Source organism: Lepidochelys olivacea (genome assembly GCF_965140295.1).
Source record: "Lepidochelys olivacea isolate rLepOli2 genome assembly, chromosome: 3".
Classification (NCBI taxonomy): domain Eukaryota; kingdom Metazoa; phylum Chordata; order Testudines; family Cheloniidae; genus Lepidochelys; species Lepidochelys olivacea.
The window spans coordinates 168,069,142-168,357,499 of NC_140413.1; the positions used below are offsets into that span (position 1 = coordinate 168,069,142).

Below are 288,358 nucleotides of genomic sequence, written 5' to 3' on the forward strand. Positions count from 1 at the left end.
GCAGTGCCATCAGTACATGGATAATATGTACCTTTGTGTCTCATTTTCATCAGGCCCAGTATTTGTGCTTTCTTTGTGTCTAACTGAAATGGAATTGGAAGAGTTGACTGAAGCTCAGTCTCGACAAGATGACATCATTAGTACAGGTGGATAATCTTTAAGGTATTGTGTAGTTTCTGTAGCCCTTTGTGAGAGGGTTTTGTCCAGCCTTTGCCCTAGACAGACACAATTTGGGAGTGCTTTTAAACCTCCTAACCACTTCTGGAATTCCAAAAACACCCCTCCTCCTCTTTATATCTGGGTAGGCATTTGTAGCCTTTACTCTTGCAGCAGGACTCCACCATAGCAATTTACACCTTTGTGATTTGTAGATTACTTGCATGTTTGGAATCCCCTCTACTTCGGTCTATGCTTGCAAGCTACTCAGAAGCTACTCCGAGTACATAACGCAGCGATCTACTGTTGGATGGTAATTTATGGGGTTATCAGTTCTTCAATGGCTATACTAGCTGCCTATGTGCTTCTGGGTACAATTCAAGGAATTTTGTGTTCTATAAAATCCTTTACAGTTTTGTTGATAACTGAGAGACCAACTGTCATCCTGTGGTCAGCTGGAGTAATCAGATCCAGCCTCTGGTGAAGTATTTGGAATCTGTCATAGTTACTGCCTGGGGATTTTACAAGTGCACTAAAAGAACAGAAGTACTTGTGGCACCTTAGAGACTAACAAATTTATTTGAGCATAAGCATCCGATGAAGTGAGCTGTAGCCCATGAAAGCTTATGCTCAAATAAATTTGTTAGACTCTAAGGTGCCATGAATACTCCTTTTCTTTTTGGGAATACAGACTAACACGGCTGCTACAAGTGCACTGTGGCTCAGGACCGAATTTGATAAATTGTTTACTGCTTACCTCTGCAATAGATTGGTAGATTGAATAATATCCAAGAGTAACCACATAAGTCCAGGATGTGGCTCCCATTGAAGTCTTTCCCTTTTCTTTCAGTGGGTGAAGGAATGGGCTTATATGGTTTACTTCTTAGTGTCAATTATTTTAAATAGTCAAGGTCTTTTGTACTCTGCAGCAAGATGGACATAAATTCTGTATGTTCTTCTTCTACACTTTTGGACAGCAGCTTCAAGTAAATTCAAACATGTAAGTTTTTAATGAGTTAAATATGAACACGACAATCCTTGTATTCCCTATTTTTATATTAAATTTATACTTTCTCCATATTTTCTACATGCTATATTTTTGTTGTGAGAATATCATACTTTTATGTAGAAGATGTCACAGAAGTTTTTGACACCTGATACCCCCAAAGCCATTGGAGATTGGGAAGGAGATGTCTTTTCCCCTCTCTTTGTAAGCAGGAGTAGGGGTGACTTAATTTTTTTTCTTTGGGAAGAAGGGTGGGAGAGCTGTGAATTCCAACATATAATTCTCCACCCCAGCAATCTTTTACACCAACCAACTACCCTAGAACTCCTTGACCAATAGTGCCTGCATCTAATAATGGATAAGGACAGTAGCAGATGATTTTTGGTAAAATAGTAGTGACGGTCTCCTCATCAGTATAGCTAGCCCCAAACATTAACAAATCATGAGATTAAGAAAAACAAAACAAAATGTGGAAGTTCTTTTTTGCCATCTAGTTTCTGAGCCTTCAGGGAGTACTCTGCTCATGTTCTCAGGCTTTTCACCTTAACCATGAGAGCTAGAAACTTTTTAAAAAAAGAAAGCAGAGATTATTTTGTGATCACTTGCCTCCAGGAGCTGGAGTTTAAGAAAAACATCTAATATTGCAAGTCTCAATACAATCATGAGGATTGCCAACATGCTCCATGAATGTTTATTGATATGAATGGGAGAGGTTTAATATTTTTATTTTAGGCTCTTTGTTTATTGTCACAGAAAGACAACTGTGTATGAGTTTACATTTGGTTCACATTTGGAACATTTCCTTTACAATTTTAAGGGCTCTGTCTAGGCACACTATTTTTAAATAAAAGTTTCAGGCCAAATTATACACTCAGATCCATGTAGTTCACTCTGAAGTATACAGAAGTTACAGACACATTTCATTTATGTGCCGGATTTAACCCTTTGTTCTGGAGTAAAATTATGTGGATATGCGTGGATTCTGGAGGTGCTGATTGGTCTCAGAGCTACAGGAAGTCTAGGAAATGAGCAATAAGAGTGGGTCCTTGAGATTAGCTCATTCAGTAAAATGCTCAACCACATCACTTCCTAAAGTGTAGGACAATCAGTCTGATAAAGAACCCAGAAACTTTTCTAGCAAAACATCACAACCATTCTTCTGGACAGTCCTCGCAGGTGCCTTATCTGTACAAATACTGTCTAATTTGGACCAATCAAGCTTAATATTTTCACTAACTCTTATTATGAAGAAGAGCCCTGTGTAAGATCAAAAGCTTGTCTCCCTCTCCAACAGAAGTTGGTCCTGTAAGAGAGATGACTTCACTTACCTTGTCTCTCTAATATACTGGAACCAGCACTGCTACGACAACACTGCATGCTCTTGTAATACATGTTCTTGGTTCTTCAAACAAGTCTGAGATGCTGGTTGTAGAGCAAAGTGGGCAGAGACCAACAGTTCCTCAATTATATCAAAATTTTCATTCACACACAACAAAAACACTTAACTATGCAGTATTAGTAGCATTACCACTGTCATAAGCTGCAAGTGAAAAAAATTTCTGTGCAACCGTTAAAAAGTTTAATCTGTGCTAACATGTCATAGGATGTCTTCTCATTACTGTGTTATGTGAAAGTGCAATCCCATCAACTACTTTCTGGGTTTTTAGGTCACCACAATGCGCAGCAGAAATTTACACTCTCCTTCACTAATTTCTTGCCCTCTGAAAAACACTTTTTCTGACGAACTAGAAGTATTTCTTATGACACCATCACCACTGATTTCAATTCCTGTTTATTTTTTACAAAAAAAAAAGGCTGCTGGGCCAAGAGGGCATTCTTTCTTTTTGATATAAATCAGATTGCGAAGCTGATCTGTTGGGATATAGTGTTTTAATTTCGGCATTGATTTGTGTAAAATGTTGCTCTACATTGAAGTTTTTCCATACAATAGGGATTTTTACTTTAGAAAGGAGATGAATAAGAGGGGACATAAAAGTACACAAAATTATGAATGGTAGAGAGAAGATAGATTAGGAATTACTATTCTCCCTTTGTTACTTAAACAAAGAGCTATTTACTAAAAGATAGGAAATTAAAAACTGATAAAAAGAACATGGAATTTGAACTGTGACACTAATGGTGCCTAAGAGTCACTGATGCCAAGAACTTAGCATGATTATAAAAAAAAAAAAATCAAAAATCAGACATTTACATGGATCTCAAGATTATCCAAAATTATTATTGATAATTCTTGTAAGGGATAGTAAACCTAATGCCTCTGACTTTAAGCCAATCTCTAACAATTAAAGTTCAGGATGAAGCCTATCATGGGTGGCAGTTTATCCCACATCTGCCTATGACAAGCTTCTTACACCTTCTACTGAAGCATCTAGTATGGGCCGCTCTGAGACAAGATACTGGATTAGATTAGATGGATTTTCCCCCTTCTGACCCAGATAACAGTTCCTGTGTTTGCAAAGCAGAGGCCTGAGACTGTGGAATGTCTACTTGAATACATATTTCTAAAATAATAATTGTCAATTAAAATACTCCTATCACTGCACCACAGATAGATATGGTCATGATTTATTAATAAAACCTAACCCTAAACTTTAAAGGAATGTACAGCTTTGATTTTGTTACATTCTAGAAGTGAATCAACATTTATTTCTTAAACCTGCCATTTCTTTGGTAGTGAGATCTGGGGCAAAAAAGAATATGCTCCAACCAAACACAAAAGTCTCAGAATGGGGCCATTTAAAAATGTTTATAATGTGAACTACTTAAAGATCTGTAGTTTTTCAGATCATTCCTATGTCCTCAGAGCAAGTGCTGGATGGAAGTGGAGATGTTTGTTATGTACAGTTTCAGAGTAGCAGCCGTGTTAGTCTGTATCCGCAAAAAGAAAAGGACTTGTGGCACCTTAGAGACTAACAAATTTATTTGAGCATAAGCTTTCCTGAGCTACAGCTCACTCCATCGAGTGAGCTATAGCTCACAAAAGCTGATGCTCAAATAAATTGTTAATTTCTTATGTAAACAGCGTGTAATGCCATTGTCATATGCAAATCTCCACTCGACCTGAGCTCTGCCTCCGGTTGCTCTACGGCATAGCCTGGGGCTGGCTCTCCTGGGCCAAAGGGAAAGTATTTGGGGAAACTGGAGCGCCTCCTGCTGGGTGCTGCGCCAGGGCTGCTCTTGCCCTTAGCAATGGGCGTGCGAGCGCCAGGTGACCCGAGCGCCGGTGGCAATGGGGAAAAGGATGCCAAAGGGCTGGGCGTGGGGAAGGGGAGGAGCCGCCTGGTGCTGGCCTGCCCGCCGGGGGCACAACCAGCCTGTGCTCATTAGAGGGAGCTGTCGGCCGGAGGGAGCCGCGCTTGGTGCAGTGTGAGCCCCGCTCCTGCCTCTTGCAGCCGCCGCTTCCTCGGGAGCGAGCGCGAGGGGCGAGCCGTCACGGCGGAGACCCAGCCCGGCTGCGGGGGTGGTTAGGCAGCGCGAGCCGCCGGCGGCATGAATCCCTCGGGCCCCCGAGCGCCTACCCCGGGGACAGAGCCAGCGAGGCGGAGGTAGGGAGCCCCGGCACGGCCTCTGCCTGGGAAGGGAGACCCAGCCCGATGGGTGTGCGGGAAGGGGCCCGGACCCCTGCTGCTCCCCGAGAGAAGCACCTAGAGCTTGGGGGGGGGCACGGTCCCCCCCCGTCGCTCCTCCCCCGGGATCCCCTTCTCGGGGATAGGGGGCACGGTCCTCCTCCTTGGTCCCCCGGGATCCCCTTCTCGGGGATGGGGCCGGGGGCAGGGATACCTCCAGGGACCCCCCATCGCTCCCCCAAAATCTCCTTCTCGGGAATGGGGGGCAGGGTCCCCCCAGCCTCCCCCATCGCTCCCCGGAGCTCCCCTTCTCGGGGGATGGGGATGCGGTGGGGGGGGGCCGAGCAAGGACACCCGCTTGCTGCTCTTAAGAGAGCCCCCTGCATGGGGGGGGCGGGGGGTGCCCGGCTGACCCTGGGGACGGTGCAGGATGCCGCCCCGGCCAGACGCGCTCCGCCGCCCGCGGCTGTCAGGCCGGCTCTCCCGGGCACGGAGGGCTGCTGCCGGGCGCGGGGAGGAGGGGCGCCGGGCGGGGGCGGCGCCGGGAGGGCGCGATAGGCCCGAGCCCCGCGGCAGCTGTAGCCGAAAAGCGGGACGGGGCCCGGCTGGTCCCTGCTGCCTGCAGGCGCGGACCGTGACCCCGCCCCTCTCTCCATAGGCCGCTGCAAGGGGAGTAGAGCGGCGGGAGCGAAGCGCTCCCGGCCCGTTACTCAGGGCCCGGCCAGCCACCTCCGGGTCCCTGAGCCCGCCGAGTCGCCTCCCGCCGCCGCCAACCGCGACACGCGCCGCCGCCGCCTCCCGCCGCGGCCTCCTCAGTTCCCCTGCGCCGCAGGAGGTGAGTCCCGCCGGCCGGGGTCAGTCACCCGGCGAACGGCCCTAGCCCCCGCTTCCCCCTCCTCACGTCCCCCCTTGGCTGCCCTGTTGTCCTCCCCTACTCCTCGCTCGCCGCCTGGCTCCCCCTCGGCGGGTCTAGCTGCGGGAGCTCGCCCCGCTCCTCCTCAGCCAGGCTTCGCCGCGTGAAGGGTGAGGGAGACCTTGCCTCCTCGGTGCTAGCTCTTGACTTTGGAGAGACCGATGAAGTGAGCTGTAGCTCACGAAAGCTCATGCTCTAATAAATTGGTTAGTCTCTAAGGTGCCACAAGTACTCCCTTTCTTTTTGCGAATACAGACTAACACGGCTGCTCTTCTGAAACGAGGAGTGTGTGTCATTATTTCCCCTTCCCGTTGTCCCGGTAAAACCCTGTTGCAAACAATGTATTTTCTCCCCCTTTTTCCGAGCGGGAGGAGGAAAATTTCTGAGCGTTCCTACCCCTTTTGGTGTGAGCCATGGCAAGTCACTGAGTTTGAAAGGGAAGGGACTACTACCCCATCCCTCCCTAGTTCTGTTGTTTGGTTTTCAGTGATCACTTGCTGCCCAGGGAATGTGTTCTCCAGGGTATGCTTATGTAATTTATATGATGACTTGCCTAATGTCCAGTTTGATATGTAGGCTTGGCAGAATTATTATTTTTATATATATATTTTTGTCATATAGCTGTTTGTTTTTAAGTATCTTTTCTATTTTTTATCCATTTAAATTTTTACAGGTGTGGAAAATTTATGGTAACTGTGGTCAGACAGTAATTATTTACTGATGATAGATATTGAGATTCAGAAAGTTAAAGCTTTATAACCATTAAAATACAAATTACCGACATAACATATTAAAGCAGAAAGTAAATATGCTTAAATCAATCTCTAATAAAAGTTCTTGCAGCATTTTTCTTACTTTGCCTATCTGTAAACTTCAGTTATCAATGGAAATATTTGTTCCTTGGTTTGTGTGTGTACAGTGAAACCAATGTCTACTGATAAAACGTAATCCTTCCAAGTCTATTGATATGCCACTTACCTTAGTTCATAGCTGCAGATTTTTTGTGTGACTCCCAGAAACTTCTCAAATCACAGCTTTTTAGTGCAGGCGAGTATCACCTTGATGGTGTATGGTATTTTTGACTTCTTTCTTTGTTTCTGTGGGACGTGGAAATGTTCAGTGTACTTTATTTTCATCCTCCAGTCTGACTAATTTTGAGGTATCGTAGAGGTAAATAAGGGCTGCAGATGCTTATGAAAATGGATTGGGGCTGAAGTAGGCAGCTTTGTTAAGGGGACAATATCTATCTCACTAGCATTTTGGCTCTGTAGAGAGGTGTTTTTGTTTTTTTCTTTTCTTTTTTATTCTGTAAGTAATGGCTGTATCTTGTTCTCCTTTTACTGTAGGAAGAGCCCACATACTCTGGTGTGAAGAGAATGGCTGTGACTTTAGAACAGGCCCAGAGGGTGGGCTATACACTTCTGAAAGGACTCCTGAGGTTCAGCTTCATGGTTGCCAATAACCTGGTTGCTATTCCATCCTACATCTTGTATTTAATTATACTGCAGCCTCTTCGACTGTTGGATAGTAAGCGGTTTTGGTATATCGAAGGAGTGTTATTTAAATGGCTTTTAGCTATGGTGGCTTCCTGGGGCTGGTGGGCAGGATATACAGGTAAGACTGTTTTAATACTTAAAAAAAAAAAAAAGTATAAGTATAATAATTAAAATAAACTTTGAAACACAGGCATTAATAGTGATGTATATTAATACAGTGGGATGATTTTTATACAAACCTGCACTATATTTCTGGATGGTAACATAATTGAATCTAATATTTATTATATGAAAACTGATCTTTCAAAAATATCTTAACATAATGCATAACATGTTTGGATTCAAAAGAACATATTAAGCAATAGAGGTTCTTAGCTCTCAATCAGTATTCTACTTTGTTAGTAAGATCCATGGCTTTAGGAGTGCTATTTTTTCAAGGCCCTAGATTATCTTGTTCTGATGTTCTGTGGAGTAGTAGCACCTCTGAAAAGAGTTATTTCTGTTGTGTATGAGGGTGAAATACACACACTTTGTATAAACCTCCTTTAAATATGCATGCAGTACATATCTCCAGATCATTTCTACTTAGAGCGATCAACTCACAAGAGTAAGCGGTTTGAATCAAGTTCATCTCTGAAGAATAGCTCTTATAATCCATATGAGTTGCAACTGGAATTTTCTTTTTTGCTGCTTCGGTCATGGATGTAGATGAAAAATAGAGACAACACTCTAGAGCGTGTAGGTCTTCGTTTACTTTTAGTAGAGCTAAAGTTTTGACTATATGGTTTTATATCTTGCGTGCATTACTTTGTAATCATTATTGAACTTCTTTTTGCCTCTTAGACTTTGTAGGGTCATCAGGGTAGTAGACTGAGCAGAAATATTAAGGAAGGTTCTAGACTTGTCCTTGGAGACACTGACTTTCATCTTGCCAGCTGCACGCTGTGCAAGGAAACAACCATCAACACTTTGGAAAGGGGGAGGTGGGTACAGTAAACGTTTCTAGAGAGAGCAGTATGTGAACACCTCTCCTAAAATTGTCTATCTCCCTCTTTCCTGCCCAGGATGCATCTACAGGCCTTTTCCATGCATTAAAGGAATGACAGCCTACAGCTCTGATGGAGTCTGGTCAGACTCCTAATTAGTCAGGATTCTAAGTGTTGACCCAGATGGATCTTTCTCACTTCCCAGAAAAAGCATTGATTAGGCTACAAGAGCTGAAGTCCCTGTGCTAATGGGCCTTTTGGTACCTTGTCATGCGTCTTTTCAAGATGCACATGTTCTGTGGATATTCTAGGTGAGCTTCTGGTTCTTCTTGAGCAGGTGGTGGCGGCAACAAAATTAGTTTCCAGGCTGTGGAGCTGGAACTGTCACAAACATTGCACTGCTTCAGAATTGTCTTGCCTGGTACAGCCTGAGCTTTTCCAGATGTGCTAGTCTTTTAATCTTTTATGTTTACATTTGCTCATTAAAAGAAGTCCACATGGTATTTGCAGTGGCAGGTGCTTTTTAGATGTCCACTTCAGTCTCTAACCACAATAAAGGAAAGCTCTTCCAACATGAAAAGAGGGACCTTTATGCTGTTGAGTGTGTGTGTGTGTGAATTGGATATGTGAAAGTTATCAGCATAATGGTAAGGTAAAATTAATTCAGCATATGACTCTGGTATGTGCAGATTGAAAATGCTAGTTAAAATTCAAGCCATTGTCCCATGAATATATGACATTCAGTGAATGCTGAAGTTAATTTCTTTGGGATCTATTCCCTGCTGACTGCAGAACTGTGTGGTTTCTTTTGCCTCTTGCATGGAAAGTGGTTTCGACATGATCTGCATACATCTGCTAATTGGCGTGCTGTTGCATTTTGACAATTTGAACAGCTTTGTTTTATTATTGAAGAACTCCTTAGTATATTTGTTTGTTTTAAAGTTAATTTGAATAGGAGAATTGACACCAGGGTGGAAGTATTCTCTTGGATGATTTTAGGGCAAGGGAACCCTATTCCTTGCTTTCTACTATGAATTAAGGCATTTGTCACTTGTGGAAGGAAGTCTTAAATCTGATACTGAGCCCTCCTTATCAAATAAGAGAATACACTTAAGTAGGTGCTGATAGAACAATAATATTCTGTAGGCTCACCTACAAAAGAGACAAAGGGTGCATTTCCTCTCTTTTTTTAGCTCTTCTTTCCTTCTCTCTAGTGAGGGTGCAGCATATTGTATATGTAACACCGACAGACTCTGGTTGTCAGAGAGCGGGATCAAACCTGGGATTTCTGGAGCTTAGTGTCGGAGCCTCTACTGCATGAGCTAAAAACTAACTGGCTGTTGGCTAAGGCTGTAGAGCAGACTCATTAATCTCTCTTTCTGCCTCTCTCTATGCCACTAGATGGGACAGAACACCACATCCAGGAGGTGTGTGGGTTACATATAGTTTTGGAAAATGTGTATAAAATGATTTAATTGTATGTATAAAATCTCCTCATCTGGAGTACATGTAATGTAGTTATATGGGGTCCGTCTGTTTTTTAAGATAGAGAGATGTACCACTTTCATTCAGAATTCAAGTGCTACTCTTACTGTTGCACATGTGAAGCGATTGACATTGGGTATTAGCTGATAATGTGGAAGGATAGAATGTGGTATAGAATACATCTATTTTTTTGAGTGTCCAAAACTAGGACTAAGGTTAGTTACTCAGTGCATACTAGTTCCAATATATCTTTTGTTCGCATGCATTAAAATTAGAGATAAGTAGTGATGGTAGCTGAATGTACACCTGTAAATTAAGTTGCATGTACTGACTATATGAAGGATTTTTCACTTTTCTGACCAGGAGAAAAGCTAGCTATTGGATATCTTTGAGTAATACTTTTCTTCTGAACTAAAGGGTATGCAAGATGCCACCTATATTTGATGTGGAGGATAACACTAATATGCCCTCTTTTGGCTAATTTTATGTAAACTAGATTAATTAAGAATGATGGCAGTGGGGTAGAAAGAAATAAGGTGGGTGGTTTTTTGACCTGAGAATGTTCTGCTTCAGGTGAAAGGTGATTTCTTTCTGCCCGCCGTGGCAACCACAACTTGGATATTGGTTTCATAGTCATAAAGATAACTAAATTTGGTTTTAAGAGCTGAGTTTGAAGATCAAACAAATTATATATATTTAAAATATACTAATATACCTAGTAGTTAGAACAAGGAACTGGAAGTCAGGATTAATAGGTTCTGGCTTTCAGCTCTGCCACTTAATTGCTATGTAACTATGGGTAAAAGCATTTACCCTTTGTCCATCAGTTACCCTATCTGTAACATGAGTAGTACTCTACTTCTCTAGTGTTTGAAGCTTTGCTAATGTTTGTAAACTCAGGCTATCAGATAGCCAGTGACACACATGCAAATAAGTATATATTAATAATTAATGGCCTAGAGTCTGGCTGCTTTTTTATTTTAGGGAAATGAGTATAATAGGGTCCAGGAACAAATGAGGGAAAGACCTCAAGTGTCTCTCTTTGCCTCCTTCCTTTGGCTTCTGTATTTTCTAGTCCCCCCATTTGCCCCATTCCTGATATTGTTTGGATATGGGTTATGTAAAGTGGAAGAGTATAACTGGGCAAGCTGAAAAGGGGAAGGAGGTTTAAAGAAGAATTAAAAAAAAAAAGGATTAAGTAATAGTTCTTGGTCATAACCACTTGCTCTTACTTGGTATTACAAAGGTTTCTTTATGCTCTGCTTTTTAACACTATTCATAAAAACAGAAAATGGAATAATCCATTTTTCATGCAGTATGTCCTGTGCTTTATTAAAGCAGTACTGATCTAGTACTGTCAAAGGAGTTTAGTGTAGCTTTGTAGATCCCATTTTCAAGTTTTCATAAACTAGCTTTAAGCCATTTTATTGTTCTCAGTCTAGGCACCTTTCTCTAAAGATACTTACAGTTGAAAGTGGGGGCTTTCAAAAGTAACACTTCTAACCGTTCTACTGTACTAGTTGTAAGCTGACCAGAGGGGTAATATTGATTTTGTTACTCCAAAAAAACCCCAAATAAATCTGAGATTCTGAGCTAGTCCAGGGGCCAAAGTTTCTTTACCTTACTATGCCTGTGATGGGGTTCTGAATCTGTTGTTCACTTTGTATATTGGTCATTATAACATTCTGGAGCGCAGTCCAGACCAGTGAGGGGTTGTCACTGCCTGCTCTGTATCCATGAGTGCCTCAAAATGCTCTGCTGCTGTAGCTCCCTAGTCTGGATGCTTACAGCCAGCGTACATGGAGTGTCTTGTGTATTAAGCAATTGACTCGGCAACTCTGATTCCAGTAGCCTGCTTGTTATACCACTGTCATGCTCTCTCCTCCACCGGCCTTACTTACATTTGTCAAGATGACCCCAACATCCTCCAGTCCCGAATTTTCCCCAAACCATGTGCTCTGCAACATCCAGCCTTCTCCTGGGCCATTCAGAGAGAGATTAAGGTTTGTTTGTTCTTTAAATACCCAGTAGCTTGCCACATTAACTGGAGTTAACCTTCACTTTAAATCAAACACAGCACTGGGTTGGTTTAGATTAAAAGTAGAACTGCACAGGGAGGAGTTTCTGAGCCCAGGGGCTCCCCCTGACCATATGCTCCCTGACCACCAGGCCCGTGGGCCTGGTGTGCTGGCTCCACAGGGATGAGTCCTGCTTTCTGTGTGTCCCCGCCAGGCTGGCAGCTCTGGGCGGCATTGCTTGCCCCCCCTGCCCAGCGGCTTCAGCCCTGGGCTTGTCTGCACTCACTTCGTTCTGGCAGCCCAGGCCTGTCAGCTTGCTGCACTTGGGCGGCGCCCCTCTCGACCACGGCTCCCTGGCCATGATTGTGGATCAGACTAGGAGCCCAAGTACATACCCAGGTGGTTGAGTGAGTTTGTACTTGGTCAGCTAGCCTGAGCCGCCACCATGACCACAGCTATTTTTAGTGTGATGGCTTGAGCAGAGCTAGCATGTATCTGTCTATCCGTGATGGGAGGCACACTCCTAGCTACAGGTAGACATGTCTTGAGTGACTGCAGGCTGCAACTGCATCTAGGAGTTATTTAAGGCAATAGAGGGGAAAAAGCCTTCTGGATAGGTGAAAGTGAATGAATGCTTCCACTGTAGGGGCAAAAGTGAAAGAACCGTATTTAGATTTTTAAGCTCTGTGAGGCTGGGATTGTCTTGTTTGAACAGCACCCAGAACAGTGGGACCTGGATTCTTATTTGGGGACTCTTGGAACTACTATAATTAAGTTTAGCCAGTAAAGGTATGATGATGTTCACCTTGGTAGAAAGGAGCTAGCTTCTGGTAGCAGTGTCAGTCTGTGTCTGGCCATCTGCATGGTCTCAGTGGCCACCCTAGTTCCTCCAAATCACCCATGTACTCAGCCAGCAGACTTTGTTGACTTTTTTCTCCACCAACACTAAAATCAGTTGTTGCAAGTTTTCTTTTAGATGCATAGGACTGGAGAAGCAGGTGGAATCTTTCTCTTATGGTGTTACATGACTGTCAGCCAGGAAGTAGAACAGGGGTTGGAAAATAGCTGATAAGATCTAAAAGTAAATGTTTTGCTGACCAATTTACATGACCTAACCTCTTCCCTCCTTGCCACCATTTCCTGTTCCCCTACTTCTCCCTGACCATTTATTTTTAATTAGGAATATTTCACGGTGTCTTAAGCAACAGTCACTGCCATAAACTAAAAAGAAATTGTCAGACATCCGATTTTTGCCACACAATATTAGTTTGATATTTTCTTTTAAAAACAAATCTTTGAGGATTAGCATTCATTTTGTATTTAGTGTTCATAAATGGACAAGCACTTTGTCAGTTTTCTAGTAAAAACACTTAATATTTTAAATAGCATGAAATACTGAATTTTGAAAAATACATATGCCTTCCTCTTTCCAAATAAAACAGTGAGGAATGTATTTGGTCTGTGGTCAGTTGCTTGGACATGTGAAAAGAGGTCTTATGTCACTTGAATGCATGAGAATTTGAAACAAGAATGACTTTATTGCCTCTGCAAGTGGTCATTGAAGGGCGGGAGGGGAAGGTGGTTCGCTTACAGGGAAGTAGAGTGAACCAGGGGGTGGGGGTTTTCATCAAGGAGAAACAAACAACTTTCATACCATAGCCTGGCCAGTCATGAAACTGGTTTTCAAAGCTTCTCTGATGCGCACCGCGCCCTTCTGTACTCCTTCTAACTGCCCTGGTGTCGCTGCGCATAATCAGTGGCCAGGCGGTTTGCCTCAACCTCTCACCCTGCCATAAATGTCTCCCCTTTACTCTCTCACAGTTATTGTAGAGCGCACAGCAAGCAGTAATAACAGTGGGGATATTGGTTTTGCTGAGGTGTAACAGTGTCAGTAAACTGCGCCAGCGCGCTTTTAAACATCCAAATGCACATTCTACCACCGTTCTGCACTTGCTCAGCCTATAGTTGAACAGCAGCTGACTACTGTCCAGGCTGCCTGTGTATGGCTTCATGAGCCATGGCATTAAGCGGTAGGCTGTGTCCCCAAGGATAACTATAGGCTTTTCAACATCCCCAACAGTTATTTTCTGGTCTGGGAATAAAGTCCCTTCCTGCAGCTTTTGAAACAGACCAGAGTTCCTGAAGATGCGAGTGTCATGTACCTTTCCTGGCCATCCCACGTTGATATTGGTGAAAAGTCCCTTGTAATCCACCAGTGCTTGCAGCACCATTGAAAAGTACCCCTTTTGGTTTATGTACTGGCTGCCAAGGTGGTCCGGTCCCAAGATAGGGATATGCATTCTGTCTATCGCCCCACCACAGTTAGGGAATCCCATTGCAAAGCCATCCACTATGACCTGCACGTTTCCCAGAGTCACTACCCTTGATAGCAGCAGCTCAGTGATTGCGTTGGCTGCTGTGATGCAAGGAGCCCCCACAATAGATTTGCTCACTCCAAATTGATTCCCAACTGACCGGTAGCTGTCTGACATTGCAAGCTTCCAGAGGGCTATCGCCACTCGCTTGTGGCGAGTGAACTGTGAGGGCTGTTCTCATCTTGGTATTCCTGCGCTTCAGGGCAGGGGAAAGCAAGTCACAAAGTTCCATGAAAGTGCCCTTATGCATGTGAAAGTTTCGCAGCCACTGGGAATCATCCCAGACCCGCAACGCTATGTGGTCCCACCAGTCTGTGCTTGTTTCCTGGGCCCAGAATTGGCATTCAACAGCATGAGCCTGTCCCATTGCCACCAGGATGTCCAAATTGCCGGGGCCCATACTTTGAGAGAAGTTTGTGTCCATGTCCTCATCACTCTTGTCACCACGCTGCTGTCACCTCACTACCTGCTTTTGCAGGTTCTGGTTCTGAACATACTGCAGGATAATGGGTGAGGTGTTTACAATGCACATAGCTGCCGCGCTGATCTGAGCGGGCTCCATGCTTACCATGGTATGGCGTCTGCAGGAGAGCAGAGTTGCAGCAGTGGCTGACAATGAATGCCACGAGAATAGATATTTTTAGAGAATGACTAGAGGACCTGCAAGGTGGATTCTTGAGAGCAGAGTTGAAGCGGGAGCCCATGACAGCCAACATGGAGAAATTTGTTATCAAGACAAAAGCAGGAGAGCAGAGTTGCAGCGGAAGCGGTGGTTTGATGATGACAGTTAGCAGTCCTACTGCACTGTCTGCTGAAAGCAGTATGGCGTCTGCATGGAAAAAAGGCACAAAATGATTGTCTGCCGTTGCTTTCACGGAGGAAGGGGCAACTGACAGCATGCACCCAAAACCACCTGCGACAATGTTTTTACCCCATCAGGCATTGGGAGTTTAATTCAGAATTCCAATGGGTGGCGGAGACTGCGGGAACTGTGGGATAGCTACCCACAGTGCAACGCTCCAAAAGTTGACGCTAGCCACGGTACTGTGGACGCACTCGGCCGATTTAATGCGCTTAGTGGTGGGACATAATCGACTGTATAAAATCGCTTCCTAAAAAATCGACTTCTATAAATTCGACCTAATTTCGTAGTGTAGGCATACCCTTAGACCAACTACAGACCTGTGTCATTTGAGGTAACAGCAGCTGATAGCAGTAATAGGTTGTCATCTTCTGTGGATCAGTCACTAAATGGAGATGATACATTTTGCCAGTGGGTTTTGCTGGCTGCAGAGGAATATTGAGATTTGTGAGATTCTAGGTTCTATTCCAGATTCTGAGAGGAGTATACTCAAGTGGTTACAGACCCTTATTCCCCTGTCCCTTTCAGCCTGGTCCGTTATTAGTCTTTTCTTCTCAACCTTCACTACCACACCCAGGCCTGGTTCATCACCTCTCTTCATTGTTGCTTCTTTGTTGTTGCTTTGGTGCATGAGCGGGAGGAAGCATTGGGAGCATAGGAGGGAAGTCTCTCAACAAGAACTCTCTCTGCTTTCAGACAGAACTTCAGAGAATTTAGTTGCTGAACTCTAACAACTCTCTACTCAGCATGTATAAAGGAAGATTTTCAGAGACATAACTTGATCAAGACAACTTTAAGTCTCTGCTCCAAAGCATTTAGGAGATAGGGGTTCTCAAGAAGACAATTATAAGAATTTTTAACATGGGCAAGAATCAGTGTTTCCCTATGCTCATTTTGAGAAACATCTGAACAACTTTTGCTGAAATTTGCCAAAAAACGTTAAGCCTGAGGCAAAACACCAGGCATGAAAAAATTTGTGAAATGTTAGTGTGGCAGAATTATAAACAACTGAAAACAGAGTCTTATAATGGAAAGTGTGGGACAACCTTAACCAAATATGCTTCGCTAGCTGTGATACCTATAATATAAACCTTGTGTAACCTTCCAAATGTGAAGTGTAGCACGGCTTTCATAGCCTAAAACAGTTCAAAGATGTGTGGATTGTTCCTGTTTGTCACAATGGAGTGAAAGTTCTGAGTCTAATGTGGACCTTTCAAGTTTCAGGTAACTTAAGGCTTGTTTCTGCTACAGAGCCTTACTGGGATAGCTATGCTGGCAGAGCCTCGTAGGGTAAGGTGCAGCCTGCATAAGGAGTTCTTCGGTCAGCACAGCTACACCACCTCCCTGAACCGTACTAGCTATCCTGACAGAAGCACTCTTCTGTTGGCATAGTTGCGTCTACACCTAGGTTTGACAGCAGAGCTGTGTCAGCTAGGAGATGGGTTTTTTAATCTTATTTTTATACCCCTAGCTGCCAAAGCTATGCCTACAATCTTTGTACTCTAGACCAGGCCTTAGGCATGTAATTGTGTCTCTAACCTGTAATTGCAGTTACCATACTGTGATTGCAAATTGGGTAATTTGCCTGAATTTAGAGTGCTAATTAATCTTCACTGGGACGCTGCTAACATTTCAAGCCTCCAGTCCCTTTCCTAAAGCTCCCATGTCTCATTCCTGTATGTATGAGTCATGGTTACAGGACCAACTGAGCCTTGTTCCTCTTTCTGGTCTCTGTTAGGGTACGTCCATACATACAGAGCTACAGCGGCACAGCTGCACTGATACAAGCGGTACTGCTGCAGTGCATCTGGTGCAGATGTTCTTTGTTGGTAGGAGAGAGCTCTCCCATTGGCATAAACCCCACCCCTCCCACCTCTGCGAGCGGCATAAGCTATGTCAGTGAGAGAAGCTCTTCCACCAACATAGCGCTGTGCACACAACTGCTTATGTTGGTGTAACTAATGTCGCTCCAGGGTGGAATATTTACACCCCTGAGCAACGTAAGTTTTGCCGACATAGGCTGCAGTGTAGTGCACCCACCCCAGAAGTTTGACCTCTTTCCCTTATCTGTCTTGGGGTGGAATCTGATTTTTCTTCCACTCTTAGAGCTTGTCTACAGAGGGACACTCAGGAAATCAACCAAAGATGTGAAGTTAAAGTTAATTAAATTCTTGTGTAGATTCTGTCTTTTAGGAGTTGTGGCCTTCGTTTGCTGTAACTTCCTCTTTCAGGGAGCAGGATTAAAGGTTCATAAAAACCTCCAATGAAGGAGATTCCACAACCTCTCTTGGAAGCCTATTACTCCAGAATGTAACTTTCTAACTAGGAGGGCTGTCTTTACTATTATCTAACCTAAGGCTATGTCTACACTAGCACTTTTGTCAGTACAAATTATGTCGCTCAGGTGTGAAAAAACACAACTCTGAGTGACGTAAGTTACACTTACAGAAACACCAATGTGGACATGCTATGTTGCTGACATAGCTACTGCCACTTATTGGAGGTGGTTTAATTATGTGGACGGGAGAGTTCTCCCCCATTGGCATAGAGTGGCTACACGAGCAGTCTTAGTGGTGCAGCTGCATCGGTACAGTTGTGCCGCTCTGTGCTCACTAGTGTAGACATGGCGTAAATTTCCCTTGCTACAGATTAAGCCCATTACTTGTTGTCATACCTTCAGTGGACAAAGGAGAACAATTGACCACTGTCCTATGTATAACTGTCCTTAACACATTTTCAGACCTATCAGATCTGCCCTCAGTCTTCTCTTCTCAAGACCCACTTTCTCAAGTTTTCTTTACCCTTTCTGGATAGGTCAGGTTTTCTAAACGTTTAACCATTTTTGTTGCTCTTCTTTGGACTCTCTCCAATTTATCCACATCTTTCCTTAACTGTGGCACCCAGAATTGAACACAGTACTCCAGCTGAAGCCTCATCTGTAGCTGCTTAGCATGGAACAATTATCTCCCATGTCTTACGGGTGACACTTCTATTAATGTACCCCAGAATTATGTTAGCCTTTTTTGCAACTGCATCACATTGTTGATTCATTTAATTTGTGACCCACTATAAGCCCCCCAGATCCTTCTCAGCAGCACTGCCATTTAGTCAGTTATTCCCATTTTTTGTAGTTGCATTTGATTTTTTTCCCCCTTCCTAAGTGTAGAACTTTGCACTTGTCTCTATTGAATTTCAGACCAATTCTCTAAATTGTTAAGGTTGTTTAGAATTCTAGACCCATCTATATATAGTAGTGAAAATATTCTGTAGATTTAACCACTGCTAGGAGTTCTTTTGGGGAATGACTTTTTTCTGAATTTTTTTCTGCGAAGAACTTAGAGTTTTGCTGTGATAAGCAATGACCCTCTCAAGTCCTTTGTGTTCTTGTGTCAATACTGCTTCCAAACTGTAAGTGCTAGCATGTGTACCCAATATGAATGTTTTTTTGAAAATCAGGTAGGCTAAGGCAGGTGCAGTCCTTTATTGGGTGTGTAAGGAAGGCCTTTTTCAACTTAAAAAATGCTAAATCACACTCTGCTGACCACTGAAATAGCTTCCCTTTTTGAACCAACCTGTGCAGTGGTTTTGCAATATTGGCAAACCCACAAATACACCTTCTGTAATAGGATCAGAGTCCTACAAAACTCTGTATCTGTGTCTGGCGAGTTGGCCAGTTCCATACAGCGTCTATTTTGTTTTTTTGAGTGGAAATGTCCCCGTCACTTGTACCCAAAACAAATTTACCGTTTTTATTTTAATAATGCCTCATGTTTCTTTGGGTTCAGTTTCCAGTTGACAGACTTCTGCTTATCACATCTAAATGTAACATTTCCTGGTCAAAGGTTTTTAGCATACACCAAGACATCATAATAGGCAGGCTGAGTGTGCATGGAGTAAGTACCCTCTCCAACATGGCAGGTGCATTGCACAAGCCAAAAGTCGTCATTCTAAATTGCCACATGCCTTGTTTTGCTGTGCAAGCAATCTTTTTACTGTCCTTTGGATCTGCTTCTACTTGCCAGTACCCACTTCTAACATCCAGTGGGGAAAATCACATTGAACTTGCATTTAGGATATCGTCCATTTGTGGTAACGGATAGGATCCTTTAAAGGGACGAAATTTAGTTTTCTATAGTTCACACAATCTGGTATTGCCACCTTTTTATCTTAACCGGAACTATGGATAAGGTTCAAGGACTGTTGTCAGGAGGGTAAAATTGAGCTTTCAACATTTCCTCAATGGCCTATAATGCCCCTTCCCTCTTTGCTACTAGTAAACAGTGACAGGGCTGTTTAATTGGCAGTTTCCTCCCCATCTCCAGATCAGTCTTGTGCTGGACCACTGCAGCATGATGTATTTCTTGGTTGGATCAGAAGAACATTCCCAGATTTCTAACCAGAAAGTCTCTTAGACTGTTCTGCTGTACCTCATTTAAGGGTACAACACAGTGCTGGAATAAGTCCAATACAAACTCTGGCCGGTCACCTTTAACTTCTTTTCCCCTATAGTTTTCTTTTATACGAGCATCTTCTAGATCCTCTGGTTCACGTTTTGTACACCATTTGCTGTTTTGTGACAGATGTGAGGCAAGCAAACAGGAATCCATTTCTGCTTCAAATCCACAAGAACTTTAAACAGCCAAGATTCCCTCTGGGACTCCAGGTCTTGGAGCAAGTTTTAACTACTCCCCTTCTTTCCTTTTGCTGGAAAATTACTACAGCATACAGCTGTTATGGGGTCTGCCCCTGGTGTCAGGACAGTTTGTTTGCAGCAAACCAGTTGCTTACCAAATCATTTGTCTCACCTGCGGATCATCTTTAAAGGGAATTTCCACAGACTGAATTTATAAGACAGCTTTCCTGGCATTTATTACAGTTATGAGCCATCATGAAATCAACTCTGATGATTACCTCATTCACTATCTTGGTATCCAGATTTTTTGCTTGTATTCCAGAGGTCCAATTTTTGAAACCCAATTTTCCACATTTTTGGACAGGCACATGTTCTCCAGTCACTATCTTAATTTGAGACTAATCAGGTGGTTCAGTTTTGGATACCCTATTTCTTACCTTATTAGTGTATTGGGTCTAATAACTTATGCTTGAGCCGTTGGCCGTTCTGTGGCATTGCTTCAAAGGGAAGAGGGTCGCATCCTCTAGGAATCACTAACACTGCTTTTTGCAGCAGTTGGCGTTCTTTGAAGGTGTCCCATTTATATTTATATACTGATCAGGTGCAACCCTATTACAGTATGAAGGTGGTGTGGCTGCAGAGAAAACACTTGCAGATCACCTTTCATTTTAATGTATTTAAAAAAAACACAACCTTTTTGTCTCATTGGGTTGTGGTACTGGATATTTGAATCTTTGAGTCCAGAAAAGTACAGATTAGATTTGATATAAAGTTACTAGTTTAGTAGGTTACGTTTTTAATGGAGCTAGTGATGACATGAATTAAATACTTGGGGAGGGATATAGTCCCCTTCTCTGTATCACTCCCATTAACTTCAGTGGAAATTACACGTTTAGAAAGACTGCAGAATCAGTCATGAGACTGGTGACTCAAATGGAAACTGCAGTAAGCATATGGTAATTCCTGTAACTGCCCCACCTGTGTTCTGCTAATTGAATAATTGACTCTACAAAGACAGTGCTGGTTCTTGCTGATTCTGGATCCTGTAGGCATGACAGAAGGTGCTCCGTTAGAGTGCTCTATTGTAGTAGGAGAGAAGCTTGCTCTTTCTTATTTAAAAATACCCAAACAATTCCGACCCCACCAAAAAAAGGGAAAAGAAGAAAAAGCTGTTGCTTACAGGTCATACACTGCTTCGTGGACTTATGTTTAAGGAGGTTGTCATAATTTTTTTACAATATTTTTGAATAGCCTTCCTTCCCCCAAGGAAACTGCAAGAAATTGAAAAGCTATGGAAAACCATATCTCAAAAGTTGACTTGCTGTTATAAACTTGTGCCCCACAGTCTGCCTGTCCACCCAGTTTCTCTGCCAGAACCCCCCCCCCCGATGATCCTTACATTTCAGATGGCACCTTAGAGACTAACCAATTTATTTGAGCATAAGCTTTTGTGAGCTACAGCTCACTTCATCGGATGCATTCCGATGAAGTGAGCTGTAGCTCACGAAAGCTTATGCTCAAATAAATTGGTTAGTCTCTAAGGTGCCACAAGCGGTCCTTTTCTTTTTGCGAATACAGACTAATACGGCTGTTACTTTGAAACCTGACATTTCAGATGGTGTGTGTGGCCAGATAATGCATCTTTGTTGTAGTTTGGTGCTCTGTTTTATCTCAGAAAGGGCATGTCCTAGAAACTTCAAATGAGGCTTTCTTCAGAAGAGAGCTAGGGGAGGTCTTGTGCATAGGACCACTTTTGAGATGGGGAAAGGCATATTTATGAAACAATCTGTGGCAAACGAGTGTTGGTGGTCTATTGTGCTTTGGTGCACTTTTAAAAGAACAACTAAACTGTTTGAGGACCTAAGCTTTCATTTAAAAAATGCAAAAAGAAAAGGAGTACTTGTGGCACCTTAGAGACTAACCAATTTATCTGAGCATTTTATTTGAGCATAAGCTTATGCTCAAATAAATTGGTTAGTCTCTAAGGTGCCACAAGTACTCCTTTTCTTTTTGCGAATACAGACTAACACGGCTGTTACTCTGAAACCATTTAAAAAATTGTAAACTGACTATTGGTGTTGAAATTACTAGTGTAGAAATGCAGTCAAGCAACTTCCTTTTCAGATGACGCACCTAAAGATACATCTACACTGCACACTAAGTCTAGGCTCTGACTTAGGTTTGAGTCCATGTCCCCCTTCTGTCCACACACACGTCAGTTTGACTTGGGTCCTAGGATTCTGCTGGAATGGAGGGTCAGAGCCTGAGTCCTACTGTGACTTGAGTCCAAGCAGTGTAGTTTCGGACATAGTTCAAGCTTCAGACCCGAGTTAGAAGGTTTGTACAGTGCAGTGTGGACACGTTAGCACGTGAGACCCAGGTCCAGCAATTTTAAACCTTGGTTTACAGTGCTGTGTGGACACTCAAATGTGGGCTTGGAAACTCTGGGTCCACAAGCCCGACTGGAAATTTGTCAACTGCATGAAAAAACTTGTACAGATGCTGACAGACATCATCTTCCTTTCCAAATGAAACAGATGGACATCGTACCAAAAGGTCTGAAGGTAAAAAATCCATTACAATCTACATACCACACAGACTATGCTGACAGCTTGTGCCACACGCTCTCAAAGAAACTGCGGAACCACCTGATCAGCATCCTCTACAGCAAACAGGGAAAGATTAAGAATGAGCTCTCAAAAATGGATACTCTCATAAAAAACCAACCTTCCACACAAACTTCCTCGTGGCTGGACTTTACTAAAACTAGACAAGCCATTTACAACACACACTTGCTTCTCTACAAAAGAAAAAGGACACTAAACTTTCTAAACTACTACATGCCACAAGGGGCCACAGCAATGGTTCCCTCAACCCACCCAGCAATATTGTTAACCTATCCAACTATACTTTCAGCCCAGCAGAAGCAGCTGTCCTATCTCGGGGCCTCTCCTTCTGCCCCTCCACCCCCACGAACATGATACAGTTCTGTGGTGACCTAGAATCCTATTTTCGACGTCTCCGACTCAAGGAATATTTCCAACATACCTCTGAACAACATACTAATCCACAGAGACCTCCCTACCAACACTACAAAAAGAAGGATTCTAGGTGGACTCCTCCTGAAGGTCAAAACAGCAGACTGGACTTCTACATGGAGTGCTTCCGCCGACGTACATGAGCTGAAATTATGGAAAGGCAGCATCACTTGCCCCATAACCTCAGCCGTGCGGAACACAATGTCATCCACAGCCTCAGAAACAACTCTGACATCATAATCAAAAAGGCTGACAAAGGAGGTGCTGTTGTCATCATGAATAGGTCGGAATATGAACAAGAGGCTGCTCGGCAATTACCCTTTGATCCCACTGAGAATTACCAAAAGAAACTACAGCATTTGCTCAAGAAACTCCCTGAAAAAGCCCAAGATCAAATACGCACAGACACACCCCTGGAACCCCGACCTGGGATATTCTATCTACTACCCAAGATCCATAAACCTGGAAATTCTGGGCGCCCCATCATCTCGGGCATTGGCACCCTGACAGCAGGATTGTCTGGGTATGTAGACTCCCTCCTCAGGCCCTACGCTACCAGCACTCCCAGCTACCTTCGAGACACCACTGACTTCCTGAGGAAACTACAATCCATCGGTGATCTTCCTGATAACACCATCCTGGCCACTATGGATGTAGAAGCCCTCTATACCAACATTCCACCACAAAGATGGACTACAAGCCGTCAAGAACACGATCCCCGATAATGTCACGGCTAACCTGGTGGCTGAACTTTGTGACTTTGTCCTTACCCATAACTATTTTACATTTGGGGACAATGTATACCTTCAGATCAGCGGCACTGCTATGGGTACCCGCATGGCCCCACAGTATGCCAACATTTTTATGGCTGACTTAGAACAACGCTTCCTCAGCTCTCGTCCCCTAACGCCCCCACTCTACTTGCGCTATATTGATGACGTCTTCATCTGGACCCATGGAAAAGAAGCCCTGGAGGAATTCCACCATGATTTCAACAATTTCCATCCCACCATCAACCTCAGCCTGGACCAGTCCACACAAGAGATCCACTTCCTGGACACTACAGTGCTAATAAACAATGGTCACATATACACCACCCTATACCGGAAACCTACTGACCGCTATTCCTACCTACATGCCTCCAGCTTTCACCCTGACCACACCACACGATCCATCGTCTACAGCCAAGCTCTGAGATACAACTGCATTTGCTCCAACCCCTCAGACAGAGACAAACACCTACAAGATCTCTCTCAAGCATTCTTACAACTACAATACCCACCTGCGGAAGTGAAGAAACAGATTGATAGAGCCAGAAGAGTTCCCAGAAGTCACCTACTACAGGACAGGCCTAACAAAGAAAATAACAGAACGCCACTAGCCATCACCTTCAGCCTCCAACGCATTATTAAGGATCTACAACCTATCCTGAAGGATGACCCAACACTCTCACAAATCTTGGGAGACAGGCCAGTCCTCGCTTACAGACAGCCCCCCAACCTGAAGCAAATACTCACTCACCAGCAACCACATACCACACAACAGAACCACTAACCCAGGAACCTATCCTTGCAACAAAGCCCGTTGCCAACTGTGCCCACATATCTATTCAGGGGACACCATCACAGGGCCTAATAACATCAGCCACACCATCAGAGGCTCATTCACCTGCACATCCACCAATGTGATATATGCCATCATGTGCCAGCAATGCCCCTCTGCCATGTACATTGGTCAAACTGGACAGTCTCTACGTAAAAGAATAAATGGACACATCAGATGTCAAGAATTATAACTGTAAGCGGTGTCAGGATGAGCTCCACCCTGACATCTGGTGGTGAGGTGTGGCAAGTTGCGGAAAAGAACTTTAGGGGCCGATCTCATTTGCATAGGCACACCCACCCTGCCTAGAATGAGGCCATAGCTGCCCAAACGGTCACTTTGGCTGCTGTGGGATCCCCAGTGTCTCTGTTATTGGGGCAGGAAGAATAAATTATTACCCTGATTATGGGAACTGTGCTTGGAACTGTACTTGGCCTTTGTTATGATGGAGGGACTCACCATCAACTAAGTAGCAGTCGCTAGGCAAGGGTCATGGGTTCCAAAACTCTGTGAACTGAGAGAGGCTGGGGACAAGTATTAATACTTGGTGGCATGGGCCCCTAGGTGATGGCCTTACATGCTAATTGCACTTCCTCCTCTTTCCACTGTGGCATATCAGAGCTAATTTTGATTCCATTAGGAGTCTAGTTACATGCTGCTGAGCTCACTTTGGGCTAATGGTGCACCAGCATTGAGGCTACCCTACTACAAGCTGAATTCACCGAAGAGCTGAACTGACTAAGAGCTGAAATCACTGAGCATTGTGTTAAGTAGTGGGGGAGCCTGAAGATATATTGTGGAGCAATTCGTGGGACAGCTGGAGTGCCTTGTGGACAGGCTGGTGGAGCAGTTCATTGAATGGCGGGGTCTGCTTGTGGGACGTGGAGTGAAGCAGTTCGTGGGGCGGCTGGCAGAGTGAAGGCCTATGGAGCTGTGGGGCGGTCAGCTTCAGATCATGTAAGGTGCCCCTTACCCCTCCCCGCCCCCATCTCTACCCAGGTTGGGAGGTAAAGCTCTGCAGATAAACTTTTGAACTCTGGGGCTGCCCTGACCAGGGACAGAGACTTTTGGGACTTTGGGTGATTTGGGGTTGCTGGACTCAAGAACCAAAGGGAAAGGACACGCCCCAGTTTGCTTGGGGTGGTTTTTTTTTTTTTTTTTGCTCATGGGTTGTGCTACGAATCCTGTTGGTGGTATTTCTCCAACATAATGCCACATTGTTTCTCTCTGTTACTAAAAGGCTTTTTTGCTACACTCAGACTATGTGCTTGCGAGAGGGGAAGTATTGCCTCTTGGAGGCACCCAGCGAGGGTGGTGATATATTTGTCCCAGGTCACTGGGTGGGGGCTCGAGCCGGTTTGCATTGTGGTGTTGGAATGAATCCCCTAGATATTGAACCCGGCCCTTGTTGCCGCCAACTCTGACGGGCAGAAGGGTTACATAACATTCATAAAGCAGTCGGAGAACACTTCAATCTCTCTGGTCACGCGATTACAGACATGAAAGTTGCGATATTACAACAAAAAAACTTCAAATCCAGACTCCAGCGAGAAACTGTTGAATTGGAATTCATTTGCAAATTGGATGCAATTAACTTAAGCTTGAATAGAGACTGGGAGTGGCTAAGTCATTATGCAAGGTAACCTATTTCCCCTTGTTTTTTCCTATCTCCCCCCCCCCCCCACGTTCTTGTTAAACCCTGGATTTGTACTGGAAATGGCCCACCTTGATTATCATACGCAGTGTAAGGAGAGTGATCACTTTAGATAAGCTATTATCAGCAGGAGAGTGGGGTGGGGGGAGGTATTTTTCATGCTTTGTGTGTATAAAAAGATCTTCTACACTTTCCACAGTATGCATCCGATGAAGTGAGCTGTAGCTCACGAAGGCTTATGCTCAAATAAATTGGTTAGTCTTTAAGGTGCCACAAATACTCCTTTTCTTTTTGTGAATACAGACTAACACGGCTGTTACTCTGAAACCTCCCACAGAGCTGTGCTTAGTGTGCAGTGTAGACCTACTCTGCGGGTCCACAGATAAGCATCTTTGTTATGCTTATAAAAACCACATGGGATCTTTTCCCCTGAAAAAGATAACACTCAGTGTTTATTGAAAACACGAGAGTAAGCATATGCATTCAGTCACACACACACACACACACACACACAGGTCATGCAGATGGTCTTATAGTTATCAGTCTGTTGTAGCTTGAGTCAATCTAATGGCCAGTTAGTCTGAGCAGGAGTGAGAAGCTGGGCTCTGTTGGTCGCGATCTGATGCTCCGAGGCTTTGCAGGACTGAACCCAGAGTCTTATGGCAAAAGACCCCAGCTTTATACTTGTAAATTCCCACTTTAGTCTATGGATTTTGCAATGTCATTTTGTCCTTAAGTGGTGTTAATCTTGGGGTTTTTCACTGTTCTCTCTTATTTGTTGTCTCACCTTCGGGGGTGTTTGCCTCACCTCTGAGGTTGTCAATGCTGTTAACTCATTTAGCATCCGATACAATGGATGTTTTCTGATTTTCCTGCTGTCTCTCACTTTTTCTTGACCATCTGGACATTTGTGGTGGCTTTCACACTCATCCTTAATCATGCACACATCCTTTACTCACACCAAACATTTTTACAGTGAATCTTAGACAGGATTACATTTTAGAAAGGGTTGTATGGTGACTAAAGGGGTTACAAAAGAATCTTACACAACTTGGTTTGCAATGTAGATTAAACATGACCTTATAGCAAATACTGTAATGAAAACTTATCCTAAAACAAAGGACTGTTCCTGCCTTAATATCAGTTCAGACACAGGCAGCCTGCCTGATGCGTTTCTACCAATGGCCCCTTAGGCCATTCCTTTCTGCTTTTCAAAAAGGGTGGGTGGCAGGATATGGTTAAATCATTCATCAGTACATTTAATACATGCTAATTATTATATCCTTCATTCTAAATTATCCAAAATACAAACATAAAATCCAACTACTAAATCTTTGATGTATAATCTTCATTCAGTGTTAAGACATAGTCCTGAATACGTCCCGTGAGACTATGGGTAAATCTACACTGCAGTTAAAAACCCATGGTAAGATCGTGGGGGCTCTGGCTAAGGGTCTGTTTTAATTGTGCTTTAGATTTTCAGGTTCAGGCTGCGGCCCGAGCATGGGGAACCTCCTGCCTCGCAGGTCCTAGAGCCCTGGCTCTAGCCTCACCCAAAGTCTACATGGCAATTAAACTGCCCCGTAGCCCAGGCCCAAGCCAGCTGGCTTTGGCCAGTGTTGGGTTTTTAATTGCAATGTAGACATTATACCCTATGTGTCAAGTCACTTTCCAATCAGACAAGTAAGTCTAATTTAAAAAGAAAAATCTGCCTTAGGTTTTGACATAAATTATCTTAGTATTGTGGAGGCCCATAGGAGCCCCAGTCATGAGCAATGAGGAGTCTGGTGGCACTTTAAAGACTAACAGATTTATTTGGTCATGGGCTTTTGTGGGTAAAAAACCCACTTCTTCAGATGCAAACTTCCTGACTGAATTGGCCTTCAACATTGATTCTCCACTTGTAAGGTAACTCCCTTCTCTTCGTGTGCCAATATATATATTTATGCCTGTATCTGTAATTTTCACTCCATGCATCTGAAGAAGTGGGTTTTTTACCCACGAAAGCTTATGCCCAAATAAATCTGTTAGTCTTTAAGGTGCCACTGGACTCCTTGTTGTTTTTAAAAAACATAGTTCTTGTCTGCTCTCTGTATATAGTAAGGATCCAGTGGCAGTTTTTTGTAAGATTGAGTGTGCTTTTTAAAAAGTCCTATCTGCCTCTCCTATGAAATATGGTGGGCACGGATCATTGGCTGCTTTTCATCCCTGATGTGACTGCATATCCGTGATGCTGTATAGTTTTGTAAAGTATGTTAGGAATCTTAAGGATGAAAGTTGCTGTGAATTCAAGGTGCTATCTATTTATTTTTCACTTAAAACCACCTGTACTTGTAACCAATCCTTGCATTCATGACATTCTGAATTTTCTAGCAGCCATTGGTATGCTTTTATAGACTGAGAAGGAAACTATTTCCCTCTCCTCCCCATAGATTCGTTCTGCCTTATTGAATGAGAGATTCTTATTTAACTGTTTTTAGGTCAGAAAGATGTTCCAGAATTGTTGCAATTTAATTATATTTTTGACTCCTAAGTGTCCAAGTCTTCAGGATGAGTTATTTCATATTTACTGTAAGACAACCTTCAGGCAATTCTTGGTAAAATGGTAATACAGACTTTTAAATGTGCTCAGTGTATAGTCTTACTGTATTGTATACTGTATTAAACTGTTATTTTTATATAATCTCTCAAAACTGTACATGTGACTGGAGCTTATAATATCAACATATGCAAATTGTGGGCTGTAGGGGTTTTTTTTGCTAGAAGCTAACTAGCCAGTGTCAACCGTGAATGATTGAACACTTACCCACTGCATCAAAAAAACCCATCAGAAATACCAGCCCCCCAAATTTTATCTGAGATCCTCTGTCTGAGGGTCAAGAAGGCATCTTTCCTACTCAGAAGGGCTTTTCATCGCAGCCACTGGCCTTCTAGCCAAAGGACAAGATGGGACTCTTTTTGTGCAAATAAGGATTAGCTATAAGGTTGATGTTGAATGGGAGATGGCCTGTTCATACCTAAGTGCCAGTTCATATGATAAGGGTTGATTATGTTGCCTCTTCATCATTCTAGCCCATAGCAGCCCAGGTAGCAACAACAGGATTTGAACCAGAATTCCTCATGTGGCACTGCAGAGAACTGTCATTGGGCCAGTGGACTGATTCTTCTGGATATTTCTACACTGGAAAAACAAATTACAACCTCCCCACAGCAGTGAGTCTCAGAGCCTGGGTCAATTGACTTGGGCTTGAGCTACAGCACTAAAAATAGCAGCGTAGATGTTCCCATTCAGGCTGGAGCCTGGGGTCTGAGACCCACCCTGCTCACTAGGTCTCAGTGCCTGGGCTCCAGCCTGAATGGGAATGTCTACACTGCTATTTTTAGTGCTGTAACTCAAGCCTGAGTCAGTCAAGTGTGATCCAGGCTCTGAGGCTTGCTGCTGTGGGTTTAGGTTTTTTGCAGTGTAGAACAGGGGTGGGCAAACTACGGCCCGTGGGCCAGAACTGGCCTGCAGGCCATTTTAATCTGGCCCTTGAGCTTCCACTGGGGAGTGGGGTGTGGGGCTTGCCCTACTCCAGCTCTCCAGGGTCGGGGGCCGCTCTACGTGACTCCCAGAAACAGCGGCCTGGTTCCTACGTATAGGGGCAGCCAGGGGGCTCCACTCTGCATCCTGCCCCAAGTGTCTCCCCCGCAGCTTCCATAGGCTGGGAACCATGGCCAATGGGAGCTGCAGGGGTGGTGTCTGTGGATGGGGCAGTGTGCAGAGCTGCCCGGCCACGCCTCCACATAGGAACTGGAGAAGGAACATGCCTCTGCTTCTGGGAGCCGCTTGAGGTAAGCACTGCGCAGAGCTGCACCCCTGAGCCTTTTCCCACGCCCCAACCTCCTGCCCCAGCCCTGATCTCCCCTCCCATCCTCCGAACCCCTTGATCCCAGCCCGGAGCACCTTCCTGCACTCCAGAGCCCGCAGCCCCAGACCCACCCCAGAGTCTGCACTCCCAGCCAGAACCTGTTACCCCCTCCCTCACCCCAACACCAATTTTGTGAGCATTCATGGCCTGCCATACAATTTCTATTCCCAGATGTGGCCCTCAGGCCAAGAAGTTTGCCCACCCCTGATGTAGAAAGACATACCTTTTGGGATTTTTGTTTTGATATCTGTCACTTCCACATTGTGGAATACAACCATTAGCAAGCTAGTAATCTTGTCATCACTCCATTTAAAGAACTTGGCTGCCATCCTCCTCTGTGGAAACTCTATATGCTTGTATTACATGACAGCACCCGGAAGGGCAGTATAAAAAAAAGCAGTGTTCTTTTGGGCATGTCTAATAAGGATTAACAACTTGCAACATCAACCAGCAAAAGGCACTGTTCTAGCCTTGCACATCTGCCTCCTTTGGCGTGCAGGAATCAAAGGCAAGCCCTTGTACTGTATATCTCCATTCAACGATGCTGGAAATTGTCTTGCTTCTCTCTGACATTTTTGTTTGTGGATTGACACTGTTCTGTTCTTTTGAGTTCACTAGGGGTGACCCAGCAGCAGTTGTCAGTTATCTGCCTTTTTAAATATGAACTGACCTGATCACAGTGACTCTTATGTTTCTCTAATCGCTTCCCAACCCCTTCTCTTTCAGGCATCTGAGTGATGCACTTCCTTTTTTACTAAACCAGCTATCTTATTTTTGCAGATACTGAAAAACTGCTCCTGGACTTTTTCTCCTAAATTTAGCCTTTATTTTGCTTAGTCTAGTTAATTTCACTTAATTAAACTGACCCTTTTGTTCTGATATTTCATTTCACAAAAAAAGCTGCAGATTTAAAATTGGACTCTACTGTAGTTTCTTTTAATCTCTTTTTCAGTGGAAGAAGTTTGGTAGACCGTTCCATCAATGCTTTTGTACTAGTAACATGATTATTCTCTCCTCGCCCATTTAAGTCATAAATAAACTATAGTATTCTGACTATTAGAACATCTATTGGCATTTTAGGGCACTAGGAATGTTATCATGTTACTTGATGGCTGTGGTAATGCTTCTCTGGGTAGTTTTTGCATCTTGCAGACTTGTTAATGGGGAGAACAGTGTGTGCTCTGGCAAGCTTGCTGCTTCACTGAGCAAATATTATAATTTTGATGTCTGTGTAAGTCAAGAATGCTTTGAGAGCTGCTCTTGGCATCTATTGTAGGCCTTTAACTGGATCTTTCGCATTACTGAAATGCGTGACCTGATACTGGATTCTGGTAGGACTTAATCGGAGCAGTGTGTGTGTCCATCTGTCTACCTATAATGAGTACTAAACTGTGTTCAGATTATTGTTTAAGTGGTTTGGGCTGGGATGGCTTGCCTCATCAGTGGTTTTGGTTTTATGCAGTGTTCAAGTTTAAATACAAACTGCCCACGCAAAACATGTTAGCCTGAACAGTTTTCGGACAGTATATGCTGGTTGTGTACCATATGTTGGAAAGGGGGAATACTTCATCCTTGGTGTTTTGCGGTCATGTGTGGACACATGGATGCACTTGCAGACTTAGAAAGAGAGAGAAATTGATTGTGATTGCTCATGTACTGCCCTTTACAGCTGACTAAATTCTACCTCTCCACCACGTAGAGCAATTTTTCAGGAATTTCTGTTGCCCTTGTGCGTCTTTTGGCTAGAAATTGAGCTAAGACTATTTTGTCTACTCTGACATTCAGGCTATTTTACTCTGGCATTCAGGCTACTGAAAAATACCCCAGCTGATTAAAAAGTTGATTTTTATCTTGCTATTTGATATTTTCCAAAAGTCACTTTCATACTTTTTGTGGCCAAGACTACTAGCATCTAAAGTGAAATGTCTAGTATAGTTTAAACTATATCTCCAGGATACAGAAAAAATGAGGGCCTAAGTCTCTCAAAATGTATTGGATCATTTTCAAATGACCCAGTGGGTAACAAGTACGTTCATAATATTTGAAAAAACTTTCTAAACTCTTGTGGTTGTAATATTAGTTAACTTTAGCCAGTTCAACTGTTTTTAGGCTAAATAACTGCCAAAATCAACATGAAATAGCACAGAAAATACTGTAGTTATATGTTCTGCACGCTTTTTGTTTTAATCACTTAATATATTATTTTTTGTTGTTTTGTTCGTGAAGTAACCTTTCTGTTCTGGATTTCTCGTTCAGTTTCTGCCAGTATCAATCTTCACTTACCCAGACAAAAGGACATAATCTATTCTCAGGGATGCTGATGGCTAAAATGAGGTTTGGAACAGGGCTGCCAATGATGAAATTCTCTGAAATAAATTGATGGGTGTAACCAAAGCTGGACATATGTTAATTTGACCTGATTTTGGTAATGCTAGCTGTTAAAAAGCTGAACCTCGAGGATTAAGATATTCTATCTTTCTCGGACTGATGCTTTCCGTAATGTCTACGAGTACAGCAAAGAAAGCTTTCAGAGCAGAAATGATAGGGTTTTGACTTAACGGTAGTAGATGCCTAAATTTTATATCTAGTTTAGTTAATTCCAAACTAGTCATAAAAGTAGGTTTGTAATAAAGTTAAGTGCATAAGAGTAGAAACTTTATATACTCTGTGTATTCCAAAAATAAACTTCACTTCAAACCCCATCTAAGGTTGCTAAGGGTATGTCTACACTACGAAATTAGGTCGAATTTATAGAAGTTGTTTTTTAGAAATCGTTTTTATATATTCGAGTGTGTGTCCCCACAGAAAATGCTTTAAGTGCATTAACTCGGTGGAGTGCTTCCACAGTACTGAGGCAAGCGTCGACTTCCGGAGTGTTGCACTGTTGGTAGCTATCCCACAGTTCCCGCAGTCTCTGCTGCCCATTGGAATTCTGGGTTGAGATCCCAATGCCTGATGGGGCTGACACATTGTTGTGGGTGGTTCTGGGTACATATCATCAGGCCCCCGTTCCCTCCCTCCGTGAAAGCAGCAGCAGACAATCATTTTGCGCCTTTTTTCTTGAGTTACCTGTGCAGACGCCGTACCCTGGCAAGCATGGAGCCCACTCAGGTAACCATCACTGTATGTCTTCTGAGTGCTGGCAGACGTGGTACTGCATTGCTACACAGCAGCATCAACCCATTGCCTTGTGGCAGCAGAAGGTACAGTAGGACTGGTAGCCATCATAGTCATGTCCGAGGTGCTCCTGGTCGCCTCTGTGAGGTCGATCAGGAGTGCCTGGGCAGACATGGGCGCAGGGACTAAATTTGGAGTGACTTGACCAGATCATTCTCTTTAGTCCTGCAGTCAGTCCTATTGAACCATCTTATGGTGAGCAGGCAGGTGACACGGATTGCTAGCAGTCCTACTGCACCATCTTCTGCTGAGCAGCCATGAGATGTGGATGGCTTGCAGTCCTTCTGCACTGTCTGCTGCCAGCCAAAGATGTAAAAGACAGATGGAGTGTATCAAAACAAGAAATAGACCAGATTTGTTTTGTACTCATTTGCTTCCCCCCCCCCCCCAGTCTAGGGGACTCATTCCTCTAGGTCACACTGCAGTCACTCACAGAGAAGGTGCAGCGAGGTAAATCTAGCCACGTATCAATCGGAGGCCAGACCAACCTGCTTGTTTCAATAAGAACAATAACTTAGGTGCACCATTTCTTATTGAAACCCTCCATGAAGTCCTGCCTGAAATACTCATTGATGTGAAGCCACCCCCTTTGTTGATTTTAATTCCCTGTAAGCCATGTCGTCAGTCACCCCTCCCTCTGTCAGAGCAACGGCAGACAATCGTTCCGCGCCTTTTTTCTGTGCGGACACCATACCAAGGCAAGCATGGAGGCCGCTCAGCTCACTTTGGCAATTAAGAGCACATTAAACACCACATGCATTATCCAGCAGTATATGCAGCACCAGAACCTGGCAGAGCGATACCGGGCGAGGAGGCAACGTCAGCACGGTCATGTGAGTGATCAGGACATGGACACAGATTTCTCTGAAAGCATGGGCCCTGCCAATGCATGCATCATGGTGCTAATGGGGCAGGTTCGTGCTGTGGAACGCCGATTCTGGGCTCGGGAAACAAGCACAGACTGGTGGGACCGCATAGTGTTGCAGGTCTGGGACGATTCCCAGTGGCTGCGAAACTTTCGCATGCGTAAGGGCACTTTCATGGAACTTTGTGACTTGCTTTCCCCTGCCCTGAAGAGCATGAATACCAAGATGAGAGCAGCCCTCACTGTTGAGAAGCGAGTGGCGATAGCCTTGTGGAAGCTTGCAACGCCAGACAGCTACCGGTCAGTCGGGAATCAATTTGGAGTGGGCAAATCTACTGTGGGGGCTGCTGTGATGCAAGTAGCCCACGCAATCAAAGATCTGCTGATATCAAGGGTAGTGACCCTGGGAAATGTGCAGGTCATAGTGGATGGCTTTGCTGCAATGGGATTCCCTAACTGTGGTGGGGCCATAGACGGAACCCATATCCCTATCTTGGCACCGGAGCACCAAGCCCGCGAGTACAGAAACCGCAAGGGGTACTTTTCAGTAGTGCTGCAAGCTCTGGTGGATCACAAGGGACGTTTCACCAACATCAACATGGGATGGCCGGGAAAGGTACATGACTCTCGCATCTTCAGGAACTCTGGTCTGTTTCAAAAGCTGCAGGAAGGGACTTTATTCCCAGACCAGAAAATAACTGTTGGGGATGTTGAAAAGCCTATAGTTATCCTTGGGGACCCAGCCTACCGCTTAATGCCATGGCTCATGAAGCCGTACACAGGCAGCCTGGACAGTAGTCAGGAGCTGTTCAACTACAGGCTGAGCAAGTGCAGAATGGTGGTAGAATGTGCATTTGGACGTTTAAAGGCGCGCTGGCGCACTTTACTGACTTGCTTAGACCTCAGCAAAACCAATATTCCCACTGTTATCACTGCTTGCTGTGCGCTCCACAATATCTGTGAGAGTAAGGGGGAAGATATTTTTGGCGGGGTGGGAGGTTGAGGCAAATAGCCTGGCTGCTGGTTATGCGCAGCCAGACACCAGGGTGGTTAGAGCACAGGAGGGCACGGTACACATCAGAGAAGCTTTGAAAACCAGTTTCATGACTGGCCAGGCTACGGTGTGAAAGTTCTGTTTGTTTCTCTTTGATGAAACCCCCGCCCCTTGGTTCACTCTACTTCCCTGAAAGCTAACCACCCTCCCCTCCTCCCTTCGATCATTGCTTGCAGAGGCAATAAAGTCATTGTTGCTTCACATTCATGCATTCTTTATTCATTCATCACACAAATAGGGGGATGACTACCAAGGTAGCCCAGGAGGGGTGGTGGAGGAGGGAAGGAAATTGCCACACAGCACTTTAAAAGTTTACAACTTTAAAATTTATTGAATGCCAGCCTTCTGTTTTTTGGGCAATCCTCTGTGGCGGAGTGGCTGGTTGGCCACTGGCCCCCCCACCGCGTTCTTGGGCGTCTGGGTGTGGAGGCTATGGAACTTGGGGAGGAGGGCGGTTGGTTACACAGGGGCTGTAGTGGCAGTCTGTGCTCCAGCTGCCTTTGCTGCAGCTCAACCATACACTGGAGCATACTGGTTTGGTCCTCCAGCAGCCTCAGCATTGAATCCTGCCTCCTCTCATCATGCTGCCGCCACATTTGAGCTTCAGCCCTGTCTTCAGCCTGCCACTTACTCTCTTCAGCCCGCCACCTCTCCTCCTGGTCATTTTGTGCTTTCCTGCACTCTTACATTATTTGCCTCCACGCGTTCGTCTGTGCTCTGTCAGTGTGGGAGGACAGCATGAGCTCAGAGAACATTTCATCACGAGTGTGTTTGTTTTTTTTTTTCTTTCTAGTTTTCACTAGCCTCTGGGAAGGAGAAGATCCTGTGATCATTGAAACACATACAGCTGGTGGAGGAAAAAAAAGGGACAGTGGTATTTAAAAAGACACATTTTATAAAACAGTGGCTACACTCTTTCAGGGTAAACCTTGCTGTTAACATTACATACATAGCACATGTGCTTTCGTTACACGGTCACATTTTGCCTCCCCGCACCGCGTGGCTACCCCCTCATCTCTCCCCCCTCCCCGTGGCTAACAGCGGGGAACATTTCTGTTCAGCCGCAGGCAATCAGCTCAGCAGGAATGGGCACCTCTGAGTGTCCCCTGAAGAAAAGCACCCTATTTCAACCAGGTGACCATGAATGATATCTCACTCTCCTGAGGATAACACAGAGCGATAAAGAACGGATGTTGTTTGAATGCCAGCAAACATACACTGCAATGCTTTGTTGTACAATGATTCCCGAGTACGTGTTACTGGCCTGGAGTGGTAAAGTGTCCTACCATGGAGGACGCAATAAGGCTGCCCTCCCCAGAAACCTTTTGCAAAGGCTTTGGGAGTACATCCAGGAGAGCCGCAAATGCCAGGGCAAATTAATCCTTTCACATGCTTGCTTTTTAAACCATGTATAGTATTTTAAAAGGTACACTCACCGGAGGTCTCTCCTCTGCCTGCCGGGTCCAGGAGGCAGCCTTGGGTGGGTTCGGGGGGTACTGGCTCCAGGTCCAGGGTGAGAAACAGTTCCTGGCTGTCGGGAAAACCGGTTTCTCCGCTTGCTTGCTGTGAGCTATCTACAACCTCATCATCTTCATCTTCTTCATCCCCAAAACCTGCTTCCCTGTTGCCTTCATCTCCATTGAAGGAGTCAAACAACACGGCTGGGGTAGTGGTGGCTGAACCCCCTAAAATGGCATGCAGCTCATCATAGAAGCGGCATGTTTGGGGCTCTGACCCGGAGCGGCTGTTCGCCTCTCTGGTTTTCTGGTAGGCTTGCCTCAGCTCCTTCAGTTTCACGCGGCACTGCTTCGGGTCCCTGTTATGGCCTCCGTCCTTCATGCCCTGGGAGATTTTGACAAAGGTTTTGGCATTTCGAAAACTGGAACGGAGTTCTGATAGCACGGATTCCTCTCCCCATACAGTGATCAGATCCCGTACCTCCCGTTCAGTCCATGCTGGAGCTCTTTTGCGATTCTGGAACTCCATCATGGTCACCTGTGCTGATGAGCTCTGCATGGTCACCTGCAGCTTGCCACGCTGGCCAAACAGGAAATGATTCAAAAGTTCACGGTTCTTTTCCTGTCTATCTGGCCAGTGCATCTGAGTTGAAAGCGCTATCCAGAGAGGTCACAATGGAGCACTCTGGGATAGCTCCTGGAGGCCAATACCTTCAAATTGTGTCCATAGTACCCCAAATTCGACCCGGCAAGGCCGATTTTAAGCGCTAATCCACTTGTCAACGGTGGAGTAAGGAAATCGATTTTAAGAGCCCTTTAAGTCGAAAAAAAGGGCTTCATCGTGTGGATGGGTGCAGGTTTACATCGATTTAACGCTGCTAAATTCGACCTAAAATCCTAGTGTAGACCAGGGCTAAGTGAGAAAGTGTAGCTGCCTATCACATCATTTTATAAAACTTAAGGCTTGTCTACACTGGCACTTTACAGCGCTGCAACTTTCTCGCTCAGGGGTGTGAAAAAACACCCCCCCCTGAGCGCAGCAAGTTTCAGCACTGTAAAGCGCCAGTGTAAACCGTGCACCAGTGCTGGGAGCTGCGCCTCTTGTGGAGAGTTTTTTTGTTTTGTTTTTGTTTTTTTAGAGCGCTGGGAGCCAGCACTAAGAAGCCACGTTAAAGTGCTGCCGTGCCAGCACTTTAGCATTGCCAGTGTAGAGTAGCCCTCAAACACTTTTTAAAAAGGAGATGACTGGTGAAGGATAACACAAATCTCTCATTGTCTACATAAGTGCTGTATTCTTTTCGAGTTTAAAGAAATACATATTTTTTCACAAAGCAACCTTAGTTCTGACCTATTGATCGTCATGTGGCTTTTTAATGCATTGTTTTCCTTAAGGGATAATATTTAGTGGGAAATAATCAGTTACTTTATTTATCAATTGAAAATAAGAATTTTGAAGTCAAGTATTCCATTACTACTGTTTCTTGAAAGTAATGCTATACACTTTTTCCTATTAAAATACTTATAATATTAGGGTTACTAATTTATATTGCTCTAGTCGGGTACAGGGTGCCATTTTGATAGCTGTACAAATATATAGGAAGATAAGGTCTTGACCCTCAGAGTTTACTAATCTCCACATACAGCACACAATGCTTCTGAAAAGGACATTTTTATTTTTACAATAATATTTATGTAGAGTCAGATTCAAGGCATTTGTTGTAAACATGCATTTCTTTATAGTTGGTGACAGTGTATGTTATGTGGGTAGTGCTTGCTTATATGCTTAGCTCTGGTAAGTGATGTGTTAAGTACCTTTTTGTCACTTAGTAATTTTAATTGATATTTAAAGCAAAGTTTTTGTTTCTTGAATTTCCCAGTATTTTTTTCTGTACATCTTTTGCTATATCTTTTTAAGTAGGTAAGTGACAACAGTTTTAAAAATATGAAATGCTATACAGTGGTTATCAGTTACATTTTAGGCATGAATGTAGGTTAAAAATGGCTTCTGCAGAGTCCTGTTTCATGCGAGATGCACCTGACGTTTAGAGGCACGTTCCCTGTCTACCTGCATTGTCATGCATGTGTGCTCAGTGAGCTCACTGTAACTAAATATTGGTAAAAAGTGTAAAGAATATTTGGCAAAGTAGCAGAATCAAGACTAGACCTCCAACTTCTGTGTTTATCAATTAATGCCCAGTTCTCTAGGCCACAGGTCAAGTCACTGAACCTCTGTGCCATATTTGTCACACATGAAAGGTGTGGTTAAAAATACTTACTACTTTTTCATCTGTAGATTTCAAAGATTTTTTTTCCAGAGGTGTCCTCAACATTATTAACCAAATTTGACAGTTGGCCTATTGAAGTAGAGGGTTCGAAGCATTTTGTATAAGAATTGCCTTACTGGGCTGGACCACTGGTCCATCTAGCCCAGTATCTTGTCTTCTCTCAGTGGCCAGTGCCAGATACTTCAGAGGCAGTGAACAGAACAGGGCAAGTTGAATGATTCATCCCTGTCATCCAGTCCTAGATTCTGGCAATCAGAGGCTTAGGAACACCCAGAGTGTGGGGGTTGCATCCCTGATCATCTTGGCTAATAACCATTGATGGACCTATCCTCTGGTAACTTATTTAACTCTTTGTTTTTTTTTTGTTTGAACCCTGTTACACTTTTTTGGCCTTCACAACATCCCCTGGCAATGAGTTCCACAGGTTGACTGTGCATTGTGTGAAAAAGTACTTCCTTATGTTTGTTTTAAACCTGCTGCCTATTAATTTCATTGGGTGATACTTAATTCTTGTGTTTATGTAAAGGGGTAAATAACACTTCTGTTCGCTTATTCCACATCATTTGTGATTTGTATATCGCCACTCTTCCCCCCCGTCATGTCTTTTTCTAAGATGAACAATCCCAATCCTTTTAATCTCTCCTCCTATGGAAGCTGTTCCATACCCAGCTATTCCATAGTCATTTTTATTGCCCTTCTCTGCACCTTTTCCAAGTCTAATATATCTTTTTTTAGATGAATGCAGTATTCCAGGTGTGGGTGTACTATGGATTTGTGTAGTGTCATTATATTTTCTATCTTATTGTCTGTTTCCTAATGCTTTCCAACATTTTGTTAGCTTTTTTGACTGCTGCTGCACACTGAGTGGATATTTTCAGAGAACTGTCCATGTTGGCTCCAAGATCTCTTTTGAGTGGAACAGTTAATTTAGACCCCATCATTTTGTATGTATAGTGATTACGTTTTCTAATGCATTGAATTTCACCTGCTGTTTTGCTGTTCATTCCCCTGTTTGGTGGAATCTTTTTGTAACTCTTTGCAGTCAGCTTTGAACTTATGTATCTTGAGTAATTTAGTATTGTCTGCCAATTTTGCCATTTCACTCTTCACTTCCTCTCTCAAATAACTTATGAATATGTTGAACAGCACTAGTCTTAATATAGATCCTTGGGGGACATCACTATTTACCACTCTCCACTGTGAAAATTGACCATTTTTTCCTGTCCTTTGCTTCTTCTTTTAACCAGTTACTGATCCATGAGAGCACCTTCCCGCTTATCCCATGGCTACATACTTTGCTTAAGAGCCTTTGGTGAGGGACCTTGTCAAAGGCTTTCTGAAACTCTTAGTACACTATTGTGACGGGATTCCCCCGGGGTGCAGCTTGGGACCGTGGGACCACTGTGCCCCCTGAACTCTCTCCAGCCTGGGCTCTCTCTCAAAATGCCTTAATTGTGACCAGCAATAAACCCCTCCGGGCGCTGTGATCACTCAGCACAACCACATGTGGAGCCCCACACCCAGCTATATTGCATGAATGCTCCCAGAGCCACTCATGAATCACACAGCAAAATGCACCAGAGCTAAAGCCTCCTAGCACTCAGGAATATACCACCTAGCACTGCTCAAGACGAGCAATGCAGATTTATTAATTCAGCAATGAAAAGTGGACATACACCCATAGGCGCTGATTTCTGCTCCTGCTGCTGGGTGCTCGACCCTTCTCTGTCCCCGGCCCCACCCTGACTCGACTCCACCCCTTCCCTGCTCCCTCCCATGTTCCGCCCCTATTCCAACCTCTTCCCCAAAGTTTCCGCCGCTCCCTGCCCCATTCCAACTCCTTCCCCATCTCCTCCCCTAAGCGTGCTGGATTCCCCCTCCCTCCCAGCATGTCGCCAAACAGCAGCGCGGGAAGTGCTGGGAGGTAGGCAGAGGAGCGGGGATGCACACACTCAGAGGAGGAGGTGGGGCGCAGGGGGAGCGGGGGAGCTGGCTGCTGTTGCGTGAAGAGCACACACTTTTTCCCTGTGGGTGCTCCAGCTCTGGAGCACCCATGGAGTTGGCGCCTACACAAGTCCAGACATGTCTGAGGGGGCATTGCTGAGTCTCCAGGCAAGGTTGAGCAATTCCCCTGGTGTAGCCTCATGGAAGTGAGTCATTGCATTGCAGCTCCCTTGCTGGACAATGGTCATTGATGGGTTCATTGATACCCCGCCTGGGTGTTGGTTACTTTCCTGGCTGTTGCCTCTGGGGAGCTAATATCTGGCTGAGTCCCCAACTTAACAGCAGGTTTTAGTGACAACCATACAGCACAATTCTCATAACTTCATATGCATTGATGATATACATATATGGATAGAGAAATTACCTTCAGCAGATCATAGCCTTTCCCCCGATACCTTACATAGCATGCTTTATATGTAAGGTCACGATTATATAAAAATGAAGAATTTTGGGATACCAGGACACTCCTCCAGGGTATACAATGTCACAACCATATTCACTGCATCCCCCTTGTCCACATGCTTGTTGATCCCCTCAAAGAATTCTAGTAGATTGGTGAGGTATGATTTCACTTTACAAAAACCATGTTGTTCTTTACTATAGTTTCAACCAGTTTGCCCAGTACTGAAGTCAGTTGCCAGGATCACCTCTAGAGCCCTTTTTAAAATTGATGCAATGTAATCAAAGTAATGTAAAGCTAACTTTTTAAAAAGGCTCCAGAGACAATCCTGGCAATTGGAGGCCAGAAAGCCTAACTTCAGTACCAGGCATATTGGATGAAACTATGGTAAAGAACAGAATTATCAGACACAGATGAACATGATATGTTGGGGAAGAATCAACAAGGCTTTTGTGAAGAGAAATCATGCCTCACCAATTTATTAGAATTCTTTGAGAGAGTCGTCAAGATTTGAACAAGGGTGAGTCATTTGGCATAATTTACTTGGACTTTTCTGAAAGCCTTTCACAAGGTCCCTCATCAAAGACTCTTAAAGCAAAGTAAGCTGTTCTGGGATAAGAGGGAAGGTCCTCTCATGGATTAGTAACTGGTTAAAAGATAGGAAACAAAGGGTAGGAATAAATGGTCAGTACTCAGAATGGGGAGAGGTAATTAGTGGTGTCTCCCAGGCGTCTGTACTGGGACCAGTCCTATTCAACATATTCATAAATGATCTGGAAAAAGTGGCAAATGGTGAGGAGGCAAAATTTGCAGATGATATAAAACTACTCAAGATAGTTAAGTCCCAGGCAGACTGCAAAGAGCTACAACGGGATCTCTCAAAACTGGATGACTGGGCAACAAAATGGCAGATGAAATTCAGTATTGATGAATGCAAAGTAATGCACGCTGGAAAACATAATCCCAACTCTACATCTAAAATGATAGTCTAAATTAGCTGTTACCACTCAAGAAAGAGGTCTTGGAGTCATTGTGGATAGTTACTTCCCCCCTCCCAAACTGGTCTTCAAATTCTTTTTTAGCCTGCCTAATTATACTTGACTTGCTGGGGTTTATACTCCTTTCTATTTTCCTCAGTAGGATTTGACCTTCAGTTTTCAAAGGATGCCTTTTTCCCTGTAACCTCCTCTCTTACTTTGCTGTTTAGCTGTGGTGGCATTTTGTTGGTCCTCTTACTTTTATTTGGGGTATATATTTAGTTTGAGCCTCTATTTATGATGATTTTAAATAGTTTTCATGCAGCGTGCAATCATTTCATCCTTTTGACTGTTCCTTTTAATTTCTGTTTAACTAGCTTCCTCGTTTGTGTAGTTTCCTTTTTCTGAAGTTAAATGCTACTGTAGTGGGCTTCTTTTGGCATTTTTCCCCCTACATGGAGGTTACATTTAATTACATTATGGTCACTATTTCCAAGCGGTTCAGCTATTTTCACCTATTGGACCAAATCCTGTGCTTTGCTTAGGACTAAATCAAGAATTGCATCTCCCCTTGTGGATTCCTGGACTGGCTGCTCCAAGAAGCAATCATAAGTGGTGTCTAGAAATTTTATCTCTGCATCCCATCCTGAGGTGACAGGTACCCAGTCAGAATGGGGATAGTTTAAATCCCCCATTATTATTGGGTTTTCTGGTTTTGTAGCTTCTTTAATCTCCCAGGGCATTTCAGTTACCGATGCCATCCTGGTCAGATGGTTGGTAGTATATTCCAACCGCTATGCTGATAATTTTCGAGCATAGAATCCCTGTCCATAGAGGTTCTGTGTACAGTTCGATTCATTTAAGATTTTTACTTTATTTGACTGTATGGTTTCTTTCACATATAGTGCCAATCGCCAACCAGGGCAACCTATACTGTCATTCGTATATATTTGGCATCTTGGTAATACCGTGTCACATTGATAGTTTATCATCGTTCCACCAAGTTTCTGTGATGCCTGTTTTATCAATATCCTCTTTAATACCAGGAACTGGAGTTTGCTCATTTTAATACGTAAACTTCCAGCATTTGTATACAAGCACTTCTAAAATGTCACTATTTAGTTGTCTGCCTTCATGTGATGTAATTGAATGGGAATTTTTTGTTTGTTTTTGTTTGACTATTTTTCTTTATTTCCTACTTGTACTTTATCAACTTCTATCCTGTCTTCCTTACTAGGATATAGAGTATCCCCTTTAAGGTACAGAGGAGCACATGGTTTGGACAGAGACCTGTCGGCTTTCCCCCAGCCCTTAGTTTAAAAACTCTGCTATGACCTTTTTAATTGTACATGCCAGCAGTCTAGTTCTGTTTTGGTTTAGATGGAGCCTATCCATTGTATCTAGACTCCTCCTTTCCCAAAAGGTTTCCCGGTTCCTGATAAATCTAAATCCCTTCTCCGAACACCATTGTCTCATCCGCACATTGCAGTTCTGCCTGTCTAACTGACCCTGTGTGTGGAACTGGAATCATTTCAGAGAATGCTAGTATGGAGGTCTTGGACTTCAATTTCTTGCAGCATAAATTTGGCTGTTATGTATTATGATGGTGTAGAGATGAAGGCATGGATCTGCCACATCTGAGATCAGGATTCCTTTGCTAGCTTTGTCACAGACAGTGGCAAGTCATTTAACCTCTGTTTCTCCATTTGGAAAATGAGCCTGTGCGCACTTTTATACCCAAGGACCAATTTTTATGGGGAATGGAGGAGGAGTTTTCCCAGATTCTTTTTTGTTTTGTTTCTGTTCTCCTATTTTGGATAATTTTCTTCAAACATCATATTATTCCTGCCTTCAGCCCATGCAGATGCAGGTCTCAGTGTCAAAATCTGCCAGTACTTAGATTTTGTGATGTAATATGATTACATTGAGCAGAAAGAAGGGCCCAAAAATACATTGCACATTTTTGTTTAAAGTAGTAGTTATCCATTTATGTAAAGACTTTTAACTCAAATGCTCAATCAAATTTTAAGTTACAAAATGGACTGGGGCAAAATCAGTCTTGTGATGAGATCCTGATTGGCATCTTAGCTATGGAGAGGCTTCTACCTTTCTAATTCCGAGACAAAAAACTACTATAAGGTAGATTTACAGTTGAGATTTACTTTATTATTTTCTCTGGAGTTTGGACCTTGACTATAATACATTGACCAAGAAATCTGGACTTTGACAAAAAATAATTGACTACACCTGACCTATTGTATATGAACAAGCAAGATAGTGCTGGAAGCAGCTTTTGGCAGACCAGTTTTCTGCTGTTCCGCTGGCTTGGGCAGAGTAGCATTTACTGGCCATCAGGATGGTAAATCTTGTAAAATCTTGCCACATTTAGTTGGTTTGGCTGAGCCGCTAGAAACTTCACCTGGGAAATGGTCTTTTAAACTTGGAACTATCTCAGTAAGTTTGCACTCACTGGAGTACCTCATTAATGGATCTGTTCACGATGGTAAACAGTAGCAAGCTTCCATGATTCTGCACTTCATAGAGACCTTCTCTGCTATATGCTTTTTCCCTCCTCCATTCATTGGTCACATTCTCTGAAAAATCAGACTGACAAAGCACATCGTCAGCTGCATTGCTTTAATCTATCCTAGGCCTGCCCTTACTAGTCATGGTATTTGGAGCTGTTAAGGCTAGTGTCAAAAGAACGTCTAGCCCGCTGTTAGGTCACATTCTGTTATTTTGGGGAACTAGTGGGCACAGTACACAAGAAAAGCTGCACATATAGATCCTTGGGTGCATCCACATATGAAGGAGTCTGTGTTCAGAAGTAATCAGCACTCTTAATGTTTGAAATAGTGTCTTTCCAAAATAAACTACTATACTTAGTTTCATCATTGGCTTGATGAGAGAGGTGGGAGAGTCAAATACAGATCTAATTTAATTGCCATCTATTTTAATTCTCTTATAAGAAGAGACTTAAAAAAAAATCTAAAGAGGAAGTTTGAGTGATTAAGGGGCTGAGTATTGTGATAGTTTGCAAGTGACCACTGTGACACACCGTACCTCCAAGTAGCACCCTATAATCCCCATATTCATTGTTCAGATTTGGCTGTGATATTTCATACAAAGCATGCCACGTAAGATATCATATGAAAGACCACGATCTGCTGAAACCCATTGTTCTGTCAAAATATGTATGGTTGTTATTGAAATATGTTGTCAATTTTCGAGTTGTTCTCTGCTAGTTCTCAGTGACAACAAAGGAGGTAATCCACCCCCAGGTGGATGTTAGATGACCATTAATCAGCAGGGGAGCTGTAAACAAGGGATGTACAATTTTGTAAGAGAAGCACCACACAATAGGGATTGCTCAACCCTGTGACTCAGCAAGGCCCATCAGGCATGGCAAGACTAGTTTTTGTCCAGGGACATGGACTAAGAGTATAAAGTAAGGGACAGTGGCATCGTACCTTTACCTTTCTCCTCCCCCTCCTATGCTGGAAGCAATAAGAATGCTGGGAAGAAAAAGACTTGAACTGAGGAGACTGGTCCCAGGCTTGAAGGGAAAGCCCATGTATTAAGGATAGTAACCTACCTGCAACTTCCCATGGGGTGAGAGAAACTGCTTCATCCAAATACTGATTAATCTAATAAGGTTCAGGATTTACACTGCATACTTACCTTTTATTTTCTTCGGGAACTATCTCTGACCTTTTGTGCCTACCACTACAATCACTTAAAATCTATCTTTCTGTAATCAGTAAACTTATTTTAATGTTTTATTGTTACTGGTGAGATTGTCTGAAGTGTTTGGGAAATCTGCTCAAGTTACAAAGGCTGGTGCATGTCCACTTTCCTTTGACAAAGTGGTGAACCAATTAATAAACTTGCATTGCTGAAGAAAGGGTCTGGAGCAGTGCAAGATGGCATATTCCAGGGTCTGAGGCTGGGGACATGGGAGATTTGCTGGTGCCTTTCTCTGTGAGATTCGTGAGTGGCTCATGCAATTTAGCTTGGTGTGGGGCTCCATTTGCTGTTGTACTAAGTGATAACAGTGCCCAGAGAGGTTTGCTACTTGTCCCTAGCAAAGCATTGTGAGAGACAGCCCAAGCTGGAGAGTTAAGGGGACACAGCGGTACCCCAGTTCCAGATTGTACCCTGGGGATCCCATCACAACCACCGAAGGCAGTGGCGGAGTAATTTTAAGACTGACTTTATAACTCCAACAATGGAGGTGAAGGGAAGCTATAACTAGGAGTAATGGGATGAAAATAGAAAGAAAATGTAAGTTGAATATCAGGAAAATTAGATGTTTAATCGTATGGAGTAGTCTTCCTGGGGAAGTGATGGAAGTTCAGTGGGACATCTGAAAACCAAACTTGATTTAAGTCGCTAAGAAAATGTATAGTGGTAAACAGGCCTTCATTGCTGAGGAGACCGTCTCTCTCTTCTGTGATTCTATGAAGACAGAGACTTAATAGGGTATTGAGGGAGGGAAAATTAACCACTAGTGTAATTTAGAGTTGTTGCAATAATACTGAATTGAGTTAGTTATAAACATGTTCTTTAGTAGTTGAAATCTTTGCTTTGTATGTCATGTCCTTAGAATTTTATGCAGTGTTTGTAGTCGTGTTGATCCCAGGATATTAGAGAGGCAAGGTTGGTGAGGCAATATTTTTTTATTGGACCAACTTCTGGTGGCGAGAGAGACAAGCTTTTGAGCTTACACAGAGTTCTTCTTCAGGTCTGTGTAAGCTCAAAAGCTTGTCTCTCTTGCCACCAGAAGTTGGTCCAATAAAGATATTTTGTCATCCACCTTGTCTCTCCAATGTCTCCAGAATGATCTTTAGGTTGCAGATGCTGGAATGAATGGCAGAGGTACTCAGTGTCTTAAGTTCTTATTAAAAATTTATATTTAGGGCCCTACCAAATTCACAGTCCATTATGGTCAATTTCACAGCCATAGGATTTGAAATTTGATATATTTCACATTTTCAGATATTTTAAATGTGAAATTTCGGTGATGTAACCATGGGGGTCCTGACTCAAAAGGGGTTTGTGGGAGAGTGTGTCGCAAACCTGTTGTAGGGGGTCGTGGAATTGCCACCCTCATGTCTATGCTGCCTTCAGAACTGAACAGAGTGAGAAGGAGGGTGTTGCAGAGCTATCTGAGGCCAGGAGAGATACCCAAGAGCAGCGTTTCAGGGAAAGAGCAAGTCCTGTCCCTCCCCAGCACAGCCAGAGCTAGGAGCCCCCTTTGCTGGAGTGCTCCTAGGATCACGGGGACATTGGATTTCACAGGGAAGGGCTTATTTCACATTCTGTGACACATTTTTCATGCCTGGGAAATTTTGGTGGGGCCCGAGGTATGTTCTTAGAAGCATAAGTAAAATAGTAAACTTTATTTAAATAAATAAAATGTGAAGCTACATTTTATAAACCTCACTTCTTGCTCCTCTCTTTTCTCTCAGGATTATGTTCATTTTCCTTTCAGTCAATGTATGTATGTATGTATGACTCTGTGATGCTTTCTGTGCTATTAGCTAGGAATTCCTGTAACCTCAAAGACAACTGGAGGGTAGGGGTGTGACAGAAAAGGCTATTGCTTTTCTTTCAGTTAGTATTTTTAATGCTTTTAATGTGGAAATGTTTTCTTAATTACTGTGAAACACTGTTATCTAAAACAGGATATAATCAGTTTTTTTCTGTTTTCACAACACCGAACTAGTCTATTAATTTGCACAAACAAATGTATTTTTTAAAATTAACAACTCTCTCTCATACGTTTACACATGTTTTTACAAGGTCTAGGCATATTGTGTAGCCCAGACTACAGCCAATTGCCTTTCAGAGTTCCTGAAAATATAGATATGTATGTAGAGGTGAGGATGGGGGAGGATTAGTGAGGGTCCAAACTGACCAGGTCTTACACAGTGATTATGGAAACCTTGAAATCAATGAGCTGCTGTGACCCCTGTATTCACAGTCTACACACTGTTGTAATAATCTTTGTACAAGGCATGCCTTGTAGGATATCATTCGAAAACTCATAATTTGCTGGTCAGTATTGTCCTGATTAAAACTGTGTGGCAATGTACAAGATTTGCCTGAATGAGAATGATAATACATCTTCCAAACACCACGGCCTTGCTCAAACTGAGGTTAGCAAACAGATCTGTCCTAAACAAAGGAATGTGGGCTTGCCTTAATTTGCATTTAAGCAGTGAACAGAGTAATCAAGCAGTGAACAGAGTAATCAAGCAGGAAGGAAAACAAAGGAAGCTCAAACAGTTGAGAAAAAAGCAGCTGGGAACATCTTTCCACATAGACTTTTTGTCTACTGGTGCCCAGCTAGAAATGTTTTTCAAGAAGCGGACTGAAACTGTAATAAGGGAATGACAAATACCCTAAGGGACATCCCACCTCCCCAGCCAATTGCTTTCGCTGCACCTGTAGTGGTAAGGAAGCATTTGTTTGACTCTGGGAGAAGAGTTCCTGACCCACAGGATTTGGTTAGTAAGACTGCTCAAAGCATGTAGTGAGAAATTTTGCTTGAATTCTGATACAGTTTAAGTCAGGTTTTCGGAAAGTTGTCTTTATTTTTCTTGTAACCATTTCTGACTTTTATGCCTCTTAGATTGTAAACGAGTACAAGTAATCTCTTTGTAGTTTATCAACTTGTTTTATTGTTTTATCTAATCCAGTGTGTTAAAATTGAAGTGTCTGGGGAACTCCATTTAGTGTGACAAGTTCTGTGCATGTTAATCTTTTAAAGAAATAAAGGATATAATAAAAATGTATTGTCCAGGAAAGGGCTGGGCAGTACAAGACATACATTTCTAGGGGAAAATCTAAGACTGGGGGTCACTCTACAGTATACCCAAGGCAGGTGAGAGCCAGAGTGTAACCTGTGTGTGGCTGGCAGGTTGCAGTTACACAGACGCTCAGGCTGTGGCTTGCAGGCTGGAAGGCAGTTTGTGAGCATCCCAGGTGGGAGCTACTACAGCAAGTCATTGTAAGACACCTAAGGTTGCGGGGCAGGGATGACGCAGCTGCTCAACAGGCTGGATTGTACCCTGGCATGTCACAGTTGCTTATCGAGCGTCTCATTAGTTTTATTTCTAACTAATCTCTGCCACCATTCCCAGAATTTCCTAATGCTGTCTCTCAGAGGCCTCAACAACAAAGGGTAAATAACTTTTTAACATCTGTATCTCGCTGGCATAGCTGAAACAAGGTTTGATCAGCCACTCTGAACATCACTAGACTGTATGTAATACTTCATTATAAGAAAACATATTGTTAGAATTCAGAGAAGAATGTATTAAATTTAGTAATTCACTTCAACTTTGGTGTTTTGAGGCTTAGAACAATTTGCTGAGGTCAGAAGGGAAGCAGAGTATACTTTGTGTTTTATGCTGTTGATTTTTATGGCTGAAAATTTGCATAGGTTATTGAGTGTATTTACAGGACCTTGATCATAAAAAATGCACAATATTGCTTTGTTTTCAGTGTTGCCAACTCACAACTTTTTGTTGTTACAAGTCTTGAAATACTTTTTTTTTGTCTTAAAGCACCAACTACTGGATTTGTGACTACATGAGATATTCACTTAAAGCGAAGTGTCTTAGCCCTCATGTTTGCGAGCTTGACAGCATGACCTGAATGTGCCCTAGAGGTTCAAAATCCAGGAGGCAGATAAACTGAACCCCAAATTTATTATTTAAGTATCTCATAACTCAAGCCAATCACATGATTTTGTGGCCTAATTCATGCTTTTTGAATTCTTGGGGGTGGCAACATGTCGCCCTTCCAAAACAGAGAGCCCTCCTCTGAAGGAAGCAGGAGCTTCGAAGGTCCTTCTACCCTAGAACTATTTATGTTGGGCTCTGTAACTTTGTTTGTGGACTGAGTAAGGCAATGTTTGTGATCTGAGTGCAGCTGCAGTCAAGAGGGAGAAATGCACTGTATCTGGGTTCCTCTCTGTGTGTGTCGTAGTGGCTTCTGGTTAGGAGACTTCCCTCATCTGCAAATCTGTGTGTGTCGGTTTAAAAATAATAATCTTAGATGTTTCCTCAGGGCTGAAATTTTACCAATGAAAAGTGCTGGTGTGGACAGTGCTTTATCGGTGGCAGGCATGCTCCTGCTGACAAAGCTACTGCCCCTCATCGAGGGTGGTTTTATTTTTGTCTGCAGGAGAGCTCCCTCCTGCTGACAAAGAGCGGCTACGTTGTGTGCCTTACAGCTGTACCACTAAAGCCTTGCCACTGCTGCTGTAAGCTGTGCAGTGTAGACATAGCCTAATACTGTAGTGAGAAAGCAGGTGTAGAAAATTAAACAAATGTTCAGTTACAAATAAAAGCCAATATGTAAATGAGTTCATACATATTGGTTAATGGTGCAGTGTCTTAATTCGCATAGTTGATCCCTTGCAAACAATCTCTAGATTTCTGAATCTCCTGTCTGAAGAGGTATGCCAGAGTGTATAAAATAAATAAACCATCTTTATGTTGATATGAAATTCACTACATGTGAATATATTGGGTACTTCTCAAAGCTTTTTAATTCTCTCTCTCCCCCTGCCGCCCCCCAAATGTGTTTAATCATGATTTATAAAATTGCAAAGTGTTCTCAGAAATGTCAGCTGCTACTCTGGTCGCAGAAATGGAGAGCAAAGCACAATATTTCAGCCACAAATTTGGAAAAAAAGTATTTATTTTTATTGCCCTCATGCTAGTGGCTCTAAACAGAGTTGTTCATAGAAAGCTCAGTAATCTGCAGGATTTTGAGAAAATGTGGTCTAATTTTGGACTGTGATTATGAAAGTGCTATTACTGATGCTAAGGATATGGATGAATATTGACCCTTTTTGCCTTATGAATCTTAGATAGATTTGCTTCTTCCTTTCTTATACTTAATTCTTTTCTTACTGGCATGCTGTCTCTGAGGCTTCATTCTTTCTCTTGAGGATCACTTCCCTACAGTTGTACCTACTAGTTGTTCTTGCAAACTCTGGTCCAAAACTGAGATATCCAAAATCTGAATTTGGAGCTCTGGGTCCTGTTCATGGAGGCTCAACAACCCTTCCGTTCCCTGATGTGGCCCTTCCAGGTCAGAATTGAGGTAGCTGTAGGTAAAGCTTTTTCTGCTTGTAAGCATGTTGCTTGTGTGTATTTTTTGTGTGTAGAAGATTTCAGTATCCAAAAGTCTTAATCTGGCAAGTTTCATCAGCACTAAATTCACCATGAGTTTAGAATTGCTATCTGTAAATTAGTATAATGAAATCTCATTTAACTGAAACAGGGCCAGGTCCCCACTTACTGCTGACATAATTCGGTTTCAGATAATAAAGACATAATGCTTGGGAGAAGGAGCAGCAGAGAGGCTTCAAAAGCTGCCTGAAGCTGTGCTTGTGAGTAAGGCTAGAATTTTGTCACAAAGGTTTTGGAAATCATGGAATTCATGACTTCCAAAGATCTCTGGAGCTCCCAGCCAGGCCCCTGCAACTGCTAGTGGCTCCCATTTTTTGATGGGTATTTTTAGTAAAAGTCAGGGACCGGTCACTAGCTTCCAGGAATTTTTCTTTATTGCCCTTCACCTGTCAGTGACTTTTACTAAAAAAAATATCAGTGAAAAAAATCTTAGCCTTACTTATGGATTACGGGGCTTGATCCGGTTCCATTCAAATAAGTAGGAAAATTTCCCATAGACTTGAATGGTGCAGGATTAAGCCCCGGGACACCTCCCATCTCCTTTGTCCCAGGTATGTACGCTTTCAGGAATCTCTGTCCTGAGCTGGCTGTTCATAAGCAGGGGAGCCAGCCAGATGGCTTTGGAGTCCTATGCTCGTGGCTGGTGAAACCCTATGCACAGATTTCAAAACCTGTTAAAACTTTACCCAAGTTTATTCCCTCTTGTGTGCTGAACTGGTATTTGCAGAAACATGATTTATTTTGGAGCTGCTAAATTCAGAATCACTGTGACATGCAATGTGTCTTGGCAATGGGAGGAAATTAGGAGAGGAGCATTTGCTGTTGTTCAAGAGCCCCAAGTGACAAATGTTTGTCACTGAACTGTTGCCTTTCCATAGTGAAGAACAGCAGTGTCCCCTTGTTTTGCTGCCACGCACCTGATGTTTGAGCTGTGTTTTTCCACTTGCAGAAGTGAATGCAATACCACAAATATCCCTTAAAGAAAAAATGCACTCATTTTCCTTGTTCTAACAGTCTGAAAGTTTACAAGGGCGGGAGTGCCTGCCATGATAGAACTATGTATGTATTACACTGAAGTTTAAAGGGACACCACAAACTTGAAATTAAAATTTTAAAAAAAAGTTATAAGTATTGTCTGTACCACACCTCCATCATTGATTGGTGTCCCTACCAATTTTGGGAGGGTTTACCATTATATTTTCCTTTTTAAAAAAAAATTGCAAAAACAAACTCACCTGATGCTGCATGCAAGACCCATGTGAACAACTCTGGAATCTGTCTAAAGTGTAGCCAATTGGTTGACTGTCCTTGTAATTCAATAATGAAAATGTTTTTGAGACCAGGTTACCAAGCTTAGGCAATTTACTGTGTAAAGATCAAGTAGTACAGTATGAAAAGGAGGCATACATACCACTCCTCCCAGGAAGTACTTCTCATGTAGTGTGTAGTTCAGCTTGCGCAGAAGGAGTGTTCCCCTATAGGCATTCAGAACCAGTCATATTTATACATTTCCTGAAAATAAATAAATTAAATAAATCTTGCAACTTTTTGGACAGTGGAAATGACATTTGGCAAGGAAAAGGCCCTCTTTGAGCAGTCCCCTTTTTGAGCAATCTGGTGAAAAAGTGGTTTGACACAGTAAGAGTTAGGTGCTGTGAAATTGCACTTTATATATGCATAATGTATTTTTTCGGGGAGGGAGAGAGGCCAGGCTTCAGAAGCACAGCATTGAGGCAGTGTTATGCATTGGTGAGTTGTCAATTTAGCTGCATAGTGAAAGCATACTGAAATTATGCTTTCATAAAGGATCATATACTATGGTATTTCTCATGTGAAACTTAAAACCATAATATTTTCCCTATAACCTCAGATATATGGATAGTATCTCTCAGTACTGTGTGTTAGTTTGTCTATATAGGTACATGACAGATGCTCTGTAAACTGATTCTGTGTTCAGGTAATCTGCTCCAAGTAGGATTCAGTTTATAATTTAAACGATTAATTCAGGGAGGGACCAAACTTTCTTGAGAAAGAGGATTTGCAAATGGTCAAGGAGCCGGTTAGGGACAGAGAGAATCTTCCAGGTGTGTGTTAAGCAAATTGAGGAGGGTCTGTTGCTTCTCTCACTGTGGAGAGAGAGGGCAGGTTGTATGGTACCAGAAATATATCTCCCAATATCAGTCATCTGATTTGTTGAGTTGCGGTCCAGATGTAGAATTTAACTTTTTGTATTAAGGCTCAATTCACACTATATTGTAGCTGTCAGATATGGCCAAAAGCTCTGCATGTCTTCTGAAATCTGAGTGTGCAGTGCTGTCTGGATTTCTGAGGATTCATAGATTCCAAGACCAGAAGGGACCATTGTGGTGGTTTTATTCTGACCTCCTGAATAACATAGGCCATAGAACTTCCCCAAAAAAATTCCTAGAGGGTATCTTTTAGAAAAACATCTTATCTTGATTTAAAAATTGCCAGTGATGGAGAGTCCACCATGACCCCCCCCCCCCCCGGTAAATTGTTCCAATAGTTAATATCCCTCACTGTTACACACACACACACACACACACACACCTTATTGCCACTCTGAATTTGTCTAGCTTTGACTTACAGCCACTGAAGAGCCCATTAAAATATTTGTTCCCCATATAGGTTTTTGACTGTGATCAATTAAGATTGAGCTCCTTGAGTCTATCCCTGTAAGACATGTTTTCTAATCCTTTTAATCATTTTCAGGACTGTTCTCTGAACCCTCTCCAATTTATAAACATCATTCTTGAATTGTTGGCACCAGAACTAGATACAGTATTCCAGCAGCAGTCACACCAGTGCCCAATACAGCGGTAATATAACCTCTCTACTCCGGCTGTACATTCCCCTGTTTGTACATCCAAGGATCCCGTTAGCCCTTTTGGTGACAGCATTGCACTCGAAAGCTCATGTCCAGCTGATTCTCCACCACGACTCCCAAATCTTTTTCAGGGTCACTGCTTCCCGGGATTGAGTTCCCCATTCCATAAATATGGCCTGCATTCTTTGTTCCTAGATGTGTATGTTTACATTTAACCGTATTAAAATGCATATTGTTTGCATATTAACTGCTTATCAAGCAGTCCAGATGACTCTATATTAGTGACCTTTCCTCTTAATTATTTACCACTCCCCCAATTTGTGTCCTCTGCAAACTATCAGTGATTTTTGCTTTCTTCTAAGTCATTGATAAAGTGTTAAATAGCATAGGGCCAAGAGCCAATCTCTGCTGACCCCCACTAGAATCACACCTGTTTGATTCTTTATTTAAAATTACTTTTTGAGATCTGTCACTTAGCCAGCTTTTTATCTATTTCATGTGAGCCATGTTAATTTTACACCTGTTCCAGTTTTATAGAAGTCAAGTATATTGCATCAACGTTATGATCTTTACCAACCAAAGGAGGAGAAAATAAACGTCAAAAGGTGTCCTTTTGGTAGGGCTTGGAAATCCATGTTATGCACTGAGTACTGCTTCCTGTCTTCTGCGGGTATCCTGTTGCTGTGCTTAGTTCAGTTACTGTACAGATGATGGATGGGGGAGAGTAATTAAGAGTGCAATTTACTGAGACTCCTGTGTGGTGAGCCCTTCTCTGGCTGGCTGAGAGAGCTGTTGCTGATGGCAGTCAAGGATTACTGTATTAAAGATATGGTGTTAACTTCTGTAGGACAGAGTGATAGAATATGTCTCTCTCTCTTGTGATGTAAAAAACTGGTATGTTGGTCAGCCAAGTAAGAACTTCATGAGGTAGTGGATAAAAGTGCAGGAAAAAAACCCCCAAACAAACCAAAAAAAACCCCAAACAAACACGTTATCCAGTATTTTCCTTCTGAATATAATAGAACTACTTTACTGCCTTTCCTCTCCTTGTAGTCCTTGCATCTAAGTGACCATCCGTTCAGCTGAGGAGGGATTCTCTTCACTCGAGTCTTTCATTGCTCAGGCAACAGGCTTGTGTGTGTTTGTGTTTAAAGGTCTCTCATTTGAACTAAGTTTTTACCAAAATTTCATAGTCTGTTCTCCTGTAGGAGGTTGTCTCTTTTTCATTTCTGAGTTTAGTCACATTGTGACCATCAAGTCAAGAATGTTAATGTCTGCCTTCTGACCTCTTCTGGTAGTTTTGCTTGTTTTTGTAAAGTTTGGATACCACAGCTGCTGACTAACATCCTCTCACCACTCTTGCCACGCACATTTTTGGTCTCAGCTATACTAAATAATGACTAATTGTTCCTGTTCTTTGAGCAAGTCATTCTCTGAACCAACACTTTTTCTCCTACAAATAATTTTCTTAAGTTTGGAGAAATTGTAGGTAAGCTTATGTATCTTAGGATATTAAGCATATTAAATTTACAGGGCTTATTTTGTTTAACCAGAACAGTTTCTTACGAATAAACATGGAGGTGAAACAAATGTGGAGACTAAAATTTGACGTTTTGGGCCACTTCTGCATCTAATGAGGGGAGACGGCTCAACTTGAAAGATGGGTCAAAAGTTTTATAGTGGGTTTTGAAGGCCCAAATATAGTGTGGTGACTGATATAAGAAAAGAGATTTATTTTGTGTGTATATATGTTCCGGTAGATTATTTCAGTTGTTTTTACAGTGCTTGCTGATTAAAAGTTACAAACTGGGTTCCTGTTTTGCTCGGGGAAATGGCATTGCTAATCTAATGATTGTCCAGTGTTATGTGCTAGTTTAAATTGGCCTGCAGCTTGTAGGTTTCTATTTGTAAGACTTCTCGTAGCTTTAAAAATTTGATCAGATTTAAAGCTTTACTCTTTCCTTTTTTTTCTTTTAACAGTAGTCGAATGGGGAGATGATGTTAAAGTGGTTTCAGAAGATGAAGCCATGATGTTGGTGAACCATCAAGCAACAGGAGATGTCTGCACGCTAATGATGTGCCTTCAGGATAAAGGCACGGTAGGCTATCATCAGGGAAATGGGCTATTCTTTGTGTATGCAGTTGTTGGTGAGGTGTATGTAACAATGAAACTGATAGGCAGCAGGTTTAAAACAAAAGGAAGTACTTCACACAATGCATAGTCAACCTGTGGAACTCCATGTCAGGAGAAGTTATAAAGGCCAAAAATATAACGGGGTTCAAAAAATAATTAGATAAGTTCATGGAGGACAGGTCCATCATTTGCTGTTAGCCAAGATGGTCAGGGATGCAACACCATGCTCAGGGTGTCCCCTAAGCCTCTGATTGCTAGTTTCTGAGACTGGACAGCAAGGGGATGGATCACTTGATAATTGCCTATTCTGTTAATTCACCTGAAGCATCTACTGTTGGCCACTGTTGGAAGACAGGATACTGGGCCATATGGACCACTGGTCTGACCCAATATGGGCATTCTTATGTTTTATGTATAAATCTGCCATTAATAACTTTTTCCTTTAGTATGTTACTCTCCTTTCCCCAGATGATTTTCCCCTCTCCTCTTCCCCGTGCCCCCCTCAAAAAAACACCCCAACAACCCCACAACAAAACCCCACCCAACCCTGTATTAGGTTTTGGTTTTTTATGTGACAGCCAGTAGTTTAGAGCAAATTTCTGAGATTTTAAATATGGACTTCTTTAGAAGTGAGTTACAAGACAAAGGTATGAGGCCTAATGTATATGAATTGTGAAGAGGCAAGTCTTCATATAGTTAATATTGAAGCAAACAGTCAGTCATAAATGACTTTTTTTTTTCTTTTTCTCTTTCATGCCACCACACTAAACTCATTCCAACTTTTCCCAAAATAAACCAATACATGTGAAATTTCACAGATATGTTTTTATGCCAGGAGAGAATTTTTTCCCAAAAAAGTGAGAAATAAATTGGATGAGGCATTTCGGAGAGATGAGAGTTCAGAAATTGCAAGTGATCTCTTGTGACCACTTTATTGATCCTGTTTAAGTTGTCAAAATTACTTGGCCTCATTCTAAATTAGGCTTAATATGTTGGACTTGGCAAGGGCTGGTACCTTTTTGGCAGTTTTGTTAGTAATAGTTGTCATTGCAAAGTTTTCACGTGCATTATGGGTAAGGCTACGTTTTAGCCACTGGTATTTTTAGTAAAAGTCACGCAGGAAATATAAATTCACAGCCCATGGCCTGTCCATGATTTGTACTATTTACCCATAACTAAAACTTGGGTCAGGGCCCCTGGGTGCTCGGGGGTGGTGGTGGTGGTGGTGGTCTGGGGGGTGCCGTGGGTGCTGGGGAGGGTGGCCTGGGACCCCTGCTGATGCTGGGGAGGAGGTGGGGGACGGCGGTGTGAGACCATGGCTGGCTCTTGGGGGTGGAGGGGGTGCCCACCAGTGACACACAGATAGGGACCCCAGCTGGTGCTGGGGGGCACGGTTGGTGGGGCTGGTAGGCTCACTACCCAGCTCTGCGTGTCCCTGCAACTCCTAGGGGGAAGGAAGGCCAGGTGGGCTCCGCACACTGCCCCTGCCAAGCTCTGGTTCTGCAGCTCCCATTGGCCAGGAACCGCAGACTATGGGAGCTGCGGGGGCGGTGCCTGCAAGCAGGGACAGCGTGCAAAGCCCCCTGGCTGCTCTGCGTATGTCAGGAGTTGCTGGGTCATGCCGGCTGCTTCCAGGGAGCCTTCCCCTGCCTGCCCAGGTAAGTGCTGCCCTGCACCCCAACCCCCTGCCCTGAGCCCCCTCCCACACCCAAACTGCTGCTGGCCCAGGAGCTGCCAGAGTGTTCGGGTAGCCCCTCAGCCAGACACACCAGCTGCTGCAAAGGTCACGGAAAGTCACGGAATCCGTGACTTCCATGACAGACATGCAGCCTTAATTATGGGCTATGTAGAGTTCATAGAAGTCTACATGGCTCAGATGTTGGAGATCACAATGTGGGGAGTCCTATGAGGAAGGAGTATTCTGAGGGGTAAGCAGGAGAGAGTGCCATACATGGGTAGGCTAGGAAGAAAACGAGATGTACATAGCAGTTTAAGAGACGAGTAGTGCAAATATATTGAATCCACTCTACATTCTCTTCTGTCCCCGCCATCCTAATGAAGCTTTCACAATGGAGGGAAGGAGGAGGCATGAGAAACACCTTGCAGTCTTTCCCCAAAGTCTCTGCACACCTTGTACCTTCACAGGAAACCCTGACACTGAGCCATTCTTATATAATTTTTTTTCCCCCAAATAATGTAGGGAAATTCACAAGCATTTAAATTTGATTAAGATGGAGTTAAGATGTTACGTATACACACACACACGTATCTATAAAAATAGGGGTGTCAAGCAATTAAAAAAATTAATTGTGCTCATAAACAATAATAGAATACCATTTATTTAAATATTTTTGGATGTTTTCTACATTTTCAAATATATTGATTTCAATTACAACACAGAATACAAAGTGTATAGTGCTCACTTTATATTTTTGATTACAAATATTTGCACTGTAAAAACAAAAGAAATAGTATTTTTCAATTCTCATATTACAAGTACATTAGTGCAATCTCTTTATCATGAAAGGTGAACTTACAAATGTAGAATTATGTACAAAAATAACTGCATTAAAAAAATTGTAAAACTATAGAGCCTTCAAGTCCATTCAGTCCTACTACTTGTTCAGTCAATCACTCAGACAAACAAGCGTGTTCACATTTGCGGGAGATAATGCTGCCTGCCTCTAATTTACGTCACCTGAAAGTGAGAACAGGCCTTTGCATGGCACTGTTGTAGCTGACGTAGCAAGATATTTATGTGCCAGATTCATATGTCCCTTCATGCTTCAACCACCATTCCAGAGGACATGTGTCCATGCTGATGACAGGTTCTGTTCAATAATGATCCAAAGCAGTACGGACTGATGCATGTTCGTTTTCATCATTTGAGTCACATGCCACCAGGATACGATTGATGTTCTTTTTTGGTGGTTCAGATTCTGTAGCTTCCCCGTCAGAGTGTTACTCTTTTAATACTTCTGAAAGCATGCTCCACACCTTGTCCCTCTCAGATTTTGGAAGGCACTTCAGATTCTTAAACCTTCAGTTGAGTGATGTCTCTATCTTTAAAAATTTCACATTAGTACCTTCTTTGCGTTTTGTCAAATCTGCTGTGAAAGTGTTCTGAAAATGAACATGTGCTGGGTCGTCATCACAGACTGCTATAACATGAAATATATGGCAGAATGCTGGTAAAACAGAGCAGGGGTTGTACAATTCTCCCCCAAGGAGTTTGTCACAAATTTAATTAACACATTTTTTAACGAGTGTCATCAGCACGGAAGCATGTCCTCTGGAGTAGTGGCCGAAGCATACAAATGCTTAGCATATCTGGCTCATAAATACCTTGCAATGTCTGCTACAAAAGTACCCTGTGGACCCCTATTCTCACTTTCAGGTGACATTGTAAATAACAAGCGGGCAGCATTATCTCCTGCAAATGTGAACACACTTGTTTGTGTTAGCGATTAGCTGAACAAGAAGTAGGACTGAGTGGACTTGTAGACTCTAAAGTTTTATTTTGTTTTTGGGTGCAGTTATGTAACACACAAAAATCTGCATTTGTAAGTTGCAATTTCACAATAAAAAGAATGCACTACAGTACTTATATGAGGTGAATTGAAAAATACTATTTTTTAACATTTTTAGTGTGCAAACATTTGTAATAAAAATTAATATTAAGTGAGCACTGTACACTTTGTATTCTATGTTGTAACTGAAATCCATATATTTGAAAATGTAGAAAAATATCCAAAAATATTTAATAAATTTCAATTGGTATTCTATTGTTTAACAAGGCTATTAAAGCCACGATTAATTGCAGTTAATCGCGTGAGTTAACTGTGATTAATCGACAGCCCTAATCTATAACCAGAGAGAGAAAGAGAAAATAAAAAAATCAGTGACTTAATGGGAAAAGCTTTTCAGAGACTTTCGTCATCCTCTGACGACAACAACATTGCCCTGGATATTCAAAGTTACGATTACATGGTATGCCTTCCCTCTCTCCCACAGCATTATAAAATATGGAAATGACCAATCAAGATTTACAGAATAACTTTAACCCCACCTCTGTGTCACAGGCCAGAAAACAAGTGAAAAACCATAGACTACATCATTCACAAACAAAGCACATTTAATGCACCAATTACTCTGAAAATTGAGGAAGTGATATATTTGGATTATTTTAATTTTGTTTGTACTCTGCTGTAACATTTAAACTGCATTGTACCTGTCTTTACAATGATAGAGTGAACGCTTCCTGCTTTCTTTAAGACCTTTGGGAATTTTCTAGAAATTTTACATTGCTTCACCAACTGTGACCACATTTAGGGCTGTTCATTTGGGACAGTTCCCCAGAGGCACTCTGTAAAAGTGTAAATGTTGTGTCAATATGAGACTAAGTGTAGACATGTAACTACAGTGTCTTGTTTCAAACCTCTTAAAGATCAGACCAAGACTTAGATAGTTTACATTTTTGAGAAATCTCTTTAGTATCCTTGATAACATATAAAGAAAACCAAAGTTTCATTCGTCCACGTTCTTTGACTCCATAGACATCCTTTATAAATAAAGTAGATTTAATGTATTAAAGATATCCACAGGCTTCAAACTTCTTTAGGTTCCTATAAAATCTTCCATCAGAATATCTCCATCTTACCCACAAGGTGTGATGAGTGCACAGAATGCTACAGAACAGAGGCAGAATTAAAGATTTTTTAGAAGTCCTTCAGTATTTGTTTCCATTCTTTCTGATATTGGTTATTGTTTTCTTTTTAACCTTAAGTCTGAATTTCTAAGCTTTCTCAAGTCTGTGGGTTTTGAGAAAACTACAGCAAGCTACAATCCTTCACTCTTAGATATGCATAGGTCCAGAGCTTAAGTATTGAATTGCCTTTTTTAGTTTGCATTTTTTAAAAATGTAAAATCTTAGTATGTGTTGAAATATTGCATGATTCATATAAGTAATTATAATAATTATTTGGAAAATCAGTCTAGCTTATTCATAATAGAGTTGCTAAATCAAATGCTTTGAATTGCTTAAATCAGATCTCTAATCACTGTGAGAGTACAGTGTGACATTGGTCATTTCTTTTGAGCAGAAATCTGGAACACTGGAAAGGTAAAACAAATTGATATGGCCAAAAGAAATCATTGCATAACTACTACTGTTAAAGTGAGCTTAGGTTTTAAATATACCATTGAAATAGTCTTTTTTTTTTTTTTTTTTTCCCCCTCTTTCTCTGGGCTTTGAGAACTTTCATACCATTGGTATTTGTCTGTTCTTAACAAATTGGTGGTGTCCCAGAAAGGTTTTTAGGTATTATTGTTTGTTGTTGTTGTTATTTATTATTAATCTAACTCTTATAGTGCTTTTCATCAGTAGATCTCAAAGCACTTCTCAAAGGAGGTAAATATCAGTATCCACATTTCACAGATGAGGAAACTGAGGCACAAAGGTGAAGTGACTTTTCCAAGGTCACCCAGCAGGCTAGTGGCTGAGCTAGGAATAGAACCCAGGTCTTCCGAGTCCCAATCATTTTTTAAATCAAATAGATTTGGTGGTCACTATCCATTCACAACACTTTTTAAAAAAGAGGAGGTAAATTCAGAATTCTGAACTGTCTGACTTACTGCTGAAGGTCAGGTTCTGCACATAGCAAGGGAGTGTGCTGCAGTGCTCTGAAAATTCACCAGCAGATTCTTGAGGGGCACATATTAGCAAAATGACAGTGTTTTAGAATCTATGACATACTGGAATGTTTGTTTATAAACAAAATATTCAAAAAACCCCCATCGATGTTAGCCTTCTCAAATTTAAATAGAAATGCTAATTAACTATAACACTTTGTGAAAACATTGTTCCAGATTTGCTTGCTTGAATTGGGGAAACATGGGTCTCCTGTGAAGGAAATATTCCTGTCAGTTGAAATTAAACTTTTATTCCATATAATATAAGGTCTGCAAGTTTTTCTCTTTAAAGACAAGTTTTACAGAGCAGGGTTTCTGCTTGTTGGAAATTGGATCTGAGGTGATCTGTTCAAGTTCACTGTCCTTTTTATATAGTTTTGAGAAGTTGAATTGGTGTCAACTATGAAGTATATTATCTCTTCAGCCAAGAAGGATAAGTTAAAATGCCTCAGTGGTAGTGTTGCCAGAGTAGTATCCATATGTTTGGTTATACTTCCTTGTGTAAAACAAGGATTCCAAAGAGCACTGTTTGAGAGAATGCAGTTGGGAAGAGAGACTGCTTTTTATCTTGCACCAGTGGTGGATTAATGATTTCGCTGCCCCTAGGCTCAGAAATAATTGCCCTCTCCCCCCCCCCCCCAGCTCACCTCCACTCCCCCTCCGCCTCCTCCCTTGAGTGCGCTGCCGGGTCCTGCTTCTCCCTGCCAGTGCTTGTGCGCGAAACAGCTTTGCAAAGGAGGGGGGGAAAGGAGGGGAATGTGGCTTGCTCAGGAGAGGAGGAGGGGCTGGGGCAGGGATTTGGGGAAGGGGACCAATAGAGGTAGGGAGGAGGGGTGGAGAAGGGGTGGAGTTGGGGCGGGGCCAGGGGGGAGGGCATGAACCAGCACCGGGGGGAAGCAGCCTCTGGCTGCTATTATAAATTTGCTGCCCCTGCAAATTTTCTGCCCTCGGCCTAGGTGTTAATACGCCGCTGCCTTGCACTGCAAGTTTCAAGACTTGCTTTTCCCAGTTTCACTGTGCAATTACAGCAGCTGCTACAAGATCAAAGTCCATCTAACCAGATTGCACGATTCAAGAGCTGCTCAGAGTGAGATGAAGTCAGCACTGTGGAATAGGAAGCATCTGGGCTTGTAGTTTATCCTGGGAAATACTTTTCTTCACACTTCATCCTCATTCACTTTTAAAAAGAAAAGGAGTACTTGTGGCACCTCAGAGACTAACAAATTTATTTGAGCATAAGCTTTCGTGAGCTACAGCTCACTTCATCGGATGCATTTAGCGGAAAATCCACTGAATGCATCCGATGAAGTGAGCTGTAGCTCACGAAAGCTTATGTTCAAATAAATTTGTTAGTCTCTAAGGTACCACAAGTACTCCTTTTCTTTTTGTGGATACAGACTAACACGGCTGCTACTCTGAAACCCTTCACTTTTAAGTGGGTAGGATAGAAAGCAAAAAGCAGTGCACCTCCTGAAACTGAATCAGAAAAAATAAATTCCTTGTGTATGTGTCAGTGTGGATCCCCGAGTGTGCATGTGTCTTATGCATGAGATATTGCAGGGGTGGCCAACCTGTGGCTCCAGAGCCGCATGTGGCTCTTCAGAGGTTAATATGCGGCTCCTTGCATAGGCGCTGACTCCACGGCTGGAGCTACAGATGTTAACTTTCCAGTGTGCCGTGGGGGTGCTCACTGCTCAACCCCCTGCTCTGCCCCACGCCCTGCCCCCCCTCCATCCCTTCCCCTGAGCCTGCCATGCCCTCACTCCTCCTCCCTTCCCCCCCAGAGCCTCCCGCACATGCGAAACAGCTGATTGTGGCAGGTGGGAGGTGCTGACTGGTGGGGCTGCTGGAGGGCGGGAGCTGATGGGGGGGGGGGGGCTGCTGATGTATTACTGTGGCTCTTTAGCAATGTACATTGGTAAATTCTGGCTCCTTCTCAGGCTCAGGTTGGCCACCCCTGTGATATTGGAATCTTTTGAATATTAGTATCTGCTGTACCATGAGTACTCATGTGTGTTCCCACCAAAGGGCATAAAGCCCAGAGCAGCCGTAGCTGTCCCTTGGTTCCTTCTTACAGCCTGTGATCATGAGACACAATGAGCGATGTCTACCACAGTCACAATGCACAGAGCTTCGTGGCTGCAGGCCTCTGGCATTCTGGGAGAAGTGCAGTGTCGAAATGATGATTTGCCCTTCTAGGGCAGACTGACTTAGTGCACACACGGTTGACCCACCATACTCTGTGAAGAACTCCCGGTCCACATTCTATTCATTTGGCATCCAAGCCACAGCCCCAAATGGGTGAACCCTCTAAATATCAGAGGTACTCCAGACAAAAGATACCTACTTTCAACCATGGTCTTCTAAGTACCCAAGAAAAAGACACGGTTCTCTTGGAGGTGGCCATCGTCTGCCTCAGTTGCTCATCACCCGTCATCTGCTTCCAGACAACAGGCTTGATGGATGGGTCAAGATCCATGTTTAACCACTCAAGTGCCAGCCCATACCCTCCCTTTGGAGACCAGCTTGAATCCCACCCTCCACCCCCAATTAGGCTTGGACTTCTATAACTGACAGATGAGTGCTGGACATTGTCTGCCATGGCTAGGTCTTGCAATTTCAGTTCTTTTCCCCACTCCCATTCCCTGTCCCTCTTCAGGGTCCCTTCAGCTAAGGAAGAAGTAGCTTCTGTGCTTTGCCTAGGAGCTATAGAGTGGATACCTCTTGGAGTAACAGGGAAGATGCTTCTACTGATAGTTCCTAGATCTGAGATAGGATGAAGATCCCCTTTTTCTCCAGGATAAGGAAGACTTAACAAATGTATATGCCGTCTCCCATTCAGGATGGTAATACTTGCTTCCATCATCTCTTTTTTTCAAGCTCAAGACAAGTTTCTTGTGTATGCATTTCTACCAATTCCTTTTTTTCTCAGATCAATTTGCAAAAATTGGACAGGATGCAGCCATTACTCATTCTGACAACTCCATATTAGCAGACACAATTCTGGCTAACACATCTCCTCAAGATGTCTATTGATCCTTCCATACCACTTCCAGATTTTACAGGGATACTATCACAGAATGAGGGTCAGATGTTTCATCCAGACCCAAGGTCATGTTGGCTGATTGAGCGTTACTGATGGACTGCTGCTTAAAAATACAAGAGAACTTCCTGCAAAGGCAAAAACTCTCCATTGTACCTCTAAATAGAAATGATTTTCAACTTGGTCAGCCTAACACAACCATGACACACTGAAGGCCCATTATACCAAAAGATCCCCTACCACATTCTAGATTTAAAACACTCTGGACTTCTTAGTTCTGCCTAAGTCCACCTTGCAGCAATCTCAGCAATAATAAATGCTCACCGATCAGAGAAGCCCTTCTTATGTGCAATCTTAATATTGCCCTTACAAGCCACCTGGAACCCCCTTTGGACCTCTCTGAATGCTCTCTATACCACTTTATTCTCAAAGTGGCTGCCTTAGTTGCCATTACATCATCCAGAAGGGTCAGTGAACTCCAACCTCTTTACCATAACATTCCATAGAGATAAGGGGGTGTTAAAACTTTACCCAAGTTTATTCCCTATATTGATTCAAACGAAAATCTGGCACAGTCTATTAGTTTATCCCCTTCCACCCTCCCCAACCCCAGTTCTCTTTGGGAGCGAAGAAATTCCCCACCGTGGACCCTTGCTTCAAGGGTCTTGGTATGTTATCTCAATAGGACATAGGTAAGGTTGCGAGTCTGTCACAGAAGTCATGGATTCTGTGACTTTCCAGGACCTCCGTGCCAGACTTGCAACCAGCAGGTGCGACTGACCCCAGGGCCACCCGAGCAGTTTGCGGGGGACTGCACCGGCCCCTCCCTGTAGCAGCAGTGGCCGCGGTTGGGGCCATCCCCTGCCAGCAGCGTCGGTAGCGGTCCCATGCCGCCCCTCCAGCATCAGCAGGCACCCCAGAGGGCCTGCCCCCTGGAGGCCCCTCTTCAGAGCAGCATCTGTGGCCCTGGGGGCTCCTCTCGAGAGCAGCAGCTGTGCACCTGGAGCCCCCTAGAACACCAGAAATTTAGTTGGGTATATAGTACAAGTCATGGACAGGTCATGGGGCCGTGAATTTTTGTTTATTGTCCAGGACTTTTACTAAAAATGCCCATGACTAAATCTTAGCCTTAGACATAGCCTATGTCTATGCAGCAAAAGCTGTGCGTTGGCTAGCCTATCCAAAGTAGCTTGACTCAAGCTAGCACAAGTAATGCTAGCAGTGAAGACAGCGCAGGCTTCAGCATGGATAGTATAAGTCTAGCATGAACCTTGAGTACATTCTCGGCTCACTAGTCTGTACTGTGCTGACTTTGCTGCTGCTGTTACCCATGTTAGCTGGATTCACGCTAGCTCAGGTTGGCTAGCCTGTGCACAGTTTTTGCTGTATAGATATAACTAAAGCCTTTCAGACACACTCCATCTTTTGGTTGCCACCTCTGGTGCTTCAAAGGGTCAAGCCGTTTCCTCCCACAGAAGAGTAAAATTGATTTCATAGTGTATTTCAATCTGCTGTCATCTGTCAGCTACATCTTTTCCTCCAAATATTAAAGCTCACTCCACTAGAGCACAGGCTGCCCTTTCTGTATACTTCAGGAACATCGCTCTGTCTGAAATTTGCAAGGCAGCTCTGTGAAGTTAATTCCCTTACTTTGTCAAACACTATGCTCTTGGCATGGCTGCAAGATCAGATGTCAGATTTCATCAAGCAGTGTTTACAGTCGCTATCCAGTCAATGTCAATCAGGTCTTCTCAGTCTGACTTTCCAGACTGGACACTGCTTGTTAGTTACCTAGAGTGGGATCCACATGTGCACGTACTTGAAGAAAGAACAGTTATTTAATCTTTATAGTAAGTGTGATTGATTTTTTTTTTGGGATGTTGTCATCCATATGGATCCCATGACCTTCCCTTTACCCTGCTTTTTCAGAGTCCTCTGGGATTCTGAATTAGTCAGGGAACGAAGGTATGGTTATGCCTGCTCTGCCTGTTATGTCCTCGGCGGGAGGGCACAGGGCATATGTGGCACAGGTATGGCTCAACTGACACTGTTGTTCAAAAGCTTTGATCTCATGGACATGGATGTATCCACATCTAAAGTGGGATCCGCATGGATTACAACGTCTCGAAGAACCATATTTACAGGTAGGTAATTGTTCTTCACCTGGAGATACACTATTTTATGTCAAATAACTTTTAAAGTCTGTTAACATCAAAAATAAAATGCAAGTGGTGGGTATTTTTTTATGGGAGACACAAAGTTGCTGAAGATTTAAAATCAAATAGATAGTTTCTCTAAAATTTAAACTGAGTACAGTTTGTGGATGAAGCTGTCTGATTTAAAATGGGGGTGGCATGTCAGAAGGGGGCTCTGATGGGATCCTTGGGGTGCAACCTTGGACTGTGGGACTACTGTGTCCCCTTAACTCACTATTCTGGGTTGTCTCTCACAATGCTTTGCTAGTGACAAGCAGCAAACTCCTCCAGGCTCTATCACGCAGCACACCTGCATGTGGAGCCCCACACCCAGCTAGATTGCATTAATGCTCCCAGAGCCACTCATGAATCACGCAGAGTAAGGCAAATTCTCTTCCTCCCTTCCCCCCCCACCCCCGGGCTGCCGCTCCCAGCCTTGTACTTCAGGAATATACCCGTCTTGCACTGCTCAAGACCCTTTCTTGAGCAAAGCAAGTTTATTAATTGGTTCACCACTTCATCAATGGAAAGTGGATATACACCAGCCTTTGCAAACTTGAGCAGATTTACCAAGCTCTTCAGGCAAACTCACTGGTGAAGAAAAACAGTAAAACAAATTTATTGATTACAAAATATGTATTTTTAAGTGATTATAAGTGATAGGCAAAAAATAAAATAAAATATATGCATGCAGGCTAGACTCTCAACCCTATTAGACTGGGCAACATCTAGGTTAAGCAGTTTTTCTCACCCTACTGGATATTGCAGTTTCACCCTTGAAACCTGGGCCAGACTCCTCTGTTAGTCTTCAGTCTTCTCAGTGCCTTTGTTGCTTGCAGCATAAGTGGGGGAAGGAGAAAGGCCAAACATGTGGCCACCCTGTTCTGTTTTATACCCTTAGTCCATGTGCTTGGAGAATACAAGTCCAGGCATGTCTGGTGGGCATTGCTGAGTCACAAGGTGAAGCAGTACCCCCTGTGTGTCTCCTGTGAGGGAGTCATTGTATTGTAAGGTTTCAGAGGAGCAGCCGTGTTAGTCTGTATTTGCAAAAAGAAAAGGAGTACTTGTGGCACTTTAGAGATTAACCAATGTATTTGAGCATCAGCTTTCGTGAGCTACAGCTCACTTCATCGGATGCATTCAGTGGAAAATACAGTGAGGAGATTTATATACACACCGAACATGAAAAAATGGGTGTTTATCATGCACACTGTAAGGAAAGTGATCACTTAAGTGATTTTTTTTCATGTTCTGTGTGTATATAAATCTCCTCACTGTATTTTCCACTGAATGCATCCGATGAAGTGAGCTGTAGCTCACGAAAGCTTATGCTCAAATAAATTGGTTCGTCTCTAAGGTGCCACAAGTCCTCCTTTTCTTTTTATTGTATTGTAACTCCTCTGCTGGACAACGACTGGTGATATATGTTCAACACCCACCTGGGCATTGGTTACCTCCCTTGTCGTTGTCTCTGGAGAGCTAGTATCTGTGCACTTCCCAAAACCACAGCATATTTTAGTGAAAACCATACAAGACCATTCTTATAATTTTATATGCATTAATGATGCACATATTTAGATAGAACAATGGCTTTCAGCAGATCATAACGTTTGCAAGGGTTGATACCTGACATGGCATGCTTCATATGAAATATCACAATTATATATGTGGTGAATATGGGGGTTACAGGGCGCTTCCCCAACGTATAGAGTGTCACAGGGGCATACAGTGTGCCTGTGTAAAGTTACACCATTTGAGTAGCAAGGTAAAATTGTTCGCTGACTTTAACGAGAGGGGTCATATTTGTTCCTAGAAAACAAAATGGCACCTGATCCACTTTTCACTTTTGAAGAGCTAATACTGTTTATGCGTTAGCTTGTGGGTTTGTTGTTGGTTTTTGAAAAGATGATCTCTCTGTCTGATTCTTTGCATACAGTATATACTTACAAGTCCTTTCCTAAACTTTCAGGTTGTCCGTCAGATGATGTGGCTGATGGATCATATTTTTAAGTATACAAACTTTGGGATTGTATCGCTGATCCACGGAGACTTCTTTATAAAACAGGTAAACAATAGACGTATGGTAGTGCCTTGATTTATCCTTGTAGTCAGTGCTCTGTTTTCTGTTAAGTTTTCTAGATCCAGAATTTCAGTGTGACCTTCTAGGGTTTATTTGTGTAATTTCTGTAGTGGGGATTACAAGGTGAAATCCTTGTGCTGAAATGTACTTGCTAGAGATAGATTTAATATAAAATAAATTAAAATATTTTAATTCGTTTTTAGTAATTGTATTACTTAACATTTATATGATGATAGAGGCCTCAACCAGGAGGAGTCCCATTGTGCTAGGCCACGGTACAATTAGACAGTCAATTACAGTCTTTGCTTCAGAGTTTACAATCTAACAGAGGTACATTGCCATAAATGTAGAATAATATAGTGCTGAATCAGGCCTGGAATACTGATAATGTGTAAACATCAGTGACTCTTGTTTGTTGGCTATATTATCCTAAAAGTTGACAGATAAATGCTTACTGAGATTTTCTGTATTACTTTTTTGTTTGTTACATGCAGAGCAAACCATCCTCCAAGAATAAGAAAATGTAAAAAAGGTTTGGTAGCTAACATTGATCTGATTCCAGTTATGCAAAGTATGACATTCAATATACACACTTCTTCCCCTCCACCTGCCTTATTTATTTGTCTGGGTTAGGAAGGGGGCAGGCAGGTGTAGGGTAACTGGGATATTGTAACTTTGAGGAAAGAGGCTAATCTGTATTTAAAATGGAGTGACTGAGGATCTGTTTGAAAAAATATAAATTTCAGATCAGATTTTCAGTTAGGAGATTACAGGGGTGCCTATCAAATTACAGGCACGATTACATAATAAAATAACCTCCAGTGGTGGGCCTACAGTGCTTTGTGGATGACCTTTGGTTACATGATAGTACTCTTTGTGCATCTGAGAGAAGAACTGAACCTGACACGTTTTAAAATATCGATCTTTCTATCGTATTTACTTACATTTAGCGCACATACAAGACAAATACTGAGTTATGTATGCTAGAGGGCAGAGGCAGATTTGCTAATAGGTTATACATTTTAGGATATTTTTGGATGTTTTTGTTGCTCTTCCATCTACCTAATGTAACCAATGTATATCTGAAAGTAAATTGAAAAATTATTAAGCTGCAAAAACAATGTTTACCCTTGTAAAAGGGTATGGTACTGCAGACCTCAAATTTTCATTAATCAGAGAAGTATGCTATCTGGAATCTGAGTACAAACAGTGAAAGAGAAATGTATCTTTTTCTTCTGTAATTGTTTTTCTGATGGGCATATACATCACTGGCATACAATATTTTTCATTGCAAAAGTAGCTTCAAAAACCCCCTATAATCTTCTTTGAGCATTGATCATGGTATCATAATAAAAATGAACTCCCCTCCCTCCCTCTCATGAACAGGTTTACTTGCAGTAACTAGAGTATTTGTTTTTTTCAAAGGGGGTGACTAGTGCTCTTTTTTCACCTAATAACTGGCCTGCTATTAGTGTAAATTTCATTTTCTAACTTGTCTGCTCCTGGGATAGGAAGATGCATGGTGCCCTCAAGGAACTGTGACCCAATGGGTTTCTGTTACTCCCATGCTCTCCCTCCACAAAAGATCAAGACTATTGCTTGTGCTACAGAACTACTAGTCACCAGCTAGAAGAATGCAGATTCTAAAGCAACTGTCTAATCTTCGGTTTCAGAGTGGTAGCTGTGTTAGAATGAGGAATACTTGTGGCACCTTAGAGACTAACAAATTTATTTGAGCATAAGCTTTCGTGGGCTAAAACCCACTTTATGGGATGCATGCAGTGGAAAATACAGTAGGAAGATATATATACACACACAGAGAACATGAAAAAATGAGTGTTGCCATACACTAATGAGAGTGATCAATTAAGGTGAGCTATTATCAGCAGGAGAAAAAAACCTTTTGTAGTGATGATCAGGATGGCCAATTTCCAACAGTAGACAAGAAGGTGAGAGTTACGGGGCGGGAGGGAGAAATAAGCAAGGGGAAGTAGTTTTACTTTGTGTAATGAGACATCCACTCCTAGTCTTTATTGAAGCCTAATTTAATGGTGTCCAGTTTGCAAATTAATTCCAATTCAGCAGTCTCTCGTTGGAGTCTGTTTTTTGACTTTTTTGTTGTAGTATTGTGACTTTTAGGTCTGTAATTGAGCAACCAGGGAGATTGAAGTGTTCTCAGACTGGTTTTTGAATGTTCTAATTCTTGACATCTGATTTGTGTCCATTTATTCTTTTACGTAGAGACTGTCCGGTTTGGCCAGTGTACATGGCAGAGGGGCATTGCTGGCACATGATGGCATATATCACATTGGTAGATGTGCAGGTGAACGAGCCTCTGATAGTGTGGGTGATGTTATTAGGCCCTGTGATGTTGTCCCCTGAATAGATATGTGGACAGAGTTGGCAATGGGCTTTGTTGCACGGATAGTTTCCTGGGTTAGTGTTTTTGTTGTGTATTGTGTGGTTGCTGGAGAGTATTTGCTTCAGGTTGGGGGCTGTCTGTAAGCAAGGAGTGGCCTGTCTCCCAAGGTCTGTGAGAGTGAGGGATCGTCCTTCAGAATAAGTTGTAGATCCTTGATGATGCGCTGGAGAGGTTTTAGTTGGGGGCTGAAGGTGACGGCTAGTAGCGTTCTGTTATTTTCTTTGTTGGGCCTGTCCTGTAGTAGGTGACTTCTGGGTACTCCTCTGCTCTGTCAATCTGTTTCTTCGCTTCAGCAGGTGGGTATTGTAGTTGTAAGAATGCTTGATAGAGATTTTATAGGTGTTTGTCTGAGGGGTTGGAGCAAATGCGGTTGTGTCATAGAACTTGGCTGTAGACAATGGATCGTGTGGTGTGGTCTGGATGAAAGCTGGAGGCATGTAGGTAAGCATAGTGGTCAGTAGGTTTCCGGTATAGGGTGGTGTATATGTGACCATCGCTTATTAGTACTGTAGTGTCCAGGAAGTGGATCTCTTGTGTGGACTGCTCCAGGCTGAGGTTGATGGTGGGATGGAAATTGTTGAAATCATGGTGGAATTCCTCCAGGGCTTCTTTTCCATGGGTCCAGATGATGAAGATGTCATCAATATAGAGCAAGTAGAGTAGGGCGTTAAGGGACGAGAGCTAAGGAAGCGTTGTTCTAAGTCAGCCATAAAAATGTTGGCATACTGTGGGGCCATGCAGGTACCCATAGCAATGCTGCTGACTTGAAGGTATACATTGTCCCCAAATGTGAAATACATGTGGGTGAGGACAAAGTCACAAAGTTCAGCCACCAGGTTTGCCGTGACATTATTGGGGATACTGTTCCTGATGGCTTGTAGTCCATCTTTGTGTGGAATGTTGGTATAGAGGGCTTCTACATCCATTGTGGCCAGGATGGTGTTTTCTGGGAGATCACCAATGGATTGTAGTAACTGTAATCAAGCATCAAGAATTATAACATTCAAAAACCAGTCGGAGAACACTTCAGTCTTCCTGGTCACTGAATTATAGACCTAAAAGTCGCAATATTACAACAAAAAAAGTCAAACAGACTCCAACGAGAGACTGCTGAATTGGAATTAATTTGCAAACTGGACACCTTTAAATTAGGCTTCAGTGAAGAGTGGAAGTGGATGGGTCATTACACAAAGTAAAACTATTTCCTCATGCTTATTCCCTCCCTTACTGTTACTTTCACCTTCTTGTCAACTGTTGGAAATGGGCCATCTTGATTATCACTACAAAAAGTTTTTTTTCTCCTGCTGATAATAGCTCACCTTAAAGGATCACTCTCTTTATAGTGTGTATGGCAACACCCATTTTTTTCATGGGGTGTGTGTGTGTGTATGTGTATCTTCCTACTGTATTTTCCACTGCATGCATCCCATGAAGTGGGTTTTAGCCCACAAAAGCTTATGCTCAAATAAATTTGTTAGTCTCTAAGGTGCCACAAGTACTCCTTTTCTTTTTGTCTAATCATGGTTCAGCTGTCATTTTAATGGCCTATCGGAAAAAGAAGGGTGTGTTTCAAGGTCTTTTGCTGCTTTGGTGGCCCTACCATCTGTTTACCTTCCTCTTCTTCTTATCCACTCCTTAACTCTTTCAAATGGTCCTCCCCAAATCACAACTTTTTCAGGCTGTCTAGTATGATGGTATCTGAGAGCATCCAGTGCTTGCTGGGTGTTGTTTCATCCATATCCTTGAGGGGTTGGAAAGATCTGACCTCTAAAATATGAAGTTCCTTGAATGCAATTCACTTTTGTTACCAGACTCATATGGGCCCATGTAAACTTTATGGAGTGTGTGTAGGGGCTTGGCAAATTAGGAGATAATCAACTGCTGCATACTTCCTGACCAATGCAGTATTTAAGAAGCAATCTGGTGAGTGTATCTTTAAAGTACAGACAAGTTTGGAAGCTTGTGATTTCAAAATCTGTGCAGAAATGTCTTTATAATAAGTCACCTTTCTCCATCCCGCCCCGTCACCATGCCTCAGTGGGTCACAGCTGAGGACATCAGATTCAAGACAAACTGCTGAGAAATAGGGCAGATTCACCCCAAAACTGGTGGTTATTCTATCATACGATGTACTAAGACAGTAACAAAAGTAAATTTCTGTCTTACCACACTGGTTAACAACAAGTTAAAAATGCTGTCGCCTAAGGCATTCCAGCCCTTATTTCATAGGTGCCGACTCCGTGGGTGCTCCGGGGCTGGAGCACCCCTGGGGAAAAATTAGCAGGTGCTCTGCACCCACCGGCAGCCAAGCTCCCCCCTCCTTTCCTCCCCCCCCCCCATAGCACCGAGTCCCCTCTCCTCCCCCTCCCTCCCAGCGCTTCCCGCCCCCCCCCCCCCCGCATGCCTCACAGCTGTTTGGCAGCACTTAGGACTTTCCCGGAGGGAAGGGGAGGAGTGGGGACGTGGCACGCTTAGGGGAAGAGGTGGGGCAGGGGTTGGGACTTGGAGGTAGATGGTGGAATAGGGGTGGGGACTTTTGGGGAACAAGTGGAATGGGGGTGGGGTGAGGGCGGTGTAGGGGCGGGAAGAGGCGTAGCTGGGGGGGGGGGGAGTTGAGCACCCACTGGGCAGAGGGGAAGTCTGCGCCTATGCCTTATTTCATCACCCAAACACTAGACTTTGTTATTGAAAACCAATGTTATCAAACAAAGGATTCTTCTGATCTCAAGAGGACAGTCACATAGCCAGGTCAATATATAACTCGGCTCTTACCCAATAAATACGCAGTTGCCAGTCCTTTAGTAACTAAAACATAAAGGTTTATTTATAAGGGAAAAGAGGAAGAGAATTAAAATGGTTAATAGATCATGAACATACAATCATTGCAAATTTCTTATCTTAGGTTTGTAGCAGTGATGGAACAAACTGCTGGCTTGTAAAGTCTCAGGTAACTTCCAAAAGATTGGAAGGTCCTCAGTCCATAGTCAATATGTTCCTTTCAGTTGTAAATCCACAGTCCAGAGAATCAAAGCAGGAAAGAGGCAGCATGGAGATGATTCAAGGTTTTTTTTTTTATACCCTCTGCCATTTGGATGGAATTTTACTGTCCCAAACAAAATACACAGCACAGGAAAAGTACAGGCAACAAGATGAAGTCCAGGGTCACATGAGCACATCACATGCCCTTCCGTGGCTTGCTGACTCACAGGGACCAGCCATTGGCCACTTGGAGGCTAAGATGTCTGCAGGAAGAGCCGTCTGGATGGAATGAGTTTCTTTTATGGCCTCATTGTGAGAGTTAATTGCCTTTAATGGGCCACGAACACACAGCTGTCTGGCTTGAGTGTACCTGGTGGGTGTTACCCCAGGAACAAACATATTTGGGGTGTGTGTGGGTGTGTGTGTGTGTGTGTGTGGGTGTGTATAGTATTGAGACTGTATTAATATATCAAAAAGTAGTAGTAAAGGGAAGAAGCACAGTCATTTTTTATTTACCACTTAAGGTTTAATAACTACCAGAGTCCCCAGACTAGCTACCTTAGTGCCAACTTTTTACCCTTCTAATATCTTGTTGTCCTGAGTAATGCTTTGTGTTAATGGTGTAGTCTTTTTTTGGCACAAAAGGAATGACTCTTCTTAGATAGCTGCAAAGGTTAGCAAGGAATTTATTTAGAGCTGTTTACAAATCAGACTCTTGTCCTCTAAATAGAAGAGATAACAAAACATAATTTCAGAATCACACACCAAAAAATTAATCTGTGCCAGTAGCTGCCTACCTCTATAGAATGCCAGAATGTAGCCTGTGGTGCTTCTCTCTCATCTAACAGCAGTTTTGTTTAGAAACAATAATATGAATGTTTATGCTTGCTGGCCTGAATGTTTTTAGGGAATTCCTCCTAATTGAAATTTCTCATATAATCGCCATATTTTATATTATATAAATTAATTTCAGATTACTTATGATGATTCTTTTTAAGAAACGAACTCTTTTTTTCTTGGCAAACTTTTACTTTACTTAAGACAAAAACTAGAGGTATTCATTTTATTTCTTCTTTCAGTTATCAAAAACCTACTTTATAAATGCTGAATGCTGGTACATATTGCAAACCTACTCTTTAAAACCATGACCAAGGGGGAAATGCCCTCATTTCTAACCCTATTTAAAAATAGTGTCGTCTTACAGAGAAGATCTTTCCCTGGTGTATTCATTGTCATAACTGCTAGCTTTGGCAAACAAATAAGTAATACATTCAGGTAGCCCAACTATGGGAGAATGGGAAGAGTTCTGTGTTTGGCTTGTATGCTATCAACAGAATTAAATTCTAGTCTCAGTTAAACCTTTGCAACCCCTACTGAAGGAAAGAGACCAGTACTGAAGAACTTGTCCCATTCCTTTGTATTGAAGATAATGGGATTGCACAAGGGTGAATGCAGTGAGAGCAGAGTTTTGTCTTGCAACCACTTTATTATGAGTGGTGTTGTGTAAACCATCTTGACTTTGGATTCTCGTTGGGTTTGCAGTTGCAATAAAAACTTTTTTTTTTAACATGTAAACTTGGGCAAATTTGATCAGAGGACCGTTAACAGATAGTGGTCTGGGGTTCCATATTTATTATGTCATACGGAATCCTTTTTAACGGTATAACTGCACTTTAAAGATTACACTTAAAAAAGAGAACTGGTCAGAATGGCAGTTTTACTCTCACTTTTGAAAACCTCTCTTCGTCCATTATGAGGGTGGCATTGAGTTGACCATCCGTGGTTGCTTTTGGGAAAACAGTATTTATGTTGGCATTGAAGGTTTATTATGTAGCATTCTGAGAAAAAACAGAGTTTAAACATTATTTTAATTGATCAGTTTTTAGGATTTTTAAAAATCTGCTTAGATTTTAAGACTACTTAAAATATCGCTAACCTTTCTCTCCTCCCCCTCCCAGGGAAAAGCTCACCGTGACCAGCAGCTTGTGCTCCTAAAGGAGCATCTAGACAAACATTACAGGAGCCGTGACCGGAAGTGGATTGTACTGTTTCCAGAGGGCGGCTTTCTTAGGAAAAGGAGGGAAACAAGCCAGGCATTTGCCAAGAAAAACAATTTGCCATTTCTTACACATGTCACCCTGCCAAGACTGGGAGCAACACAAGTTATTCTGAAATCACTTGTAGCTCAGCAAGAAAATGGAACCCCAGCAGGTGGAGATGCGATGGTAGCAGGTAGGAATTGTTGTTATGAAATTTCAAAATAGCTATTGTTCAACGTGAATACATAGTTACTAAATAAAACTTCATGATGCTTTGAGTTAGAGGTCTTTTTCCAGCCAGATCACTACCTGAATGTGTGAAATCTTGTTCAAAATATGCTGAAAATTCTAATTATCGTAAGTATTGGTTGACTATAATATTTTTCAAAATTTCTTAGCATTTGCACTTTGGTTTCAGTCCTTTATTTTTGGAACTTGAAAGATATTTTTGGTTGTATTCTCTGACTTTCTGTTCTATTTAGATTTTTATACTCTGCACCCATCATAGTGGTATTGAATGACCAACCGGATGTATGGAGATTCACTTCACTAATTCCTTACTCAGAGATGAAACTATAGAGTCTGGTTTGAAATACGCAGACTAGTGGGTTCATGTGTGTCATAGATAATAGTACATACCATCCTTGGTATGTTGTATGCAAGTGGCTAATTTAAAATATTGTTAAGTAGGGAGTTTACAAGGGGCTTTAACAGATTGAAGAACCAAGATGCAGCAGCTCTGACACTTAGTATTCATGATGGAAGCCCGCTCAATATAGCGATCAGGAGGTGACTGGGAATCAGGACTTCTCTGTATAGTCATGGTTCTCTCTTCATATATAACTTTAAGTAGGATAATAGTAGCACTTCTGCAGCAAAATTGCTTCAAATCCTTCCATAGTGAATCATGCATGTTTAACTCTCATACCAAGTATCACACGATTCTAGAATCACCTAGCGGTTTTTAATTTTCATAGCGAACATCATGCATACCTAGAGGTGATTATAGAGGAAGCCTATACTCTGCAAACACTGAGATATAGGATCCATAAACATCACACTTTTACTGTTTACATTTATCAAAAACATGGCATCTTCCTTATCCCTAGAAAAAGAAAACTAGATAAGAGAGACAGGCCTGTAAATGGCTATGTTTTGAATAGCCATTAACAACCATCTTCTAATAAAAGAGACTTTCTAGGTTGAAATAATCTTTCTGCCTTAAGATTCCTCTTCTGATACCATCTGTCTATTTCCTCTCTGTGCTGTATTCAGAAACTTGAATGCAGAGCTTTTGTTCCAGAATACATGGATCTGACCCTTATAAATGAGACTGCTTCATTGGTTCCCTCCGTTAATAACTGATTTATTGGAGTAGTTTCCTTCCTTCGACTTTGTGTCGGGGAACTGAGTAATAGAAAAAATAATCTCTCTTCTCTCCACCCCTCTTATATAAAAGATCTCAAACACCTCTCCCCCAATCCCTTTCTCCTTCCCTCCACTGGCTGCCTTTTAAGAGTCTGGCTTTTTTTCCTCCTATTTCTGATAATACCACAGATGTCATACTTGCAATTTCCCCCATTCCGATAGGGAGATGCATTATGGGAATTTTATTGCAACATGCAATGTAGGCAGTCTATTTTTCCTTCGTCAGTGTGTGTTCATGAGTTAAGAATTTTCCTTTTCCCACTGAAACTGTGCTTTCTCCTCCTCCAAGTATTCCCAGGAAATTTATATTATTGTACTTTCCAATTTTCTCTCCTGGCTTTTATAACTTTTTATTGCAAAATTTATTATCTTATCATGTCATGTTTGTTTCATTTTGATCTTTGTCCAATGTTTTCTGCTTTAGCTCTACAGCTTTTACTGTATCCCGTACACTTTTGTGATTAAACTTTTCATTTTGAGTCTTGAGATGTGAAGGGTTGTTTCATATCTCTTTTATGATGGAGCAGTTCTAAGAAATCAATAATACTACTTTTTGTCCTGAAGTGTTTGCGTTGGAGAGGGAATAATGTGACCGTGTAACCCAGGGCCCTAGTGGTGGGGGTTGATAGTTGTGGCTTTAAATCTGTCTAGTCACTTAAGTTTTTTTTGCTTTTTGGCATTTTCAAACAGTCAGTGGGTTTAGATCTATCTTGACTATAATTATGGGATTTCCATCACTCATAGTAGAGGCAGTGGTTTTTTCCATATTGAAACTAGTGTTATGTGTAACTGTACCTAAAGAATTATACATCATAACTAAATTTGAGAGTAGGGATTCATCCTTTGCTTTATGAAAACCCGGCACATCAGTTATTGTTTTTTGTTCGTTTGTTTTTGTTTTGTTTTGTTTTCAAAACAGTGTGGGGATTGGTCTTCAAGTATATATGCAAAAGGATATATTGAAATAGATAGAGAAGACTGGGAGCAAACCCTATTGATGAAAGTAACCTTGCCTACCTAGGAAATGGGAAGAGATGGCCTACTGATAGGGGTTGATTTTTATTTTGGAGATAGTAGAAGTGTTCTGATTAAAATGAATTGCAAGTTGAGCTGTGTGAATTGCATCCCTTAATACTTGGCGTTCTTCTCTCCAACTACGTACAGAATGGAGACAGAATCAATTCTCTGAGATGATCTAAAGGAAAACCAATTTTTATTTAACAAACAATGTTATGGGGGGAAAGAGCATTCGCCTATGCTAAACTTTCCTAAAAGAAATTACAAACTCTCTTCTTTGGAAAGTGTAAAACTACAACTGACCAAATGCTAATAAATAAGCAACAGAGAATAATCCACCAGTGGCAGGAGCGTGGACTAAATGACCTGTTAGGTGCACTCTCTTTCTAGATTCTGTGAATAAAAGCTAGTAAGTGCTGCTTTATAACTTTGCTTACCAATGAGATATGCTTTTTTAGAACCGTGTTTTGTGGTATATGTAATTAGTATGATTTCCCCCCCCACCCCCCCACCCCCCCCCGGTGGTGGCTGATTTCACCCTCACTCCTTGGCCACAGACACAGTTATGAAAAGCAAAAATCCTTGTATTGGTACATTTCCCCACCTGCTGCTATGCATCAAAATAAACAAGAAGATAAGATACCTTCAAGGCTCCCTTGTGTGATGCTTAAAAATAATCATGAATGCAGAAAAACATTCTAATGTCTTTAGAATGTAAGCTTTCTTTTAAGAAAAATGAGTTTATATCCATTTCCTTTGTTGAGAGCCATTTGAGAAGGACAATGTGCTGTTGTCCTTTCTACCCAGCTTTTTAGAAAAGACTTCATAGTTTTGCTTCTGCTGTTATACATTTGAACTCACTTGTCTCCCTAGAGACTTGGCAGATAATTCACTGCTCATTCTGGCCTCTTATAAGTTGTGATACAAGGTTAAAGATCTTACTAGGATTTTTTAATACGTTCATGTTTCTTACAGCTTTACAATCACATACATTACAACTAAAATAATGTATAACAGTGGACCGGAAAATCACTTGTGCAGTAAGGGCAATACCACAAAAATGGATAAACTTTCAGTCACCATCTTACTAACATATAAGGGCTAAGATCCCTAAAATTGAGACTAAACAAAATAGTAGAGGAATTTATCAGAAGGCTGTTTCACTACATTGAAACAGTCTTTTCACTCATGCTCTTTAAATTAAAAGTTTTGACTTTAAGTAAACATATCTATTTTATTACAGCTAGCTAAACCAAAAAAGACCACACATAACTCATCATCCCATGGCTAAAAAACAGCTCAGTACTTGCTTTCTAAAATAACCATCCACATCACTTTTGATTGTTTCTACTGCTTCTTATGAAATCTTTCAGACAACTCTGAGCATAACAAAAATGATCAGCTGTTAATTTTGAATACGGTTATTAAAGGAAACAATTATATATCAGCAAATGTTTGCCTTAATTTAAGTTCATCACTTGCAATTTCTATGAAGTGCTTTTAATACACACTTCGATTTGCAGGCAAGTTACTCTTAACAGTAGAATCACATAACTGGAGCTTCAATGCTAATATCATGGGTCTCAGCTGAATTAAACGTCAGCAAGGCATGCATCTAGCGTTTTGGGGGGTTTTTTGTTTTTTTTTTAAGACATTTATAGATAAGTATTTGTGTGTGTGTGTCAGGTGAGAGCCTATTTCTAGTCTGATTTTGCAGCTCTTTGTTACTAAATGGGATTCGTTGGGGATAGTGACAGGTACTCCAGCTGAACTGTGAGGGTCGTCTTCTACCTCTGTTCTTGGTGATGATGGTTAGTCTTTCTGTTCCACCAGGCATGATGTCTTTGCTTGCTTCCTTCTTGGATCTGGTCAGGGGTTTTGTCTCGGGAAGCTTCACTGTTGGGAATGTCTTTATTTTATGACCTTTCAGACTTGGAGATGGCTCGCTGATGCTGTAAATCTATTCATTAGCTTACTCCCTAAATAGTGAGTTCTTGGATTAAATTGCCAGTTGTTAGGGGAAGCTTTGCAGATTCTCACTTCATGAGTTACCTGGTACTCTTTCCTCTGTTACTATAAGGTGGGTGCACAACTAGTTGGAAAACTACTCAGAGAGTAGTTATTAATGGTTGAGTCCAGCTGGAAAGGCATATTGAATGGGGTCCCAGAGGAATCTGTACTGGGTCCTGTTCTATTTGATACCTTAATAAACGATTAAGAAAATGGCATAGAGTGTACAAGTATAAAGTTTGTGGATGTTATCAAGCTGGTGTGGGGTGGAGGGCAGGATTAGAATTAAAAGGGATCTTGATAAATTGGAGAAATGGTCTGAAATAACTAGCTGAAGTTCAATAAGGACAAATGTAAAATGCTGTATTTAGGAAGGGCAAATCCATTTCACAAATACAAAATTGGAAATTACTTTCTAGGAAGGAGTACTGCATAAAAAGGATCTGGGGATTATAGTGGATCACAAACTAAATTAGTCAACTATGTAATACTGTTTCAAAAAAAAAAAAGGTGTGTGTGGGCGGGGGGGGCGGAAACATCATTCTGGGATGTATTAGCAGGAGTGTTTTAAGCAAGATGTGAGAAGTAATTCTTCCGCTCTACTCCACAGTCATGAGGCATCAGCTAGAGTATTGTGTCCAGTTCTGGGCACAACAGTTTGGCAAAAATGTGGACAAATTGGGGAAAGTTCAGTGGAGAGCAGTAAAAATGATTAAAGGTCTAGAAATCATGACCTACAAGAAAAGACTGAAAAAATTCTGTTTGTTTAGTCTAGAGAAGACTGAGGCGGGGGTATAACTGTTGTCAAGTATATAAATGGTTGTAAAAAAAAGGAGGGTGATAAATTGTTCTCTTTATCCATTGAGGACAGGACAAGAAGTAATGGGCTTAAAGTGCAGCCAGGGAGATTTTAGGTCAGACCTTAGGGAAAACTTCCTAATTGTAAGGGTAGCTAAGCACTGGAACAAATTACGTAGGGAGGGTTTGACCATTGGAAGTTATTAAGAACAGGTTAGACAAACAACTGTCAGGGATGGTCTAGATTAGCGGTTCTCAAACTGTGGGTTGGGACCCCAAAGTGGGTCACAACCCCGTTTTTGTGGGGTTGCCGGGGCTGGCCTAGACTTGCTGGGGCCCTGGGCCAAAGTCAGAACCCCACCACCCGGGACTGATGCCCAAGGACTTGAGCCCTGGGCGGCAGGGCTCAGGTTACAGGCCCTCTGCCTGGGGCTGAAGCCCTTGAGCTTTGGCTTTGCCTCCCCTCCGCCCAGGGTGGTGGGGCTTTGGCTTTGGCCCCGTCTCGCGGGGCTTGGGCAGGCTCAGGCTTCGGTCCCTGCTCCTGGGGTCATGTAGTAATTTTTGTTGTCAGAAAGGGGTTGTGGTGCAATGAAGTTTGAGAACCCCATGTCTAGATAATACTTAGTCCTGCCTCAGTGCGGAGGACTGGACAAAATGAGGTATTGCGTCCGGTCCAGTCCCACATTGCTATGATTCTGTAGATTACTTTATTGAATGTAACATTGCCAGCTAACTTATTTCAGTCTTTACTTTTCTGACTTTATATTTGAAGAGTGCTATTATCCATTGCTTACTCTGTTCTTAGGTTATTTTCGTAGACTGCTTAGTGCTAGTAGTTGTTAAGCAGATAAGTTATTAATAAGGAGGAGGAAGACTTTTGTTCTCAAACTTCTTTTCTAGTTCTGCAGCAGCGTACTTATGTTTGTATTATACTTTTAATTAACATAAAACAATATAGAAAACCCTGTAAACAGGAACACTGATTTACTTCTCACTCTGAAGTATGATTGCTAATATTTAGGTCTGTTATCTGTCTCTGAGAGGAGGTCTCTGAAAACGTTAAATGAACAGTTTTGTATTTGTAAATTTAACCCTTTCTGTTATTCCTACAAACATTCTTAATAGTTCAGCTAAACTGTACTTTACTTTTTATTTGGAACACTGTAGGATTTGATATAACTACTCAAACTGCTGATCTGTCAAGTAAACATCTTACCACTAGCCAGTACTAGATGTTTAGGGGAACATGGATTGAAATATAATGTATATAGGGTCTGACATTCAGAGTGGTTGAGCACCTGCAGCTCCCATTGACTAGTGGTTACTCCTCACACGTCTGAGAATAAGGCCGCTTGCCAATTATGTAATGTTCTGTTTATAGAGTAGGATGGTTGGGGGCGGGGAGGGTGTTAATCAGCCATCCAGGTATTCCCAGATTCCCTTCTGCTGACCTGAGTTACTGGTGAAATGACATGTGCAGTGAATCACAGCCATAATTTCCCACTGCTGGGGAACTGGGTGGAGGTTAGGATGTGAAGTGGAGATTAAGATTTTCCTTCATCCTTCCCACTTTGCATCCCCATCCAAGTGTGGTAGCCACAGTGTGCTATGTCTCTGTTATTCCTGCATGTGAACTGGAGAGATGTATGAGATGAAACTTGAACAAACGGGCTGGTCTGGTCCAGTGGCAACATACCTCAGTTCAGAACCAGACTTCTCGCTCATGCCTGCAGGGGCTTCTTGTATGACATAGTTAGTGTTCTCCCTTTTTCTGGGGGAAGATGTACATAGAGTAGCCAACTCAGGACACTTGAGGGCTTAAATTTTCTCCTCTTGATGTTAATAAAAGTTTTGCAATTAACTTAATTGGAAAACTAAATCTGTCCCTTTAAGAAAAAAGAAAAGGAGTACTAGTGGCACCCTTGAGACTAACCCATTTAATCTCACTGTATTTTCCACTGAATGCATCCGATGAAGTGAGCTGTAGCTTACAAAAGCTTATGCTCAAATAAATTGGTTAGTCTCTAAGGTGCCACAAGTACTCCTGTTCTTTTTGCGAATACAGACTAACACGGCTGCTACTCTGAAACCTGTCCCTTTAAGAGCAGCATCAATAGAGCTCCAGAGAGATGAATGTCAGAGGAAGGGGTGTGTGTGTGTCCTTTTTGGGGAGAAGAGCAGAGTAATAGGGACAAACTAGTTGGAGGAATCCTTGAACAACATCCCTGTACCCCCCTCAACTGCCTCTGGAAACTTTTTAAGTGAAGGACAGTGGGAGGTGAAGAATATTTTTTACATTGATTTCCCTATTTGTTTCAGAGTGAAGGAGAATGAGTGGCAGAGGAAAAAGATATGTGGAGAGAGGAAAAGACAGAAATAAAGGAGGGGAGAACAGAAGCAATATCTGAATTTCATATTTTAGAAGATTATACATTAGGTATTTGTTTAAAAATAAAAAAAAAAGAGAAAAGGGCTCATTTTATCTTTATGAAAGAAGTATGTGGGTTGGGGTGAAATTTCCCCTAAACTATATCCAGTATGAGAGGCTATTGTCTGGTTCACATTATTGTCGTCTAAATATCTGCCCATTTGAGTTATCCTATTAACTGGCAGGAGCTATCCTTCTGAAGAATGGAGAATATTTAGTTAAAAAGTGAACATTTAACATTACATTCTTAATGTGTTCTTGTAAATAAATATTACTCTTACAAGTAAACAAAAATCTTCTTTGCTTTCTTGCCTAGAGATCAATGGTCTTGTGTAATATTGAGGTTGCAGATCAAATCTAGAGGGAAAACTGACTTTCCAGTGACCCTAATGGAATTTCACCCATGTTAGGCTAGCTATTCATGCAGGGTCATCTGGTAATGTGACAACGTAATAATGGCATAACTCAAAATTAGATAAAATATAAATAATTTACAATCCAGTTGTTTAATAAGGAATTAGTCTAAACACTGTCTAGATTTTTTTTGGTAGATTTTAGAGGAAATATAAAAAAATAGATATATTAAGTGGTGGTATAATCTGCTTGTGTGTACAGAGTAAATGTTCTCAGAAATTTTAATATGAGTGGAGCACCAAGGAAGCTATCCAGTCCTTAATGTATGTTGTACACAGCTTACAAGAAATTGATTAATTGTGGAATTATTGAGCAGCTGCCCCTGTATGCCTGGCCAATAACTATCATGCAATTAGTCATGTGTTAGTGTACAGGAATATAGTGTAAACCTAATATATGTTAAATTATAAACAGTGCATGAGGTACGCAGTGAGCCTTACCAGTTGTCTGGTGATAAAACAAATAGGATTTTTGTGACACTTCGGGACAGGCAGACTGGCTACAGGAACACTAGGTTGAAAGAAAGATGGACAAACAGCACCAGCTGGTGCATTATAGGATGATTTTAGTTCAGGTACGGCCACAGGGTTGGGCAGTTGAACCTGGCCCTGGTCCATCGAAAAGGGGGGTTGTTTCCACTCAGAAAATGCAACCTCTCTCTTCTTTTTTTTTTTTTTTTTTTATGGTGCAAATTCAGATTGAAGACAATGGATCCTATGGGACAATCTAAACATGTTTCTAACATTAGAGAACCAGACCTGCCACAGGCATATGGTGGACCTTGTGTCAAATTCAGCACAGGCATATATTTGTAGGCGATAGTCCAGCATATCTTCAGGTATTGTGGACACCTATCATCTTTTGGAATTTGAGGGAGTGAATGTGGAAGCTACTAAGGGCTTGTCTACACTGGCAGCGCTTTACACCCTCCTGAGCGCAGCAAACTTTCAGCACTGTAAAGCGCCAGTGGTGCTGGGAGCTACGCCCCTCATGGAGGTGGGTTTTTTAGAGCGCTGGGAGAGCTCTCTCCCAGTGCTGCGCTGTGACCACACAAGTCACGTGGCACCACTTTAACATTGCCAGTGTAGACTAGCCCTAAAATATACACATTACTTACAATGAAAGTAGTTACTTCTTGCAGTGTTTTCTTCCTACTATATCTTTATTCCTTTCTTTCTATGAAGATTCTGGACTTTGTAGTCACATTAATATTATAGACACTTGTTAAGAAATATTATGCACTGTCTAATAAGTCTGTATGTTGAGTTCCTTTTTATACAGTTAATCAGGTAAGAAACCAAATACTTTTTAAGGAAGTCTTTTGTACTGGCATACTTATATTTAAAGAACACAGCTGTTCGTTCTTTCTGGAAATATTTCTTTGGGATGAAATGTGACCTGATAAGTTTTAGGTTCAAGATCAGAACACTCCTAAGCTTTCTCTAGTGAATGTATTTTTTTATAAACTAACAAGGATGGGGGAGACTAGTACACCCAAATATGTTAAAATGCTATTAAGAGATGAATTTTAAATGGGAAGAAGCCAGAAACTTCAAAACTGCATCAGTATCCTGGTTTCTACTGGGACAACAAGTGTTCCCTGTGCCTCTCGCATTGTCTGATCATGTGCAGGCAACAAGTTGCTACTAACAGGCCACAGTTACCTAGTTTTTAAACTTTTTCCTTTGCAATTAAGATTTGGTAGCTCAGACAAGCTGGCCTTGGTTAACAAAGAAAATATGCACAACTTTCAGTATAATACTTTAACAACCAACACTGAAGTAACACTTCGTTTTTAATTAAAATTAAAGCTTGACATGGCTTTGCCAAATCCAAAGGGCTGCCTTAGGGCAGCATACTTTCTCTGTTTTTAAGGAAGACATGCTTAATTACCTGGGCAGTAATCCAAGTGTCAGATTTGTTGTTTTAAACTGCATGTGACTTTTCAAATGTTGCTATGTCATCATGTACAGGTATCAGCCTAAAGTAAAGGGAAGTAGGTGTTCTTTCCATTGTTACAGTATGAAATGAAGTTAGAGAGGTTACTGATTTGGCAAAGATCGTGTAAAAGGAAGAGTCCAGGGAATTCTGTTCTAATTAGTATCTACATGCTGTCTCCTGAATTTGTCACAGCTTGTCATATTTTGTAATTAACAGTCTCTCTAATAGATGTGGCCTAGTAAATGTAGTCCAGATCTGGAATAAAGGCAGCTAGCTCTACCCAAGTTTTTGCAGTAAAATTTCACAGACTGCTAAGCCTGGACATTAATTGGATAAATGTACCTACCTACATCGAAGAAAACATTACCTACTGCTGCGTAGGCATTTGACAGTCACAGCTAGACTTGGAAGGACCCCATTAAGAGGAATAAAGGAATCTTACCCACCTGACAGTAATATTGCTCAGGTTTGTCTGACTCAAGATTCACTGAGGGTCTGATCGTAAACCCACTGAAGTCCATAGGAGCCATTACACTGATTGACTGCAATTAATTTTGGATGAGGCTCTAAGACAGAAGTGGCTTTGTTAACATAGGAGAGACTACCTCATTAACAAGTACAGTTTCCCTCTTTCTTGAATGTCTTCATTCCATTTCAGACTCAATATGGCTAAAACAGAGTTGATCTTTCCTCAGTCCCCTGCTCTGTCACTGTCTTTCCCATCATTCAAGGTCACAATTATAGTTTCATCTTGCACTTTAATGATGGGCACTGTAGAAATACTTAGATTACGTAAATAGACCTGACTCCTTTTTGCCCCCACCCCCTTTTTTATCCTTACACCCAAGCAGTTACCGAAGCCTTCACTGCTTTCTCTACAGCATCTCTAAAATCTGTCCCTTCCTTTCAATCCTTATTGCTCATACTCTAGTCCACACCTGATAATTTCCTGTCTTGCAACCTGCCCCTTTGTTGGCCTTCCCATGTTAAGGGATAAAGGTCACCTAAATTAAACAAAAGCTTACAGGAATTTTTAATGTAGTACGGCAGCCTTTTGAAAAGTGTTTTTTTTTTTTTATTCACATTGCTTTAATATAAAAGACTTGACCCTGTCAGTAAGAGGAAGCTCCCATATGCCTTCCCACCAGTATCTCTGGTAGAAAGCTTTCTGACCAGTCTTGGACAGGCAAATCTCTGGACAGGCAAATGTCAGTGATACTAAAAGCCCTATATTGGCTGAGACAGGTATGTTTGGCTTTTTTTTGACCATGAAATGATCATTCCAAACCAGGTACCGCTCTACATCTGGAATCCTTCCTGACTCCAGGGTGGGTAGAGATTGAGACATGGATTTCCACTCTTGAGAACATCATGGGAGCCCTAGCAGGATTTGTATCTTTGAGAAAAGAAAATATCTTGTGCATCTTACCAGAAAACAAACCAAGATTACCACTCACTCACTGACCTCTCAGATTTTGGGAGGATTTTTCTTGATTTTTATAGTTCAAGTGGTTGTCATTGGGAGTTTGCCTCCCATTTGAAAAATAGCCCCTGTGGAGCCTGAGGACAGTATAGGTACTGGTATCTGGTGAGGTACACCCCAATTACTTGACATGCTCAAAAACCTTAGAGCTATTGAAGTCCCTGGCTAGTCTTGGTCTAGCAGCATGGATCCAAGAGTGTTAATCTGATGAAATATATATCAGGGAAAAAGAACTACAGGAAAGCAATTTTCATAATGGAAAAAACAGTGGCAAACACTGAGTATGTTCACATTCAGTAAAATTATATCTCAATTCACATTAAATAGACTAATGATAGATGTAAATAATTGTGTGAATTATACATTGAATCAGATATGCTTGCTAGAAATCTCTAGATTTATTATAATTTTGTGTTCTGAGATTTTTTTTTTTTTGTGATGGAATAGGGTACAATGTTATAGTAATTCAGATACTGAATCCATAGGATAGTCTCAATTTGTTAAGGAATTAATGGATTTATTAGGGGAAATGAAGCATTAATTACCCTGAAAACTTTGGATGTTTATGTAGTGTGTCAAAATTTTGATAAGTTAGTTATCTCTCTTCAATAAGTTTAGGTCACCTGCTTATTTACGAGTATAGGAATTGCTATACAGGATCAGACCAGCAGTCTGTCTAGTCATAGATTATACATTCAGAAGGAATGATTGTGATCAAGTCTGATCGCCTCAAGTCTGCTAGATGGAAAGCCCTTATGAAATTTTTCTTCTCCTTATAGACTGTGATCAGGACAACCCTTAGGGATTGTGTACACTGGCACTTACAGCGCTGCAGCTTTCTCGCTCAGGGGTATGAAAAAGCACACCCCTGAATGCTACAAGTTTCAGCGCTGTAAAGTGCCAGTGTAGCACGCTGATAGCTATTCCCCTTGTGGAGGTGCGTGGGTTTTTTTGTTTTTATAGTGCTGGGAGAGAGCTCTCCCAGCACTATGCCGCGACTACACAACCATGTTAAAGCACTGCCGAGGCCAGCTCTTTAACGGTGCTAGTGAGGACATGCCTTTAGCTTTCTCTTTGTTAAGATGAGTAGATTGAACTCCTTGTGCCTTTCAATATAAGGCATGTCTTTTCTAATCCTTTAATTATCCTCAAGGCTCTCCTTTGAACTCTCTCCAATTAATCAACATCCTTCTTGAATTGTGGACACCAGAACTGGACATGATATTTCAGTAGTGGTCACACCAGTCCCAAATGCAGAGGTAATATAACCTCTCTACTCTTATTTGATATTCCCCCGTTTATTCATCCAAGGGGATCACGTTAACCCTTCTGGCCACACTAGAAGTAGCACTGGGAACACGTTTGGCTGATTATCCACTATGACCTTCCAAGTCCTTGTCAGAGACTCTGCTTCCCAGGATAGACTCCCTCCCATTCTGTAAGTATGGGCTACATTCTTTGTTCCTAGATGTATGACTTTATATTTCGGCATATTAAAATGCATGTTGTTTGCTTGTGCTCAGTTTACTAAGCAATCCATATTGCTCTTTATCAGTATCATTTACCACACCCTCAATGTTTGTCATCTGCAAACTTGATTACTAATGATTTTGTTTTTCTTTCAGGTCACTTATAAAAATGATAAATAGTGTAGGGTTAAGAACCTATCCCTGCAGGACCCCAGTAGAGAAACATCCTGTCTGATGATGATTCCCTGTTCACAATTACATTTTAAGACCTAATAATCAGCCAGTTTTAATCAATTCATTGTGGGCAGTGTTGATTGCATCATTCTAATTTTTCAATTCAAATGTTTTATGGTACTAAGTCAGATGTGTCTCAGACATCTATTTACATCAACACTATTATCTTTATCAACCAAACTTGTAATACCATAAAGTTATCAAGTTAGTTTGCCATCTATTTTTCCATAAGCCCATGTTGATTGGCATTAATTTTGCTCTTCTTTAAAACTCCATTATTTTGCCTGTAGTCAAGTATCCTGTCTATGACAGCAGTTGGAACCAGATGCTTCAGAGAAAGGTGTAAGAACCCACAGTGGGCAGATGTGGCATAATCTGCCCCACATGTAGGTCTCATCTGGTCTCTAATAGTTCGAGATTGGCTTAAACCCTGAAACTCAAGGTTTCAATACTTCTTCCAAAATGTTTATTGTCGTTAATTATAACAATTCTGGATATTCTTAGTATCTATGTAAATATCCAATCCCTTTTTTTGAGCCTTGTTAAGTTCTTGGCTTCAATGACATCCTATGGCAATGAGTTCCACAGTGTTGTTATACTTTATATTTCCTTTTTGTAAGGTTTGAATTTCCTACTTTTTAATTTGAGTGCCCTCGTTTTGTTGTGTTATGAGACAGGGAGAATAGAAGTTCCTGATCTATCCTCTCTCTACCATTCATTGTTTTATATACTTTTATCATATCCCCTTTTATTTATTTATCTTGCCAAGGTAAGGAATTTCACTTTTTTTATTTTCAATTTCTCTTCACGTGAACAGAATTTTTCTAGGTCTCTGATCATACTTCTTCTTCAGCCTGATCCAAGAACCTTAATCCTATAGCTGACATCTATGTAGAAATGTATCTTAGTTTCTTTAAGTACTAAATTATGTAAGTACAAGTGAGTTGTTCCTCTTGTACCTGTACTGCACTCTTTGGAGAAACTTTTTTTTTTTTTTTTTTTTAAATGAACCACATTGAAAGTACAGGACTTCTCTCCCAGGAGTGAAAAGGAAAAATGTTCAGTGAAATTGCTGCCAAGGCTTGATGGCTTGTTGTCCTTAAGAGTGAGAGCCCTTGATGCCAGAAAGGAAGTGCCATCTATCTGTCTGCATACAGAAAGATTTAAATGTTCATTTTGGCACCTGATAAAAGTAACCCTGCTGAGGAATCCAGAGTGTCCCACATCAGGATGCTGTACTTGGAGCTCTCTGCCCAGAGAGAGGAATCTATAGAGAATAATAGGTAAAATACATGCTGCACATACACCAGTAATCTAATGCTCCATGGACTGATTTTCTTTCAGAGGAAACAAGTGCTTAAATGTATGCTCAAAGGGCCTATAAAAGTCCCTTTCAGATTGTGTCTCTGAACTGTTTGCAAAGCTATATTTCTCCAAGTAACTGGACTTGATTCTCTGACGGGTTTTAAAAACAGAAAAATGTTCTGGTAGAATTCAGGTTTGTTACTTTGTTTGGTTTAGAAGTCTCTGCATTTGAATATTACTAAGCAAAAGCTAGCAAGTCATGGTGACTTGGATCCCATTGGTCACTGAAGATATACATTCCAGAGTTTAATTCAGCCAACTTTACTTTGGTAAAATAAGACTGTGTTAGAATCCACTGTATAGCAGACTCTGATAACAGGCTTTTTTTATGCATTTGATTCTATCTTTGTTGAAGTCAGATCTTAGGGCCTTCAAATGTAGTCCAGTTCATCTTTATTACTTAACTTTCAGAAATGGCTTTATTAGAGAACTGCATGAATTCACTTTTCTCTTTTGAGGAGATAGACACTGTTCTTTAATTCACTAATTTTTTAAAATATAATTTTCTGATACATATCTTTTAAATCTATTTTTTTTAAAAATCATTGGAAAGAAAAGCATTTTTATGGGCTTTTCTCTTCCTTGATGATTAAAAGGGGGTCTTTTCAGCAAGCCAGAGAGCAAAAACACCAAACCTTGGGCCCATCCCTCCATCCCCCTATCTTCCTCTATGTTCACACATCTGTTTTTCATTTGTGCTGCTGTCACAACCACAATTGCTGGTAAACAACCTCTTATCAGGCCTGGGGATGAGTGTGCACATTAGCTTCCTCAGAACTGGACATGTTGTCGACATACTAGTGCATAAGACGGGAAGTACAATTAACCATCAACAACACACTGAAACTTGTCTCTGTACATGGATGGTGGACTCTTTGCTTTTCAGATCAGAGCCCAGTGGTAGCATGTCACCGAACTCTGTCAGAGGCAGTCCCTCCCCTTCACATTCTGCTTTGTTGCTTTACCCTGTTCCCATGGCTGATGCTGATCATCTACTGGTGCACACGCATTCCAAGGGGTTCAAAATTCCCACTCCTGGTTAAGGCCAAATGACTCAAAGGAAAAAGGAGGGCCCAAAATTTGGTGGATCCAGATGGTCAGCCTGAGTCTAATAAGCTTTAAAACTCAACTAATAAGCATTTGGACTTGGCCAGCAGGGAGAATTTTGAACCCCACTGAATCTGTCTCATAGTAGCCAGTCAGTGTCCTCTATGGGAGGAAGATAGAGCAATAAAGGAGGGTCTTAAGGGGAGCCACTGTCGCAGGCCAAGTTTTGGGTACTACTCAGCACTGATATGAAGATCAAAGGACCCGCCCACCCTGATAGAATGAGAACAGGGAAGAAATAATTATGAAAATTCACCACTACCATTATTTCAGAAGAAAAAGTACACTAAGAGACTACTTAGTTTCTCCTTTGATTTGCTTTCCTGGCCAAACAAATATTCCCTTGATAGTTGATTATTCTTATTTTTGTGTGTGTGTCCAAGTACTCTGAAGAAACAATAGTGCATGGTATGTACCTCTCACAAGGTAGCCTACTTCTACATGGTTTGTGTAGAACTGTATGTGAATGGGATCCCTGCAGGCTATTTTGAACATTCATCCTCTATTAAAAGAGAAGGATCAGGGGGTGAATGTTTCTGAATTATTCAAAGAGAAACTAAAAGATTAAAATAATATGGCTTACAGTAAAGTGTTTGGAAAGTAGCAGCCCAGGTGAAATCTCATAAGGAGAAAACACAAGACCCCAGTGAAGTCAGTTTCAAAGTTGTTGTAGCTAGCTGCTGCTTCAGAGAGCTCTCTGGTAGTCAGGCTGTTTGATATTTCCGCTTCTACCAAAAAGGCAGATTGAGAGAGTCTTTTAATAGAAATTGAAAGTTCAAACTAGCTTGGCTGCCAGGGATGGTTGTGGTTGCCCTGGTCACACCAGAGCTGGAGGGAGGGCTTCTTGAACAGACGCATGTAAAGCATGTTTACACTACAAATTGTCAGGACTCCAATTACAACAGTGCCCCATGTTTTTTACGTCCAAATGGGTGTGTAACTTTGAACTAGGTTAAAACGGAATTAAAATTATAGCCTGGTTATGCCCATCATAAAAGTGGGGCTGCATTTATTGTGTAGATATGCCTTATCTATGTGTTAGGAAGTCCAATTGTCCTTCAATGATCAGGATTTTAAATTGTAGTGAAAATTGCCAAGACCTTTTTAAGCAAAACAGAACCATACTCTCCCTTATGTATGATGAACATTCAGTGCTATCTAAGAATGATTTTTCAATTCAAATTCATAACAAAACCAAGAGGGGCATGGTAAGCTTGAATTTTTATTTTTATTTTTTTATTTCAAAAAGATCAGTTTGCTGCTGTAGCAAATAGCATGCCCTGATTTTTTTTTTTTTTTTTTTTTTTAAAATCATTTCTTGGGTTCAGAAGTCTTTTTGGATGGACCTGAGAGCAGCGCCATCAAACATGCTCAGGTGGGCACAGCCTGCTCTGTCTTCGTGCAACAGCCTGCTTCCTCTTGAGTTTCAGTATTAGCCCTAGCTTTCCTGTTATTGGAAACACTTTCTCAGGGAGAACATAAATAATGCAATTCAACAAAACCAGTGAAACTGACTATACATCCAGAAATGTACCAAAAGATAAATCTTTTTTCCATTCTAGCAATTGTAGGGGTTAATTGTAACATTGTAAACATTAGTAGGAATAAAATGTTGAGACAAAAATATGATTACTTGGTGAAAATGCTGACCTTTGTGTTGGTTTACATTTGTTGTGAACTCCTGTCTTATGCGACAATAAATTTTAATGACCAGAATATTGCGTCAAGTATTTGACTTTGCCAGCAACCGTACAAAGTGTCTACTGCCCTTGCTATTCTCCTTAAATTTCTGGCTTTTTTGATAGTAGATAGTTTTAGTTAATCACATTTATTAACATCGTACTTGTGGTTTTTTTTGTTTACTAAGGCATTTAAAAATTTTTTTTCTTATATAATTTTAGATATGCCAGTAAATAACATTTCATCAAGAAGCAATGTTTAACTCCTCTTTAACTAATAAATTAATGCTTTATTAGAAAACTGTTTGTTAGAAAACTATTAGAAAATTCAAGTTGACAGCGTCTGTAAGTTTTCAAATGAAAGAACAAGGTTGAAGTCATGGATTCCTTCACATTCCTGATTTAAAGTGTATCTATGACTTTGACAAGTTGGTATCTTTGTGGTAGGATGCGATAGTAACTAATTTAGTTAAGAGCTGCCATGTTAAAAGCTGAGGTCTGTGAAAGGCTGAAAGAGTGCAAGACCTTTTATAGTTAGGGCTAGTGGTTTGTCGCAGGACTCAGATCTGTGGTTTCTCTTTGTGTTGAGGTGGAGCTGATTGGAGGCATCCACACAGCACTGCACTGCAATTGCTACTAAGTTAGGGCAAGCAAGTAGGAAAGCAACACATAAGAGGGAGGGAGGCAGCAGTGGCCTTCCTGCAGTGATGGAGTCCGAACCATCAGGTGTTGAGACAGCAGTTTTAAACCACTACTCTTTTTTTTTAAGTAACTTAGAACAATTTTTATTGTAAAATACAAAGATTTTGGTTAAAATATTATTTTGTATTCTTCTGGCACATCTTACTAGTGATTTGTGCTTCCCACCCCATAATAAGACTAATGTTAATAGTTCATTTTTATTTCACACTATGGAAAATAAAAAATTAATTATCTTTGTGTATTTCAGGTAAATGTGTGTATATATATGTAAAAAGAGAGAGAACTGCTTTGTCTTTGCTATGAATTACTTTAGCATTAGATTGAATTTAACACTGCTAACATTAAAAATATGACTTGAGTCATTCTTCTCATCTTTCTAAATTATGTCTTCATGTTATTCAGCTAATTATAGTGGCCACTGATATTTTGGTCAGAATTAAAATCAATATTTACTGATGCTGGTTGAAACTCTGAAATTCCTTTTTAAAAAACTGAATTGTTTTGCAGTAGATGTTTGCTGGGCTTTTTTACTAGTTTTATAGTGTGGATGAAATGTTTTGAAAATTCAAAAATATAAAAATTGTTTCATGAAAATGTTTTTAGGTTTTGAACCAAGTTTCCTATTATCTCATTAGTATGATAACACCTGCTTTTTTATTGTGTTTTTGAGTTTTAATTTAAAAATTTTGTTCACTCCAAGACACTTGGAGAAGGGAATGATCTTTCTCTTGGTCTCTTTTGCTTAAAATGCTGGATTGGGAATGTGCTATTCTGAGGCCTGCCACAAATTTCCATGTGATTTTAGGCAGGTCTCTTAATCTCTGTTGTTCCGTTTCTCTCTCTGTACAAAGAGGACAGTAATACTTCCCTACCTAAAAAGGGTGTCTTGAGGGTAAATTATTTATTTATGTATGTTCAGATAATACAGTGGTGAATGCGGTAGGAAAGCCAATAAATATATTAATCTAAAAAATAATTTAGGTTTTGGTGTTTTTTCCCCATCTTTTGGAGTAGTGTAGGGGAAGGAGCGCTTTTACAAAACCCTAATGCTAACAGAAATATTTCCCCTGACATGTTTTAAAAGAGATTAATTTTTAAAAACTTTTTGTATGTTTTTGTCTGCATTGTTTACAAACCAAATGTTGCAACTTTGTGCTCATGCATGAGAGAGCAGCAAATTAAACTGCCCAAACTGAATGAAATACAGAATGAACTGAAGGAAAAAGTAAACTGCAGAAATGGTTAAATGTGACTTGAGGTTTCTAAAAATCTATCAGTTTTTATAATCTATGGTGGCGTTCTTTAATGATGTAGGAAAGGGGACTTTTAACATTTTTTTAAAAATATTGTGGCTTTCTGTATAAATACATATAAAAAGCAGTGTATCAAAACAAAGAGAAACAGTGAGCATGCTGGGACACAAGTCATAGATCAGGGGTTGGCAACCTATGGCATGCATGCCAAACACGGCAAGCGAGCCGATTTTTAATGGCATGCTGCTGCCTGCCGGGTCCCAGCCGCCGGCCCCACTCAGCCCTCTGCCAAACCCAGGCCAGGACCCCGGCAGGCAGCAGCATGCCATTAAAAATCCTGCCCACCCTGGCCTGCTCTTTGCCGCCGCCCCCACCGCGGGGGCAGGGTGAAGAAACTTGGTCCTGCTGGCTGCTGCTGCAGGGCAGACAAGGTTCCCCCCCCCACCTCTTCCCCCAGCGTGCTGGGTTCCTGCGTCGCCTCTCCTCCTCTCCCTCACTGCCACCAATCAGCTGATGGCCCTTGAGTGGGAGGGGGAGAAGCCGAGCAGCTCACTGCTCCGGGGAGGAGGCGGAGAAGAGGTGGGGACGGGGCCTTAGGGAAGGGGGGTGGAATCAGGGCATATCCCCTCCAGCCCCCTGCCGTGAGCGGCTCTGGGCAGGGGGCTGGGAGCACCCCCATGACCCTAGCCCACACCCCCAGCCCCCCTGCCCTGACCCCTGCACCCCCTCACACACACCCAGTCCTCTGCCATGACTCCAGCCCCCCCATGTCCTGACTCCTGCACCCCCTTCACATGCCCCCAGCCCTCTGCCCTAACTCCTGCACCCCCCACACCCTATGCCCGGACTCTTGCACCCCCCACATTCCCACCCCCACCCTGAGCACCAAACGGGAGCTCCTGCACACACACACCCACCTTCCCCCTTGCACCAAATGGGAGCTGCTCAGGTAAGCACTCCACACCCAAACCTCCTGCCCCAACCCTGAGTCCCCTCCCTCATTCTAGCTCTTGGCCAGGCCCTACACCCCAACCCCCAGCCTACTCCTTCACCCCCAGCCCTGTGCTCAGTGCACTCCCACCTTCAGCTCAGTGCAGAGAGAGAGAGAGAGGAAGAGAACGGGCTAGAACCAGGGAGAAGGTAGGTACCCACTCTATGTGGGCAGGGCCGAGATCCCAGACTGGCAGTGGGCTGAGCCACTCGGCCCACTGCCGGTCTGGGGTCCCGGCCGCTGGCCCTGCTCAGCCTGCTTCCGGTCTAGGGTTCTGGCTGCCAACCCCTTGCCAGCTGGGGTTCCAGCCGCAGGCCCCGCTCAGCCTGCTGCCGGCCTAGGTGAACAGAACCCCAGGCTGGCAGCGTGCTGAGCGGGCCGGCGGTGTAAGATCAGCATTTTAATTTAATTTTAAATGAAGCTTCTTAAACATTTTGAAAACCTTGTTTACTTTACATATGACAATAGTTTAGTTATATAATATATAGACTTATAGAGAGAGACCTTCTAAAAAATGTTAAAATGCATTACTGGCATGCGAAACCTTAAATTAAAGAGAATAAATGAAGACTCGGCACATCACTTCTGAAAAGTTGCTGACCCCTGCCATAGATCATGTCAATAAAAATTACACTAATTGTTAGACAGTTTAGTTATTACATTGAGATTTTGACCATATTTCTGAGGTTTTACGTAGAATGATATTCACCATGTCCTTAGTCTTTCTCTTGATCTACCTGATTTTTTTGGGGATTTAAGTAATGTTTGTACAAATTAAGTGATATAATATTAAGGAAATGTAACACTAGAATGGATGTCAAGCCAATGGAATATAATTTGATCTAATTTTTAACACCCCATCTTCTTTCTTCCACTTTATTCGTAGAGAGCAAATCAAAAGGTCTTCAGTGGGTGATAGATACAACCATTGCTTACCCTAATGAAGAACCTATAGACATCCAGACCTGGATTCTTGGCTACAGACGACCGACTGTCACACATGTACATTACAGGTAGGAAATAAAGTTTTAGTACACAGCTGAAGTAAGGCCTAAAAATCAGTTTGAGTTCTGCACAGCACATTTCAGAATATTGGAGAGATGTAGTAAAATCTTTACTTTCTGTATTTAGAAGTGGTTTGTCTAGTTGGTTAGACACAGGACTTGGGAAGCTGTTATAGGTTTCCTAATAGTGTGATGTATTGTGCTCATTGACTGATTACACTCAACAACTATTAAAACAGTGTTCTACAGGATATGGGTTTTACCTCACTGTGTAGGTTTGTTTGCAGTTGCATTATAACTGGCTTCCCTTCTATGTTGCTCATTAAGTGTCACCTAAACTGAATTGTCGTCTTAAAGGAGGTTATAACCAGTCAATTTGTTTTTTAAGTATACGATTCTTCCATTAAGTAAACTTGAATCTGGGTTTATTTTGCTTGAAAATTAATAGTTTATGGTCATACTCTGAATTTTTCCGCCCCCCTCTTCCACACTGTGAAACCCACGATGCTACTCAATGCTCACAGCAGGTGCTTTCGGCCAGGGAGCATTTGTCTTTGTTAGAAAAGTATGTAGTTGAAACAGTCTTGAGGAGTAGTGTTAACTAACTAGATGTGGACCATGACCTTGCAGTGAGGGTAGACAGGGAAAAATCACATTCAATATTCTGCTAGCTGGACCATCGATAAATCTCAGGGTTTACCCAGAACCAGCTGACATGGTGTTGAACACAGCTTGTGTCTGTGTATGCGAACTGCTCACACAGTCAACATTGTGATTGTTAACCTCGCTGCTGAAAGCTGAGTTCAGTTTCCATTTAATCTTTTAACCAAGACAACCCTTTTTTGGATAAAAAAGTGCTAAGGGAGCTAGCAGAGTAGCATTAGGGAAATGACAGCATCCCAGACGAACCTAGGTAGGGACATTGGTAAAAGAGAATTCCTCCTATGCTAGCCCCTTCTTGAAGGGACCAGCTCAGTGAATGAGGGAGGAAGTCTATCTGCTGGTGACTTGTCTGGATTTTTTTTTTCCCCAAGAGAGAGAAGTGATATATTTCAATTTTAAGGGGTTGCACATGAAAGAGGAAAATTGAATAGTTTTATTTTAAGGTTGTTCACTTGGTCTGTTTGTCATGTGAGGCTCTTGGTTGGATAGCTCAGAAAAGAAACCTTCCCCCTAAAAGTTTTGCAGTGCACTTCCATCCCCTGATCGGGCGCATGCATGTACACTCACGCACAAAATGAAACCATTGACTTTGGAAGCACATAATGATAATGATTCTCCGACTTCTAAATCAATGAAGCAAAGCAGGGAATTTCACTAATGCTTGGTGTGGGGGAAAGAGGGGGCACAATTTTTCTGTGAATGGGTTCATTGGAAGGAAACTGTCAATAGTGTTGTGACTTAATGTTGGCTGTGAAAAAGCTATTAATCCCTGTTTCCCAGAAAACAGGTTGCATACGTATCATTGGGTAAACAGTTGACTACAGACCAGGTTGGCACCAGCCTTGAAATGATCCTTCAAATTAAAAAGCGGAAAGGGGATGCCTTTTGTTTACTGTTTGTTCTAATCAGTGGAATAGGTTTCCTGAAAAATTAAATTGGCATTTATTAACTGTGTTATGTATTCAGTTAAATGCTGTCACTGGGCATGCCCTCTGTACTGAAAATACACATGTAGCTATTGTGGCAGTGTGGAGCAACTCACAGGCCCAAGGAAAGGAGAGGTGGGGCAGATATTTTTATAACAAGAAAAGTATCATTGTTGCTTGTGGTGGTCTTTCATGCACTATTCTAACAATATGTTCAATGTTAATGCATATTCAGGACATTTTAAATAAATATAGACTTGAAAAACAAAGCACTTAATATAAACTGTTAAATAAAAGCTACATTAGCAGAATGAGGCAAACTAGTTGCTTTTGAAGACCCCATAAGCAATAGAATTGAAATTTAGAAATGAGCTACATTAGTCTCATTGTAGTTAAATTTAGTTAATCTTGAACATTCATTTTATGTTCTTAATTTTCATACCATGAAACTAGATTGTAAGGAGACATAAAATTATGGTTGGCACGAACACTGATTGCACTATAATAATAATTTCTCTGTGCTCTATATTTTGGGTTGAAAAACAGTCAAGCAGTTATTCTTCTGATCTTGACTGTATTCCTTTGGTCTCATTATACTCTGAGGTTATGAAGTTTATTACCGGGAGGTGCTCAAAGGTTATGAGGAAGGGTCCATACAAAGTACCTACAGAGAGAGAGAGAGTGAGTTTAAATATCAACATTGTTGATTATTTTGCTTGTAATTATATCGTCAGAAACGTTCAATTTAACCATCTTACTTGGATGCGGTTGCAGAGGGAAATCAGTTAATTAAGTGTTGCTGGGGCAGGAAACCATTGTTTCCAGTTCCTGGGTTCTGGACATTTGCATAACTCTGAGCTATATTTGGCACAAAAAGTGGCGTGTTATCACCTTTGCTCTCCCTTGTTCTTGGGAATGTCAGGCCTGACTCTGCCTCTCACCCCCCCCCCCCCCGGCCGCAGATAATGTACAGTCATGTTAGGCTATTGTTAGCAGCTAGTAATTGGCCAGGGTTTGGGGGTGCCCTAACTAGGTCCCATTTTCTCGTGGCTCATTCCTCCTATACCAGGGCCCAGGAGATATTGGCATAGGAACTTTACAGCTGCACTATGCAACCAGAGGATTTCTCTACCTCGGGGAACTCCTCTCATGCTTTTGTTTTGTTAAAAGATGGGTTTAAGCCTGCTTTGAGCAGCAAACATGAAGCTGCTATAGCAGGGCAGAGGATCTGGCCGTAGGAATACAGGTCCCTTCTCCCAAAAATATCTAGTCACCTGTGTCCCTGTCCACAACAGGAGAGAGAGGGAATGAATCCCATCCTCGGTGCCAAAAGCCTCTACATCCCACTCCTCCACAAATGCCAAAGGCTCCAGGTGTCTCCTATCCAGCTATCTAACCCTCTTTATTCCCACTTGATAACTTCCATAATGTACTTGCATGTTTAAATATAAAATTCCACAGCATACTGAAAATTTGGGGATGTGTAGAATTGTATTTAACATCAAAATAATAATCCAAAGTCTCCTATATAGATTATATTTATCAGTAAAAACTTCCATTTCCTAGTTAACCTGAAGTTGCTTGAGATTTTCCAGTTTGCCATACTGGAAAGAGAAAGTGTTATTTACTCCTTCATATAGCACAAGAACTAGGGGTCACCCAATGAAATTAATAGGCAGCAGGCTTAAAACAAACAAAAGGAAGTACTTCTTCACACAGCTCAGTCAGCCTGTGGAACTCGTTGCCAGGAGATGTTTCGAAGACCAAAACTATAACAAGGTTCCAAAAAGAATTAGCCATTTATGGACCTATCCTCCATAAACTTATTAGCCAAGATGGTCAGGGATGCAGCCCCATGCTCTGGTTGTGCCTACCCTCTGACTGCCAGAAGCTAGGAAGAGAACAGGGATTACTTGATGAGTGCCTGTTCTGTTCATTCCCTCTGAAGCACGTAACATACTTGGAAGACAGGGTAATGGGCTAGATGGACTGTTGATCTGATCCAGTAGGGTCGTTCTTAACTAGGGGGCCTTGCCACAGAATTTAGATCCAGCCTGCCACACAATACACAAGGCCTTGACTATGTTTATGCTGTCAGCATCTCACTTTCAAGAACACAATATTTAAAGTAACATTTGATTTTGAAAGATACCTCATACAATTTCATGCAGTAGTTAGTTATCTAACCTGGAACACTGGTTAACTAACCCACTAGAAATACCAATAATACTATAGTTAAGGCTACAGTTTAGTCATGGGTATTTTTAGTAAAAGTCATATATAGGTCACGGGCAATAAAGAAAAATTCATGGCCTGTGATCTGTCCATGACTTACACCATAAATACCCCCTGACTAAATCTTGGGGGGGGGGAGCCCCCTGCTGGAGGGGAGCGGAGCCTGGGGTGAGGGAGCTGCCAGCGGCTGCTCCGGCCACCCCAGGACCACTACTTAAGCGGTCCCCAGGGCCTGCCGCATCGGCTGCTGCTTGGGTGGGCCCTGGGGCCAGCTACCTAGGGCCGCCTAAGCAGCAGCCTGTGTGGCTGGCCCAGGAGCCACTGTCCCATATATCTTCTTGTAATGTGTGTAATTGCATTATAGGGAGCTGTAGCACTTCAGAAATGCCCCCAACTTTCCTTCTCACTTTCAGCACTGATTTAAAATGCATTTGTTCTGCACAATGATATCAGGTTAATAATATTAACTATTAACTTTTCTGAATCATAAATACACACATAAGAACAAATTAGTTATAGATTCAGAGATTCCAGGGCCAGAAGGACAACTGTGATCATCTAGTTTGATCTCCTTTATCACACAGCCCATAGGACTCTCTCTGCCCTCATAGATCTTAAAGCAGGTCTTTTAAAAAAACATCCCATCTTGATTTAAAAATTGCCAGTGATGGAGAACCCACCATGACCCCTAGTAAATTGTTCCAGTGGTTAATTACCCTCACTGTCAAAAATGTACACCTTATTTCCAGTCTGAGGGAACACCAATTTCATCCATTTTAGTCCGTGTCTTTTTCCCCTGGGGCATCCTCTGATCAGAGAACTGTCTCTCCACTTCTTATTTACCTCACTCTACCATAGTGGTTCCATGGAGTCAGACAATGTTGTTACATAATTGACTGCATGGTCAAAATGAGGGACTGGTACCTGCTTCTTTCTCCTCAGAATTAGAGTATGCAACCTCTCAGCCCCTATCAGCCTAGCATGGTTTTTGGCTGGATGTTGCACAGCTGCATTTCAATGACAACTCTTTTTTTTTTTTTTGACCGCTTGAAATCTTTTCTGGAACTGCAATTGTCAGAATTGTTGAGAACCTGTGGAGACAGAGAGAGAGAGAGGTGTGTGTAATAGAACAATAGATCACAGTTTAGAAAAACGGTTGTCATTGAGGCAGTTTGCAGTGTTAATGAAAATCTTAGTTCTACTGTCACAATGTTGGAACTGTTCCAGAAATGAGAATTCAGGTTAATTGAAGCCCAGTGAATTTGCATCGGTTTCTTTTGATTTTGTGTACTTGTTTTGAGATAGGCAGCTGGACCATTTAGACTGTTGCCAGATTGTATGCCTGTGGAGTGTTTCATACATATATTCTTCTAGCAGCCTTACTTGTCCAAAAATACAAAGGTTACAGCTGTCTTGTGTTCACTGTGTCAGTTCTTAACCAGAAACTGTTCTGAAACAGATTTAGACCCACTCACACTACTTTATTTTGCCCATTTCTGCCCACCCTTTAACAGCCAGCCTGAACGCTGTCACATTATTCCATCCCTGGTTGGAAAGGGGAAATATTACTTTCTATTGTACTAGATGAATCTCCCCACTGTATTTTCCACTGAATGCATCCGATGAAGTGAGCTGTAGCTCACGAAAGCTTATGCTCAAATAAATTGGTTAGTCTCTAAGGTGCCACAAGTACTCCTTTTCTTTTTGCGAATACAGACTAGCACAGCTACTCTGAAACAACCACCATGGTGGATAAAGAGAAGCAGTGGATAGAATTTGCTTAATCTTCAATAGAGCTGGTAAAAAAAAAAAAAAGTTTCAATAAAAGTTACCATTTTGAAGGGTTGGAAATGGAACAACTTACCTACGTTTTTCACAAATTTTTTTTTAATTTGAATTTTCCTGCCCTTTTTCCTTTATGCCACAAGGTGCAATAAAATATGAAGTCCAGCATTATTTATTTTCTTTTTTCCAATTTGTAAGATTTAAAAAATATCTCCATTTTATGAAAACTTAGAGTAGTGTGGTAAGTATTTTAATGCTGTAGAAGAGGGGGTGAATAGTGAGATGTAAAAAAGTTAATTTTCATATTTTCTTGGGTGGTAGGAGGAAAAGTGTGGTGGTGGTGCAGTTTGTTTCAGATGCATCTATTTCACAACTGTTCCCTCCATTTCCTTCCACTTCTCTCCCAAACAATCTTTATGGGCTTCATTATTCAAGAGACCATGATAAGAGCCTTTTTGCCAGTCCTGCTAGCTAGGAATGGGATCATTATTAAAGGCCAGCTGCTACATAGTTTGGTGTGATGGAGTTGCCTTTGCAGATTATTTGTATTGCTCAAAACTAAGGACAGTTCTAATCAGATTTTAATTCACTGTGCATCCAACAGGAATTTAACTAGTAACATAGTAAGGATTAATCTAGGAATCCTAATTAAGATAGCAAAAAGACTCCCAGTTTTGTTAAGGTATCTAGTCTTCATTATGGCATTCGTTCCTTAAGCTTTATATTACTAACAAGGTCTGCTATGCAAAACTCAGAATCAGCTTTATAAATTCTGCTCTTCTGATGCTGTTTGCAGAATGAATGTTTGTTTTTTAATTATTTTGAGAGGTTATTTGTTTGTGTAAATGAATGTAAACTAAGGCCTTATCTAAACTTACAGGGGGTTTGATGTCCGGCGATCGATGAGTCAGCAGGTGATTTAGTGGGTCTAGTGAAGACCCGCTAAATCAACCGCAGATCGCTCTCCCGTCGACTCCTGTACTCCACCTGAACAAGAAATGCAAGGGGAGTCGATGGGAGAGAGTCTCCAGTTGACGTCGCATAGTGTGGACCCCGTGGTAAGTAGATCTAAGTACGTCGACTTCAGCTACATTATTCACATAGCTGAAGTTGCGTAACTTAAATCGATCTCCCCCTGTAGTATGTAAAGAACCCAAGAGAGCCATTGTTAGCAAAGGAATATGATGTCACAAATTATAGTAAGCTGAAAACAGGTTGAAGTGTGGGGAGGGAGGGCAGTGAAATAAAAATGTGTAGTTCAATACATTTGTGTAATTGTATTCTTATAGCATAGTTTTAGGTGGTTTGTATTCCTTTTTTTGGGGTAATACTTTTGTATTACCATAGTATTGTGGACTATGACCCCACTGTAGTAGGAGCTGTACAAACACAGAACAAAAAGATAGTCCTTGCCCCAAAGAGCTTATAGTCAATTATTTTATTATTTATTGGGATGCTTTTTAGACTTTGTGGTTTCAACTACCAGGAATATGGCAGAGAAGGAAAATGTCCCAGAATAACTCAAATCCCCCAGCCAGCAAGGATTTGCCTATCTCTTCACGGAGGACACTATGAGACAGAAAACATAGGTTGTGTTGAATCCACTACCATGTCAGGCCTTGTCTGACATCTTCACTGCCAACTGTATGTTCCACTCCATGCATCTGATGAAGTGGGTTTTAGCCCACGAAAGCTTATGCCCAAATAAATTCGTTAGTCTCTAAATTGCCACAAGGACTCCTCGTTGTTTTTACTGCCAACAATGAAGCTATCAACAAAAGGTTAGGTAACAGTATACAATAATCTCACGCATTGGCTCCGGCAACAACAGGGTGAAGGTTCAGTGCCTTAAGTGTTATCTTAAGGATTGTATTTATTGTTCAGAGTTCCCCGGGCAAATTAATCCTTTAAAAACAGGACACAGTTAATACATCAGAAATGTTGTGTTGATTTAATGACCTTAGTTTGTATTTGGGCAAAAATCCTGAACTACACTTTTTTTAAATGGGTACCTGAAGTATTAGGATTATTGAATTTCCCTAAACTTTTGCACTTGCAATGGGTGACACTTTACCATTTATCCCAGTATAAGGACAAAAATGCATCAAAACCATTCTTATTTCCCGGCAACCCTTAATCTGAGAAATAATTCCAAGAGCATCAAACTCTAGAAGAAATTTTATACCAAAAATTAGTGAAGGTCTATCCAGATTAAGAACTGGTTAAAAAGAGAAACTGTTCTGGAAGTGAAAAAGACAAGACTGAGATGGAACTAAAAGCTGCTGTTTCCAGTTAAACTTAGTATATCATGGCAGGGTTCTATCACAGTCCCAAGTGTATACATATCCTTTGAATCAATATATAGTAGAATCAGTGAGCAGATCAAGGAAGCCAGTTCTCCCTAAGAATTTCTCATGCTTCCATTACTGTAGTATGTATTTGTCGTGTTCATTTATTAAAGATGTCAGGTACTCTCTATATCTAGGTTCAGTGGGTCATCTTGGAGGAAGAAAAACTTGTTACTGACACTTCTCAGAATTAAAACTTTGTTTAGAAACTTGAGGTTGTTCAAATCCAAGCTTTACAGAACATACTTGTAGGGATGGCATAGCCTCTCTACATCAAAAGCAGAAGTACTTTGGTGAGTAAGGATTCTATGTCATGGGCGGAATGTCTACTTACCATTTCTTATGGGATGTGACTAGATAACCTGTTCCGCCCCAGCTTTCATGTATCCAAGGAAATTATATGTTGATAAGAAGTAAATCTTCAGCAACATAAAATATCCTCAAATTATGTATCTTGGTTTGATTACTGAGCTTGAATTATTAGAATCCTGCTTAATTCTGGTCATCTCTCATATTGTTCCTAGTGTCAAAGTCAGATTCAAAAGCTCAAGCTAACTTATTTATACTGATAAGCCAAAGCCAATTTAACATAAGAGACAAAAGGAAGCAGAAACTGACAAATATACATACATATCTTATTTGCATACTAACATTTACCAATCTCCTAGCTCAGTAGAAGCTCTAAGTTAATTAGTTTGAGAACCCATTGTCCTGAATGTTTCTCTTCCTGACAACTATATTTCAACAAACCCACCAGATGCATTTCTTTAATGAATTATACTTTCAGTATAATTCCTTCTACTTTAACATTAGGAAAGCTTATTTCATGTGAATATACAATTGCATATTCTTCAATAATATGAACAATTGTTTAGGCCCAGGGAGAGTGTATCATTAGTTTAGGCAACTATGTGGAGAAGGGGGATGTCAAAATTTGGTGAAAGCCTATAAAGATTTTCATATGCAATTTTTTTTACTATGCTTGTGAAAGTGATTGTTTTCATGGTTTGACAACTTCAAACTTTTATAAAAACTACTTTGAAACCAAGTTTTTCATTTATCCTTTCCATGCTTCTTTTGTAACAGATGATAGTTTTAAATGTTATTACTACTACTAATGCATAGCTCTTATATAGTGCTTTTCATCAGTAGATCTCAAAGTGCTTTACAAAGAGAATTTTGATTATCATTTTACTTGCAACCCATTTAATACATTTGGCCTATTCTTGCCATCTTAAAACTTGAATCAATGACCACTAAACTTAATGGAAGTGACTTCACTGTTAATGCAGACAAAACTCTCACTGAGTAACACAGAAGAGGCCTTCACTGGGAACATAGCCTGCATAAGGACTAAACCCACTGATGGCCAATAAATCTGTGACAATAAGAGAATTGGTATGTTTCCACTTAATGATTTTGACTTGAGAAAGAGGAACCCCTGGGAGGTTTTTGGGTAAAGCCACAAATTCTGACACTGATGTGATTCTGGATAGTTTTAATTCCTGTTACCATGGTTGTCTTCCGCTTCCCACTTGCCCCCCCACCCTCCCGCAATCCTAATCTTTAGACTAAAAATGACCAATTCTTTCAATCTTTCTTCATAGGTCATATCTTCTAACCCTCTTATTTTTGTTGCTCTCCTCTGAACTGCCTCCAGTTTGTCCACAACTTTTAGTGTGGTGCCAAAATCTGGACTCAGTATTCCAGCGGAGGCCTCACCAGTGCTCAGTAGAGCGGAACTATCTCCCATGTCTTACATAAGATATTCGTGCTAATACATCCCAGAATATTTCCCTTTTTTGGAACAGCATCACGCTGAGTCATAATCAGTTTGTGAACCACTATAACCCCCAGATCCTTGTCTGCAGTACTTCTGCCTTGCTGTCCCCCATTTTGTATTTGTATTTAATTTTTCCTTCCTAAGTGTAGTACCTTGCACTTGACTTTATTGAATTTATATTGATTTATCATTTTACATCTTCTCACATCCTCCTATTGATTACTTTTCCCTGTTAAAATGTTTTGCTTCCTTCCCCTTAGCATGTAACTTATATCAATTTATGCTAATTTGCATGCATGTAACTTACACATGTAACCTTTGTGAATTTGGCCCACTATCTCCTGGTCTTACCATTTTTGTTGTTTTCCCCTGAACTTCCTTACGTGCAATACATCACCATCCTGTGGATAAAGTGCTGTCTAGAAATTACTGCTGTATTCCAGGTGCAGTCACACCAGAGCCATTTAACCAACTATGAGTTCCCTGCTACACAGCAAATGTTCTAAGTGTTGGAGGCCTGGCCAGTAGGTTCTCTGAACTGTGTAGATACACAGGCCAAAACTTGTGTAGGGAGTGGGTAGCAAGATGCATCCACTGTTTCAGCCTCCACAGAATGGCTGAGCATTGGCGTTTGCTGTACATCTTGTCTGAAATGGAGGTTGTGGGGAGGAGAGGAAGAAAACTTTACTTATGGGTGTGGAAGAGCATTTGGCACTTAATATGTGCATGTGCATGCTTAAACTGTGGTTTTTGGGGGTGGGGGAAGTCTATCCAAATCTGTGAAAAGTATAAGTGCTTTCCACTTGACATAGCTGACTTTCTTGAATCCACAGTTGTTGACAGAGCATGCTGCCATTAAGACTATAACATTCTAAAATAGGACTGTTCATAAGAATCTCTAGCTTTCTCCCTCTTCCCCCAGCTTTTCCTATTTGGGCGTAAGAACACTATTCGGCATTGGGCAATTAGCTGCATTTCATTCATGTTCTGTATGTGTAATGGATAAGTGTGTGTTTAACGTTTTATTCTTCTGGCAGCCAAAGTGAAAATAATTATTTGATCTGGCATAAGTGACCATCTGTGTGATAAAATGAGATTGATTATATAATTACATAAAGACAACTTCACTGGACTCTTATTTCATGATTGCAGCCAAACTCCCAGGAAGGCAAAATTGTGTGACAAGGTTCTTGCTGCAATTAGTGAGATGGACTTCGATATTTCTTTACGAAAATGAAGGAAGTTGAACCTTAGTTAATTGTAAAAAGAAGAGGAGTACTTGTGGCACCTTGGAGACTAACCAATTTATGTGAGCATAAGCTTTCGTGAGCTACAGCTCACTTCATCAGAGTGAAGTTCAAGTGAGCTGTAGCTCACGAAAGCTTATGCTCACATAAATTGGTTAGTCTCTAAGGTGCCACAAGTACTCCTTTTCTTTTTGTGAATACAGACTAACACGGCTGTTACTCTGAAACCTTTAGTTAATTGTGAGTCTCTAGTTTCTCTCAGCTGATTACTGATAAATAATGATGTAAAAAGAGGGGTAGGGTTTTATAGCAGAGCAGTTTTTCCCCCTGATAAAAAAGAAATCAAGAAAGAATTAAATTCCATTCTGCTTGAGCTTTTTAGTCTTGTTTGTTTCCTTCTATCGAAACCTATTAATCAGGAAATTGCAGTCCTGGGAAGAGAGATGCCAATCAGGTAAAACAAGATAAGGACAGTTTAAAAACAAAACAAAACTAGAAGGATGCCATTGCTAGGTAAGACTCAAAAAATGTGAGATGTTAAATCTCCCTTTGTTTCCAGTCATGACAGCTCACTACATTTGACTTCATGAGGAATTCAACAGAAGTTCAATTTTAGTTCGCAGTCTCAATGCTGGTTATAGAAATATGAGTAAGAGCCAACCTGATTAATGGGGATAACGGCAGGTTTTGCAAATAGACAGGAGAGTAGCACAAGAAAGTAAATCCAGTTTAACATCAGTGCTGCACTAACTAGAGATGCCACAAAAAATGAGCAGTGTTCAGATAAGATCTACTGGAGTGCAGGGAAAAGACCATCTTTGGGTTCCTGTAACAATAGATTCTGAAGACTTTTACAGTTGAAGGACCACCCTACTGAAACAGAATGAGCCCATAGAATCCAAAAAAGGTAACAGTTTTAGAAGTATAAATTCTAGGGGAGCCACCTTGTGGACAAAAAAGATATTTGTGGCAGCATGTGATTTTTTAAAAATAAATAAATAAATAAATAACCAATTTGAGCTGCAGCTCACAAGACACATTGCGGAGTTTGTTCCAGCTTTAAAAAAAAAAAAACTTAATAACTAATATTGTGTCTGTTAGATCACACCCATTAATCTGAAATAGTAAGAATAACTTTTATCTAGAAGATATTTGAAAATGTCAAAATATACTAGAATGGATGGTTGCTACGATACCAAACAATGACATCCTATGTTGTTGGAGCCTGTGACGTTTCCCGGGGATGTGAGGCACGTTGCTAACCCCGAGGAAGCCTTGTCTGTGCCTGCTGAGGATCAGCTCTCCAACTTCACTGGCCAGGGGCATAAAGTTGCCGGGTGCCCGGTTTTCGACCAGCAAGTCCGATCAAAAAGGGTACCAGGCAGTATCTGGTCAGATTCACTCACCAGACACCAAAAGTCCGGTTACCATGGGTGGGGAGCTGTGGGAGGCGCTGGGTAATCAACGTTCAGCAGCCCCTGCTCAGCCAGAGCTGCCTCCTACCCGCATCTCCTGGGCGGGCAGGCTTTGCATCAGGCTGCAGCTCCGGAGCAGAGAGAGCTCAGTGAGGAGGGAGGTGGAGAGGATCCAGCTGTGAGGAAGGGGGACAGGAGCGAGTCGGGGATGGGGCCTTTGGGGAAGAGGTGGAGTGTGGGGCAGGAGCATCTGATTGTCAGCAGTTAAGAAGTTGGTAAATCTACATGGGCACCACAAGCACCGCACCCCCACCCTTAGAGGCCTACGCTGGTCCCACTGTCTTTACAGTTTAGCAATAGGCATGGTCCAACCCCTGTGTCCTCTGAGCATCTCCCTGGAGTATAAACGGAACACCCAGCTTACCAGTTCCTCCTCAGAATTCTGCTCTGTTTCACATACAGCACTTAGATGTGTTTTAGAGTGAAATCAAGAATAGGTTTATTTTAACAAAGAATAGAGATTCAAGTAATAGCAAGTAGAAGTATGGAAACAATTGTTACAAATAAAAATCATAACATGCATTCTAGAGCCTAGACTTAATTAACAAGGTACTATCCTATCTAATAAAGTATTGCTCACCAGTGCTTTACAGCTAGTTTGGCTGTGACCCCTCTTCCATGACACACAACATGCTGTCAGTTTGTGTCCCTCATGAAGGATCCAGTGTGTTTCCTTGCATTTGATCTTAGTTGTAAACAGGACATCCTGATGCTGATTGTTCGGGTTTTTTCTCTGTAGATTTTTTCTCTTGTAGATTTCACAAATCTTTCAACTGGTATCTGGCCCAGTATGCAAATAGGCATCCACTGTGAGGCATACAATACTCTCATGGCCAGAGATAAGCATCTTGTTACCGCCTGACTGAAAGGAACACATCTGAGATATGTTACCTCCTGGTGACCTGCCTTAACTCCCAGAATTTAAGTATATAATTTTTATTATAGCAATTAACTCAGAACAAATTAACTCAATTAAAAAAATTATTTGCAATTACTTGCAGTTTTAATCGCACTGTTAAACAATACTAGAATACCAATTTAAATTTATTATAAATATTTTGGATTTTTTCTTCATTTTCAAATATATTTATTTCAATTACAACACAGAATACAAAGTATACAGGGCTCACTTTATAGTTTTGGTTACAAATATTTGCCCTGTAAAAAAGATAAACAAAAGAAATAGTATTTTTTCAGGTTTCAGAGTCGCAGCCGTGTTAGTGTGTATCCGCAAAAAGAAAAGGAGGACTTGTGGCACCTGAGAGACTAACAAATTTATTTGAGCATAAGCTTTCGTGAGCTACAGCTCACTTCAGTTCACCTCATACAAGTATTGTAGTGCAATCTCTATCACATAAGTGCAGTTTACAAATGACTTGTAGTCTCTAAAATTTTACGTTTTTATTTTTCAGTCCAGTTATGTAAAACAAATAATTCTACATTTGTAAATTGCACTTTCATGATTCAGAGATTACACTACAATACTTGTATGAGGTGAACTGAAAAATACTATTTTTTTGTTTCTTTTTTACAGTGCAAATATTTGTAATCAAAACTATAAAGTAAGCACTGTACACTTTGTATTCTGTGTTGTAATTGAAATCAATATATTTGAAAACGTCCAAATATATTTAAATAAATGGTATTCTATTGTTTAACAGTGCGATTAAAACGATAATTAATCGTGATTATTTTTAATCTCTCAGGATTAATTTTTTTAATCGTTTGACAGCCCTAATAGTTATATTACTCATTAAATATTATATGTATACACATTTCATGAAGATTATGACAACCTTGGTAGAAACCGCACGTCACTCTTTGGTGAACTATATGCATATATCAGACCCAGGCGGCCCCTGTAAATCGCTGTGCACCCCTGTGCCATTTTTCAGTTGGCACCGAGTCCCTGGTTTACAGAGCCTTAGTTCTTCTCTTGCCTGATTTAATATTGATTCAAAATTACTTTGATTGTTTAACTGATAAATTATTAAACTGTAACATTTATTGGATTGTGTCCAGTGATTAAGAAAGTCGGATACTGTGGTGATAGGGTCCACATAATCTAGATAGATTAAAGCAGGAAATTGATAATACAGCCTTCCTTAGGCCTCCCATAATACTAGTGTGATAGATGATACATTCTTTGGACATCACCAACAAAATGTAGGCTCAAAAACACTGTGATCTGTATGTCGGGGGAACACCCTACTCCCCCATGTTCATCTTTATAAAATTATTGTGTGGTATCCAATGCAAAGTTTGTCATATTGGGTGTCTTCAGAAAGCTCATGATGCACTGAGCATGGTTGTTATAGTAATGTTTTAGTAATTGTTACAGTAATGTTACAGGTTATAACTGAAAGTGTTAAAATCGGCTTAGAATGCATTTTGCTTTTATTTCATTTGACTATATCTGGCTTGTTATGCTTAGATTTTAAGTGATTTTAAATCCATCTTTATCATTAATAAATCTGTTTTGTTTATTCTACCTGAAGCAGTGTATTTGGTTTGAAGTGTGTCAGAGGCTCCCCTTGGGATAACAAGCCTGGTACATATCAATTTCTTGGTTAAATTGACAATCTCATATAAGTTTGCAGCATCCAGTAACTGGATACTGCAAGACGGAGGTTCCTAGGGTTGTGTCTGGGACCGGAGATACTGGCTAGTGTAATTCGGTTGCAAGTAGCTGGGAGCAGCTTACATGCCAGAGGCTGTGTGTGAACAGCCCAGGAGTGGGGGTTCTCACAGCAGAGCAGGGTAAGGCTGGCTCCCAGAGTCAAGGATTGGTGTGACCTAGCTGATCACCAGTCCAGATAACACCAGAGGGGAACACGAGATAAAACGCCCACTCTATTCACAAGCTATTTTCTTGTTGTTCTGAAAACCTTTTAACAAGAGGAACTAGGTACATGCTCTGAATATACCATGCTTAGCTGGGTTATTGAGCTAGAACCCTCAGGTAACCATGAGGAGTGAGGGTGGTGATAAAGAATGTCTTGAAGTAGAAATTAATAGTGAGGTATGCCTGGGTCTCTGTAGTTGATCCCCTCAATAACCAGGCTGTGCAGGACATTCAGCAAAGGAATGTGTTATCGAACACATGAAAGTTGATTTTTCTCTTTGAAAACTGAGCCCCTTTCAAATTTGAGCCAGCAAAGCATGTTGTCTTTTAAAAAATGTATTGCTCAAGAAACATAAGAATCATCACTCTCTTTGTTCGTGGCTTAAGTGTTGAGTGCTCATATCCTGAGACCAACTTAAAAAAAGAGAATGAAAATAGGGTCTTAGAGCCCCAATCATGGTTGGGGCCCTATTGTGCTAGACATCTCACACAAGACAATCACTGCCCCCATACAGCTTATACCTAGAGCTGATTTCTTTCTATACAGTTCTACTTTGATCTGTGTACTACATCTGAATTTAACTGAAGTCTGACCTAACCCCCTGCCATGCTGCCTACAGTTCTGTTTTGCTTTGTTTTTTATGGCTTGATCGGACAATCACTGCCTAGTGTACACATTTTATTTGACTAACAAATAATCTATAATCATTGCTTCGGGCCAAAGATCCTTTTTCTTCAGAAATGGCAGCTATAAGAAAATCATAGCTTAAATAAAGTGAGGGACATTAGTTACCTTTTTATTGTGACTGGCACTGATACAATGCAGATAAATGTACACTCGGCATTGTGGATGCAGGAAGATTATAGCAAAGGCTCCTGAAAAGTGCTGAGTGGAATAAATAGAATTGTAAATCCTATGTAGGTAGGAGGGGTAGGTCTAGTAATTCGTGTGTAGAGAGAACTAATATTAACCATCACGCAAGGTTGGGTATGTGTGGAATGATTATTAACTATATCAATATAATGTGATGGTGCTCAACATGCAATAAATTTTGCATCCTTGTGATAAATGCATCATAGGTTTTGCAAATTATCAAGCATCTTTGACCACTTCACCTTACCCTTGCTCACTAATTCATTTTACCCATCCTAGATTACAAATCTCAAAACAGCTTCATAAAGTTGCCATTATTTTTAAGTCAGCCTGTAACAGAGATGGTTTTTCCTTCTTTTCTTCCCCTTCAAGTATAGAATTGTCCCGCTCTGCTCCCCAAACTACGTTCACTCCAAGCCAAGAATTGGCAGTATTTAGTTCTGTGCCAGTGATAGGTTTGAGATCTGGTGTCTCTCAACCCTGCATAGGTAGAAATGGAACGTTTTATACCATTGGAAAAGGGAGATTTAAAGTTTTGACCTTTTAGTATAGAAAAATTGGTTTAATGTTATTTTAGAGATGTTTATGGCTCCTTCTGAGTCCTCTACAATTGGACTCATGGTAATAAGTAGAGCCCCATGTTTTTCATAAGTATGAAACACAAAATAAAGCTAAAAACAATAAAATTCACCCTGCAGCAGTGGCTCCTGTCCTGCCGGCCTGGGCCTGACTCCCTGCTCTGGGTGTTGCATCCTAGCATATGTGGTCGCAGAACTGCTCAGGTTTGGGCTAGCCACTTCGCTGTCATGGTGATGGGATGAGTGGGGAAATTTAAGTGAATGGCATTGCAACCTAGCACATGGCCCCTCACTCAAATTTGGCTCAGCCACCTCTGCATCATCACGGTGGAGGGGTGGCCAAGCCAAACCTAGTGGTGCTGCCACCCTGTGCACCAGATTGTAATGCCCAGAGCAGGGAGCCAGACCCATCCTGCAGGACAGGATCTGCCACTGCGGGGTGGGCTTGCTCTGCAACCCCCCACACCCTCTGAGGGATAAAATAGTTATTCCGTGTGGATAAAACTGGAAAACAAAACAATTCAAAATTCCCCAAAAATAGCACATGAAAATTATTTAAAAAATTTTCACAGGGTTCTAGTAATAAAGCAGAGGTTTTATAGGCAGAGGCATAAAAAAACCTCAAATGTTTTTAAAACGGACTAAAACACATTGACAGTATGTGGCATATACAGAATATGTGGTTCTGTGGTGTAAATTTTTTTTATCAGCATTCATTGGAATGACCTGCATAATTTACGAATGGTGCGGCCACAACCCCAAACTCATGCTGATAAAACTTTCATTACACACCTTGCAGGCATTCATGTATATCATATCGGTACTGATTCCTATCACTCTTACAGCTGTTTTTCTTGAGCTGGGAGTGTATTACTTTGAAACTTTCCTGGAGGTATGGTTTAGAAAGTTTTCTCTGAAGAAAAAGGTGCCCTGTCTGCTATTGTCCTGAAAGTTTGTTAGCCAGAATCATAGTTAAAGCTAGACTGCTTTATAGAACAGTGCTAATGGACTAGGAAGGTACCTACATTTGAGAAATAGCTGAATTTGGTATTGGGTTAGACACGAGCTGCCACAACCCTTCTCGTCCCTAAGATGGTATTAAATAGTCCTGTTAGTGTGGATGTGGTGAACAGATTTCAAAATTCATTGTGGCAAAGTGTGCCAATCAACTAATTTTGCCATGTCTGTTGTACTTTGCTATGATGAGTATTGAACTCTGACTCCCCTACACCCTAATGGAACAATCATTTAATATTCACTTTGGGGGAGAGCCAGGTGATGCTGTCATATTTGTCATTAGGTGTCAAATAGAGCAGGTTAATAGGGCCATAGCCAAGAAAGGGGCATGTAAAATTGTTTAAGATAGAGGGGAAACCATGCCAGTGAGAACAATACTTAAACATAAGGCTTCTTACTAATGGCCTTCTCTTTTTAATGTAGGTTAGACCTGCAGTCTGTATTCAGACTTTTCAGCTAGGCTCATTAACAATACCTTAAGTAACTTCTTTTCCATAAAATGCTCTTGTAAGCCTAGGTTATTAGTGCCTACATATTTTCCAGATCTCTGTTTTATCTGCAAAATATAGTCTTATGCAAATATAGCAGAGAACCTACCAGCTTGAAGAGAGCTCTGTGTAAGCTTGAAAGCTTGTCTCTTTCACCAACAGAAGTTGGTCTAATAAAAATATTACCTCACTCACCTTGTCCCGCCAGCTTTACTGGAAACTGTTTGAATAACTAATTTCATGCTTATTGATCCATTTTAGCTTTCTTAATATTTCTGCAAATACGGGGGTCAGTTGTATTTTCTTTTTCCGGGTAGCTTTTATTATACTTTTAATAGTGATACCATGTTTTTTCAAAGAGAAAACACTTTCCTTAGAAATATTGTCTGGAGTGAGTGGTCTTAAAATGTAGAGGCACAGGTAGAGCACAGCAGACAGACAAACTCCAAATAAATTTAACCATGTTGTAAGCAGGGGTAAAATTCTGGCCCTACTGAAGTCAATGGGTATTTTGGTGTTGACTTCAGTAGGACAAGGATTTCATCCCAGGTCTCTCTAAAGGACTTCCCTACACTAAAAGTAGAATTATGTAATGGGATGTAGTTACACCGGGGCTGCATTTGCATTGTCCAAGTCCTTAACATTATTCAAGGACCCAGATAATGTTCCATTTAACTGTAAAATGGAACTGTTGTAATCAGAACAGCAGACAACCATACTGCAACTTACTTTCTTATATTTTTATTTGTTCTGTAGACTGGATTAAATTACTCTCCCCTGTACAGAAGGATAATCTAGTAAGAGAGTTAGGTCTAGTCTACGTGGACAAGTTACATGGCTGTGAAAAAAAACACCCGCACAATCAACGTAGCTATGCTGACAAAACTCCCAGTGTAGATGCAGCTGTGTGAACAGAAAAGAGCTTCCATCAACACACGTAATTTAGTTCAGGGAGATGGCATTCTGACACAGACAGAAACATTCATTCTATCAGTGTAAGTTGCATCTATGCTAAGGAGCTGTCCCAGTATAGTCTCTGTAGTGTAGGCATAACCTTAATAATGCTTCCTGTTGCTCCCTCACAGAAAAGCTTTATTACACCCAAAATCTAGGACTTTAGCACTTGAAGCTAAAGGGAGTCTTCTCATACTGTTCTTCTACCTTGGTGATTTTGTTATATTACAGCAGAATTGCTCACACCTGCTGCTGACTGACAATGGAAGCCATGTCAGGTTAAAAATCCTATTTTAAAAACTCCTGTGTTACAAAAAACATTCTTTTATTATCATGGGAACAATTTAATATATAACTTCCACTGTTAATGCTTTTTACTTTTTCTGTCTGTGATCTTAATGATTAGTTTCATGTCTCACTTTTTGATTCTCATATAATATCATAATACCATTTTAAATCATCTAAGAGCAGTCTTTAATATTACAGTTGTATAGCATAGTTCATCTGAGGATCTCTGGGTACATTGCAAACATTAATCCTGCAATTACCTGTTAGCCAGGGTAAATATTATCCCAGTTTTACAGGATGAGAAACAGATACACAGAGAGGTTAAAGACCTTATTTTCAGAAGTACTGAACACCGACTCCTCTGGTTGAAGTAGAGAAATAGCAGGCCCTAAGGTGACTTGCCCAAGGTCAAATATAGTCTGTGGAAGAACTGAGACTAGAACTTAGATCTCCTGACTCCCAGCCCTGTGCTTTAATTAGAAGACTGTGCTGCTGTACTGTGTAAGCATAAGGTACTACTGAAATGTAGCCACCTCTGGGTGTTTCTGATTATTTTTTTAACACTTTATCTGAGTCTGCTCTCAATAGAACAGCATCAATAGTTTTATCAGAGCAAACTATTTCTTTTGAGCCTTCTATACCTGATGGTTAACAAACTAGATGATTTTTGCATTAATAGCAGTTGTGAAGAGAAAACCCATGAAGAATTATGAAGCAATTTAAATATATGCTGGCTGATTGACATGCAGTGCTTTTTCTAAATATATTGACTTTTGTTTGTGCTATAATTACTTGGTAAAATTCATTTAACTAAGTACTAAAGAGAATTAAATGTTGCAGCTAGTAGATTCTAAAACAAGTTGCTGAGAATGTACTATACTTCATTTCCTATCAGGTTGGATAGTGTAGATTTCAGTTCACTGGAGTTCTGGCACTGTGGGAAAGAGGGAAACCAAAGAAAGCCTTATCAACCTGATACCACTGAGACAGCAGAGAGGAGTGTCTGTTTGGCAGTGTTTTGTTAAAGATACTCACTAGTGTTTTGATATTATGAGGAGAGGTTGCAAGAGAGACTGTTATGGCTATTAGGAAAGAGGACAGGAGGGATACACTGCTACTAATAGCTTCAGTTTAGAATGTCTCAGATATGGAAATGTAGCATCCAAAAAAAGTGGTGTTTGGAATAATGAGAGGAACAAAATGCAGCAGCAGTGCATTCAGGGTCTGGGAAACTTCATGTTGGTTTTGTGACAATGAGGAGCTATTAAGCAGGGAGAATTGAGGAGGGAGAGAGGCATGAGTGACATAGCAAAGGAACAAGAGAAAATACAAGAATGAAAAAAGATCATTTTTAAAGAGTCGTTGCCTACCATTTCATAATGCTATTAGGACACCTTCCAACCTTCCCCAGAGGGCTATGTTGTTTAAAACATTACACAATTAGCCTTAGGTTGTTCTGTTACCTCAAATCCTTTTCAGCCTAATGAATTCCATGTTTAAATAGCAGTGAAAAGTCCACTGAAGAAAATAAATGCATAGCAAAGCGTGAGAACGACAAATGGAAGGTGCAGCAGAAAACACAATCTATTATAAAAATAATTTCACTTCAGACTGCCTTTTTCAGGCCACATAGATTCAGTTGTCTCTTGCATTTATTTGGGAGACCAAGGCACACGAAGCAGTCTTATATAAGAGAAGCCGAAAGGCACTTATATTAGAGAGTCCAGTAATGAGAGTGGAGAGCATTTGTTCCCTGACCTTTCTTTTCTTTTTTTCCCCAGGCTTGCTGAGGCTAAAACATGCTCTCTGAGAAAAGGAAAGTGATATAATGGGGATCGTAATTGGTATAGTGAAAAGGGTGGCTTTTTTTTATTCGCAAGATGTTTAATGAGCAAATTAGTTAGATAAGAGGCCAGATTTATGGGGAAATATGCATTCACTATGGAGCTTCACTGCCCTTTAGGCCATAGTTTAAAAGTTAGTGATCCTCTTCATACATTGGGGGAAATCTTTCTAAGAAGCGCTTCATAATAAGCCACCTCATTTTGACACTTTGACATGAGATTGGTTCTGTGGACCCACTTCTGTAGTTAAATGTTAAAAAATTACTGGAACATCTAGAATCCAACCTCGATATTCTGACAAAAGTACCAAAATCGGGAGGCCAAGCTTGAAACCCTGTAACAAGGTTACAAAGACATTGTAATTGTCACTCCCTTAGAAAATATAAAGAAAACTACCAATCCACTTACCTTGGCATCCTGAAAGTTCAGAAGGCAAGAAGTGTGCCTCCCCAGGAGTAAACAATGTAGGCTATATGGAAATAGTTTTAAATTTTAATTGATGTTTCTGAATATACTGCCGGCATTCTGGCTTAAAATAGTTAGATCGTTTGTGGCAGTTTGGGAAATCAGATTATATTGCTTTCAATACTGGTATAACAGTCTGGTAAAAAATCCAACTTTATTGCTTTATGTAGAATTGTTGTATGTGGTGTCCCATAATTATCATAAGAATCACTGGTTAACTTTCGCAAAAAGAAAAGGAGTACTTGTGGCACCTTAGAGACTAACCAATTTATTTGAGCATAAGCTTTCGTGAGCTACAGCTCACTTCATCGGATGCATACCGTGGAAACTGCAGAAGACATTATATACACAGAGACCATGAAACAATACCTCCTCCCACCCCACTCTCCTGCTGGTAATAGCTTATCTAAAGTGATCACTCTCCTTACAATGTGTATGATAATCAAGTTGGGCCATTTCCAGCACAACTTTAACTTTGTAAACAGTTGTGCCATAAAGTTCTCTGATTTTGCCCCTCTCCCCCACAAAAAAAAAATTGTAAAAAGCAGTGCTTTTTAAATGGCTAGCCTACTATAATCTTAAAATTGTCCTTCATTTCTGGGTGCAGGTATGGATATTCTAAAGCACACCCACATATGCAACTATCTAACCCTGCTCAGGTGGGCAGGATTTGGCTTATATCATAAAACAAAATAAATGGTTTTAATGGTATCACTGGGTAATATCTTCTTGCCCTCCCCTCTATCCCTGTTGTCATGTGATAGGCTCATCTTTAGATCTCTTTATACAGTGAGCTATTTTGTTTATATATAAATATTAATCAGATTTAGCTTATATTGTTGCTTGTTAAAATCTTGTAGCAATATTTCAGTATGCTTATACACTGAAGATAAAGCATTTGTGTAACCTGCTTTATAAATTCCAGACAGATAGAGCAGCTTCATTGTTGGGCATAAAGGGTGATTTGTTCTGAGACACAGAAGAGCTATTAATGCTAACTACATCCTTCACAAATCCTAAAATACCAAAGAATTTCCTTCCCAAAGAGGGTAGAAGAATCTTCTCAGAGTGTATGGTGTTGGGGTGGGTGAGTTTGTTTGTTTTTTTTATCCACCAATTCTATTGTCCATGGATCATTTTTATAGGAAAAATAGGCATGCATATCACATTACACTTTTTTTTTTATTTAAGCCTTTGTACACTGCAGAGGTGTGTGGGCTCTGTGCAGCCTTGATGATGATCTGCAGTTGCTAGGTACTGATGATTCCTATGTCCTTAGCATTCATTTGACTGGTGATCTGAAATATTCCACTGTTTTGAAGGTTAAGTATTATTTGAGCTGTAAATGAGAGGGAACACAGACCAATTTAATAGTTTTATTCTGTTCTCGTGTATTTTTGAGGGAAAAGTGGGGGGCTTTCTTACATGTAGAATGACTTTAATAGATCCAGTCACATTGTTCTGTTCTTTCTTTTGGTAGGATTTTTCCAATTAAAGATGTACCTGCACAACCTGACGCCCTCACTGATTGGCTATATCAACGATTCATTGAAAAAGAGGATCTCTTGTCACATTTTTACAAAACAGGTAGCATGTTGTCTCCCCTAAGAGAACACTTAATAATGGTTTGCATTTCCATACTGGCTTTCATGCAAGGATCTCAGAATAATTTTAAGAACATTTAATTACTAGTCATAACACCATCATGAAATAGACATTTGTTATCCATGTTTTGTGTCTGGGGAAAGTATATAAAATAATGAATCATATACAGAGGAGAGATCAGGAGCTTCTGTTCTTCCTGCCTCAGAGCAGAGGTGAAATCAAAAGGTGACAAATGCAAAGCTGTTAAAAGAAAATCCCATTTTCACTCACCATATACTTAGACTGTGGAACTCATTGCCATAAGATGTCACTAAGAGCAAGAATTTAGCTCAAGATTCAAAGAGCGACTGGATCTTTATATGTATACCAAAAATACTAAGAGTTAATGCTTACAAGTTTTGGAAGTGATATAAAACTTCATGCTTCAGAGCTTAAAATTTTTAATGAATAGGGGTTAAGATGAGGCTTCTCTGGGGGACAAATTAAACCACATCTGTCCACTGTTCGTTCGTACACCTTCCTCTGATGTATCCGGTAACTGTCTACTGTTCGGGACAGGATAATGAACTAGATGGACAGTGAGTCAGAAAATGCCATATTGGATCACTGTGCCCATTAAACTGAAGCACAAAGAGGTTGTGACTTTCCCAAGGATTCACAGCAAATCAGTGTCATAGAACTCAGGAGTCCTAGTCCAAGCACCAGACCCCACACACTCCCTCAAAACGTGAAGGAATATTGTAAATACAACACAGCATACAATAAAGTATCCTAAACGAAGACAGATCACAGAGTTCTAAACAAATTATGGGACGCTGGTATATTGCTGAAGGGACACTGGCAAGTATCACACATTTTGTAACTTCATTTTTATATGCACTCTTCTTTGAAAATAAAGCTGGGGATACATTTTCTCAAGGTTTTTATCCTTTTCCATTTGACCAACATTGAAGTTTACCAGCTGTCCTCTAATAGCCCTGTGTTTTTGTACCATATAGAGAAAAGATAAATTAACCATGATAAGAAAAAAACAACAGTTTTGTTAGTTTTTATTTTGGGGGGCTTTTTGGTTTTTCCTTTACAAAACTGGATGAGTGAAAAACATTGAGTTTTTCATTTAGACGTTTATATGTAGGAAAGGAAATTTATTAGACGGTGATGTTACCTGATTAGAGTGACTGGGTTTGAAATACCGCAAATTATTTGCCTTTTTATAGGAAAACAAAGCTTCTTTGTTAAATTTCTTATGCTGTTGCCTAAAACAGTCATCCAGTCAGCCCACTCGGTTAAGTTCAACATTCCAAAGTGTGTCTATGTAAAAAGAGATTGGATTATTCATTGTTAATACTAATGGTTGATCATTTCATAAAACTTTAGAGATATTATAATTTGTAAATATGGTGGGTGCTTGAAATATTAATAAAATCTCAACATCCAACTACAATACGTCATGTGCACCTCACTTTGAGAAGAATAACTAGCCTTTTGCCATATCAGACTCATCTCACTCATCAAAATACTCAAATACAATGGGTCTTTATATCCAAAAACATCTTTATTGGGTCAGATCCTGTAATGTGTTGCATGTGGGCAGACCTTGCACAATTACAAAGTCTCTGACTTCATTGGAGCCCCATGTGGGTGAAGTACATTGCAAGATTGGGGCCTTAGGGATGTCTGCACAGCATTTTGTAGTGAAGGGGAGCGAGTCTCCCAGCCCAGGTTAACAGACTCAGGGTAGCAGGGCTCATGCTGGTGTTCTAAAACCAGCTGTATAGACAGTGCTTTAAAATTGTGGCAGTGAAAAACCTAAATGATTTGATTAGCTAAGAATTCCAAGCAGCAAAATGAAAACCTCCTAATTCCTTGCTCAAAAACTACTAGTTCTAGGTACATTCATGTATGTAAACATCTGTTTTTCTAAGAGCTAGATTATAGTTTAATTGATGCTTAGTATATTGTCAATGGAAGTAGTCATAAATTAATACACCCTGGAGCAGACCCTTAGCTCGTCTAAATTAGCTTAGTTTAGTTATGACAGTTAACACAAGTGGAGGATTTGCTCCTATAATTTTACCCTGTGATATCTTATTGCAGAAGAGCTGCTCTCAATTCAGTGACAATACTGCCAGTAGGTCCTCAGGCTAAATGTGAAGGGAATGTCAGCGCTTTGGTGAAGCACTTGCTTTTTTTTTTTGCTTTGCTGCCACATTATATATCACTGTGCCTGCTGCAACCACTACAGTTGTTTCATCACTTTCACTTACTTCATAAATACTATTTTAGTGATTCATGTCTCAGCTTGTAAAGCTTTCCCCAGACTGAATTGTGGCATGCAGTAACTTTACTCAGAAGCAAGTTACTGTGCAGTATTAAAAACATAGTAGCACAGTGAATGATCAGTGTTTGTTTAAAAAAAAAAAACTTAGTTTGGGGTTTGTATGTAGTTTTGTTTTTAACTGCAGTAATATAATTCAAAAAGTTTAAAAATAAAGAGACAAACAATCTACAATATCTGCTCTCTGTTAGAATGTTTTTATTTGGAGAGAGCAGGTGAAATTAATCTTAAAAATAATTGAAAGCGCACACTTTTTTGCAAAACTTTCCTTTTTGCTGACTAGATATCAAGAACTCCCAAATTAGACTGGAGAAACTCTCTATCATATAACCCTGGAGCACTTTTAAAGAGACTTTGCTGAGAACTGGGGCAGGAGAGAGAATTGATTATTTGGGTGGGGATGAATAAGAATGAGCGAATGCAGTAGTGACGGGATAGATAGATGTGCAAAGGGTGAATTGTGTGTGCGTAACCAAGTCTGAGTTGTTGGTGAATAAATGGGGTGGAGAGGCTGTCTTCTGAGAGAGAGAGAGAGAGATTCTCTCCTGGCTGGTGGGAGGTAATTTGTCAAAGTTTATATATGACGTAGTGTGTTCGTAGGGAGAGAGAGAAAAGCCTTGTCTACACTAAGTTTTTTTTCTTAAACATTTCTATGGGTGCAGTTCACCAGAGATAACAAATGTGGAAGCAATAATACGTATGTATAAACTCACTGCTATGTCTAAATCTATGCTGTTTGTAAATTCTAACGTGCAAAGGTAAAGTTGTACTGGTATGACTTTCGTCTAAAAGAAGTGGATGGATGGTAGAGGAAACTTAGTGGTGCTCCCATAATGCCCCTGCAAGCACTTCTAATTTGTTGTATCATGAGGAGGGTTTTTAATACCAGCTTTGCACATGAAAAATGGAAAAAACTGCTTCACAACTGCCAAGTTTTGTGCAGCTTTGACATTTTATGCAAATTTTTTAATGTAGTAAGTTGCATATTTGCAAATACTTTGCATATGACCATAAAGTTCAGTTTATGGTCAACTTTATCCTGCCCCAAGTTGTGGAAGGGGTAGGACACACAGCTGTGCAAAACTTGGCAGTTATAAGGCTTTAGGCATGCATAGGGTGGGCAAGTGGGACTGGAGTCTAGGGGTTCTGGGATAGGCTGCAGTCTGGAGTCTAGGATTGCTGAGTTATAGTTTGGTGTGGCGGTATCTGGGGTAGGTGGACAGATGCTGTCTGGGAGAGCAAGAGATCTGGCTAGGGTCTCACTGGGAGGCCCGGGGTCTGAGGTGTCTCTGAGTGTCTGGCTGGAAGAACCTGAGGGTAGTACTGAGTCCTCTCATCTTCTGTCCCTACTGGTCAGCCAACACCTGCTGATGTTCTGTCCCTACTCAGATCCAGCACTGGGAGTAGCCAGAGGAAAGACCAGCAGACCACTTGCTGGCCTGAATTCAGGCTCCATAGCAGCCTCTAGTAGGGTGATCAGATAGAAAGTGTGAAATATCAGGAGTAATAGGTGCCTATATAAGAAAAATTCCCAAATATCGGGACTGTCCCTAAAATCAGGACATCTGGTCATCGTAGCCTCTAGTGGCCATAGGCATATTTGCAACTCTTGTTTGCAGCACAAGCCCAACTCAGTGAGTGAGATTCTGGCTGAGATGTGGGCAGACACAGGATGCCAAATGCATGATTGTCACGTGAGATGACACTTTGCAGCCACTCTGGCTGGAGAACGTTCACACCGAGTGAAACTAAAGCAAAGTCTTAAATTCAAAGACTTAAAGAGATGTGTTTGAGATAATGATCAGGTTGGGGGAAAGCATTTTGACAAATAACAGCTAGGAAAATCCATGTTGGGCCCACCTAATTGTATTTGTTTTTACCACTATGGAAGGAACACTAATTTAACATTTTTTCCCACTTTGTAAAGACAGAAATTGTACTGTAGGAAATTATATTCTGAAAAATTACCACCCTAAGGCAGACAACCAACGGATTCCTTGTAACCACCGTCACTGTCAGCACAGGCAATGCTGCTAAAGAATAGTGCACTCGTAAACTATAGCTCCTATTGCAGAAGGATTAACAATGCTATTTCTTGTCTTCTAGGAGCTTTTCCTCCTCTTCAGGGTCAAGCAAAGGCTATTTCCCGAGAGATGACCCTCAACAACTTGTGGCTAATTGTCATACAGTCCCTTGCATTTTTGTCGGGCGTTATGTGGTACTGCATCCTTCAGTATTTTTATCATTGCCTATTTTAGAAGTTGAAAGGGACCTGAGGACACTTTGAGAAGCCAGGCTCTTGCAAATCTGCATCATGTTTGTGTGCAAATGTGAATATACAAGAATAAAGGAAAATGCTGGATGGATTTTAACCCCTCTTAGGGGAGATTTTAAACTCCACTAAAAGTGAGGATCAGTAATATCGTGACCTGATGTATTTTAAGAACTGTCCATATTTTTAAAAGGTGGATACCCCCCACACTCTTAAGCAAATTCAGCATTTGGACAAGAGGTGCAATTGTACAACCACTGTAGAAGAAAGGCTGCAACAAAAAAGTTCTAACACCGCAGGTATTTCTCGGCATTGTAGTTAAAGCTCAGAAAATTCATCAATTTTGTTTCTCCAGTAGTCTGCACTACAAGTTGTGTGGTTAGAGATCCTTCATTTGCAAAAACTCAAGTTTTACTGCTGGGATCAGTTAAACATTCTGCAGAGCTGGTTACTGTATCTTAACTGCTCCTTGATCAGCCATTGTTGTATTAGACACACCATTCCTAAGGACAACACCCAAGTGACAGCCAGTGTCGGCAATGTTTTTTGGGAGAAAACAGTGCTCAGAAAGGTGTTTCAGTATCATAATGTGTTTAAAAATGATGTGCACCTGATAAATCAGCCCATTACTATTGAGTTCCATGTTCCAGTGTATTCCTTCTTGTGAGGGAACTTTAAAAAGTCACATCACTTGATTAGTTCCCTTTTGTGTTTAAAATGTGTTCCATAAATTGATTGTCTTTTTGCAAAATGCACTTTTAAAGATGAAAATACAGTGAAGGAAAGGTATATAGCTTACAGGAAAAAGCAAGCTTTATCTATAGCAACTTGGAATTTTAAGAGGCATTAACTCTTCCTGCTGCCCTTCTGTGTTGGATACCAAACTTTAGCCAATATGACGGTGTTATAGCTTAGAGACCTTTTTTCCATTTGTTGCAACAGCACTAAATACATTTGTGGCAGGGTTTAAGCAAATCAATGCCAAATCATCAATATTTTGCTTAGGAAGAATATTAGGAAGCTGGTGTCTTTTAAAAAAAAAGTGGGTATAAGTGCTGGCCTAAAGCTATAGGAAAATGTTCAACCTATTTGTTGGGGGGGTGGGGGGGAAGGAATAACTATACAGAGAGCAGTATTAACCTGCCACCATGCTGAAAGTGTCAGTCTGACTAAAAGAAGAATTAAAAGGCAGCCTGGCACAAAACAGATTTTCCTATGTCTGGCTTACAAATCTTTTGATGGGAAGTCAGCGCTGTGGGTTCTCACTTCTGACAGGTTTAGTTGGCATCATGTTCATGTGATTACAGAGATAAAAAAGAACTATTCCTAGAATACCATTACTCTTTATAAGTACAGAACATGTAGTCAGAAGTTAGAGTTACTATGGTGTATTATCTTTCATGGATTGTAACTTTACTGAGAGCAAAGTAAGCCAACAGTAGTTGTATATGTTGAGTTTGTGGTATAGATTCCCTGTTTTTCCTTAAGCTCATGAGAACCAGTTTTGATAAGTAATGTACAGAATAAAAATACAAAACATAGCTTCATATTTTTCCTTTTGCTTTTTGGGGGAAAACCAAAAAAAGGGAAAGATGTGAATTTTCGTGGCTGATAACAAAATGATGCATTATAGAAGATCAACTGAAATACCTCATGGACTATTACGATACCACTACAGGTGAAATGCAGAAGACAGTGTTAACGTTTAGCTTAGTGTTCAGTATAAGCTGCAGTTTTCAAACTCAAACTTCCTGATAACTAACACCCACACACCCCCTACACACTGAGCTGAATTGTAGTGTAAGAACAAAATCAAACAAAATACTGCACAGGGAGGCCAGTTTGGAACATGAGAATTTTCCTTTACGCTTCAATCCATTCTTGTTAAACTATAACTGAAGTAAGCAATGCATTTCATCTGCCATATTTCAGGAGGGAAGTTCAATACCAACCATCATAAATGTGGCCGTAAATAGCAGGCCAGGTCTGAACAAGAGTGTACTGGAAATGATCTGCAGAGTGCAAGTGGCAGACTGTTTTTATTTGTCTTACTAACATATGATTTGGTTGGAACTATGTGGTTGTTACCCACATTCCAACGTTCCCAATTCAAAACAAAATAAGTTGAAGGGGTTGATATAGAAAGGGAAGATTGTGACTAAGCAAGTTGCACAACAGTAGCATGCATCAAACTACTGTTCATTATGAACCTGATACTGCATGCAAAGAGTATATTGCTTTTCTAATGCAGTATGTTGTTTCCAGTGACCTAGCGTGACACACTAAGTACTCACATGCTGCCGAATGAAATAGTAGGAGTGAGCAGTAGTGTGCTGAGATGGGCATATGATTTACCCAGTTCGTTTGTTTGTTATTCAACCTGTTCCCTTTTTTTTAATATTGCAAAATATTTTTGTTTTAAGGCACTGATTGTAGTTTCAATGGGGAGATTAAGTCACATTAGATTGGTTCTCTCCTATCTGCACTGGAAGATGTGAAGAGAGTGTGTCGTGCATGGTTGAATTAGGTGACATTGGAAAGACACTGCTGTTAGGAATTCTGAGTAGAAGTACCATCCCATCGTGGACTTAGATGCTAGTTTATGAAGGAGAATAAAACAGGAGTGTTAAAAGGATTTTTTTTATTAAGGGAAAAAAACATATAAAATATAGGTAATATATAGGAAATATGGTAATTAAATACCCTGCTGGTCTAGACTGTTTGGAGATTAGCAGGCTATCTTGTAAAATATGCAACTCCTTTGAGTGATAGTTCAGTTACCTGCACCTGGTTCGTGATCATAGCAGTAGCGGACACTTTGCTGCAAGCTACCCAGGGGGTTTCTGTTTAGAACAGTTTTCTCTGGAGAGAAAAATGCATCTAGTAGAAAATTTAATTTAATGGTAAAAGTACCTGCCAAGTTGCAGTATAATTAATACAACTTTGAATTGATGGTGTAAGGAGCAGTATTGTGGGGGAATATCTAAAACAATGCAGGGTGAAAATATCTGCAGGACATTTAATTATACAGATTGTGGAACTGTTAATTTCTCTACTACTTTAGAACATGAGGAAGAACTAAAGAGAATTTTTTAAAAATTGCAAATGTTGGTTCCATGTTTTAGATCGTACATCTTTTTAAATTGGTTAATAACCACTTTGTGAACAAACAATATAGCTTAGTAGTTCAGAGTTGCTGCTTTTTGGATCCCATAAAAGATTAACATTGTACCATTCACAAATTATGGAACCGCTGTTTTTTTTCCCTTTTGTGACTATCCTTTCCGTATAGGTCCTCTTGTAACTTACAAACCGTTCGACCAACTCTTTCAGTCATGATTTGTCTTGAAAGAGGGTTTTTTTAAGCTGCTTTAGTCATATTTAAAAAGCCAGGCTTTTATTTGTGTTTCTCAGTTAAAATAAATAAATAAATCTTTCTCTTCTAGAAGTCATCAGAAATAAGGTGCAACTTACTGCATCTAAAATATAACTACTGTTGGGGTGGTATTCATTATTCACAAAAAGATGGAGCGAACTGTCTTTTTTTGGTTTTTTCCCTCCCCTCATTGCCACAAGTGCTGTGAACCTTTACATCTGTTTGTAGAAAACAATAAAAATACCGAATACTGTGTGTGGCAGGTATTAGACTGGTCCACTTTACCTTGGCATAAAATTTACCTTGGGACCAAAGCTACTTAAATCTGGGATTTCCAAATTGCAAAACTGTTTGGGGGTTAAGGTTTGGGGTTTGGTTTTTTGGTAGTTGGCCTGAACTATTTTGTGCTGATATAACAAAATCAGATGGAATAAAGTAACTGTACGAATGAAGGTACTGTACTGTTTGGAAATAATGCAGCCATATGAAAGAAAATGTGGTATTTTGCAAAATTGCATGTGTGTTAATTTTTACATTTAATTGTTTTTAAAACAGTTGGAAAAGCAAAATTAAAAAAGAAAAACCACCTGTACTTGAGTTGCAAGGTCTGCACACATTATTAACATTTCTGAATTGTCTTATTTTTATTGTGTACAACTGTAGGCTACATGGCTGTGATACAGAGAAAAATCTTTAAAAGTAAGGAGTCTATGCATTTTACAGTTAAACTTTTTATTTTACCATTGGGTAATAAAACAATTATACATTGAACATCTGTTGTGTTAAAGTGAGTTGATTTCCTTTAAACTTATAACAAAAAGGTGTTTATTTTGTACAACGAAATTTAGTTTTCTTGATGCCATATTGTTAACGTTAGTCTCTCTGAATTTTCCCTCTCCCTGATGTGTATCTGCGTTTTGTTGTGTATGGTCAGAGTGAATGGAAACACTTGTAGTTAGTTACTAAAAGTGATTTTGCAAAGGGCTGGTCACACTTGGATTTATTTTACTTATTTCTTCCTTGGATATTTTTATCAAATCTTTGCAACAACCAAGACATTTTTCAGTAATTTAGATACAGATACCAAAAGAGATGTTTCTTTACAGAGACTAACAGGTGACTCTTTTTGTTTAAGTGTGACAAAATAAAGTTGATTTTTCACGATTCCATGGTTTTAACCCTTCATCGTTGATATTTTTGTTTGATGTGGAAGGGTAAGGTAGTACTAAATGTCCACTGTGGTTACCATGGAAACATCAAGTAGCAAAATTGTGTTTCTGCTCCCAGTGCAGTTTGGGTTTTAGTTAGTGCATATATGTTATTACTGTATTTCAGTATTTATTTAAAATTATAGATCGTTGCTGTTTCTGGAGACTTGTCTTTCTGGGTCAGAACTGATTTTTGAACTAACAAAATAAAAAGGTGGGAAGAGGAAGAGCAACTTCTGCAACTCCTTTCTCCAGCAGAACTTTCTTTACATTCATTGGAAGCTTTGCTGGACTAAGGACTGCAGAATTTGGCCCAAAGATTGTAGAGCCAAGCCATGCATTCTTTCTACATCTAAAATCCTCCTTGAAGGTGATGGAAGTTCAGAGCATGTAAAGAATACAGAATCTGGGCCCTAAGTAAGCCATGGACTGCCTTCAAGCTAGAAAGATGGGAATTCAGTTTTTTCCTAGAAAGTGTTGCCATTTTGTATGTTTCTGATGTGTGAAGCGCTCTAATTTTAAACAACTTCAGCTAGGCAAAGCAGTATAAGCTGCACCATACATTCCGTGGCCCTGGACTATATCTCTTAACAGTAGCACTTACCAAGTGTCATTTTTAGTGCTGTTAACGTTTTAACAAATAATATTGTACACAGTAATAGGTAACAGAAAAATGGAACTCTTTGGAGTACACTGAGGCATCTTGCATAATCGGTAGAACAGTGCAATGGTTGTAGTTATGGCTACCTCTTCATTTCCCTTCTGGGTTTTGTTTGTGTTTTTCTGTGAAAAAAGTGTATAGAAAAAAGGGGGTGAGCGGAAACGTGAAAGCTGAATTTAAAGCACTATGAGATCCAGTGCTGACCAGCCCTGTTCTAATGTGTTGAAAAAAGCCATTGTTTTTAATTCCTGCTTAATATGAAAATGTTTGGGGTTTAAAACAAAAAAACAAAGTTCCTTCCTGCTGGAAAAAAATGTATTTTAAAAAGGACAAAAAAAATCCCTCTTTGGCTATGAGAACGTCAGCTGTATGAGCAGGTGTGACCATATCATAACATGCTGATCAGATATAAATAAATTTTTACCTCTCAGGACTCTGATAATCTTGTACTTCGCTTTTCTGGTGATCTATTAATTTGTCTGGTGGATTCCTGGCTTAGCAAACACCAAGAATTTCAGCTGAGGCAGAAAACAACAAAGGTGACTTGAGTGACACGTGTGCACACACACACACGTTAAGCTTATAAAGGAATATGGCAACAAATCATGTACAGTGTGAAACTGACTCAAAAACATAGTCCTTTCTGTGGCTGGTTCAGTGGTGATACTGGGATGCAAGAGACACGGGATTCAATTTCCAGTCCCAAGTTTGTTTCTCTCTCACTCCCTGGTTCTTTTCATCTGCCACCCCAAGCTGATGAGGGCTCAGAATGCTGTAAATATAGTGCATTTAACCCATTTATAGGAGAGACAAAGTCAGTGCCCAGCAATGCATTTCTCAACTGCTACCTCTCCATCTCATTGAGTGTAGGCTTCTTTTAAAGGGAGCCATGGCTTCATGTCCATCTTAAGCCTGGTGGCCACAATGCTGGGACCATGAGTTGGAGGTAAAAACGAATACCTGTAAGAGCCTGACAAACACTGAGAGCTTGTAACGGGATCCACTCACCACTCCAGCGCCTCCTCACGGCCAATATGGGAATAAGCTCTGGTAACCAGTGTGCCTTGCCCTGGTGGTGCTCTGCCCGTCACCTCCTCCATTCCTGGAACCACATCCCTCCAAGGACCGTGACATACTCTTCATGACACAGCCCTCCAGCTTTGTCGCACTCTGTGCTCCCCCCGTTCTGGAGGAATGTACTGCAGTCCAACGGTCCAGCCACTGCCCTCAGTGGCAACTGCAACCCAATGTCTGGCCACTTCCTCAGTGGTGAGGGAGGAGAGAGATCCAGGCCTGCCCAGGGACCCTGTGCGTGGCCACCACTTGCTGCTTCCCCTCCGACTCCTCAGTATATCTCCCTGGGCCACTTCCCTGAGGCCCCAGCACCCTCTTTGCCCTTGCCTCAGGGCCTCAGCCTGCAGCCCTCCAGGAGCTGTCTTTAGCCCTCTGGGTCTCTGCCTGCAGCACTGCTCTGTCCATGGTGTTTGCTGCCTTCAGCCTGCAAGGCAGCTGGTCTTCCCTCCTCAAGCTCCAGGGAGTGACTGAAGCTGCTCTGCTCTGCAGCCCTTTTTTATATGGGCCGGGCCAGCCCAGCCCTGATTGGCTGCTCCTTGCAGCCCCTCTCGGGAGAAGCCACCCAAGGGCTCTCTTAACCCCTTTGAGTCCAGTGTGGGGCAGGTGCTCCTTCACAGAGCCCAATTGTAGGGAAAATGTGTGACCCTGAAAAGGTCAGCATGGCTTCAACCATTGCAGGTTCAAAGGAGAGAACACGCTACTCGCTGTTCCTGGGAAGGGGCCCTGTAACTAATATCCCTGTGTAGATGCACCCCTTTAGGGGTCTTCAGCCCCAACCCTGCATAAATTGACAACTGAATCCATTCTGGTTCTTCATGCATTTCTGTTTCATCTCTATTTTCATACCTAGCTAGCTGGCTGATGTGATTAAGACCTGCTCATGAGAGTGGGGCTGTGATGTTCCATGGAACCTCAAAGATAACTGGCTCTAATATCTTAAGAGATCACTAGAAAATGCTTATTTAATAACATTCTTAAACATTATTAACTGAATTTTTGAAACACTCCTTGGAAATACCTGTCAGTTTGAATATTAGACAGACAAGGTGGATGAGGTAATATCTTTAGTGGACCAATTTTTGTTAGTGAGAGAGACAAGCTTTTGAGCTTACACAGAGCTCTTCTTTAGGACCGGGATGGGAAATGTACTCGGAATGTCACGTCTAAATACAAGTGGAACAGATTGTTTCACGTAAGTAAACAACATATTTCAAGGGACCATTCAAGTTGAAGTGCCTTGTTAACACCTTCTGGGGGGGAAAAAGGGGAGAAGGCAGCTGTTGGGGGGTTGTTAGTGGGTTATAGATTGTTGTAATAAGCCATAAATCCAGTCCATGATTTTTAGTGTCTAGCAAAATTATGAATTTCAGCTCCCAGGCTCATCTTTTGAAGGTGTTTTGCTGTTTTCCTTTTAGGATGAGGACCGAGAGGTCGGAAATGGAGAGATCACTTTGTGAAAAATGTTCACCCACAGGTGATGTGGTGTTTTTGTCTTTTATCATTTTCCTGTGTGAATTAATTCAATAATATAGTGATTGTCTCATTTCACCCACATAGTTATTGGGGCATTTAGTGCACTGGATGAAGTACACCACATGTTGTGATAGGCATTTGTAGGACCCGTGGATATTATTTGAATATTAAACATTTTTAAATTGGCAGGAACAGCCAACTTGCACCCAAGAGTATTGAAAGAATTGGCAGAGGTGCTCACTGAACCATTAATATTGATTTTTGATAAATTTTGGAATACTAGGGAAATTTGAAAGGACTGGAAAAAAGTTAATATTGTGCCAATATTTAAAAAGAGTAAATGGGACAACTCAGATAATTATACACCAGTTAGTCTAAGCCATCACTAAATAATTAGAAGATGGTAGCATAATTAAGGCCAACCAACATAGTGCTATGTGGGGGAGGAAAAAAGTCTTGTCAAACCACCTTGATACTGTGTTTTGATGGGATTACAAGTTTGGCTGACAAAGGTAACTATGTTGATGATGATATACCTAGGCTTCTGTACGTATTTGCCTTATTTCTGTATGGTCTGGTTTTTTTAAAAAAAAAGCACTATACAAAAATCGATGTAGCACATATGAAATGGATTAAAAACTGGTTAACTGATAAATCTCAAAAACTAATTTTAAATAAAGAATCATCATCTTGTGAGGTACCTCCATGGATCTCTTCTAAGCCCAATGCTATTCCAGATAATTATCAATTATCTGGAAGAAAATATGAAATCCCTGCTGGTAAAATTTGCAGATGACACACACAACTGGTACAGGGTAAATGACGGGGACAGGTCAGTTATGTAGACCAACCTGGATCACTTGTTAAGATAGGCTCATTTGAACAACATAATTCAGCCAAATGCAAGGTCCTCCATCTAGGAACACAGAATTGAGGTCACAATTAAAAAATGAGGGACTACATTTACAAGCAGTTACTCTGAAAAGGATTTAGGGGTCATGGTAGGTAATCTGTTGAACAGGAGCTCCCAGGGCCGTACTGTGGCTAAGAGTGAGAACATGATCCTTGAATGCATACAAGGGTATATAACAAGTTGGGGTAGGGTGGTGGTATTAGAGAAACTTTTACTGCACTACTGTCTCCAGTTCTGTGGTCCTTGCTTCAAAAAGGATGTTGACAAATTGGAAAGGGATCAGTAAAAATACCCACAAGAATAATTCCAGATCTCCAAAACCTGCCTTACAGTGAGACTAAAATCTCAATCTAGTTTCTCCAAGAGAAGGTTAAGAGGTGACATGACCACAGGCTACAGGGAGAAGAGATTGCTGATACTAGACAGCTCTGTAATCTAGCAGGAAATGGCATAACTAGATTCAATGGTTGGAAGCTGACCCTAAACAAATTGAATAGAAATAAGGCACACTTTTAACAGTGAGGGCAATTAACCCTTGGGCTCCCATTTCATTGTTACATCCCAGCAGCAAGTTCAGTCAATAGACATGTTATTGTCCGTTCCATGCACATGTGCTCCTTTGTATTGAGGGGGTGACAGATACACAAAGGAGGAGCCCAAATGGCATCATCCTTCCCCAGATTCTGCAAATGCTGCTTTTTGAGGATACGGGCTGTAGTGTGACTGCTCTACATACCACCATCTCCTCCAAATTTGCTGACACAGGTGTGGCTAGTCAACAAGCACTCAGTGGTAAGAGCCCAAATTATAGCAAAGCTGCCCTGCTGCACAGACTTCCTGAGATGCATGCGATCTTGGGGCTGTGCCCCTGGCTTTTGCATGAGACAGAGAACCCTTCCCCCTGGATGGGGTGATGGCTCACATGCAGCCACCCTGGCCAGTTTAGAACCTCTCTTTCACCACTGATGCACCTTCACTGGGGGTAGCAGGGCTTGGATATTCAGACCACCTCATAACTCTACTCGGAGGCTGGTTAAAGCACTTGAGCCTTGAATATGCTGAGTCTGCACTGCTGCCACCACTGGTGAAGCTGCAGTGATCGTAAATCACGGATCTTAAATTTTGCCAGGGTAGGCCCGACCCTCCAGAGCTCAGAGCTGAACCTCATGGAACTTCCTAAGGGAATGTTTACAATGCAGTCCAAGGCATGATTGCAGCAAGGATAGCCCTAGCATGGCTAAAATAGCAGTGTAGACATGGCAGCACAAACTTCAATGTGGACTAGACAGTCAGTCTGGGGACCCTGGGTACACATGTGCATTGATAGCCCACCCTGAATCCCATAGCCCTGCAGCTACACTGCTCTTTTTAGCTGTTAGTGCAGATAAAGGTAGCTTGGGTCTCATACCGCGGCCACACCTCAGACTGTAGTGCAGACATACCCTTAGGGCTAAGTCTACACTGCAGCTGGGAGTGAGCTTCCCAGCCCTGGTAGACACACTTGTTGCATTAGCATGCTAAAAACAGCAGTGTGGACATTGTGTCTTGGGTGGCAGTTTAGACCTGGGGGTGGGGTGGGCTTGACAGCCTGAAGTGGGATGGCTAGCCCAAGTCCCCACTCGACCTCCAACGTCCACCCTGCTATTTTTATCACACTCGCTCAAGCTCTGCTAGCACCATTCTGTCTACCCAGGCGATGACCTTTGTTTTTGCTGGTGAGTGCTCCTTTGTTGGATCATATGAAAGAAGTTCTGTATTAAAATCACAAATGAGTTTGATTCCCCATAGTTTAAATTCCAGGGTATTACTAATTAAGAGGTCTCTTGGTTTTTGGTACTGTTTCTCTCCCTCTGTGTGTGAAACTTGCAAGCTGCTAATTGTGTTAGTACATTCTAAGACAGAGTCTGTTCTCAAAGCAATTCACAGAGAGAGAGACTCAAAGCAATACTCTGTAACAACAGAAACAGCACCCAGAGACTCCCCGCCCTTTTGTTGTATTAACAATTGTGATTAAAATAGAGAGAGAGGATGGATGTGGATGGATGCTTGGTGTGGATAATAACTGAATGATCAGGGAGGTGCCAGCCTAAGAACCCAGTGTCCATCGGCTGAAGGACGTCAAGAAGGCGTCAAGTGGAAATAACCAGAGGAGCCCCCCACCCCACCCCCCGGAGGGCAGACTGGAATCCACCCAACAGCCTCAAGAATGGGAGAACCAAAGAACAAGATAACATCTAGCAGCATGGAGCCGTCAGGAATGTGCTATCTGCTGATTGATTCAGCAACAGCATGATGAAGCAATTCCCATAGACTAGCATAGGAAGAAATTCCTATAAAAATAGACTCTAAAAAGTGAGAACTTCAAGGTCTGATTCTGCAAACCAACTTCCAGGAGCATCAGATGAGCATCTGACAAGGCCCTGCTCCCTCCTCATGTCCAGGCCACCTGGCCAGTGGCTTGGCATGAACAACTCTAAGGCTGGTAACTATGATGACAACCTTGCAGAACCTGTGTGTGTGTGTATGAATGAATGTGTGAATAAATAAGAGATTGAATGGAATGTTACAGCTGTAACTAACTGCTTACTATGATTCTTTCTGTATTCACAATAAACGTGGTATTTTGCCTTTTTCCCTTTAAGATCCTGCTGGTTTTTATTTTATTGGTACAACACTCTCCACCCCCTGACCCCAATGCAAGCGGCAGGCGGAGCCTCCAGGGGAAGAGCTTGAGTGGGGGCAGGTCCTCGGGGCAGAGCAGGGGGCGGGGCCATGGTCTGGGCACCCAGGACCCACAAAAGATTAATCCAGCCCTGTGGGCGTGGAGCACTTCCTTTTTTTTTTTTTTTTTTCCAGTGGGTGCTTGAGCCCCAGAGGATCCGTGGAATCGGCACCTATGCTCCCAGCTGCAGTGTAGACGTACCATAATTGGCACATCCCCTCCCATGAGGAAGCAGACAGTCTGGGCCACCACTGGTGATAAAGAAAAAACTAATTAGCAACTGAGTGGGAGAGCAAATGGGGCACAGCTGGAGGCTGTCACAACTGTTTAAAGGAAAGTTCTAATAGTACTTGACAAAACATGCAGTAAATGATCTACCATATTCATAGCTAAACCAATGTTGGATTAAGAAGCAGCATTTTCCAATAGAACTTGACCCAGCTTCTCTCACTGATTCAAATGTGGAGCACTGCTTCCTTGTACAGACTCCTGGGTTTCCTGTCTCTAGCCATTCTTGTTATATTAATTTAAAAGGCATTGGTATGTTCTCGCCATTATTGTAAAGGAAGAGATCGTAAAAATATAAGTTGCAGTTTTCATTTTTCACTCACCTTTTTTTCAGACTGCCAGCCAAAACAATGCTTAGGAAGGGGTGTCCCTAGGCTACAAATGGTTGTTATGGTATCTGGAGCCAAGACAGGAAAGCCCTCCAGTAAGTGTGATCATGGTGAAAAAGGGAGCTACCTAAAATGCAATTTAACACCGAGTCCCTATATCTTTGAGTCAAATCTGCATGCTTCAGTGAATAAAACAAGTTATTTAATTTTGTTAGCACTGCCAATTCAATATAACTGTGGGATTGTGACCACAATTCTATTTTGCCTTGTGCATTGCAGACAGCAGTCAGCTAGGTCCTGATGGCAGAATCAGCTTCGGATGCAGACAGAGCTCACCTTGGTTTTCTAACACCAGCTGCAGTTGGAAGAATCTCTTTGACTTGTACACTGAGAATAGTTAATATGAAAGTCTTCAACAGGATGTACTGGCCCTGTAAGCGTAGAGGGGCCAGAAGACACTGTTCCAGGGAGTTGGACAGAACAAAGGCCAAGGAAATGGCTTGGTAGCAGAAGAGAGGAAGCCACCCTATAGAATTAGGAGCTGGATGGGGGGGGGGGGGAAACGTCAGGACTGTTCTTTTAAGGGCCCAGGATTAGGAATGCTGTGGTGGATCAGGGCTCCCCTCTCTTCCAGCCAATTGGCAGGAGCTCTCTGGAGGAGAGCAGCGGATAGACTGCCTTCTCCCTCAGCACAAGAGAGACCCTGAAAGTGAAGGAAGCCAGGGCTAGAGGGCTGAGCTCCTGTCAGAAAGGTCTGGGACTGGAGGCTTCGGGTGGAGCACACTGACAGAGAAGGAGCTCTGGGTGTGGCAGAAGAACTGGAGTAAAGTATGAGCTGTTGGAGTAGAATTATGGACTTTGTCACCTGAGGATTTTTTGGATTGTTTAGTGATTAAGGCCTCTGAGGGTTGTATGAACTTATTTGATATTAAACCAGCCATAGGTAGTGGTGCTGTGATCTACAACAGAGACTGTGGAGTGCTAAGGAGCCCACACAAGGAGGCTAATGGCCAGGGTGCCTGCAAAGCAAGCCATGGCCACAAGGGGGACTTGGATAGCGACCACCCTATTACAAAACCATCTGGGGAGAATGAGGGGCCTGCTCAATAAGAGGCTAGGTTAGAGGTCCCCAAACAGTGGGGTGCGCTCCCCTAGGGGAATGCAGAGGACCATTCGGGGGGAGCCTGGGCTTGCCCCCACGGGGGTTGGGGAGAGATTGTCACCCAGCTCCCCTCCTGGTCCCAGCTACAGGGCCCTGGGCCCCGGCTGCTGGCCTCGGCCCCCAGCTTCTGGTCCGCTCCTAGTTCTTCCCCTGCCCCTTACCCCAGCCTTGGCCCCTTTAGCCCGTCCGCATCCCCCGGAACTAGAGGCCCAGTCCCAGCTCGGGGCCCGAGGGGGGGTGGCACGAGATAAAAAGTTGGGGACCCCTGGGCTAGGGTGTGTATCCTGTGGCAGAATAAGGCCCAAATTATGGAATTCATAGAGCCCCTTTCTTGTTTACAGCCATACTCTGATTCTTTGGTTTTCTGGAGGTGCTTATGGTAATGAATTTTTTTAATAAACACACATATAACATAAATGATACATTACGTTATTTTTATCTGTTACTCGTCCAACTTCAAAATCAGCCTTTTCTTTTGAAGGTTGAATGTATCATACTCTTGATATAAGTGACCTTCAAAATATTTCCCCTTTTGTTTTGAATCTCAATACCTTCCAAACAGCAGCTTAGAAACACATTAGAAATCTGAGAGCAGATCAGAAAGGGCAGGACAGCTCAGACGGCTGGGAGAAGCCAGGACATGTAAATTGTATAAATGGGACAGTGCTTGGCATTACAGAGAGCTATTTTAAACTCCTTAGTCATGGCCATGATGTCATGGGGCAAGAAGGGCTGTGGAGAACTTACACAAAAATAAACCTGGTATTTTGGAGCTGTTACTAGCCACTATACTGCGTAAATCATTTGGATGTTCTGAGCAGATGAATGGTCGGATGCATACTCCTGCAGCAGGAGGAGTTGAGAGGTTGCCCCTTCTGTCATTGGCAAGGTGACTTAGCTACATTTCCAACAAGGTTTTAAATTTGACCTAGGCCCCACTCCATTCTGCAAGGCAGGTATTAGTGAACACCTTAAAGGTAAAATATGGGCAAACTGAACTCTGCTTTGTTAAGGTTGCTAGCTATTCTTTTTTTAGTTTTGTATTAATTTAAAGGGATAAATTCCATTAGCAGAACTCTAATTTCTAGGATTTAATTTATACTCTAATTCTCACAAGAGGAAGAATGTTGACCAAACTGGAAAGAGCACAGAAAAGAGTTACAAGAATAACAGGGGTCTGGAAAACATCCCTTCCAGTTAGACTAAAGAAGCTCAATCTGTTTAATCAAAGAGCAAGTTAAGAGGTAACTTGATCATGGTCTACAAGTTCCTGCTTGGGGACGAGAGTTCCTGGAGTAGACAGCTCTTGAACCTATTAGAAAAAGACCTAACGAGATCCAATGGTTGGAAGTTGAAGCTAGACACGTTCAGACTAGAAATAAGGGCACAGCTTATCTAGGGATGTGACGGTTTCTCCCTGGTTAGGGGAGGATTTTTAGGAGCTGTACAATCCAGTCACGGCAAGCTGCTGCAGCAGTACTTGAACACTCCTGAGCAGACTGGATGGAGAAACGAGATGCAAAGTGGGGGTGGGGGCAGAAGGATTTGAAGGAGAGTAAGGTTCTTATGTGCACTGGAACAGGCAGCAGCAGATAAAATATTAAATAGTTATAAAAATTATTCATTTGATATTGGATGCATTAGACTTTGGGAATAACTCTTAACAATAGATCGGCTCCATTATGTAGACATAGGAACTGCCAGACTGAATCACACCTGTTTGGTTCTTGTTGTCAGGCATCCTGTCACTAACAATGGCCTGAACCAGATGCTTCAGAGAAAAGTGCAAGGAGTCCTGAAGTGAGAAACTACACAATAACATGCTTACAGAGGAAGTTCCTAATCCCTTCTATTAGAGGTTGGCCTATGTCCTGACGTCTGAGGGTTTATAGTCCTTGTGTTTTTTATTCTATTTGATGTAACTAGGAATATTCTCATTATCAATATAAATTTACAGTCTTTTTATGAATCCTACCAAGCTTTTGGCCTCAAGGATACTTTGTGAGTTCATGTGCTAGTCATGCCCTATGTTTTTTTTTTTTTTTTTTTTTTAAATTTGCTCAGTTTTAAATGCACTGCCTTTCAGTTTCATTGGCTGTTTCTTTGTTCTTGTATTATGAGACTGGCACAGAGAAGGAGCTCCTGTTTAACCTTTCATTGCTTTACATACCTCTATCGTTTCCAGCCTTTCTAGGCTTCCCCTGAATTCACCAATCCTAATTGTTTCACTCTCTCTTCATGCCTCTAATCACTTTCATCACCCATAGCTTAACCCCTCTACTTCTGCTGTATCGGCATTACATTCAAATCCCAAAGAAAATGAGTAACTTGCTAAGGAAATAAACTGTACAGCTAGAATACAGCCTGTGGCAAGCCTCCAATTTAATGTTAAAGGTTATCCTTGGCCTCCGTCATGAGTGATGTCTTGGCTCTGACTAAACAGGTATGAATAAAATGGTAAATATATATTTAATGGATAAAGCAAAAATCCCATTGACAGTTAAAAAACAGAAAAGCACATCTCTTGAGTCCTGCTGAAACAACATAAATGTCAAGTGTGAGAGTAACACTAGACAACTTTTACAGCACTTTAAGCAAATGCCTGATGGTGTAGAAATAGATTAACAACTATTAACCATCATTATTTAATCACGTATAGTGCTTCCCAGTATCTGACAATGAGTGACAGGTTTCAGAGTAGCAGCCGTGTTAGTCTGTATTTGCAAAAAGAAAAGGAGGACTTGTGGCACCTTAGAGACTAACCAATTTATTAGAGCATAAGCTTTCGTGAGCTTTCGTAGCTCACGAAAGCTTATGCTCTAATAAATTGGTTAGTCTCTAAGGTGCCACAAGTCCTCCTTTTCTTTTTGACAATGAGTGGTGTATACTGTGGGAGGGACAGGAGAACTCCTGTAATGCACTTTGTTCAAAAGCATTTTTCTTCTGCCAAATCTTTAATAAATCAAATTATAAAAATAACCCTACAGAAGGGCAGAGGGTTTTCCGTGATCTGAGATCTCATTTAAGCACTAATCCATTTGTCTTTCATGCATCATTCATACAGTTTCTTTCCATTATTGCCAGCTATCAAAAATATTTTACTTCATTAGTGGTTTCCTTCTGCAATATGCAATAACTATGTTCTTCTCTTTCTTCCCTCCCTCCCCCACTCCTCTATGCATCTCCCCCCACAAGTGAAGTCCTATTACTGAGTTATTGATATCATAGTCTTCTTTATGGCAGTAGTTCAATAATGCTCTCACACACACACGGTTATGACTTCACTGCATGATCAAAGAAAAGGAGAAGATAGTCAAAGGGAGAAATGTCTGAGTAAGCAGAAAATTGCTTCCTTTCTCCTTACCCTTTCTTATCTATTGAGGAGCTGATATAGCAGAGCACTTAAATACGTTTAACTTTAAGCTTGTGCTTGTAGCCCATTGAAGTCAATGGGCCATAACCACATGTTTAGAATTAAATACATGTTTGAGTGCTAACAGTGAAGCAAGGCCATTGACTGAAAGCTCTTTGGGGCAGGCTCTGTTTCTTACTGTGTTTGTACAACAACCAGCACAGTGAGGCGCCTCTGGGCATTGCTGTAATTCAAACAACATGTCTGAAATCTTTATCTGTTAAGCAACAGTAGAAGAATGCGGAAAATTGCAGGTAAGTATTGCAAAAGGCTACTGCCCTATTTTCCAGCCCACATGCCACTCTCTCAAGGACACTTTGCTGTGTAAGAAGATACTGTACACACTTCATCAGGCAATGCAGGGAAACCCAAACGTAGCAAGGTAGATGTCAGAGGGGCCAATCACACTAATTAGTGCAATCCTAGCTAAGACTACAGTTCTACCTCTTTACCTTTAATGAGCACAAGGCTTACAGGGATTTAAATAGAACAATTGTCCATTTTTCTCTTCTGTGTTTTGTCAGCTCAGAAGAGGAGCAAATAGGAAGCTGTGAAGTTAGCACGGCAAAAGTCCTAGTTAGATGGACAACAAAACTACTGGCACAAAACAACTGCTCATTTGTCTTCCGCTGTCACCAGCAGCATGTGCTAAACTGGTTTGAATGAGATGGGCTGAGGGGAAGACTTTGTTATCATGAGGACTGAGCTTTTACCCACCAGTTTTAAAAGTGATCTGCCAGGGAAAGAAAACAGGGTTTGTGCCTTGTTTGGTCCATTGGGGTGCAGGAGGTAGGCCTTGAAAGATGAGCTTTTTCTCTTTTAAAAAGTAAGCAGATTCTTTTAAAGAAAACTAGATCTTGTCTGCATTCGTTTTTTTCTCTAGTGGACTCTGTGGGTCCCTGGAGAACCCCAAGTTATGACAGTGGTTCTCACATCCTTTTCTATACCAGAAACTCCCTCCCATTTAGTAATGTTGGAAGGGCAATGCAGTCACAATCCCCTGGCGTCTTTTGGGATGCAACCCCCAGATTGAAATGCCTTGGTTTATGGGGGAGTGAAGTTTAAGAGAGAGGGAGGGGATTTTTAATCTGGGTACTGGCAATCAGTGGGAGAAAGAAGAACTCTTGCTAAATCTTTAAACAGTCCTGTCCCTTCAATTAAGGGCCGAGAGTGCTCCCAGTTCTCAGTGCTGCATTCTCAGTAAAAAATGCTCTGGCAAAACAGGAAAGACCAGACTTGATATTTCTAAGGTTAATGGGGAGGGAGCGTGGAATCTGCCTGTTTTTTAACCAACCCGGCCTTCGCTGTATACTGTAAAGCAGCAAAAATAGCAGAAACCCATTGTTTTCACCTCTTCAGGGCAGGCCTTCTTTAAAGGTGGTTCACTGTAGTTCTACCAGTTATTGCCTAGTGCACATCAGATTGGAGGGTTTTCTAAAGCATTGGTTAATATGTGTCTAGATCATGCATATAGTGAAATCCTGCTCAATTACTTCATTGACCTCTTTTATATAGATGAGGCCCAAACAAAAATTGCAACCCCTTCCATCTGAACTCTGGCATTGGTGGCATGAGGATCTAAGATGGATCTGGATCTGAGCTGAATTGTGCTGCTCACCCCTATCCATATAGTGGTTTGAACTAAAACCCCAAATCCAAACACTGTCGGATTTAATATCCGGATCCCAGCTTCATAGCTCAGGCTCATCTGTACCCTTTGATGTAAGCAGCCCGGTAGCTTAGTCAGAAACTGAATGTTAAAGAAAAACCTGCTTTGTTTTGGCTGCACTTGAGATTCTGGCGCACCCACTGCCTCTTGTTTGTTCTTCATATTCCAAACACAGTTGACAGAAACATAATTGTACAGGCCAGACCGTGGGAGGGCCTCTGACTTCTGGCAAACTCTTTTTAGAATTCCTTTAAGATGCTAATGGTCTCAGCTAAGCACTTTCCAAAGGTCAAGTCCTTCTGAAAATCACCTGCCATATCTCCCCATTCTTCACTAAGGGTCAGGGACTGGCTCGGAAATGAAAACTCTGTTGCCGTGTGTCTAGATCACTTAACACCTTGTCCTTCAGCTACTGCAGAATCATGTAGTGCTGTGCATAAAACCAGCGTTTGGGCTGCTCTAATGCGACTGGGCATCTATTGCCTCAGCCCTGCAAGGGGCTGAGCACCTTTCACTTCCATTGAAGTTGAGAATGTTTAGGAGCTTGCAGCAGTGGGCCACGCTGTGTGGCGGGGATAGGAGGGGGGTTATAATACCCATGCTGGGATTTCAGATGGACTAGTTTTGATGTTTGAAAATCTGGAGGGTTTTAGAGTTATACCAAATTGCTTCCATTGATTTTCCTCTGGTAATCAGTGGACTCTGCATCACAGCTAATTTACCTACTCCTAAGCTATCAACTGGATGTGATATAAGAAAAGGAGGACTTGTGGCACCTTAGAGACTAACCAATTTATTTGAGCATAAGCTTTCGTGAGCTACAGCTCACTTCATCGGATGCATACTGTGGAAAGTAAAAGGGGAGAAAACCTGGATTTGTGCTGGAAATGGCCCAACTTGATTATCATACACATTGTAAGGAGAGTGATCACTTTAGATAAGCTATTACCAGCAGGAGAGTGGGGTGGGGGGAGAGAAAACCTTTTGTAGTGGTAAACACCCATTTTTTCATGCTTTGTGTGTATAAAAAGATCTTCTATACTTTCCACAGTATGCATCCGATGAAGTGAGCTGTAGCTCACGAAAGCTCATGCTCAGATAAATTGGTTAGTCTCTAAGGTGCCACAAGTACTCCTTTTCTTTTTGCGAATACAGACTAACACGGCTGCTCCTCTGAAAGCTGGCTGTGATATGGAGTCCTTATCTTCTGTATTATTGTCTTAGCACCACTAGTGCTTGCTGTCATCTGTGTTTCTAACAGCCCAGATGGAAACCTCTAAGACAAGGGTTGGTACAAGTGTATGGGATATAGACAAGGCCTTTGTATTTGCTGATGATGACTGAATAAACAGCTAACCTTTCCTGCTAAGTGGCCAAGGGAAAACTGCTTTTTCACTGTCCCAGCTCCCCACCTGTGTCTGTACTTTCCCAGTGCTGTGGGAGGACGCTGTTTCTAAAATCTTATTCACCAGGATTTTAGTCAGTAGTGGCTGTAACAGGACAGTTGCCCCTTAAATGAAATTGGACCCAAGGTGCCTGTTCCAGACCAGGTGTGCCCTAGTTTGGTGCAATGAGAAGAGTAGGGTGGCCCCAGGAGCTATAAATGAGAGAGAGCCCAAAGGTGTGCAGATGTCCAGGGCAACAGAGAAGGGGAAGAGCTGGTGGTTTCTAGGGAAGTAAAGAGGAAGAGGAGAGCTGGGCTGAGAGCTTCAGGGAGGAGATGTCCCAGAGGAAGAGCAGTGAGAGTTCCCTAATGAGCCATGGAGCGAGACCAGGCTGCTGAAAGCAGAAGGTATTTGGGGGTCACATGCAAACTTCTCCAGGCCAGAGAGGGCTGAAGGCTGAGAACAGCAGGGAGACACCGGCTGGCTCTCTGAGCCAGAGAGCTGAAGCTGGGAAGTGATGAAGGGGTGAGCTCACTAATGTCTCTGGGCAAGAGCGAGAACCATACCTGAGAATGAAACAGGGCAGAGAAGCCCTCCAGCTAGAGGGGAGGTGTGAATGAGAGATGCTGGAGCCCTTCCTGAGCATCTAAAGAGAGACCCTGGAGTTGGACTTGGTGTGTTGACAGAATATTGGGACTGGAAAGGTAGTGAATGTACTGTTTGGAAATTGAAGCAGGGGACACTTGCAGGAACACCCTGAGGCCATGTGGGAGTTCGGGAGTGTAGTTGTCCTAGACCAGCAGTCATTGGCTACAGCTAGTTTTTATCATTGGTTGTTGCCCAGATCACAGGGGAACCATACAGTGAAGAGGGAGGGTGAGAGGGGAAGATTTTCCTCACCAGCGATGTGCGGCGTGGCTAGAAACACAACAAAAACACCTGAGGTTATAAAATATTAAAACAAATGTAAGGGGTTAGCGACAATAAAAGAGAGCAAGAAAAAAAGAGGAGGGGGACTATCATCAGTGCAGGGGTGGCCATACTTAAAACCAAACGCTCTCTGAAAATAGAAGTTGTAACATGATGGTTAAAAGTGGGGTAGGAGTGACTGAGAAGGGTGGCCAGGGAATGAATTGCAGAGTACAAGCTGGTGGGATAACTGGCTGCCTCCCTCCGGTGGAACCCCTCATGGAGAGATGCTGCATGAACTCAGCTGGCCTTCGAGCAGCATATCTACGGGCAGCCAGGGTTTCTACAACTAAGGCATTAAAAACCAGCTTGAAATCAGCACGTGCACACACACCCCTTCCCAATTGGGCACAGCTGATGTAAAGAACAGTCCCTGAAGTGACAATGCTCCTTTAGACTGTATTGTGCTAGCTTTCCCCACCCAAGTTACCCACTAGTGGGCACATTGTACATCTGTGTTTCTGACACCTTGCCATCCAACCCAGCTCAGAGCAGATCTAGACAAATAGGTGAGTAAAGCGCCCACTGCCTTGTCTGCACCCGTGCTCTTCTCATTGCTACCACAAATGGAGTTGCGGCAGCATTAGCATCAGTGGGAAATGTTAGGGATGCAAGGCCATGATAAGCTCTCTAATGGCTTCTCTTCACTAGTAAATTCACCTGCGTTATGGCACAAGAGTTCTCATTGAACGGTGCATTTGGACTCTGATTTGGCTGGAGGGCCAAACTGGATGTGATACGGAGTCCTTATCTTCTGTGTTATTGGTGTAACTGCTAGCGCTTGCTGTAATCTGCGTTTCCAACAGCCCAGATGGAAACCTATAAGACAAGAGTTTGTACAAGTGTGTGGGATGCAGACAAGGCCTTTGTATTTGCTGCTGATGATTGAAAGCTCTTACAATAAACATCTAACTGGAGAAGATCCACCAAGGTCAGTTGGCAGCTTGCAGGGGGCACCAGAGGTGAGAAAAGAACTGTGATCTCATACCCTATTATACCTTCCCACAATCCTCTAGCACCCCACCCCATTGTGTGTCACATGACTGAGCATGTTACAGCAACCGCCATGCAACTCAAGTGTTTTCGTGCAGCACGGGTGCATTCTCTCGTGCGAGGAAGTGACTGAAGGTTGATGTGCTTGAGCGAATGCTATAGTGTGGACACACCATGTATCTTTGAGGAGGACCTAGAATTCCAGGCATAGGCAAGTGCCCATGGATAACTGAGGTGAATGATTTAAACAGCGATCCAAACTTGGCGGTGCTGGTATCAAGCATTCAGCCAATTCCTCTGCCCTACCCTCTTGCATGCTCTTCTTTATCATGGGACATGCAGTACTGGTAGCGAGTGTTACCTCAGCATTATTATTGTTGTTGCGTTCAATGCTCACTCTTCACTTCTGGGTTCTCTTTGCCAGGGATTCCAAGAAAACCCGTCTGTCTTCACTGGTGTAATTTACTCAGGCTTAGTTTAGGCAAAAAAGTTAGGTCAACTCAGCTATGTTGCTCAAGGGTGTGAAAAATTCATACCCATGAGCAATGTAGTTAAGCCAACCTAACCCCCTCTGTAAACAGCGTTAGCTACCAACTCTCAGGAAGGTGGGTTACCTGCCCCGATGGGAGAACCCCCTCCTGTCAGCACAGGTAGTGTCTACATTGAATCACTATAGCCCCGCACAGCAGTGCTGCTGTAGCATTTCAAAGGTTGACAAGCCTGTAGATGTTAGAGTTTGGGAAGCTGCTGCTTAGGGGTTGTCTACACACAAGTTGAACTAAACTGCTGCAAAGCCCTGGTGTAGACACTGGGAATTTGCTTTAAGAGGCCCATTTGAGTTTAACAAACTGTTTCTTACTGACTGAAGCAAAACTGAAATAAGTCTGGTTTAAAATGTAGCCCTTTGCACCAGTTTAACTACAGTGGTTTAAAATCACACCTTTCAGTTCAACTGGTGCAACTCTGCATGTAGACCAGCATCCACTTCCCCTCCCCGGCCCTCCTTAGTAGTGCAGCAGCAACACAAAGAGGAATGCTTCCTCTGACAAGTTGTATTGTGCTTTGAAATTTGCTTAGCACAAGGAGATAGGGAGGATCCCTTTTTACCTGAAGTCAATCTGAATTGTTTCTCAAGAAAGGGAGGTCAGCTGATTCTAAATAAAACCAGCCACCTTGCACCCATTGTCTCAGAGAGACCTTTTTCACGCCATCAGCATATTGCATTTTTCTGTGTATAAATAGGAACGCCCATCCCTGAAATGTCTCTTGCTCCTTCCCTGACCACTGCACACTAATGGTTATTGTTGATGAAGCATTGTAATTTAATTGTGCTTATGTTACAGCCAGTGAAACCTTAGACCCTCATGATATAACATCCTGTATTAAAGAAGGAAGCAGCTTTGTCCTAAGTATCATAGTCAATGTGAGCACAGCTGAGGCATTGTTGCTCCAGGAAATTTTATGCCACAGCGGGTTATTTTTTATTATTTTAAGTCCTGTAACTTGTGTGTGTGTGGTTTTTTTTTTTTAAAAAAAGGACATCTGAAACTACCAAAGCTTCAAGCCCAATGATCTGTAACTTAAGGTCAGTATTGGACAGCTACAGCCATATTTATATAATATACTGCAACTTTGAATATTCAGACCTCAATTACCCAAACCTCCCTGTTGTGTTTTTTAAAAGGGTCATGTCCCCTGATGTCTACTAATTAAAAATTAAAGTGCTTTCATTTTTCTGAAGCCTCAAACTTATTAAATATCCCTGCTGAGAGAGACTGAAAATGTGACACATAATGAGAATTCATCCGGGTCATCAGGCTACTATTGATCTTGACTTTGAAATCACAGAGACTACTCACATGCTTACAGTTACATGTGAGGCCTAGTGGATAGAGCACTACACTGGGACTCAGGAGATGTGGGTTCTGTTGCTGCTTCTAGGTGACGGGGCAAGTCATTTTGCTGTTCTGTGCCGGTTTCCCTTTCCTATAAAAATGATACTGAGCTCCCTTGTAAAGTGCTTTGAGATCTATGGATGAAAAACCGCCACGAAAGCTTATACTCAAATAAATTTGTTAGTCTCTAAGGTGCCACAAGTCCTCCTGTTCTTTTTGCTGATACAGACTAACACGGCTGCTACTCTGAAACATGCAAGAACTAGGTATTAATTAATGTGCTTAAATACCTTGCTGAATCTGGGACTTAGGTTTAAACTCTCAGGAGAAGCAAAGAACTTTCTCTTCTCCCCATAGATAAACCTCTGTTTCCTTTTGTTCTCTCCGCCCTACACTGTGGTCTTATACCCTCCTGCTGCCTTACTCCTTTTTGAAATTAGGGTCCCGAGCTTTAAAAAAAAAAATTTAATGATTGTCCCTGTGCCACACCCATCTCACCTAAATCACGAGCTGTTTCCTTCCAACACACACTCTCCCTTTGCTGCAAATTCACCTCTCGCTTGTCAAACACAGATGAACTGTCCTTCCTTTTAAACCCACCTTTAAACACCTTTACTTACATCCAAAATGTCACCGCATCACCTGAAGTTGTTCACTAGGAAATGTTAGTTATATTTCAGGCCTTGTCTACGCACACCAGCTTCATGGGTTTAAGTTAACTGGGATTTAATGAGACTGGTGTGTGTGTCTGCATGGACCCTCCTAGTTCAGTTTGAGTGGTTTATTTTAGGTTAGTTTAAACCAATTCCTAATCAATTTAAAATTAACTGAAATAAACTCAGTTTAAAATGATTTTAAATTCATGCAACTTTCAAGCACAGACAAGCCCTCAGACACTGTCTGATTGCTGCACTATTTCTCCCGTGTCCTTCATTTAGGGTTTGTCCCATCACATATCATCTGTTTGGAGATCTGTTTCTATCTCCTTGGTATTGACCTAATCCTGCCAGATGCTGAGGAGCCCTTGACTCCCTCTGACTTTAGTGGGAGTTGCGGGTGCTAAAGGAGTGGGGTCAGGGCCTTGTGCTCACTTTCCACAGAGCTGCCATGCTTTGATTAGCACTGGGTCATCATGGGGTGATGCTGTTGCAATGCAGAGCTGTGTTCTGTGGATCTCCACGAAGGGACCTCCATCACTAAGAGTGAGGGGGTTTTAATATTTTCAATGTGAGATTTTTTACTTGGGTAAGGTTTTTTGTTGGTTTTTCCCATCCTTCTCAGGTTCCATAGAACATTCCCTAAGCAGAGTGGATTTCTCCCACGGGGTAAGCAGAAATTTTACAATGCACTTTCATTTGGTTTGTTTCTTTTAAAAAAAGTCTCCTCAAGTAGCTTGGCAAGTACGTGAGGACAAAGGGCTCTCTGCCACTGGTGGTTTCATCAGACAGCTGACACAGAAACTGCTTCAGCTAAGTTTGTTTTTACTTAAGGGATCAAAGCCTTTAGGGAGCTGTTCCATATGCAAACACTGAGCTGGCAATGTGAGTCCTAGATGTCAGGTTTGTTTGCCAGGAGCCCTGTGGTATTGAGTTATCCAGAACACTGAGTGGCACATCGGCAGATGTAAATAGTGCCTGTAGATTAAAGAGGGCTACTCTTCTTAGTGCAGTGTTTTGCATGCAAAGCACTTCATTCACGGTAACTTGTTATCTCTATAGAAGGCTAAAGCAGAACCAAATTGTATTGCTTTAATATGTGAGGGGATTTCTAAATCATAGATGCACATAGCTCTTTGCTGATCAGCTGGAACATACAAGTAGTATAAAACTTATGACCAGAAACATGAACACTGCTTCTTTCATAGTGTAAAGACACAACTTTGGCAGATTTAACAATATTCTAAAGATTAATATTGTTTCGTATTAATAATTACCTTCATATAATGTTGAGAATCTGTTTTTTGTTTTGTCCCAACCTTTCCCACTCTGTCTCTAGGTTCTCACACTTTAAAGTCCATCAGAAACACTGGTAAAAGCAGCAGATCCTGCTGGGTAAGCAGGGCAGCTAGAGCTGGCCTGCTCTCGAAGGTGAATGAACCCTGCAGAAGTCGGGGAGGGCAAGATTGTCAAGTATGTTGGAGAATGGTGGTCCCGCACCAAATCCCTGAGAAAGCACTTTGACTTGCTAATGGGCATGTTTGCTCTGGGGACTGAGATGAAGTTTTATGACATCTTACTGCTTAAATTCTTAATTAAAAAAAACTCTTCCCTACTTCTGAATGGTTCCATCCTCTCTACCCAACTTGGGCAGCTGAAACAGCAGACTGAAGTAGAGAGCAGCCCCAGGAGAAGGAGAAGAAAGCAAAGAGCTTGTGCTGATCTAGGGCTCCCCTTCCCTTGAGAAAACAGTCCTATTTCTTTAGCAGCATCTGTCCTGTTTTCTCCTAAGCTCCTCTGTTTTCTCCCTGTTTCTGTGCCTGGGTCTGCAGATTTAGTGTGGGAGCCCCAGAACAGGCCATCTGGCTCCAGGGAACTCCCTACTCACACCTGTTCTTTTACTCTCACCCACCCTTCTGGCAGCAAGAGAGAGCATTCCAGCATGCATTTCCATTCCATTCCATTGGCAGTGCTCTGCACAGGCAACGCAACCCTGCTCAAAAGTTTTGAATTCATATATTTTCTGTGGGAAAGGATCAATTCCGTATTTTCTGCAAAAGCCCCAAAATGGCCCAGCTTAGATTAGCGCTTGTAGCCTCAACATGTGGGAGAGGGGTAGGATAAGTAGATGGCCTAGGGCTAGGCTTCAAGATACCAGAGGCCAAGAAGGCTCTGCAAAGAAAGTGAAGTGAGAAGAGGCTTTGAGAGATTGGGGAAGGCTTGGTGGGCAGTTGGAGGGAGAAGAGATGAAGACCTCAGAGGTAGCAAGAAGAGGGAAGAAAGAAAAGGTATGGAGATCAGAAAGAGAACAGACCTGAAGTCAATGAGACTATTCCTGTGCTTAAAGATATGCATGTGCTTAAGTGCCTTGCTAAATTGGGGCCTAAAATAGATATAAAAGCAATGCCCCATGAGGAAGGGGAAGAATGGGATAGTCAATAAAAACTGCTAGTCTCCTGCTTGTGCTGCCCTGGTGGCACACAATGCGGGGGTGTCTGTGTACACCTCCGCTGGCAAGATGTAGTTTTTGAAGAACTATTTATTCATTGAATTCTCACCTTTCTTGGGACCTTCCTGGGACACTCTGTATCTCAGGGGAACTCCCTGCACCCCCATGTTCATCCTTACAATATGATTGTGTGATATCCAATGCAAAGTTTGTCATGTTGGGTGTCTTCAGAAGGCTCATGATGCACTGAGCATGGTTGTTGTTAGTAATGTTATAAGTTGTAATTTCATGTATATAGTTATGAGGCTGAAAATGTGTCCTTGTCACTTAGAACAAGTCCAGGCAAAACTCTGGGAACAAAGGGGCAGTTCACACCTCATCAGGGCATGTATGGGACAATCCCAGCCCAGCCTCACAGGAATAAAGGATACTGGCCTAGGCAACAAAAAAGGATCTGTTGGACTCTCGAGTGAGTCACCCCCCTTCCCTGGGTCAGTCAGGGACTATGATGAGGTAATGTTCACCAGACCCTGAAAGAGGAGGGCAAAGCTAAGAGGAAAGAAAGAACATGATAAACGGGAAAGACGTTTGCCATGATTTCTCTCTTCCACCTCCATCTACAGACATCACCACCAAGTGACTGAAGCACTGGTCAAAGGGAGAGCCTGGCTGAAGGGCAGCCAGCCAGCCTGTGGTGAGAAGCATCTAAGTTTGTAAGGGCATGGAAAGTGTTAAGAGCAGCTTAGAATGTTTCAGTTTTATTTCATTTGACCAAATCTGTCTTATCACTTAAAATCTATCTTTTGTAGCTAATAAATGTGTGTGTTTATTTTACTTAAGTAGTGCATTTTGTTTGAAGCATGTCAGATAACAGGGCTTGGAATAACAAGCTTGGTACATATCAATTTCTTTGTTAAATTGACAAACTCATATAAGTTTGCAGTGTCCAGTGGGTATAAGTAGACACTGAAAGACAGAGGTTCCTAGGGTTGTGTCTGGGACTGGAGATATCAGCTAGTGTCATTCAGTTGCACAATCCAAGCAGCAGCTGGCCAAGAGCAGTTTACATACTAGAGGCTGTGTGTGAACAGCTCAGGAATGGGGGTTCTCACAGCAGAGCAGGGTAAGGCTGGCTCCCAGAGTCAAGGATTGGAGTGACCTAGCAACTCACCACTCCAGATAACACCAGGGGAATGTCACACTTCCTGCAGGGAGAGTCCTCCCCAGCACCCACGTGTACACTGTGGCCTCCTCACATAGCAGCTCATAGGCCCCTGGAAGGGCTGTGTTTTCAAAGAACAACTCCCATTTTCAGAGATTTCCAGGCCAGAAAGGACCATTGTGGTCATCTAATCCTGTTTAGCACAGGCCCTAGCTCTTCCCCCCCCCCTCCCACCACAACCAAACAATTCCAAGAATGGAGCTTTCAGAACAGCCATTCTCTCCTTACATGATATGTATAGCTAATAAGTTACTAATTAAATCCATTTCCAAAAACTCCATGCCTAACATGTTAGGGCAGAGCTGCTGGGGTGTATGAAATCATCTTGCTCTTGACTGGCTGCAATCTGGATTTGTATAAACCCCACTAATGCACTGAAAGCGCAAACGTTTCATGGATTATTACTACTAGTTTACAATGAACGATCTCCCAGAACTTGCTGTGAGTAATCGCCCCAGAAAGCAGAGATACCAGCTCAATAAAGAAGATAGTTTCTTCACTGGAAAGAAGCAATTTGATGCACTTCACGTTTCTATTAGCCTTGAAAATGGAGAATGTGCAGCACACACAGTAAGTGCAGGTATTTTTAAAGTTGAGAGGAGAATTCAGTGTACCAACCTAGAATCATAGGACTGGAAGGGACCTTGAGAGGTCATCTAGTCCAGTCCCCTGCACTCATGGCAGGACTAGGTATTATCTTGACCATTCCTGAGAGTCTGAGAATATGCCAAGTAATATGGTAGTGTCAAAGTTTGAGTCAGACTCACAATTTATCAGACCACTCTGTTTTATTAGCAAAGCTGCTCTGCTAATACATTTAGAAGTGAGCCCCCCTGAGTGGGGCTTGTGTCTTTTAATTTATACAGTTTTTTGGAGAACAAGTTACAGACAAAAGAAGAAAAAGATTTTAGTCACCACCCTTCGAGATCCCTGAGACCAGTCACGTATCAATTACCTGTCACCCTTAACAATCTCCTTTAACAGCTTCCAGTTAACTTAACTAATTGCCCTTCACACCTTCCATTCTGATGCCTGCTTCTTAGACGTGCTGGCTCTATCTTAATTGCTTCTCCGTTCAAAAGTTAACTGTCCCTATGTGTGCTCCCTCAGATACTCTGTAACATGTTTTGGCATGCCCTCTCATATATAATGTATCCAGCATGTCCCCTTATACAATGTTATACTTCCACAGTAGCTTAATGCTTTGAACCTGAAGTTACCAAGTATTTGCTCACATTTTAACAGAGAGCATTTCTTATGAACCACCATCTGTTAGGGTGACCAAGTGTGTGGTTTTCAACTGGAACACCTGGTTGAAAAGGGACCCTAGTGGCTCCAGTCAGCACTGCTGACTAGGCCATTAAAAGTCTGGTTGGTTTAGTACTGTGGGGCTAAGTCAGGCTAGTCCCTACCTATCCTGGCACTGTGCTGCACCCTGGAAGCAGGTCTGGCTCCTAGGTGGGGGGCCACAGGGCTCTGTGCACTGCCCCTGCCCTCAGCACTAGCTCTGCACTCCCATTGGCTGAGAACCACTGGTGGGGGGCGGTGCCTGCTGGTGAGAGCAGCATGCAGAGCCTCATCCTGTCCCACCTAGGGCCCAGATCTGCTGACTGCTTCTGGAGCACACCATGATGCTAGGACAGGCAGGAAGCCTGCCTTATCCCCACTGGACTGCTGACTGGGAGCCACCTGAGGTAAGCCTGTGCCCCAACCCTGATCTCCAAACCTGGAGCTCCCTCCTGTACCCCAAACCCTCATCCCTGGCCCCACCCTAGAGCCCACACCCCCAGCCCAGAGCACTCACCCCACTGCAGCCCAGCCTAGAGGGCCCTCCCACACCCTGAACCCCTCATCCCTGGCCCCACCCCAGAGCTCACCCCCTCCTGCACCCCAGTCCCCTGCCTCAACCCAGTCCTCACCTGCACTCTGAATCCCTTGGTCCAGCTCCCCAGACTGGAGCCCCATCCTGTACCCCAAATCCCTCATCCCTGGCCCCAGCCCAGAGCCTCCTCCCATGCCCTGAACTCCTTTCTGGCCCCACCCCACAGCCCTCACACCCTCTCACACCACAACCGTCTGCCCCAGCCCAGTGAAAGTGACCGAAGGTAGGGGTGAGCGAGCCACTAAGGCAGTGGGAATGTAGTGAGCAGGAGAGGGGCTTTAGGGAAGGGGCGGGGCTAGGGTGTTCAGGTTTGTGCGATTAGAAAGTTGGCAACCCTAATCTCAGTAGAGTGAATAATAGTCCAATGACAACTTCAGCATCTGTTTACTTGGAAAAGAAAATTAATGCATTTGTAGGTTCCTTTCATACAGTTTGGGAAGGGGGGAAATCCACCATCATCAGACCACCTGGCAGTACTCTCAGGAGCCCAGGTTAGGCCTCAACGTAAAGAAATTTGACTCTTAGCAGAGATTCTAGAGAATGATATGAATGCAGAAAAGATACAAGGGTGACCTGTATCCACAAAGGCCTGGAGAGAGACCTCTAAACCCATTTTCACTTGTGCCCTCAGACTTGTTTTCCTGAGGTGAAAGTCTGGTGAATTAAACTCTCTCCATGCTTTCACTCTTATCTAGACGATTAAATGCTGACACTGAGTGGCAGCCAAGAGAGGATAACCTTTATAATTATTACCCTTTCACAGTGCCATTGCTTTCTGATACCACCTGTAGCTTTAGGTGCTGCTTGTTCTCTTCACTATCTTCGGCAGGAAAATATCTTTGCTATTAAACTTGTTTGAATGGAGCTAGGAACTGGTGATGGATAGTTCAGACCCTTAGAGAGACCTATGCTCACCTCCCAACCCAGCACCAATGCTAGCATGCTCCATATAAATGCACTGTAGCACCATAATCATAAAATGCTAAGGTTATATATTTAATGAGGTACCTGTAGGAATGTGGCCACAACTGCCATGCACTTGGTAAACACACGAGGCACTGCTGACAAGCTGAACGGGAGGACTGAACTGGTAGTGTTTGTTGCTCACCACAAACCTGAGGTACCTTCTGTGGGACGGTGTAATTGCTATATGAAAGTATGCGTCCTTCAAGTCGAGGGCGACATACCAGTCCTCTGGATCCAAGGAAGGGATGATGGAGACCATGCGAAACTTCAGTTTCTTCATGAATCTGTTGAGCTCTTGCAGGTCTAGGATGGGTCAGAGGCCACCTTTGGCTTTCGGTATTAGGAAATACTGGGAATAGAAGTCCTTGCCCTTCAGCTCCTGAGGAACCTTTTCCACTGCTCCCAGCGAGAGGCGTGATTGCACCTCATATATGAGGAGTTGTTCATGAGAAGGGTCCCTGAAGAGGGATGGGGAAGGGGGGTGGAAGGAGTATCCCCTTTCAACGGTGCAGATCATGCAGAGGTCTGATGTGATATGGGTCCATGCAGGGTAGAAAGGGAATATTTGGGATGAGAAGGTAAGGTGGGTTGGATTCAGTCCAAGTGCTGGTGCACTGTCCTTGTTCACACCTTTAGAATGCCTGCTTCTGGCCGTATGAAGGTTTGGATGGGCCAGAGCCCTGGCTTGAGGACAGATGCAGCCTCTTCCTGCCACTCCTCTTTTTCCTCCGTGAGCTGTCCTGTGGTTGGTAGAACCATGGAGGAGGTTGTGGCCTAAAATGCCTCTGCTGTGTGGTGGGGGTGTGGAGGCCCAGTGATTTGAGGGTGGCTTGAGTCTTTTAGACTATGTAGTCTTATCAGTCTTTTTGGAAAATGTAGGGGGTGACTAAGGGGAGATCCTGAATGGTCTGCCGGACCTTGTATGGCAGACCTGATACCTGGAGTCCCTTTTCATGGCAATCCCAGTAGACATCACCCGAGTGGCCGTAACAGCCCCATCCAGAGTGGCCTGTAGTGAAGCTCAGGAAATGAGCTTGCTCTCTTCCACCAGGGCCAAGAATTCAGCACAGAAGTCCTGCGGCAGCAGCTCTGCAAACTTTGCCATTGTCCCGCATGTATTGTAGCGGTATCTGCTGACAATGGCCTGCTGATGAGAAATGTGGTGCTGCAAGCAGCCAGTGGAGTAAACCTTTCTCCCAAAAAAGGTTGAGTTGTTTCGCCTCCCAATTCTTTGGGAAAGGGCCTTGGTAGCTCTGGCACTCACTTTGGTTCGCAGCATCCACAACCAAGGAATCTGGTGGAAGATGGGTATACAAGTGCTCTTAGCCCTGGGACTGCACAAAATAGAGTCTTTCATTGCACTTAGCTGTAGGGGGCAACAAAGCTGGGTCTGCCACAAGATTTCTGTGGTGTCGGCAATGGCCTGTATGAGAGGCAGAGTGATGTGTAGGTCAAGAGGGGGTGAGGATATCCACCATTGGATCTGTGTCCTCCACTACTTCCTCCACCTGAATGCCCTGGGCAACCCTCTTCAGCAATTGCTGTAGGACCCTGTTGTCCTCCAGGGCCGGGGCTACCGTAGTGCTTCATCTGGAGGAGAAGGAGGAAGAGAGCCTCGCAAAGAGTGGCTGCTCTCTTCCCTCCACGCCCAAGGGGTTCCGCAGCGCTTGGGGATCCTGGGCTGGAGCTGATGTGAACGGTGCCGTGGCCCTCGGTGCCAGAGCTGTATATGTTGATGCCGAGGCCGCTGGTGCTGAAGTCGTTGAAGCTGGAACGGATGGTGTTGGGGCTGTCGGTACCAAGGACATTGGCGCTGATCCGCTGGGGCTGGCATAGATGGTGCCAGTACCACAGGGGTTGGGATGGTGGTGTCAGGGAGTAAGTGGAGGGTGCAGGTACCGAGGGCAGAGAGGACTAATTTACCATGGTTCAAGGGCATCTTGTGGGGTGGAATGGAATAATATTGGGAAAGGAAAAAATCTTTGGCTGAATATCTGAAACTATTTCTAAACACTGAGCTCTATTAAACTGGGATGATCTCCCACAGGAAGCAATGGATACTGCATTGTTTGGGCAATTTCAAACTAGAGTGCATAGTGCATTTAAGAAAATATAACCATAAGCTCTTCAGACAGGAAATGTTAACATTCCTGCACAGGTTGCCTGCTGTAAATTGTTGTGTACACTTAGAGTTACCTAGATCATAATGCGTTAGTGTGTAGTGTCTTGCAGCAGAGAGACTGGACTTAATAATGAATAAAAGGGGAGTTGTTACTGAGGCTGCTGGAAACAGACAGACCCTACTGTATATTTCTTCCTGGCTACCCAGCTGTCACAGTCTCCTTAAGCCTGGGTCTGCAATAGGAAGTCACTGAATAAACTACTCACTATACTACACTTGGATGATATTTGGAAAATGTCTTAAAATAGAGGGCTCTGGAAGTTTTAATTATGGTTATAATTATTGGAATGATTCTGCATCAGCAGGGTACAGACAAGATTACCTAATGGGGCTTTCCCCATCTCTAGGTTGTGTTAATACCTCAGGAACAGAAGATACACACAAGCTGAATTTAAGAGCTAGGGAACAGACCTACCTCTCACCCTCCCATTGACTGTGCAGTCCATGTTCTAGTTGTACAAGGAATGCAGGATCAGGCTCAAAAGTTATGCCCCCAAAATGTTCATGTTTTGAACAAAATCTGAAGGCCGAGGCGGAACTCCACACCTGTAATGGCTGTTTCAATCTTGCAATGGCTGCCACCAACAGTCATTGGCATATTCTACTAATTAACCTGACTGCATTGTGCCCAACATTTCCCTTAATGATTTCTGCTGAAATGTTATGATTAAACTCCATGCTCCTTAGACTGGAGGTCATGTTAATCTAATTATGTCTCTTCCTGGAAGCCTCCTACATTAATGAGACTTAAGGAGAGAGAGAGGAAAGTAGGGTGGCCAGCTGGCACTTTTGGGGTTTGTGTCTATGTACTAACTCCGCTGGTGATTTCGAAGTGAAAAGTCAATTGTAAAAAATTATATTAGGAGGAGTTTGATTCTTTCTATGATGCCTGTGCTAGCTACCTGTAAAGCAGCATGCATAACAAGGACAAGTTCCTGCCCCAAGAATGGGGCAAGCTAAGGCCTTGATTCTGCAAAAAGAGGACATCTGAGCACTCACTCTGCACAGGGGGTCTACATTCTTTCAGGCCAGATCCTGTAAAGGGTTAACTACCATTCACCTCAATGGGAGCTGAGGGTACTACGCATCTTACAGATAAGACACCCCCCTTGCCCCCGAGAGATTGTAATTGTTTTGTGAGCACAACAATAATGCCTTCCTCACAGGTATCAATGGATTTAGCCTTCCAACATACCTGTGAGGCAGGGAAGTAGAATGATCCTCATTTACAGATGGTGAAACTGAGCCACAGAGTGGCTTTGCATTTGGGGGAGTGTGCGGGGGGGTGCTTAGCTTTTGGGTGCCACACTTGAAACACCTGACGTATGATGTGGTAATCGGCATGTGCAACTCCAGCTGAATCAGTGGGAGCTGCAGATGCTCAGAACTTCTGAAATTAAGGCCCTGTTTTTGGGCATCCACTGTCAGGGATCACTGTTCTATTTCAGCCTAAGACACAGGAATTCTGGTCAAGATCACACAGGAAGTGTGGGGCAGAATCTGGTCTAGATGCCGGGTGTTCTGAGCCTGTGCCTTATCCATATGACCATCCTTCCTTCCTGATCAGCTACATCAGACAACTATTATTCTCAGCCTCTTTACTCATTTCAAGTTTCTGGAAGTGGCCATGGTTTTCCCCTCTTAATTCAAAGAGAGGGGAAAGGACTCAGTTATTGCAAATGTACCATATATGCAAAAATGTAATTAGTGGCATGGTTCATTTGCAACTGACACCACCATCTGCTCTGCATCAGTGATGAATGTGAAGTGCAGGCCAAATCCTGGCACCCTTTAGATTTAAAGGCTGCTTTACCTGTATATTCTGCCCAGTCCAGAAGGGATCACAAATCACATGTGTGCAGATTACCGCAGCTCCTGTCAGGAGTAATACGTGTCAGGGGGAGTGATGACTATAGGGACTACAAGCACAGTGGGGATGTGTTAAAATGCACAAATCACATACTGTTGCCTGTGCCAGGAATGCCACAGATGCTCTTAAACAGCTCAACCCACAGAGTGCCCACCCTGAACTTTGACCAGCCCTTTCCAGTTTTGCCTTCCAATTTCACTCAGTAATGGCTTTTTGGATGTACATATACAAGAGAGATTTGGGCCAAAGAACTTATTCCACCATTACTGCAATAATTTGCCCTCGGGGCTGAACTCCTTCAAAAAAGGGCAACAAATAAGATTTCTATTTTGATCACATTTCAGATGCAAGAAACTTCACTCTAGAGAGTAGGCCCCATGCTGCTCCAATTGGGTGTTTTGCTATGAATGTCAGTGCAAGCCAACAATAATGCTCCCAACAGCAGTCTTCACTCTAAAGGTGTCATGTCAATATGTGGGGACAGTCCTTGGATTTGCTGATAGGCTTAGTGTTTTGGTGAGGAAAGGCACATTTGAAAACAGCCCTGGCCTGGGAAGCTGGAGCTTAAAAACAAAACCAAACCGCACACCCAGGGGAAAAATGCAAGCAGCTGAAAGTGAATACACATAGTACAAAATGTCAGTATTTGGAGTCCTAGACTCTATTGCAAAAGGATTTAAGATCTAAATGCAACTATGTTTGCTCAAATGAGTTCAATGACTGAATCTGTGGATGTTCAAAGTAAACTGCAAAGTTTTAATTTTAAATCCCCCAGGAACTCTTGTAATAAGAATTTTGCACTTGTTGTGCATTCATAGACCTCAAAGCACTTTCCAAAGCTAGATACTGGTATGTGACATTAGCCTCATTATACAGGTAGGTAACTGATGCACAGAAGGAAGTGGCTTTTTCTTCGCTATACAGCCAATGAGTTGTAGAGTCAAGACTAGAACCCAAAATGTCTCACCCCCCACGCTCTTCCAGAAGTCATTAATCTACCTTTGGACTTTGTGCACACTAGCAGCTTTTATCTAAGGAGCTCGTGAGTGTTTTCCAGATGTCCATTGATCACACATCCTTGTGAGGAGCTATTTTTGCAATTTTCAGGTGTGTAAAATGAGATCTGGAAAGGTAAGTGACTTGACCAATGTCACCCAGCAAGTCTGGTAGAGCTGAGAACAAAACCTGGATCCCATTCATGTGCTCTAACCACTAGTCCTCATCTATGGGATCCCAAAACAAGAAAATGGTTGATTATGGTTTAAAAAGGGATTAGTGTTGTGTGTTGAGACAATCTCCATCTCCAAGATCATGGGTCACTTGAGCTACAGCCTCCCTTGTTTCTCTGCCAGCATGAGTGAAACCCCAACTGCCATAAATAAATGAAAAAACCTGCCCATTCCCTGCTCAACCCATGTTTTCATTCCCTCTGCTTATGGTATTGTAGCTGTGATGTCACTTGTTATGGTAGGAAAAAAAGGCAGGAAATAGTTAGCTAAGATTTCTCAGGATCATACTTTTGTTATGAAAACATCAGCTATAGACTATGATATCCCAGAATAATGCATTCTGAGGCAGTTTAGCATATACAGCAGAGCAGGGGAATTTCAGAGGGGAAAGCAAATGCCAGAAAGGGTTAGCTAGATTTTTGTTGTAAAGGCTCCTCACAGCCTGACCATGGGAATGTGAAGCACAGAAACCAATCGAAACTGAGTGAAGCCTAAGGCAAAACAAAGCCTAGATTCTCCCCAGATGGTGTTTCTCCCAGGACTAACTCTTGTTTTCCTCCTAACCACCCCACTCATGCAAAGACAACCCCTCACACCTGTCCAGCCCCCAGGACTGTTTTCGTCCTCTCACTCCTAAATTCTTGATCTTCCTGATGAGCGAGGATGACCACTCCAGCAGCTAGTCTGCATCTTTCCTCTCCAGGCTGTACTGCTCTCCGCAGGTTGGCCTGTTGGTCCCTGCTCGGACCAGGCCTCCTCAGATTGTAAGGCTTGGAGCCCAACAACCCTGTCTTAATCTGCTCTTGAATTCACCTTTAAGACTCCAAGGGCATGTAAGGCCTCTGCTGGAAAATAGGATGTACTGCTATAAGAGCTGATTGGAGACTGAGGGTTTGTCTACATGGTACAGCAATATGCACTAGACACAGGATTTCTCAAGCACACCAATGTGCTGTGCACTAACTGGTCTGTGTAGACCCTCCCGGCATACACTAAAAGTTCAGTGGGTGTTAACATAGTGCCATTGAAATAGCTCTATGTTGATGCACAGTATGGAACTTTAGTGTGTGCCAGAAGGGTATACTTGGGCCAATTAATGTGAAACATATTGATGCACTTTAGAAATCACACCCCTCTAGTATGCATTGCTGTGCTATGTAGACAAGCCCTGAGATTCAGAGCAGTGCCTGGTGCAGTAATTGTCTTTCCAACTGGTGGTGACTATCCATAGAGGACCCAGTTTATCAGGAAATCCTCTAATTTAAAGGGAATCAATAGATTTCCTAAATTAGGGTTATCATAGTATCTGAGGGCCTATCAGGGCATTGCCCTGGGGCCTCTGGAACTTAGTACGTGAGCCAGAAGCCAACTGTCTCTTAAATGAGTCTGCTTTACAGCCTTAGTAACTCTCTAAGTGGTCTTTAGAGTAGCAGCAGTGTTAGTCTGTATTCGCAAAAAGAAAAGGAGGACTTGTGGCACCTTAGACTAACCAAGTCTCTAAGGTGCCACAAGTACTCCTTTTCTTTTTAAGTGGTCTTTGTGTCACTAGTGGGACTGAACACTGCACCCAGAAGGTGTGGGGGTTACACAAACTAACATTCCATGCAAAAGTCTTGGGAATAGGTACTCTACGTATAGGGAAATAGTTAAATGCAGGAAAACTTATCAAAACAGACTGGACTTCTACATAGATTGGTTCTGTTGACATGCATGGGCTGAAATTGTGGAAAAGCAGCATCACTTGCCCCATAACCTCAGCTGTGTTGAGCACAATGCCATCAACAGCCTCAGGAACAACTTTGACATTATAATCAAAAAGGCTGACAAAGGAGGTGCTGTTGTCATCATGAATAAGTTAGAATATGAACAAGAGGCTGCTAGGCAGGTCTCTAACTCCACATTCTACAGACCATTATCCTCTGATCCCATTAAGGATTACCAAAAGAAACTACACCATCCGCTCAAAAAAACTCCCTGAAAAAGCACAGGAACAGATCTGTGCAGATACATGCCTAGAACCCTGTCCAGGGGTATTCTATTTGCTACCCAAGACCCATAAACCTGGAAATCCTGGATGACCCATCATCTCACACATTGGCACCCTAACAGCAGGATTGTCTGGCTATGTAGACTCTCTCCTCAGGCCCTATGCTACCAGCACTCTCAGCTATCTTTGAGACACCACTGACTTCCTGAGGAAGCTGCAATCCATTGCTCATTTTCCAGAAAACACCATCCTGGCCACTATGAATGTAGAAGCCCTCTACACCAACATTCCACACAAAGATGGACTACAAGCCGTCAGGAACAGTATCCCCAATAATGTCATGGCAAACCTGATGGCTGACCCTTGTGACTGTCCTCACCCACAACTATTTCACATTTGGGGACAATATATACACCTTCAAGTCAGTGGCACTGCTATGGGTACCCACATGGCCCCACAGTATGCAAACATTTTTATGGCTGACTTAGAATGCTTCCTTTGCTCTTGTCCCCTAATGCCCCTACTCTACTTGCGCTATATTGACATCATCATCATCTGGACCCATGGAAAAGAAGCCCTTGAGGAATTCCACCATGATTGCAACAATTTCCATCCCACCAACCTCAGCCTAGACCAATACACACAAGTGGTCCATTTCCTGGACACTACTGTGCTAATAAGCAATGATCACAAACACCATCCTATACTGGAAACCTACTGACCACTATACTTACCTACATGCCTCCAGCTTCCATCCAGGACACCACACGATCCATTGTCTACAGCCAAGCTTTAAGATACAACTGCATTTGCTCCAACCCCTGAGACAGAGACAAACACCTACAAGATCTCTATCAAGCATTCTTAAAACTACAATACCCACCTGCTGAAGTGAAAAAAAAAAAAAAAAAAAAAAGACTGACAGAGCCAGAAGAATACGCAGAAGTCACCTACTACAGAACAGGCCCAACAAAGAAAATAACAGAATGCCACTAGCCGTCACCTTCAGCCCCCCAACTAAAACCTCTCCAGCGCATCAAAGATTTACAACCTATCCTGAAAATGACAGGTTTCAGAGTAACAGCCATGTTAGTCTGTATTTGCAAAACGAAAAGGAGTACTTGTGGCACCTTAGAGACTAACCAATTTATTTGCGCATAAGCTTTTGTGAGCTACAGCTCACTTCATCAGATGATAAATTGGTTAGTTTCTAAGGTGCCACAAGTACTCCTTTTCTTTATCCTGAAAAAGAATCTCACTCACAGATCTTGGGAGACAGACAGCCCCCCAACCTGAAGTAAGTACTCTCCAGCAACCACACAACAAAAACCATTAACCCAGGAACCTATCCTTGCAACAAAGCCTGATGCAAACTCTGTCCACATATTTATTCAAGTGACACCATCATAGGACCTAATCACATTAGCCACACCATCAGGGGCTCATTCACCTGCACATCTACCAATGTGATATATGCCATCATGTGCCAGCAATGCCCCTCTGCCATGTTCATTGGCCAAACCAGACAGTCTCTACGCAAAAGAGTAAATGGACACAAATCTGACATCAGGAATCAATACATTCAAAAACTGGTAGGAGAACACTTCAACCTCTCTGGCCACTCGGTAAAAGATTTAAAGGTGGCAATTTTGCAACAGAAAAGCTTCAAAAACAGACTCCAGTGAGAAACTGCTGAGCTTGGATTAATATGCAAGTTAGATACCATTAACTTGGGTTTGAATAGAGACTGGGAGAGGCTGGGTCATTACACATGTTGAATCTATTTCCCTATGTTAAGTATCCTCACACCTTCTTGTGAACTGTCTAAATGGGCCATCTTGATTATCACTACTAAAGTTTTTCTTCTGCTGATAATAGCTCATCTTTATTAGCCTCTTCCAGTTTGTATGGCAACTCCCACCTTCTCTCGATATATCTTCTTACTATATGTTCCATTCTATGCATCCAATGAAGTGAGCTTATGCGCCAATAAATTTATTAGTTTAAGGTGCCACAAGTACTCCTGTTCTTTTTATCCTTCTCTGTTTGTCACTGAAGAAGCAAAGCACAGGGAGCTAAATCTTGCCTCTACATTTGTAGAGCCAGAAGGGTGTTGGCAGGCTCAAAATCCTGCACAAGCAGCACTGCATGCAATTTCCAAAGAGTGCCAGGATTTGAATATGGTCAGCCACCTAAGGTATGGCCTGTGGGGAGGGTAGAGGGCATGGCTGTCCTCCAGACCTATGAATGCTCATGTAGCTATCAGAGGCACATGAGGCTGGCATGTTATTGCTGATCTGCAAGCAGCAGAGACTACCCCAAAATGTATAAAACAGGCCTGCCATTTGAAATCCTGTTCTGCCTTTTCAGACGGGATTGCTTGTAAACCAGGAGACATTTGGCAGATTTCGGCTTCCTCCCTTTGTACACAGATACGAACGGACTCATTGTAAGACTGAGCTGCCAGACAGTTCTTAGGTGCATAGATCGTGGAGTGATTGGGAAAAGACTTTGTATAAATATTATAGATATTATTTGTGATTACTACATTAATCATTTTCCAATATGGTTTTCTTGCATTCAGAAAGCAAGAGAGGGAAACTCTCCACTGGTTTTCAGGAAGTGAGTGAATGAGCATCCACATGTTAGCAAATGAATGAATGGCCTGATGAAGAAAGTGTCTGCAACAGCAGTGCATTTTGATCCTGTGACATTGTCCTTTGGTAACATTTCTATTAACTTGTTTGAAGTGACTGCAAGTACAGATTAATGAATGAAAAATAAAATTAAACTTTCACATTATGAAAAAGAATTTTTGTTAAAGAAGTGGCACATATAGGTCAGTCATATAAACAATAAGATGTACTGAATTAAAGCACCTTTCTGCCAAGGATCTTGAGATGCTTTCAGACAAGTTAATTGCGTCTCATGACACCCCTGATGCAAGTTCATTATTATGCCCATCTTACCAGTGGTGAAACTGAGGCAAAGAGTGACTTGCCTACTGGAGTGAGTCAGAGGCAGAGCCAAGAAAGAACCCATGAGTTCTTATGTAGTGTCTCTTGTTTAAAGCCCTGATCCTACAAGGTGTTAATTCCCTCAGCTCCTATTGACTTTGGGAGTTGAGGGTATCTGGCATCTGAGCTCTCAGCAATTCAGGCTCTCCGCCACTACAGTTGGGACCAAAACCCCACATTTTAAAGAGTACCCTCAATGGTTAATTCAAGGTGCCCTCAGTCTGTATGGTAAATATTCATTTTCAGAATTAGCATGTGTACCATGGACATGTAGAGACAGGGTCACTGGGATTCACTGGGTAAATAATCATGCACACTCCAGAGTGGATAGCTGGACATTTAAAACACTTTATATTATATTTAGCTAGCTAAATATAATATAAAGTATAGAAAGATCAAATTTGGCTTCAGAGTTGCATGCTGCCATACCTGTAGAGAGAAATTGGTCTTGTATTTTTTACATCTTTCTCAGTAGTTCCTGTATTCTTAGTTGTGTTTCCTTCTTCCAGAATCTCATATGGAAACTTAGCCTGCCACTAGCTTTGCTTTCATACATGTGATCCTGTATTTCCTCACTCCTAATGGTTGGTATTTTGAAGCTAAAGGTGTGGCTGCCACAACTAGTTCCCCTTTCAAGGCTCATGTTTGCTGCACATGTTTGTCGGTTTCCAAATTGGCTTGGCATATTACAGTTAAAAACTGTGTTGAAGAAAATGAAATGTAGGTGTTTTAATCCCCATAATTAATACTTCTAAATTTAGTTCTTCTCTGTCCTGCCTTATGCAAAAATCCCTTCAATGAAACTGATCTTGATTTTTTTCAATAAAGCGTTTCAGAAAACTAGGAAGTTTGAATCTCTGGTACTTGAGCATTCAGTCGTATTTAACAGCATGTCAGTGTATCCTGCATGCCAAATGTGGCCCACAGAATTCTAAACTGCTGTCCACATCTTTAAAATGAATGTGCAGCCCATGTAGACGGTAGATTTTCTAAAGCAACTAATGATTGATTATCTTGATTTTTGTGGGCCCAAATTGAAATACCTTCAAGTGTCTGATTTTTGGAGAGCCAATAGTCAGCACTTCCTGAAAATCACAGCCCATTAAAGTATCTCAAGTTGGGCACCAAAAAAACATAGGCACTCCAAATCAAATCATTTTAGAAATCCTTGGCCTACAAGAGTCCCAGCATGCAATGCTCCATCTGGAGTTAAACTGGGAGATTTACACATAAAGGTGGAACCGCAGCCCAACACGGTAGCATTTAATTTCAGAAAGGGGGACTACAGAAAAAAATGAGGAAGTTAAACAGTTATTAAAAGGTACACTGCCAAAAGTGAAATCCCTGAAAGCTGCATGGAAATTTTTTAAAGACACTACAATAGACTCAACTTAAATGTACACCCCAAATTAAAAAAATATAGTAAGAGAACCAAAAAGGTGCCACTGTGGTGAAACAAAGAAAAGCAGCAGTAAGGCAAAAAGGCATCCTTTAAAAACAGTTTACCATGCTAGTGGGTAGTATGGGGTAATGTGAGCCCTGAAACAGAATGTAATAAAATCTTTAGATGTGGATTTTGAATGAGAGAGCCAGCCACCAGAAAATTAGGTACAGAAATCATGACATCTGTTTATGGTACTTTTAGGGAAACGTGAGATACTGTACACAAACAATACAGAGGAAAAACAGTGAGGACCTAAATACACAGCATAAAATCTATATACACCTTAGTACAGACACAAGTCATTTATCTGTTGAAATGGAAGCAAAATAAAATGCCTGGGCCCTTTACCAATCCTTCTGGACATAGAAAGATTACTTTAAATGTGCTTTTAAAAGAAGTCTGCTTCACTTCTTTTACCTTATAAATACAAGGTCCTGAATGCCTCCTTCTGACCCAGACTCTCCACACCATTCTCTCTGAATTGCTGGCAAACACTGAACCTTCAGAGGGCACACTGCTCATCTGGGGACTCCACCTGGTCACTGTGGGGATTAGCTCTTGAGGGCAACACCCACTTCCACAGCTGTGGCCAGCTGTCTCACAAACAGGTCTACAGCCCCTCACTGGTCCCAGGAACTGCAGCTTCCTCTTCATGGCTCAGCCCCCTGGCTAGATCACTCAGTGTTCCCCCCTTCTGGGATAGCAAAGTCCCTTCTCCCTAACAGTTCTAGGCAGTCTTCCCTCTGGCTGCCCTATGGTGCTACTCTCTGTGGCTTGTATGGGAACCCAGACCCACCCTCTGCTCCAGGTTCTAGTCCAAGGACCTTCAGCCCAGCAGTTCTGGGCCTTCCTCTCTCAGCCCTTACTGCTCTTTCCCTGGCCTGCTTCCTACCACACCTTGTTCCCCTTCTCTCAGGGTGTACCAGCTCCAAAGCCCTCTTCCCAGGGAGTGACTACTTCCTACAGCCTTTTCCAGTAGCCCTGCTTGTTACTGCACAGCTGAACCTGCTTCTAATTAGTCCCCTGATCACTTGCTCTTCCTCTAGGTGCAGCATGTGAAGTGAATTGGCCTGCCCAGCCACTTTTACCTCTTTCAGTTCTGTATTGGGTGGTCACCCCACAACACATTAATTTCTTAAATAGTATTTTTAAACTATATATTAACTAAGTAAGTGTGCTGGGCTGGACTCTCTCAGCAAAGTCTAATCCAATTGGTTGTTTGAGCTGTATGTTATTGGGTCTGTCATGTTATCTGTTTCCAGGTTCAAAAGAACCTGATTAACTGGTGAATATAGTGGACTCCTCTTTATTTTTTTTTCCCCCTGAGTCTGAAATTTTGTCACTAGGCCCTTGACTATAGAAACAGGAATACCTTAGGACATCAGTGGCACGTGAGAGTCAAATCACCTTACAGATTTGGTGGGCGAGAAATGCACAGAGCAGGGGAAGTGCAAATATTAACTTCTCTTTAAATTTTGCAAAACTATTGGGAAATGTGACGAACACTGACGCACAATAATATCAGAAAACTGTTAATAAAACAGGCTCTTAATACTGCTTAGCAGTTTTCCAGGACTTGAAACACTAAGGCAGGTCAGTACAAGTCTTCTCACAACTAGGAAACTTTTTCTAAGGATTGGCTGTGGATTAGTGATCAGAAAGGAAAAAACCTATACCTAGAGTGAGCCATTTCAAACTTCTGATCAGTGGAAGATTTGGGTGCTCAGACACTATATTGATAAGGGTCAGATAGAGAAAAATGGAGTAGATATTCAATTCTTTAATGATCATTGTTAGAATTTTTCCCCTCAAATTGCAGAGCTACTAAAAATCTCTGCATGTTATCAGAGCTAAAGCTAGCTTTTGGAGGATGACATTTTATATGTACTTTGGCTCAACCTGCACCACTTAAGAAAGCTGCAAAAATCAGTCCCCAGATCCTACACGATACTAAAAGGCTGATCTAATTGCTATTGAATTATAAATAGAAAGGATTGTGACCTACTGCTAGTTTGAGATGAGAAGTGTGGAACAGATATTTTTGAACCTAAAAGTTAAGTTTAGAGCCCTCCTAGTTCATATTGTAGCTTTGGTATTTTTATTGCCTCATGACATTACCTATTTATGATGCTAATTTACTGTACAGCAAGAGGATCTTAATTGTATTAAAGTCATTAAAATCAGAATCACCAATGATTCATCTTGGTTATTCAGTAACAGCAAAACCACAATGTTTTTACATGGTATTAGTGGTGTTGTAGCCAGGTTTGTCTTGTGATATTAGGACCTGAAGAGCTCTGTGTAAGCTTGTCTCCCTCACCAACAGAAGTTGGTCCAATAAAAGATTACCTCATGCAGCTTGCCTCTTTACATGGTATTATTCATTTGCTCATTTTTTTCTTATGGGTGCAGAGATAAGTGGTTTGTGCCTTGCTTTCTCCTCACTGTGAAAATGAAGTTAAAGGCTGAGCTTTTCAAAGGAGAGTAAGGGTGTTAAGCACCCAACTGCTGTTGAAAGTCAGTAACATTTGGGCACCCAAGCCTGTTTGAAGATCCCTGACAAAATGATTAATGGGACAATGCTGAGTGGAGAAATTATAATGACATTTGAGAAACTACTCTTGTCTCTAGAGACAATCTCTAGGCCAGAATAGGTGGCTATATCTACACTGCAATCACATGTGTGACTGCGACACAGGTAGCTATAACCTGACATAGCCACAGCTTCACTGCTATCATTTGATCTAGCAAGCTCCAATAAGCTAGCTCTGGTATGTCTACATGTGCTGCAGTCACATCTCTGATTGCAGCATAAAAATCCCCATAGTGCTGATGCAATCCAGTCAGTCTGAGATACGTGTCGCCTTTTGTGTCCAATCCACAGAGGATATGGGTCTGTTATAGCTCTCATCTAAATATTAAAATTATTTCTGCCTTACATCAATTCTAACATGTACATGATTTAATTTTAATCTGAAACTCACAGGTATCGCATGTCTTAAAAACCCACTATTAGGCTTATGCAGATAGACAGTGTTGGTAGCACTGGAGAAAGACACTAATGTGATATCTAAGATGAGCATCTAGACTTTCTGCTTGACAACACCCAGAGTAGAACTACGGTTGATGTCCTGCTATTTGACTACTATGGTATATCGCAGTGTTTGTCAACATTTTGACTGAAAGAAGGTGAATACTTTCTATCTGACTCACCTTGAGGAGTGATAGTCAAGTGCCATCCAGTGGAAATTTGGTATAGCTGCAACACAACGTCGTACTGCCTGGGTAAGCTTTGAGAATCTGCTTCAAGCCATTGTGTTTAGCACCTGTGGCTAAGATGTTCTGAAATAAATGTCTTAAGTTAGGCTCTTAAATGGTCTGATTTTCAAAAGAATGGAGCACCCTTGAAGTCATGGCAACTGCTGGGTGCTCAATGCTTTTAAAAGCATGGCCACTTAAGGTGACTAAACATGGTTTAGGCACCTGATTTTAGGCACTCATTTTTTAAAATCTTGGTATTTAACTTTAATGACCAATGGCCTAGTATAATACCAACCGAAGTTAATTGGAGTCATTCCATTGCCTTCAGCTGACATTGGATAAGTCTCCAAATTCTGCCCCCAGTTGCATTTGTACAATTTAAAGAGACACTGTCAGGCCAAATTTGTCCTCCTATTTATGAAGCCTAAGATCAATATGAATGTTTCCATTAATTTTTAAAAAATACAATGAAGCCAGTTTTTAACAATTATAATACCTGGCTCTCATAGTCTTTTCATCAATAGATCTCAGAGAGCTTTACAAAGGAGGTCAATATCATTATCCCCATGTTAAACAAATCAGACTGAAAGAAATCTTTCACTTTTAATAATCAAAGGCATTATTTTTAACATACATATACTTCTATGAAAAATATTTGGCCAAGTTCTGCTCTCAGTAATAGTTGATCTAGCAGTGTCCCTTTAAAGCCACTTGCAATCGCCTATAACTTTGGGCATTCTTTATTTTTGGTGCCCAATGTAGAAAAGAGGAAGGTGGAACTGCAATGATGGGGCAGTGCAGAGCGCATTAGGAGATGATCAACCGGAGCAGAACAGATCCACTGAAGCCATCAAATAATTGTTCTATTTGTCCTCCTTTCTTTCAAATGTGGTTTTGCTTTTTCCTTTGTTTAATTTCTGCTTCAAGTGAAAAAGGAACTTTTCTTCCTGAATATAAATTCAGAAGATCTGAGACAGCTCCTGTGGAGGCAAAGTATGGGAGTTCTGCTCCATGGAGCATTTTGAGCACTGAGCAGTGCTTTGTCATGTGCTATACATCTATATGGTAGATATAGATGTATATATGGGATCTATGTTATAGATATTGTTTCAGTAATTAGATTTTATGAAACTTTATATTCTAAATTTAAATAATATTTATAGTGGGGACTAAAGTAAGATAGAAGCTTAGATACTAAGCAGCTGACAACTTAGAAATATTTAAAGAATATTCTGACTTTTAAAGACCTATCTGGGTATAAAATAAAAGTGCTTGTTGTGGCTTATCATTCTGCACTAAGTCTAGGTATTTTGTTACAGCTTAAGGCCTAATTGTTGGCTATACTGAGTACCTGAAATTCCTCTTTGAGTCTGTAGGAGTTGCAGGTGGTCAGAAGTTTGCAGTATCAGACCCTTTGTGTAATAGGCTTGCAGGGCTGAATGACTTTTGTGACAAAGCTCTAACCTTGTCTCAGTAGGTCCCACACTTCCAGGCAAATTACCCTAGCCTCAGAGGCTCACTAGGACCATCCACATAGCCCTTCTCTCTAGAGAGAAGGGCCACAGCCGACATAGCCATTTTCATCATAAACCAGCAAGGGAGGTAGGAAGAAGCAACCCTCTCTCACACAGTCTCTGTTGTCTCACAGTCTGATTAATCATGGAGAGTGGAGGAACCCAAGCCCACCCTCTACTCCAGGCTCCAGCCCAGAGACCCTTAACAGCTATTGGTAGCTGACCTTTTGAAACAGGACAAGTACAATTCCCTGGGCCACTTCTCCCCAGTAGCCCCCACTTACTTAATTACTTCACCCTTACCTCAAGGCCTCCTTCCTTGTGCCTAATAGGGTTGGTACTGTCCAGTTTCTCCAGCAACAGAGCTTCCTTCTACATGTATCTCACTGACTACCTGGGAGGCTTTTAACCAGTTCCAGCCAGCCCTTGATTGGCTTCAGTTGTCCCAATCAACCTAGCTATCTCCACTGCTTTCTGTTTCAAAAAAAAAAAAAAAAAAAAAAAAAAGGATCTTAATTGGCCCCAGGTGACTTGATTAACCTGGAGCAAATGCCATTTGGTTACCAGGGTAACAGGGATTTGTTTAGTCTGTTCCTTACTACCTTCCTATAGCCATCTGGCCTTGTAATGAAAATAGCACATACATATTAACATGTATCACCTAACTGCTCCAAACTCATCAAGAATAAGGTAAACAAATTGTAATTAGCCAACAACTGAACTTTCTGTTGTTATTTCTATAGTGCCATAGGTGTGCATGAGAGTGCCATCAATTCCTGGAGACAGTGTGACAGCAGAGTTGGCAGAATAAGGGGGCAAGAGGTGATTGGTCAAGCTCTTGGGTTGTTCTGTTTACTGTATATTGGATCTGAATCTCCTCTCATTGACATGGGTGTAAGTCAGGAAGTACTCCACTGCAATCACTGGAGTTATACTGGTGTAAGAAAGGTGGTAGGGGGGAAAGGTCAGTGGTGGGCTGTGACCATTGGGACAGAGATGGGTGTGACCCTGGGGACAAAGCTGTGTGTGTATGTACGTGTGTGTGTGGGTGTTAGTGGTTGGTCTGGTCCTGGGGCAGCTTTAGCATGGATGCCTGGGTTCATCTGCACCCACAAAAATCATAAAACCAAGGGTGCACAAACAAGTAAACATACACCTCATTCAGCCTACATGGGAGACCCTGAGGTGGGGGTCAATGTTCCCTCTAATTTTTAACAGTCCGTGTGTGCAAAAAATTTCTTCTGTGCCACCATCGAAGCAAACAAACAAACAAAAAAGCCAGAGTGCCGCTGCCGACGCGGAAAAAAAAGCCATTGCCGAAGCCGGAGTGCTCGCGGGGTTTCGCCGTGTGTGTGGGGTTTAAGATCTGTGTGCACACGCACAGCTTAGAGGGAACAGTGGTAGGGGTCATGGTGTGTTGGAGAGCTAGGCCTGCCCCACAGTCACCCGGCTGTAGTGGTTCCTATCCTGTGCAGCTGGGCCCAACTCCCAGCTCCAGGTGTTGCACCAGGTTGCAACACCACTCAGTCAAATTTGGCCTGACCAGGCCAAACCTGAGCAGTGTTTTCACCCCGTGTGACAGGTCGCAATGCTTGGAGCAGGGAGTTGGGCCCTGCCCCTGTGGAGAGCCACTGCTGCCATGGGCTATCAGAAGACCTGCTGTTTTCTATTCCTGGCTTTGGGACCATGAGCAAGTCTCTTCACTTCTGCGTGCCTCAGTTTCCCCAACTATCAAATAGAGCTAATCAAGGGTTTGTTTGTTCTCCCCATTTAACAGGGTGGGAAACTGAGACACAGTTGGGACTTGTCTACACTACAGGTCTGTAGTGCATTTGTAAGCTTCTGACCCCCACATGTTGTTCAGAGCCTATGGACAACACAGCTCCTCAAGGTGTGTTTGTTCTGTGCTTACCCCTATGTACCAGCAGAGCTGGATGGCCTTTTCTCACTGTTCTGTGGGGGGCAGATCCTGGGTACTAAAGGTCTGAAGAAGCTCTCAAGGACTAATTTTTTTAAATAATTTTTTATCAATGAATTGGGAGCAAACATACAATCACTGCTGATAAGATTGGTGAGTGACAAAATAGTGGCAGCGTGGTAATTACTGATGAGGAGAGGGCAGTGATACAGAGTGAGCTGGCTTATTCGGCAAGCTGGACCCATTCAAAGAAAACAAGTTTGACCAGAGCCAAATGCAAGGTCCTATACCTAGCAACAAGCATGCCATCTACACCTCAGATTGGGGAAGTGTATCCAGGAAAATGTTATACCAATAAAATAAAAACCAGCAGGATCTTATTAAAGGGGAAAAGGCAAAATGCCACATTTATTGTGAATACAGAAAGAATCATAGTAAGCAGTTAGTTATAGCTATAACATTCCATTCAATTTCATATTTATTCACACATTCATTCATACACACACACACACAGGTTCTGCAAGGTTGTTATCATAGTTACCAGCCTTAGAGTTGCTCATACCAAGCCACTGGCCAGGTGGCCTGGACATGAGGAGGGAGCAGGGCCTTGTCAGATGCTCATCTGATGCTCCTGGAAGTTGGTTTGCAGAATCAGACCCCAAAGTTCTCACTTTCTAAACTCCATTTTTATAGGAATTTCTTCCTATGCCAGTCTATGGGAATTGCTTCATCATGCTGCTGCCGAATCAGTCAGCAAATAGCACATTCCTGATGGCTCCATGCTGCCAGATGTTATCTTGTTCTTTGGTTCTCCCATCCTTGAGGCTGTTGGGTGAATTCCAGTCCGCCCTCTGGGGGTCCTCTGGTTATTTCCACTTGATGCCTTCTTCAGCCGATGGACACGGGATTCTTAGGCTGGCACCTCCCTGATCATTCAGTTATTATCCACACCAAGCATCCATCCATATACATCCTCTATCTCTATTTTAATCACAATTGTTAACAAAGCGAGATGAATACAACAAAAGGGCGGGGAGTCTCTGGCTGCTGAGTCTGTTGTTACAGAGTATTGCTTTGAGTCTCTCTCTCTCTGAGTCGTTGTTGTTACAAAGAATTGCTTTGAGAACAGACTATGTCTTAGAATGTACTAACACAATTAGCAGCTTGCAAATTTCACACATAGAGGGAGAGAAACAGTACCAAAACCCAAGAGACCTCTTAATTAGTAATACCCTGGAATTTAAACTATTGGGAATCAAACTCATTTGTGATTTTAAAACAGAACTTCTTTAATATGATCCAACAAAAACAGTGACTATGAAAAGGATTTATAGGTCATAGTGGAGAAGCCACTCAACATGAGCTCCCTGTGTGATGCTGTGGTGAACAGAGCTAAAGCCATCCTTAGACGTAGGAGCAGAGCCATGAGTAGGATAGGGAGATGACACAGCATCAGCGAGACTGATATTGGAATATGGCCTCCAGTTTTGGTGTCCTCATTTGAAAAAGATGTTGAGAAATTGGAGGTGGGGCAGCAAAGACAAGATGTTCTGAGGGCTGGAGAAAAATGCCTTCTAGTGAGCTATTGAAAGAGGTCAACCTGTTTAGCTTATCAAAAGAAGATTGAAAGGCAACTTCATTGAAGTGTTGAAGTGGCTTAATGGAGAGAAAATCTTGGGTATTAATGGCTCTTTAATCTATCAGAAAGTCATAACAAGACCCAATGGCAGGAGGGTGAAAAGAGACAAATTCTTATTAGAAATAAGGCACAAATATTCAACAGCGAGGATGATTCATCACAGGAACAAGCTACCAAGGAAAATGGTGGATTCTCCATCTCTTGATGTCATTTAATGAAGACTAGATGCCTTTCTGGAATGTGTTTGCCCAAAAAGTAGCTATTGTGGTATACAGGAGGCCTGTGATATGCAGGAGGTCAGCTTAGATGCTCTAATGGTCTCTTCTGGCCATAAAGTCTACTAATTTCTGAAAAACTGAGTGTAGCATTGGGAGCAACCTCTGATGTTTTACTGTCTAGCCGGCTTGCTTCCTAGAATGAACACTCATTGAGTGGAGTGATCCACAGGGGTAGCTCAAACTTCCAATGGGTCTGGCCAGTGGAAGGACATTAGCACTGCAGGGGAGGGGTGGTGTGGCAGTGGCATCACAAAGGCCTTTTGCAGGACCTCAGCCTATTGGTCAAAGGTGGTGGGGAGGCGGTGACCTCACAGGGAGATGCGGACATCAGCCAGGCAGGACAGGGGCGCAGGGCCAGGAAAACCTCAGAGACCCCTGTGGCTTTGCTTCAGCAAGTCTCTTTCTCGAGGTTTCTCTTTGAGGACTGAGAGAGTATTAGGGTTCACGTACGTGAGCGCAAGGAGGAACCTCTTCCGAGTTTTCTCCTTTCCTTTTCCTGATTTTACTAGAAAACCGATGTCCCTGTTTACAAAGTAAGAGCCCCCAAGAGGTTTGGAACCTGTTCAGTCTGATCCATCTGGTGCCAGCTGAATTCTAGGCATGGAAAATAAAAGCTTAAGGTGACAGAATTTTATTCCCCACCTTTGATTTTGTCCCTTAGCATCACTGGGGACATTGGGGTTTGTTCTTTTTGTTTTACCTTTTCCTCCATCTCTCCCTCCTTTCGCTTCATCTCTTACTTCTTTTGTCCTTTCCCCTGTTCCCCTCCCACCACCAGGAGGCGTGTGTGTGCGTATGTGTGTGTCATGGGGGGTTCTCTGCAGCTCCCGTTGTGGGAGGTCCACCCAAAAATGTGGGGCTGAAATAGTGCTTGGACAGTGATCTCCACCCGTGACCTGGACCATCTTTTGGGCTCTCTGGTGAGAACCCACACCCTCCCGCCCCTCAGTCTCTACCCTGGCTGGCTGAGCAGGGGGGTTATTGACAGGGAGGAGACTCAGGTCCTTGTTGCTCTCTTTTAAGACCAAGTAAATAAGTCATAACCGGTCATATGTTTGACGAATTTTGCTGCTTCTCTGCATTAATTGTCTCTGAGCAGTTCATGATTCTCTCTAACATTCCAGTTCTCCTAAAACACTTGCTGAATAATTACTATGAACTGTTGTTGGTCTGGAGCTCATTTGAGAGCACTTTAATCACATCATTCAAAGTATGAAATTCAAGATCCGATGGTTAGTTTGAAAGTCAGGGCTCTTGGGTCCATTTCCCAGCTCTGCCACTGACTGGCTGAGAGACCTAAAACAAGTCAATTCTCCTTTCTCAGCCTTAGCGTCTCCCTTTTTCAAGTAGGGATAACAATCCGCTCCTACCTACCTCACGGTGGGTGGAGGATGGGGACCCATTGGAGAGTGCACTAGGAGGAGTGCAGAATATGAGGTCCTATCACGTTTCCTCAGATCCCTTCCAACCCTGATATTCTATGAAATCAGATTATGACATCATAGAATAGCTGAAGTATTCTATTTTATTTGTATGTTATTATTTTGAAATTGTTAAGAGCAGCAACTACTTAGCTCAGATTGAAGCGTTTTATCTAATTTTCGAGATCGAAGTGTCTCCTCTTTGTGTGCGATGAGACAATTTAACACAGTGTGACAAACAGGAGATGCTTTTGTTTTGCAACAAAATATTTTTGCAAAGCATTTTCATCCCACTTGTTATGATTTCAAGAAACAAACTGGTTTAGTCTGAATGGGATTTTCTGACAGAAACAGTTTCAATGTAATTTCCCGGCCATCTCGATTCCTGGGCTCTATGCCTGCCTCTGGGGGATTTCTTGTCTGTTAGAACAGGAGTCAGGACTGGTGGCTTCTCTTTCTGGCTCTGCCACCACCTTGCTGTGTAGGCCCTTGGGTAGGTCACTTCCCTTCTCTGAACCTCAGGCTCCCCATCTGTCCAATGGGAAGAGGGAAAATTCTCGAACTCTGGGCAGCCATCATCCTGGGTGAGATAAGGGCCGTTAAAGCCCTTTGTGAAGGAGAAAGGGGAGTTTTACGGTGTTGAGCACCAAGGAATTCTAAACTTTGCTAAAATGACTCATCTGTGGAAACAAGAAATGGTTGGGGCCAAATGTTAACCATTGTCTTTTTTAAAGCCCATTCAGGGATGTGAGTCCCACTCTTTTAGGTACCTGGGGTTCTTTGCCAGGAGGAGAGAAGAGGTTCCTGCCTCCATTTTTGTGGTCTTAACAAACCAGGTGCTGTGTCCCAGTTCTCTTCTGAGATCCCTGAAAAAGAACATCTTCCCATCCATTAACAAGACAGTACCTATCTTTAAAAGGGGAACAAAGAGAACCCTGGGACTTACAGACTAGCCAGCCTCACTTCCATCCCTGGAAAGATACTGGAACACATTATTAAATAATCAGTTTGTCAGCACCTACAGGATAATTTGGGTCTTAGGACTAGTGAACATGGATTTGTCAAGAACAAATCATTCCAAACCAATCCTATTTCCTTCTTTGACAGGGTTATGGGCCTAGTGGAGGTGGGTAAACAGGAGTTGTGATCTGTCTTGGTGTTAAGAAGGCTTTTGACACAGTCCCATCGGACAGTCTCACAAGCAAACTAGGGAAATGTGGTCTCGATGCAATTAGTATAATGTGGGTGCACAGCTGGTTGAAAGCCCATACTCCAAGAGTCCTTCTCCATGTTTGGCTGTCCAGCTGAGAGGGTGTACCTAGTGGGTCCAGCAGGGATCAGTTCGGGGTCCGGAACTATTCAATATTTTCATTAATGATTTGGAAAATGGAGTGGAGAGTATGCTTCTAAAATTTGCAGATGACACCAAGCACTTGGGAGCACAGGGTTGGAATTCCAAACGCCCTTAACAAATTGAAGAATTGGTCTACTTGAGCCAAACTCCATGGCTGGGCCCCTGGCTAGAGACTGGGCCGAAGTGAAACCCCAGAGCCAAACACTCCTCCTCCTGGGCAGTGCACACTGACCTTTATTTGTCAGATGCTGCTTAGCACTGTCAGAGCAGCTTTTTTCTCCCAGCACTTTCCCATAATGGGAAAGTAGGAAATCCCCATTTGACTGCTGGGGACAGAGTCATAGAGTGGGGAGCAACTTGCCCAAAGTCCCACAGGTCAATAGGAAAACCAGCAATGGAACCCAGGAGTCCTGACTCCCAACCCCCTGGTCCAGTCTCTACAACAGAGCACACTCCCTCTCAAAGGCAGGGGGACTGGACATGAGGGCCTGGTTGTAATTGCCAGCTGTGGGAGGGAGTGTGCAGCAGTGGTTAGTGAAGGGGCCTGGAAATAAGGACTGCTGGGTCCCATCCATGGCTCTGACACTTGGTGTGACCCTGAGCCAGTAGCTTCCCCTCGCCAGGCCTGTTTCTCATCAGTAGGGTTGGGGTCGCAGTCCCTACAGCCCAGGGGTGTTGGGAGGCTCCAGGAAGGTGTGTAAAGTGCTGGGATGTCAGGAGCTGGGAGGCGCCATCACCCCTGCACTAGGGCAGTGTTCTGCACCCCCTGCTGCTGGCTGAGTTTCTCCGTCCCTTGGCAATAAGACAGACTCTTCTTTTCACAGCCAGTCGATTGCCCAGTGTTTTCACCCTGCCTGCTGGCTGGGCAGGGTAACTCCTCAGGTCACCACCCTCTCCAGCCTGCCTTGGGCTTGGAGAGCGAGGAGGAGGGCGAGCGACAGCAGGTGACCCTGAACATCCGCCATCCATCACTCCATCACCTAGAGCAAGTGAGTGGCATTAGGGTTCCTCTGTGGTGTCCCCTGTCTCTCTGGGGAGAGGCAGAAAGAGGAGGAGAGAATCTCTCCCAAAGGAGATTGGATTTGCAAACCGACCCCAGGAGCCCCTCACTCTCAGACCGGGGAGGGCCTTCTCCAGAGCTGTCTCCAGTGTGTTTGGAAAGGTCCCAGCAATGGGGCTCACAGCCCTTCCTTTGTGGGAGACTGTTCCCCAGGCTGAGAGTCTCTGAGCTGGGCCAGACCCTGTGAGCGGCTGAGCATGGAAATCAATGGGAAACGAGGGGGCCCTGGGCTTACTATGCCTAGGGACTTTGACGTGGGGAATGGTTTCCCAGGAGAAGTCCACACTCCTGGGTTCTGTTCCTTCTCTAGCCTGGGGGGGAATGTGCCCTGGGATGGCAGGAGTGAGCTGCTTGTCCAAAGTGACTGATGGTCTTTGTGACTGACCCCAGTGCTCGAAAAGGAGGAGACTCCCCGGGTGTTGCAGCACCAGGGATGGCGAGGGGGAACGTTGGGAGCAGATCATGCAATGAGCTCCTGCCAGCGTGTGGAGATTACACTCCCTGCACCCCTGTGGGGGGAGGAGGAGCTGCTCTGGCTGGGGCAGGGATGGGCAGGGACCAAAAAGGCTGGTTAGTGAGAGGCTGCCTTGACCCCAGACTCACGCCTGCTCCCCGCTCGGTTCCAGGATGGCCAGGCTCCTGAGGATGTTCAGGAAGAAGGTGGCCCTAGAGCCTGAGGGAAGCAGCTGCCATCTTCCCCAGGAGCAGAGCGGCCCCTCCCTCCCAGCTGGTGTGGAAGGAGCCCCTGGCTGGGCCAGGAGGTGGAAGTGCCCAGCCTTCTGGCAGAGGAAACCCACTCCCAGCACAGGCGCCAAGGTGGGAGAGCCACCGGCCAGGCCGAAATGGAGCTGGCCCAGGATGCGACTGGGCAGGCAGGACCCAGCCCAGGAGGGGAACCGGGCAGGGTGGCTCTGGGACTTGTTGTGTGGGAAGCACTGGCCCCAGGAACCCAGCCCTGATTCCCAGCAGGAGACATCGCCCTGCCCGGTCACTGAGGACCTTCCAGCCTCCCCAGGGCAGGAGGTGGAGTATCCCTGTCCCAGCACCAGCAGCTCGATCTGCTCCCCATGGGACAGCAGCAGGACCTATGACTCGGGCAGCAGCGAGGCCGATGGGCGCCGCTGCTTTGTTCCAGGTGAGGAGCCAGGCTGGGCTCAGGGAGGGGTGAGGAGGGGGCTGTGAACACCTTGGGTCCAGGCCCTCGACCAGTGCTATGGGGGTGGGTCCCCAGCCCAGGTGTCTGGCCTGAGCCACATGAACCCCACTGACACTAGATGCTGGCACTTTGGTCCTTGGTGCTCCAGTTGTGGGGTAGGGGGGCAGGCACCTCCCAGGGAGTCCAGGACAGTGTCGGGGGGTCGCCTTCCTATGGGCTCCTGAAGGAGTTGGGGGTTGAAGGCATCACTGAGAGAGAGGGGGGAGTGTGGGGCCTCATCTGCCTGGGTCCTAGAGTTGGGAAGGGGACACATTGCCCCACCATGCCTCCGTCCTTTCCCCGAGTGGCAGCAGGCGTAATCCTGTCCCCTTCTCTCCCTGGTGCAGGGACCCCCAGGGACTCAGAGGAGGAGGAGGAGGAGGAGGAGGAGGAGGAATGGGTGGATGTGGCCACAGAGGAGGCTGCTCTCTAGAACATCCAAGAGCAGCTCCAGGGCCGAGAAAAGGTACAAACGTTCCCCAGCTACATCAGATAGCAGTTTTTAGCAAATTAGGACAAGTCAGCAGATAAGAACAACCTTATGTTCTTGGTGGTGATGGGGGACTTAAGCTACTCAGCCATCTGTTGGGAAAATAACACAGCAGGGCACAGATTATCCAACAAGTTCTTGGAATGTATTGGAGACCATTTTTTATTGCAGAAGGTGGAGAAAGCTATTAAGGGAGAGGCTGTTCTAGATTTCATTTTGACAAATAGGGAGGAACTGGTTGAGAATTTGAAAGTGTAAAGCAGCTTTGCTGGAAGTGATCATAAAATGATAGAGTTTGTGATTCTGAGGAATGGTAGGAGGGAGAACAGCAAAATAAAGATAATGGATTTGAAGAAGGCAGACTTCAGCAAATTTAGGGAGTTGGTAGGTAAGGTCCCATGGGAAGCAAGTCTAAGGGGAAAAACAATTGAAGACAGTTGGCAGTTTTTCAAAGAGACATTGTTAAGGGTGCAAGAGCAAACTATCCCACTGCATATGAAAGATAGGAAGTATGGCAAGAGCCCACCCTGACTTAACCATGAGATCTTCAGTGATCTGAATATCAAAGAAGAGTCCTACAAAAAGTGGAAACTAGGTCAAGTTACAAAGGATGACTATAAACAAATAACACAGGTATGTACGGACAAAATTAGAAAGGCCAAGGCACAAAACGAGATCAAACTAGCTAGAGACATAAAGGGTAACAAGAAAACATTCTACAAATACATTAGAAGCAAGAGGAAGACCAAGGACAGGGTAGGCCTCTTACGCAATGAGGGGGTCGGGGGGAAAACAATAACAGAAAATGTGGAAATGGCAGGGGTGCTTAATGACTTCTTCATTTCAGTTGGTGGTGATTGGATGTCTAATGTAGTGCATGCCAGTAAAAATGAGGTAGGATTAGAAGCAAAAATAGGAAAAGAACAAGTTAAAAATTATTTTGACAAATTAGATGTCTTCACGTCACCAGGGTCTGACGAAATGCATCCTAGGATACTTAAGGAGCTGACTGAGGAGATATCTGGGCCATTAGCAATTATCTTTAAAAAGTCATGGAAGATGGGAGAGATTCCAGAAGACTGGAAAAGGGCAATTATAGTGCCAATCTACAAAAATGGAAATAAGGACAACCCGGGAAATTACAGACCAGTCAGCTTAACTTTTGTACCCAGAAAGATAATGGAGCAAATAATTAAGCAATCAGATTGTAAACATCTAGAAGAAAATAAGGTGATGAATAACAGTCAGCATGGATTTTTCAAGAACAAATAGTGTCAAACCAACCTGATAGCTTTCTTTGACAGGGTAACAAGCCTTGTGGATGTGGGGAAAGTGGTAGATGTGGTATATCTTGACTTTAGTAAAATTTTTGACACTGTCTCGCATGACCTTCTCATAAACAAACTAGGGAAATGCAACCTAGATGGAGCTACAATAAAGTGGGTGCAAAAGTGATTGGAAAACCATCCCCAGAGAGTAGTTATCACTCCACAGTCATGCTGGAAGGGCATAACAAGAGGGGTCCCACAGGGATCTGTTCTGGGTCCGGTTCTGTTCAATATCTTCATCAATGATTTAGATAATGGCATAGACAGTACACTTATAAAGTTTGCGGACGATACCAAGCTGGGAGGGGTTGCAAGTGGTTTGGAGGATAGGATTAAAATTCAAAATGATCTGGACAAACTGGAGAAATTATCTGAAGTAAGTAGGATGAAATTCAATAAAGACAAATGCAAAGTATTCCACTTAGGAAGGAACAATCAGTTGCACACATACAAAATAGGAAATGACTTCCTAGAAAGGAGTACTGCAGAAAGGAATCTGGGGGTTATAGTGGATCACAAGCCAAGTATGAGTCAACAGTATAACTCTGCTGCAAAAAAAGCAAACATCATTCTGGAATGTATTAGCAGGAGTGTTGTAAGCAAGACACAAGAAGTAAGTCTTCTGCTCTACTCCATGCTGATTAGGCCTCAACTGGAGTATTGTGTCCAGTTCTGGGGGCCACATTTCAGGAAAGATGTGGACAAATTAAAGAAGGTCTGGAGACGAGCAACAAAAATGATTAAAGGTCTAGAAACCATGACCTGTGAGGGAAGGTTAAACACGGTAACAGTTTTCAAGTACATAAAAGGTTGTTAGAAGGAGTAGGAAGAAAAATTGTTCTTCTTAACGTCTGAGGATAGGACAAGAAGCAATGGGCTTAAATAGCAGCAAGGGAGCTTTAGGTTGGACATTAGGAGGGACGATCAGTGAGTTATCTCAAGTGGCTATACACAAATGCAAGAAGCCTGGGAAACAAGCAGGGAGAACTGGAAGTCCTGGCACAGTCAAGGAATTATGATGTGATTGGAATAACAGAGACTTGGTGGGATAACTCACATCACTGGAGTACTGTCATGGATGGATATAAACTGTTCAGGAAGGACAGGCAGGGCAGAAAAGGTGGGAGAGTTGCATTGTATGTAAGAGAGCAGTACGACTGCTCAGAGCTCAAGTATGAAACTGCAGGAAAACCTGAGTGTCTCTGGATTAAGTTTAGAAGTGTGAGCAACAAGGGTGATGTCGTGGTGGGAGTCTGCTATAGACCACCGGACCAGGGAGATGAAGTGGACGAGGCTTTCTTCCGGCAACTCACGGAAGTTACTAGATCGCAGACCCTGGTTCTCATGGGAGACTTCAATCACCCTGATATCTGCTGGGAGAGCAATACAGCGGTGCACAGACAATCCAAGACGTTTTTGGAAAGGGTACGAGACAATTTCCTGGTACAAGTGCTGGAGGAACCAACTAGGGGCAGAGCTCTTCTTGACCTGCTGCTCACAAACCGGGAAGAATTAGTAGGGGAAGCTAAAGTGGATGGGAACCTGGGAGGCAGTGACCATGAGATGGTTGAGTTCAGGATCCTGACACAGGGAAGAAAGAAGAGCAGCAGAATACAGACCCTGGACTTCAGAAAAGCAGACTTTGACTCCCTCAGGGAACTAATGGGCAGGATCCCCTGGGAGAATAACACGAGGGGGAAAGGAGTCCAGGAGAGCTGGCTGTATTTTAAAGAACCTTTATTGAGGTTACAGGGACAAACCATCCCGATGTGTAGAAAGAATAGTAATTATGGCAGGCGACCGGCTTGGCTTAACAGTGAAATCCTTGCTGATCTTGAACACAAAAAAGAAGCTTACAAGAAGTGGAAGATTGGACAAATGACCAGGGAAGAGTATAAAAATATTGCTCGGGGATGCAGGAGTGAAATCAGGAAGGCCAAATCACACCTGGAGTTGCAGCTAGCAAGAGATGTTAAGAGTAACAAGCAGGGTTTCTTCAGGTATGTTAGCAACAAGAAGAAAGTCAAGGAAAGTGTGGGCCCCTTACTGAATGATGGAGGCAACCTAGTGACAGAGGTTGTGGAAGAAGCTGATGTACTCAATGCTTTTTATGCCTCTGTCTTCACGAACAAGGTCAGCTACCAGACTACTGCACTGGGCAGCACAGCATGGGGAGGAGGTGACCAGCCCTCTGTGGAGAAAGAAGTGGTTCGGGACTATTTAGAAAAGCTGGACGAGCACAAGTCCATGGGGCTGGATGCGCTGCATCCGAGAGTGCTAAAGGAGTTGGCGGATGTGATTGCAGAGCCATTGGCCATTATCTTTGAAAACTCATGGCGATCCGGGGAAGTCCCGGACGACTGGAAAAAGGCTAATGTAGTGCCCATCTTTAAAAAAGGGAAGAAGGAGGATCCTGGGAACTACAGGCCAGTCAGCCTCACCTCAGTCCCTGGAAAAATCATGGAGCAGGTCCTCAAGGAATCAATACTGAAGCACTTGCATGAGAGGAAAGTGATCAGCAACAGTCAGCATGGATTCACCAAGGGCAAGTCATGCCTGACTAATCTAATTGCCTTCTATGACGAGATAACTGGCTCTGTGGATGAGGGGAAAGCGGTGGACGTGTTGTTCCTTGACTTTAGCAAAGCTTTTGACACAGTTTCCCACAGTATTCTTGCCAGCAAGTTAAAGAAGTATGGGCTGGATGAATGGACGATAACGTGGATAGAAAGTTGGACAGATTGTCGGGCTCAACGGGTAGTGATCAATGGCTCCATGTCTAGTTGGCAGCCGGTATCAAGTGGAGTGCCCCAAGGGTCGGTCCTTGGGCCGGTTTTGTTCAATATCTTCATAAATGATCTGGAGGATGGTGTGGATTGCACCCTCAGCAAGTTTGCAGATGACACTAAACTGGGAGGAGAGGTAGATACGCTGGAGGGTAGGGATAGGATACAGAGGGACCTAGACAAATTAGAGGATTGGGCCAAAAGAAATCTGATGAGGTTCAATAAGGACAAGTGCAGAGTCCTGCACTTAGGATGGAAGAACCCCATGCACCGCTACAGACTAGGGACAGAATGGCTCGGCAGCAGTTCTGCAGAAAAGGACCTAGGGACGAGAAGCTGGATATGAGTCAACAATGCGCTGTTGTTGCCAAGAAGGCCAATGGCATTTTGGGATGTATACGTAGGGGCATTGCCAGCAGATCGAGGGACATGATCGTTCCCCTCTATTTGACATTGGTGAGGCCACATCTGGAGTACTGTGTCCAGTTTTGAGCCCCAGACTACAAGAAGGATGTGGATAAATTGGAAAGAGTCCAGCGGAGGGCAACAAAAATGATTAGGGGACTGGAACACATGACTTATGAGGAGAGGCTGAGGGAGCTGGGATTGTTTAGTCTGCGGAAGAGAAGAATGAGGGGGGATTTGATAGCTGCTTTCAACTACCTGAAAAGGGGTTCCAAAGAGGATGGGTCTAGACTGTTCTCAGTGGTAGCAGATGACAGAACAAGGAGTAATGGTCTCAAGTTGCAGTGGGGGAGGTTTAGGTTGGATATTAGAAAAAAACTTTTTCACTGGGAGGGTGGTGAAACACTGGAATGCGTTACCTAGGGTGGTGGTGGAATCTCCTTCCTTAGAAGTTTTTAAAGTCAGGCTTGACAAAGCCCTGGCTGGGATGATTTAGTTGGGGATTGGTCCTGCTTTGAGCAGGGGGTTGGACTAGATGACCTTCAGGGGTCCCTTCCAACCCTGATATTCTATGATTCTATGCAATACCCCTGCGAATCACCAGAGTAAATTGCCTAGGGAGGTTGTGGAATCTCCATCATGGGCGATTTTTAAGAGCAGGTTAGACAAACACCTGTCAGGGATTGTTTAGATAATACTTAGTTCTGCCATGAGTGCCGGGGACACTACAAGAGTGCAGGGGACAAACTGCTATCTGTAGGAATTTGCTTCATCAGGCAGCAGTTTTCTACAATGGGGGTAACACATCAGTAACTGCTACAGGCAGCACATTGCTCCAGGGAGCAGGTTCCTGCCCTACACTCCGTGGATGGGCCTTGTCCGCCTGCTCCGAAGAGGAGGGGGCGGTGCCCGCGGAGAGACGCAAAAAGGGGGTGGAGCTAAGTCTTCGGATCCCTCCTGGCGTCGCGCCACGCCTCGCGCCGCCCTGGTTGCCTAGCAGTGGTAACGGCCGTTACGCGGCGTGCATTGTTTACAGGAGAGTAGCCAATGGGAGGGCAGCTGGGGCTGCGGCGCCGGGCCAATGGGCGGCGGGGGCGGCGCGTTTAAACGACGGCGACAGGTAGCTGCGTAGTCGCTGTTCTGTTGGCTGCGCTTCAACGTGTCGCGGCGCCATGCCGAGCCGGCCCGAGGACTACGAGGTGCTGCTCACCATCGGCGCCGGCTCCTACGGCAAGTGCCAGAAGGTGCGGCGCCGGGCGGACGGCAAGGTGAGCGGTCTGGGGCCGCGCGCGGGCCCCGGCGCTGCGGGCTCCGATGGCGCTGCGGGCTCCGATGGCCCCGCACCTCTCTGCTGCCCGGGGCGGTTATCTCGCCTCGGCGGCGGCTCCGGCTGGTCGCTGTCTGACGGCGGGCCAGCCCCCTGCTGCCTCTGGCGGCGCCCGGCAGCGGCGCTTCCCCCACGGGCGGGCGGGCGGGCTCTGGAGGGCTGGCTGGGGCTGCGCTCCCCGGGCTCGGCCCCTGCGGGTCCGGGGGCTCGCTGCTGGCCCCCCGTGGGTTAGGGGTGAGGCGGATCCGCTGGAGCGGGGACACGCAGCACCCCAGGGGCCGGCTCGTGGGAGGTGGGTCGGGGCGGCTGCTCTGCAATGTGAAGCTGCCCGTCGCTCGGCCGGGCTGGGACAGGGGCCGCCCCGTGTTCGTCTCCGCCGGCTCGTCAAGCGCTGCTAGCTGGACAGTTAGCTTGTGTCTCGGCTTGACCAGCTGTCCCTAGTGGGAGCATCCGTGTTTTGTCCGCTAGTCGCGGTGTGCACTGTCTTTCAGGTCTTAGTTTGGAAAGAGCTTGACTATGGCTCTATGACCGAAGCCGAGAAACAAATGCTTGTTTCGGAAGTGAATTTACTCCGGGAGCTGAAACACCCAAACATTGTCCGGTATTATGATCGCATCATTGACAGAACTAACACAACCCTGTACATCGTGATGGAGTATTGTGAAGGAGGTGACCTGGCTAGTCTAATTGCAAGATGTACAAAGGAAAGGCATGTGAAATCTGTTTATGGGGATCTCATGCTCTCCCATCTAAATAACCGGAGCATTTACCAGGATTAAGCTAAATCAAAATGCGTCTCTTTGTAATCCATTAGAAACTTGGGTTTGATACACTTAATCACCTCAGACTTCTAAATACTCTCAAGTCTCTCCTTAAAGTATAAGAAGGTATACTTTTTTAAAAGGTATAATTTAGTAGAAGTTGTGTTAAACTGACTTCTGTTGATAAAATACAGAAAAACTGAGGTACCACACGCACACTGGAATAGTCACTATTGCAGGGATTTAAAGTAAAACTAAGAAGAAATTTGGTAAACTGTCTTAAAAGCAAGTTCAAATATATTAAACCTGCCTCAAAGCCCCTTTCCTGTCTTGTGGGTTTTAGAATGTGCTTTAATTTTTTTCTCTTGAGTCCACTTGCCCCTAGATGTGAGAACTATCTATAAGAGAAGTGGTGAAACTATCCTAACAGAACTTACTGCTTCAGCTCAAACAGAATCCTAATATAATTTTGTCTGACTTGGCTCTAACCATACAAGTCCCAGAGCACTTTAGAGTGGGTGACCTTGACAGCTCCTCCATGCTGTCTGTTAAATGTCCCAGGATGCAAAACTAAAATCACAAATTGAGCCTTTGAGATAAATCACTTGAATTGTTCTACATAACAATGCTCTGGGCCAATTATCTTCTAGGTTTTGCTGTGTGATACTTACAAAGGGGGAAGAAAGGAATGGATTTTCTGATCCAAAAATGGGATGGCTGTGGGGCCCACTTCCATATGGGATTAGGTGACCCCAGAGTCTGACCCTCTATGGGAAATGCTGCCCAACTGTCATCTTTGAAAAGGCCTTTCCATCATAAGAATGGCTATCAACACTGATTCTCTTGTGTCCAGTATATACCACTTAAAAAAAAAAGGAAATTAATGCCTTAAAACAAAATCCCTGTACGCTGTGTGGCATTTTTAATTCCCAAAAGGTGCCAAAATGTCATGAAGTCCACTAGTTGCTCTGAGTTTAATCCCCAAGGCCAATATTTTGGTGCTACTGAGGTCTTCAAAACCCCTATTCAGCTGCTGCCTAAAGCCCCAAGACGTCTAAGTTTTTCTGCCAGTGAGCATGCTCACAGTTGTATTGTTCTAAGGTATAAGACCAGTGTTTAAGTGCCAAGCCCTGAAGCATTGCCCTGCATATCTTGTCGGCAGCACCTAATTCATAGGTGTGCTCTGAGGTTGCTTAAACTCCCACACCATAGTTGAGAGGTGGCCTCCATTAATCCAGGGATGAGATTTGGGTTCAATTCCCCCTCTGCCTGATGTGGAGAAGGGATTTGAACTTGGGTTTCCCACCTCTCAGGGGAGTGCCCTAACCACTGGACTAGTCATTCTCTCTGGCCCAATGAATATTTAATTGTTTATATACGGTGGACTGCTTCAATAGGAGAGAGAGCAACCCACACCAGCATAGCCCAGTGGTTTGGACACTCACCTGAGAGGTGGGAGTTCAAACTTCCTCTTCACATAATGGAAGGTCTCCCACATCCCAGGTGAATGCTCTAACGAGTGGGCTAAATACTATAAGGGAAGTTCACTCCCCTTTCCCTGGCATTTCTTGGGTGTGTGTTTTTAAAAAAAAAAAAAAACTCCAGGAGAGAGCTCACTGCTGAGAATCCCAAGCAGAGATGGACATTTCCCTCTTGGATAGAGTTAGACACCTAAATCCCTTTGAGGAGTGTGGATTAAGACTCACCCCTCTCCTCAGCTTAAGCAGTTCCAACAGGTAATGCTATCTCTGCCCAATGTGCTGGCTTTTTTTGTAAATCCTATTCTTGGGTATCTAACTCTCTCCATGCAGTGGGAGCATAGGTGCCTAACTTGAGGTTGTGGATTCCACTGGATGGGGATGTACATAAAAGTTAGCACTGTTGCAATACTCGCATTACTTTGTGGATCTAGCCCTCTGTGTTACTGCTATTTGCTTTGCATGGTAGATGTTAGGATACTATTGCCATGGGTGGTAGTACAAAACCCTAAGATGGGAACAAATAGTTAATTAGAGGGTGACTTGTATACTTTCTCTATTTACTGTATTTACAAGATCTATAAAAAGAAAAGGAGTACTTGTGGTACATTAGAGACTAACAAATTTATTTGAGCATAAGCTTTCACCGTCACTCTGGTTACAGTGTGTATGGTAATACCCATTGTTTCATGTTCTGTGTATATAAAATCTCCCCACTGTATTTTCCACTGCATGCATCTGATGAAGTGAGCTGTAGCTCATGAAAGCTTATGCTCAAATAAATTTGTTAGTCTCGAAGGTGCCACTAGTACTCCTTTTCTTTTTGTGGATACAGCCTAACGCAGCTGCTACTCTGAAACCTTACAAGATCTATATTACTCTAAATTAACTTCTTCTCCTTTCCTAGACACTACTTAGAGGAAGACTTTGTTCTCCGCATGTTGACTCAGTTGACCCTGGCCTTGAAAGAATGTCATAGACGGAGTGATGGTGGCCACACTGTGTTGCACCGTGACCTAAAACCAGCAAATATTTTTCTAGATAGCAAGCACAATGTGAAACTTGGAGACTTTGGATTGGCTAGGATATTGCACCATGATACCAGTTTTGCTAAAACATTTGTTGGCACTCCATATTACATGTCTCCAGTAAGTGTTCCAAGATCCTGGTTTCTTCTGCAACACCTGGCTTTTTAACAGAATTCCTCAACATCTTTAAAAGTTTTTAGTTAATGAAACCTATAACTAAATCTTAATTCCTGTAGCCAACCCCTTTTTAACTAGGGACAGACCTTTAAAACTTGTGTTTGGGGGAGGGAGGGGGGAACTTGCCTGCAACAATTCTGTGTCATATATCAGAATGGTCTTGTATATGACTGACTTTCGGGTTTGATATGACTTAAGCATCAAGTTTTTTGGACTGTAAAATTTCATAAATTAAGTGTTGTACTGTTTCTGGTGTGTTAGCTATAGGATGGGTTCTCAACCTGGGGGTTGTGGACTTCCCCGCCATCTGAACTGGGTTGAAAATGTGCTCAGGATCTGTGTTCATTCTCTCTGTCTCTCCTCTGTGTAGGGAGGGTAGTGATGGGGAGTTCCAAAACTGTTTTTCTGTTACATGGAGTCATGGTATAATTAATTAGCCTCTTACAGTTTGTATGGCAACTTCCACCAGGTGTGTGTAATCTTACGATATGTTCCAGTCTGTGCATCTGATGAAGTGGACTATAGCCCACAAAAGCTTATGCTCTAATAAATTTGTTAGTCTAAGGTGCCACAAGTACTCCTGTTCTTTTTGTGGTATAGAACAAGTTGAGGACCACTGCCATCAGACTATTGTGCATACTTAATAAATCCACAACCTTTCTCTCAAATCCATGTGTTCAAAGAGAACATCTGTAGAATTCTTGTTCCTATTTCTTTCTCAGAATGAGGCTGGAATAGCTCCCTTGCCTCCTGATATTTTACTTTTGAAGGCTGCTGTTCCTGAGTCCAGCACAAATTAGAACTGTGCACTAGTCATCGCTCACCATCCTAAGTAGATCCTTTCAAAGACAGCATTCTTAGTTCTTGACTACAGTTGATGTGAAGCTCTTAAGAACCTCCATCATGGCTACTGCTCCAGCTCTTCTCCCTGGGAGAACAGACCTCTTACGAGGTATTGTTTGTTAGTACCATCCTTGTCTTGTTAGGTCTACCCCCTGCAAGTCACATTTCTGAAGTATCTGCCTTGGTATCTTGGCACTGACTTTTACTTGATTCTTGTCTTCTCACATCTGCATAGTAGTGCTGCAGTGATGGAGTAGGGTACTCTACCTTCTTCAAATGATTGATCTACAAGGGTTCTCGTCCTCTGTGGTGCATAGACTTGGGAGTGAAAATCCTGCAAGGTCATGTCAAAGCTCACTACTTCTCTTTTGCTTCTGTGCTCTATGTGCAGACTCTAATGGAAGTTTGTTTTCCCTGTATAATGTCTTGCATTTGTACTGATCAAAAAACTGATGCAGTTTGAATAAAGCTTTGCTCCAGCTCAGTTATTGCTGTAATATCTTCTATATTCTGAATTGTACTAGCTTGAAGTAGCTATTGTGAATTAAACTGCAAACTCACCAGTGATAATTTAGTAGGTTGCACAACTATTAGCTGATCCTTCATGGAGAACTTGGTTCTGCTGCATTATTGTAAATGAATTGCTGTACACCTTCCTGATAACACATTTTAAATAAAGGCTTCTCTTTCTTAGGAACAAATGAACCGCATGTCATATAACGAAAAATCAGACATCTGGTCTCTAGGATGCTTGCTATACGAGCTATGTGCACTCTCGTAAGTATAAAGATAAATGATGTGAGACTACTTACACTTCAGTTATAGTATGTGACTAAACTGTAAACAGGTGAAGACCAAAGTTTGTCTAAAATCTTAATCCGACAAACTGTTTTGTTTTCAAAATATTTTAAAAATCAAAAACCAGCTCTCTTCTAGACACTAGAAGAACCTTGATTGAAGTGGTAAATGGAGATTTTCCTCAAACACAATGAAAACCCTTTAACACCTTTCCAGTTAAACAGTGAAAAGAGCCTTTAAGAAAATACATCTCTTCTTCAGGCCTCCATTTACAGCTTATAACCAAAAGGAGTTGGCAGAGAAGATAAAAGAAGGGAAGTTCAGACGAATACCCTATCGTTATTCAGATCAGTTGAATGAACTTCTTAAAAAGATGCTGAATTTAAAGGTAGGAATTGACTGCTGTTTTCACTAATACTTCAATCTTAAAGTACTTAAAGCATTTCAGAGCTTTAATTTTGCTGTAGGATGGAACTTGTACAGTTTTTCCTCCATTAAGAAGGGAATTGGTGTCCTAAACTTCTTAAACTGACACTGTCACACTCTTTCCTTGGCTTGTTTCTTTTAAGGACTACTGTCGACCCTCTGTTGAAGAAATTCTACAGAATCCCTTGATAGCTGACTTGGTGGTAGAAGAGCAGAGAAACCTCTCTGAGAGGAGAGGACGAAGGTCAACAGAGCCAGAAAGGCTGCAGCATTCAGGCACTGCAGTAAATGAGCTAAAACTGAAGGAACAACAGTTGCAGGAGAGAGAACGAGCCATAAAAGAGAGAGAGCAACAACTGGAACGTATGAAATTCCATTCTGGGAATGGGGAGGTTAATCAGACTGGTCTGAAAGCCTATGAGGGGGTAGTCCAGATTGTAGGTGCAGCCTGTCAGATTTTTAAAACTACCATTTTCTCTTTTGAATTTAATTAAACCTTACCTGGTGGTCTAATCCAGGAGTAGAAACCTAGGTTGGGATTGTGGGGGATGGAGAAGGCTGTTCATAGCAAGCAAAGGTTACCAAAACCTACAGAACGTGGGGCCTGAATCTGCTGTCCTGAACAATGTGTAGCCATACAGGGTAAAATGCATGGAATGCTACCAAATCAAAATGGTAGCATTTTACTCTGTACTGGCTCTATACTGTGAATATGCAGTTGCCCAACAGATTTGGATCCTTACTCTGTATAAATGCACAATTAGTGTTAGCTACAATCTATGAAAATTATTGGAGGTTGTGATGTGGCACAACTTAAAAGGGTGTGTGTGTCTTTGGAGACTGTCCATTGGAGGAATATCCAAAACTGTTACAAAACAGCAATTGTCAATAGAGCTCATAGCAGTGGAGCTATATGGTCAGTTCTTTAACTAATTGGATTTATGTAATGGATAACACTTGAGTTGTACTTGCCATCTTTAGCTGCATGCAGTTAACTTATATTGTGCCACAATGGGAACATCTATTTTGAAAATCAAGCCCTGCATATGGCACAGCTAAAATAAAGTGTCTGTGCAAAATGGCAGGACTGAACACTAGTATAGCTTCAGCCAGCCATGCATGATTAGACTAGAAAACAAGACTCTCTCAGAGCATGATTGATATTTTAAAGCAGTATGAGGATTCCATGATGAAAGAACATTATGCATCACTTAAACTCCTTCGTGTCCAGTCACTGCCATATCTCATGAAGAGCATGGGCTGAGAGAACCTGTCTCTCTACACAGCAATGTACTACTTTGCTACCTAGAGCAACAAAGCAGAAATTTAGGGGCTTGACACTTCAGTGATTACCTGCTTTTCTACATGAAAATCTGTCTTGGGACCAGGCCTCTCCTGTTTGGAAAACACCAGAAATCTGTGTTAACTTTCTTCATATGCTTACTTCCAGAGAGGGAGCGGGAGCTATGTGTTCGTGAGAGACTGGCAGAAGATAAACTTGCTAGGTATTACAGTGTAACCTAGGTTAAACTTTAAGATTGTTTGCTGTAGAAATGGTTTATTAACTTATCTCATTTCAAAACAGGGCTGAAAACTTGATGAAAAACTACAACCTATTCAAGGAACAGAGGATATTGGCAGGTGCAAAAAGCCCAGGTATGAGAATAAACAGACAGCCACTTGAACTAGTAAACACAGATTGGCACAGCCATGAGGATGCCCTTGACATTCTGCATGCCATGAAAAGTCCCATCTTACCAAACAAACTACATAAACTTCTGTAATGGTTTTGAACAGAAACTTGACCACTTTTTTTAAAGTGTCACATGGAATGAAGAAAAACTGCTGTACAAGGAGATCACATCTGCTGCTGTCAATATTTATTGAACCTGAACATCAGAAATGATAAGGGAAGGGTGTTAGTATGAATTTACTTTCTCTAGCTAGTTCTAGGTTTCAAACATTAGTAATTTGTGAAATCAGATCCATGTAATTATGATCTAGCTTTAAAATTTTAGTCTTCAATAAAACGTAAGGCATGTCTTATGACCACTCAGCCTTCACTTCATGGATGGCTTTAAAAGAAAAGGCAGATTTACACTATCTTTTTTCCACTGATCTTAAGGGTGGCTCATAGTTCACATAGTCTAACATACACTGAACTTGCAACCAAATGAGTCAAATTATACTTGGTAGAAACCTCAGCTGATTTAGAACAAAAAGCAGTAATTTTCCAAATCCAATCTAAAAAACAGACATGGTACAATACCTTGCATAACAACTTAAAGCTAGATTGTGGAATTTAGGCACCTAAATCAATTTTCTGAATCAGGCACTGTTGTGGTTCAGAGACCTGTAAGCTCCCCCTTCATTCTGTAGGCACCTAAATTTTTTGCCATAAGTTCCCTAGGTGCCTATGTTCTGTCTCTGGGCATGTGCTTTGCAGCAGCATACCTGGATGCCGAAGCCCCAGTGTGTGGTGCACAAACCAGGAAAAGATAGGTATTCTTCCACCTAAGTCACTTATGCAGGGCCTGATCCTCTAACTATGGCCTAAAGAAAAGGAGTACTTGTGGCACCTTAGAGACTAACCAATTTATTTGAGCATAAGCTTTCGTGAGCTACAGATCGCTTAATCAGATGCATACTGTGGAAAGTGTAGAAGATCTTTTTATACACAGACACACCATGAAAAAATACCTCCTCCCACCCCACTCTCCTGCTGGTAATAGCTTATCTAAAGTGATCACTCTCCTTACAATGTGTATGATAATCAAGGTGAGCCATTTCCAGCACAAATCCAGGGTTTAACAAGAACGTCGGGGGGGGGGAGGTAGGAAAAAACAAGGGGAAATAGATTACCTTGCATAATGACTTAGCCACTCCCAGTCTCTATTCAGTCTCTCTGTTCTAAATCAGCCATAAAAATGTTGGCATACTGTGGGGCCATGCGGGTACCCATAGCAGTGCCACTGATCTGAAGGTCTACATTGTCCCCAAATGTAAAATAGTTATGGGTAAGGACAAAGTCACAAAGTTCAGCCACCAGGTTAGCCGTGACATTATCGGGGATAGTGTTCTTGACGGCTTGTAGTCCATCTTTGTGTGGAATGTTGGTGTAGAGGGTTTCTACATCCATAGTGATCAGTGGCACTGCTATGGGTACCTGCATGGCACCACAGTATGCCAACATTTTTATGGCTGACTTAGAACAACGCTTCCTCAGCTCTTGTCCCTTAACGCTCCTACTCTACTTGTGCTATATTGATGTCTTCATCATCTGGACTCATGGAAAAGAAGCCCTTGAGGAATTCCACCATGATTTCAACAATTTCCATCCCACCATCAACCTCAGCCTGGTCCAGTCCACACAAGAGATCCACTTCCTGGACACTACAGTGCTAATAAACAATGGTCACATAAACACCACCCTATGCCGGAAACCTACTGACCGCTATTCCTACCTACATGCCTCCAGCTTTCACCCTGACCACACCACACGATCCATCGGCTACAGCCAAGCTCTGCGATACAACTGCATTTGCTCCAACCCCTCAGACAGAGACAAACACCTACAAGATCTCCTCTCTCAAGCATTCTTACAACTACAATACCCACCTGTGGAAGTGAAGAAACAGATTGATAGAGCCAGAAGAGTTCCCAGAAGTCACCTACTACAGGACAGGCCTAACAAAGAAAATAACAGAACGCCACTAGCCGTCACCTTCAGCCTCCAATGCATTATTAAGGATCTACAACCTATCCTGAAGGATGACCCAACACTCTCACAAATCTTGGGAGACAGGCCAGTCCTTGCCTACAGACAGCCCCCCAACCTGAAGCAAATACTCACCAGCAACCACATACCATACAACAGAACCACTAACCCAGGAACCTATCCTTGCAACAAAGCCCGTTGCCAACTGTGCCCACATCTATTCAGGGGACACCATCACAGGGCCTAATAACATCAGCCACACCATCAGAGGCTCGTTCACCTGCACATCCACCAATGTGATATATGCCATCATGTGCCAGCAATGCCCCTCTGCCATGTACATTGGTCAAACTGGACAGTCTCTACATAAAAGAATAAATGGACACCAATCAGATGTCAAGAATTAGAACATTCATAAACCCGTCAGAGAACACTTCAATCTCTCTGGTCACGCGATTACAGACATGAAAGTTGCTATATTACAACAAAAAAACTTCAAATCCAGACTCCAGCAAGAAACTGTTGAATTGGAATTCATTTGCAACTTGGATACAATTAACTTAGGTTACCTTGCATAATGACTTAGCCACTCCCAGTCTCTATTCAAGCCTATTTCCCCCTGTTTTTTCCTACCCCCCCCCCCCGACGTTCTTGTTAAACCCTGGATTTGTGCTGGAAATGGCCCACCTTGATTATCATACACATTGTAAGGAGAGTGATCACTTTAGATAAGCTATTACCAGCAGGAGAGTGGGGTGGGAGGAGGTATACTTTCATGCTTTGTGTGTATATAAAAAGATCTTCTACACTTTCCACAGTATGCATCCCATGAAGTGATCTGTAGCTCACAAAAGCTTATGCTCAAATTGGTTAGTCTCTAAGGTGCTACAAGTACTCCTTTTTCTTTTTGCGAATACAGACTAACACGGCTGTTACTCTGAAACCTAACTGTGGTCTGTTTGCTCTCCAGATTGGGTCCCCATAAGGAAGCTTACAGAAAATAGCTGGGGGCGTGGAAGGGGCAGGAGGAGGATTACCTCCCTCAAACTCCTAGCCAAGTTCTTTAGAGTATTCACTTGGGATATAGGAGACATTGATCCAATGCCCACACCATCATTCCACATGAAGTAGTCTTCTACAAGCCTGGTTCTAGCTGTCATATGCTGCTTCAGCTTAATCACTAAAAATAGCATTGTTTTAATGTCTAATTGTCTGCCTATTAATCCCTTGCCTCTTGCAATATTACTACTTTCTGACGCTCTCCCTTTCCTGATATAACTGTGGAAGAAGTCTGCAAGAGGTGTCCTGCTTCTCTTTTGTCCCCCCCATCCTCCTCTTTGTAATCATTCAGGTTTACTTATGCTATAATGTGACAATTCCTAATTTAATATCCTCTGCATTTTTCATGGTTTTTAACTTTCTCTTATAAAGAGTTTGCTTGCTGTAGAACAGACCTAGCTAGAAGGCAGCACCCAGGTCTCTACCTTCCCTATCTCACTAAGCTCAGCTTTATTACTCTTACAAAGGGCCTAGTTTTACATCAATCACAGAAAAATCAGAGTAACATTGAAACTCTGTTCCAGTTACCTCACACTACCAGATAAATTAATCACTGTTCTCTTATAGCTCTACTAACTTGCATGGGTTTTAACTTTAAGAAAAATGCTAACTAGGAGGTTTTCCCCCTATTAAGTCCACTAGTATTTTCTTTCAGGACTAAATTCAATTGTTGCGATTACCACTAGGCTTCTGCACTGGCAGAGGCTCCCTGCAGAATCCATCATGTTTAGGCAGGTTGCTTACTAAGACCTTCTCGCTCCCTGTGGTTTGAGAATCAAACAAGTTTTCTGAAAAACTGTACAGAGCTGGGACTTTATTATGGAAGCATGGCTGAGCAAAATTGAGTTCTTGAAACACTGCATTAAAACTAAACTGCTGCTAGTGTAAAATGGTCAAATGTGAACTCTGCCCTCGTTCTCGGGAAGCCTGCAAGCTATGCTATCATTTTAAAGACAAATGTGTACAGGTACACATGGCTTACCTGCACCAGGGAAAAACATCCCTTACATTTTCAGAAGATACTGAGTACTCCTCGGTGACTTTTTTTCTGAAATAGCATGTCATTTGTTGTGGCATAGAGGGGTAGGTAAAGTGTTCTCAGTACATTAATATTGACTAGGCCTGATTCAACTAGTGTCAGTACATAGGTCAGGCCTCTGGGTTATGTAGCTGTTTTATCCTATACTTCACTGCAACACTCAAGCCATCAAGAGTTTCTATAATTGAGTGCTGAACTTGGAAACTAAACATCTTTCACTATCCAGCACCCTCCACCTTTATTTTGACTCATTGTATCACTGCTATCTGTATCCTTGCTCTTCTGCAAAATAAAGGTACTCTCCTCTTGTGTGCTCGTTGTAAAGAGATGACTAAACGAAACAAAAGTAAGTCTCTACAGCCCTTTCTATATTAGGTCTTAAGTAAAATTACAACCTCCAGTAACCTATAGCACTGTCATGTTAAACAGAGCTTTTGTATCCTATATAACTGTCCCCTAAATAAGCTGGGTGGGTGGGGAGGCAAAGGATGGCATTAGTTGGAAACTCAAAAGTGTGAATTACATATGAACAGCATTTGACTCTATTGATTCAAATAAAGCTGCTTGGCAGTTACTCTACTTAATACATGTGTTAACTTAGATCCAGATTAGGTTCCCCTCTGCAAAGTGACTGGCACTGATATGAATGAATAAACTAATATTGAGGAACACTCATTCAATGAAAGTCAAAAGCCCTTTTCTTCACTGTTTCTGTCTTTAAGATGAAGTGCTACTTCCCTCTTCAGCAAGAAAGAAGGTTCACTTTGGTGCAAGTAAAGAGAATGCTATATCCAATGATTTGGAGAATTATCCTCTTCCAAAAGAAAAATGCTCTGAGCTGAAGAAACGCCTTTATGCTGCTAACCTGCGGGCTCAAGCATTGTGCGAACTGGAAAAAAATTATCAACTAAAAAGCAGGCAAATTCTGGGCATGCGCTGAAACTGTGTACAGTATTTAACATTTTAATGTCACTTAAGAATGTATAGGTACAACTATTGTGCTCCTTTTGTCTTGATTTTATTTTTTTACCATCATCTCAATCCTGTTTTGTTTTAGCAGAGATGCTACCATTTTAACTTTCTTTTACATAAAAGAAGTTATGTATGTGTTTCCCTTTTCTATGAATTTTCCATCATAGACTGTCCATGCTTGAAAGGACACTTCAGAGGAACAGAAGGATAGCTTTGATAAATAGTCAAACATGAAAATACTTGTTTGACGTAGAGAGAGAAAGTGGCTAAGTTGAGAGAATGAAGGATGTCTATAAATTAAGAATTAATTCTGAAACTACATAAGTGATGCAGGTAGCTTTTTTAATTTAAAAAAGTGTCTTGATGTGATAGATGTATTTTTCTTTCAGTTGAAAAGTTCTATGAAAACCTTTAAAAAAATTAGTGTGTAAATTTACCTGTTGTACAATTATTTTACACCATTTCCTTTTTTAGATCAAAGAAATCTTGTATCCTTTTGTTGCCACCTTATACTTTTTAATTTTAAAAGTATTTTCTGTAATATTGTAAACATACAACTGCTTGTAGCTATTCTTGTTTCATATGACAGCAAGAGCAAAGATGTGAAAAGGTTGCTATTCTACCCCCTTTCACCAATTAACTGATCTACCCATAACTGAAGGTAGACATAATGTACTAAAATAAAAATCTGTTTTCCAGCATCCATTTGCAGGTTCCTAATAATGGAGTTGTGTGTTTTCTCTTGTGTGGCTGATTCATCCCAAATCTGGGGGTAGGCGGGGGGCAAGAAGGGAGAGTAGGTAGATATCCATATATTTACCAAAGACTCACAATTCTAACCTAGATTTGAAGCTGTGCAGGTGTAACAGCTATTTATAGCTTGACAGTGGTGATGTGTAAGGAAAGGCCTAATAATTTTAGAGTGAAATATCATAATTAAATCCCCCCTAAGTGTTTTTTAATTAATACTATAGGGTTTTTTTGGGCGGGGGGGGGGGGTGTAGATTCTCAGCCTGAAGTAGGTTAGGCTCATAATCTGACCTCCCTTAGCGTTGTTTATAACTAAGGAAGTACGTCTTATCAGGGTGGATAAAAATCAATGAAATTGGATTTTTTTGATCAAATGCTTTTTCCTCACAAAAAAATCTATCTAAAGATACATTATAGCTTAAAGAGATCTCATCGTGGAATAGGGATTATTAATTCTGTAGTATGAGAATATATTCATGTAATGTTTAAGAAAAGTTTTGTAAATGAGTTCCAATAGTTCATGGATTAGGGACCCAATTTTATGCAGTTCCAGGGGCTTCTGTATAGATTTAGATTAATCTAAATCTATCTACCCAATGGGACTCGGTGCTCAGTCTAGAAGATACCATCAGAGATGCCTAGTTTTGAAGTTTTCAAACTGAATTTCTCTCTCCAGCGATAACATGCTTGTTAACAGCAAAAATGTTTTTAAATAAACAGAGGTGAGAAATAACAGACTTCAACCCTATTGTCCCTCTGCAAATCTGTGTATACAGAATCAATCCCTTACCTCTCTCTGAAAGTGCAAAGTTTCAGAAAGTTCAATGAATAGAAGAGTGTTGGGGCAGCATAGACCTGGACAAGCAGAAGAAGCCTGGAGATAAATGTGAGAAGGGAGGGACAGGCAGTAGAAACAAAAGTGAAACTGTTTGAGCAGCATATTCCAGAAGTCTTGAGGCCTTTCTGAGTGTAGCCTTCATTGATTTGAAATCTACCATACCATTCTCTTACTAGAAGGGAAAACCTATAATGGCAGCAGGCTGTAAAAGAGACCCAGTTTGGGAATATTTTAATGAAGTTCCTCTACCTGTGGGTCAGAACACATGTGTGCAAAATGCAAACAGTGCAACAAAGAAATGCAAGGCCTGGTTGCCCAAATGAAACAACATCGTGAGAAGTGTTCCTTCTCGGGAGGAAGCTGCATTGAAGATGATGAAAGGAACATGTCTGAATATGCAGGATCTTCAGGTTGGTAAACTTTTTAATTTCATATTTCTTAAGGACTGCCTGTATTCCTTCTGGACTATTCTTGAATTGTCATGTTTGCAGAAAAAAATATAGTTATTCTGTGGTACTATCATTTTAGATGCAGTTGTGATAAAAAATAGCTAAAATAGGCAGATTTTCCTTTTTACAATTTCATTTTTAAAAGTGGTACTGAGTGTCAGTGAATGCAATGAGTAATATTAAATGAGCAATATGGTAATAATAATTAAATAACTGCATTGACTTATTTTGTTTAGGAGAATCCATCCTCAACAGACAAGATTCTGAAGACTATCCACCTTCAAGATCACCATCAGTTTCTATAGTTTCAGAGTTATCTGCCAATTAGTGTTTCAGTCACATGTGTGTCACATAGCCACAGTATATTACCTGTAGCAAAAAGGAAAAAAAAATCTCCATCCAGAAACAACCAGAGAGAGATTTGTGATAAGAACCAGCAGATTACAAAAAGAGGTAATTGATGAAAAAATTGCCTGGTTTGTTTATGCAACAAACTCTCCTTTCCGAATGATTGAGAGCCCACACTTTATTAACATGGTTCAGTCATTAAGACCAGGATACAGTCCACTCAACAGAGCAGATATCGCAGGCAAATTTCTGGATAAAGTGTATGAAAGAGAAATTGAGCAGTGTGCAAAAGGTCTAGAGGGTGAAATTGTTAACCTGAGTCTTGATGGGTGGAGCAATGTCCAAAATGATCCTGTTGTATGTGCTTGTGTGACAACAGAAGAAGGGAATGTCTTCCTTACAGAAACAATTGATACATCAGGAAATGCACACACAGCAGAATACTTACAAGAACTAGCAGTAAAAGCTATAACAACAGGGTGGGGGGGAATTCAAATGTCTTGTACGCTGCTTGGTCACAGACAATGCTGCAAATGTATCCCTGATGAGAAGAAATTTAGAAGGGAGTGAAGAGCATCCCAAGCTAATAACATATGGTTGCAGTGCTCATATGATGCACCTCCTAGCCAAAGACTTCAGTGTTCCAGAAATAAAGGCTAATGTTGTTGAAATTGCAAAATACTTCCGTAACAACCACTTTGCAGCAGCTGCTCTGAAAAAAGTGGGAGGAACCAAGCTAACTCTCCCACAAGACATGCAATGGAACTCAGTAGTGGACTGTTTTGAGCACTATATCGAGAACCGGCCTAATCTGATGACAGTTTGTGAACAAAATTGTGAAAAAATAGATGGCACTGTCCCAACCAAAGTTCTCAACATTGGGCTTAAGAGAAATGTTGAACACATGCTGAGTACCCTGAAGCCTATTTCTGTAGCCTTGAACAAAATGCAGGGAAATAGCCGTTTTATTGCTGACGCTGTTGAAATTTGGAAGGAACTGAGAGATCTTAAAAAGAGAAATGTGCAATGACAGAGATAAATTACAAGCATTAAAAAAGCAAATGGGACGAGTACCATCTCCGGCTCATTTTCTTGCAAATATTCTCAATACTCGGTACTAGGGTCAAACCTTAACTGCTGAAGAAGAAGAGTTGGCTATGACATGGACATCCAGCAATCATCCCTCCATAATGCCAACTATAAGAAACTTCAGAGCTAAGGGTGAACCATTCAAGAAATATATGTTTACTGATGATGATTTAAAGAAAGTCCCACCAGTTCACTGGTGGAAGTCACTTAAGCACTTGGATTCAGAGACTGTTGAAGTGATAATCTCACTTCTGATGGTGTAGAAAGAATATTTTCTTCCTTTGGACTAATTCATTCCAAATTGAGAAATCGTTTGGGACTTGAAAAAGCGGAAAAGCTTGTTTTTCTTTTCCAGATTATGAACAAACAGAAACTGAAGGTGAAGATGACTGAGTTAGCTGCAGAAGCCAATATTTTAAGTTTCTCATGTTGACCTGGCTGACATAGTCTATTTAATTTTTTTGTTTTTTAAATTTAATTTAACTATTTTAGTTAACACAATGTTAACAAAAACAAACTGATTTTAAAAAACTTGAATGTTTAAAATCAAAAGTTCATATGCTTGTTTTGTTAAAATATTATGTTTGCTGTTGAAGAAAAAAATTCAGAATACATAATGTTGTTGTTTTAGTTAAATAAAATAATTTAAATGTCTGTTTGGTGATGTTCTCCTCCTAATACAGCATGGCAAGAAAACCCTCCAAATATTAACGATTAACCTGTTGCATTGGAGATAGTTCACCTCCCAATGACTTCATACATATCTGCTTCAATTACCTTTGGTAAATGAAATAATCAAATCATCATTCATTTTCTGATATAGCTGTAAAACTAATCTGAAAAGTTTTCAAAATAAATCACTTTAAAAATGTATAGTGGGTACCTTCTAAAAATGAAACCTACATCTATCTCTGAGTTTTGAAGAATATGTATTAAGGTTATAACAACCAACAAGAATGCACTTTTATGTAGAAATCTATGATTAAATAGTCTTCCTGACTAGTGATTTAAATAATTATTTAAATCAATTTGATTTAAATCAAATCCACCCTGCCTCTTATAGATTTAAAACAGCTATATGTGATGGTAATTTGCTATTTGGCCAGAGGTGGTGATTTTAATAGTGTTGAGCTCTGCTGCTTTCTTCCCATGTGGGAATAAGAGAGAAGTTTCAAGAACCTTTTGTGTGGAGTTGGAAATGTGCTTCCTCTCCTCTCAATTTTGAAATGACAAGCCTAGCATAAAGAATACAAATTCTCCGTGTTCTCAGTTCGTTCTGTCTCTATATGGGCCCAAGGCTGATCTCACACAGATGTAACTTCATTGACTTGAATGGAGCTACTGTTGTTGTAAGTGAAATCAGGCTTGGATCCATTGTCTTTAAGCTCACATCTGTTTATATGTAAGTGATTTTACTGTAGTTAATACTACTATTCATGTCAATCAGATGAGATTGAGGCTAGGATTCACATTTTCCCTGTCTCACTTGAGAGGATTTTAGCAGTCTGTAATCTTGAGAGCCATTAGGTCTGGAAATCTGGATTGAATAGTACATTTATCACTCCTTAGTGGTATATGAAATTCCAACCATTAAACTGAGCTTGGAATTGAAAGGAGAGTGGATGCAAGAGCGTAATAATGATATACTGCAAGTGTCAGAGTTTCAGGGCTAGCTGTTCCAGTATTCTCTGAGTGGTCCCTTGAGAGCATTCATTTAAGGTTTCTAGCTCCTAGCCATCGCCTCTCTTCACTGGATACCTATACCTCTTTCCCTCCAGACTGGGGTTTTAGGCTAATAGTCCTTCCACGCCTCACTGATTTCCCAAGCAGGTCTCACCAAGGTTCAGCACGCGTGGTTAACTTTCTCCAGGGACTACAACAGTATACACTAGTTGCCAACCAACCTTCACAAAGCAAAACATATTTATTCTTAGGGCAAATGCATTTCAGAGAAAGCGTAAAAAACAAAAAACATTCCTATATGCATGCAAAAACCTTACTAGAGGTCATCCATCAGTCTTATGGTGCTCAAGTAAACCGAAGTCTTTCCAATCCTTCCACAATGGTTCGGGATCCCCCTTGGACAGAAGATCCTGTAAGCTTGTTAAATCAAAAGGAAGACCACAAGAGTGTGTAAACTTAGCTGGTTATATCAAGAGTCTTTTCTTTGTTGGTCTCATGAAACCCATTTTGAACCAGCATATGCAATCATCTCTGAAGGTGTTTACAGCCTGAGTGATTTGCCTTGATCCGCCCCTTACCCCATTGTTTTTAGTTCCTGGAGGAGCTATAGTAACCCTTTCCCACCCCCTGGAGTTGCATACAATCCTTAGCCCAGAATGATACAGAGACAATAAAATATAGTCCCCAAAGATACTGTGCACAACTGGAATATCTGTCTCAATAAGGTCATATCTATGAACTGCTGAGGTAAGAAAAAGTGGTGAGCCAGTATAAATGATCTTCTTCGAGTGCTTGTTAATGTCCATTCCACATTAGGTGTGCACGCGCCACATGCATGAGCGTCGGAAACTTTTTCCCTTAGCGGCTCCCATTGGGCTGGTGGGCCCCCCAGGTGGCGCCACTGCGCCCCGCATATATACCCCCGCCGGCCCAACACCCTACAGTTCCTTCTTACCGTCCGTGGTGGTGTTGGAACAATCTCTCTCTCTTGTAGAAGAGCAGTCCCTTAGCCTTTACAGTAGCTGTTATGAGTTGTTTACATATAGATTGTGAACACTTAAGTGATTAGGTGCTTGGAGGCCTCCAGCACCGGCCCCGGGCTGCAGGGCATGCTGCAGGTCCACGGCTTCAAGGCTTGCGCCACATGCCGCAAACCTATGCCAGTTAGTGACCCCCATGACTCGTGATCTACGTTGCCTGGGGGACGGACATCAAACTGAAAGGTGTAGGATTTGCAAGGTGTTCAACCCAAGGACAAGGAAAGAAAGAGACTTTCGCCTAAAGCAACTGTTGATGGAGGCTGCATTGAATTGCAGCTGCCGGGACCAGAGCACCCGATGCCGGCTCAGGCTTCCTCTGTGCGTAGTGCCCCGGAGCCATCAGGAGACCCGGCACCAGCGAAGCACCGTAAACTGTCAGCCCCAGAGCGCCAGGCTAGGCCCCGGCACCGATCGTCCTCCCCAGTGCTGCCCCCGGCACAGCCTAAAGGAAGGCATGGTCGTTCCCCACAAAGGAGGCTGGCGCCTCCCAAGGCACCGAGCACCGACAAGAGCAAAAAGGCCACGGCGCTGACACAGGCGGGCCCAGCGGCACAAGCCCCACCGAGCCCAGACCTAAATGAGCTCAGTGCGGACGATGGGCTCGAGGGCATAACGGATCATCCCTCTACGCCTGGCACCTTTGAGGCTGCAAAGGACCTCATCGAGCTGTCAGCGGCGAGCCCCTCCTGTATGGGGAGAACCCTCCGGCACCCATGCCTCAGGCGCCATCGAGGGGTAAGCTGGCAATGGTGTGCCGCTCGAAGACACTGTCCCGGCACCTCTCCCGGAGTTGGTCCCGGTTGAGCTCCGACTCTGCAGACTCACACTTGCCAGCGGCCCAAGGAGTTTGCGGCACCAGCAGCGGGTCGACGCGAAGAAGCGCCAGAAAGGGCACACCGCTCTCCAGCACCGCCCAGAGACCGGCACCGGGAGGACTTGAGACAGCCCTCGCCAGAGGTCTCCCGCAGACGGTCCCAGTCCAGGGAATGCTGGCACAGCTCCTGGTCCCAGTCCCGGTCAAGATCCCGGTCCCGCTCAGCCAGGAGCTGCTTGTTCTCCAACCGGTGCAGATCATTGGCACTGCCATGGCCTTCGCAATCGGCGTTGCCGCAGTCCGCGCCGGCTATAGCTACCCGCACCAGGGCCCGGACAGCAGGGACCCTCAGGGGAACTGGCAACCTCCGTGGGGGCCACCAGGTCATTGGCCCTTCTGGAACCCTTAGGCCTATCAGGAGCGCGAAGGGGCCCCGTCTAGGGCAAGTTACTCGGTGCAGCGGTCCTGGTCCCTGCACCCACACCAGACGGTGCCGGAGGCAACAGTATCCAGGCTTCCAGCATCCCCCCAGCATAGACCGGAGAGTCCGGCACCGAGCCCGGTGCTGTCCCATGGACTCCCGCCCCGGCCTGAGCCGGGGGCCCCTACTAGGGGAGATGGGGAGCAGGAGGACCAACCAGAGGGGGTCAAGCAGCAGCTAACCTCCTAGTCTTCCCCCGATGAGGCGGTGGCGGGTACAGAGGTATCCAGCCCTCCACCAATAGACCATAGAGCCCACCAGGAACTGCTGCGTAGAGTTGCCCAAAATTTGGGGTTGCAGGCCGAAGAGACAGTTGAGTAGGAGGACCCCATGGTGAACATTTTGAGCCCCAAAGGTCCATCCAGAATAGTGCTCCCGCTCATTAAGACCATTCAGTCTAACTATAAGACTATATGGCAGACCCCAGCCTCCAGCGCTCCAATGGCTAAAGGAGTGGAGTGTAAATACTTTGCCCCATCTAAGGGCTATGAGTTCCTATTCTTCCACCCGAGTCCATGCTCCCTAGTGGTTTCGGCGCTGAACGAAAGGGAGTGCCATGGACAGCAGGCCCTGGCCCCTAAGGCCAAGGAGGCGAAACACCTGAACCTTTTTGGTAGAAAGGTGTACTCATCCAGGGGTCTTCAGCTGCGGATTGCAAACCAGCAGGTCATCTTCAACAGGAACAATTTCAACTCCTGGGCAGCGGTGGGGAAGTTTAAGGACAACCTCCCGCAAGGTTCCCAACAGGAGTTGACGGCCTTGGTGGACGAGGGCAAGGCAGTAGCCAAGACCTCTCTCCAGGCCTCCCTGGATTCGGCAGACGCTGCAGCTAGAACAATCATGTTGGGGTGGTCATGAGGCTCTCGGCCTGGCTCCAGGAGTCAGGCCTGCCCCCCGAGGTACAGAATACGCTCCAGACCCTTCGAAGGGTCCGGGCTCTTCTCGGACCATACAGAAGCGAGGCTGCATAGCCTCAAGGATTCACGGGCTACGCTCAAGTTGCTGGGTAAGCACATCCTGGTGACCCAGAAGAAGCCCTTTAAGCTGCAGCCTCCCCCTCAACGCCAGTACCAGCCTCGCCATAGGCATGAGCCTTACTGTAGGCGAGGCAGGGATAACAGGTGACGGTGCAACAACAATAATAACAATAATGCACTGGGCCAGAACCAAGGCCAGCACAAACCCCAGCCATGCACTAAGCCAGGCTTTTGAAGGTGCGCTCGAGGACAGCATACCAGACCAGCCACCAGATCTGTCCCTTTGTTTCCTGAACCTCCCGTCCCGTTTCTCCTGTGTGTGGTCGACCATTACGTCGGACCTTTGGGTTTTACACACGGTGCGGAATGGGTACTCGCTGCAGTTGGTCTCCCCCCATCTTACCCCCTCTTCCCCGTCCCTCTTCAGGGACCCCTCTCACGAGCATCTCCTAGAGGAGGAAGTCGGCTTGCTGCTACAGGCGGGGGCAGTAAAGGCGCTGCCTCACGGCCTAAGGGGAAAAGGGTTCTACTCCTGGTACTTCCTCATCCCCAAGGCCAAAGGGGGCCTTCGCCCAATCCTAGACCTGTCCAGGCTCAACAAATTCCTGGTCAAGACCCAGTTCCGCATGGTCTCTCTGGGCACCATCATCCCTTCCCTGGATCTGGGGGACTGGTACGCTGCCCTTGACATGAAGGATGCATACTTTCATATCGCCATTTTCCCAGCACATCGGTGGTTCCTACACTTCACCCTGGGGTGAGAACATTATCAGTTTGCGGTTCTCCCGTTCGGTCTAGCCATGGCCCCAAGGAAGTTCATGAAGTGCATGGTGGTGCTGGTGGCCTTCTTATGGAGGCAGAGAATCCAGGTGTACCCGTACCTTGACGACTGGCTCCTGGCGGGCCAATCCGAGGCGGAGGTGCAGGTCCATTTGGAGGTGGCCCTGAGATTGTTCTGCGAGCTGGGGCTCCTGGTCAACGTCCCCAAGTCCACACTCATACCCACGCAGAGAGTGGAATTCATAGGGGCGGTCCTGGACGCGGTGCAGGCCAGGGCAAGCCTTCTGGTATCCCGATTCCGGGCTATCCAACAAGCAGTGGCCTCCCTGCGCCAGTTTTCAACAACAATGGCTAGGTGCTGCCTGCGGCTGCTGGGCCACATGGTAGCATGCATGCATGTGGTCAGGCATGCCAGACTGAGACTCAGGATTCTGCAGACGTGGCTCGCTCAGGTGTACTGCCCAGGCAGGGACCTCCTGGACTTGGTAGTGACAGCCCCAAGGACTGTGCTGGACTCCCTGCTGTGGTGGCAGTCCCAGCCTGTGGTTTGTGAAGGCATCCCTTTTGCTGCCCCACTTCCAGACCTGATGCTGGTGACGGACGTGTCAGACCACGGATGGGGGGCTCACCTGGGGGACCTCATGACACAGGGGTTGTGGTCCAGAGCAGAGCGGTCACTCCATATCAACGTGAAGGAGCTCAGGGCAGTTCATCTCGCCTGCCAGACCTTTCACGCCACTCTGAGTGGTCACAGCGTGACAGTTCTGACAGAGAACGCTACTGCCATGTTTTATATAAACAAGCAGGGCGGGGCTCATTCCTTGCCACTCTGTCGCGAGGCTCTCCTCCTCTGGGACCTTTACATAGCCCATGCGATTCACCTCGAGGTGTTCTATTTCCCAGGGGTGCGGAAAGAGCTGGCAGACTCCCTCAGCAGGTCGTACCACATGCATGAGTGGATGCTCAGGGTGGACGTCGTACTTTCGCTCTTCTGCAGGTGGGGGTTTCCCTGGGTAGATCTGTTTGCCACCAGGGCCAATGCCCAGTGCCCGCGGTTCTGCTCATTCCAGGGCTGCAGCCCGGGCTCATCGGGGATGCGTTTGCAATCCCATGGAGAGGGGGCTTGATGTATGCCTTCCCCCCGCTCCCCTTGCTGCACAAGGTCCTGCTCAAGGTGCACAGGGACAGGGCGGCAGTGATCCTCATCGTCCCAGCCTGGGCCGGCCAACACTGGTACACATCACTCCTAGAGCTGTCGGTGGAGGCCCCAGTAGTCCTGCCCCTACACAGGGATCTCATTACAGAGGATGGCAGGCGGCTTCTCCACCCCGTCCTGCAGTCACTGCACCTGATGGCTTGGAGGCTGTGTGGCTAAATGCCCTGGAGAGCCAGTGCTCCCTTCCTGTGCAGCAGATTCTGCTTGGCAGTGGAAAGCCCTCTACCAGGGTGGCCTATATGGCCAAGTGAAAAAGGTTCTCGTGTTGGTGTGAACCCCGACAGGTGCGGCTGGGCCAGGCCCTGGTGCAGGCCATTCTGGAGTACCTCCTGCACCTCAAGCAGCAAGGGCTAGCCCCGTCCGCACTCAGAGCGCACCTGGCGGCCATCTCCGCCTTCCATCCGGGGTTCTCAGGAGGCTCGGTGTTTTCCCACCCAATGGTGAGGCGGTTCCTTAAAGGGTTGGAGGGGGTGTTCCCAAACTCCTGCTCCCCAGTCCCTCCATGGAACCTTAACCTGGTCCTTTCTAAACTCATGGGACTCCCTTTCGAGCCCCTCACTACCCGTTGTCTCCTCCACCTTTCCTGGAAGGTGGCGTTTCTGGTTGTCATTACCTCGGCCAGAAGGATGTCTGAGCTGAGGGCTCTCACCTCTGAGCCACCAAATAGTGTTTCACAAGGACAAGGTGCAGCTCCGGCCGCACCCCAAGTTCCTCCCTAAGGTGGTGTCCCAATTCCATCTGGGACAGGACACTTGTCTTCCGGTGTTCTTCCCGAAACCCCATATGACCCGAGTCACCGCAGCTTGCGCACCCTGGATGTGCGTCGAGCGCTGGCGTTCTATTTGGAGCGCACCAAGCCCTTTCGCAAATCCGCACAGCTGTTTGTGGCTGTGGCTGAGAGGTTAAAAGGCCTCCCAGTGTCAGTGCAGCGGATTTTGTCTTGGATTACAAGCTGCATCTGGGTGTGCTATGAGCTCACAGGTTTTCCAGCCCCGGCGGTCATGGCCCACTAGACCAGGGCGCAGGCGACTTCCACGGTGTTCCTGGCACAGGTCCTGATCCAGGAGATCTGCAGAGCAGCCACCTGGTCCTCGGTGCACACCTTCACGACCCACTATGCGGTCAACCAGCAGGCCAGAGAGGATGCAGCAGTTGGCAGAGCGGTCCTCTGAGCAGTTGTTCCGTGACTCCTACCCTCCTCCAGAGGTAAGCTTGTAATTCACCTAATGTGGAATGGACGTGAACAAGCACTCAAAGAAAAAAACGGTTACTTACTTTCTCATAACTGTTGTTCTTTGAGATGTGTTGTTCACGTCCATTCCACCCCCCCCCCCAACCCTCTGTTGGAGTCGCTGGCAAGAAGGAACTGGAGGGGGTCAGGCTGGCGGGGGTATATATGTGGGGTGCAGTGGCGCCACTCGGGGGGCCCGCCGGCCCGCTGGGAGCCACTAAGGGAAAAAGTTTCCCACGCTCGTGCATACGGCACGCACGCACCTAATGTGGAATGGATGTGAACAACACATCTCAAAGAACAACTGTTATGAGAAAGTAAGTAACCATTTTTTTTCAAGAGCAGTAAAGCTACAAGCACTGGTTCTTCTTCTAGTGCTTGCTCATGTCCATTCCATATTAGGTGGGTGTGCTCACCACATACACCAGTGCCAGAAGTTTTTCCCTCAGCAGTATCCTCTGGAGTGGTGCCACATGGTGTGGTATAAGGGGCACTGCCAGCTCTCCCCACCCTCAGTTCCTTCTTGCCGCCAGTGATGGTGCTGGAACATGTGCTGCTTCGGCTAGCGTTGTCTTGTTCTTTGTTCGTACGAACTCTGTAGAACTTGTAGTATAGTTGTAGATAGTTGTTGTTACAAGTTAGTTACCCTCAGTAGTAGCTTTGAAGTTCTCATAGTCCCAAGTGGGACTCAGCTGGGGGATGGGGTATGCCCTAATCCCCACGCTTTAAACCCTGCGACCACTGCAAATGGCCTATGCCTGTCAGCGATCTACATACCAGCTGCCTAAGGTGCTTAGGCGAGGGGCAAATAAGCGACAAGTGTCCTATCTTCAAGTCCTTCAAACCTAGGATGAAGAAGGAGTGTGATATCCCTCTAAAAGTGCTCCTAATGGAATCGGCACTCCAGCACCGGAGCAGCGGTCCAACTCCGCACTGAGCACTGTGGCCTCCGTGCGCAGTGCTCTGGTGGCACCATCCATGAGCTGGCACCAGTCCCCCTCCACAGCTCCAGTCAAGAAGCCAAAAAAGACTGTGAGGGGAAGATCTGCCTCCCAGAAGGAGAGGGCTGGGAGAAAGCCAAGATCCGTACCAGAAAGTTCAACGCCCTCTTTGGGAAGTAGGGCCCCAGCTCAGGTCGAGCAATGCAGCCCATCCCATACTTTGCCTGCAACTCTAGATAGCGGTGCTGGCCCCAGCCAGCTTCAGGTGCCGTCAATGCGGGAAGCCTTTCAAGCAGCTCAGGAGATCCTGATATTCCCAGTGGCACCCGCACCGGGTCCAGCGGTACCCTGGTCTTGGGGAAAGCCTGCATTGGGACCTATGCATATGTCCCTGCCTCAGTGGCACCGTTCCCCATTGAGGGGGATGTCCTCTCATCGCTCGCCAGTCCAAAGCTGTCAAGCCTCAGGACTGGACAGGCATGCTCAGTGGAGCCCACTTCAGTCTCTGCAGCAGGGGCACCAATCGAGGGACCTGAGGTATACCTCGCTGGTGGATTGGCGCAGACCCTCTGAGGCATGTGCCACCTGGCAAGAACACTGGGACTGGCCCTGACCATCTCTAAAGGCCCAGTGCTGTTCACGGGACTGATTAGGGATCAGAGACCACTGATCACCAGGCCGTTGTTGCCCATCTCCAAGAAGTAGGTTGCCCTACTCAGGAAGGTCTTTCTGGCAACTGGCCCATAGTAGCTTCCAGTTCGACGTCCCAGTAGTGGTCGAGTAGCTTGAGGCATGGCTCGCTGGGTGTCCGACGCAGATCCGCTGCATGCCATCAGTCCCCAAGACCCTGACTAAGACGCCAGCCTCACTTGGACAAGTTGGCTTCGGGACGCAGTGACTGGCACCAGTCAGACAAGAGCCGTCGCTCCACCCGAGACTGGTTGCCTGGTACTGACTGCTCCGCTTATAGCTCCTGCATGGAACGAGGCTCCCTGACTGCAGGACAAGCCCTGGTACCTATGGTGCCACCTACATCATCAGCACCGACGCCTGTCCCATGGCCCCAGGTGCAGTGGCCGGTGCCATGGCAACCTTTCCAGGCTGCTCAGTCGGTATTGGGAGCCTCAGAGAGGCCAGTGGTATCAGTGTCCCATCCTGCTCCGGTGCTTGAGGATCAAGGGAAGCAAGCTGCTGGGCCACCAATGGATGTGGGGGTTCCCGCGGCACCAGTATTATCCTTGTTGTCGCCAGATGAGGCTATCACGGGGCCCTCTCACCAAAAACACCAAATGGATGACACCAAAGCACACCAGGAACTTTTGAAGAGGGTTGCTTTCAACCTGGAGCTTCAGGCAGAGGAATTGGAAGAGCCCTCGGACTCTCTGTTTGACATCCTCTGTGCCTCGGCTCCTGCCAGGGTGGCCCTACTCGTTCATGAAGGGGTTTCCAAAATCACTAATGCCCTGTGGCAGACCCCTTCTTCCCTGGCCCCTATCTCTAAGAAGGCTGAATGCAAGTACTTCATGCCAACCAAGGGGCATGAGTACTTATACTCCCACCCAGCCCCCAATTCCCTTGTAGTCGAGGTGGTTAACCACAAGGAGAGGCAGGGACAACCCAGGGCCACCCCCAAAAATAAAGACTTGAGGAGGCTGGATCTCTTTGGACGTAAGATTTATTTGTCTTCCAGCCTTCAGCTGAGAGTGGCCAACCACCAAGCCCTTCTTGGCCAGTATGACTTCAATATGTGGCAAGCCATGGCCAAGTTCGAAGGGTCACTTCCCAAGGCTTCTAAGAAGGAATTCAGAGCAATCCTCAATGAGGGCACGAACGCAGCCAGGGCAGCCCTCCAGGTGGCATCAGATGTTGCTGCTGCTGCTGCCTGCACCATGGCTTCCGCTATCTCCATGCAGCAAGCCTCCTGGCTGCTCCTCTCTGGCTTGTCCAATGCAGGACTTGTGCTTCGATGGCTGGGCCACAGCAGCCTCAGGGCCTGGGGAGCCAGCCTTGGCATGACCAGCCCCACAAACAAGCCAAGGGCTACAAGCACTGCCCGAGCTACCTGCCTCCATCCTCTGCCCTGTGCTCAATCTGTACCAAACAAGGGGCCAAACAGTCCCTCAGAGGGTGTGCCAGATGGTGACCGACTAGACTATTCCCCCGATCCATCTTTCCCAGTGTTCTCCAACTGCCTTTCCCCTTTCCTCCCTGTATGGATGGCTAATACTTCCTCAGCACAGTGGAGCAGGGTTATACTCTCCAGTTCCTTTCCTGGTCAACTTCCCTTACCCTTTTCGGAGAGCTGGAGTACCGGGGTCAATTGGAGAGCTCTCTGCCATCGATTTAGCAGGTCTTCACTAGACCCGCTAAATTGATTTCTGCTGCATCAATCGCAGCAGAGTCAATCTCCCTATAGTGAAGACCAGCCCAGAGATGGAACGCTTGGTGTGATGTCAAGCTCCCAAATTAACTCAGTCACTTAAGTTAGTTAAAAAGACCTTTGGAACTGGTATTTCTAAGTGATGCTGTGATGTTACCTGTAAAGGTTCCCTAGCTAACGGCTGGAATTCAAAATACCATCACCGGTGATCACTTCACATACCAATGAAAAGCAGCTGGTCTTCAAAATAATTCCTTTGCAATTGCCTTTTGTTTAATATTATCTGCTAGAATGCTAAGTCTTGAAGGGAGAGCATCAGTCGAAACACAATTTGGTGTTAACTCAGTTCCCAGTGGTCAATAACTCCTGTCACAAATATTGACATTGAAATGGAGACTTATTTTCATCCAGAAGCTAGACCAGTGGTTCTCAGCCCACGGCTGCTTGCAGCCCAATCAGCACACTGCTGCAGCCCATGTGACATTCTCAGGGCCATGCAGGTAGTGTATATATTGTATGGATGTGGTCCACATAACGCACAGAGAGCTGCATATGCGGCCCACAGGGGTATATTCGGTTGAGAATCACTGAGTTGGACCCTGGCTTGAATGGACAATAGAAAATGAACAAGAGTTGTGTCAAGATTAGAGTGATCAGATAGAAAGTGTGAAAAATCAGGACACTTGTTTTTTGGGGGGGCAGGATGGGAAGAGGGGTATAGATGCATATATAAGACAAAACCCCGAATATCAGGATGGTCCTCATAATGTTGGGACATCTGGTCATCCTAGTCAAGGTCAGGGTTGAAACATTGGCAGGGGATGCAGACAGGCCTGCCGATGGGGGGGCAAAGGCGGCAATTGCCCAGGGGCCCAGTTTTGCATGCCTAGGAGCCCTGCAGCCCTTTAAAAATCACCCGGGCAGGCCGCAGGGCTCCTAGGCATGCACAACTGCTCTGGGCCCCACGCTTTGGGGGGCCTTGTGGGCCAGCACAATTGGTCAGCGCAGTCAGCCCCGGAAGTGATGGGCGGTCCCGAAAGTGACGGATTCATCACTTCTGCCTTGGGCTTCCCCCCTGCCCCTCCCCAGGGACGGCCCTGACCCTGTGGCCCAGAATTGCTGTCAGCAGGCCTGGATGCAGGGTAGAAAGGGGGAGTTTGCAATGTCAATATTTGTGCTGAGAATAAATACAATATATGGGGCTCCAGAGCTGTAAATCTAGGACCTTTTAAAATTATTATTTAAGGTTTCCATATTTACCCTGAACATGAAATCTTCCCTTTGCTCCCTATATTTTTGTGTTCACATTTTTCAGTTACACAGCCTCTGCTCCTAACTAGGGCAAAAATTCTCCTCTCTGATCTGCAGTGCAGATCTATTACCCTTTACCCAGATCTTCACTGCATATAGCAAAAATACAACACAAGCAGAGATAAGGATAAGATTTTGTCATGGATATTTTTAGTAAAAGTCATGGACAGGTCATGGGCAAAAAAGAAAAATTCATGGAAGCCGTGACCTGTCCGTGACTTTTACTAAAAATATCCGTGACAAAATATTGATCTGCAGGTCCCCACATGGCCTGAAATGGGGCATCCCCGCAGGGGGTAGGAGCTTCCTGCAGCAGCTGGGGGCTGCGGGATACCCCTGCTGCCTGCAGCTCTGGGGGTCCCCTGCTGTCCATGGGGGCTGGGAGCTGTGGGGTGCCCCCACCTCCTGTGTCAACCAGGAGCTGCGAGGTACTCCTGTCACCCACAGCTCCAGGGGACTGCAACTGTGGCAAGCTTGGGTGTTCCCCCATGGCCCCAGTGCCTGGGAGCTTTGTGGGGTGCCCCTACCACCCACAGCAGCGGGGAGCGGCAGGGTACCCTGCTACCTGTGGCAGCTTGGAGCTCCGGGGGCTGCCAGAAACAGCAGGGGTACCCCACAGCTCCCTGCCCTTGCAGGTGGCGAGGGACCCTGCAGTTCCCGACCACTGCAGACTGAAGTCATGAAGGTCACTGGAACTCATGGATTTCGTGACTTCCATGACCTCTGAGACATAAACGTAACCTAAGTATAGAATATGCAATAACATTCCACAGTTCTGAAAAGACTCACCAGATGTGAATGAACGGGGAGAATTTTGCTAGATGTCTCCAGATATCACCAATGCAGACTCTGAGCACTAATTAATCAAAGGAAGAAATCAGGAAATTACAAATAATAAAAAAAATGAAATTAGAAATCAGAAGAACCCACCAAGAACTGTACTGAAAAGTGATAGCTGTTTATAAATGTGTGTTTTAACCAAAGGCAAAATAAGAACACAAATGGACAATCAGTTTTCTCTTGAAATACAGGGATAAAACAAATCTCTCTTTGCTGTCAAAGATAAAACGTCATTGGTTTGTAGGCCAAACCAAATTTTTACCCATTTCTTTAATTCTCTGCTGGCCTCAAGATGGTGCTGCTGTTCTTTGAGTGTTGTTAATGCTCTCTGTCTTGATATTTGCTAATAAATACAGAGTTCAAGAGTTGGTTAAACTGTATCTTTTCTTTCTCATGTGTCCCTTTAGAAAAGTATAAACACATAGTGTTGCAACTTGCTAGTTTTATTTTTTCTAGGATACAGATCCCATAGAAATCAATGTGAGTTTCGCAATTGATTTCAATGGGCACAAACACTAGTTTCTGGTTTGGGGCCTGTGATTTGTGTTGCGAGGCGTCCAGTTTTCGACTGGAATGCCTGGTCGAAAAGGGATCCTGCCAGGTTCGGTCAGGGCAAGGGTGTTCCATTTTCTGCATTCGGAAAGTTGGCAACCCTAGTTACAATGAAAGTCAACTTGAAACCCTAATTAACAATTGCATTCAGACGGGAAGATGTGGATTGACAGTACTGCTACCCTTGGTGGTACAGTAGCATAGCTTCAGTGACGTAGCTCTGCTGCTATAGTGTCTGTGGTGCAGACCAGTGGTTTTCAACCTTTTTTCGTGTGCAGATCCCTACGATTTTTCGAATGGAGTTGCAGACCCCTTTGGAAATCTCAGACATAGTCTGTGGACCCCCGGGATCCACGGACCACAGGTTGGAAGCTACTCTTCTATGGTAATGACAACCATCTGCAGACCCCTTAGACATAGTCTGCAGACCCCCAGAGGTCTCCAGACCCCTGATTGAAAACCACTGGCCTAGACAAAGGTTGAGACCAGCTGTTTCAGCTGCATTACCCAAGGTGCCCACTTGAGGCACTGCTATTTTAATACACTAACCAGAATGGTCTTGAGGATATTTTTAGAATGCTAACTGCACAGCAATGAATAATCAAGGGTAGGGAGCTCAGCTACATTATCCTGCAGGTCTTTGGCTTTGGAATTCTGCTGAACTTTGCATTTTCCTACAAAGGCTAAACACAAGTGATTTTTTTAGATCTCACACACAGCACTGAGGATAACATTCAGGTCCTCGCTTTCAAATATTTTTGGCAAATGAGACTGAGTGTTCATAGACAATAGTAACTGCTTACAAGGTGCTTGTAGCATAACATCATCATACGTGGGTACTGATGTGTGTATGGGAGAGTGTATACATACACTCTCCTGCCCAAGGAAGTGGTAACGGAGTGCTTTCTCCACATACTGCATTTATAAAAGTTAGTGGTCAGCCCACAGAAGGGAAGGTTGTTTTTGAGGCTAAACTAATTAGCCTGTGAGTCAGTCGACAAGATTCTAGTTTTGTCATTTATTTGCTGTGTAACCCTGAGCTAAGTCACTTATTCTCCGATCGCTCCGTTTTCTGCATCTGTAAAATGGGGATAATAATAGTGATGTACCTTATAACTAGTAGTGAGGATAAATTCACTAATGTTTATAAAATGGCTTAAGAGTCCTGGGTACCACGCACTTTAATTATCTATATCTATATATCTGTCTATCTATATAATCTCCCACTGGACATCATGGAACTTGCACATACTTATAGCAGAATTTGGCTTGAAGACAGAAGATCTTAATGTTTTTTTGTTTTGTTGGCAGTAAGATCCCTCTGCTGCCCTTATTTATACAGGGGTGAAGGTCACCCTCTTTGCACAAAGCCTGATTAGCTGAGATGAAGGATGGTCCAGTGTTTAGGTTACTTTGCAAATGAATTGGTTCATGTCCCTGCGTCATCACAGACCTTGGACACTTATCTTCTTGATGTCTCTGTTGCTATTTGTAAAACAGGGACCATAGTACTTTCTTACCTCATGAGGTGTTGGGAAGATACATACATTAAAAACTGTGAGGTGCTCAGATACAGTAGTAATGGGGACCTTAGTGAGGCTACTTGGGCTTTGGGTGGAGGACTGTGCAGAGACCAGGTGGCTATGGAATTCACTCCCAGCCTATGGGTGGGCTGTAGGGCTATTTAAGGCCTACTTGTGAGCAGTATGGACAACCCCTCTGCAGCCATGTTGGAGAGGCCATTCCATCTGACCACAGGGTTTATATGGCATGGAAGACCTTGTCACAGTTCAGGAAAGCTGCACCTGTGTTTCCCCTCAGCAGGCCAGCAAAGGCACCCACTCTCAGGCTTCCTCCCTCCCTTCTGACAGGGGTATTTCCAGGCTGAACAGTTTCCTACCTTCCCTGTGTTATTCCCAGCACAGACAGACTGCCCAAGTGCAGCTGCTTATTTCCCCTTCAGAGATGGTTAACTGTGTGAATGCCCACATCTATAGATAGCACACAGCTCTTTTTCTGCTAGCTTATTTTATTGTTAAGGTTAAAGCACCACAGAGAAAACATTAAAACAATCAGAGAACCTACACACTTGCTAATAAGCTTATCAGACGTCACCCCAGCTCTAACATGGACTCTGGCAGAAGCAGCCCTTCAAAACTCCACAAAGGGGGTTCTCTTCTATGGTCACAAGTTCAAAACAGCCTCAGCTCAGAGCTTGCACCCAATCTCATGGACCTCAGTAGCCAAGTCCTTCCAATCTTTCCCTAAGGATTGGGGCCTGCTGTGGACCAGGGGGCCTGTTCATTTGCCAGATCAGGAAGAAAGCCCTGAGAGTTTTTAAGTAGGCTACTTACCCTAAAATCCTTTCTTTGTCTATTGGAACCTGGAGAATCGAGTTCTGAAGTCGTATATGGGGACTTCTCTAGTAGGGAGGCTTCAAAGGGCTGATAATGGAGGAATTACATTAGCATCGCCCTTCCACTATAGGAGGCACATACAATACAATAAGACACACACAACTGCATTTTTAATACAACATACCCCAAATGTATTAAACCTAATTGAATAAGGTTTAAATAATTCAGTAAAGTTTATTTTAATTCCATAAGATTTATCCAGGATATTACAGGATATTGTCAGTCTCTTCACAGGCCTTATGCAGGCATTTTGTATCTGGAGGAATTTGACCTGTAAAGGAATCTAAATTGTAGCCAATGGTTTTAGTTTATTATCCATTTGTTGTGTGATATTATGATTAATCAATATGTTATATTACATATATTAATTGTATGGTCATTAGAGTTAATTTGTAGGATTATAAAAGTATAAGACTGATCAGTATTTAGAGGAACCAAGTATTAGACATGAGTAAGACAAGCTGAAATGCAAGAATCTGTGGGTTGACGCCTGCAAGACTTTAGCTTAGGTATTTTAGGCCTTGGAGACAAAAAATGATGACATAAGTGATTGGAAAATAACCCGATGCACTAAGATTATGGGAAAAGAGGTAACAAGTGGTAATATTGTGCAAAATTACCCAGGAGATTAATATTAGATCATAAAAATACTGTAAAGGCACATTTGTCTCCGACGTGTCTTAACCACAGGATACAGGTTATGCATCAATGCTAATGAGAATAAAGGGAACTTATACAACCTAGGTAAAATTGGGGTCCCTTAAGTTTCCTGGGGACACAGATCAATAAGAGAAAAGAGGGTTGATACTTTTACAGACATGCGCAGAATGTAGGTACACAAAGAATCACATTATGAAAAGGGGATGCCCAGAACAGGAAAATTGAACTCCCTATGGGAGACTCCAGCAGGAACCATCCCTCCACTGATGATCAAGCCATGGGAGACCCATCAGACCCTAACACTGTTGTTAAGGATGGGAGTATAACTATATTTGTAATTTGCGCATAGGTCTGTATAGAATTTCTATATGCTTGGGTAATCATAACTTTAATTGTAACTTTAATAAAACTTGTAAAATAGTCTAGACCTTGTACTTGTGAATATCTGTATGTGTTGGTCTTTATGTGTTGCAGCGACGCTAACTCTGAAGCAAGTAGCAGAGGTGACTTTCACTCTGTTAAGCTTGAAACTGTAGCTGCCAGAGCCAAACCCACGAATTACTAAATTACTAAATTCACTTTAAATAAAACAAAAGGCTACAAAATACTGAGCTAAAAATGCAGGGCCACTAATTCCCTTTCTAAACATAAAGACTGCCGGACTAGAAAAGACCTACGGGCCACTTCATCTGAATCCCATCCCTGATTGTAGCCAGTACTGGAGTAAAATCCTTATAGGGTAGCTAATCATCTAATTCTCTACCATGGTGAAATACACAGCCCTGCCTACATCTTGGCGAGAAAGCGAGGAAATAATTTTCAAGAGGTGCCAAATTCTGGCAGATGCTGTACATGGGAGCCCACCAGAAAAATACCCTGCAGGTACAAAAGGCAGGGCAAAGCAGAACAGATGCTTCCTGCCACCATTTTTGCTGCCCTAAACCATGAATGGAGGCTGTTCCTTCCATAAAGCCCATTGCAGAAAGAGCATTGGAATTCAGGGCCTAAGCACAGCCTGCATGATTGTCTGTTTCCTAATGCACCAGTGGGCAGCAACTATGATCCTACCCATGCAGGTTATTCTCCTAGAACTCATAAATTAGTGGGAGGCAGGGCCTGTTCAGCCAGAATAATAAGGGACTTAATGATGTTGTTTTTTACAGTGTGGGCCTGATTCTCCACTCTGGGTATGCTGCTATTACCCCATGTAAGTCCTCTGAAGCCAATGGAGGTCTAGCACCAGAAAACTGGTGTAATGGAATGAAAAATCAAACTCCATATGGGACTTAGTTGGCAGGCATTTCTGCAGGGAGGAATAATTTGGCCTTACATATGCGCTGGCTAAGTTTACATACACTATAACCCTCATTTGGGGTTGGAAATAGTTATTTATGTACTTTAAAAGGTCTTTTGGGCCACCTTAAAAACCTAGGCCAAGATTAATCTTTACAACTAATCAGCCTGCCAGGCTTTGGAATCTTACTAATATGTATTGTTACACTGCTTTTTCAATTAATCTTCTTTTTAGTCTGATCAGCAATGCTAAAAAGTTACTAAACCAGACATAAAGATGCCTTTATCTAAGATTATATCACACTGAAAGCAAAGTGCACACATGGGAATTAGTGCATCACAGGAAGGTAATATTTTTTCGAAGAAAACTCTGCAGTCTTTAGAAATGAGCTCATGCCACTAAATTTGGATCTAGATTTCAAACACCTCAAAGGTTCGATAATTCAGATCTAAAATTTTGGTTTGTCCTGTTGTGAAGATAAGGGGACACTGAGCAGATACATAATGAGCAATTTATATATTTTCAGAATGAAAGTGAGTGACTCGCTCTCCTCTCTGATATGGAATGTACAGGGTCATATAGTTCCATGATAGAACCATAAGAGAAACGCCACAGAAATTCCATGAGGAGTTAACAGAGCCATTGGGGGTGAATAGCACTAGTTCTGAATTCAATCTCTTTTTTGGTTAAAGAATCATTCGTAAATGGATCCTGATTTTCTTCAGAGGTGTTTGTCACTTGTAAATATTCACTGAATAGTTTGGATAATTAATTTTCAGCCTGTCGGCAGTTCTCCAACTGTTCACTGCAACTCTGGAGCACTTGTGAGGATTGTATAGGGAAGTTGAGTGATGCTGGTTTATTTGGTTTGAGCTTAGGTAATTGACAGATCTGTTTGTTTATTAGCATATTCTTTTATTTTAAAGTAATTAAAATCTAAATAAATGAATAAAATAAACTATTCACTATTAATATTGGCTGGTTATTTAAGTCACATGCTATTGTTTCTGTTCCTGAGTGGAAAACTTTGAAGGGGAGATGATGAATAGTGAATAATGCAGTTTCCAGCATGAATTGTCACACATGTATTTGTCCTAAAACACATGAAATTTTTGGTACTTTTGCGCATTTCATAAATATTCAACAGCTGTCTGAATAATTAGGAACAACTAATAATATGATTCCATGATTTGCAGTGACCTGAACTCAATATTTTTACTTGCAAAAATATCTGCTAATCAGTTTTTTTTTATTATTTCACCTGTTCTTCCAGCAGGTAACTACGGTCTGGGTACTGTAAAGGCAATGGAATTGCTCTCATGTGGAAACTGTTCCACTGTTCATAAATAAGGCTGCAAGTCTGTCACGGAGGTCACAGAAGTTATGGATTCCGGGACTTTCTGGGATCTCCTGGACTTCTGCAGCGGCCAATGCGGTTGACCCCAGGGCCTCCCAGGAGCAGCAGCGGGGCCACAGGCCACCCTCCCCCTCCAGAGCAGCAGTGGGGCTCCAGGTCTCCCTCTCCCCCCCAGACTGCCTACCTCCGGAGTCCTCACCCCCAGCAGCAGCAACAGTGCCCGGGGTCCCTGGAGAACCTAAGATTTAGTCAGGGGTATTTATAGTGAAAGTCATGGACAGGTCAAGGCCGTGAGTTTTTGTTTATTACTCGTGACCTGTCCACGACTTTTACTGAAACTACCCATGACTAAATTGTAGCCTTATGTATAAATAATTAATGAGTCACTGTTGTAGAGAGAAAGAGCAAGTGAACAGTCCAGTGTTTACAGCACCCATATCGGAGAAACAGGGTCCAGTCCTCCTTCTCCAATGACTCTTCATTGATCCTGAATAGATTAGCTTCAACAGGGGAGACTGAGGGACCCCCATGTCAGAATATCCCATAGCTGAGTGGATAGAGCAGCCTCCTGAGAGGTGGGAGATCCCCCTTCAAATCCTTTCTCCAACTCTGGCAGAGAGGGGGTAATGGAATGTGGGTCTTCCAAGTGAGTGCTCTAACCACTGGGATAAAAGTTAGAAGGTGGGCACCACCACTCCTGATTTTGAATGTGACCCATCTTCTGGTTGGCTGTCTCTAAGCATGCAAGATAGGCAGGCAAACGCCTATTTTCCCCTGGATTGTGGGTCACTCTGGGGCCTAGGCAGGGAATAAGTGAGGCAGCAATGCACATGCCCATAAGAACGGCCGTACTGGGTCAGACCAAAGGTCCATCTAGCCCAGTATCCTGTCTTCCGACAGTGGACAATGCCTGGTGCCCCAGAGGGAATGAACAGAACACATAATCATCAGGTGATCCATCCACAGTCGCTCATTCCCAGCTTCTAAAAAACAGAGGCAAGGGACAGCACCATTACCCATCCTGGCTAACAGCCATTGATGGACCTATCCTCTGTGAACTTACCTAGTTCTTTGTTGAATAGTCTTGGTCTTCACAACATCCTCTGGCAAGGAGTTCCACAGGTTGACTGCATTGTGTGAAAAAATACTTCCTTTTGTTTGTTTTAAACCTGCTGCCTATTCATTTCATTTGATGACCCCTAGTTCTTGTGTTATGAGGAGGAGTAAATAACAGTTCCTTATTTATTTTCTCTACACCAGTCATGATTTTATAGACCTCAGTCATATCCCCACTTAGTCCTACAATTTCCAAGCTGAAAAGTCCCAGTCTTCTTAATCTCTCCTCATATGGAAACTGTTCCATACCCCTAATCATTTTTGTTTCCCTTTGCTGAATCTTTTCCAATTCCAATATCTCTTTTTTGAGATAGGGCAACCACATCTGCACGCAGTATTCAAGATGTGGGCTTATATAGAGGCAATATGATATTTTCTGTCTTATTATTTATCCCTTTCTTAATGATTCCCTACATTCTGTTTGCTTTTTTGACTGCCGCTGCACATTGAGTGGATATTTTCAGAGAACTATCCACAATGACTCCAAGATCTCTTTTTTGAGTGGTAACAGCTAATTTAGACCCCATCATTTTAGATGTATAGTTGGGATTATGTTTTCTAGTGTGCATTACTTTCCATTTATCAACATTGAATTTCATCTGCCATTTTGTTGCCCAGTCACCCAGTTTGATGAGATCCTTTTGTAGCTCTTCACAGTCTGCTTGGGACTGAACTATCTTGAGTATTTTTGTATCATCTGCAAATTTTGCCACCTCACTATTTACCCTTTTCCCAAATCATTTATGAATATGTTGAACAGCACTGGTCTTAGTGCAGACTCCTGCGGGGGACACACACCACTATTTACGTCTCGCCGTTTTGAAAACTGACCATTTATTCCCACCCTTTGTTTCCTATCTTTTAACCAGTTATCAGTCCACAAGAGGATCTTCCCTCTTATCCCATGACAACTTACTTTGCTTAAGAGCCTTTGGTGAGGGACCTTGTCAAAGGCTTTCTGAAAATCTAAGTACACTGTATCCACTGGATCTCCCATATCCACATGCTTGTTGACCCTCTCAAAGAATTCTAGTAGATTGGTGAGGCATGATTTTCCCTTTACAAAAACCATGTTGACTCTTCCTCAAATTACGTTCATCTATGTGTCTGACAGTGTTGTTCTTTACTATAGTGTTAACCAGTTTGCCCAGTACTGAAGTCAGGCATATTGATCTGTAATTGCCAGGCTCAACTCTGAAGCCCTTTTTTAAAATTGTCATCACATTAGCTATCCTGCAGTCACTTGGTACAGAAGCTGATTTAAATGATAGGTTACAAACTACAGTCAGTAGTTCTGCAATTCCACATTTGAGTTCCTTCAGAACTCTTGGCTGAATACCATCTAGTCCTGGTGACTTATTACTGTTTAGTTTATCAATTTGTTCCAAAACCTCCTCTAATGACACATCAGTCTGGGACAGTTCCTCAGCTTTGTCACCTAAAAGGGATGGCTGAGGTTTGGGAAACATGAGGCAGACATAGATGACTAGGAATTTTTTTACCCTGAAAATGTAGGCACTGAGTTTAGGTGCATAACGGTATGGTGGGAGTTTTGTGGATTGCAGTGGAGCCTAAAACAGGGACTTAGGTGCCTAAACTAAATACCTAAATACTTTTGTGGTTTGGGATCTCAGTTCATCTGTGAAGTCTGGCAAATCCTGACACAGACACACGTGTCAGAGTCACTGGCCTACTTGTGTGCTAATTGCTATTAAAAATCTTGTCTGAACAGTCTTACTCAATATTTCGATACCATTAGGGAAAGAGGATATAGGCTTTCTGAGGCTCAAACAGTAATATAAACAAGTCCATAAAGATGGTAGATCATTACAGCTAATGATTTCCTGAGGGGTGAAACGAAGACATCATATGGCAGTGACCTCGGTAATTAGCTAGACCTCAGACATAAGTACTTTGTTGTTAAAACTAGAAGTGGAAGGAGGACGTGTTGGGGTGTCTCTGAAGGAAAATGGCATTATCAAGGCAGGGTGCACTTTAATTAAACATCAATCTATATTTAGGAGGGTTATTACATAGCTTCCCCCAAAGAAGAGAAAAATGTTTTTCCTTATAGGAACTGAAAGGTTAAAAATATGTTGTCACTATCATTAGAGACAGGTGTGGTTAGAAAGGCAAAGCTAATGCTGTTTGAGGCTCTGAGCATATCAGCCATGCTCTGAGACAGGTAGCAGTGCCTGATTCTAATTGTGCTTGATAGTCTTACACCAATTTTCATTCAATTACCTTCAGTGGTGTTACTCCTTTAAGTGGATTAGAATCATGACCAGAATCCCTGTTCTGTAACCAAGAATGTGTACAGTGTTACCGAATTTCCCTTAGTAATGAGTCAAAGCTCTCATTCCCTATTGTATAACATTATATAATCTTACTTGGAAGCCATATCTAGGTATTTTGTGTAACCCATGTCTGTCTTAATTTGGTGTTTGGGGCCCATTTTTGCAACTGATATCTATAGGTGGACACTCACACCTGCACAACAGCCCAGTTGTATCTATCAATTACAGGAGTAAGGCCTTGGAGGGTAAACTGTATTGTAAGCCTGGGATTAGACCCAGGTTTGAGACCAAGCTGTCCACACACAAATCTTTCTGGCTCAGGTCAGCAAGATCTCAGGATCTGGGTCCTAGGAACACTCCAGGGGTATATGTGTTTGAGCCCAGGTCTAAATCCCATCATTCTGCAGTGTGGATACAGTTCAAGCCTGGGTCCCCATGTCTGGAGAGTTTGCCAACACTATCCAACAATCCCCTGGGTCTGTGTTTCTTGACCCTGGAATCCCCAGAGCTCCCATTCAATTCCCAGGAACTAGAAACAACCCCACTTGTCTGAGTACAGCTGCTCAGCATTTAACTCTTCCTTTCCATGCTGACTGCTCACCTGGAAAGACATTTGACAGTCTCCAATGACAGCTATGGCCACCAGTGGGAAGAAGCCCTACCCACAGAGTGCTGCTTAGCTGGCTAGAGGAACACAGCTCAATTCTGGTTAATCTCTGCTGTGAGGCAAGCAAGTAACTCAGCTTTGGTAAGAGTGCAAGGAATGATCATGTCTACAAAGAAATGGAGAAGAAACTTGCAGTGTTTGGGTGCCATCAGATCACCTATCAGTGCAATGATTGAGTCAAGTGCCTGAAGACCAACTACCCGAAGGTCAGGGAGAGTAATGACACCTCTCAGAACTCCCTGTCTACCTGCCACTTCTATGAACAATTTGACCAGGTCCTGGGGGCTTCAGTGAGCACTGAGCCCACAGTGATGCATGAAAATCTGCTGAGCAGGGATGGCACCTTTATAACCCTGAGACACAGGCATCACCAGAGGAGACCCCGCATGGATGAAAGTGAGGAAGTGGCCCTGGCTCTCATACTGGTCACTGAGAAGGTGATGTCCCAGAGCTACTACAGCACGTCCTAGTTCACAGTGGGAGGAGCTGTCTGGGAGGGGGTAGCTGCGCTGGAACTGGCGGGAGAAACAGAGATAACAGTGGAATCTAGAGCTGGAGCTGGAGCCAGGTATTCTGCTACCTCCATATGTTTGGTTATTAGAATCAGAGAATCAGAGAATCTCAGGGTTGGAAGGGACCCCAGAAGGTCATCTAGTCCAACCCCCTGCTCGAAGCAGGACCAATTCCCAGTTAAATCATCCCAGCCAGGGCTTTGTCAAGCCTGACCTTAAAAATATCTAAGGAAGGAGATTCTACCACCTCCCTAGGTAACGCATTCCAGTGTTTCACCACCCTCTTAGTGAAAAAGTTTTTCCTAATATCCAACCTAAACCTCCCCCACTGCAACTTGAGACCATTACTCCTCGTTCTGTCATCAGCCACCATTGAGAACAGTCTAGAGCCATCCTCTTTGGAACCCCCTTTCAGGTAGTTGAAAGCAGCTATCAAATCCCCCCTCATTCTTCTCTTCTGCAGGCTAAACAATCCCAGCTCCCTCAGCCTCTCCTCATAAGTCATGTGTTCCAGACCCCTAATCATTTTTGTTGCCCTTCGCTGGACTCTCTCCAATTTATCCACATCCTTCTTGTAGTGTGGGGCCCAAAACTGGACACAGTACTCCAGATGAGGCCTCACCAATGTCGAATAGAGGGGAACGATCACGTCCCTCGATCTGCTCGCTATGCCCCTACTTATACATCCCAAAATGCCATTGGCCTTCTTGGCAACAAGGGCACACTGCTCCCCTTTTCAGGAGACTGACTCATATCCAGCTTCTCATCCACTGTCACCCCTAGGTCCTTTTCCGCAGAACTGCTGCCTAGCCATTCGGTCCCTAGTCTGTAGCGGTGCATTGGATTCTTCCATCCTAAGTGCAGGACCCTGCACTTATCCTTATTGAACCTCATCAGATTTCTTTTGGCCCAATCCTCCAATTTGTCTAGGTCCTTCTGTATCCTATCCCTCCCCTCCAGTGTATCTACCACTCCTCCCAGTTTAGTATCATCCGCAAATTTGCTGAGAGTGCAATCCACACCATCCTCCAGATCATTTATGAAGATATTGAACAAAACCGGCCCCAGGACCGACCCTTGGGGCACTCCACTTGATACCGGCTGCCAACTAGACATGGAGCCATTGATCACTACCCGTTGAGCCCGACAATCTAGCCAGCTTTCTACCCACCTTATAGTGCATTCATCCAGCCCATACTTCCGTAACTTGCTGACAAGAATACTGTGGGAGACTGTGTCAAAAGCTTTGCTAAAGTCAAGAAACAATACATCCACTGCTTTCCCTTCATCCACAGAACCAGTAATCTCATCATAGAAGGCGATTAGATTAGTCAGGCATGACCTTCCCTTGGTGAATCCATGCTGGCTGTTCCTGATCACTTTCCTCTCATGCAAGTGCTTCAGGATTGATTCTTTGAGGACCTGCTCCATGATTTTTCCAGGGACTGAGGTGAGGCTGACTGGCCTGTAGTTCCCTGGATCCTCCTTCTTCCCTTTTTTAAAGATTGGCACTACATTAGCCTTTTTCCAGTCATCCAGGACTTCCCCCGTTCGCCACGAGTTTTCAAAGATAATGGCCAATGGCTCTGCAATCACAGCCGCCAATTCCTTCAGCACTCTCGGATGCAACTCGTCCGGCCCCATGGACTTGTGCACGTCCAACTTTTCTAAATAGTCCCTAACCACCTCTATCTCCACAGAGGGCTGGCCATCTCTTCCCCATTTTGTGATGCCCAGCGCAGCAGTCTGGGAGCTGACCTTGTTCGTGAAGACAGAGGCAAAAAAAGCATTGAGTACATTAGCTTTTTCCACATCCTCTGTCACTAGGTTGCCTCCCTCATTCAGTAAGATGCCCACACTTTCCTTGGCTTTCTTCTTGTTGCCAACATACCTGAAGAAACCCTTCTTGTTACTCTTGACATCTCTTGCTAGCTGCAGCTCCAGGTGCGATTTGGCCCTCCTGATATCATTCCTACATGCCCGAGCAATATTTTTATACTCTTCCCTGGTCATATGTCCAACCTTCCACTTCTTGTAAGCTTCTTTTTTATGTTTAAGATCCGCTAGGATTTCACCATTAAGCCAAGCTGGTCGCCTGCCATATTTACTATTCTTTCGACTCATTGGGATGGTTTGTCCCTGTAACCTCAACAGGGATTCCTTGAAATACAGCCAGCTCTCCTGGACTCCTTTCCCCTTCAAGTTAGTCCCCCAGGGGATCCTGGCCATCCGTTCCCTGAGGAAGTCGAAGTCTGCTTTCCTGAAGTCCAGGGTCCGTATCCTGCTGCTTACCTTTCTTCCCTGCGTCAGGATCCTGAACTCAACCAACTCATGGTCACTGCCTCCCAGATTCCCATCCACTTTTGTTTCCCCCACTAATTCTACCCGGTTTGTGAGCAGCAGGTCAAGAAAAGCGCCCCCCCTAGTTGGCTCCTCTAGCACTTGCGCCAGGAAATTGTCCCCTACGCTTTCCAAAAACTTCCTGGATTGTCTATGCACCGCTGTATTGCTCTCCCAGCAGATATCAGGAAAATTAAAGTCACCCATGAGAATCAGGGCATGTGATCTAGTAGCTTCCGTGAGCTGCCGGAAGAAAGCCTCATCTACCTCATCCCCCTGCTCCGGTGGTCTATAGCAGACTCCTACCACTACATCACTCTTGTTGCACACACTTCTAAACTTAATCCAGAGACACTCAGGTTTTTCTACAGTTTCGTACCGGAGCTCTGAGCAGTCATACTGCTCCCTTACATACAGTGCTACTCCCCCACCTTTTCTGCCCTGCCTGTCCTTCCTGAACAGTTTATAACCATCCATGACAGTACTCCAGTCATGTGAGTTATCCCACCAAGTCTCTGTTATTCCAATCACGTCATAGTTCTTTGACATCACCAGGACCTCCAGTTCTCCCTGCTTGTTACCAAGGCTTTGTGCATTTGTATATAAGCACTTGAGATAACCTGTTGATCGCCCCTCATTCCCAGTATGAGGCAGGAGCCCTCCCCTCACAGACATTCCTGCCTGTGCTTCCTCCCGGTATCCCGCTTTCCCACTTACCTCAGGGCTTTGGTCTCCTTCCCCCGGTGAACCTAGTTTAAAGCCCTCCTCACTAGGTTAGCCAGCCTGCTGGCAAAGATGCTCTTCCCTCTCTTCGTAAGATGGAGCCCGTCTCTGCCCAGCACTCCTCCTTCATGGAACACCATCCCATGGTCAAAGAATCCAAAGCCTTCTCTCTGCCTCTCAACCTGCGTAGCCATTCGTTGACTTCCACGATTCGACGGTCCCTACCCAGGCCTTTTCCTTCCACGGGGAGGATGGACGAGAACACCACTTGCGCCTCCAACTCCTTTATCCTTCTTCCCAGAGCCACGTAGTCCGCAGTGATCCGCTCAAAGTCATTCTTGGCAGTATCATTGGTGCCCACGTGGAGAAGCAGGAAGGGGTAGCGATCCGAGGGCTTGATGAGTCTCGCCATTAATATGCAAATGGGTGGGATTTCTGGCTTAACACCCAATAAAATTATTATTACTTGTGGGGGGTTGTAGCCATTAATAGTGGAGCTGTCACTGAATACGCCCAAGGGTCATGGAGAAGTTCACCTCTTCCACGCCACCAGCACTTTTCCCTTCGTAGTAGACATCTTCAGGCCACTCAGCATCATCTCCTCCCTGGGCTATAAACTGACAAACCTTTAATTCTCTGGAATAAAAGGGCTTTAGAGAATTAATATGGTACACCTTAGGCTTTTGGTTGGAGGTGGGGAATGCTATGAGATAATTAACAGCTCCCAGGCGCTCCTGGACTGTGAATGGCCCTTCCCACGACACTTCCATTTTATGGGCCTGGAGCGCCTTTAAGACCCTGACCTGGTCTCCTACATGCTCTCTGGCATGTTTATCATACCAGGCTTTTTGCTCTTTTTGTGCATCCTGTAGGTTTTCTTCAGCAAGGGCTGGAGAGGTTTGGAGGGTGTTTTGTAGGTTGGTTACAAAGTCCAGAATGTTAGTTCCTGGAGAAGGTGTAAATCCCTCCCATTGCTGCTTCACCAACTGTAATGGCCCCTTAACCTCGCGGCCATATACAAGTTCAAATGGTAAAAACTGTAAACTTGGATGTGGTACAGCTCTGTAGGCAAAGAGCAACTGCTGCAACACTAGGTCCCAATCACTGGAGTGCTCATTTACGAATTTACGTATCATGGCCACCAAAGTTCCATTAAACTTCTCCACCATGCCATTTGTTTGATGGTGGTAAGGAGTGGCAACCAAGTGATTTACCCCATGAGCTTCCCAAAGGCTTTCCATAGTTCCTGCCAGGAAATTAGTTCCTGCATCTGTGAGGATGTTGGAGGGCCAACCTACCCTGGCAAAAATGTCTGCTAGTGACTGGCACACACTTTTAGCCCTGGTGTGGCTTAGAGCTACTGCTTCCGGCCATCGGGTGGCAAAATCCATGAAAGTCAGTATGTACTGCTTTCCTCTGGGTGTCTTTTTCGGAAAAGGACCCAGAATATCCACAGCTACTCGCTGAAATGGAACTTCAATGATGGGGAGTGGCTGGAGAGGGGCTTTGACCTGGTCTTGGGATTTTCCCACTTTTTGGCATACTTCTCAAGACCGGACATAGGTAGAAACATCCTTGCCCATTCCCTCCCAGTGGAATGACCTCCCCAAACAGTCTTTGGTCCTGTTCACCCCAGCATGGCCACTAGGATGATCGTGGGCTTAGCTCAAGAGCTTGACCCGGTACTTCGTTGGAACTACCAACTGTCTCTAAGGATGCCAGTCTTCCTGGTGTCCACCAGAGTTTCCTTGTGTAAAAGTCCTCTTTCTACAACAAACCTGGATCGATTAGAAGAGCTGAGAGGCGGTGGGTTGCTCCATGCCACCATCCAAGCTCTCTGGAGGCTTTCATCTACTTCCTGTTCGGTCTGGAACTGTTCCCTTGATGCTGGAGACATCAGTTCCTCATTGGATTGTGGACCTATGCTTGGTCCCTCTGGAAACGATATAGGGGATGGAGCTGTTTCTGTTGACTGTGAACCGCTCTCCGCTGGTGCACTATGTTGGGGTTCAGGCTGCGGCTGAGCCTCTTGTGTAGAGTTATTGGCTGCTGCCGGTTCAGGTTCGGTGGGGCCCTCTGGTGTTGGGGTTGCAAGTACTGGGTTCAGTGCTGGCAATGGGTCTGGTGCTAGTTGTTCCTCCAGTTCCGGTTCATGGACTGGCTCTGTCTGGGTCTCTGGGACTGGATCCACTACTGCTGTTGCAGACATTGGCCTGGGGTCCTGGTCCATCACCTCTGACCAGGTCCTGGTAGAAGTTTCCAGAACAGAGCTAGGCGTGACAGCTGGTTTAGCCTGGCTGCGGGTGACCATTCCCACCCTCTTGGCTGACTTCACACGATTGGCCAAGTCTTTCCCCAGCAGTATGGGGATGGGATAATCATCATAGACTGCAAAAGTCCACGTTCCTGACCAGCCCTTGTACTGGACAGGCAACTTGGCTGTAGGCAAATTGAAAGAGTTGGACTTGAAGGGTTGAATCATCACTTGGATCTCTGGGTTGATTAAATTGGGGTCCACTAAGGAAGCATGGATAGCTGAGACTTGTGCTCCTGTGTCCCTCCACGCGGTGACCTTCTTCCTGCCCACACTCACAGTTTCCCTCTGCTCCAAGGGTATCTGGGAGGTATCTGGGCCTGAGGACCTCTGGTGTGATTCTGGTGCAATGAACTGTAATCTGTTGGGGTTCTTGGGGCAGTTGGCCTTTACATGCCCCGTCTCGTTTCATTTAAAACATCGTCCAGCTGACGGGTCACTGGGGTGAGGTGGGTTGCTGGAGAATGGTGTGGCGGGACGATAAGGTGTCTGGAGGGTTCCTTGGGTGGTAGTTGGGGCCTTGGGCGGCCCCTGGTAGTAGGGGGTGGTCTGAGGTTGTCCCTTCTGGTATCCGCTCCAACTGCTACCAGTTTTTTTCTTTTCTGCCACCTCCACCCATTTGGCTCCAATCTCCCCTGCCTCGATTACAGTTTTGGGCTTCCCATCTAGGATGTATCTTTCTATTTCCTCAGGAACACCCTCTAGGAACTGCTCCATTTGCATTGGGAAGGGCAAATCTTCTGGAGATTTAACACTTGCTCCTGATATCCAGGCATCCCAATGTTTCGCAATGTGGTAGGCATATCGGGTAAATGACACGTCTGGTTTCCACCTTAGGGCTCTGAACCGCTGATGGGAATGCTTGGGTGTTAGCCCCATTCTGACTTTCGCCTTGGTTTTAAACAGTTCATACTGGTTCATGTGTTCCTTAGGCATTTCAGCCGCCACCTCAGCTAAGGGTCCACTGAGCTGCGGCCTCAGCCTACCATGTATTGGTCTGTGGAGATGCTGTACCCAAGGCAGGCCCTTTCAAAGTTTTCTAAGAAGGCCTCGGTATCATCGCCTGCCTTGTAGGTGGGGAACTTTCTGGGATGGGAAGTTGTACCTGGAGAAGGATTGCTAGGGTTTGTTGGTATATTCTGCTGAGCCTTTGCCTTCTCCATCTCCAGTGCATGCTTCCTCTCTTTTTCTTTCTCCTCCATCTCCATCCGTCTGAGTTCTACCTGTCTTTCATGTTCCTTTTGTTTTTCCTCAGCCTCAAATCTGGCTAATTCCAGCTTTTGTTGAACCGTGGAGTCTGTCATCCTAACCTCTCTGTTTTTAACTAACTTTACACCCGGGAGTTAGAAAGAAAACAAAAAAAAACCTTGCCTTGTAAAATTTTGCTGTGCTGTAATATGATACCTATATTCTCTGATAATGATTGTCAGCCTACAGAGAAATCCTAAAAAAAAAAAAAAAAACAAAAGAAAAAAACCCCTAACACCTTTGTCTCCAGGCAAATAGGCAGAAAACCCCTCTAGTTGCTCTTAGGAAAAAAAAAACTTCAGGTCTGTGAAGACTTGTGAATTTCCCTGCAGGAGGTTAACTACCCTGCCTTTAGGTAGAGAAAACTCCAGCTCACAAAAGACAATTCCCTTTTGTCTCTGCTCTGGCCCCAAAGCAGAAAAAAAAACACCTCTAACTGCTTTCAGTTTAACCTGCTTTCCAGCAGCCCAAAGGAAAAAAAAATTCCTTTTCAAATCTGTGCTTCTGGTTCAAAAAATCTCAAAGTTGAGATTTCAAGTTGATCCCACCGCTCCCACCATGTCAAGGTTCCTTCCCCACTCTGAACTCTAGGGTTCAGAAGTGGGGACCTGCATGAAAATCTCCTAAGCTTACTTTTACCAGTTTAGGTTAAAACTTCCCCAAGGTACAAACTATTTTACCTTTTGCTCTTGGACTTTCGCTGCCACCACCAAATGTCTAACCGGTTTTATTTTATTAGGAAAGAGCCTGTTTGGAAAAGTCTTTCCCCCCAAAATCCTCACCAAAACCTTGCACCCCCCTTCCTGGGGAAGGTTTGATAAAAATCCTCACCAATTTGCATAGGTGACCACAGACCCAAACCCTTGAATCTTAAGAACAATGAAAAAGCATTCAGTTTCTGAAAAGAAGAATTTTTATAGAAGAAAAAGTAAAAAGAATCACCTTTGTAAAATCAGGATGGTAAATACCTTACAGGGTAATTAGATTCAAAACATAGAGAATCCCTCTAGGCAAAACCTTAAGTTACAAAAAGACACAAAGACAGGAATATCCATTCCATTCAGCACAGCTTATTTTCTCAGCCATTTAAACAAACAGAATCTAACGCATATCTAGCTAGATTACTCACTAAATTCTAAGACTCCATTCCTGTTCTGTCCCTGGCAAAAGCATCACACAGACAGACTCAGACCCTTTGTTTCTCCCCCCCTCCACCTTTGAAAGTATCGTGTCTCCTCATTGGTCATTTGGTCAGCGAGGTTATCCTAGCTTTTTAACCCTTTACAGGTGAAAGGGCTTTTCCTCTGGCCAGGAGGGATTTTAAAGGGGTTTACCCTTCCCTTTATATTTATGACAGCACAGTTCAGATCAACTGCAGCTTTATCTCCCACTTGTGGTCCAGCAAGGTCATCCACTCTAGGCTCCCGGCTCCTCAGCAGTCACCTCTCTTGGGCAGAGACCCACAGCTCTCTCCCTCCTGATCGGGGTTTCTCCAGGCTGTGCAGTTCCTTGCCTACACTGTGAGTTCCCCAGGAAGCCGGCCGGCCTAGCCGGCCAGCGTCTCCATATTCTTTTCTCCTCAGAGTCTATAAATAGCAAAATAGCAGTTATCTCTCAGCCTTTTACAAGCAAGCATATTTATTCTTAAGGTGGAGTAATGCCAGAGAAAATATATTAAAAACAATAAAAGAACTGACACACGCTAATAGACTTAGCAGAAATCATCGCAACACCAGCAAGGGCTCTGGCAGGTGATCAGTCCTTCACACCCCACCAAGGGGTTTTTCTGTGGTTACAAGTTCGTAACAGCTTTAAGCTCAGAACAAGCACACTCATGAATCCATGAGTCACTCCTTTATGCAGTTTGAGCCTTTCATCTTGGGATTCTGGGAACAGGTAATCAGCAGACAATCACTCTCTCCTCTGGGTGTATCTTCAAAGGGCTGGGGTTTGGCATAATTGGAGGGAGGGGGGAATTACCATTCACCTTCCCCTAGATATTTCTCAGGAAATCCACTTCATACATTGTCCCAAAAGCTCATTCTTGTCTGCCACATTGCTCACTAGAGTCCTTTGATCAGCCAGGCCCACACTAATACATAATGGCATTATATCCACAGCTACTTAAACTTAATTCAGTAAGAGCTCCCAGAGATGTTGCAGGAAATTGCCATATCTGTCATTGCTTGCTCCTGTGTAGAATGGGGATGGTGATTCTTACCCACACTGGTAAAGTGCTTTGAGATCAATGGATGAAAAAGCAATTTATAAGTGCTGAATATTCTAACTGCTATGATTTATTATTATTATAACATTTTTAATACTGGGCCACTTTTAGCTTTGGAGTTATTGGTAGATTTGCTGAAGATATCTGTCCAACCAAGTAGATATTGGTACTTATGTGGGATAATATAATATAATTAATTAATTTAATTAATATCTCTCTTTAGCGCGCCTATTGTGAAACTTTTTTCTTCTGCAAAAGACAGAGCAGCAATGAAAAGTAATTGGGAAAAAATCAGTTCACTTTAAAGGAAGTGGTAATAGTCTGACCTCCTGTCTATTGCAGGGCACCACCTGCCCCCAACACTTGTGCACTAAACCCAACATCCACATGACACTGATGTATTACAGCCATAGGAGACTAGACTATTGTGTACCGCAGGCAGATAACAGGAGGGACCAAGATGCAGGGAAATAATTAAGTGAGAAATACCCAGATAATCCTGACAAATGACCCACACCCACACACTGAAGAAGAAGGTGAAAAAACCTCAAAGTCACTGCCAGTCTGACCTGTGGAAAAAATTCCTTTCCAACCCCACATATGGACTGTGGTGGGCTGGACCCCTTGGGAAGTCACCTGATGTGCTGAGATACCACTGAGTCTACCTGTTCTGCCAGCATGGGCCCCATTTTACCTGTCTTGTTGAGCCAGGCTCTTAAAACCTCATCTAACACACACACAGGAAGGGCCACACCCAGCTGCAGTTCAGCTCTGGGAAGATGCAGTTTAAGGGACTTGCTCCAGCACTCAGATGTCCACCTCCCTTGGACAGGGCCAGATTAACTCTCCTGTGGGCCCAGGGCTATTAGATTTTGTGGGGCCCCCTGTATATATGTCTTTTTCCTGAGAGGGAGTTTGGTGCAGGAGGGGGAGCGGGGTTTGGGAGGGAGACTGGTGCAGGAGGGGACTGGGGCACGGGGTTGGGGTCCAGGAGGGGGGGCAGGGTCTGGGAGGGAGTTTGGGTGCAGAAGGGGGCTCCAGGCTGGGGCAGAGTGTTGGGGTGCAGGAGAGGGTGAGGGGTGCAGGGTCTGGAAGGGAGTTTGGGTGCAGGAGGGGGCTCAGGGCTGGGGCAGGGGATTGGGGTGCAGGAGAGGGTGGGGGGTGCGGGGTCTGGGAGGGAGTTTGGATGCAGGAAGGGATTCTGACCTGGGGTAGGGGTTGGGGTGTGGGAGGGTGTGCGAGGTGCAGGCTCCAGCTAGGAGGCGCTTGCCACAGGCGGCTCCCAGCCAGCGATGCAGCAGGGCTCAGGTGCTGGGGTGGGGGCAGCATGCAGAGCCACCTCCAACGCTCTACCCCTGCCAGGGGCCGCAGAGATGTGCCAGCAGCTGGTCATTTCCGGGAGCAGCATGGGGCCAGGGCAGCCAGGCAGCCTGAGAGCACCTTTTAGCATCCCGGAGACTGCTGCCTGTGATTTATTTTTGCGGGGCCGCCCTGGAGCTGGGGCCTGAGGCTGCAGCCCCTAAAGCCCCTGCCTTAATCTGGTCCTGCCCTTGGAGTACAGACCCAAAGATATACCATATTCGCCTCTTCCTTCAATGTAGAAGAGGGAATACACAATTTCTCGCCCCCCCCCACAGTTAGAAATCACAAAAACTGGGTTATATTATAAACCAGAAACGAATTTATTAACTATAACAGGTGTACTTTAAGTAGTTAAGGAGGTAGCAGACAGAACAAGGCAGATTTCTAAGAAAATAAAATGGAGCATGCAAACTAAGCTTAGTACACTAAAGAAACCAGTTACATGTAAGTTCTCACCCTAAATGTAGTTCTACTAATCTTCTTCACAGGCCAGATGCCCTTCCAGCATGGGCCCAGTTCTTTCGCCCTGTTCAGTCTTAGTTGTTTCCAGCAGTTTTAGTTGTTTCCAGCAGTCATCTTGGGTGGGGTAGCAGAGAGAACTGAAGACCTGGATTACCTCACTCCCCACCCTTAAACAGGATTTGCATGAGGCAGGAGTCCTTTGTTTCCTAGTTTGACCCCCCCCCTTCCCTTACAGTGCCCATTAATTTCATTTGGTGGCCCCTAGTTCTTATATTATGGGAACAAGTAAATAACTTTTCCTTATTCACTTTCTCCACACGACTCATGATTTTATATACCTCTTTCATATCCCCCCCTTAGTCTCCTCTTTTCCAAGCTGAAAAGTCCTAGCCTCTTTAATCTTTCCTTGTATGGGACCCATTCCAAACCCCAAATCATTTTAGTTACCCTTTTCTGAACCTTTTCTAATGCCAGTATATATTTTTTGAGATGAGGCGACCACATCTGTTCGCAATATTCAAGATGTGGGCGTACCATGGATTTATATAAGGGCAACAAGATATTCCCCGTCTTATTCTCTATCTCTTTTTTAATGATTCCTAACATCCTGTTTGCTTTTTTGACTGCCCCTGCACACTGCGTGGACGTCTTCAGAGAACTATCCATGATGACTCCAAGATCTTTCTCCTGATTAGTTGTAGCTAAATTAGCCCCTATCATATTGTATGTATAGTTGGGGTTATTTTTTCCAATGTGCATTACTTTACATTTATCCTCATTAAATTTCATTTGCCATTTTATTGCCCAATCACTTAGTTTTGTGAGATCTTTTTGAAGTTCTTCAGTCTGCTTTGGTCTTAACTATCTTGAGCAGTTTAGTATTGTCTGCAAACTTTGCCACCTCACTGTTTACCCCTTTCTCCAGATCATTTATGAATAATTTTACTAGGATTGGTCACAGGACTGACTCTTGGGGAACACCACTAGTTACCCCTCTGCATTCTGAAAATTTATCATTTATTCCTACCCTTTGTTCCCTGTCTTTTAACCAGTTCTCAGTCCATGAAAGGATCTTCTCTCTTATCCCATGACAACTTAATTTACATAAGAGCCTTTGGTGAGGGACCTTGTCAAAGGCTTTCTGAAAATCTAAGTACACTATGTCCACTGGATCCCCCTTGTCCATGTGTTTGTTGGCCCCTTCAAAGAACTCTAATAGATTAGTAAGACATGATCTCCCTTTACAGAAACTATGTTGACCTTTGCGCAACAATTTATTTTCTTCTATGTGTCCGACAATTTTATTCTTTACTATTGTTTCAACTAATTTGCCCGGTATTGATGTTAGACTTACTGGTCTGTAATTGCCAGGATCACCTCTAGAGCCCTTTTTAAATATTGGCATTACATTAGCTATCTTCTAGTCATTGGGTATAGAAGCTGATTTAAAGGACAGGTTACAAACCACAGTTAATAGTTCTGCAATGAAAAGGCAGTGGGAGACACACCTAAACCCCTGGGACAAGGGTAACAGGATTAAGAAAATTCCCCTAGCCTCATTTGCTTCAAAGATGGGACAGGGAGGCATCTCCATTAGCATACAGAATGGAGAATAGAGATTCCAAGGCAAGAACCGCACGGAACTCTGGGACCAGAAAAACAAGAAAGCACTGCATGATGGGAGTCTCTGCTCCAGATGTTAATGAACCCACGCCTGCACACACCCAGCTCAGTAGCTTTCAGACCAATTCTAGTAATGAATCCTTTATTGGTATCCAAAATAGTTAAGCTCCCTAATTGCATTGTGAGCTCCCTCCAAGGAACACCGCCCATAGCTAGGAATTATCAGTTCTTATTGTCTAGCCTGAACAAAACAACTTTGATATACTTCCTTGAGCCATCTGTTTACCCATAAACAAATCTAGTGTTCTCCCTTGAACCATTGTTGTTTCCCTGCAAAAACTCCTACCCATGCTCAAGTATGTGTTCTGATGCCTGGATCCAAAATCTGCATCAGTACCATTGGGACTTCATCTTCTCCTGACTGATCGTGCTGGGGGCTCTGCCTGTCTCCTGCGCTCTGGACCCTCAGCTACCACCACTACCTGAGACCTCTGATCGATTCAGGCTTCACGGAGTAGTGAGAACCCAGCTCTCTCTCTGTCTTGCTCTCTCTCTAGGTATAGCCTTCTGACCCTGACTTGTGTGATCAGTTATAGTTTTCTAAACTTTAAATTTAAAAGTAGCCATACTTCAACAAAAAAACTTCAAAAACAGACTTCAAGGAGAAACTGCAGAGCTACAATTCATTTGCAAATTTAACACCATTAATTTGGGCTTGAATAGGGACTGGGAGTGGCTGGCTCACTACAAAAGCAATTTTCCCTCTCTTGATATTGACACCTCCTCATCAATTATTGGGAGTGGACCACATCCACCCTGATTGAATTGGTCCTGTCAACACTGGTTCTCAACTTGTGAGGTAACTCCCTTCTCTTCATGTGTCAGTATAATAATGCCTGCATCTGTAATTTTCACTCCATGAAGTGAGGTTTTTTACCCACAAAAGCTTATGCCCAAATAAATCTGTTAGTCTTCAAGGTGCTACCGGACTCCTCGTAGTTTTCTAAACCTGCCTTTTAAAATCAAATTTAAGTTAGATTTAATATTATCACTGTTTTGTTTGTTTGGCTCCCCTACGGTTATTACCTGGCAATAAATAACTTTAATGGTTAAGCTGGTTGCTTCTCTCTCTCCCCCCCCCATGGGTATGTTTGGGCTTCCGCATTCACTCTGCAGCAACGCTCCTCGTACCTAAGCTAAAAGATCCCTGCAGTGCCCAAAAATCCTGTGGGGTTTGCTCATCAAGTGGGTTACTACCAGAACAATTGTAACATGAAAGTGGGGATAGGGACATGCTGAACCTGGGACATATGAGGGTGGCAGCTTGGAAGTGCTGTTTGACCTAGCCCTCTGAGTCCAGGGACATATAAGGGGTCAGCTTGGGAGTGCTGATTAACCCGGTCCTCTCAGACATGCTCTGTTAATATGTGTGTGTGTGTGTTCATCTGATTCTGCGACTGGAAGAACCTAGCCCTGGGGAACCTAGATCCTGCAGGAGAGCTCCATTGGGAGGGAACTTGCAGAAGGGAGAAGTAGAACTTTGTATGAGAACCCAAATGATACAAGCAGTACATTGATTGAATTACAGAAGGCTCCCTCTTCCCCCCCTCCCCCCCCCCCGGAATAAAATATCCCTTTTCCATTCTGGAGCCACAAGAATTCTTATGTCCTCCAAAACATGGAATGCCCGAAATGATAGAAAGGGCTTATATAGGAAGATACGGGCCACACCCCACCCCAAACCCTAAGGATTCCCAGCAAGTGGAAAGCACAGGCAGGCTGCAGAGCTTGAGGAGAGAATTGTGGTGCAGGAGGAGACACTAGCATTGCAGTGGAACAGGAATGTTGGTTGAGGGAGGAACATAGAGTGCAACAGAAAGGCCTGTTTGAACAGCTGCTTTCACTAAGGGCTGCTAGACTGCAAGCTCCTGCTGCACCCACTCCATAGCTTGAGTCCCCTCCACAGTACCATGTGATGCAGACAGGAACACTTTGGACAATTCCATGGTTGGGTGGCCCATGCAACTGGAACTTAATTAGGCTTTGTCGACACTACACAGCCTCTAGCGACATGGCTGTGTCGACACGGCCATGTCGCTAAAAGTCGGGCAGTGTAAACACTGTTTGTTGGCACTTCTGCCGTCAGAATACTTCCACCTCCTACGAGTGGGGTTCGCGCTGCCAACAGGAGAGCACTCTTGCTGAGAACGAGCTGTTTACACTACCACTTGCCACAGCAAAACTTTTGTCTTTCAGACAAGGGAAGGCACCTGTGAACGACAAACCTTTTGTTGTTCAATTGGCAGTGTAGACAAAGCCTTAACAGCATCTGGACATGAAAAATCTACCTCCCCCAGTCCAGGCTTCCTTCACCCTGCTGCTGAACCCCTTTCCCAGCAGGCATCCGCACCCATGCAGCCACACCAAGTGCAAGCACAAAAAAGGGAAAGGAGAACATGCCAAAAAACATACAAAATTAGAGGATTGCTTTGATGGCACTGTTTTCACCATTCACTGTCCGGTTTATGCACTTTGTTTTATTACTGGTTTTGGTGTTGGTTTATTAGTGTGTTTAGATGTTCTAATGGCAGCTGGCCTGCCTGGGAATGCTTGAATATTTTTTTTAGTAATACAGCCAAATAAGAGCTTTTATTAATTAAGAACATTTACTGCCATCACTACCTCACATCATACAATGTGTATTTTGAATAAATAAAGATAAACACATGGTACAGCACAACAGGGACAATGTATCCAAATACAATCTCTCAAAATATTTCCTTACCACAATCCACAATGTAAATGCACAGCTCCTCACCTTTCATAAACAGTCATCCCCCACAGTACCCCCCCACGTCCATTGGATGATGTGACTGTACCTCATGTACTGTAAGTACTGCTGTACAAAAACAATCATAAATGTACTATTCTCCCTCTTTCATTGGTTCATCCAAGTCCACAATGTGGGAGCACAGAATATTCCTGATTTCTGTTGCCCAGATGCATCCTGCTCCAGCTCTGATTGGTGCACTTTCTGGCTCAGTATACCAGTTCAGCAATCCATTACTGGAATGGGTCCATTCAGGAGCAAATGACTTACCTTTGGCCTCACAAAAATTGTGAAGAGTACAGCAAGCCACAGTAACGCAGACAGCATTGATGACACTGAAATCAAAATGGGTCTGTAGACAGCACCAGTGGGATTTCAGTCTGCCAGATGTACATTGGACCACCATTCTGCACCTCCTGAGTATGTAGCGAAACATTTTTTACCAGGGCCTCTGAGATCAGGGTATGGTTTCATAAGCCAAGGCAAAAGATTGTATGTAGGGTCCCCAGAGTAACAATGGGGACAGTAATTCTGTTTATGACAATGTCATTTGGTGAGAATAGTGTCCCAGACTGTCTATGAATGTGGAGTCCTGACCAGTGGAAAACCCTGGCATCATGAATTTTTCTGGTGCAGCCCACAATGGCATCCATACGTTGGCCTCTCTGGTCCCCGAGGGCTTGCATAACAACAGAGTACCCTTTGTGGTATATGTATACTCGTGCTTCTCGAGGAAGGCAAACTATGGGCACATGAGAGCCATCAATGGCCCTGACACAGTTTGGAAACCTCATTCTCTCAAAATGAGAGAATTTTGAGAACCTCATTCTCTCAGTTACTTCAGGGATATTGTTTACACCCACCACCTTTGGGTAAATCACCTGCCTGGCGGCCTCACAAACATCCACGACCACTTTACCCACAGTTTTACTATTGACTTGGGTGGGGTCAGGATTTCACTCCAGGTGTTTTTTGTTTCTGTTTTTCCCCCAAGTGTGATTTATTGTAATAAACCCAAGTCTGGAGAGGCCGTGTGATTCAGTGGACAGAGCACTGGGCTGTGACTTAGAAGGCCGGGATTCAGATCCACTACTGACCGGCTGTGTGGCTGTATGCCTTTTTTCTCTTCCTAGCCTTCTTCTGTCTAGTCCATTCTGTCCGTAAACTCTTCTCCTACTGTTCATACAGTGCCTAGCGCAATGGGGCTCCATTCTCTTTGGGGCTCTGGTCCTGATTTGGGAAAGCACTTAACTGTGAATATAAATCTCTCCCTTTTCAGCAAAGCACTTAAGCACATCCTTAGAATTAAGCATCTGCTTAAATCCTTTGCTGAAAAGAGATTTTCTTTCTGAAATGGGGCCTCTAAATGCTACTATAATAGAAATAAGAAATAATAATAATACCAATAAACCTTTCAATCTAAAGGGAAGTTTATGTTATTTAATGGGGACTCCTCCTACTCCCCCAAGACAAGCAAAGCTGGAAGAGGTAGGTAGAAATCTTGGCTACAGTAGGAATTGTCTTTGTTGTTTTCCTTTGAGTTTTCTCTGTGTCTCTGCTCCATTGTGTGTTTTATCCATTTCCTCTGTATTTATTTTTCACTCTGCTTATTTTTCAGCACTTTGTTTTTTTTCACAGGATTTTTTCTCTCTCTGCTGCATTCTGCTCCTTTTCACACAGTCCGGGAAGAAGACAATTGTGTGTGCAAATAGCTGCCTATGTAATCGCCCAATTTGTGCATGCAAATGTATGTTTATGATGTACAAATGGCTCTATGTGTACGTTTTGTGACACAGTTTTGAAATTTTGCTCCCAAAAAGGAATAGTTTCAACCCACCTTGGAAATACAGCCACCTCCAAGAGCAAAAGCAGCTTTTTGTCCCAGCAACAATAGATCAGAGTGTTTTTAGGACTGACTTACTTAATTGGAAGTATTAGGAATGTAGAATGTAGCACTGAAAATAGCATACTAAGTGAGACCTAGTATTTAACTTGGGTGTCTGAATAATCCTTTGATATAAAGGAGAGCTGTATTCTTCCTAATAGTTTGCTATGAAAGCATTTTTCTAGCAGCGAAACTAAAAAACTAGGTTTAATTATCAGCTCCATTGCCAGCACACCGAGTTCAGCAGGCTGCTCATGTCCTCCAGAGATAACGATGCTCTGCCACACCCAAAGGCTTGCACACAAAGATGCTCATTACAATGGAAAGATTTGGGTGTACATTTCTCTTTATAGGGCTGTGTCTAACTGAGATAAACCCATGTTTGGGAGTCGGGGTGGGGGGACCTTTGCAAACCAAACTTTGGGAACTGCCGCAGCTTGTTGTATCCCTCTTGCTGGGAAGAGCAGTCTTAATGCTCTCAGTATCCAAGCAATCCCAGAGAGGAAGGATCTATGCCTTTTTTATTTATTGGGCTTTCTGGGTGGAGCACTGAATGTGAAACATGAAACTGTCCTGCATCCAAGCATAGGTTTAAATTAGGACATGTCAGTAAGTGGATTTCTGCTCTGAGTCGAAACACCACAACCGGCTGTGCTTTGTTCATTGTCAGGAATCTAAGGACGGAATAGGGCTATATCCTCCTGGTGGCGAATCTGTAGGGGGATTTCTCAAAGTTCAGCAGGTCACTGGGCAACATTTCTAATCCCCTTCTATCTGCCAGGCTGGTTTGGTGTTTGTGACTCTGGTTGGTGGAAGGCTGTGATAAGGCTGGTAAGCATTCAGACACATTTATTATCATTATTATTTGTATTATTGTAATCATGGACCGGGACCCTAATGTGTTTGGTAGTATACACACACAACAAAGTGTCAGTCTCTGCCCCAAAGAGCTTACAATCTAAGACAAGAGACAACAGCTGGGGAATGCAAGGAAACAAAGAGACATACTGGTCAGCATGATAGGTGGTGGTCTGTACAGTACACACCAGCAGCCTAACGTCTCTCCCTATATGTTGGTTAGATGGCATATGTGTTACTGGGACAAGATGCTGTGTTTTGGCTGGCAAATAAAGACCTGAAGAAAAACTCTGTGTACGCTTGAGAGCTTGTTTCTTTCACCAACAGAAGTTGGGCCAATAAAAGTTATTACCTCACCCACCTTGTCTCTCAAATAAAGACCTCACTCCCCAGTCTCCACCATCACCAGTGTGTACAAAGATGATCATCCTGACATAAACAGACTGAGTCGGTTACGATACACAGGAACTCTGCACTTAACGTTGTAGTTATGTTTCTGAAAAATGCGACTTTAAGGGAAACAATGTTAAGCGAATCCAATTTCCCCATAAAAATGAATGTAAATGAGGGGGTTAGGTTCCACGGAAATTTTTTTCACCAGACAAAAGACTATATATATGTAAGCAGTGTCAGGATGAGCTCCACCCTGACATCTGGTGGTGAGGTGTGGCAAGTTGTGGAAAAGAACTTCAGGGGCTGATCTCATTTGCATAGGCACACCCACCCCGCCTAGAATGAGGCCATAGATGCCCAAATGGTCACTTTGGCTGCTGTGGGATCCCCAGTGTCTCTGTTATTGGGGCAGGAAGAATAAATTGTTATTACCCTGATTATGGGAACTGTGCTTGGAACTGTACGTGGCCTTTTGTTATGATGGAGGGATTCACCATCAACTAAGTAGCACTCGCTAGGCAAGGGTCATGGGTTCCAAAACTGTGAATTGACAGAGAGGCTGGGGAGAAGTATTAATACTTGGTGGCATGGGCCCCCTGGTGAGGGTCTTACATGCTAATTGCACTTTCTGCTCTCTCTATTGTGTAATATCAGAGCTAATTTTGATTCTGTTAGGAGTCTAGTTAAAGGCTGCTGAGCTCGCTTTGGGCTAATGGTGCACCAGCACTGAGGCTACCCTACTACAAGCTGAATTCACCAAAGAGCTGAACTGACTAAGAGCTGAAATTACTGAGTGTTGTGTTAAGTAGTGGGGGAGCCTGAAGATATATTGTGGAGCGGGACGGCTGGAGTGCCTTGTAGATAGGCTGGTGGAGCAGTTTGTGGGACGGTGGGAGCTGCTTGTGGGCCGCAGAGCGGAACTGAGCAAAGCAGTTTGTGGGGCGGCTGGTGCAGCGGAGCGGAGCAAAGGCCTATGGAGCTGTGGGGCGGTCAGCTTCAGATCAAGTAAGGTGCCCCTTACCTCTCTCTCCCCCCTTCCTCCCCCCCCCATCTCCACCCAGGTTGGGAGGTAAAGCTCTGCAGATAAGCTTTCTAACTCTGGGGCTGCCCTGACCAGGGACAGAGACTTTTGGGTCATTGGACTTTTGGGACTTTGGGTGATTTGGGGTTGCTGGACTCAAGAACCAAAGGGAAAGGCATGCCCCAAATTTGCTTGGGGTGGGTTTTTGCTCATGGGTTGTGAATCCTGTTGGTGGTGTTTCCCCAACATAATGCCACATTGTTTCTCTCTGTTATTAAAAGGCTTTTTGCTACACTCAGAGTATGTGCTTGCGAGAGGGGAAGTATCGCCTCTTGGAGGCGCCCAGCGGGGGTGGTATATATTTGTCCCAGGTCACGGGGTGGGGGCTCGAGTCGGTTTGCATTGTGTTATTGGAATGGATCCCCTAGATATTGAACCCGGCCCTTGTTGCTGCCAACTTTGATGGGCAGAAGGATTACATATATATACACACACACAGAATATAAGTTTTAAACAAACAGTTTAATACTGGTACACAGTGATGATGATTGTGACGCTTGGTTGAGGTGGAGGAGTCAGAGGGTGGGATATTTCCCAGGGAATGCCTTACTGCCAAATGAACTAGCAATTGACTGAGCCCCCAAGGGTTAACTCGCACACTCTACAAGGCAACAGGAAAGGAGGGAGGGCAGATAGAGACACAGACACATACCCTGGGTGTGAGAGAAAAAATGCACATTTCCCCTTTAAGTAGCTGACCCCAGGCTTAAGTACACTGCCTTGTTAATTAAATCAGCTTGCTCAGACTTGAGACCATAGCTACTGCCTAGAAGCTCCCTCAGTAGTGTGTCCCCCCTGCTCTGTGGAAGATGGGGTAAGCGGGGTGCAGGAGCAGGGGGGAGGGGGAGGCACCCTGACATTAGCCCCCGTCTTCCCTCCTGCCCCATACAGCAAGCAGGAGTCTCTGGGAGCAGCTCCAAGGCAGAGGGCAGGAGCAGCACATGGCAGTGGGGGAAGGGACAGCTGCTGCACAGGGAACTTAGGGGAGTGGGGAGCTGATAGGGGGCTGCTGGTCCACCCTAGTTCCAACCACCCACCAGCTAGCTGCAATGGGCTGCTCTTCCTGCAAGCAGTGGACAAAACAGGTGGCTGCCAGATGTTAGAAGGGAGCATTTCACAACTTTAAACCAGCATGTTCCCTAACTGATCAGCAACTTAACATCGAAACAACGTTAACCAGGATGACTTTAAGTGAGGAGTTCCTGCATGTGTGTGTGATGAACTATAGTCACTCTTTTGACATTAGAGAGGGAAAAGAGAAAAGCAAGCAGGGGAGTAGAAACCCGGGGGCTCCAGGTTTTCCCAGAAGGCTGGTAGTGCAAAAGCCTGAGAGAGGCAGAGTAGGAAAAGGCTCAGGGAAATAGCAACAAAGTGGGATGATGCAGGCCTTGATTAGAAGAAGGTCCTTGAGCTGGAAGCTGGAGTAGAGAGTGGGCCTGGGTTCCCCTACCAACCGCTGGGGAAGTGGCACAGTCAGGGCAGTGGATTTGAAAACCTCCAAGGACAATTCTTTCTGTGGGAGTTTGATAACCCAAAAGGGGGGAAACCCATAGTAAGCTGGCTGGAGGACCAAGTCATGAAGACTGAGCACATCAAGAGCGAGAGAGGCTGTGGCAAGAGCAAATGATGGAAGGGGGCGTGAGACCTAGACAGAGCTAATCCCCGAGCAGACAGGAGGAAGTGGCCTGACAGTAAGTAATGGATCCCTTTACAGTGTGCTTAAATAAAAGGGTCAGAAGGGAAAGCATGGCTATGAGGCCATCATTAATCTTCTCAGTAAGCAGAACCTAATCATGTCCTATAGCAGACAACCTAGAGCATCACATAACAAGTTTGCAGGACTGTCCAACAAGTCCTGATCATTGATACTAACAGTTTAGACCCCATACCAGGATAATACTACACATAATTACAGTGTGACAAGTCTCTATTAAAACAGAATGGAGAACCACAGCAACAGCTATAACCCATCCCTTGTTATCCTGCATCTCTTAATAAAGTAGAATTGAGTAAGGGTTCAATAACATCCAACATTTCATGCCTTTGACTCCATTAATAACACATCCTAGAGGACAACTCAGTGGCAGTTGCCACATGTCCCCAAATATAGCACTAAGTTGTCACACAAATGACTATAACAAACGTTCTTGACCCATTTCATTGTAATGTGGATGCACAGTCACTTAGTGATGCAGTCATTTTCAACTGTGTTTCTGGGTGCCTACATGCTGGAATGTGAGACTCCAGATGTTCTGAGTATCATGTGGGATGGATCACATATTTCACAAGCTGCCACCCTGATTACATGGAGACTCTGTGGACACGTCCTTCCAGGAGTGGCTACAATCAATTCCATATTCTTGATGGCTAATGTTGGTCTTGTAATCTTAACAGTGGCTGTGTTGTTGTACAGATGGCTTCACTCAGTTGCATCTTCAGAGGGTGTTGAGCAGTAATTAATCCTTGAGTAGGATGGAGGATCTTTTCTGCAACACGTAGTCTGTGTTTTCACAAATGGTGAGATAGGAGAGTCTATATGGGTGCTGCGATGTGCTAAAAATGCCCCTTTTGGGGGATCCTTTTGAGCTAAAGCAGATGTGTTGTGCCAGGTTCAGAAATCCCTTCTGGGTGTACAGATGCCTCTGGAAAAGCCATATTTTCACATTGCAACCCAGGAAAACAGATGTATCTGGTTCTTATCCCAGATCTACCATGCAGACCTCATGGATGTATATGGTTTACTATTTAACTAAGGTAGATATAAAGTAGGGAAACACAAGTTGTGCTCCCAGGTACATGCCACTCACAATCACCATTTTATCATATGAATGACTTAATGAACTGTATAGAATAACAGCATGAGAGGTTTGGACCAAGAGTTTTAAAACTGGGTGCCTAAAGTTAGGCTTCTAAATCCTCATTTAGGTGCCTAAATAAATGGCCTGATTTTCCAAAGGGTTGAGCACCCGGCAGTTCCCATTTACTGCTATTTATTTAGGCAACTAAATTTGGATTTAGGGGCCTAACTTTATGCACCTGTTTTTGACAATCTTGGTTCTGGTTTAGTGGTGTGAGGATGGGAATGGGAGGAAGGACCACTGAGTTTTACTTCTGGCTCTGACACACTCTCTGTGGCCTTGGGAAAGTCACTTAGGCTCAGATCCTCAAAGGTGTTTAGGTGCCTAACTACCCAGGCCTGTGGAGTGCCATTTAAAGTGGGCTGAGGATTTAGCTTTGCCTGCCCACCTGAACCTCTTCTTTCTCTCGCAGGTGCCCCCCATCAGCACTCTGACCTTCCCTAGTCCATGAGCACCTATGCCATTCCCCTTCCAAATTTAAGTGAGTGGTGTTGCACTCTGACACATGGGGTCACTGTGCCACTCATGTTTGGCCCGGCCAAAAAATGGTTGGATCATGGGCTGGGTGGCCCCCGGGCAGCTCCAAAGCTTATGTTCCTATTGATTTCCATCAGAATTAGGTGCCTAAATACAAATACCTTTGAGAATCTGGGCCTTAACCCCTCTATCTCAGTTAACCCTGACTGGAAAATGATGATGATAACAACACTTACTTGTCTAACTCCAAGAGCTGTTGTGAAGATTAACTGGTCATCTGGTTGAGGGATTTAAAGGTAGAACACTTCAATTCTGCAAGATGTTAAAACCCCTCTTTCCCCACTGAAGGCCATAGGAATTGAGGGTACTCAGCACTTTGTAGGACTAGGTCTGAAAAGCATCAAATACCATTGTCCCTTCCAACAGAAAAGCAGTTTTTAAAATGTAATTAGATTTAACACACATACTGGCTGATCATTCATTTGAATCCCTGTCCTAATTTAGAAAGTATGTTTAGCATACAAGGAAAGCAATAGAATGCACAAGAGCTCAGAGTCAGGAATGCAGCGTGAGCCAAACCATGGAACAGGACAGCTGGCAGGTCCAGGTAAATGTTGGTATTAGATGACTTAAAAGGAGCAGTGTTGGCAGACAATAAAACGTACCTTTGCCTCCTGGTGAAACTGGTGTTTCAAGAGAACCAAAAGCAGGTATTGAAAGAAAATGTTTATTGTGACTGTGTAGATCCGATTGTGACTGTGTAGATTTGATTGCCCAATATTTCATGCCACAATAGGACATTTCTTTTGTGGCAGCATTTACATATTTAATAATGTCACACAATTAGGGTCTGTTTCCCCATTGCATGTGTTAACTAATTTTAACTAAAAGTGGTGTCTTTTCAAATGACAGATGTGCACACTCATCATTTCCCCAAAGCATTCATTTTTATAAGTGTCATAGTATTTCATGTGTATCAAGCATCTTGCCTTCTGATGGATTTCTTCACAAACCCTACAAAATGCATCACTGAAATTCAGTTGCATATTGAAATAATTGCCCCAGGTTCCTTAAGACATGAATTCTCAACCTGGGAATTTCAGAGTAACAGCCGTGTTAGTCTGTATTCGCAAAAAGAAAAGGAGTACTTGTGGCACCTTAGAGACTAACCAATTTATTTGAGCATAAGCTTTCGTGAGCTGTAGCTCACGAAAGCTTATGCTCAAATAAATTGGTTAGTCTCGAAGGTGCCACAAGTACTCCTTTTCTTTTTGAAAACCTGGGGATTGCAATTCTCAGGATGGTCATGAACAAGTGTCAGAGGATCATGGCCACCCTTATCCTTTCCTTATTGCTAACTGGGAGGGGGCTCACAGTGGAGTCTTGGTATGAAAAAGCAGGTCCTAGTGTAGGAAAAGTTGAAAACTACTGCAATGAGAGATTGGGGGAAGGGCAGGGGAGGCCCTTGCTCTAAACACACAACACAAGAATGAGAGGAAAGCCCTGCTCTTACAAAAGCACCATGGGATCTTTAATGTCAGCACAGAGCAGACGGGACCTACGTCCACAATTTTCAAACTTGAGTGCCTAAGTTTGGCACCTAAATATGTGGCTTGGTTTTTCAGTAGTGCTGGGCATTTGCAACTGCCTTTTGTTTCAATGAGTGTGCTCAGAATCTCTGAAATTCAGGCTATGGGCCTAAATATGGATTCAGATGCCTAGCTCTAAGGGCCAAAGTTTGAATATATTGGCCTTAGTTTTTAAGGTTTCTTCCGAAAGACACTTACAGTGCAAATGTCTCTGCACTTACTTTACCTACTGTGCATCAGAGACTGATGAACTGAACTTGCTGGGATCTGAACCTGTGGTTCTAGGGAACATAAGCATGCCTAATAAGCTGTTTAGATCAGTAAGCCACTCCTATTGGTGATAGAGCTATATCTCTTAGGTTCTTTTTAAAGATAAACAATATGTAGTCTCAGCAAGAATTATGATTTGACAATGTGATTTATTAAAAATATCACATAAAGGACTATTCACTTCAGCAATAAGATACAAGTATTCCCCACCAATCACTTGAAAGATAGTTTTTCCTTCCATGGGTTCAATATTTATAGACTTTCCCCCCTCTCTGTTGAATCATTATTACTTGTCTTTCCAGCAGAGAACAGATGATAGTCTGGAAATGTGCATGACATTCAAAGTAATTTTTTCTAGAAGGTGATTAATACAGTGGTGAATATTTTTCAGTTTAGAATCTAATTCAGAATGCATGAGAGCTAAAACTGCTACAGAAAAAAGTGTTAGCTCAAATAATTTTGGAAAGATTCTGAACTTCATAGCTGACCAAAGCAATAGTTTTTGCCTGTTTACATGTGAATTTGGAGAAAATGTCTGTCTGAAACTTAAATTAGATCAAATGGTAATTAAAGCAGCCAGGAAATCCGTTGAAAGTTCAAAGGAAAGTACACATTCAATGGAAAGAGTCATAGATAGGGTCTGTATTTAATTATGGCAGATGGTCTGGAGGTGTTGCCGAATGTCATGCAACTTAATCAAATGAATAGATTGCTAGCAGGAACACAAACTGGTTAAATCTAATCAAGAAGGGAAGGCTCAAAAGTTGGTGGGAATGGGTCATTTCCCCCTACCTTGCAAGGGTTAGGTAAAAAAAAAAAAGGGGGGGGGGTGAAATCCTGTTCCCATTCAAGTCAGCGAGAGTTTTGCCACTGATTTGAATGGGGGCAGAATTTCACCCAATGTCTCCTTGGAAGAAGAAGTATCTTTGCTTTCCCGAGTGATAAGATGCTCTTCATGTCTTATCTCTAGGCTGATAACAGCAATATGTTTTCGTCTTAAAACCACAGTTCAAGAAATCACTTAAGCACATGCTTTAGTCGATCCCTATTCAAGAAAGCACTTACACAGCTCTACGCACATGCTTAAGCACTTTCTTGAACAGGGATGCTTTTGTGAATTAGAGCCTCAGATTGAACTGAAATAGGGCTATATATGTAGCTGATTTACTTTTCATTTGTATTGTTTCTATCACAATACATAAACTTGTTTGTGTAGACAACTGTAGAGTAAATGCTGTTGTTATTGCTGACTGGGTGTAATCTGAAGGTACATTTTAAGGAGAGCTAACTGACAGAGACATTGCCTACTAGAATCACAATCTAAAATGAACACAGTCTCTGTAGGCTTGAGAGCTACAGTCTCTGAATTGGAACAGACTGACAGAGTCACGCTCGCCAAACAGAGTCCAAAAAGCCTCTCTTAGAAGCAAAGACAGCTCTGGTGACTGTACAGAAGGGGAACAAGTTAAGGGTCCATAGAAGTCAGACTGCACTGTGAGGGCCAGTGTTGACAGAGCATAGAAGAATGGATGATCATGAGAACGATCTCTGGGATTACCGGTCTGTCATTATAGCATCTGAGCACATCCCAAAGTCCCCGGGTGAAATGCTGGCCTCACTGAAGTCAGTGGGAATTTTGCCATTGACTTCAGTGAGGCCAGGATTTTACCACAAATGTCTGATTACTGCATAAAACACAACGAAATGTAAGTAAGCTTTGTTTTTAAACAAAAAGAAAAAAAAGAGGGGCAGGGGGAACTTCAGCAATGTAATTGCAAACTACAACCCACAAGAGGAATTTTGTGTGTGACTGCTCCACAGGTTTATGGATAAAGTTTTACCTTTTCCTGTGGGAATGCCATGGAGTGATGCAATGTCCTAGATGGCTGGAGTCTTGGCACATATGACTTGTGATTTGGCACACACATTCAGAGGAAAAGAAGTGACTTTATTTACACAGCAAACATGCAATAGTTCTTTTCTTTCCACAGCTCTCAGCTGCTTTTAGATATTGACTGAAAGATCACTCTTTCAATGGAATTCAGCGCAAAGCACTTTGCAAAGTAACTGGCCATGGAAAGAAGCTCTTTGGCAAGATCATAGAATCACAGAATATCAGGGTTGGAAGGGACCCCAGAAGGTCATCTAGTCCAACCCCCTGCTCGAAGCAGGACCAATTCCCAGTTAAATCATCCCAGCCAGGGCTTTGTCAAGCCTGACCTTAAAAACCTCTAAGGAAGGAGATTCTACCACCTCCCTAGGTAACGCATTCCAGTGTTTCACCACCCTCTTAGTGAAAAAGTTTTTCCTAATATCCAATCTAAACCTCCCCCACTGCAACTTGAGACCATTACTCCTCGTTCTGTCATCTGCTACCATTGAGAACAGTCTAGAGCCATCCTCTTTGGAACCCCCTTTCAGGTAGTTGAAAGCAGCTATCAAATCCCCCCTCATTCTTCTCTTCTGCAGGCTAAACAAGCCCAGCTCCCTCAGCCTCTCCTCATAACTCATGTGTTCCAGTCCCCTAATCATTTTTGTTGCCCTTCGCTGGACTCTCTCCAATTTATCCACATCCTTCTTGAAGTGTGGGGCCCAAAACTGGACACAGTACTCCAGATGAGGCCTCACCAATGTCGAATAGAGGGGAACGATCACATCCCTCGATCTGCTCGCTATGCCCCTTCTTATACATCCCAAAATGCCATTGGCCTTCTTGGCAACAAGGGCACACTGCTGACTCATATCCAGCTTCTTGTCCACTGTCACCCCTAGGTCCTTTTCCGCAGAACTGCTGCCTAGCCATTCGGTCCCTAGTCTGTAGCTGTGCATTGGGTTAAGATATAAAGAGACTAGACTATGTCCAGGCAGTAACAAACCCTAGATGGGAGATTCAGAATTATTCTCCTCTTGAAACACAGATAAAGTGACTGAATACATTTGAAAACTCTTCTTCACACATGTGGACAGGAAGCAAACTCTATAGAAGAATCAGAGGAGCCATTAACGATGCCTGGAAGCCTTTAAAAAACAGTCCTGACTGCTCTAGAGGTATGGTACTCAAGGAGTTAATTCAAGTTGGGACAAAATGATCCCTTATAAGCATACCTGCATATGGCTTAAATCTGTGCATTCCTACTTAGCCTGCATTTTATGAGGCAGTCCCATGGATTTGTCCAATGACCTACAAATCCCCAACTTTGGGTCTACTCCTGTTCTATTGAAATTAATGGGAATTTGGAGTCATATTACAATAGAAATGTGTGGGAATGGCAGTATATGGCAACCTAGTTTAGTGGGAATGACACTGGGGTATGGTCAAGGAGATGCAATAGTGTGAGGACAGGAGGACGTGGCAGCACACTGAGCATGGTAGATACATTTGCCTGGCATCTTTGAGTAGGGTAGGATCTTCCTTAGTTGAGACATTTGAGATCATGTAACTTGGGGGCGGGAGAGAACCAAACCAATCAGGCCTTCTTTACACTTCAGAAAGGAGCAAAGAAAGGGCTTAAGTCATAGGATCATAGAGTTTAAGACCATAAGGGACCACCAGATCATCTAGACTGACCTGCTGTTTATCACAAGCCAATAAATGCTACCCAGCCACCTCTCACACCAACCAGAATTAGACTAGCTCTCAGGAGACTAAACTTCTGTGTGCCACAGGCAGAGGAAAGCTAAGGTACACCCATGTCCAAGTCCCCTGCAATGGTAGGGAATTGATTAAGTGAGATACAATCAGAGAGCCGCTCCCACACTTTTCCCCTTCCTTCCAAATTACCTTTAAGAACTAATAATGAAATAAACCTGGGTCTTTTAGTATTTTTTTCTAGTAGGGGCCCAAGTCTCCGAAGTGAAATAAAATAAGGGCTTAGTGATCATAAATTATTGTGGTTTAAGCTGTATTGATTAAACTGATATTACTATATTGATACTTTATATGACTGAGGAGAGAGCCCAGTACTTTCAATCATCAATGAAATCCTTCAGTGAGAGAGATGGGGAAAACAACTAACATCCCTGTCAATAATAGCAGCTGTAATGCAATAAATGACAGAGTTTAGAGTCCTGGGCCTCCAAAATGTCTCCTGTCCTACAAGTAAAATTCCACTGGATAACACAGAGTTCTTATAAAATTAAGACCCTCTCTTCCTGTAGGACAGGAGGGATTTTAAAGAGTGAAAGACATATTACCTATTTTGTCCCCAGTTTCCAGTTTATGAATAATGCTTCCTTATTAACTCATACTTTGATATAGAAGATGGTGGTGATAATGGGGAACATGGAAATGCTCCATGTCAGTATAATTGGTCACCAACTTCCTGCTTATGTATGTAACCCTTCTGCCCGTCAGAGTTGGCAGCAACAAGGGCCGGGTTCAATATCTAGGGGTTCCATTCCAATAACACAATGCAAACCGGCTCGAGCCCCCACCCAGTGACCTGGGAAAATATATACCACCCCCGCTGGGCGCCTCCAAGAGGCAATACTTCCCCTCTCGCAAGCACATAGTCTGAGTGTAGCAAAAGTCTTTTAATAACAGAGAGAAACAATGTGGCATTATGTTGGGGAAACACCACCAACAGGATTCATAACACAACCCATGAGCAAAAACAACCCCACCCCAGGCAAATTGGGGCATGCCCTTTTCCCTTTGGTTCTTGAGTCCAGCAACCCCAAATCACCCAAAGTCCCAAAAGTCCAATGCCCCAAAAGTCTCTGTCCCTGGTCAGGGCAGCCCCAGAGTTCGAAAGTTTATCGGCGGAGCTTTACCTCCCAACCTGGGTGGAAATGGGACGGGGGTAAGAGGCACCTTACGTGATCTGAAGCTGACCGCCCCATAGCTCCATAGCGGCGCTCCGCCAGCCGCCCCACAAACTCCTTCGCTCAGCTGCGCTCCGCTCCGCCAGCCGCCCCACGAACTCCTTCGCTCAGCTGCGCTCCGCTCCGCCAGCCGCCCCACAAACTCCTTCGCTCAGCTGCGCTCCGCTCCGCCAGCCGCCCCACGAACTCCTTCGCTCAGCTGCCCCACGAACTCAGCTCCACGGCCCACAAGCAGCTCCTGCCATCCACACACTGCTCCGCGTCGAACTGCTTCACCAGCCGTCCCGCAAACTGCTCCACAATATATCTTCAGGCTCCCCCACTACTTAACACAACACTCAGTGATTTCAGCTCTTAGGTGAATTCAGCTTATAGTAGGGGAGCCCCAGTGCTGGTGCACTGTCAGCCCAAAGTGAGCTCAGCAGCCTATAACTAGACTTCTAATGAAATCAAAATTAGCTCTGATATTCCACAGTGGAGAGAGGAGGAAGTGCAATCAGCATGTAAGGCCCTCACCAAGGGGCCCATGCCACCAAGTACTACTACTTGTCCCCAGCCTCTCTCCATTCACACAGTTTTGGAACCCATGACCCTTGCCTAGCGAGTGCTACTTAGTTGATGGTGAATCCCTCCATCATAACAAAAGGCCACGTACAGTTCCAAGCACAGTTCCCATAATCAGGGTAATAACAATTTATTCTTCCTGCCCCAATAACAGAGACACTGGGGATCCCGCAGCAGCCAAAGTGACCATTTGGGCAGCTATGGTCTCATTCTAGGCGTGGTGGGTGTGCCTATGCAAATGAGATCGGCCCCTGAAGTTCTTTTCCACAACTTGCCACACCTCACCACCAGATGTCAGGGTGGAGCTCATCCTGACACTGCTTACATCCTCCCCCCAGCCGAGACTTTGTCGTCCCGACAAATCACACTCCCTTTATACCAACTCATTGGTTTCCTCCAAAGGGCCTCAGGAAGCCCACTTTAGCTTCCACAAGCCTGTGTGCTAAATGTATTGGCTCCTCACTAGTCACCCCAGGTGCATCATAAGTTAACCGTTTCACTGGTCTTATCACCCTGTCTCGTCTATTGAGAATCTCTGTTGCCGAGGTAGGGGGAACATCCTCTTGAGTGACGGATGGAGAGGCTTCCCTGGAGGGTCCCTCGGCTACTGGCGTAGGCCCCTGCACTCCTAGTTCTAACGCTGGAGGGTCCAAGGTGCCCAGGACATCCTCTACCTGTCTGTCCCCATTGTCCAATAACCTGTGTGTGTCATCACAGGGGGGTCTCATCAGCAGCACCGGGGTATCAGAAATGGGCCTAAATAGTTCCGCCATTGGGTTTAGGGCGGAAGAGGGAAAACTCTCGTTTGGTTCAGCTGATCGAGACTGAAATCTTGTCTCCATCCCAGGATACACCAGGGTTGTGTCTTCCTCCTCAGACTCACTCTCAGATGTGCAGAATAGGGGTAAGTTAGCTGCAGGGGGCCCACTGTCTGTGTTGGATGGCGGCTTTGGTCTAGCACCTCTGTTCTGCCCGGCGGCCCTGCCGTGGCCCATCTCACAAGGGGTGCTTACCAATTCCCCCACAGGGAGCAAAAGGTTTCTATGCACCGTCTTTATTTGCCCTGGACCGTCTTCAGGTTTGATCTTGTAGACTGGCAGATCTCCCAGCTTTTCCATCACCAGGTAAGGTATTGCCTTCCATCTGTCAGCTATCTTGTGTTTGCCAGCAATACCCAAATTTCGCAGCAGGACTCTGTCCCCCGGCTGGAGCTCCTGCGAACGCACTCTAGCATCATATCGATGTTTGTTGCGGTCTGCGTTCTTCTGAGCCGCAGCGGTAGCTAAGCGATAAGCATCCCGCAGCTTTTCTCTTAGTCGGGATACATACTGCTGATGAGTTTCATAGCTATCTCCATCCTCTGATACACCAAAGCACAAGTCTATGGGTAATCTTGGTTCTCGCCCAAACATCAAGAGATATGGGGTGACTCCCGTAGCATCGTTCTTTGTGGCATTGTAGGCATGCACCAGAAATGCGACATGCTGGCTCCAGGTTGCCTTCTGCTCTGGTCGCAAAGTTCCCAACATATCTAATAGGGTTCGATTGAACCTCTCGGGCTGAGGATCACCTTGGGGGTGATAAGGCGTTGTCCTAGACTTTTTAATTCCTGCTATCTTCAGCACCTCCTTCAGAAGGTGACTCTCAAAATCCCGCCCCTGATCAGAGTGTATCCGAGCCGGGAATCCATAGACTGAGAAATATTTGTCCCACAATACTCGAGCAACGGTGGTGGCCCTCTGATCACGTGTGGGATATGCTTGTGCATACCGTGTAAAATGGTCAGTCACTACTAGAATGTTTCCAACATTCCTCTTGTCTACCTCCACAGACAAGAAATCAATGCATACCAACTCCAAAGGTTTGTTGCTGGTGATGTTCTTGAGATATGCAGCCCTCGTGGGCAGAGTTTTCCTTTGAACACATCGAGCGCAAGTCTCACATTTCCTGCGAACATCTTCAGCCATTCGGGGCCAATAGAACCTACTACGAATAAGTTCCAGGGTCCTCTCCATCCCTAAATGCCCAAAGTCATCATGCAGGGCCCTCATGGCCAGGGCTCTGTACTTTTTTGGCAGTACTAGTTGTGCTCGTTGTTTTTGTAAAGGGTCAGTGGTCATTCGGTGTAGCACTCCCTGAATCAGTTTTAGTTTGGTCCATTCTCTCAATAGTAGTTTACCCTCCGGGTTAGGTGGGACAACCGCAGCTGGGCTTCGCCCCTCCCTTTTGGCAAGTAGTGTATCACGAATGTCAATATCTTGCCGCTGGGCTTCTTGCCAGTCAGCCGCATTGAGCATGGGCAAAGGAGATTGGTCTAATGCAATATAGTTCACCGAAGCAGAAGGCATGCATTCAGGGGGCAGGCCCAAAGCTTCTGCAACACATCCCTGAAAGTCTTCACGGGCCTCTGGCTCTCGGCGACTCACACTGCAAATAGCTCTCACTCCATCTGTAGGTATCACAGCAACTTCTGGAGCCTGCGGACGCCTGGACAATGCATCTGCATCTACATTGCTTCTCCCTGATCGGTACTGAATGCTGAACTCATAGCTAGCCAAGGCGGCCACCCATCTCTGCCCTGTAGCATCCAGCTTAGCACTTGTTAACACATAAGTCAGTGGATTGTTGTCTGTCCACACCTGGAACTGAGCACCATACAAGTAGTCTCGAAATTTCTCAGTGATGGCCCATTTCAAGGCCAAAAACTCCAGCTTGTGGGTGGGATAGCGAGTTTCACTATCAGACAATCCTCGGCTGGCAAAGGCTACCGGTTTACATTTGCCTTCCACTTCCTGGTACAGGACTGCTCCCAGACCCTCCAAACTGGCATCAGTATGCAGGATAAATGGTTTGCTTGGGTCAGCAAAAACTAGGACTGGAGCATGAGTTAGGCAAGTAATGATTTCTCGAAAAGCCCTTTCACATCTCTCATCCCGGACGAGCCCCCAAAAATGTAACCCTTCTGCCCGTCAGAGTTGGCAGCAACAAGGGCCGGGTTCAATATCTAGGGGTTCCATTCCAATAACACAATGCAAACCGGCTCGAGCCCCCACCCAGTGACCTGGGAAAATATATACCACCCCCGCTGGGCGCCTCCAAGAGGCAATACTTCCCCTCTCGCAAGCACATAGTCTGAGTGTAGCAAAAGTCTTTTAATAACAGAGAGAAACAATGTGGCATTATGTTGGGGAAACACCACCAACAGGATTCATAACACAACCCATGAGCAAAAACAACCCCACCCCAGGCAAATTGGGGCATGCCCTTTTCCCTTTGGTTCTTGAGTCCAGCAACCCCAAATCACCCAAAGTCCCAAAAGTCCAATGCCCCAAAAGTCTCTGTCCCTGGTCAGGGCAGCCCCAGAGTTCGAAAGTTTATCGGCGGAGCTTTACCTCCCAACCTGGGTGGAAATGGGACGGGGGTAAGAGGCACCTTACGTGATCTGAAGCTGACCGCCCCATAGCTCCATAGCGGCGCTCCGCCAGCCGCCCCACAAACTCCTTCGCTCAGCTGCGCTCCGCTCCGCCAGCCGCCCCACGAACTCCTTCGCTCAGCTGCGCTCCGCTCCGCCAGCCGCCCCACAAACTCCTTCGCTCAGCTGCGCTCCGCTCCGCCAGCCGCCCCACGAACTCCTTCGCTCAGCTGCCCCACGAACTCAGCTCCACGGCCCACAAGCAGCTCCTGCCATCCACACACTGCTCCGCGTCGAACTGCTTCACCAGCCGTCCCGCAAACTGCTCCACAATATATCTTCAGGCTCCCCCACTACTTAACACAACACTCAGTGATTTCAGCTCTTAGGTGAATTCAGCTTATAGTAGGGGAGCCCCAGTGCTGGTGCACTGTCAGCCCAAAGTGAGCTCAGCAGCCTATAACTAGACTTCTAATGAAATCAAAATTAGCTCTGATATTCCACAGTGGAGAGAGGAGGAAGTGCAATCAGCATGTAAGGCCCTCACCAAGGGGCCCATGCCACCAAGTACTACTACTTGTCCCCAGCCTCTCTCCATTCACACAGTTTTGGAACCCATGACCCTTGCCTAGCGAGTGCTACTTAGTTGATGGTGAATCCCTCCATCATAACAAAAGGCCACGTACAGTTCCAAGCACAGTTCCCATAATCAGGGTAATAACAATTTATTCTTCCTGCCCCAATAACAGAGACACTGGGGATCCCGCAGCAGCCAAAGTGACCATTTGGGCAGCTATGGTCTCATTCTAGGCGTGGTGGGTGTGCCTATGCAAATGAGATCGGCCCCTGAAGTTCTTTTCCACAACTTGCCACACCTCACCACCAGATGTCAGGGTGGAGCTCATCCTGACACTGCTTACATGTATAATGATGTATAATGTATCATTAAATCATATTTTGATACAGAGGGAGTGGGATGTTTGGGAAAACATTTCAGCAGTCTAATTATCAACTCTATTATAATGCCTCTCTTTATGAAACTCATTAAAGCATTCCATGCAGTTTTCTCCAGCAGAACAATTAAAAAACAAACAAACAAACAAGACCTAGATTTTTACATATAAACAGATGCAGACAAAATGAGGTTCAAGAAACTGTATATAGGTTAGTATAACTGGAGTTACTTGTACTGCCTGGGCAGTCTGAGTAATATGAGGAAGATGATCTAGCAGGAGGGAGGAAGAGGACATACAAGATGGCATGTAGGATCAGGTTAATCTGGATGATGATAATAAGGGAGTCATTAGACTATGAAGTGCTTGGCTGAGGTTGGTGAAAGCCAGTGTTAAACTGCTGGGCCTGGTTATGCTGCTTGGATATTTCTCACAGGAGTAGGAACCTCTTCAGTAATCTTATAAATGCACTGGGCCTGGTTTTCAATCTCAATCTGTCTGAAACATATCGTATGCTCATGTAGCACGATGCCTTTGATATTTCTACCTGTAGACTCAGTCTCTTGTCCTCCTATTGTATTCTCTTCTCATGTTCTTTCTGCATTCTCTCAATTTCCCAACTGTCTCTGCTGCCTCTGCTTATATTCATCTGAATTAGTTACAGCTTCAGTTCCCTCCCTCTTCACCTCACACTATCGCTCCTCCAAGCATATTTCATTCCTTGATACTTTTTTTTTATTTGCTATCCAGTGTTTGTTCTCTTTTGGCCTCTGAGAACACCACAGGTGAGGCAGGAAAAATATCTCTGGAGCTCATCTAGACCTTTCTCATTCATTGTGAAATTCATCTCAGTACAGAGGGCCCAAGCAAGATTTCATGTAAATCCAATCTAGAGCTGGCCAAAAAATAGGGAAAATGATTTAATGAAAAAAAATTGAAATTTCAAAGTTGTTTCTATTTCACATGATTTGAAAGAGAATAACTGGTCATGTTTTTCTACATTTTTCTGATTTTGTTAAAGATATTTCAAAATTTGGGTTTTCCCCTTTCTCTCTCTTCTCTTCTTCCCCCGACCCAACCCTTTCCCACACTGAATACAAAGGTGCTGGAACTGGTTGAAATGGTTTCCATTATATACAGGGTTTACAGTTTGGTTCACTGGCTCTTAGCACCCCCGCTATACAAATTGTTCCAGCACTCTTGACTGAATATATAAAATGAATGATGTCTAGTGTAGTAATGGTGATGATTGGGGTTCTTTTACTCTTTTAATTTATTATTTATTATGGTACATGGTAACTTTCCCAAACTTTCTCAAGTTTGGAAAAGTTATAGAATGGCAAAAGGAAAAGAGAAAAAAGGAGGATGAAAAAGTAAAAATACCCCATTTCTCTCCCCCAGAACTAGACAATTCATTTTGTTGTATTCAGTAGCAAAAAGAAATAAAGAGAAAAATGGGGAGGAAGGGTGGGGAAACAAACAAAACATTGAAACTTCAAAATTCAGAATTCAAAAACTTCAAAATTTGAAATTCCAAAAATGTTGGTTTCAACAAAAAATAAAAAAATTGGAAAAACGTAACCCTTTTGTGAAAATTTTTGGTTAAAAGGTTATTTTTCATCAAATAAAAGTCTAAAATGAATTTTTTTTTACACGGTTCTAATCTAAACTGCCATGGAAGGAGCATGGCAGTATTAATGGCATGCAAGGAACAGATGCTTTGGCTCATAACTTGGTTGCAGAGCTGAAGAAGATGACCAAAATATTTGTCACGTTAGTGGGGGAATTAGAAAAAGATTACATCTAGAATCAACTTTTATCTGGATTAAGTATCTTTCCCAGTCACAGTTACCCTTCCCCACAAGTCTCATTACACTGGTTAGATTGTATTGGCTGGGCCACTGATGCTATGTAAGACTTGGTGCAATAAACAGATGCAGCTTCTTTTTCATGTTCATATTCATGTTTCCTATTCAATCTTCTTAAAATCCATAGAATTTGGCCACCACTTCAGGGCATTCCCCAATGTGGGGCCAGCTAATGGAAGTGGAGTTCTGCCCTGACAATGGGATATATATGCTATAAAAATAATAATTATTATGCCCGGGAACTGATTTTTCAAGGTGGTGAGATAACTGGACTATAGAGGCGGTAGGGTGGTGATGAGGAAGGACCGAAGATTCACAACATTAATGTAATTTTCTGGGGAAATTCTTGTTCACTCATGCTCCTCTCTGAGTAAAGGTCAGTCCTGTTAAACCTCCTCTAGACCAACAGTGCTCAACCAGGGGTCCGGGGCTTCCTGGGGTCCCATGAGCAGGTTACGGGGGGGAGGGGTCTGCCAAAATAAATTGGGTTTCAGTCCAGGTAGTGGGGGGCTTGGGCTTCAGCCCGGGTGGGACTTGGGGAGGGAGTGCCACTTCCACCCCCTGACTCACTTCAGTGGGCCACCCAGACTGTCCGGGTTGGGGAGGGGGCTCAACCAAAAACTGCAGAATCACTGGAGAAGAGAGATCTCCCCCTGCCATTAGAAGGGGTTGCCACACAGCCATTGACTCCATGAGCAGGCAGCAGCTAGCCAAGGAGATATACCACTGCTCTGCACTTCACGGAGCAGGGCCAAATGGAAGGCAGAAATCTTGAGGAGGGGGGCATGTGAGGACACATGACCCCCATATGTCACCTCTGATTGGGGGTCTACAGGCGTGTCTATTTAAGTTTAGGGGCCACGAGTAAAAAAAAAGGTAGATAACCACTGCTCTGGACAACAGGAAAACAGGAATAGCTATTATGTTTATCTGTCTAAACATAACAATAATGGTTATTCTGTAGCTATAGGAATGGTCACATAGCAACAGTGGCAATAAGTGATGTCTTCCATCTCCAGCTTGCCAGGAAACCACCTGTTTCATTTCATGTACCTAAGACTGAAAAGTTGGAGACAACATTGGCTCCTGCTTTGCTTCCAATGTCAATTCAAAGCATTGGTCTCAGTCATGAAGGCTGTGAATGGGTTAAAGTCTGGCTATATCAGAGACTACTTCTCCATTTATGATCCACCCAAAAAGGGTCAGTCCTTGGGGGTAATGCAGCAAAACATGACCACAGTGAATCTATAGAGTGCCAGAGATTTTCTGTTAATGACCCTTGTCTGTGGAGTGAATTACCAGAGGAGATAGGACTTAACTTAAAACTCAGTCATTCCTTAAATTTTACATATCACTAAATAACCACCATAATTGGTTCCCTTGTGTGCAGTCTTAGTAGATGCAAAGGGAAACTGTCCATTCATTTCAAGAAAGGTTCCTGCCAAAACATTTTACATCCCATATTTTCCAGGATCCTCCCTATTTCATTAGTGTGATTCTATTTCCTCTCATCATGGTGCTAGGATGTTTGCAGCAAGAGGATGGGGGACACGAAAGATTGTTATATAATGTTTTGATGCAATGCGATAACTCTTTCAGTCTATGAGTTTCAGCCTATGTGACTGAATGCTACTGGCCAGGCCAAGAATCCAATGGAGCTTGGCCAGTCCCAAGCCATGTCTAATTACTATTTTCATCATAACTGCAGCATCCAGAATAGGCAGTCCCTGAGGGTCCAGTCTTATGGTTGAGCTGAGGTCATGGGAGGAGGAGAAACTTTGCATGTGGAAAGAAAGTAGTCACAGGGTGATATTATTTTCCTCACTGCTGCTATTGAAGTGGTGAGCAGAATGGTTTGGAGGATACCCCTTTAACAAGAGAATGGATGAAATGCTGGAATCAGAAAATTTCATGGCAGTTGGGGGCTTGGCAATTGGGAATGACTGTTGAGTTGGCTATTGGGAGTAACACTGAAGGTTGGCTGTCAGATCTGGCAGGTGGAAGATTGGCTAGTGGATTTGGTAGTTGCAGGAATGGCCATTGGAACCAACAGTTTGAGGGTTGGTTGGTGGCACCATCTGGCTGAGGAGAGCTGCTCTCATTATGAGGTCCTTCTGGTGGAACAGAAGAGCTGCTGATGGTTAAAGTAATAAGTAGCATGTCTCAGTGTCTTATGACACTATATTCTATGACCGTGTCTCTCTATCTCCCAGCTGAATCCAGCACAGCTGACTACAACAACACTGCAAACCAGTGTCTTATAAGTGTGAGAGTTTTAAGAAAAGGAAATATTGCAAAATAGTTAATGGTCAAAGGAGAGGGAGAGAATAAGATTTTTATAGAACAGGGAAAGAATTATAGGAAAGATTTATGGTGACTAGGGACCAAGAGAGACATTTCTGTGGCACTTCCAGTCTTCTGCCTTCTCCAGTGCAGCTCTAGTTAAGTCTCAAACATACATACCCTATCAACCTCTGTACCCAGACATCCAGTTGTTGTGTATGAGAACCTCAAATGAGGAAAGGATGCATAACGGTAACTGTGGGATGATGAGACTGAAAAGTCTTTAGCTACAATTAAGACAAAACACTTTGCAGTCTATGTACTAGGAAAGCATGGAGTGTTTTGTATTATTTTTAACTTGTTTATGATTCCCAGTTCTTTTTTACTCATTGTAGAAACATTTGATTTAACAAACATCTGGTTAAGAATCTGATATTGATTTAGGATACAATGATCATTATGGATAACTTCTAGTCCAGGTCTGCCCAGCTGACGGTCAATAAAGCAAAAACTTAATGTTTCCCTCCTTTCCTCTCCCATTCCTAACTTTGATGCTTACTGTGGGCAGGTGCTATTGGTTTACATAAGCATTATCCTGGCATGACCTACTGGCAACTCCAGTGCTTTACACAGCAGCACTAAAATTAACTTTCAAAATGTTGCAGAGAAGAAAAAATGTTTCTCTGATGAGTAATGATTATCTTGAAACTAAACAAGCTGCTATGATTCTGGTGCTATTTCTGCAGGCTGGCCTGAGTAGGCTGACCAGATAGCAAGTGTGAAAAATCGGGATGGGGCGGGGAGTAAAAGGAGCCTATATTGAAAAAGCCCCAACTACCGGGACTGTCCCTATAAAATCGAAGTATCTGATCACCCTAGGTCTGAGCCACCTGTGGCAGTATCCCATTGAAGGGGGTGTTACTTGTGCAGTCTTGTGGGAGATGTAAGGGCCCCTCATTCTGCTGTTTGCGGTGCAGCCCTGCAGGGGTGCTGGCCCCAGTTAGGGGCTTAGGAGGCGGAGGGGACTCCGTGGGAGCAGGACTCACTTTAATGGGTTCAGAGGACCGAAGGTGGGTGTTCAGACAGCTGTGTATTTGCTGCTACGGGTGCAGGCCGCCTCTGCAGCGCCCCTAGGGCCCCCTTACAAGAGAGGTGGCTGGCGGGTGCCCGTGTCTCCTAGAGGGGCTCGGCCCCCCGCGGTGCGGTTTGTTTGGGGGTGCCCAAGTCCCGGCGCGGGCGGGGAGCTGCAGACAAGTGATGCCGGGGGGGGCGGGGGGCTCACTTCGAAGCCCGAGATGTCTGGGGGGTGCCCTTTGCCCACCCCCTGGCGCTGCTCTCATGGCGCGCGGGGGGGGGGGTATTTCCGTGCTCAAAGGGACCCGGGCCCCCCCCGGCCGGCCGGCCCCAGTGCCGCGGGGCTGCCGCCGCTCGGGAGGGGCGGCTCCGTGCAGACGCTCCCTGGGTGGGGCGAGTTCCCAGCCCAGCAGTGGCGCCGGGCAGGCAGCGAGCAGCCGCCCTCGCCCTCAGGCCCGACCGGGCCGTGTGGAGAGCGGGCGCGGCAGGACGGTACTCGCCCCTCGTAACCCCCTTTTGCACCAGTCGCGCAAACGGCCTCTCGGAGGGGGCGGGGCTAAGGGGACACCGCAAGAGCGACAGGGAGAAGCGTCCAATCGGCTTCCTCGCCCCGCCTCATTGGCCTACTCCCCGCTTCTGGCCCGGGAGAGGTGGCGGCCGGAGCCTATGGGCGCCGCGTTGGGGGCGCGGCCAAGCGCTTGTCGTGAGGGTTGCGGGCCAATCGGGGAGAAGATGTGAGGCAGCCCCGCCCCGCCACCGCTGGGGCCGCAGCCAATAAGACGCGCGGGGGGGAGGCGGTGAGCTGGGGTTCCGTGTGGAAAGAACAGGGGGCTCGGGTGCAAAGTTTCGTTTCAAACCGTCTGCAAAGAGCGGCCGAGGCGGGGGAGTTGGAGACCGACGCCCCGCGCCCCGCTCAGCCCGGCTCGTGCCGCCGCCGCCTCTCGCTTTTCCTTCGCGGCGCTCCTTGCCCGGCCAGGTGAGTGCGGAGCTCGCCGCCGCCGCCCCGTCCCCTCGCAGCGCCCCGCCCTCCCGCGGGCTCACCCCGCAGCCGGCAGCGCCGAGACCCGGGTCCTCTCAGCCTCCCTCCCCTCCCCGCTGGGCGCCGCTCCCCGCCGGGGCGGAGCGCGAGGATGGCGGACAACGGGGCGGGCGAGCCCCGGCAGCCCCGCTACCGCCGGGTGCGGCTGATGTGCATGCTGGCGCTCACTTTCCTCTTCTTCGTGGTGGAGGTGGTGGTGAGCCGGGTCACCGCCTCGCTGGCCATGCTCTCGGACTCCTTCCACATGCTGTCCGACGTCATGGCCCTGGTGGTGGCCCTGGTGGCCGTGCGCTTCGCCCAGCGCACCCGCGCCACCCACAAGAACACCTTCGGCTGGGTGCGGGCCGAGGTGATGGGCGCCTTGGTCAACGCCGTCTTCCTCACCGCCCTCTGCTTCACCATCCTGCTGGAGGCCATCGAGCGCTTCACCGAGCCCCACGAGATCCAGCAGCCGCTCGTGGTGATTGGGGTGGGGGCCGCCGGGCTGCTCGTCAATCTGCTGGGGCTCTGCCTCTTCCACCAGCACGGAGGCGGCGGGCACGGGCACTCGCATGGGGGGAGCCAGCACCACCGCAGCGGCAGCCGCGCCAAATTGGAGCGATCTTCCGGGGAAGGGGATGCTGTGCTGCGCAAGGAGGAGACCAACACGCTGGTGGAGAATTGCAGCAGCAGCACCAATGGGGTCAACCAGGAGAAGCTAGGTAAGCAGTACTGCCTCCGGGAGGAGCCCTCCCTTAGCCTGAGGTCTGGAGGAGGCGGGGGGGAAATCTCTCCTAGCAAATTTAGGAAGGAGGGGGGCTGGTAGACACTCCAGTGTCAGACTGGAAGGTGGGTAGGGGAGAGGTTCGCTTCCTCATTCTCAGAGGAGATGAAGTAGGACAAAGTAAGGGAGATAAGACTTTGTCAAGTAACCTGGTAGAGGGCAGTGGATTTTGGAGGCCACCTGCATGCTGGTGGAAGAAAGGTAAGAGACTCCCCCATTAGATAGTTGTTTATGTAGTAATATATCGGCAACAGTTTCTGTTCCTATATTAGCCGGTCAGGCGATCCACAGGTACTCAGTACACTCATGCACGCTCTTTCTCTGACAACTTGCTTTCTGCATTGTGCCCTTATTTGGCAATCCAGCAGACTTCAGTGTGGGTTGGGGGGAAATGCTTCTCTGCCAGACACCTGTCAGGTAAACAATGAATTACTTTACAGATTCTTGTTCTCTAAGTGTCTAGCGTAACATAAAATCAATCCACTAATCATTGTGTACTTGGGCTGTATGTTGATTTTTAAAAGATGGGCTTTATGACAATATAGGAAGGTTGCTCTAGTACCTTAAGCATTAACTTGACCACTTAATAAGCCTTAGTGTTATTTCACTTCCTAGGTAAGTATCCTAGTTTCAACATAAGTAACTCACTGAGTTAGAGCAACAAGGTTGGTAAGGTAATATCTTTTTATTGGGCCAATTTCTGTTGGTTTGAGAGACAAGCTTACACAGAGGTATTCTGTTACACAGAGCTGTACTTCAGGTCTGGGAAAGCTCAGAAACTTGTCTCTCTGACCGTTGGAAATTGGTCCAATAAAGATATTACCTCCTTGTCTCTGTAAAAATCCTTAGGCCGTTAAAGTTAAGTATATCTGACAGAACCTCATTAGATCAGAAAATGCAGAGTTAAATTTCCATGAAAAATACTAATTCTCTCTTGTCATACCTGAACACCATATACCTCTGAAATTTGTAGTATCCACTACATGCCTGCTATACTGTCATAGGTCTCTTCTACACTAGAAAACATTATATAAATATTGGGGTTAAGCATGACCACCTGATAAACTTAAAATGTGGTACTACTCTGCATAGACAAGGGCTAACATCTGTCTAACATTGTGTTAGTTAACATGTGTTTTAACACTGTCCTATCCTAGTGCAGACGAGCACTAACAATCTACATTCTAATTTCCTAACCAACTACCCTCTATGTATGAGCCATCTGTCTGTCTCTTCATCTAGTTCTTCTGTGGTCCCCATTTTCTGAGTACCTTCCAAAATTATAAAATGTACATATGAGTATATTTCTCTCTCTTCTGATCAGCAGTGGCCAGCAGACTTTCTTTCCTAGTTATTGTGGAAGTGGTAGACTGGCTGGCTTGCTTTTTGTGCATTTTGCTCTGAAAGTAGAGCAGTTTATAGTGTCCTCACTCAGTTGAACCTCTTTGGGTATGTCTACACTACCTGCCAGATCGGCGGGCAGCGATCAACTTCTGTACTCCAGCGCTGTGAGAGGCGCAGGCAGAGTCAACGGGGGAGCGGCAGTAGTCGACTCACTGTGGTGAAGACACCACACACCACAGTAAGTCGATCTAAGTAAGTCAACTTCAGCTAAATTATCCATGAAGTTGCATAACTTAGATCGATTTTCCCCCCACACACACACACACACCTCCCTAATGTGTAGACCAGGCCTTTGAATAAACTACAACATCTTTTCTCTTACCTGTTTTATACAGACTTGTGCTTTCTATAGTAGAATAAGAAAGGGACAACAGTTTCACAACTTACTCTGTACAGATAATCAATAAATACACTTCTCCATCCACTGTTCTGCTACAAGAACACAAATTGAATTGCTGGGGTATAACTGTAGCTGAATTGTGCCGTGGTAGAGGTTTTAAAAAACAAAAACCTAAATGAAGTCACTTTGCTACAATATTTCACTGTAGTAATGTGGTTTCTAAACTTACTGTGAGTTAATACCATGATATAGTAAAATGTTTCTAGTATCTAATATTGTGATGTAGCATGTAACTGTTTTACTGTTTTCTTTGCAGGTGATGGCAAGGCAGAACTACAAGCGAATGGGAGCGTTGGCCCTAACTCTCTGGACGTTGAGGTCGAAGAAGATTCCAGTGGACAGCTTAACATGCGTGGAGTTTTTCTGCATGTGCTTGGAGATGCCTTGGGTTCAGTGATTGTGGTGGTGAATGCCTCAGTCTTTTACTTTTCTTGGAATCCATGCCCCAAAGATGGGTCCTGTTTTAATCCATGTATTGATAGCCATTGCATAGAAAATGCTACTGTAGCCCCACTGCTTGACAGTGCTGATCTGCTCACACAAGAGGGTATTCATGTAGCTGGTCCCTGCTGGGTGCTGTATTTAGATCCCTCTCTTTGTCTGATAATGGTTTGTATACTCCTTTACACAACTTATCCATTACTTAAGGAATCTGCCCTTATCCTTTTGCAAACTGTTCCCAAACAAATTGATATTTATTCTCTGAACTTGAAACTACGTAAACTTGAAGGAGTTGAAGCAGTCCATGAACTACATGTTTGGCAGCTGGCAGGCAGCAGGATCATTGGTACTGCTCACATAAAATGTCATGACCCTGCATCATACATGAAAGTGGCAAAGCACATTAAGGAGATTTTTCATGATGAAGGGATCCATGCCACTACAATTCAGCCTGAGTTTGCCAGTGTAGGCTCTGAATCAGGTGTTGGCAAATGTGAGTTTCCCTGCAGAACTCAGTGTGCTCTGAAGCAGTGTTGTGGGACAGCAGAAGGCAGTACTGAAAAGAAGACCGCAAAGACCTCTTCAATTGCTATTTCATGCTCAGAAATAATCATTGACTCTCCACACCATAAAACTAGGAGGACTAAATCTGAAAGTATACCTGCTGTTAGGCTAGAGGCAGATGATGACCCAGACACGCAATTTGAATCATCTTTGTAATTCCCAAAGTTGTGCTGTTTGAGTTTTGATGGCTTCTACTACAGCTTTATTGCAAGAGGAAGAGTAATATTTGAGATGCAAGTTTGTCAAGCAGTGTAATTGCAGAAGTCCCTGTTCTTGTCACATTGCTAAATCTAGGATGCTTGTTTTAAAGAACATATTAGCATTGTCATGACACAATGTGTTTGTGTTGACTTTGTAATAAGTGGCACTGAAAGTGTGCCAATGCTGTAAAAAAATTTGGAAAACTAGTTTGCTTCAAATTAAAATATTTTCTCCCCTGAAAAGCTGCTTGAGGGATAAGTAAATTGGAACTCAGTTTGTGTTAGACTTCTCATTGGGGCTACTCTTTTCCCTTAATATTTGATTTGTAGATATTTTAATATATTATTTGTAACCCATATGAAAACCAAAGTTCATAGAATGTTTTTATGGAAATAACATCAAACTAAAACCGCTTTGTCAGTTTCACACTTTTTTCCTTACACTTATACAGTGAACTATGTGAGTGCTTTTTTTGGTGGATTTATTGCATAGCATAAATAGTAGCATATTTTAAAGGAAACATATCACATGATTGATAGAAAACTGTCTAGTTTTTTTCCCCACTGGGGCTATGGGGTAATTAAAATTGGCTGTAAAAATTATCGGTTGTGAAAGTTATGTTCTGTTAAAATGTAAGTTCAACCTGCTGTATGCTCCTTTGATCAGACTGAGAGATGAAGTGACTGATAAAGTAACTAATTGTTGGCTAATTCATAAAATATGCATTCAGTGTTCTTCCTTCTTCACAAGTTCAGTTGCACTCTTGATTTCATTAGATCATTATGTAAATGTAAGAATTTGCTAGAACCTTTAAGTTCCAGTGCTGTAACATTGGAGTTGGAACCTTTATTTAAAGGAGTTAGTATTTATCATTGTAATGCCAACCAGCATTGTTAAAGTGGAGCATCTGTCAACACTGGCATTCTATTTCCTGGGTTTCAAGGGTTTAAATTATAACTGTAGTAAAAATTCACTTGGATGAAATTTTGCTGATAGTCTCAATGCAGCAGTAAGTACTTTTTACAGTAGGTGAGATCCTGGCTCCATTGAAGACAACTGAAGCTTTGCCACTGATATCAGTGGGGCCAGGATTTCATCCAATATATTTTACCCTTTTTAAAGTAATGTGTGTCAAAGAATTTTACCTATTGAATTTGTAAATATTCAGTTTAAAAATGTTTAACTCAACTAAATAGACTAGCTCTGAAGAAGCTGTTACAGTGTGCCATCAACTCATACTTTCTCAAGAATTGGGTTATTGACTCTGAGTCAGCAGGGTATTGGGGAGAACAGAAGGCAATATAAAAGAGGACACTAAGGGACTTTGGTCCCATGCTGAGAATTGTGTTCCAGGCCAAAATGTACCCTTAAATCCACCTTTGGAATTGCATATTTACAACGAGAAACAATGATTGGTAATTAAGCATGGGACTGAGAGTTGGAAGGACTGAGTTCTTTTCCCAGCTCTGCCACTTACATTGTGTGACCTTGGGCTAGTCGCTTAACCTTTCTTGGCCTCATTTTACCCATTTTTAAAATGCAGATAATACCTACCTCATGGGGTATTGAGGCTTAATACATTAGTTTCTAAAGACCTTTTGAGATCTTCTGATGAAGGCCCTATAGAGGTGCACAATTGTAAAATGGCTTGTTTTCCAACAGTGGCTCCTTTTACATATGTGCTGCAATAGCCAGGCACAACAGGATTATTTAAGGACCGTTTTGGCCTTATTTATGGATTTACTGCATACTGTGTTTTTAAGGCCTTAAACAGTATTTAAATTTAATATATTTTGTATTAAAATGTTTTGGTTAGTGAAGGAAATGTAGGTTTTTCCCCCCTCTTCAATATAGAGCTCTTCACTAATTTGCACATCTCTAATTCATGTTCCCTATAATACCCACTCTTAAGTGGTTCACAACTGACTGGTGCCCTTCCAGAGGGGGACCAGGCCTGTTTGTGACAGTGGGCTTCCTCAGCTTCTCAGCAAAGCATTATAATGAGGTTTTACATTAAGATTGTTTGCAAAATATACTACCATATATTCACTAATGTGCAATGAATGAAACATTGTCAAACTGCACCTCTGACATGAACAAAGTGCACTTGAAATAGATAACCTTGCTTTTTTTTTACTGTAAGCTGTTTGACTAGTATGGTTAATAGTTTGTATTTGGTCTCCCAGTCACTAGTGGGAATTGGCAAGTTCCTGCTGTATAACTATCGCTAACAAAATATAAAACAGTTTATTGCCAAAAATATAGTAGTACTGAAAGTCACGACTACTCGTTTTCCTTTTGCTTTTTATAGAGAGGCTACTAGTCCTGACATGATTGTCCTTTTTAGGTAACAGTCACAGATAAATACATTTGAATAGGTCTAGAAATGTAGACACTCATTCCATTGTAAATTTTTAATCTGTTTGTGCCAGAAGTCATATTTTTCTAGTGCTATGTCCATTGCAGGCAATGGCTATCTTTAAATAAAAGGAAAAAAAACTTTTCCCTCCTCGGACTTGAGTACAGTATATATTTCATTTTAGGCCCAAAGTGGGAGTTGTACAGCAGTGGCAGTATGATTTGTACATTCATGTTGCTGTAATTAGCCCAAACTGTAACCTGATAACTTGCAATACATCTCAATCTTTTAATCTGATTTATGCAGACTTGATTTAATTCTGAAGACCGTAATTCCAGAATACTGGTAGCTTTCTCGAATTATTGCATAAATCGTTTTTTAAAGCATGAAATTAGTGACTCTCATATGAGTAAGCACTTTACCAGGTGGAACAGGAAAGCAGCTAATTGTCTGCATTGTGCATTCCTGGGTGTGGGGTGTTTTTTATTTTTATTTTTTTATTATAAATTAAAACATGGAACACTGATTTTTAGGAAAAAGGAAAGTATACTCCAGTGTCTGTTTTTGTTTGCTTCCCATTAAATGTTACTTGGTAGAGTATCTTATATCTGGTAAAATGTTTCATTCATAAATATACTTACTTTAGAGTCCACTTCCTAGAGGTGTGTAGTAAACAAGTAGAAGTAGATCAAAATTGAGACAGCCTGAGGAAAACTATGTAGGGGCTTGATACTGCAAACATTTATATTCCTGAGTAGTCCTATTGAACTCAGAGGGAATACTTGTGTGAGTGAAGTTACTTGCCTGTGAATAAGTGTTTGCAGGATTGGACCCTAAATATGCAATGGGGGGGGGGGGGGGGGAGAGGGCTCTATGGCTTTTCAAAAGAAGCCTCAAAAGCTAGGTGCTGATTTTTAGTGATGATTATTTTAAAATCCAATATAAAATGAAATGGGTGGTAATAGAGAGTTTTTCCCATCAAAATTATGTTACATAAGTAGTACTGGCTTTTAACTGAACTTTTAACTCTTGGTCTGACTTTTTTTCAAAGGCGTTGAGCACCAATGCTCTTATTGACTTCAGTTGGAATTGGTGTTACTTAGCACCTTTGAAAAGTAGGCAATCAAGTAACTCAATGGGTAGTTAAGAGGGAAACAACATTTCTTTCTAGAATGCACATGCTAACCTATTCTGCCATAGGGAACTTTTTTCCTGAATTTTTATATCTAGACATGCTGATTTTTCATGTGATGAAATGCTCTATTTAAGGGTATTTAAAACAGCATATTAAAACATTGGGTTTATTTCATAACACAGCATCAGTTATTTAGCCTTCTTAGAATTCTGATTTTTATGTTGCTTACTCAATTCTGTGGTGACTGATTTAGCCTTCTACTTGAACCTTTTATTTCTCCTCATGGATGGAAAGGAGGGGTTCTTCGTGTGCCTGAATTGAGACAGTCCTGAAAGCTTTCCAGGCCTGATGCAGCCTTACTGATAAGGTCTGATTCTTCCTTATGACCTTTAGTTTGTGAAATTAATTGCCTATATGGGATACCTTTCGATATTGTATAAATGTGAGCCTGATACCTTTTCCATTCGTATATCTGAGTATTCATTTAAAAAAACGCAACACAACACCTTTAGGTTATATTAGGATTCTTTTCTCACACCATGAGTTTAATTTTGTAACCATCGTTGAGGGGACCTACTTGACATGTCTGTACCTATTGTCTAGACTTCATCAGTGGAAAAACTGGGTTTGGCTTCTATTAAACCAACATTAAAAGAAACAGCATATTAGTCCTGTGAGAAAACGTATCTATTTAATGAGAAGCACTTAAATAATCTTGCTGTTCTGCTTACAAGTTCAGCTGCCTGACCACTAGCAGTATACTCTTACATGCATTCAGTCTTTTTAAAGATACGAATATTGTAAGTAGAAACAAAGTTGGGAAGTGAGTTGTAAAACCAAATTATCGTACCTCCTGTCATGGTTTCTGGTGCAAATATATGAATACTTACTGAGTTTGTGTCATCTTTCACCATTTTTTAAAGAGGTAGTCAGTATTTGAATAAATCTTTGAATATCAATCACCCCACATCACTGCATAACGGTAATTAAACTTTTAACATGTAGGTCTCTCAAATTTAAGGTAGGTTTGCTAAATCTATGACATACACTTTTCACTTTGCTTTCAGAGTTTGTAGACTTTAACTACTTAAAACATTGTTTTGTGTTCTATAGTTTAAATTTTCAATCCAAAAACATTGCAGTCCTAAGGAGTTGTTGCTAGAAAAGGGACTGCAGCAAAGTATATGTAAGGTTCTTTAATAAGTCATAGGACAAGAATGCTCTTAAGTTAACAGCACACTGACGTGCATCAGTGTGTTCTTCATGAAGCCCTTATTTTATGTAACTTTCGCGTTTGCCTGGGGAAAAAGTGATGCAGTTTTATGCGGTTGTCATCTTCCTACCTGCAGATCTGTATGTTTGGGTTCTTTTACTTTAAAACATTGTAATGTCTATGAATATATGTAATGTACATCATTTTACAAAGCTGTTTCTACCTCAGTATGAGGCTTTGTGAACTGTTCATGTATTATAAATGTTCTATGAGACATGCTACTGTGTTTATTTTTTTGTTTAAAGTTCAGTGAGTGGTGGGAAGCTGTAACTAATTTTGTAGTTCTGTGGGTATGGTTCTTTCGTCCCTACACAGATACTTTAATTACTTTATTACAGAAATACAAGGCCCCAGATGTCACCATTGTCCCCTAGGAAAACTACATGTAATGTATCTCTCTGTCTGAGTTGCTTCAATGTTACATTACTGGTGGTTGTTGTCAAAGTGCTGCCTCAAAGCCTCCCTCATTCGAATAGCTCCTCTCTGACCTCCTCTAACAGCCCTGGTATCAGTGGCCAAACAGTCTGCCTCATAACTCCACCCTGAGCAAACCTTTCATCTTTAGCTTCACAGAGATAATGCAATGTACAGCATGTAGCTATGACCATAGTAATGTTATCCTTAGTGAGATCTAACCTGCCATAAAGGCATTGCCAGTGCACCTTAAATCTGCCAAAGGCCCATTCAGCTGTCATCTGGCACCTACTGAGCCTGTTGTTGAACCGCTCCTTACTGCTGTCCAGGTGTCCCATGTAAGGTTTCATGAGCACATTTTCCCAGGGTCCTGGTCCTTCGTAGCAGGATGTGATTTATTGCCCTGCACACTTGCATTAGCGCAGCCCTAGCGGTCAACTTCCCCACTCCAAATTGATTTGCAACTGATCAGTAGCAGTCTGGATTTGCCAGCTTCCATTCAGCAATTGCCACACGCTTCTCTACTGAGAGGGCAGCTCTCATTCTAGTGTCCTTGTACTGCAGGTTTGGGGCGAGCTCCGCGCACAGTTCCAGAAAGGTGGCTTTCAACATCCAAAAGTTCTATAGCCACCGCTGTTCATCCCACACCTGCATGATGATACGATCCCACCATTCAGTGTTTGTTTCACGAGCTCAAAAGCGATGGTCTACCATATGCAACTCTGTGAATGCCAAAAGCAACCTAAAGTTGCTCCTATCCATAGCGTGTAGAATGTCGGGTGCCTGCGAGTCTTCTTCAGTTAGGAACTTCATGATTAACTGCACTGCCATCTGTGATGTTTTCCTGACAGTTAACAGAGCATAGGAGAGCAGTGCAGGATCCATCCCTTCCCACAAAGATGCCAGGGTGCACAGTAAAGAAGGGCCATTGAAAAAACGCCAAAGAATGGAAAGAAAGCTGGAAGCCCATGGAGTGATGGGACAGAAAGCAATGATCATGGGCACTGTCCCCAGATGCGCTGTGATCTGCTCCGTCATCCCACAACACCTAGCGAGAGACGGACTGTGGGATAGGTACAACGATCTTCAGAAGTTCAAGAGCCGGGGCACACGTGCTGGGAGTCCAGGCTTCAGCACCTCAGGAAGTGCTTGCTGGGGCTTGGGTTTCAGCCTTGCTCCTGCTGAAGCCCTGAGGTCCCCCTCCCACTGGGCAGAAGCCCCTACTTCACCACCCCACCACAAGGCAGAAGTCCCGAGCTCTTGCGCCCTAGTCTGGTAGGTGGGGAATTGGGGGCGGGAGGCTCCAAAAGCAAGAGTCACATGTGGCTCACAAGTCACCGTTTGTCCACCCCTGATCTAGACCATCCCTGACACATGTTTGTCTGACCTGTTCTTAGAAACCTCTGATGAGGGAGACTCCACAACCTCCCTAGGCAATTTCTTCCAGTGCTTAATTACCCTGACAGGAAAAATTGCTAAATCTCCCTGCCTGCAATTTAAGCCCATTACTTCTTGTCCTATCCTCTGGTTAAGAACAACATTTTATTATTATCTTCTCTTTAATAACCTTTTACATACATGAAGACTGTACTGTACCCTCCCTCCCCTTCTTCTCCAGACTAAACAAACTCTTCATAGGTCATGTTTTCTAGACCTTTAGTCATTTTTGTTGCTCTCCTCTGGACTTTTTTCCAATTTCTACACCTCTTTCCTGAAGTGTGGTACCTAGAACTGGACAGAATACTCCAGTTGAGGCCTTAGCCGTGCTGAGTAGAATGGAAGAATTATTTCTTGTGTCTTGCTTAGAACACTCATAGTACATCCCAGAATGTTCACTTTTTTTGCAATAGTATTACACTGTTGACCTATATTTAGTTTGTGATCCACTATAACCCTCAGATCCTTTTTGGAAGTACTCCTTCCTGGGAAGTAATTTCCCATTTTGTATTTGTGCAATTGATTATTCCTTCCTAAGTGTAGTACTTTGCATTTATCCTTACTGAATTTCATCCTATTTAATTTAGACTATTTTTCCAGTTTGTCAAGATCATTTTGAATTCTAATCCTGTCCTCCAAAATGCTTGCAACCTCTACTGGCTTGGTATCATCTGCAAATTTATAAGTGTAGTCTGTATGCTATTATACAAATTATTTATGAAGATATAGACCAGACCAGACCCAAGGCAGGACCCCACTCAATATACCCTTCCAGTTTGACTGTGAACCACTGTTAGCTATAGTTGAGTACGGTTTTCCAGCCAGTTGTGAATCCACCTTATAGTAGGTTCATTTAGGCTATATTTCACTAGTTTGAGAATTTGATGTGAAATGCCCTTCATATTCCAAATGATGTCTCTCTACATCAGTGACAATCTTTATCTGTGCTGCAATGAGACAACTGTGCTTTTCTGGGCAATAAAGGTCCTGGATGAAGTGAGTGTGAGAACCTGGGATGAGTGAGGGAATACATTCCTGGTTGAGATAGATCAGGCTGGGGAATGAACTCCCAGGGGAGGTCAGACTAATTCAATGTCTTTAGCTCTTGTTGAGAGCTTTTCCATGATAAAGCCAAGCAGAATCTCTCCTAACCAGGGAAAAGGGAAGAGCAGATATCTCCATGAAGTTCACTAGGGCCCTTCCTTTGTAGAGCTAAGCCCTTCCCAAGTAAATTAGATACTATGGTAGCGGGTCCTATAGAAAGATTTCAATACATTTTTCCATTTCACATGGATCTAACACGGCATTTCTCAAATGCAGCCACCAGGGGCTTTTCTTGCAGCCACAGCCTGCTGGGAGGTGACTGGGAGAGAGAAAGCAGCGGCCCCTCCCCCAGGGCCACCAGCAGTAGTTGGGCCCTGCCACTTCCCCCACCACCACCACCCCACCCCCCCGGAGGCACAAAAAGCTGGAGGAGCAGGCAGCCAGTGAACTCCCCACCTTCCCGGGGGCAGTGAGGTCAGGCTTCAGCCCGGAGGTGGTGCGTGGCAGGCTCCAGCCATGGGGCTTCAGGCTCTGTTCCCCAGCCTTTTCGTGGCAGGCTCTGGCTCTGAGCTCACTGCTCCCCAATCACTCCTGGCACCCACTGCCTCCCCCCAGTGCCCCATCATGCCCTGACCCCTACTGCCTCCATACCCACCTCCTCATTCAGGACTTAATTTGTCCCCAGGCTTGCCAGGGCTGAGTAAGTCTGCTGTGAAGTGATATTTATTTGTATGTTAATAGTACTTTTCACAGCAGATTTAGTAGCTAGGAAGTCTTAAAAAAAAAAAAAAAAAAGCAACCAAAAAAAGCAAAAGAAACAAGAAAAAAAGACAACAAGCACCTTATTTGTGTTTCTATTCTGTTTAGGTCCAGTAAAGCATGGCAACAGCTGTACATTATTTTTATTATTGAGTCTGCAAAAAAACCCAAAAAACCCAAACCACCCTACATAAATAAATTACAACGATTCGGACATGTATATATGTATATTTATTTGTTTTCCCCAAAGTTAATTAAGTATTTTAGGAAAAAGTGTCAGAGCGGCCGCACTCTGAGGCCACCAAAAAATTTGTTGTGAGAACCCCTGATCTAACATATCTTGCATGGATTAAGGGCTCAGGCGCCCGTTAGAGTTTAAAAAAAAGGGGCATTTTGTGTTCTCTTTGGTGTATAAGTTTACAATGGGATGCAAAGAAGTACTTCATTTAGGAAGGAACAGTCAATTGCAGACATACAAAATGGGAAATGACTGGCTCGGAAGGAGCCCTGCGGAAAGGGATCTGGGGGTCACAGTGGATCACAAACTATATATGAGCCAATAGTGTGACACTGTTACAAAAAAAGCAAACATCATACTGGGATGTGTCCAGGGGTGAAAGTAACATAAAAGACTTACTGGTATGGGAGCCCAGAGCTGGGCCCCTGGAAGGGGCAGGGCCTGAGGCAGAAGGGGCAGGACTGGGGGGAAAGCCTCCCCCAGCTAACCCTTCCACGCTGTCCAGCCCACGCTGCCTGGAGCTCTGACAGCCGGGAGCCCCGGGCCCTTTTAAATCCCGAAGCAGCTGCCCCTTTTGCCACCCCCCATCAGCGGCCCTCAGGGGAGGCAAAAGGGGCAGCGACGTTAAAGCACTGCCCCAGCAGTGTACAGGCCAGTACTGATTGCCACATCTTACCAGTACACCGTACTGGCCCACTTTCGCCTCTGGATGTATCAGCAGGAGCGTTGCAAGCAAGAGACAAGAAGGAATTCTTCTGCTCTACTCTGTGCTGGTAAGGCCTCTACAGGAGTATTGTGTCCCGTTCTGGGCACCACATTTCAGGAAAGATGTGGACAAATTGAAGAAAGTGCAGAGGACAGCAACAAAAATGATTAAAAGGTCTAGAAACTGTGACCTATGAAGAAAGATTGAAAAAAATGGGTTTGTTTAGAGAAGAGTGAAGGGGGGGACATAGCAGTTTTAAAGTACATAAAAAGGTTGTTACAGGGAGGAGGGTGGAAAATTGTTCTTGTTATCTCTGAGGATAGGACAAGAAGCATTGGGCCTAAATTGGAGCAAGGGAGGTTTAGGTTGGATATTTGGAAAAACTTCCTAACTGGCAGAGTAGTTAAGCACGTGAACAAATTGCCTAGGGAGGTTGTGAAATCTCTGTCATTGGAGGTTTTTTTAACAGGTTAGATGAACCCCTGTCAGAAATGGTCTAGTTATTACTTAGTCCTGCCTTGGGTGCCTGGGACTGGACCAAATGACCTTTTGAGGTCCCTTCCAGTCCTACCTTTCTATGATTCCCCACTATTGAAATATCAGTCTGAGGATGGAGCTCCCTGGGGACCATTTGTGAATGGTGACATATCTTCTGAGAAATCTAAATTGTTGGCCCCTGGAAGATGAAAAGCAATTGGAGTTATACCAATATAAGACTGATTGATTGCCTCTTGGCACAGAAGGGGTAAATGGGCACCTCCCTGCTTGTTTACCATAATACATCATAGATGTGTAAGTTTGTAAGTATGTGTATAATGAAATTCTTTAAAGTTGAGAGGAATTCTTTGTTTGTCCAGAGTTCTAGGATGTGTATGGAAAGACTCATTTCCTTCTGAGACCATATCCCATGTATCTGAAGATGGTCCAGGTGAGCATGGATTCCCAAACTGTTCCTGATCAGCATCTTTGTAGGCAGGTGTGTGGAGAAGGATATTCCTTTCCCAACGTTCTGAGCATCTATCTACCATTTCAGTGACAATAGGATATGAGCTGGGACCGAGGAACATGTCCGTTCAGTGTTTCACAGATTGATACAGTGACTCAGACAGCCCTGTAAGAGATGTAGGTTAAGTCCGGCTAGAAGTGCCACATAAGTGAAAGCTGATGTGTGGCCTGACATATTTGAGACAGGTTCATACTGTGATAGATTTATCTTGATACTGTAGAAGATTGTCTGGATAGACAGAAGAGCATGTAGTTCCACCCACCAGACTCACATACTGGTAGACTGAAATCTGTCCTTGGGAAGGTATGCCTTTACTGATTCAGAGTCTATATGTGCTCCTCTTAATTCTGTTGTGTGCAGTGAATTACAGGGACTTCCTGTGGGACAGATGGATCACAGTCTGGAAGTATGCATCTTGGAGGTCAAGCCAAAAACCGGTCTTGAGCCTGTGAGGAAGGGATGATAGAGACTAACATTACTATCTTGAATCTGAGACTACACACATATTTTTTCAGTCTTTTTTTCCTTTAGAGTAAGAAAATATTAGGAGTAGAAACCTCTTCCCTTGAATTTCTTAGGTTCCAAGGTGAAGCAGGGGGGTAACTTCTTTCAGTTGGCTTTCATGAGAAGGGCCTCTGAACAGGGATGAAGAGGGGCTTGGTTACGAGGCAGGGACTGGAATTTAATGGTGTGTCCATGGTAGGGGATTTCTCATACACATTTGTTGGTGACTATTCCAACCCAAGCCTCGTAGACTAGGGAAAGATGGCTTCTGAAGACAGGGTTTGGGGATAGCTCTAGTCTGACTAGGTTGTTACTCAGACATGATGGTTGAAACCCGCTTTCTTGATGATGTAGGTTGGCTACTGACTGTAGAAGATGGAGGCCACCTTCGAGAGATCCTGAATTCCTGTGAGCGTAAGTAGGAAGTTGTTGAGAGTAGGTGAGTGCTTTGTTTGGTCTGAGATTGGTGTCTGAAAAGCTTCCATCTTGAAGCTGGGATATAAATACTCAGAGATCTCAAAGTGGCTCTGGAGTTTTTCAAGGAGCTGTTAAATAGGTAACCAAGTCTGTGCTCTCAAAAGGCAAGTCATCTATGGTGCTCTGAATCTCCTTTTGGGATAGCTGATACTTGTCACCACTAAGCCTTCCCTCCCTGAAACTTCTGTGGGCATGGAACGAACTGTATCTCAGACATGTCTATGGCTGCTTGTAACAACGTTTTCCACCAGTTGCCCTTCAGAGATCAGGTTTTTAATTCCTCTCTGGCACCTGGAGGAAGCTTGTTCACAAAGGGAGATTTTTTTTATCATGCTTGGTACTTTGCTATGTGTAGATGGTGTGAAGCAAAGGAGTAAGATTTACTTCCAAAGGGATCCAGCTTTTTGTAGTCTTTATCTTTGGTTGTAGACTTTGGTATGTCAGACCGTCTAGCTTTCTCCTGAATCACAGAGACCACCAGAGATCCAGAGACCTTGTAGGTGGGCACTCGCTCTGGTCTGAGATTAGTGTCTGAAAGACTTCTGCCTTGAGGCTGGGGTTTAAATTGCAAAGTGGCTCTGGAGTCTTTCACGGAGCGTAAGGTCTCATCTGTTAAATGAATGTAGAATTGTTTGAAACCCTTCTGAGGCATTACACATCTTTTTTACTACTCTCTTTGCCGTTGGGGCTAAGGTAACAGGGGTCAGCCAGAGATCTTTGACTGGGTCCAAGATGCCTTCCTTTGTTTATAGGTTCTGTTCAATGGCTTCATCAATGATTTAGATAATGGCATAGAGTGTACACTTATAAAGTTTGCTGACGATACCAAGCTGGGAGGGGTTGCAAGTGTTTTGGAGGACAGGATTAAAATTCAAAATGATTTGGACAAACTGGAGAAATGGTCTGAAGAAAATAGGATGAAATTCAATTAAGGACAAATGCAAAGTACTTCACTTAGGACGGAACAATCAGCTGAACACATACAAAATGGAAAATGACTGCCTAGGAAGGAGTACAGCAGAAAGGGATCTGGGGGTTAAAGTGGATCACAAGCTAAATATGAATGAACAGTGTAACACTGTTGCAAAAAAAAGCAAACATAATTCTGGGATGCATTAACAGGAGTGTTATAAGCAAGACATGAGAAGTAATTCTTCCGCTCTACTCCTCACTGATTAGGCCTCAACTGGAGTATTGTGTCCAGTTCTAGGTTCCACATTTCAGGAAGGATGTGGAAAAATTGGAGAAAGTCCAGAGAAGCACAACCAAAATGATTAAAGATCTAGCAAACATGACCTATGAGGCATGGGTGGTGGGTGAAGCTTCCCCTTGGGGAAGCTAGCCCCCTCCCCGCTTCTTCCCACCGAGGCACTGTGCTTGTTCTAGTTTTCTGATCTACCTCTTGGTGTAGAGGAGAACTAATTTTTGGTGCTGGAGCAGCCATCAGTGCTGAGCTGGTCTGTGGTGTGTCATTGCTTCTGGCCTATTGGTGCTGGGTCAGACTTCTTACTGGCCTTGGGAGTCACGTTCTGATTGACGAGCACTGACAGACTAGGACTTAGATGTGGAAAGTCCTGTCTTGAACTTCTGTGCCCATTCTTCTGGGTCCAAAGTACCCCTCACAGACTGCTGCAGAAGATACGCAGCTAAAAGTCTGTCTTTAGATTGTCTCTTTTAAGGAGAACAACTGGGAGACAGAGCAACAGTCAAGTATATAACCCTTGCTGAGACAAAACAACTGCTTATGACCATCTGTAAGGGAAACGAGGCCATCATAAGATGGACAGCATTTGAAGCCTGAAGGCTTTGAACCTGCTGTTGGAGTGCTTGTGGTGCAGAGCCTGAGAGAAATGCTTTTAAAAGGAGTAAATTTAAAGGAAAAAGGGTGGAAATGTCTATGTAATTAACCTTAACTATCTGGATCTAGAACAGGTTTTGAGAATGTGCTAAGAGGTACCAGGCAGATACAGCCTGGTTCCATCTCACTGCTGTGGATGGTAAGCATGAACTGAGGGAAAGTAGTGACTGCTCTGCCCTGGGCTGGGAGTGAGGGGGCAAGGACCTGCAGGGTGCAGGTGTGGCCCGGTGAACACTATGCAAAGAATCAAGTCTTGTGCTCATAGGATATGTGCACACTGGGTGGGATCCACATGGACACATACTCTAAGAAGAATCTAGTTTTCCTTCATGAAGCATTACCATGGATGGAAATGAGAATTGCCTGTGTAATAGAATTGATAAAAGATGTGTGCAAATTATATAAATTGTTTATAAATTGTTAAAGTCTGCATGTTCACTCTTCTGAAACCACTAAAATGCTGATCCTTAATGTATTTTATTATTGGCTTTTCTATGGTGCTCATCACTGTAGTGTCCAAATGCTTCACAAACATTAGTTAGTTTAGCCTCACAACATCTCAGATATAGAGCAGTACTATTATCCCTGTTTTCCAGATGTGGACTCTGACCCAGCAAAATAAAATGGATTACCTATGGCCACACTGTGTGGCAAAATCTGAACTACAACCCTGGTCTCCTGGGTGAAAGTCTTGTATCTTAAGCATAAGATCATCTTTCTGCTGTCAAAGACCATGAAAAATCTGTGTACGCTAGCAGTAAATGGGAAATCTGGCTGTTAATGAAAAAGTTCCACTTCCTCACTGGTGATGATGGCTGAATGCATATGCTCCTCCTCGGTGGTGTCCTATCCCTTTAAATCAGTCTAGTACTGCCTGCTCATTGCACTGTTTAATTACTCTTAAAGTCACCACCCGAAAGTGATGAAACCTTGGTTATGATCATCGTGCTCAGGTGTTTATTTCATTCCTGTAATATTATGCAGTGTAAATGGTTATGTCTGTTTGAGGTGAGGAATACAGCTTTAATTTAGCTGTGTGAAGATTTACACACATCTCATTAACATAAATGACAGGTGAAACTGGAGAGACAAGGTGAGGTAATATCTTTTGTTGGATTGACTTTTGTTGGTGAAAGAGACAAAGTCTGAAGCGTACACAGAGCTCTTCTTCAGGTCTGTGTAAGCGCGAAAGCTTGCCTCTTCCACCCACAGAAGATGGTCCAATAAAAGATAATACTTCACCCACCTTGTCTCTCTAATATCCTGGGATGGTGACGACGACATTGCAAACAGGTGAAATTGCAGATTCTGCAATGCGCTGAGACAGTACCTCTGAGTTGTGCAATAGGAGACTGTAACCAGTTTATCTGTTACCACAAATGCTAACACTCCGGAAGCATTTACACTGAACCCTATGTTTTGGTTTTGAGGGAGTGTATTAACTTAATTTTTAAAATCTGCTTTTCAGGAGTTTGTAACTCCAGTAACCAGTTCACTCTGAATTCTGCCCTCAAATTATTAGAATTACTAGAACCAGAGGTGCCGACTTCTCCAGTTCCTGGGGGGTGGTCAACTCCCACTCCGCCCCAGATCCCTCCACTAGTCCTCACCTTCCCCCAAGCCCATCCCTCCCCCCACCTCTTCGTGCCCTTCCCCCCCATCTCTTCCTGGTCCAGCTCCTCCCCCTTCCCTCAAGCATCTCCTGAAGGCCGCTGAATAGCTGATTGCGGCGGGTGGGAGATGCTGGGGGGGGGAGGGGAAGGAGCTGATCAGCAGGGCCCTCCAGTGAGTGCTGAGCACCCCCTATTTTTTTCCATGGGTGCTGCAGCCCTGAAGCACCCACGGAGTTGGCGCCTATGACTAGAACACCTTCGGGCTTCTTAAAATTAGAGCTAGAATTACAATGGAATTATGATCTGATGGAAAATAGTTTCCACAAAATTGAAAACTTTGATTTTTGCTGAAAATCATGTTTTCCATTGGGAAAAATCTAAATGAAATGTTTTGGTTTGGGTCAATTTGACCCAAATCAAAATATTTAATTTTTGCTGAACTGACCCAAAATGTTTAGTTTCAAATCAGTTCAACAAAATATTAAACTACATTTCCTCATCAGTGCATGCCTTGTGGGAA

The 288,358-nt window shown here is 43.4% G+C and overlaps 4 protein-coding genes across 9 annotated transcripts; 3 read left to right on the top strand and 1 right to left on the bottom strand.

Moving 5' to 3' along the window:
* Positions 1-4,524: 4,524 nt before the first annotated feature.
* On the top strand, positions 4,525-134,272 carry LPGAT1 (lysophosphatidylglycerol acyltransferase 1). 4 transcript variants are annotated; one of them, XM_084623056.1, is made up of 9 exons: positions 4,525-4,728; positions 5,408-5,584; positions 7,009-7,276; positions 55,982-56,100; positions 69,034-69,129; positions 76,504-76,777; positions 97,790-97,916; positions 121,203-121,309; positions 125,772-130,084. In XM_084623056.1, exons 3-9 carry the CDS (start codon positions 7,039-7,041, stop codon positions 125,921-125,923), a joined length of 1,113 nt encoding a protein of 370 aa, XP_084479182.1. In that variant the 5' UTR covers positions 4,525-4,728; positions 5,408-5,584; positions 7,009-7,038; the 3' UTR covers positions 125,924-130,084. The 4 variants fall into 4 exon arrangements, with proteins under 4 accessions (XP_084479182.1, XP_084479180.1, XP_084479181.1 ...); XM_084623054.1 differs by lacking the exon at positions 5,408-5,584 and having other exon boundaries at positions 4,595-4,728; XM_084623055.1 differs by lacking the exons at positions 5,408-5,584; positions 121,203-121,309; positions 125,772-130,084 and adding an exon at positions 133,672-134,272 and having other exon boundaries at positions 4,595-4,728.
* LOC311517851 (uncharacterized protein) lies at positions 35,122-62,492 on the bottom strand. The gene is made up of 3 exons (XM_084623058.1): positions 62,474-62,492; positions 36,255-36,660; positions 35,122-35,665 (listed from the first exon to the last, which is right to left on the bottom strand). Exons 2-3 carry the CDS (start codon positions 36,655-36,657, stop codon positions 35,502-35,504), a joined length of 567 nt encoding a protein of 188 aa, XP_084479184.1. The 5' UTR covers positions 36,658-36,660; positions 62,474-62,492; the 3' UTR covers positions 35,122-35,501.
* Positions 134,273-188,107: 53,835 nt separating the features above from the next.
* NEK2 (NIMA related kinase 2) lies at positions 188,108-201,348 on the top strand. Of its 3 annotated transcripts, none has more exons than XM_084624006.1 (9): positions 188,108-188,287; positions 188,838-188,947; positions 191,493-191,733; positions 193,328-193,410; positions 193,693-193,819; positions 194,001-194,220; positions 195,308-195,362; positions 195,443-195,513; positions 200,396-201,348. In XM_084624006.1, exons 1-9 carry the CDS (start codon positions 188,192-188,194, stop codon positions 200,611-200,613), a joined length of 1,221 nt encoding a protein of 406 aa, XP_084480132.1. In that variant the 5' UTR covers positions 188,108-188,191; the 3' UTR covers positions 200,614-201,348. The 3 variants fall into 3 exon arrangements, with proteins under 3 accessions (XP_084480132.1, XP_084480131.1, XP_084480130.1); XM_084624005.1 differs by having other exon boundaries at positions 188,109-188,263; positions 188,838-189,055; XM_084624004.1 differs by having other exon boundaries at positions 188,110-188,287; positions 188,838-189,055.
* A 67,694-nt stretch (positions 201,349-269,042) lies between these two features.
* Positions 269,043-276,231, top strand: SLC30A1 (solute carrier family 30 member 1). Its single transcript, XM_084622242.1, has 2 exons — positions 269,043-269,943; positions 272,066-276,231. The coding sequence occupies exons 1-2, from the start codon at positions 269,334-269,336 to the stop codon at positions 272,968-272,970; spliced, it is 1,515 nt and encodes a 504-aa protein (XP_084478368.1). The 5' UTR covers positions 269,043-269,333; the 3' UTR covers positions 272,971-276,231.
* The last annotated feature ends 12,127 nt before the right edge of the window (positions 276,232-288,358 follow it).

Excerpts from the sequence above, each read along its gene's own strand:
- SLC30A1 (XM_084622242.1), top strand. The coding sequence starts at position 269,334 with ATGGCGGACAACGGGGCGGGCGAGCCCCGGCAGCCCCGCTACCGCCGG. Across the intron at positions 269,944-272,065 it reads GGTCAACCAGGAGAAGCTAG|GTGATGGCAAGGCAGAACTA; the intron begins GTAAGCAGTACT and ends TTTTCTTTGCAG.
- LOC311517851 (XM_084623058.1), bottom strand. The coding sequence starts at position 36,657 with ATGAAGGACGGAGGCCATAACAGGGACCCGAAGCAGTGCCGCGTGAAA. Across the intron at positions 35,666-36,254 it reads AGGCAGAGGAGAGACCTCCG|CTGTATGTGTTTCAATGATC; the intron begins GTGAGTGTACCT and ends TTCCTCCACCAG.
- NEK2 (XM_084624004.1), top strand. The coding sequence starts at position 188,192 with ATGCCGAGCCGGCCCGAGGACTACGAGGTGCTGCTCACCATCGGCGCC. Across the intron at positions 189,056-191,492 it reads GCAAGATGTACAAAGGAAAG|ACACTACTTAGAGGAAGACT; the intron begins GCATGTGAAATC and ends CTCCTTTCCTAG. Across the intron at positions 193,820-194,000 it reads AAAAGATGCTGAATTTAAAG|GACTACTGTCGACCCTCTGT; the intron begins GTAGGAATTGAC and ends GTTTCTTTTAAG.
- LPGAT1 (XM_084623056.1), top strand. The coding sequence starts at position 7,039 with ATGGCTGTGACTTTAGAACAGGCCCAGAGGGTGGGCTATACACTTCTG. Across the intron at positions 76,778-97,789 it reads TGGAGATGCGATGGTAGCAG|AGAGCAAATCAAAAGGTCTT; the intron begins GTAGGAATTGTT and ends CTTTATTCGTAG. Across the intron at positions 97,917-121,202 it reads GTCACACATGTACATTACAG|GATTTTTCCAATTAAAGATG; the intron begins GTAGGAAATAAA and ends TTCTTTTGGTAG.